Source organism: Watersipora subatra, chromosome 4, assembly GCF_963576615.1.
Source record: "Watersipora subatra chromosome 4, tzWatSuba1.1, whole genome shotgun sequence".
In the NCBI taxonomy this organism is placed as follows: Eukaryota; Metazoa; Bryozoa; class Gymnolaemata; order Cheilostomatida; family Watersiporidae; genus Watersipora; species Watersipora subatra.
In genome coordinates, this window is record NC_088711.1 from 1,835,664 (window position 1) to 2,079,655 (window position 243,992).

Consider the following 243,992-nt stretch of genomic DNA (forward strand, 5'->3'; position numbering starts at 1 on the left):
TATGCTACGCTGGCTAATATCACAATACTAAAGTCAGAAACAGTGACAAGAATTTTATACACTAGTTGCCTTAGAAAATCAAGCAGAGCTATTGTAAAGAGAGCAGTATCTTTATTGGTGTTATATCTCACAGTACCAAGTAGTAACACACCAGCAATGATAAAACTGGAAGGTTATATAGCAAATCAAGGGAAAAATCTACAGTTGATTGGCTGCACAGTAATTAGGTCAACTGTTGCCACAATAATATATTTCAAATATAAAAAACGATAACATTTGTCACTAACTGATCACGCAATACGAGTACTAATAATTTTTTGAGTATTAGTATTGTAACATGCAAATCTTAGAACAATATGGTAATAAATGGTTAACATAAAAAAATTGCTAGTACATACATATACACTACATTGGACAAGTGTTAAGCGTGCGCCTTATAAATGACTATTCAAATTTGACTGAATTACGACAAACATAATATAGATCCAACGAGTCAGCAATTTGAAGCTGCCGGATTATAGGCTTAGTGAAGACATCACCAACTCTCTTATGCGTGCTGACAGTCTATAAATACTGGTACACACTGATTGACATTTCATTCACTTTTACAAGCATGAAGCACTCGTGTACTTTTTGCAACTTTTCTTTTAACAAGGAGCGTGACCTACAGAGGCATGCTCGTGTACACCGACACTGCTGCTCCTCCTGTGATGAAGTGTTTACAACTCAGCCTCTCCCACAAGCACACATCTCTGCTGAGCACCGGAGAACACAGTCTACCCAGACCGAACCTCAGAGACCAAGAGCGTGTTCACCCCGTCGCCAACACCATCACCGAGGGCAACGTTACACAAGGCCACGACAAGACCGACGACCGTATTGGAGACCAGCCCGCAACGCTTGCCCTACTCCATGGCATGAAGTGGAATCCAAAATAGTTCGCCCGCCAGTAGAGCCTATCGGGGACGACGGCGACCCTCTCGGGCTACTGGACTCACCAGTAAAAATCGACTTCTGAGTGCCAGTAGTCCCACCAACCACCTCGGCCCTTTTCAGGGCCGCCATTTCCATTTCAAGGGTTTTGTTCTGCGATGACAATGGTGGAAACTCAGTGTCGTACTTATTGTTTGCTTTTTTATTACATTGTGCAGTTCACATGACATTTGCTTAGAAAACAAGTGACTGAGTAATACTCATTGTTGAATTTTGGCACCTAAATGCTTGTGTTAGAGCTTGTTAGGAGTGATGTTTTGTTTTTAAATAGTCATGCAGCATTATGGCTTGATTTTTCAGTTTGTGTTTCTATGCTGGATTGTTGGAATTGATTAAAATAAATCGTGTCTTCATTGATAAGAAAAACGGTCTTTAACAGTGAAAATTGGGTTTAGGTGATTGGATAGTTAAACACCATAATAAAAAACTATTACAAAAAAGTATGAGGTCTGCAAACATTTTGTGAATGGAAGTTCGTAGAACGGCACCTGCGCAAACAACGAGATCGACTACTGGGAACGAACGTTGATTAGAAATGGTCTATCAAGCAAACAGCAAATTTACTTATACGAATATTGGTTCATCTAGTATTAACATAGCAATTCATAGGCAGTTCAAGCAAGTGTTCGCAAAAGAATCTGCTCGTTGCAGTTACATTCTATATTGGTTCTATAATCAAGTTTTTATATATTAAATATATAACATGAAGCATGTATTCGCAGCACAAAATGTCTGGAAAGTACAACTGAATCATGCTATTTATAAAGGCGCATAGTTCCTTTTAAGACAGTAACATACTATAAAAATGTGGCTATTTTAAAACAGTGAAATGGATAGCCATATATATGAGATATCTAGATGAGCTTATATCTAGAAAGAATATGTATGTAATTAACTGTATGATCGGTATAAATGTTTTTGCTAACCTCAAAATTGAAATACAAAAAAATTTAGATGTGAAGGAACTCGTTTAGGTTTAGCTAAAAAACGCTGTATGTGCAAATTCACTTAGCTAACAACCTAATGACACTATTTTGAATGCAACAAAACTTTTAACCTTGACCAGATTTGGTGGTTGCCAATCAAAAGGGGACGTGAAAACATCGAACTTTTAGAAATTTTACGATGTTTATTACGATATTCTAAAAGGACATATGCAAATGAACGCTCGACCAAAGTTATCTTCCCGCAGTTAACTTCCATAAAGCTAGGTCTTTTACGCATGTGGTATAAATATGTCGCAATCCATTTAGCCAATCACGGTCACCGACTACGTAAAGACTAGCGAAGTAAAAAATAAATCGAACGTATTTGCAAAATCCCACAACTCCATCAATGCTCGAAATGCAAAGATTTAGGCTCATCTCACGACAGCACGACTCTATCTTGTGTACCAAGTTTCACATACATGTGTCAAGGGAGAAATTTTAGTATTTTAATTATTTTATACCTAGATTATTTATATATTTAATTTGAAATATGATTTGCAATAAATCTTTTAGTTGTAATAATAATAATTTGAAATTAAAATAATAAAAATAAGAATATGAAATGTATTGTTTTTGTGGGTTTCCTCTGAGTGTAATGATATTATGGTTCTATGTGTAATGGTTAGCCTCTGGACCTTGAGTTCAATTTCTCCCAAGACAAATTTTGACCGCAGACAAAGTGGCACTTTTGCCCCACAAAAATCAGACTGCTGCTTTAAGGCCAAATTGAAATAAGGCTCAATTGAAATTGAAGGCTCAATCGATGGAGATGGGCACTCCTATGGTTCTCCTTGCAATTTGTTTTGACAGTAACGCGCTGCTGCAATAATGAGCCCAAGTATCAGAGTTCACAACAAGTAGTATTGATATTGCAAGGCCTACTACTACTACTTGTAGGCAATTGTTGTAATATACAACAAGAATGCGCCAGTGGTTTGTTTTCAAGTGTCGGTAAACTCTATTTCCTTTAGAAGATAGAAAATAACAGTAATTCTGTCAATACTCACTAGCCAAAGCAAAAATAGCAATACGCGTGTATACTTAGCCCTATTAGTTATGGCCTTTCTAGGTTCAATAACTACATGTGTCTACGAGGCGTGTAGTGACGAGGCGTGTAGTGACGAGGCGCGTAGTGACGAAGCGCGTAGCGACGAAGCGCGTAGCGACGAGGCGCGTAGTGAGAGGCGCGTAGCGACGAGGCGCGTAGTGAGAGGCGCGTAGCAACGAAGCGCGCAGCGTCGAGGCGTGTAGCGACGAGGCGCGTAGCGACGAGGCGCGTAGTGAGAGGCGCGTAGCGACGAGGCGCGTAGCGACGAGGCGCGTAGTGAGAGGCGCGTAGCGACGAGACGCGTAGCGACGAGGCGCGTAGTGACGAGGCGCGTAGCGACGAGGCGAGTAGCGACGGGGCGCGTAGCGACGAGGCGAGTAGCGACGGGGCGCGTAGCGATGAGGCGCGTAGCGACGAGGCGTGTAGTGGTGGCTCTTTCTGTGGTAGGGGCCGAATAAACTCTTCTCTCTGGGCTTCATAACTTACTGGTTTGCCACCTCTTAGGGTAAACTGTGGCTGCTGTGTTCCTTTTTTCATGAGCTGATCCTCCGCAGGCTGTTTGCTGCAGGCTCCTTTGGCTTATATTAGCCTCTCTCTATGTGCCCTTTTTTTTGCTGCTTGACTCGCTGTCAAGTTGCTGTCTCTGGCTCGCTGCCAGTTCCTCTCTGCCTCTGCCGCGCTGCCAGTTTCTGACCGCTTTGGCTTGCTGCCAGCTCCTCCTCATATACTTATTCTCGGATTAGTGTCAAATGTCACTGGATTCTTACAACATTTCCGTAATGTCTATTTTTAGTGTCTTCGATGTCAGCCAGCGTTCTTTTCTGACATTTGATATCTGACGCCTTGACAGTTGACATCTTATGGGATTCCATGACCATGCGATACGACCGACCGTGAATTAAACTAAGTCAATAATTTGTACAAGTCTTGTCTTTGATGTCAGCCAGCATTCTTTTCTGACATTTGACATTTGACGCCTTGACAGTTGACACCTTATGGGATTCCATGATGATGCGATACGCCCCGTGAATTAAACTAAGTTAATAATTTCTACAAGATTGGCCATAGTCTGAAAACCGACAATAGCTGATTTATAAAAATTGGGTTTTGCTATAATACTCATTCTGAGACAGTTCTAATTATTTATCTTCCATAAAGCAAAAGAGATATTCATATTTCATGCTATTCTATATTCATTACATCAATTCTATTTTTCAAAACCTTTGAAATCATTCATGCATAGTTATATTATGATTCCACAAAGTCATACTATCTATAATAAATGATGTTATAAGCTATATCTATAAAAGTGTTGTAAATATTCGGATCGTTTATGACTGGTCGATGTATGTATGTCCTTGCTTGTGCTTGTCCCTCTAATTGATTAGCATATGGCCATACATCTTCTCCATGTGTAGTGGTGACATCATATATAGTCAAGCTAGTTAATATCTCTTCATGAGCTGCAATGGTTAGACGGATACTATGCTTGATACATGAGAGCATAGTGGTAATACATCAATTATTACGCTATTTGTAGCAGTGGGGAGAGATTGCCGTTTCTCTTAGTTTTTCCAAGTTTCCTATGCCGGCGTTACCTGTCAAACAATTTACTTATAAATTGTTTTGACAAGTAACGCGCTGTTGTAGCTATGTTTCCAACACGGATGCTGTCCTATCTCCGCAGTCTGACAGGCTGACCTGTCACCTTTCAATGCTGACGCAATCCTAGCTTGGCAGTTTATCACGCTTTTGTCTTAGCGTTACGATCTCCGCAATTCTAATCCTAGCGTAATTGCTGCTTTCTGCTTCTTTCAAAATTTTAAACTTTCCAACCCTGACACATGTATTTGCTACAAAGCCTCCCGCTCAGTTATGAATAGTATGTGTCTCATATATTCTCTATAAACAGCGTATTAATAAGTTCCATTAAATGCTTTAGTATCAAATTATTGCTACTTGAATTTGTTAAAAATACATTGATACTAAAGGGGACCCGTGCGTGAGTTCAAACAGTAATGAAATCAGATGTAGGCATCTGTGGTTCATTTTGCTTTACCTCCTGGTTGCCACCAGACCAAAGTATAGAAAAATAGAATAGATAATACAATCGTATGCTAGCAAGAGTCTAGTAGACTAAAAACTGTTAAATCTATCTGAATATATATTTAGGCATGCTAGGAAATATTGGCGAGTAGGCAGATGGTACCGAGACGAGTCCAAAATATACAGTAACTATCTAGAGAAGATGGTTTGGCTCCTTTGAGAATTAGAACTGATGTACAGGTTTGCAATGCTTTTGTGTGACACAGTGTTGTAAGGGGATATCAGCAAAACTAGATACCAGAAGAGGGTAAGGCCTAGACCACAAGAAATATGTGCAATCAGAGAAATGCCTGGCGCCTTGAAGGTTTCTAAGAGAAACCAATTAAAGGAATATCAACTGGCAGGATAGAAAACCACAAAAGGAAGTTAGAGTATGTACAAAGCTCTGCCAGCCCGTACCAAACATGACCAAAATAACAGGAGTTGATCATAATTTCTAATCAGTACATTCTCATGATGTACTCCCGACGAGTGCATTAAAATAAAAACATAAAAACATGTACAACATGAAGAACAGAACCTGAGCGCCTAGACATTTTCTCACGGGCTAACAAAGACATCTATAAAAGAAAACAGCTCTAATAACTCTGCCCCTTTCTCTTTCAACTGGTGAGATCCTTTCTGTTTCAACTGTCATAGTTTTCTTTTACCTGTCAAAACTTGTAGATGAACGAGACTGAGCAAAAGGGCAATTTCACCTTACACCCTGATGCAATAGTTTACGTAAGGGTTTAAGGTTTCTTTGTTATTTTCAACCTTTTTGCCACTATTATTATTATTTTAGAATTTTGTTAGTTGTTTATTAAAAGTGCTGGACTTGAAAAAATAAAGAGGTACCTTTTACTGGTAAATATTGATATTGCGTGTAGTTTAGCACCTTCACTAATGTTTGAACCAATAATGATCAAATCGGGTCACACAACCTAAGCAAAAGCACACAAACTAAACATTGTCAAAATGGAATAAGATTTCAAAGCAAATTCAACGCTGATGTATGTATGAATGTGAAATAACTTTGCATAACATAATTTTTTCTCAACTACACATAGCAATAAAATCTACGAATATCAGTGCGGTATAGCTGGCCGGCTGTCAGGCCAGTTGATCTGGTGTTGCTGAGAAGACAATAAAAATTAAACCGACTCTCTTGGCTGCATCGAAGCCTTTTATACTTTTATGCTTCCTCAACATCCCTGAAATGTTCAAAGATGATTTGGTCGTGTCCAATGCTCTCATTAGGCCATTTCCCTAAATGTGGTCAGTCTAGGTTTTCATGACATTAAAAACACAGAACGGTTTCTTTAATTTATAATTAATAGTAAATAATTAAACTAATTAATTAAACTACTCTTTATTCTGGCTCTCCTCTCTGTCATCATTTTTCCACGAATTGGTTTAATTTGTAAATTTTGTTAGCCAAAATTTCATTATTTGTCTTCAATAGTTGTTGTATGGTTGGGATAATCATTTTTAGAGTTTTTGCTCACTATGTCTTATTCCTGGATGCCTGCATTTGCCATTATGTCAAGGGGTGTATCATCCTGATAGTAAAAATGGTCTTCCTGGGTCCTGTGAGTTTTCACTGTGAATATTGTTATACAGTTTCATCGTTTTCGTATGTCACCAGTGATGCTATGAGCCTTTTTATTATAAATATGGCGGCAGTACAGACTGTCCTAATTTTCAACCTCGGCCAAGAGAATGCTTAGTTGGCTCACCCCTCAACCCTCTTCAAGGCTGTCATTTGTTGCTAAGAGTGTATGGTTTTCATTTATCACCATAAATAGCACAAATTCTGAAATTCTGTCAAGTGAAAATAAAAATTTAAACTGAGTTATGAATCTAAATTAAAAAAGGTCAGAAACCATTTTTCTGAACTAGAGCAGGTGCTAGCTGTTTAGCATAAATCAAGAAGATAAGTAGATATGAGAGCCAAATACAAAAACAAGAAGATGGTGCTGCGACTGTAAGGATAGTAATAGTATGCTTAGTCGGACAGATGTTGAATGTCAAACGTTTTTAATTAGGGTATGGATACAGCACTGCCCAGTGCAATGCAAAGGCTGTAATGAACAACTTTTGATTTGGGAGGTTAAAATCTGGTTAGTGATGGTTCTGCGGAAGATGGAGATCGCCTTATTTGATGAGTGCAGACTGTCCAGAATGGCTGGTACTAAACGCTTAATTAGAACTGACTTAAGATAGCTAGATAAATCAGGGTAGAGATTGTCAAGGTGTTTGACCATAGTGAGCATTCTATTGCAAAAGTATATGCTGGTTCGAATGTAACTGTTCGCTAATCCTAAAGGCAACATGCACCCAAACTATAATTCAAATCAGTTTTGAAAACCTGACACAGCGGGGTGCTGCTGTGCGTTTTCAGATGTGATAGCGAGATGGAATGACGTGTCATAGGTGGGCTAGGCTTTGCTACACTAACAATACTCTCTGGTGTTAACCTTACAAGTGATGAGGCTGGTAGACACCTGTAAGATATGTCAAACCTAAGGTGCTAGCAAATGCAGATCAGTTAATGGCTTTCATACGCAAGGATTTATGTGAAACTGGCTGTAGTCTTGTCTATGTTTTGTGACATATGTACAGTAACAAGTTTGTCTTGCTTCTTATCATCTGCGTTACCCACCAGTTAGAGACCTACTGTTGCCCAATGCGATGATTTTCACTTTGGATGAGATATTATAGGAAGTATAAATTTGACTCAAGCTTTACAAGCTAATATTAGTATGAGAGATAAATGAACATAGGCGCATGTTGGATATGAAAAAGTCAAGATTTATGCTCGGTTTTAAATTTTAAACAAAAGCTTTTCCTTACCTCCTTATAAAAACAGGCTACACCTTTTGTTTTCTCAGAACAAACTTCTCACATTTTAAGGTTCTTTAGACATAAACTTGCAAGCTTTTTACAATTTGTTAATAGGATGGGAAAGAGGCAAAGAGACTACGATGTAGTCTCCTGATACACTCTACTACACTGACTAACATGTTTAGAGGTGACTAGGTCTACGATGTAGTCTCCTGATACACTCTATTACACTGACTAGCAGTAGATTTATAAAGCAGTCTTACGGTTATTAAAGGTAGTAAAGTGTGGCATGCCTTTTCAGCAAGAAAAGTCAAAGTTTCTTTTCAGTTAGAAAAGTGCAGTCTTCGCTGCACTTTTCTACACTAACAATTTTAGTGATTATGAACTCTCAATGAAGATGATCTTATTTTCATATACCCTCACTTCTTTTGATTGTAGTTTTTTGGTGATAATCCTAAAAGATTGTTGCTAAAATAAATGGATTCTGTACAATCGATCTCGGTGGCTGTTACCTCAAAATTCTACACGAGAACCATGTATCGGCTTTAAAAAAAGTCATAAACGGTTATTATTATTTTAACCGGCATAAAACGAGATATCTCTGATGAGTTAAATACATGAGCCTCAAATTCATAAGGTCAACGTAAATGTCAACATAATGTTAATGTCAATGACTGTGTATGTTCTAATAGACATACCAGTTAATTTATTGGATTTTATATCTAAATAAAGGTTACTTATTGATTTAGAAATATGCCGCTGCTTGCGAAGATATTTTTGGGAGCAGGATTTATCTCGACTTCAGTTTTATGATACTACTTGTGTTCTTAATGCAAATTCAATCATTTTCAAATGACTTGGAGAGGATTGCCTACTTGACTTCATAGTTGGTCTTATAATCAAACCTTTACATATTTGCTAGGTGAGTAACTAATTTCCTAAACTTGTTGAGCCAACAGTTTTTGGTAATCCTGAATAATGCCTGTATGTCTACATTTTACATGTAATCGATCTGTGGGTCAGTCCGACTAAAGCCTCGCATTACAATAAACCAATATTGCTGTCTATAATCAGAGATAATCTTTAGTGACTCATTAAAACACTTCAAAGAACATTCACGTGTGATTGGTCAATTGAAGTCAACCTAAAATATGACAAAAAATGTTGTACCTGACCTTTCTTATTAAAACAAAATATTGAAGAACTGAACTTGTGGCAATAGACAGACTAAATTAGCTCAATAGAGTTAATTGGCTCGCTAAATCACCTGTTTTCTTTCTCTCTTATTTTTTTATTATTTAATGTGTCATTCAAGTTAAATCATGCAATAACTATGACCATCACCACTAAACGCTATTTATAGAAAAGAACCAGGAACGGAGTCGATAAGAAGGCTTCAGCCAACTCTAATAGTTCCAAATAGTGCCAATGTGATTCATCAACCTGTTGCAATGTTTAAGTACCAAAGTAAGTCACTGCTAGTACGGTACAAGCTAATGAACCATCTAACTCCAGCAGGAGTATACAACTATTATTATTCTGATATCTTCTTTGGTGGAGCAATATTGCTTAGTTCAGTTCTACAAGCTTTACAAATGGTCATCCAAGAGGAAAAGAGCTCTGAGATTACAGAAGGCGGTTGGGGAACAAGGCATTGATGCTTATGAAATGATTTGTTGTCACAACTTGTTGAGAGATCGTGCAAAAGGAAGGGCATAATAGCGCAGATGGACAAAACACGGTTACATTGTTATCTAAATAACAGCGACATTACTGAGGTTGCAGAATTTTTATCAGTACAAAATGACTGATGGACATGGTAAATAGTACTCGCGTTTTTAGCAATAAACATCAAAAAGCTAAATTGATGATGTTCTCCTGTCCATTCAGTGTATTCTGTATTGAATATATTGAATGTATTGAATATATTGAATGTATTGAATATATTGAATGTATATGACTTCTATTGAGAATGTCTACAATGTCAACGAGCAATAGCTGAAGAGACTACTAAGCAAACATTACATTTAAAGCTTGCATTTACAGCAAATAACATGGTTAGTTCTGCTTATAGACATAGCCTCAATAAACAAAACCAATCGTGTAACAATATTGGTTAGGAATTAAAATAAGTTAGTGAATGAGAATGCCCAGCACCGCGTGAAAATGTCAAGCAAATATACAAATCCGTGGCCAATTTAAAACAGTCTAAATAATGGAATAGAGAATACATGACGATATGACAAAATATGATATAAAATAGAAAATGTATTCATAGTCAGGTAATCTTTACAGAATGATGGTATTACACCGCTGAATGATATCCACCAACTCCACCGAGACAAACCTTGCTGGTAAGCCAGACAATGAATTAACCGTTAAACATAGCTGGCCAGATCTCTCTCTACAAAATGCCAGTCAAGTTGTGTTCTTTGTAGTCTTGAACTAGTTCTTCCCGAATATGAGTGGCCAAATCTCTTTCTGCAAGGGTGTGAAGAAAGAAAAGCGTGTTGAAATAAGCGTTAGGTGGCACAGTGTTAACTAAACTTGGTGAAAAAGCTCAATTCAGAAAGCTAAGCCTTATTGTAAACCATTGGGAAACGTTATCTACAGTTTAATTAGTTTGTTGAAGAAGCGATGAGAGCATGAATGTGCATAAACATACAAGAGGGCGTGTTGAAGTTATTGAGCATGAACATGTAGAAGATAGGCGACCACGAGAAAACATATGAGTGCATGAGATAATGCGTGAATGCATGAGACAGTGCGCAAGTGCATACGCTAATGCGTGAATGCATGAGACAGTGCGCAAGTGCATATGCTAATGCGTGAATGCTTGAGACAGTGCGCAAGTGCATACGCTAATGCGTGAATGCTTGAGACAGTGCGCAAGTGCATACGCTAATGCATGAATGCATGAGACAGTGCGCAATTGCTTACGCTAATACATGAGAAAATGCATGAAATGGTGCATGAGGTAATATACAATGTATGATAGAGCGTGGGAGCATGAGATAATGTGTGAGGGTATGAGATAGTGTTGAATGCGCGTCATAGTGTGGAGCGCAAAAAGGACGTGAATGCATAATATGATATGTTAGAACATGAGTGTTTGAGAGAGTACATGAGATGATATGTTAGAACATGAGTGTTTGAGAGAGTACATGAGATGATATGTTAGAGCGTGAGTGTTTGAGAGAGTACATGAGATGATATGTTAGAACATGAGTGTTTGAGAGAGTACATGAGATGATATGTTAGAACATGAATGTTTGAGAGAGTGTATGAGATGATATGTTAGAACATGAATGTTTGAGAGAGTACATGAGATGATATGTTAGAACATGAGTGTTTGAGAGAGTACATGAGATGATATGTTAGAACATGAGTGTTTGAAAGAGTGTATGAGATGATATGTTAGAACATGAGTGTTTGAGAGAGTACATGAGAAGATATGTTAGAACATGAGTGTTTGAGAGAATGCATGAGATGATATGTTAGAACATGAGTGTTTGAGAGAGTACATGAGATGATATGTAGAGCATGAGTGTTTGAGAGAGTACATGAGATGATATGTAGAGCATGAGTGTTTGAGAGAGTACATGAGATGATATGTTAGAACATGAGTGTTTGAGAGAGTACATGAGATGATATGTTAGAACATGAGTGTTTGAGAGAGTACATGAGATGATATGTTAGAACATGAGTGTTTGAAAGAGGACATGAGATGATATGTTAGAACATGAGTGTTTGAGAGAGGACATGAGATGATATGTTAGAACATGAGTGTTTGAGAGAGTACATGAGATGATATGTTAGAGCATGGGTGTTTGAGAGAGTACATGAGATGATATGTTAGAACAGGAGTGTTTGAGAGAGTACATGAGATGATATGTTAGAACATGAGTGTTTGAGAGAGTACATGAGATGATATGTTAGAACATGAGTGTTTAAGAGACTACATGAGATGATATGTTAGAACATGAGTGTTTGAGAAAGTACATGAGATGATATGTTAGAGCATGAGTGTTTGAGAGAGTACATGAGATGATATGTTAGAACATGAGTGTCTGAGAGAGTACATGAGATGATATGTTAGAGCATGAGTGTTTGAGAGAGTACATGAGATGATATGTTAGAGCATGAGTGTTTGAGAGAGTACATGAGATGATATGTTAGAGCATGAGTGTTTGAGAGAGTACATGAGATGATATGTTAGAACATGAGTGTTTGAGAGAGTACATGAGATGATATGTTAGAACATGAGTGTTTGAGAGAGTACATGAGATAAGGTGCGACAGCATAAAAAACATGAATGCTAAAAAGAGTATAACAGATTAGAGCCTGACAAATATGCATCAATTCCATCAGTATGCTCTCACACATGATGTAGTTGTCAAGTACTTGTCAAGGCAGTGTGCGGTGATAAGAAATATGCTCCTGAACTTTTGCCTATAAAACTAGCAACTTACCAGAGTGACTATCCATTAAACAATATTATGTATCTTTTAAACTAGATCATAATAAAACATAACGCAAAGTCTGCAGTTAAAACATCCTTCTTCAATTTTTGCATGATTTTGATGATGTTCAAATCACGATCTTAGCCACTACAGCAAGACAAAAACTTTAGAAAGCCTAGTCAATCGTTGATCTTTAATGGATGTATCAAGGATTTATTAACTGAAGTCGTAAAAGATATATTTCAGCTGGGAAAGATTTAACTGATGACCAGCATTAGCTGCAACCTCCATAAAAGTAACTTTACTGCGATTTCTGTAACCATCATCAATGTAGCTACATGAGCTATTTAATTTGTTATGTAAGGTCATTTCATTTACATAATACCACCATTACATAATGTCACCTACTGTAAGTCTCAGCCTTATTTCCAGAGTTTAATAAAACTATTATAACTACGAATACAGTGAGGTAGGTAAGCCAGGCACCAACAAGACTTTAGCGACTTTCAGCTATTTTATGCACGCATGAACATGAGAGCAAACTATACAACTAGTGCACCAGACTATAACATATTAAAATAATAGCAGGAAAATATGAGAAGGGGTGCTGAAACGAGCAAGAAATAGCCAAGCACGTTAAAACCTGCATTTCATGATGAAAATTGATATTTAGCAGTTAACTAGTAGTTATGTTAATGAGCACATAGAGCCAAGAGTGGCTGAGAACATTGATTATAAAATAAAATTTGGAATATAGTTTAGTAATGCTAAAACCAAATCTGATACAAAGTTTGTTTAACAAATAAAAAAGAGTAAACTAGTATCAGGTGTAATTATATCTGTAGCTAAGTAGACCAATAGTCTGATAAATACACCTACAGTATGCTATATACACCTATAGTATGCTATATATATCTATAGTTTGCTATATACTGACCTACAGTATGCTATATACACCTATAGTATGCTATATACACCTACAGTATGCTATATACACCTATAGTATGCTATATACACCTATAGCATGCTATATATATCTATAGTTTGCTATATACTGACCTACAGTATGCTATATACACCTACAGTATGCTATATACACCTATAGCATGCTATATATATCTATAGTTTGCTATATACTGACCTACAGTATGCTATATACACCTACAGTATGCTATATACACCTATAGCATGCTATATATATCTATAGTTTGCTATATACTGACCTACAGTATGCTATATACACCTATAGTATGCTATATACACCTACAATATGCTATATACACCTATAGTATGCTATATATATCTATAGTCTGCTATATACTCACCTATAGTCTGCTATATACACCAATAGTCTGATATATACACCTACAGTATGCTATATACACCTACAGTATGCTATATACACCTATAGTATGCTATATATATCTATAGTCTGCTATATACTCACCTATAGTCTGCTATATACACCAATAGTCTGTTATATACACCCACAGTATGCTATATACACCTTTAGTCTGTTATATACACCTACAGTCTGTTACATACACCTACATACAGTTTGTTACATACACCTACAGTCTGCTATATACACCTACAGCCTGCTATATATACACTCAGTCTACAGCCTGCTAAATCCACCATCATATTGCAAATGCATAATGTGAACGGCAATAATTGCAGAAAAAACAAACGCAATACATACCGGAAATGAGTAGATGAATATGGCGAGGAGAGCAATAAGGAGCACCACAACAATAAAACCAATGATGTACCACTTATAGTTTCGCCAAATGATGTGCTTGCAAGACTTGAGAGGATTTGACAAAAAGAAGAAAGACGTGGCTGGGCGGCTACAATAGAAACATTTCAAACAGGCAATGAATCAGTGCTTAGACCTCCGAATAGCCTGATAAAATAGTCAAGTGCATGAAGCCACTCCAGAGAGCTATAGTAGCAGTTGTAACGCACTTTGGTGGCTGTAGGACAGGGTTCATATTTGGTTCATCTCTAGCTACACCAGCTGGCTTGGCCTCGGCTTCTTCCTCTGTTACAAGTTCTATTTCCATCTCCACTTTACCCTGCGATGCACAAATGAATAAAATGCTAACCAAATACATGTATAACCATGTTCAGGAATCGACTTGATGGAGTCATCACAAGGTCCCCAACAATTCATGTGAAAATAACAGCTTACTGTCAACTCTGGGTTGCCCTCAGTCATCTGGTAGCACGGCCAGAAGCCATTCAGTTTCTTCTGGTCAAACAAAGAGACTAGTTTTACTTGAGGATTGAAGTCAGGGAGCTTGGTAAGTTTGCAGTTTTTCGAGGTTTTGGCAGGCTTGGGCATAGCATTGAGATTGAGTTCGACAGAACCTGTGCAGAATGAGAGTAGCTTATTACAGCTGGAAGGGTGGAAAGGTATTTGATAATAATTTGAGAGCTAATGTGCTAGGGCACATACCCTGAGCACTAAGTCATAAGTATAAGCATAATGAATGGTAAGTCATGAGGTTGTTCATGCTGAGTACGTACCAAGGAAGTCATCAGCAGAAATTAGGTCATTATCCCAGATTTGAATGCTGAATATGGGCTGTGTTCTCTCCTCAGTTTCATCCAAACTCCAAAAATGCTCCTACAAGATATATTTACGAGAGTAAGAAAGGGTAAACAAGTAAGAATGATGAAAGGACAGTGTCATATCTGGTAGAGACACAAAAACAAAGACATATATATGAGAGAGACACAAGAACAGAGTCATATATGTGAGAGACACAAAAACAGAGGCATTTATATGAAAGACACAACAGAGTCATATATATGAGAGACACAAGAACAGAGACATATATATGAGAGACACAAGAACAGAGTCATATATGAGGGAGACACAAGAACAGAGACATATATATGAGAGACACAAGAACAGAGACATATATACAGTGAAACACGGATAACTCGCCCTCGGATATAGCGAACACATGGTTAACTCGAATGGTTTTGCTTGGTCCGTTCCCACGCAATGATAAATGGCTCTATATAACTCGAACTCAACACTGTTATAACGAACTGTTTTTTGCCCAACGGCTACCGAAACGGTTGCTATCGCTTTAGAAAATCACTTTATTCCAAGCCATAGAGGTAAACCTCAACTTTTCGTAATTCATAAGCGTCGTTATTACCTCCATCGGCAAAATATTTTTGTCAACGACTTTTCTAAAGGTTTGGTGAAATTTGATTTATCCTGCTATACGATGAATAGCACAGGCTAGCCGGGTCACGCGCGCAAGGATTTTCGCCACGCACATACAAAACAAAAACAGCATGTTGTTTTTGTTTTGTATTTGCGTGGCGAAAATCATTGAGTGCGTGACCCGGGTAGCTCGTGATGAATAGTTTTCCGACGTTGATTCCGTGTTGAATCAACGTCGGAATGTTGAATGTTTAAAACGTCTTAAAATTGTTGTAAGTAATTAAACGTATACGTTGTCTTAGCTAAAAAAAACTATTCATCGTTCGACCTAAACACAGAATACGTGTGTACATTCAATAAGTATCCATTCAAAAAGCGTGAGTGATATACAATGTACCGTAAAACCTCGTAAAACTTTTAATTGAACTGCCTCGGAGTGTTGCTCTTAACGAATCCCAGGTAATGTAAGGTAATCTTTGCATAAACTTCAAGAAAAATCGGCAAAATTGATCGCGGGTAAAACGCTCAAAAGAAAAAGATGTCTTTTCTTTTGAGCATTTCAGCAACGATCAAGTTTTGCCAATGTCAATATAAAAAACGTCCTGGCAATAACATCACCTCAAACAACAAACCAATCACAAGTGATAGAAAAATCTCTATACTTTTTGATATAAACGTTTTAAGCTTTACATTAGAAGCATTAAATTTGAAACAAGTCATTTGTGCTTTTGATTTATATTATAGTTTGTATATGTACATGTATCTACTAATAAATAAGTAACTACATGGACTTGTGACAGTGCTCTGATAACTTGAATGCTCTGATAATTCGAACACTTTTGCTTGGTCCCTTGAAGTTTGAGTTATCCGAGTTTCACTGTATATATGAGAGACACAAGAACAGAATCATATATATGAGAGACATAAGAACAGAGTCATATATATGAGAGACACAAGAACAGAGTCATATACATGAGAGAGACACAAGAACAGAGTCATATATATGAGAGACATAAGAACAGAGTCATATATATGAGAGACATAAGAACAGAGTCATATATATGAGAGACATAAGAACAGAGTCATATATATGAGAGACACAAGAACAGAGTCATATACATGAGAGAGACACAAGAACAGAGTCATATATATGAGAGACATAAGAACAGAGTCATATATATGAGAGACATAAGAACAGAATCATATATATGAGAGACATAAGAACAGAGTCATATATATGAGAGACACAAGAACAGAGTCATATATATGAGAGACACAAGAACAGAGTCATATATATGAGAGACATAAGAACAGAGTCATATATATGAGAGACACAAGAACAGAGTCATATATATGAGAGACATAAGAACAGAATCATATATATGAGAGACATAAGAACAGAGTCATATACATGAGAGACATAAGAACAGAGTCATATATATGAGAGACACAAGAACAGAGTCATATACATGAGAGAGACACAAGAACAGAGTCATATATATGAGAAACATAAGAACAGAGTCATATATATGAGAGACATAAGAACAGAATCATATATATGAGAGACATAAGAACAGAGTCATATATATGAGAGACATAAGAACAGAGTCATATATATGAGAGACACAAGAACAGAAACATATATATGAGAGAGACACAAGAACAGAGTCATATATATGAGAGACACAAGAACAGAGTCATATATATGAGAGACATAAGAACAGAGTCATATATATGAGAGACATAAGAACAGAGTCATATATATGAGAGACATAAGAACAGAGTCATATATATGAGAGACATAAGAACAGAGTCATATATATGAGAGACACAAGAACAGAGTCATATATATAAGAGACATAAGAACAGAATCATATATATGAGAGACATAAGAACAGAGTCATATATATGAGAGACACAAGAACAGAGTCATATATATGAGAGACATAAGAACAGAGTCATATATATGAAAGACATAAGAATGGAGTCATGTATGGGCAAACAAGAACAGAGTGCTAAAAGATCATAGCATTTACAAAAAATTGTAAATACCATATTTACCAAATACGATATATACATGTACCATATACAATATATATACCGTATATACCATATAGCGCAGCATAATACATGGGCAAGATACAAGACTACACAGTAGTGTTTAAACTGCTTCTACATTATGTATAATTCGAAAGAAATAAAGCATGTGTTAATGAATTTTCTCACAGACCTTTTTCTTGTTGACAAGAACTTGTTCAGCTGGAAGATACTCAAAAGGAAACACAAATCTCCAGTTGAAGTTTCCATCCCCGTCTAAAGACCTGCAACCACCCGTTACTCGAAATCAAAAATAGTCTTTGCAAATCCCTAGTTAGATAAATTAAGAGCTCCTACATGTACTTTATCTTTTTGTCAGCTGCCTAAATGCTGACTTTTGGGTTGGCTTTAAATTTCCTACATAAAACAGCATTGCAAGTATTATAGTTGAATACAATTTAGTGAATTTACAATGTACCTACTCTACTCGCTAAGCTTATGACTACAACATTGCCAATTATCTTAAACCTTAGAATACTGGTAAGGGGTGATGAGTTATGCTGCTTCAACAAACTCTTCGACACTAGAAAACTCTGAATTTACTACTAGATACTACAGCCTCGCGATTTGGTGATTTAATTGTTTGGTGGCGATTCTGAAGGTAGACGATTTGAAAATCACCACCATGTAAAGAGATATCACCAATCATATGAATGATATAATCGTGTAAACGCGATTTATCTCATATCTGATGATTTTTAGTGTGAGCGATACTGAAACTAATACATACAGGCCTTTTAGTCTCATAATAAGCTCATACCAGGGCCTTCCACGCACACTGGCATTCAGGAAATAAATGTTTCTAATTATCACGAACACAAAACAGTTTGTTTGTAAGTTAAACTATCCAAATAAATATTAACAAAAATTTACAAGTTATCCTGATTAATCTATAAATAGACGATTCATGATATATTGCGATTCGATTTAGCAAATGTGCAATATTAAATCGTCTGCTGATTCTTGGAAATGGTGAAGCTCTACTACAATGTAGATACTAGCTCCAGTCACTGCACCGTGACTCAGCCTCACTTGTTCCCCACCAGAGGTATAGTTCAATATGTAGAACGTGGTGAAGAGTTTGATTGGTGTTGTATGTCCTACTGCTGTAATAAGCCCTGAAGAGCATTTGTTGCAGACAATCATGACAGGATAACTCCAGACTGTGTGTATTGGTAGTACTCTGTGACAATTAGACCGCATGAAGGCCAAGCCACAACTATTTCGACAAAGTGCCTATATACATAGAGAAGGGGCAGCGAAAACTTCACTGTTAGTATGAGAGCTGCTTTGTCCAATAGTTGTCATTTGTTTATTGTTTTTAAACACACAAACATGACAATGGCAGTTAGGTTTGTACCAAGATTCACTTGTGGAACAAGTAAAGATGAGCTGGATAGAATCATGGTAGAACTATTTGATCTGTCTTTTCCCATTTAGCGGCAGCATGACATAGATGTTGAGTTACTTGTAATACAATGCTCTGAAAGTTACCCGTTACATCTATGGTAAAGTCAAACTCAACTATTAGTACTTTTACGATTCAAATTTGATTTCTCTGATTTACTTTAATACTTTTTACTACTTTATCAAATGAAAAACTTCTTAAACACAACCAACATTTTGTAATGAATTGAAGCTTTTCCAGTTCACGAAATTTTTTTCGTAACATTCGCAAGACGACGAATTGGTAAATACCGACTCAGTAAAAGAAAGTAAGTTGTAGTTATTGCTTGAAGCATTAGAATTACACTTTGATTTTGGAAAGCAAAGAGTACTTGCTTAGAGTATTAAACATGTACCCTAGTCGATATCTACTTGGTTAGCAAAATGGCTGTGTGTAGTACGAGTGTGTGAACCTGAGAGTGTGAACCTGAGAGTGTGAACCTGAGAGTGTGAACCTGAGAGTGTGAACCTGAAAGTGTGAACCTGAGAGTGTGAACCTGAGAGTGTGAACCTGAGAGTGTGACCCTGAGAGTGTGAACCTGAGAGTGTGAACCTGAAAGTGTGAACCTGAGAGTGTGAACCTGAGAGTGTGAACCTGAGAGTGTGACCCTGAGAGTGTGATCCTGAGAGTGTGAACCTGAGAGTGTGAACCTGAGAGTGTGATCCTGAGAGTGTGATCCTGAGAGTGTGAACCTGAGAGTGTGAACCTGAGAGTGTGAACCTGAGAGTGTGATCCTGAGAGTGTGAACCTGAGAGTGTGAACCTGAGAGTGTGATCCTGAAAGTGTGATCCTGAAAGTGTGAACCTGAGAGTGTGACCCTGAGATTGTGAACTTGTGAGTGTGAACTTGAGAGTGTGAACCTGAGAGTGTGAACCTGAGAGTGTGACCCTGAGAGTGTGAACCTGAGAGTGTGAACCTGAGAGTGTGAACCTGAGAGCATGACCCTGAGAGCATGAACCTGAGAGTGTGAACCTGAGAGTGCAAGCCATAGATATACTGTATGATATGCTGAGTGAACTTGAATGACAATATGAACAGAGAAGTGAATGACACAACGAGTATGACACAAACCCCGGTAGTCACGTGAACAATACCAGAAATCCGTCAGAGAGTGACGCTCCTACCTGTAGTGTACATCAGTCTTTTGCTTGCTCGTACCAGGAAGCCAGCCTTTGACATAGATGTCACTCATTTGCTCTCCTAATAAGTTTGTCTCATCAAGTATGACATCAGTGGTGTTCCATATAATGACCCTCAGCTGGTATCTGTAGTGTTTACAGAACCAAACGCATATGAATTTCATGTCTACATGATTATGAATGAATGAAAACTAATAGCCATGCGTTAAACTGATGTACACCCTTTGCCTTAGCTTAATGCTACGCTATTCCTAGTACTTTACTCACTTTTTAGGAACTCTGGCTGAGATGTTAATTGGAGGTCCAGGTGGACCAACAGACTTAGGGAATATATCAACCCACATTTGGAGCTTGCCCTACAAAATACCACAACTCCCTCAACTACTGAATATATATGAAATAAGACTCTGTGAAGACTTGGGTTACATGTTTTGAATGCCCGCCTCTCTCTAAAAAACTGAGACTATCGAATGGAAGCAGGCTTCAATTTCCATCATATTCATGAAATATTAGTTAGACTCAGACATAACAACTATAAATATTACTAGCTACCTCACGACCTTAATCTTCACATTAACCTTGATCTTAACATTGGTAGAAAAACACCAACCTGGTCGAAGGTTGGCTGAAGCTTGTTTCTGAGCACACGAGTCTCTATGTGCTCTTTGACTATGGGCAGGCCATTAAGGACGTAACAGGCTAGCCTCTCCTTTGTCTCGCCCCAGAAATGGCTGGTTTCCTTATTATTCTCAAACTGCTGGAGAGTGTAGTTCCTACCAGCCACAGACACCTGTGTGTTACCTCCGTAAACTGGAGCAGCCAATCTGTGCCTGTTGCAAAACTCTTCTAAGATCTGGGACGGCTTAAGTGCATCCCTCCATTGACAAATTCCAGAACTACAAGCAGCCAGATGAGCATCATACGCACATTGCAAGTCCACTGGCTGACATGGTGGGGGAGTCGGTATAAGATAGTGCAGTGCCAACTACTTGGCATTCATATGTAACTAGTCGTATTTCTGGGTCTATGTAAGGTCGACAGAAAGTGAGTGCATAACTCACCTGCAGTAGGTGCGGTGCACCCCACAAATGGCCCTATATTTTGAAAGGAACCGATTCTCGAGGTCTATGTTTGTCTCACCAATAGGGTCATCGCTGGTGAGGAGGTCATAGTCTTTCACTATAATCTTCAGATCTTTCTGCAGAGGGAGGATGCACTTGAATTCAAGCATCCTGTAAAAACATGAACACTTTGGTAGCACTACAACAGTTAGCATATTCACTGCAGCACCTCTTACACCAGTACACCAGCTCACGACCCAAAGAGAAATAATATAACTGAAATAAACTGCTAAGTGAACAGTAACTGAATATAACTAAGGAAATGACCATTGAGGCTGATAGTGATTAGCGTGAACAGGTGAGTGGTGAGAGTATACCAAACTGATTGTGACTAGAGTAAACAGGTGAGTGGTGAGAGTATGCCAAACTGATTGCAACTAGAGTAAACAGGTGAGTGGTGAGAGTATGCCAAACTGATTGCGACTAGAGTAAACAGGTGAGTGGTGAGAGTATGCCAAACTGATTGCAACTAGAGTAAACAGGTGAGTGGTGAGAGTATGCCAAACTGATTGCGACTAGAGTAAACAGGTGAATGGTCAGAGTATGCCAAACTGATAATGACTAAAATAAACAGGTGAGTGGTCAGAGTATGCCAAACTGATTGCGACTAGAGTAAACAGGTGAGTGGTGAGAGTATGCCAAACTGATAATGACTAGAATAAACAGGTGAGTGGTCAGAGTATGCCAAACTGATTGCGACTAGAGTAAACAGGTGAGTGGTCAGAGTATGCCAAACTGATAATGACTAGAGTAAACAGGTGAGTGGTCAGAGTATGCTAAACTGATAATGACTAGAGTAAACAGGTGATGTATGATGTAAACATTAATGAAGTAACCAAAATATATTTAAATAAAATAGTAATTACTATGATTGCTACATGACTTACTCTCCAAAAATGGGATTGAGGGTGTTTGCATGATAGTTGTCACGTAGGCTAATCGTCTTCTTTCCAAGCTTGACTTCGAGGAATGGGTCAGCCTATGAATCATAAGAGGCATACGCGAGTAAGTAATGTAGGTAATACAAATAATACAGTTAATGAAGGTACTGCAGATAATATAAGTAATATAAGTAATCTAAATATGTAATGCTGATAATACAGGTAAGCAATACCACTACAACATATTAAAACATACTCTCTAGCTGGTGCCCCAGAGTTCAGAGGTTATAATAAACTAGGGGAATTCCCGGTGTTGCCCGATGTATCAAAAGTCTTTACACAGAAATTTATTTTTATTTACACTGTACAACATTTACCATTATAACTTTTAAACTTCATAACATGAGAAAAGTGTTTTGAGCAGTTCAAATAAATTGAGAGAAAAACTAAAACAACTGTAAAAGTGTGTAAATGTGAAATAATTAGCCAGTAATGGCTGAAGTCTGAAGATAAAGTTTGATTTATTAGAATAAAAATTGAATTGATGCTGATATAATTAAAACAAACTAAAAAAACAAAAATCCCAAACATGTTGAATTAATAATAATAAAGAGTACGTAGAAGTTTGTCTATAAAAAAGGTTTTTGTTGCTGCAGAAGCCATCTATCAAAATTATGAATACAACTGTACTGGTACCACTCGATAGTGAACAATAGCACAGCCATAAAAATGAGATAACAAAGTTAAATACATCAGTGAAGCGCACAAGGATACTTTGTCTGACAGAACCAAGAGAAAATGTAGAGACAATTCTTACTGAAGGATGTCTATGTGAATATTCTTTAATTTTACAATTTTTAAACGATCACCCTTTGCAATAACTGGAAATTGAAGATTGGAATTATGCCATTCCAGTTGTACCGTAACGGAGCATTTGAAATTGAAATGGCACAATTGAAAATTACAAATAAAGAAAAATGAATAATGAATTTTGAAATGGCATTTGAAAAAAACTTCAAAAGACGAACAAATGCAAAAGGCAATATTAATTCATAATAAAACATACATGTATATTTAGCTGTAATCTCGATAAGGATACAATAGTTAAGCTAAATAAAATGATAATCGTTTAGCCTTATGGCCTTAACTCTTAGCCTTAGCACCTGTTTGAATACTTACAATCGCAATCGTTGCGAATTCAATTCCAAATTATTTATTGGTAGATTTTAGTAGCTATAGCTGGACAAAAGAAAACAAAAGACCAGCAAAAACAAACAGAAGACAAAAACTGAGATTTATTACAAGTATTAAATTTTTGCTTAAAGGTTGACTTGCAACAAAATTCCCATTACAGTTATTTGATATCAAAAGATTCACCATGTCTTACTCTGTTGTGTTGTAGGCGCAAAATATGTGGTAATGTGATTACAAGCTCTTAAAAACTAAAAAACGAACAGTTAATCGCAGCCACACGAGACCGCCATAATTTGGATTCTCTTTCCAAAACGGCGCAAATGTGACGTAGTTGTGGTAGATGGTTTCTGTTTACACTGTCATGCAACCTTATTCGTCGAAATATTTTCACAAATATACTTCCCGCATTCAATAAAACCATGTCTATTGTTCTTACGCGTCTGTTTTATCGTCATTGTAATGCTGTCACTTTTAGCAGTGATATCTTATAACTTACCGTAAAAATTCATTTAATTTTTTAACCTTAGCTCGAAGGAGTACATATCATTGTCTGATAATCATGACGAGCCTGTTGGTCACCTGTGATAATCGAAAAGTGCTGCAGAAATTATTTGCGAAGTATTGGGTCACATGATCAGATTATGACTTGACGATTTGATCAAGCCGAAACAAAACTGTAAAGTAGCGAGCATCTATATTTGATACCGGGTCTTCGGTAAAACCCGAAGTGTTTGTCATAAACTAGTGCTACGATAAGTTTTATATTGAGCTTTTTATTGGCCTTTCAATTCACAATTGACAAGACAATAACCAAATTTCATGACTACGTCAGAGAAATAAAGAGATTCCAATCTACGGCGGCTTTTCGTTTTTGAGCTTTTAAGAGCTTGTAATCACATTTCCACATATTTGGCACCTATAACACAACAGAGTAAGACATGGTGAATCTTTTGATACCAAATAACTGTAATGTGAATTTTGTTGCAAGTCAACCTTTTTAACAGACGCTCACAACATTGTATGTACATGACACTTATGCAGACCCACAGACACCCACAGAAACACACAGACACCCACAGAGACACACAGACACCCACAGAGACACACAGACACCACAGAGACACACAGACACCACAGAGACACCGATGCAGACACCCCCAGAAACACCAACGCAAACACCCACAGAGAAATGCACGAAGACACGTACATATACACACACCCATACAGACACACAGACAGTACTTGTCAACTAATGTAAATCATAACCACAGTGCTTGCAAGAGTTTTTTATTCACTCTTTCCAGCCAATCTGTTCCCTATATACAATAGTGCAGCCACCCTGCTCCCTATATAGTATATACAATAGTGCAGCCACCGTGAAGAGGAAAGATTCAGAAGCGGAGAACTCACGAGACCATTGGGGTCAGCTGGCTGGAGGTCATAGGCTTGGATAAGGTAGACCCTGACAACACACTCCTCAGGAGCAGGACTCGGCAGTCTATCAAGGTGCCTTGGTGGAAGGGGTTCATTAGGATCCTCAGGCAGTTCATAGACTTTGAAAGTTCCCTAAACATATTATCACTTGTACATCACGTATATCACCGCATGTACTTGAAATGACAGATACATGTATATGTATAAAATTAATAAGATCCAAGACTAGGTTTGCGCATGACCGATGTACAGAGTGTTATAAAAAGGTGACAAACCTTAAATTCACCGATCACCTCTTGGCCTTCCTCGTCATCAGCGCTGCCAGACATAATCTGGAATGTGTCGCAGAAATCTGTGAAGCCTTCAAATTCTGGTACATCCTCCAGCTCGCAGTCATACATCTAAATTTATAGATGAACCATAATTAGTTTGTTCTTCTCCATAAACAATGTTCGCTTCATAGATACAATACCGTCTTTTACCTCATAAAAAGTTGTGACAATTTTCACAATGTATAGACCGTTCAACACATATAACCCAGGGCATTCTTATTGTTTGGAACCTATGCTACCCACCGCTCCATGCTACCGATGTTATTTATTATCCTATGCTGCTACTGCGATGCTCACACGCTCCAAGTTACAGTCTATGCTTACATACCAAGATTGTGTCGAATCCCATCTGAACATACTTGAGAGCCTTGTCCTCCTCTCCAATCGAGGTGTAGTATTTACACCACCAGTCTATGTCCTCCATGTCAGGCGGCGGTGGCTATAGAAAAGAACCACAATGTTTACATACATAAACACTAGAAAACTTACCACGATATGTTATAGCCAAATGATACACGCCGTTCATACTACAGCATACTCTATCGCATTTCCTGTTATCACTCATTGGCTATTTCCTGTTGCATGCTACAAACATTCCTGTTATCACTCTATTGGCTATTTCCTGTTGCATGCTACAAACATTCACGACAGGGCGTACGTAGTTCAACCTTGTAGATGTGCCTCACCTCGCTTCTACTCAATAGTTAGAGACTAAATATTACACCTATTAGGTAATTAAAAATGATGGTTTCTATATACCTTTTCCGTGTCAGGGATATCTAGAATCGTTTCAGGATTCTCCACAAGAGGTTGCTGACCTACAAACAGTGTTTTACTGTGATGAGCTATAAATACACCTGCGGGTCATACATACGAGGTGAGTAAAGTGATAAAACAGTGAAGCTCTGTGCGGTGTTAGTCAGAAGATTCGCTAACAGCGCTTTAACAGATAAGAGACCTCTGTAAGCAGACAAGCTTGGTTACAAAGTGGCAGTCTTGGCACTTGTGTAAAAGTAGCAGCTCTTGAGTTGAGGAAAGTTAGTACGAGTTAGTTATGCAGCAAGTACCACTTTTCAGCAAAGCAACGTAGGTTTGGTAGTAGAAGGCATTCTTGTTAACGTGACTTTTGATGGTAAGGAGATGCAACCTACTGACTGAAAGAAAGACAGATGTAGGCATTGGAAAGGCTAAAGAAGTGACTTTAGCCCTGGTTAATGCGCAAAATAGAAAATGCGCTCAAGGAATTTTTAAGAATGGAAAAAGAGAAAGAATTTTTGTAAGGCTATTAAAGATTCCTTGGAGTCTTAAGAACCCCAGCAATATTACTGACACATAAGAACACCAGCACTACTACTAACACTCAAGAACACCAGCACTATTACTAACACGCAAGAACACCAGCACTATTACTAACACTTAAGAACCCCAGCACTATTATTAACACTCAAGAACACCAGCATTATTACTAACACTCAAGAACCCCAGCATTATTACTAACACTTAAGAACCCCTGCACTATTACTAACAATTAAGAACCCCTGCACTATTACTAACACGCAAGAACACCAGCACTATTACTAACACTTAAGAACCCAGCACTATTATTAACACTTAAGAACCCCAGCACTATTATTAACACTCAAGAACACCAGCATTATTACTAACACTTAAGAACCCCAGCACTATTATTAACACTCAAGAACCCCAGCACTATCACTAACACTGAAGAACCCCAGCACTATTATTAACACTCAAGAACCCCAGTACTATTACTAACACTTAAGAACACCAGCACTATTACTAACACTTAAGAACCCCAGCACTATTATTAACACTCAAGAACCCCAGCACTATCACTAACACTGAAGAACCCCAGCACTATTACTAACACTTAAGAACACCAGCACTACTACTAACACTCAAGAACCCCAGCATTATTACTAACACTTAAGAACCCCTGCACTATTACTAACAATTAAGAACCCCTGCACTATTACTAACACTTAAGAACCCCTGCACTATTACTAACACTTAAGAACCCCAGCACTATTACTAACACTTAGGAACCCCTGCACTATTACTGGCACTATTACTATTACTTGTTATTGTGCTACCTGGGATTGTGCTACCTTTGGGTATAAAATAATTCTCAGTCTTGACAAGACACATAAATTTGGAAAAGCCGAACCTATGATAGAAGAGCTATGAGATACAGCAAAATCAGATTGGCGTGCGATTCAGAGCAATCTGTATGGTATATGAAGACAGTCTTTGATAGAGCTAAACAGGCATCCTTAATAGAGCTAAACGAGCATTCATCTAGAAGGCAGCCTACAAAGACAAGACCTGAAAAATGCATGATTGGCAAACATGAAAATGGAACAAAGGATGAAGGGACTTATTAGAGAGGAGAAAATGTAAGTAGGATAGCTGGAGCCCGAATATTACCATTTGTCATACCATCGACAGAAGCAGTTATGGCATCCAGTGAGGCTGCAATGATTCAGGCGAATGACTGCAACATGGTGCGAGGCTTTGAGGCCCGCGAAAGCCACGTGGTTGGCTGTGCAAAATTATAGCCAGAAATAATGGATGTTACAGAAAGAAGAGCTGAAATATTTGCGGAGCAATTTGCTCACCGTGTGCGGCAAGTGAAAAGCAGTTGTACGCGTGTACATGTATACACAGCCATATTGGTATTATGAAGCAAGAAACTTGAAATTTGCTGAGCATTGTGGGACTGAAAAAATTGTTAATAATGCACGATAAAAATTAGTTCATTCCAAAGATATGTTAAATAATTTATGTTCATAGCGCGTGCAAGGTCTGTTCACAAGATGTGCAAGGTCTATTTACAGCATCTGCAAGGTCTGCTCACCGCATGTGCAAGATCTTCTCACAATATGTGCAAGGTTTGCTCACAGTATATGCAAGGACTGTTCACAGCATGTGCAAGGTCTATTCACGACATGTGAAAGGTCTGCTCTCAGTATGTGTAAGGTCTGCTCATAGCGTCTGTAATGCCTGCTCACAGCATGTGCCAAATCTACTTAGTATTTGAAAAGTTGACTGGAAGATCTACTACTAAAGACTTTGTAAGGTCACACTATCGACCATATGACACTATCGACCATACGTCTGTTTACAGCATGTGCAAGTTTGTCCACAGCATGTGGAGAGTTTGCTCGCGGCATATGGAACGTCGGCTTGAAGCATGTGAAAGACCTGTTGATCACCTGTGAAACACTTACTTTTTATAGAAAAGCACTGCAGACATAGACTCAGATGTAAAAGGTCTAGAAGCCTAAGTACAATAGTTGTTGAGGAAGGCTGAAGCTAGCACCCGCAGCAAACTAGCTATCTAACTATTTTTTATTAATGGGGCTGTGTGAAGCCTAATGACTTTTGCTGCTCGTGTCGCAAACCCTGTTTGTTCCCCAACCTGCACGGCGATAAATACAAATCTTACCTTCAAGAGCGGCCTGGTCTGAAAGACCCTCAGGATTGTAAGTCGGAGAGGGTGATGAGCCCACCAAGTACTTCTCTAAAGATCGTATGACATGCATTCCGACAGTTGGTTTGCGACCAAATGCTCTGTGGTCTCGAACTCTCAAACTCACAGGTGGCATGAAATACTCTTCTTTGGGCAGCATCTACACCGGACATGCAACTTGTTAGTCATCATCAACTCAGAAAACAGGTAATTATAATAACCACCTAATAAAGCACTGTCTCTGAACAACATTAAAGTTACTCATTACTTTAAATTAATCATTTTGTGTTTTTGAGGTTAATTTCTAACCCTTCACTACTCCCCACTTCATCGAGCCTTTGGTCACACTATTCATCTAGCCTTTGGTCACACTATTCATCTAGTCTTTGGTCACACAATTGAATTGAAACTGCAGATGGCCTGGTAGACTAGCTTTAGTGTGCCTGTTATGACTATAGCTCAATAGATGTGGTATGTGACTTTTTGGAACAAGCACTTGTTACTCTACTATAGCCATGGATTGATAACATGTAGTACAAAGCTAGCCCTATTCTACAAAACTCTAGCGATTGCAAGCGATTCCAAACTTGCAAGTCAGCCAAAGTTTCATCACTTGTTTTATTTCAGACGATGCAAATAACTTATCTGAGCTGACAAAAGAATCATGCCACAAGAGACTCGTCCGACGAGCGACTCGTCCGATGAGCGACTCATCTGACAAGTGACTCGTCCAATGAGTTACTCATCAAAAGACTGACTCATCCAAAGAGTGAATGACCCATTCGAGAATTGATCAACTCAAAAAATAATTCATCTGACAACTCATCTGACGAACAAAATAAAGCCAACACATACGGTGTCAACGAATAACAGAGCTTCTGAGAAGTTGGGGTTTTTTCTTGTATTCTTGATGATGGGGGACTGCGCAACCGCCTCTCCAATCTCAAATTCCACGCTTGGTGATGTTATAGAGAGTAGCTGGTACTTCTTCATGTTTCTCATACCCCAGCAAAGAATCTGAAAGAGGGTAAGATCTGATGCCAACATACGTAAATACGAAACAAACAGATATTAGCACATTAAATCAACTCTTTTGTCAATAAACAGAGCGGAATGGGTGAGACTGTCACCTCTACTGCAGTCCTTCTCATGATGGGTCGAATACCAGTTGGCACGATGTAGTGATCCCCACGCTTTGGTGGGGCAAATGGAAGGTCCTCTCCATTCATCTGCAAAATGAAGTAAACAGTGAGAAAAGTGAAAACCAAAGAAGATGTAGGCAAACAATAATTGTAATACAATAATTGAAACAGAGAGTATATAATTCATTTGACGGCAGTATTACTACGATCGATATCATAGTGCCACAAACAGCGCGTGTGAATAAGAGTTAGTGACAGCTTGTTACACTTTTATGAGCTGATAAGAATTTAAAAATCTACCAAAGGCCCTAGAAATTCAAGACAACTTAACAACGATTGGCTGCAGGCGGTAATATCTTTGCAAGTAGATTAGACAAGCTGTTAAAGATCGGAAAATGTTCAGAAAAATGGCGAAAGCAGATGATTTAGTGGCATAAAATGTGGCATAATCTAGCATCTATAACTTCCTTCCACGAATAGGGTATTATGACGCCTTAAACTAACAGGAGAGCAACATGAGAGACAATGGCAGCAGCGGACACTGAGCTACTCAGACTCGGATACTGGAGCAACCAACACCTTTGCAAGGAGACAGGGACGAACGAGATGGAACACGTAAAGGCTTACAGAAACGCATGTAACAGATGTGGTAGCAAAGGACATCAATTGTAAACTTTTAATCATTCAGGTATTTTCTGAAGCTCGATTTATGGCTCAATCTACATTCATATCCAATCAGTAAGACTAATGTCAGAAAACAGACTCTAGTATAGTCGAACTATAGGGGCAGAGAACAGACTTTAGTATAGTCGAACAGTAGAGTGAAAGAACAGACTTTAGTATAGTCTAATTCTAGAAACAGAAAATAGATTTTAGTATATTATAACAGTAGAGTCAGAGAACAGGCTTAAGGATAGTATAACAGTAGATTCAAAGAACAGACTCAAGTATAGTATAACAGTAGATTCAGAGAAGAGACTTAAGTATAGTATAACAGTAGATTCAGAGAAGAGACTTAAGTATAGTATAACAGTAGATTCAGAGAACAAACTTAAGTATAGTATAACAGTAGATTCAGGGAAGAGACTTAAGTATAGTATAACAGTAGATTCAGAGAACAAACTTAAGTATAGTATAACAGTAGATTCAGAGAACAGACTTAAGTATAGTATAACAGTAGATTCAGAGAAGAGATTTAAGTATAGTATAACAGTAGACTCAGAGAAGAGACTTAAGTATAGTATAACAGTAGATTCAGAGAAGAGACTTAAGTATAGTATAACAGTAGATTCAGAGAACAAACTTAAGTATAGTATAACAGTAGATTCAGAGAAGAGACTTAAGTATAGTATAACAGTAGATTCAGAGAAGAGACTTAAGTATAGTATAACAATAGATTCAGAGAAGAGACTTAAGTATAGTATAACAGTAGACTCAGAGAAGAGATTTAAGTATAGTATAACAGTAGATTCAGAGAAGAGACTTAAGTATAGTATAACAGTAGATTCAGAGAAGAGACTTAAGTATAGTATAACAGTAGATTCAGAGAAGAGACTTAAGTATAGTATAACAGTAGATTCAGAGAGGAGACTTGAGTATAGTATAACAGTAGATTCAGAGAACAGATTTAAGTATAGTATAACAGTAGATTCAGAGAACAGACTTAAGTATAGTATAACAGTAGAGCCAGAGAACAGACTTAAGTATAGTATAACAGTAGATTCAGAGAACAGATTTAAGTATAGTATAACAGTAGATTCAGAGAACAGACTTAAGTATAGTATAACAGTAGAGCCAGAGAACAGACTTAAGTATAGTATAACAGTAGAGCCAGAGAACAGACTTAAGTATAGTATAACAGTAGAGCCAGAGAACAGACTTAAGTATAGTATAACAGTAGATTCAGAGAACAGATTTAAGTATAGTATAACAGTAGATTCAGAGAACAGACTTAAGTATAGTATAACAGTAGAGCCAGAGAACAGACTTAAGTATAGTATAACAGTAGAGCCAGAGAACAGGAACAGAAAGATAAAAGATAATCTTAAAGATAGAGCCAGAAAGCAGAAACACAGATTAGACTCTAAGAAAGAAAAACGCATTAAAAATTTTGACAGCTAATAAAATGATATCAAACAACTGAAACATAGTAACACATTTTTGCAATCCAATAATTTGGTTTCCATGCTGTATTTAAAACAGAGTAAAAATTACTGAAGGCATAATGACACTACTAGCTTATCAATTGTCTCACTGCGTGCCATGCAATCATTCAGCAAGCGTATTTGATTGAATATTGCCGATATCTTGCCACCGAGACAAAGGTAAAGCATAGAAAATTAAGTAGTTTTTGACAGAAAAATACTCCTTATTGATAAGGACGCTACCATCACTTAAATCTTGGTAAACTTGGTGAGGCTTTACTTTGTATGACTGTTAGTTACTGTGACTGTTCATGACCGCTCAGTACTGTGGGTAACTATTCATGACTGCTTGTGAAAGTTTGTGACATGCAGCCTTGAACTGATTGAAAGTGATAAACCTATTCGTGTCATTGTGAGCATTACAGGTACTAAAAAGAGAGTTAGACCACCTGTCTGGGGCAGTCATAACAAAAGGATTAGCCCTTTTTGCCGTGTGATCTTTTGCTACATGCAGCCTTTCTCATCTAGTATAATATGCATGGCAATCTTAGACTAGACAAGTTAATGAATATTCTAAGGTAGATGCTGGCAATCTACACAAACAAGACACCGACTGGTCTACCGGGTATGGGCGTGCGGAGAAGCCCGTGCACGTCAAACATAAAAGAATGTGTGGCAACAAATATGAGGCTTATGGGAAGGTTGAGCAAACTAGTGGTGACCTCGCTCCATAGCTAGTAGTGTATTAGCAGAAAATGACAGCATTGAAGAGAGGAATGATGGTCCCATGCGTTAGTAAAAACTAGCAAAAATCTCCATACTACTGACCAATTGTGAGGTGACGGGCATCATCTCAGCATCGTCAGCCAAGTCCATGAGACTTGCTGATTGGTTAGCCTGGGAATGGATATGATTGCAGATAACGATATGACACAACAAACTCAGCATGCTGTGAAACAGTTTAAGAGCCCCGACTAAATGCTCAGCCGCAACATTTTCACATGATTTTTTTCCTTGTTAGGCGGGGTATGCCCAAAACTGAGACACAGCAAGCGGAATGTAGATCTACCAAATAGTGCACTAGATATTATTGATTTTATGTGACAGACAGGTACACTTGTGCTAACATATTAAAGAAAGAGTGATGAGTATCTAAATGCTAGTAAAAAACAAAATTGCAGAGTCATTCTTTTGCTTAGCTTTGAAAGTAACGAAGTTCATTCTCTCATCTCAATCATCGCTCATGTTAGTAAGCTATGCTATATGAAATACCACCGCTCATTCAAATGACCTCTGCACAGCACTTTGGGCTGAATGAGGTCATGTCCCCCTGTCCTATAGTACAAATGATCCAGGCCTATGAATGCTCCTGTTAAAAAATCAATTAAAACACACGATATACCATTATAGGTTTTTATGCCCAACGTCAGTTTACCATATAAATTGTTTGATTACTTACTGATCAGGAAACAACCCCTGAATTGGCCATCACCTGTTGAGAGCCCGAGCACAAGAAACCTGTCATTTTAGTACCAAGTTGAGATAAGCTAAATAGATGTTAATAGTGAAGTAAGTTATAGAACTGGCCTCTAAAGTTCTAGGAACGTCATTTGAAGAAATCCTGAAGCATAAGTAGGTTTTTATTCCATCTTTCATTGATTATGATTACATTTGGAATGAGTAGCATTTCAGGTCTGTAGGTTAAACCTGGTGCTGAGAGCAATATTGATATGGTGAAGATCAAGAGTGATGACATTGGCAGCCTTGTAAGCAACTCATGTGCGTCAACTTAAGCTAGGATACCATTCATTCCAAATCACGTCTGAACGAAAAACAAAACAAAGTTAAAACTAGTCTGCTTTAAAGATTCTTTAACTTCCTAGAATATCGAAACCGAATTTTTAATGACGACGAGTTGAATATACAGTGGTGATACAAATTATGGAACCGCCTTTGAGTTTGAGTAACTAATGCACTATAATGGCTCTCATATTAGTTATATTCAGGCCAGATATGAAAAGTTATATATCATTAGAAAGGTAATTTTATCAGCTGTCGCATTGTTTAGTTTTTTTTCTGCATCCAAATGTAATTCCATCGCTAGTGCATTTAAAAGTGCAACTAGTCAGAGTGTCTCATAACAAGTCACTTTTTTCAAAAACAGTAGTCTGGTGAATGATGTCTAGAATTTCCAAATTCTTTGATCTGCTCAGTTTAACAATCATCTAAGACAACAATTGCATTGAGTGAGATGTTGTTCATTACGCAACGTAACCCAAGTAGTATTGAAAAGTCCTTCTGCTCTCAGTAAAAGTCATTCTAATAACTTCATCATCATGCCTCAACATCTCACGAAAGAAAAGCGTGCTGTAATAATTCACCTTCATTAGCAAGGGAAATCGCAGAGGAAAATTGCAAGGGAGGTAGATTGCTCTAAGAAAGGTGTATTTACAACAATCTGCAGATGGAAGGAAACTGGTCAAGTTGAAGAAAGGGCTGGTAGGGGAAAGAAAAAGCTAGCAACAGATCGAGTGACCAGACGCCTAGTGAGGCTTTCTTTGGTTGATAGATATCTAACCAGTCCTCTGCTAGCCAGTGAGTTAAAAGAATCAACAGGTACAGAGTTAGCGCCATCAACTGTTTGCAAATCATTGAGAGATCATGGCTTACGAGGCTGTAAAGCTCGAAGAAAACCTTTGTTATCATCCCAGCAAAAAAGGCTCGTCTACAAAGATCATGTGAATTAGTCACCAGAAGACTGGAGAGCAGTATTATTCAGCGATGAGGGCACATTTACTGTGCAAAATCACTCTGGCAACAATTATGTAAGAAGGAAACCTGGTGAAGAGTTTAAACCAGAATGTATTTTACCTACGAGAAAGCATCCCATCTCAGTAATTGTGTGGGGTTGTTTCTCCGCTGCTGGTTCTGGTAGATTAGATTTTGTTGATGGTATGATGAATGCAAAAAAATATTGTGGAGTACTACAAAGTGTGATGATACCATCTGCTAGAAGTCTGTTTGATAGAAAGTGGCTGTTTCAGCAAGATAATGCTCCATGCCACACAGCCAGAAGAGTAAAAAAGTGGTTTGCTGACAATAACGTTAACACTCTGACTTGGCCTTCTCAGTCACCAGACCTTAACCCAATGGAAAATTTGTGGGGCAGAATAGGCAATCTTGTAACTAAAGACAAACCAACTAATAAAAGAAGATTGATGGAGCTTATTGTGCAATTCTGGCATCGAATAGTGACACCTGAAGAGCTTCAGACGCTGACAGATAGTATGCCCAGGCGCTTCCGAGCAGTGAATGACAACAAAGGCTGGCCAACCAAATATTGATCATCTTCAGGACCAAAACAGCTCTTTTCAAAGCTACTATACCTTGTCTTTAAGTTAATTCACAATAAAAGCCATTTCAAAGAAAAGAAATATGTTATTTTATGACTTTTGGTCAGACACTATTTAATAGAAATGACAACTGTACAGTAACTCTCTGACAGCTTTCAGTAAACCTCTAATAATATTTTTATAGAAAATACGATGTGGTTTTAATTAAAGTTTATCAAAAAGCCAACATTGTGACGATTCAAATGATATATAACTTTTTATAGTTATGTAAAATTTTGATTGTAGAAAAAACAAACACAACTCAGAGTTCATTGCTATGTAACGAAAATTAGAGGCGGTTCCATAATTTGTATCACCACTGTATATAACAACATGTGCAAATCAGTTCAGGGCTTACTCGTAGAACTACATGTAGCTTCTATAGCGCAAGAATCCTCAATTTTAACTACTCTAACACTTCTACACTCCGCTTGGCTCACATTTCTACATGCAGTAAAATATGTACATTGTCCGTTAATTAGCGTTCTATACTTTCTCTAATCTAAGTGTTGCTTCATCTAGAACTGTTAGTACGCGGAAGGCATATACCCTCACACTACATGTCTTAGCATAGATACAATGTAATTACCAGCTTTTGTGTTAATTCTAAGTACACCTTGACTGTACACAAATACCTTTGCTAAAGTGACAGTCTATGAGTACGCCTTGACTGTACACTAACACCTTTGCTAAGGTGACAGTCTATAAGTACACCTTGACTGTACACTAACACCTTTGCTAATGTGACAGTCTATGAGTACACCTTGACTGTACACTAACACCTTTGCTAAGGTGACAGTCTATAAGTACACCTTGACTGTACACTAACACCTTTGCTAATGTGACAGTCTATGAGTACACCTTGACTGTACACTAACACCTTTGCTAAGGTGACATTCTATAAGTACACCTTGACTGTACACTAACACCTTTGCTAAGATGACAGTCTATGAGTACGCCTTGACTGTACACTAACACCTTTGCTAAGGTGACATTCTATAAGTACACCTTGACTGTACACTAACACCTTTGCTAATGTGACAGTCTATGAGTACACCTTGACTGTACACTAACACCTTTGCTAAGGTGACAGTCTATAAGTACACCTTGACTGTACACTAACACCTTTGCTAAGATGACAGTCTATGAGTACGCCTTGACTGTACACTAACACCTTTGCTAAGGTGACATTCTATAAGTACACCTTGACTGTACACTAACACCTTAGCTAAGGTGACAGTCTATAAGTACACCTTGACTGTACACTAAGACCTTAGCTAAGATGACAGTCTATAAGTACACCTTGACTGTACACTAACACCTTTGCTAATGTGACAGTCTATGAGTACACCTTGACTGTACACTAACACCTTTGCTAAGATGACAGTCTATAAGTACACCTTGACTGTACACTAACACCTTTGCTAAGGTGACATTCTATAAGTACACCTTGACTGTACACTAAGACCTTAGCTAAGGTGACAGTCTATAAGTACACCTTGACTGTACACTAAGACCTTAGCTAAGATGACAGTCTATAAGTACACCTTGACTGTACACTAACACCTTTGCTAAGGTGACAGTCTATGAGTACACCTTGACTGTACAATAACACCTTTGCTAAGATGACAGTCTAGAAGTACTCCTTGACTGTATACTAACACCTTTGCTAATGTGACAGTCTATAAGTACTCCTTGACTGTACACTAACACCTTTGCTAAGATGACAGTCTATAAGTACTCCTTGACTGTACACTAACACCTGTGAATAAAACCTAGCAAATTATAATGCTTTTACTAAAGTATAGCACCTAACATGATTCTGGTTGAAAGTGTGTGGTTAAGAGGCTGTTATGTGCTGCCAACGGCAGCGATTTTGCTATTAAGAGAAAAACCAATATTGTTAAAAATAGTGCATGCAAACCATAGTGAGTTGTGGCTTACTGGTATCTGGTATCCCTGTGCAAGACAAGATCAATGGGTTAGAACACAACAATAATGACCAGATCAGGTTAGATTATGACTAGATTGCTGAGAGCAAACATCTATTAGATAGAAGCATGATATCCAAGAGGGAAAGAGCGAAAGATAGAGGTACGGTCATTGCACACAACTGCAGTTAAACAAGATATCATGCACGGCTATAACACCATAGCTAAATACCGACAAGAGCCTAGTTATATATGAACGCTTTTATGTCCAGAAATGTACTCTTTTAAATGAATCTCAACATTACGTAGGGAAGTAAAATTTCCAGACGCATAACAGATGGGAATAGGAATGCAAATCACACTGATTCGCTTTGGGACATTGCAATAGAGAGAGTATCAAAAGCCAAAGTTCTTATAGATAGACTGAGAGGTGTTTATTTGTATTGGCGATAGACAGAAGTGACATTCTAGAAGGCAGAGGAGCTTGGAGTTAAGTACTGGCAAAGGAGCGCCAAGAGGTATAACCAGAGCATGCTCAATATTCCTAGTCTGCTCTTTCCATATTATTACGTCAACCTTCCGTTTCTGAGAAAATCAACCAATCACTTCTAATCTAAGTAATGAGTAACCAATCACGCATTGAGGGTAACAATTCACACGAGGATTGATGCAAAGCCACTTACATGAGCGTGTGAATATGCATGGCCAGGACACTGAAAGGGTCATAAAGGAGAAGATGAGCGAGCAAGCACAATGGAGGGGTAGCTGATGGCAGGCGTAAGAACAGTGCGAGCAGGCTCAAGTAGGTACTCACAAGGAGAAGTTCAAAAGAAGCGAGAAGTTCTCCCGCGTCTCCCTTGAGGTTAGTAAGAGAGTGCCACTGGAGCACGCATGTCCTCTCATCGGACATGCTCACCTTTACCATCGGCTTGCAAATGGCTCGGCCAAGATACTCGTCTTTGCCCTAGACAACAGGAAGCATATGCTAGAGCATCTAGACACTGCAACACTGTCACAGAAGGAAAGTAACCTCGAAACTCGGTGACTGGCTCAATCATGTTCATGCGGGTTACAATCAGCAGAGTTAAGGCAGCATTAACACAGCCAACATTGAATGACTATTAGAGATTATTTGCACAGAAAAGTGCAAACAACTACATTCGTACATTTAACAAAAATAAAATCGTTTTAACAGATTTGTGTGATGGAGTGACCTATTTGCAGTAGCCTTAATAGGTTGTATACTATTAATAAATACCTTTATGAATACCTCCATGCAATAGATAATGAGTCTATGACAAACTTGGCAGGGAAAAGCTGCAGATACAAAACCTAACTAAATGCTGAATGTGGTTAAGTAGGACTGACATCTAAACTCCTTTGTTGTTTATTACTTCACTTACACGTACACAATAACTTACACAATAACTTACAATAGGTACCAAAACTATGGTTACAGAAAAAATAGTCGGTGCTCCCGAGGCGTGGTGGTCATTGAAATGAAAGATCTGCTGGTTAAACTCACTCATTTTGTGACTCATTTTTGGATAGACTTGTGTTTTTTACTAAACCCATCTTCCAGTTGCTCTACCAACCCTGTTTCTACCATTAAGATATCATTACAGATCTTCTACACGAAAGACTTGTCTGTTCTCATTGATTCAAGAGCTACGTGTAGAATTGTAAGCTTCCTATGTGCAACCACACTTTGTCTGATCAGAAAAAATCCCTACTAGGAGCTGAACTTATAGCTGCAAAATGAAAAACAGTGCTTAAACACAGATAAGAAATCTTCGTAAACAACAGAAATTAACAAAGATTGCTAACTCATACTATTACATCTGTCACCATTACCACTACTACCACTGCTACTACCACTAGTAGTAGTATTACTACCACTGCTACTACCACTAGTAGTAGTATTACTACCACTGCTACTACCACTAGTAGTAGTATTACTACCACTGCTACTACCACTAGTAGTAGTATTACTACCACTGCTACTACCACTAGTAGTAGTATTACTACCACTGCTACTACCACTAGTAGTAGTATTACTACCACTGCTACTACCACTAGTAGTAGTATTACTACCACTGCTACTACCACTAGTAGTGTATTACTACCACTGCTACCACCACTAGTAGTAGTACTACTACCACTGCTACTACCACTAGTAGTAGTATTACTACCACTGCTACTACCACTAGTAGTAGTATTACTACCACTGCTACTACCACTAGTAGTAGTATTACTACCACTGCTACTACCACTAGTAGTAGTATTACTACCACTGCTACTACCACTAGTAGTAGTATTACTACCACTGCTACTACCACTAGTAGTAGTATTACTACCACTGCTACTACCACTAGTAGTAGTATTACTACCACGGCTGCTACCACTAGTAGTAGTATTACTACCACTGCTACTACCACTAGTAGTAGTATTACTACCACGGCTACTACCACTAGTAGTAGTATTACTACCACGGCTGCTACCACTAGTAGTAGTATTACTACCACGGCTGCTACCACTAGTAGTAGTATTACTACCACTGCTACTACCACTAGTAGTAGTATTACTACCACGGCTGCTACCACTAGTAGTAGTATTACTACCACGGCTGCTACCACTAGTAGTAGTATTACTACCACTGCTACTACCACTAGTAGTAGTATTACTACCACTGCTACTACCACTAGTAGTAGTATTACTACCACGGCTACTACAGCTGTTCCTACTACAACAACTCACTTCCTACCAACTTTCATGTAGAGAATTGTTTACTTAGACAGCCATTTTAGTTGCAGCCCAAAAGGATAGACAAAGTTTCCGTAGAAGCATGCTACAACTGCTGCTAACTTATGAAAACCAGTCACTTATTAATCCCTTTGTCTAGCAACCCTGTTCCGCTCAACATAAAAAACTAGGTGAGTGTAGCTTTGCTCGTGTCTACTGAACAACTTGGGAATATAAGAAATAACTTATCATGCTAAGCCTTAGACCAACTTGAAAAAAAGAAGACAACTCACAATGAGATCCTCATCAAAAATTTCAATGACGACTTCCGGTGGGTTCTGCGCTATGTGCTCTGGAGAGCCATAAAGAGTGAGCTCATCAAAGATGAGAGTCTGGTCCCACATCGGACTCAATGTCTTCTTCAGAACCTTGGTCAGCTGTGACTGAGTGCCAAAACTGACAGCAGCATATGGATCTGTTGGGATGTCACGCAGAGAAGATAAGAAGAGAAGATAAGAACCGACCTTACTATCAATAATTATTATTAACCTTATCAAGAAAATTATAAATATCATACTAAGGCCAGTTCTAGCACTGGTTTTTCCTCTCAAGGTTTCTAAGGCTTAATATTTATGAATTAATGAGTCACCAGTTTTAATAACGAACAATCTATAACATAACTGCTATAAGGCAGTAGTAGGACTTCATTTTACTTAATATTTAAAAACAAATATAGCGAGTTTCATAAGCTAAAGAAAGAATGCATGATTAGTACTAGCTGTGATACAGCATTAATACTCAGCATTCATATGCCATAGGAATAATAAAATCAGCAAACTTTATGCAAGCTGAGTGATAAATAAAGTTGTTGACTCACATAAAAAATCACTAAAATTACAATACAGTAAAGTAGTCGAGTAACCTACATACATTTACTGGTCACTAGGTGTAAGTCACCTACCTAGAGTAACCTACTTATATTTACTAGTCACTAGGTGTAAGTCACTTACCTAGAGTAACCTACATAGATTTACTGGTCACTAGGTGTAAGTCACTTACCTAGAGTAACCTACATAGATTTACTAGTCACTAGGTGTAAGTCACTTACCTAGAGTAACCTACATAGATTTACTGGTCACTAGGTGTAAGTCATCTACCTAGAGTAGCTTACATAGATTTACTGGTCACTATCTATGTAAGTCATCTACCTAGAGTAACCTACATAGATTTACTAGTCACTAAGTGTAAGTCACTTACCTAGAGTAGCCTACATAGATTTACTGGTCACTAGGTGTAAGTCATCTACCTAGAGTAACCTACATAGATTTACTGGTCACTAGGTGTAAGTCACTTACCTAGAGTAGCCTACATATATTTACTGGTCACTAGGTGTAAGTCACCTACCTAGAGTAACCTACATAGATTTACTAGTCACTAGGTGTAAGTCACCTACCTAGAGTAACCAACATAGATTTACTAGTCACTAGGTGTAAGTCACCTACCTAGAGTAACCAACATAGATTTACTAATCACGAGGTGTAAGTCACCTACCTAGAGTAACCAACATAGATTTACTAGTCACTAGGTGTAAGTCACCTACCTAGAGTAACCAACATAGATTTACTAATCACGAGGTGTAAGTCACCGACCTAGAGTAACCTACATAGATTTACTAGTCACTAGGTGTAAGTCACCTACCAAGAGTAACCTACATAGATTTACTAGTCACTAGGTGTAAGTCATCTACCTAGAGTAACCTACATAGATTTACTGGTCACTAGGTGTAAGTCATCTACCTAGAGTAACCTATAGATTTACTAATCACTAGGTTTAAGTCACCTATGCAAAGCGACTTACAGCAACCTCTGGCCACAAGCTATCAGGTACTAATATCAAGGCACCAATTACCAGATCTGGCATTATCGTCCGCTGCAGGAATGCTCCTTGCTTGGTAGATATAAGCCCTGAGTTGGTACTTGTTCTTCTCACTTGCCTCGAGAAACATCCTTGGTGCTGCCAAGCAGCCCGCTATCGCCTTTTCCTTTGCATCGCTGCCTGAGCTTGATTCAGAGCTTGAATCAGAGCTCGAGTCATCCTAAAAATACCGGCATGGTAAAGCAACTCCAACAGCTAATAGTTCATGTCACCACATACATGTATGCATAAAAAGGCTTAAACTGCTAGGTGAGGAAAGATGTTAAACTTTATGGAAAATAGATTTTGTGTTACAGATATATCTTAAAACTGTTAAGTGCCCTGCAATGCTTAGCAGCACCTGATGATGCTTCCGTCGAGAGCAAATACGCCTTCTGGTGAAAATCTGAAATTATTGTGTTAGCAGAATGGCTGAAATGATGCGAGTGCAACTGAAACTGATGTTTTGTGAGCCATTATGTTTAACTATAATACTTACTTTTGAGGCTGGTGTAGTTGGTGCAGCCGCTGAGCTCGCTACTTCAGATGATGAACTCTTCGAAGGTGTGACTTCGGAAGTCAAACCCTCAGAGAGTCCAGCCCCTGAAGAAGTAGACTCAGAGGGTGCCGGTGTCATTGGTGCCTTAAAAAGCAAGACAAATGTTCAAAGGTATGGTATGATAACTTCCATTAGCATCTCACAGAGGGTTTTGCTAACAGATATATGTACTACCGCTTTAATGATTTGAAGCTGGCCAGGGTCATGAAAGGGTCATGAAAGGGTCATGAACGGGTCATGAAAGGGTCATTAACGGGTCATGAAAGGGTCGTGAAAGGGTCATGAAAGGGTGGCAGTAAATCATACCGAGTCTTGGAATGAAAATGTGCAGGCTTGCACATCCGGACCAGTTGGAACCATTTTTCTGTGCCAGCGCCGCCTTCTCACGAGGTCCATTTTGGACTCCTTAGCATGGAACTTCATGTTGAAGAGGGGAGCATACTCCCACCCTTCAGATACTTTTTGTTTATCCTTTTGCTACAAATATGTATCAAATGATGGGGCGACTGCATAGCGAGTGAAAATTTTTTGAAGCGCAATCACGTCTACGCATAGAACTATAGATAATGTTTAACTGCTTAGATAAACCTGATTGGTTTAAACTACTTCAAACTATTCAAACTACTTGGTCCATGAAAACACTTTTTTAAACAAATAAATTTATACAGACATATATGTATAACTGCAAGACAAACACAAGCGCTGTTAGAGATAACTAAAAGCTTGGTCATTCTACATTCTATAAAAGGTTTTTGGTACACACACTGACAACCATAACCACACGTCTACAACTGAGGATTGGGGGAGGGAACAAGTGAGGTATTAATTGAAAGATGTTTCAAACCACTACATACTAGACCAAAAGAAGACAACTACTGAATAACAAAACCACTGATAATCTACTACACGAAAATAAAGCAAGCAAGTTGATTGATGCGCAAACGATATTCTGTCAACTTCATAAACAAAAGTTCTCATCGTAAATTCATTTCCTTTTATTTGCAAACATAGAGAGCATTTAGATGAGCTGCATAGCTGCTATAAGTAAGGCATGTATCGTGCAACAGTCTTCAGGCAGCAAGCTTTCCTGTGAGCACATTTTTATTACAAGCGCAAGCATCAAGTCTGGTCTCCACTTTTCAGTTTACTCCTATGCAAAGAATCCTACTGAGTTTAGAAAAGGAGCAAGCAACTCCAACAGATAATATTGGATAGAAATGAATAGAACCAGGTTGAGCCGCAAGTGGAGCTTAGACTATCAGCTTAACCAAAGGTTAGAAATTAACTCATATTGTTTACGCTGTTCACCAAGACACGTAGCGAGCATGCCAAATGCTTGCTTGTTAGAACAAACTACAGACACCTTGCATACAACGGCCAACCTTTCCATGCTGCTGATATGAGAATCGAGGCTGAAAGGTTGGCTGCTATACGCAAGATTTCTAACTAACATACGTGCACAGTCATATTACTTTCTCGGTTGAGGGGGTCAAGTAGGGCAACCCTAGTGACTTCAGCGCCCCCTCCGGGCCAGCTATTGGGGTCAGTGGCTAGATAAAAATGGTGTATGTGATAATACAAGAGCCAATAGGGAAAAGGCCAGAAGTGGTAACGCGCCAAGTATGACAACATCCACCGCAAGAGCAAGCAGCTCCGCAAATGGCCAAGGCGCAACACAGACAATGGAATAACTGAGCCATGAAAAGAGGGTAAAACACAGAAGCTATAAAGTACACAAATAATAGAAAAACAAATATTGCATATGAAAGAAATGATTTTTAGCGTGTGACTGAAATTTTAATTACGATTGCTCATGATATGAGAAAGGTCTTGAAAATGTCTCCAGACCCTTACAAGCCAAAGAGTGTAGTGCAAAAGGTTTCAACAGTAACAAGACCACACAAAAGAAATCATCTAAAACTAGGAGATATTTAGGGTGTCTGTAATTTGGGATGAGCCCAAATAACCCGGACTTGGCATACTCAGAAGCAGTATTTAACCACCACCAAAAGCATTGATGTTATACTTACCACCTAGAAGGAATACAAAATAACATTGCATCAAATTAGCAATTAGCATACAGCAAGTACAAAGATGGAGCCCGGAGCGGCGCATGCTTGGAGGTATCAAGTGTTATATGCTGGCAAAGAACACAAGTTACCACCAAACATGTGCATGTTTAGACTCCATATTATTGGCATGAAAAGGCTGACAGATAGGAAGAGCCATTATGGCAGCAATAGAAGACAAGAGCGCAAAAGGAATGCTAAAACGGCCAAAACTGGCGACAGCAAGAAGTCTGTTATAAAAATCTATCCTTGCAATGTGAGTTAAGATCTCGATTTCTGATGGCAGCAAAAATTATGACAGTCAGAGATTAGCTATTCAAGTATGTAAGCAAAGAATGCTGCCGAATGCAGTGGAGTCAGCGTAGGAAGGAGAGCAGTGGGTATACAAACCTGCTGCTTCAAAGCCTCAGGATCTACAGTCAGAGTTCGCTGTCTCGTCCAGCGACGCCTCCTCGACAGATGGTAGGTTTTCTCTACGGGCCCAAAACCACCAACAGTAGACTCCACACAGTACTCGTAACCTGCAGGCATGAACTTTAGCAATAAAGTGTGCGTTCTATTAATATGGTGCGAGCTCTAGTAATATGGTGTGGACTACAGTAATATTACATATAAAGGTGTGGACTACAGTAATATTACATATAAAGGTGTGGACTCCAGTAATATTACATATAAAGATGTGAACTACAGTAATATGGCATATAAATATGCAGACTACAGTAATATGACATTTTAAGGTGTGGACTCCAGTAATATTACATATAAAGGTGTGGACTACAGTAATATGACATAAAAATTTGGACTACAGTAATATGACATATAAAGGAGTGAACTCCAGTAATATTACATATAAAGGTGTGGACTACAGTAATATGACATATAAGGGTGTGGACTACAGTAATATTACATATAAAGGTGTGGACTAGAGTAATATGACATATATAGGTGTGGACTACAGTAATATTACATATATAGGTGTGGACCACAGTAATATGACATATATAGATGTGGACTACAGTAATATCACATATAAAGGTATGGACTACAGTAATATTACATATAAAGGTGTGGACTACAGTAATATTACATATAAAGGTATGGACTACAGTAATATGACATATATAGGTGTGGACTACAGTAATATTACATATATAGGTGTGGACCACAGTAATATGACATATATAGATGTGGACTACAGTAATATTACATATAAAGGTATGGACTACAGTAATATTACATATAAAGGTGTGGACTACAGTAATATTACATATAAAGGTGTGGACCACAGTAATATGACATATATAGATGTGGACTACAGTAATCCCACGAGCAAACGAGCGGAGCGATGTGTGCGAGTTTTTATGATAAATGCATGTGCACACAACTTGCAAAAATTATTCATCAACAATGAGACGAACCCTTGGCTAGAAATTTCATCAAGAAATTTAAGCATCGGAATGTAAAGTCGTTAAAGTATAATAACGATACAAAACACATTTAAACCTATTTTAATATGTTACCAAGTCTTTGTAAACCGTCGGTATTATCTTTAAACTTACCCATCTAATCAGATTATACACAAATAGACAGATTTATTTGAACGAAAATTCCCACAAAAAGTTTGAAAAGCTCGGTTTAATAAAAGTTAAGACCGAAAATTGAAACGCCAATAAAGCCGTGCGACCGATTGTAGAACTATTTAGTAGTGCATATTTCACGAGAAAACCGTGTTCATTTCACCAGTCTATGGTGCTGTTTACTTGTAATCGAATTTATTCGAAGGTTTTTGTAATAAACGTAGACCGTTTGAAGCGTAGATCGATTTACAGGTACGAAATTATGGTACACCGTTTATCAGCCTATGTTTTTTGTCCAATCACCGAAGGTTTCATTATTTAAAACGTTAGCCGAAATTCTTTACAACTTATGTACCAGCTAGGGCCGAACTACAACGCCCGTTTATGACGATAACATTTTTTTTATTTTGCTGCAGTTTTATACGCGTGAATGCTCCTACTGGCTTTCTGTTAAAGATCGCTTATCAAAACCTTTCTACATTCAACGCAACCAACTTTCAAACTGTGTATAGTACACAGTTTACATACATTACAGTAAATTAGGCCTACAGCTTTATAACACTTTTATAACAGCTTTTATTTTGCTGCAGTTTGCAGAAATCTTCGAGACGCGTGAACGCTCATAGGTTTTCTATTATTGCTGTATTACTATATTAACAATATTGGTTATTTTAATAATATCAGTGCATTTTACTTATAATATTGGCCAACATTGCATTTCTCCTATTGCAAGGGAGAGATATAAACGTGTAATATTTTCCTTTCATTGTTGTTGTTTGTCATGACCAAACACTTTTTAAATAAATTTTCTAAAAACCTATATAAATACCACAACTTCTCGATATTGCTACCTATGACGTTTTGAAATGTAAACAAAATTGTGTATTGGTTTTCTATTATTACTATATTAATAAAATTGATTATTCTAAGAATATCAGTGCATTTTACTTCTAATATTGGCCAATATTGCACTTCTCCTATTGCAGGGGGAAAATATAAACATCTTTTCCATTCATTATTGCTTATTGTTGTATATAATAACACCCACACCCAGTACATTACAGCTACCATTGCAGTTATCCTATTGCACTGCAGAGCCATTTGATTGCTAATATTGCATTTCTCAACCATCAGTACCCTTTATTTTTTTGCCAATGTCTCTGGCCATCTCTTTGGTCGTGGGCTGTATGACAGTGGAATTTCTAGTATTACATATAAAGGTATGGACTACAGTCATATTACATATAAAGGTGTGGACTACAGTAATATTACATATAAAGGTGTGGACCACAGTAATATGACATATATAGGTGTGGACTACAGTAATATTACATATATACGGTAGTTTAGTAATAAGGTATGAACTTGATCACTAAACAGTACATTTACAAATTATAAAAATAAGAGTACGAAACCTTCATCATCGACTCCTCTGTTCATATCGACGGTCCAATCAGCATCCCACTTCCAGCCCTCAGGTAATTCCATGTCCTCCTTAGAGGGCATGGTGTCATTCAACTAAAAAAATAGGGTGACACTAGAGAAGTGTCATGATTCAATTGCAGTCTATAGATATTAGGTTTAAAACTTTCCAGAAGAGATTGCTTACCCAATACTAGTATAAAAATCTTTTATATCCAACGAAAGTAAAAAGTTAACATTAGAATCAGTAGCAGTAACACGTTAGTTTGATTGAACGAAATTCTGTATTTAGCTCTCTCTCCCTTTCTCTCAATCTCTTCGGTGACACTGACAGAGATAGTTGAAGTACAAGAATTTTTTACATAGCGGAAAGAAAAGAAAATTGGCCAAAACACCCCTTGCATCTTATAATATTCGTACGGTAGGTTGTATTTTCTTCTGGAAGGTTCACTTGAACTAGCCAACAGATGCGCACACAAGTTTATAAGATTAAATACATCCAGTATAGTAGTGACAACGTAAATGCATGTTACCTGCGCAAACACAAGTTTATAAGATTAAATACATCCAGTATAGTAGTGACAACGTAAATGCATGTTACCTGCGCAAACACAAGTTTATAAGATTAAATACATCCAGTATAGTAGTGACAACGTAAATGCATGTTACCTGCGCAAACACAAGTTTATAAGATTAAATACATCCAGTATAGTAGTGACAACGTAAATGCATGTTACCTGCGCAAACACAAGTTTATAAGATTAAATACATCCAGTATAGTAGTGACAACGTAAATGCATGTTACCTGCGCAAACACAAGTTTATAAGATTAAATACATCCAGTATAGTAGTGACAACGTAAATGCATGTTACCTGCGCAAACACAAGTTTATAAGATTAAATACATCCAGTATAGTAGTGACAACGTAAATGCATGTTACCTGCGCAAACACAAGTTTATAAGATTAAATACATCCAGTATAGTAGTGACAACGTAAATGCATGTTACCTGCGCAAAAAAATAAAAAAATTAACTTTGCCAAAGACCACGTCGAAGATCAATTTTTGTTTAATTTCTTGGAAAGAGCGCTAGCATTTTCAGTTTCAGATGTTAGCAGTTTCAGTTTCAGAAGCTAGCAGTTTCAGAAGCTAGCAGTTTCAGAAGCTAGCAGTTTCAGGTAGAATTAACAGCAAACAGAAAAGGAAAAAATTGATATTACAGTAAAACTGGGCAAGGAACCATAAGCTTTTAGTGTGACAACAAAAATGAATGCGTATGATATCACGATGAGACTCATATGAGAAGTTGTTTGCTCTTCCAGCCATAGCCACACCAGTGCCTTACATATTGATGAGACAAACAAAGATGGGCCCGGGTGTTATGTAAAGGTTACAGTACTAAAATTACTCTCACACGCTATTGTTACAGCATAAGCGCGTCTCAGTGCTATTGCTTTGTCACTGTAAACAGTTGTATAAGGCAACATGTAAACTTACAGCATCTGTCCAGAAAACTTTGGCATGGCTCCAGGAAGTTCCAGGCAATCTTGTATGCAACTCAAAGACATCTTCTATGAAAGTGTTGTGACCGGCGTCTCTGTTGTAGAGGAGGCTGAGCTCTGGGCTGACCACCCAGTCATCTGCCCATGCCCAACCAGGAGGAGGCTGGAAGTTATCCTTCTCGAGCTTCAGCTCACCTGTGCTGTCTGACCATTTTGGACGTGTCATAGCTGGCCCTCTGGTTACCCATTTCCCAAGAAGAGCCACTTGGTTTTCATACTGAAAGCATGGAAATAGCTGAATAAGATCTGAGAAACATTATTGTGAGCAGTTATCTACTCCTACAGATCTTTGTATATAATGTAGACGCTCCTATAATGTAAATTCTACATAACGTAAAGAATTCCATACAACGTAAAGTGTTAAGTCAGTGCAAATTTTCAAATACGATTTGAAAATTCACTTTATCACTTGCCGCAGAAAGAGAGAGAGGGAGAGAGAGAGAAAGAGCTCGTATAGGGATCTCTCTATTATATATACACTACTGAATGCCCGGCAATGCCTGGGTAATAAAAAAGTCTTTGAACAGAAAATTTATTTTTATTGAGCATATACAACAGTTACCATTTTAACTTTTACTTCATATCATGAGATGTGTTTTTTGTGTAGTTGGTATGAATTGAGAGAAAAAATAAAACAACAGTAAAGGTTTTCAAACTTTTTCAAACAACTGTAACTTTTAAATTTCATATCATGAAAGAAGTGTTTTGTTGAAATAAACTAGGAGGAAAAATAAAACTGTAAAAGCGTTCAAATGTAAATGTGAAATAATTAGCAAGTAATAGCCAAATGTAGTCTGTTTTGCTACGACTTCAATCAAAAATTATTTGGTATACAATTATGTGATTTTAGTTCGTTTCAGTGTTGGCACCATAAGGCGAAAATATCGTATAGAGTGGTATATAAACCCATAGTAATTATCTAATGCAAACACCCGGTAAAAATGATCAAAATCATCATAATTAAAGAACAGTAAAAAAACAATATGTTAACCTCAGTAATTATAGTATACAATAACTTCAGTTCATTTTGTGGTTATGATCTGCAAGAAAATGTAACATTACAACGTGCTACATGCAAAATGTACCATTAAGAGTTTTTACCTTCGAGACAAACATGTAAAATAAACGCTGAATATAACTTAAATAAATCTAGCTTACTAAGCACATACTTGTAGGATGTTTTAGTATGCATTTTAGTAAGTTTCAAACTTTGAACTAAAATTTTATCACTTATCCGTTTGCAAATCCGTTTTTACCATAACGGATAACGCTGAACTGACATGGCGAGCAACGTATATCTTTTAATAACGTATATAATCAGTACACAAATCGCCAAACTTTAATTTTGAGAGAAATTTTTGTTGATATCGTATGGCGAAAAAACAAATTCGCTTTAGTATGACGAGGACGAAAAAGCATTGTTTTCTAAAGTTAAGCGAAAAATATTTTATAACAGGGGCATCGTAACCCGCAGGAGCAGTGCATCAATTAATACGTCATTTGGTGTGTGAAATCGGGAAAAGGGTGTACAGCATATAATAAGAGCAATGGAATCATAAGAGCCTTCATAAACTTGTGGTTAGATGATTGGTTTACAAATGTGCAGTTGCAATCTTCGTGAGTTCAAATCCAGCCAACTATAGCTGGACAGACCGATTCACAGAATCACAGACACAGATTTATTTATGTTAAAGTACCATGACAATATAGTTCATCGTTAGAGACTGTCAGGTGTATCGACAGAGCACAGAAAATAGCTAACCACGGAATAGTTATGAAATACTGCGACCAGTCGATTTAGTAGTGCAGGCTTTGGAGTGTCGATATACCAAGCTTAATGCCTTGAGTTTTCGGGTAGACGAAAACGCTTTTATCTTAACCTCGAACACAGACAACGGATAGAACCCAGGCAACGAATAGAACCCAGGCAACGGATAGAACCCAGGCGACGGATAGAACCCAGGCGACGAATAGAACCCAGGCGTCGGATAGACAAATGGTCAGACAGACAGACAGACACCGCTCCTAATACGTATAGTAAAGCTACGGTATATTTTTGTTTTGCTTTATTTTAGACATATAAAATATGTTGCAATATCTTTCCCTTGCAGAGTAAATATGACTGTGTAGAAAAAAACGAAAAGAACCGATTTTAATTGACATTGAAGGTGTAAAATTACCGTATTCACGAACCACAAACCGAGTAAAATTGATAAAATGTAAAATAAACGTGTTGATACAAACCATTAATGCTGCAGTTGTTGTACACTCCTGTACAGTTGCTGTACACTCCTGTACAGTTGTACAGTTGTACAGTTGTACAGCTGTACACTCCTGTACACTGCTGCAGTTGCTGTACACTCCTGTACAGTTCCTCAACTTAAATAAGTGAAGTCTAGTTTATTTACTTTGTATGGCTAAAGGAGTTTGGAAAGATCCTGGAATGGTTTAAGCAGTTTACATGTATTGTACTCTCCTTATAACGTAAAATCTCTATTCTAAACATATTCTGGAATGGATTATTTATGTTGTAGGAGCGTCAACTGTATAAGTGTACTAAGCTCAGCATACAAGCATAATGTATAAACAATCTATATATATATTTCTCAAAGTATGTCAGTGTGTCGTATGTCTGTCTGCATTCCGGCTATAGCTATTATTAGAATAGCCAGCTGGGCAACAATGCAGGCAATGTCATTGCCTACCGGCATTTGAAGCTTACTAACTAGGTTAGTGGAATTTGTAATTGGCAATGTTCCAGGCTAATAGCTTGAAAGTTACAGTTGTTTGACAAAGTTTTAAAACTACAGTTTTTTTCATTTTTCTCTTAATTTATTCCAACTACACAAAACACTTTTCTCATGATATGTAGTTTGAAAGTTAGAATAGTAAATGTTGTTATATGTTAAATACAAATCAATTTTCTGTCCAGACCTTTTTATTACCCGGGCAACGCCGGGTAGCACAGCTAGTTATATATATATGATACAGGATTTATCATATACATATTTATATTACTATATATAATAATATATATACTATATATTATATAATAGGTATCAAGATATACATTATTATATACAGACATATAATAATATATATCTTGTAGCATTTAATGTATACTGTTAATGCTACAGAATATCCCATCTCGAGATACTTAGAGAGCTCAATAAGAAACTGTTTTTAATAGGAGAAGGAGTTACATAAAATCATATTAGAATCTCTATTGCAAACACTTTTCCATGTACAACAATGTCAATGCAATCCGCTGTAGTGCCCTATCAAAACAGTAAGAGATGCATTATCTACACGCATCTACACGTATCCTACCGTTTCAGCCATGACCACAACTTTCTCCGTCTGCGCCTTGGACCATTGATCTTCATACTTTTTCTTCCCCATCCAAAACTTCACTCTTAGTTTGGCCGGAATCTGCCACTTGCTAGCACCTTTGTTACCTGGATACTGCAACATGTATAGTGATGCTATGTAGCGGTAACAGTTGCGTGCAAAGATTATTACCGATCAGCTTGCACTCCAAAGCAAATTAAATATCTAGAAATGATTTAATCGTGAGTTTTATCAGTGAAATAGACAAATAAAACAAGGACAAATAAGGGTGAGTGTGCTGGCATGTAAATTTAGTTGTGTATAAAAATTGATTGACTTCTGAATTGATGGTCAAGTTAAGCATAGAAGTTGTCTAACCTTGAGTATGATAGTCATATCCTTGGCACATGATTTGCCGCTGTGTCCATTAGGAGAATACATGATCTCATGAGCTGGCAACCTGAAGTACGCCTTACGCTTGTTACCAACCAGCATCCAGACAAACACATCCGGAATACTGTCCTGAGGCTGCCAAACACAAAAGAAACTGATTAGGAGTGCATCAATGCACATGCAGTTGTTTATGTGGAAAAGCTCAAAACACTTGTCAAACACTAAAGAGAGCACAACTCCAGGCAAAGTGACTTTACAATTTTACAGCGCTAGAAACATTATGGCTTAGAAGATGGCTAATGAGATTATGTCAAGACTAGAATAACAGGCTGATGGCAGGTGGCAGATAATGGCAGGCTGCAGTCCAAAAAGATTCTAAACCTACTTCTACAGTTTGGGCTTTTAAGGTCTCGCGCACTGTGCCGAGCTCTGTTAGAATTTCAGCCACTTCAGGGTCTTTTCGCTTGATCTTTTCCATATCCTCAAGAACAAATTGCAGTTCTGCTTGTCTTGTGCTTCTCATGAGCTTATCTAATTCATTTTCCAGCTGCGCTCCTTGCGGGATTGGCAGCGGCTGACTGCAAACACAAAAACACTCTGATGCACCTGAATAAAACACAATTTCACCAAATTATATCAATTAATTAACAAAACAACTCCAAAGCTTGTAAAAGCTAGGGGATATATTGTAAAATGTATCACTAACAAGCAGCAAAGGTCGAGAATAGTGTTACTGAACTGCATCCCATTCAATTACTCTGTTAGGGTTTTGACCTGTGCAGTACTGTATTGTCAAGTCTCAGACCTGTGCAGTACTGTATTGTCAAGTCTCAGACCTGTGCAGTACTGTATTGTCAAGTCTCAGACCTACCAAACAATCACTATGTTCCCATGACGTGCATGATGCCCAAGTTATCCGCATCATGAAAACGACAGAAATCTTCAAGATAAGCGAGTTTTGCTATTCACAAATCTTTATTGAATCCATCATGCTTGCGAATGATGGAAACTGCACTCGCAATTCATGCGCATTAAAATATCATCGCACAAGCTATTCCATTCTAAACATTCTTCAGTAGTTTTTATTTCATTATGAGCCGTTGAATGGCTAAAATGCTGCAAAGCGTGACAAGAATGTGTCACTAATTATTGACCTATGGGGTCAACAAGTAGTGACACAGTCTAGTCTGGTTACCAAAACGCTAGCGTTAAATGCACGTGCATGGAGGGAATGTCAATAGAAACAATTGCACGGTAACTCAACATGAGCACAACTCCAAATGCACATCATGCGTGTCATGGAAACACGACTACTGCTAAGTCTCAGACCTGTCAAACACTGCATTGCTGTCTCAGACCTGTCAAACACTGCATTGCTGTCTCAGACCTGTCAAACACTGCATTGCTGTCTCAGACCTGCCAAGTACTGCATTGTTAAGTCTCAAACCTGTCAAACACTGCATTGCTGTCTCAGACCTGCCAAACACTGCATTGCTGTCTCAGACCTGTCAAACACTGCATTGCTGTCTCAGACCTGCCAAACACTGCATTGCTGTCTCAGACCTGTCAAACACTGCATTGCTGTCTCAGACCTGTCAAACACTGCATTTCTGTCTCAGACCTGTCAAACACTGCATTGCTGTCTCAGACCTGCCAAGTACTGCATTGTTAAGTCTCAAACCTGTCAAACACTGCATTGCTGTCTCATACCTGTCAAACACTGCATGGCTGTCTCATACCTGTCAAACACTGCATTGCTGTCTCAGACCTGTCAAACACTGCATTGCTTTCTCAGACCTGCCAAACACTGCATTGCTGTCTCAGACCTGTCAAACACTGCATTGCTGTCTCAGACCTGTCAAACACTGCATTGCTGTCTCAGACCTGCCAAACACTGCATGGCTGTCTCAGACCTGCCAAGTACTGCATTGTTAAGTCTCAGACCTGTCAAACATTGCATTGCTGTCTCATACCTGTCAAACACTGCATTACTGTCTCATACCTGTCAAACACTGCATTGCTGTCTCGGATCTGTCAAGCGCCGTGCCGCTGCTGATCGGTTTAGCCCGAGGTCAGCAATATCAGAACAGAGAAGGGCAATGACACTGTTGCAACATTGTGGATACTTACGCAATCTTCTCAGCCAGCTCATCCATGAGGGAGTAAAGCATGCTCTTCACTTCAATTTCAGGCAAGTTGGCTTTCTGAGCCGTCTTCACCTTCTGGAACCTCGTGTCCTGCGCAGAAGAAATTTTAAGAAAATTTACCCCAACTCATTATGATAACCTGGTGACCGATATGCATCACTTAACTTGTATATGCTGCATTTTATAATTAGGCCTTTACTTGCTAAGTTTTCCTAAAGCTTGGTTTCCATATCGGTGATGACACCATAGTGGCAATTATGTGGTGACCTTCATTTATTCAGCGCATTTTGGAAAAGTCTTGTTTGCGTCTCCATTGCAAAAAGTTGGGACAACGTTTAACTCTACCAATCACAGCTGAGAGCTGTCCATGTCAGCTGTCTATGGTACTCGGAGCATAGGCTTGCGTGTCATCACAGCAGTCTGGCAAGTATGTTGCTGGTACATGTGGCCTACATGGAGGCCAACCTCTAAGTAGGTGAATTATTGCATTTCGTCCAATGACCTCATAAAATGACTCAGTTACGACCTGTGAGCAAGACCCCCTACCATGCTTTATTGGCATATGAACAGGAGTAGACAATTACTAATACTTAAACGAACAGCCCATAAAACATGACATGCCACAAAATCTTTTATTCAGTTCTTCCACACTAATAAACCTGGCAATCTTATAAAAAGCTTGGAATGTTTGATGTTTGAGTAACAAGTGAACTAGAGCAAGTCAGTCCTTGTACCCACCATCATGTCAACCAATGCCCACATCATGTTTACTGTGTCGTGTCGGAAAGTGATATCTTCCCAGAAAGACTCAACGGCGATACATGGCTTGTTATTTTCCCATGGCAAGAAATTGTACCGACACCCGTCAAACACTGCATTTGTAGGTTGAGTGCAAGAGGCAGTGGGGAGTACTGTGTCATCTAGTTTGTTCCCGTATGTACCTGTGTATGCAAAGATGGGTATGCAGCATTCAAAGACAGACACGGGATTTAATGTAAATATTTGTGCAATTTACTAAAGCAGCAGTAAAATCTCACACTAGTTTGTCAAGGTAACAGCTAGCTATCCAGCCTAATGTTAAACACCTACGTGTAAATACTGCCTTTTGTTACTAATATAGTCACGAGCATCAAAGCATGAATGACCTGAGCTCATCAAATCACTAAATGGCAGCAACAGAGGGACGAGTATAACTGGAGTGGCTCAGAACCTGGTCACATGACGGGGAATTTTCTGTTTTTGTCTAATATTTAATATCTCATGCGAAATCTTATCAATTTTTTCGAGATTTATATTTTTTTATACATTTCTCTATTTTTCTATACATTTTCCAAATACCTCTCTGTGTACAATAATCTTATGCAAGATTCTGCAACTATTTATGCACATTTTTGCATAGTATCTTATCTTATATTTCTTAACAGTATTGGGTTATTAGTAGTGGGTTATTGCAATATTGCTGTGATAGAATATAGCATTGTGGCCAGTGTCTAATATTAATCATGATACATGATTAAATGCAACTGGGCATGTGCAAGACATGTGACAAAAACAGAAAATTCCCCCGTCAAGTGACCAGATTCTGAGCCACTCCAGTTATACTCGTCCACAACAGAGAACAGGCATTTGTGACTCACCTACGCTCACTTCAAATTCAACTGGGGCGTCCGTGTCACAGATCATTGTAGCTTCAAGAAAGGCGACATTCAACACAAACTTGTGTCGCCTCATGTACTTAGAGACTCTCGTAAGATCCTCAACATCTATATCGCTTACAGGCACCTCTGGCTTGTCCTCCAGGGCGGTCTTGAGCTCCACAAGGATACGACCTCTGTAGGCAACACCCTCTCCCTTCAAGCAAACCCCAATAAGGATAGCCTCTAGTCAGTTACTGCGGATCTTTTCATAAAAACTAATTTGGGCAAGATTAACCCAGTTTTCAAAGTTGTTATCACTGAAGCAAGAGAATTTACCTTGAAGAGACCAATATGACTATAACCAGGCAGCATTTTCTGAAAATGACAGCGCCTAAAATGTGTTTTATTGATAGCCAAGGCAACAGAAGGATTTCTTAAAAACATTGCCACCGATTGGAAGAATGATTGGTGCGCTGATATTCAAACTTTCAAATCTATGAAAGCCATTCTGTTAAAGACTGAATATCTGTCCGCTGCAGCGCCATGCTATCACAGTGAGAAACACCTCTGATGTACCAGTACTTTTCTTACCTTATAGAATTAGTCTAAAAACATTTTCAGACTGTTTTTAACGTTTAACAAATAATGACAGTTGACAAAACAGAAACAGCATGTGCAGATATGAGAATGTGCGCTGACTGCAACTAATTCTACTGCTGACTTACAGTTCCTCTGTTGAGTGCTTCAAAGTCATCACCAAGTTCAGAGAACTCTCGTGTGGAGCCATAAAAGTTTACATAGCACGGGCCAAAGGTCGGCAGATAACCTACAAAACAAAATGACCGCCTCGTTTCAAGAGAAACGATCAGAAAATTATTTTAATAAAACCAAACTTTGAAGAACAGAAGCTTATAAGCGGGCTCACTCATCCTCTGTAATTTTTTAGTATGATGACAAAAAAAAATTGTTTTATAAAATGTAATGATCCAAAAGTATTCATAAACCTATACGAATATTGATGAGATATTGAAATTATTCACTCGCTCAGCTAGCCTGTAAATTGAACAGCCTGGCAGCAAAATGGAAGTAAAAAAATCTACTGCTGAAAACCAAAAAATGATTATTTATCTCCCATTGAGAGCCAAATGATACCAGTCAAGAAATCATGATTTACATAAAGAAATTATGATTTAGACAAAAAGTCATTGTTTTTGCCAAAGATTTGATAACTGCTAACATATTAGATCTCAGCTTGCAGAGTTTACAATCTTTTCCTATAGACACTCAGACACTGACACGAAAATTACACTAATAATAACAACAGTAATAATAATAACACTAATAATGATAACACTAATAGTAATAACGCTAATAGTAATAACGCTGATAGTAATAACGCTGATAGTAATAACGCTGATAGTAATAACGCTGATAGTAATAACGCTGATAGTAATAACGCTGATAATAATAACGCTAATAGTAATAACGCTAATAGTAATAACGCTGATAGTAATAACGCTGATAGTAATAACGCTGATAGTAATAACGCTGATAGTAATAACGCTGATAGTAATAACGCTGATAGTAATAACGCTGATAGTAATAACGCTGATAGTAATAACGCTGATAGTAATAACGCTGATAGTAATAACGCTGATAGTAATAACGCTGATAGTAATAACGCTGATAGTAATAACGCTGATAGTAATAACGCTGATAGTAATAACGCTGATAGTAATAACGCTGATAGTAATAACGCTGATAGTAATAACGCTGATAGTAATAACACTGATAATAATAACACTGACAGTAATAACACTGATAGTAATAACACTGGTAGTAATAACACTAATAGTAATAACACTAATAGTAATAACACCGATAGTAATAACACCGATAGTAATAACATTAATAGTAATAACACTAGTAGTAATAACACTAGTAGTAATAACACCGATAGTAATAACACCGATAGTAATAACACCGATAGTAATAACACTAATAGTAATAACACTAGTAGTAATAACACTAATAGTAATAACACTGATAGTAATAGCACTAATAGTAAAGCCTGGTTTCCATATGACAGCGCAATGATCGCGCGCTGCCCAGTGATCGTGCGTAATGCATTTCTTGGGCCGCGAGGCAGCGTTTCCATATCGCGCGTAAGCTCCATGCTTGCATTGGACAGGGTGGATATTTTCCTTACTTTTTCGTAGGAGAGACATATTTCTTCGGAAAAACAGACCTCCGTTGCGAAATTACGCTGTCATATAAAAATCAGGCTTACTCTTTCGTACGGGAGACCGATTTCTTCGGAACGAAGCCCTTCGCTAGAATTGTGGGATAGGTTGAAAAGGTCTAGCGGTGTATTGTGGGAGACATAATCGCACGCACCCATCGCAAGGATCCATTCTGTTGGATACTTGCGATCAGCGCACGTCGCGCGACCGTCGTGCGTTGACGTTTCCATATCACAACTGGCCTACGCATGACGTCGTGCGCCTTGTTGCGCGCCTTGCGCTGTCATATGGAAACCAGGCTTGATAGCACTAATAGTAATAACACTAATAGTAATAACACTGATAGTAATAACACTAATAGTAATAACGCTAATAGTAATAACGCTAATAGTAATAACACTAATAGTAAAAACGCTGATAGTAATAACGCTGATAGTAATAACGCTGATAGTAATAACGCTGATAGTACTAACGCTGATAGTAATAACGCTGATAGTAATAACGCTGATAGTAATAACGCTGATAGTAATAACGCTAATAGTAAAAACGCTGATAGTAATAACGCTGATAGTAATAACGCTGATAGTAATAAAGCTGATAGTACTAACGCTGATAGTAATAACGATGATAGTAATAACGCTGATAGTAATAACGCTGAGCGAAATAATGCTAATAGTAATAACGCTAATAGTAATAACACTAATAGTAATAACACTAATAGTAATCACGCATCAAACTGTGGAAAGCCGTAGAAAGCAAAAAGCATGATGCAAGCAAAGAGTGACAAGCAAGAATAAGCAGTCAATGATTGAGGGAGCTGTTAGCCAGCATGCTAAGGCTGATAAGTGATTAGCCTAAGAAAACAGTTAGACAGCGACAGGGTTGAACTATTATTTCAGAAACACATTTTAGATGGTTTTCTCAGCTGCAAGTAAATAAAACCCACAAACGCTCAGACAAATCGGAAGAGATGGTGGTGGTGTACAGTATGAACATTTGTTACAATATCAATGAGTTCAGACAAGCTATATTAGTCTCTGTAGAAACAAACAGCGATCCAAAAAATTTTGTGTTAATCACTCGCTCCTTTTAACACCCTTTGATCAGCTAAAGGCTGGTTCAGAGTATATCGCTGTATGTCGGAGTTATCTTCTCGGCGATTATTCGTCAACTATGCGCGCCGTAAACTGATGGAATCGTTAAGACAACGAGGATACGTCAAAAAAGATTGCAGCCATCAAACTTTCCTGACAGTTCACCGAGTATCCGCGACAGCCTGTGCAGTGTGCATCACTTTGCCGATTGGCCTTAACGAATTGCACGATCCATGTTTTCTTTCATGACAGTTGATGTGGAACTAGTAATTCATTATTTCCGCAGCTGCAATGTATAATGAGTACTATTCACCGATGTAAACGTGGATGGGTTTGTGATAGTGTGACCATCATTATTACAGATGGTCATTAAAGTATTTTTCATCTACATATAAAAAGACTAGAGCTGATTCAATGTAGCGCATCACGGATTATTTATCTTCACATGTAACATGAGGACAGACTAGCTTTGCTTTCACTACCACTGATGAATGATTTTCAATGTTTGCGCAAATTATTTTGAGCATATTACTAGTAATCCTGACCATCCGCTGAATCCGAGAATTTTTTTAATCCCGGGAGATCTACCCGCGTAACAGGTACATGCTCTGTTTACTACCCTGAGATAACACGTACCTAAAAGAGGTCAAAGAGTTTTTTCCATCCAGTTTGTCATGAATATTTTATTAATTAACATATATACAGAATTAAGTGAGTGAGCGCAACCATTTCAATACTGCCAACCATATAAACTTTTTATTGTATGTGTGAATAAGACAATGAAATAAATTTGACCTCTTTCACCTCTGTGTGATTTAGTGTGAACCAGCTTCAAGTGACCTGAGGTGTCAACCATTCAAATCAGGCAGCTAAGCTACCTGATGTGTAAAGCTTCTAAATCAATCAGCGAGACTAGCGCAGACGACCAATCACTCAAATCAAACTGCTGAGTAGCTTTCAAGTGTCAAGTTTTCAAACAAGTCAGCCATGATACCGCACACCAATTACTTAACTAAGCTAGAGCAACCTACAATATCATCACTTGGATCGGATGGTTAACTAAGGTGTCAGCCAATCAGATCAGATGGTTAACTGAGGTGTCAGCCAATCAGATCAGGCTACTGAAGCTACTTGCAGTGTGAATTATTTTGCACAAATGCACAGCAACAGAATACGTCAAATGAATCATGATAGATCAAAGAAGCGAAGCAACACGCAGTACCAATTCCTATTCGTTCTGGAGAACTCCGCAGGCAAATCTGGCTGACTTTTATAATGCTTGTGGCTATAAGCTCATTTCCTATCCTGTCCCTGTATTAGTGGTAATAAATGTGCAATATAACATCTGACACCATCTCACCGCCATCACCTCTCCCCTAACCCTTCACACAATAAAATATTCCACCGCTTTATGTCTCTGTAACGAAACAGCCAGAAGTTGATCAAACCATATTTTTCAGGAAAATTGTCCAAACTTGGTGTTCTACGACCAATAAGAAACAGTTCAAGGATGAACAAGAAAACACGGATACATGCAATAGCGAGTAGAGTCGAAAGGTGAAAAAGTGCTATAGCCTTGTGTCACACATAACGTCGCCTTCAACATAAGACATAGAAAAGACGCACTAAGCAAGCTGTCACATAAAAGCACACAACATATTAGCAAAGGTGTTAGTCAGGCAACAACACTACGACGTTACCATCTTCTCCGCTGCGAGAGATTTCAGAGACTGACACAATGCCAGTGGATATGAGGTCATGTGCTGAGATACGATCCCTGAAAGGTACGGGGAACACAACCAAATTACACTAGACCTTTACCTTGAAACTACCGAATTCAAAATAATAAAACATCAAGTCTACTCTTACAAAACACTAACTCTACACCCACTAAAAACTAACTCAACACCCACAAAACACCAACTCTACACCCACTGAAACCAACTCTACACCCACTGAAACCAACTCTACACCCACTGAACACCAACTCTACACCCACTGAACACTAACTCTAGACCCACTAAACACCAACTCTAGACCCACTAAACACTAACTCTACACCCACTAAACTCTACTCATATTGAAGACTAACTGTCCATCTGTTAAACAATAACTTTGGACTATTGAACAAGAACTCTACAGCCATTGAACTACAACCGAACAATAACTGTACACCTATTGGGCGATAAATCAACACCCACTGCAAACTAACTCTACGCCCATCACACACTAATTCTACAACCATTGCTAACTAACTTTACACCCATTGAACGCTAACTATACGCCCATTGCACGCTAACCATACGCTAACTAACTCCACACCCATTTTACTCTAACTCTACATCCGTTGAAAAACAACTCTCCAGACACTAAACACTAACTTTAAACTCATTAAACACCAACTCAATACCCGCTGATTGACAACTCTCACCTATAGTACATATGTAACTTCATCTATCACAAACTTTAAAATCACCTTGAATATTGATTAGCCAAGCAGAGATTACATAAAGTTGCTTTACTAACTAACTAGAGAGTGAAAAATTCTCATGTCCAAGAAATGCTATAAAATATCAACAGACAAATCCTAAATTCCCAACAAGTTGCTTGGCAGATATCAACAAGTTATCCATAGAAGTAATAATGATGAACTCATAGAATGTCAAGGTAATACTGATATATCAAGAGCCGTAAGAGAATGACGAAAACTCACCAATCATAAAGCCTGATCGTTAAGTTCTCCGCAACCGATGGAAACTGAAATGTACGCGTATACAGAATGATTATCAGTAAGTATAGCATAACATTGGAAAAATGCTAGAGTAGGGATTGATTCTCACAGCTATGTTTTGGAGAGCATACCTTAAAGGCAAGTTTGAGTTCTTCATTGAATTCTGGTGAGTACGTCTCGTACAGCACCTTGGACTGTATTTCCTGGCCAGCAAAAGAGAAGATCATGTATGGATCGCTCAGCTCCTTTGGCTTTGACTTACCAACACTGAAGAAATTCTTGACACCTTCTAGCATAGCACTGTCCACTACAAGGATATTCAATGCATTGCATAGCACTGTCCACTACAAGGATATTCAATGCATTGCATAGCACTGTCCACTACAAGGATATTCAATGCATTGCATAGCACTGTCCACTACAAGAATATTCAATGTATTGCATAGCACTGTCCACTACAAGGATATTTAATGCAATGCATGGCACTATCCACTACAAGGATATTCAATGCATTGCATAGCACTGTCCACTACAAGGATATTCAATACATTGCATAGCAATGTCCACTACAAGGATATTCAATACATTGCATAGCAATGTCCACTACAAGGATATTCAATGCATTGCATAGCACTGTCCACTACAAGGATATTCAATGCATTGCATAGCATTGTCCACTACAAGGATATTTAATGCATTGCATGCAGTTACACTATAGCCTACTCATCAAACATCAACCACCAGCTGATAGTGCAAAAGCTACAAGCTTTGTTCTACACAAATTATTGCTCGTCATCTGTCTGCAGCCGTGGAGTATTTCATTATTGCTGGTGGCACATCCCCTAATGCGATTAGATCTTCATGATATGGCAATTTATTTCTTTGATGGCGATTTTCAAAGTAGACAATTTAGAAGTTTGAAGATATATCGCTAATCGTATAAACGATAAAACTTTGACGATTTTCAGAGTGAGCGATACTGAGGCTATAATGCGCAGGCATTCTAGTCTATAATAAGCTCATACCAGGGCCTTCCACGCACACATGCATTCAGGAAATAAATGTTTCTGATTTTCACGAACACAAAACAGTTTCTTTTCAAGTTAACATATAAAAAAATTTAATAAAACAAGCTTTACTACCCGGCGTTGCCCGGGTAGTAAAAAGTCAGAAAATTGATTTGTATTTAATATATAACAACATTTGCCATTCTAACTTTCAAACTACATATCATGAGAAAAGTGTTTTGTGTAGTTGAAATAAATTAAGAGAGAAAATAAAAACAACTGTAAAGGTTTTCAAACTTTGTCAAACAACATTTAAACTTCATATCATGAGAAAAATGTTTTGTGCAGTTCAAATTGAAAAAGATTAAACGACTATAAAAAGGTTTAGATGTAAATGTGAAATAATTAGCAAGCAATAGCTAAATTAAGTCTGTTTTGCTACGATTACAATAGAAGATGATTCTTAAGGATACAATTAATACGAACTGAGAAAACATAATAAAAATCCTGAATATGTAGAATTAATAATAACCATTCTTGCATAGAAGTGTGTGTGTGTATAAAACAGGTTACTATTCCAACAGAAGCTATCCATCAAAACTTTGAATACGACGATACTGGTACCTCTCGATACCGGTACAAATGTAAAAATGAGACATGGTACAGTCTTTGTTTGACCAAACGGAGAGATAATGTCGAGACTTTCCCATGGAGACGATATAATTGTCTGCGTGACAAGAATTGGCCTTGACCCCAGATATAGTAATTGAACCTTCCGAAAAATATTTCTCAACAGGGGCGTCGTAACGCGTGGCTGCATTGGTAAAATAATCAGCGTGCGCTATAGCTATATCAATAGCCAGAATGCCAGACATACGTTGAGAAATATACATATAGATGTACAAGCTTTTTACATAATAGTAATAATATTGCGACTCATCTATTTACAATATGAAATATTTTAGTGATTTATGAAAATCCTGAAGCTCTAAATACTATAGACTTCATCCCATTAGTCCACGCTACCATAGAAACAAGAATACGCAATAAATGCATTTAATATTGAAGAGAACTTACTTCGGGGCAGGTCTTCTGCTTGATACGCCTTGAGTGAGAAGGTTGCAGGGGCCAAAGTCATACCAGCTGGCATCAGCAGATTACTGTAAAATGCAGAACAAGCAAATTTCATTACAGATCATGGGAAGCAACCAAAGCTCCTTCAACTAAAACACGTGAAAGATGACAAGCTACGCAACAGGTATTAGCTTCAGTACAGGCAGTTGTAGCTCTAGTGTCTCACCCGTCTGTCTATAAACACAAGATGTGATATCTAGAAGAGTTTTAGGAAACCCTGTTAGCCTCGCAAGGTTGACTGGTCAAACAAATGCATATTCATGAATGTTCTATTTTCTTCATCATTTGCATTGGTCAGCATACTCATCGATAACCGTACAAGTTTGAAAAAATAAAAAGATTGTCTGCTAATATAATCATTGATATTATTTACTGACAAATTAATTCCGCAGTGATAGTTTTTGAAACTCAAGCTATTTTGCAATAGAAATGAAAAATGAAGATAGTATCAGAGCAGAACTTAAGTTAGTCTCAGCGTAAGTGATAAACAGTCCATCGGCAATATGTCTAGTCTGGCACTTCATTGATAACAATACTACAGAAACACTTGATTTGTCAATGCACGAGAAAACAACTCAGCCAGACTAACACAATCACAAAAATACATGTAATAAGACAACGCAAGAAATTGGAGCTAATGCTATAAGCTTAGCATGCACACTGAACTCGAAAGAGACACAAAGTAGTTTGGTATCCAGGACCTGTCACACAGCAACTCGTCCTTACTGAAACGAGTGCTTTAGGCTGGTTGTGTGGAAAGCCTTCACACTTCCATTACCTTTCTATGTCATATTTCCCGCTCCTAAACGTGTCACATGCAAAGATATGATTACTAGTTAGGTTACTAGTTAGGTTACTAGCAATGTCTAGTAGCAGTTTCCAAATTAAAACACGCAAGCGTGAGAAATCAGCCAAAGTTCAATCCCCTAGCTTGCCAGATATTGTATTAAGACTTCAAGTGCTAATACATATACCCACACTCTTGCAAGCACTGACCACGCGCATGCTCATATATGTACACACACTCATGCAAGCACTGACCACCCACATGCTCATATATGTACACACACTCATGCAAGCACTGACCACCCACATGCTCATATATGTACACACACTCATGCAAGCACTGACCAACAACACAAAGAGAAACTAAGGTGCCACCAGCTAATAAATCAGCCATTGACCAGTCATACATAGAATATATTATTCAGATCCATTTGTCTAAAAATTGGCCATTTCTAAAGCCGGTAGATTTAGTTTTGTGAGTTAGGGAGTTAAAAAGCTCTTCGAGCCTATTCTATACAAATTAGTGCACTTACGCTTCAATATCTTCATTCTCAGCGCCTCCAGGCTTAGCCTTGAAACTCTAGAATAAAAGCACATGAAACGTGTTGAAATAAAACTAGCCTGAAAATATGTTGAGAGAAGTCATTTGTCAAAAAAGAAGGAAGACTAAAGGAAGTGGGGTATTATGGCAGCCTTGACATGGATTGCAGTAAGTGTCCCAAATACTGGGGAGAGTTGGATATGAGGGGTAAATTTCCTAGGGACTGGGGAGAGTTGGATATGAGGGGTAAATGTCCTAGGGCAGGGGTCTGTAACCTTTTCCACTCAAAGAGCCATTTAGACCCGCTTTCCGTAAGAAAGAAACAGTGGGAGCCACAAACCCCCTTCGATATTTTGAATTAAAAAATATATAAATACCACATGAAACGTTTTTGTTTTGCTTTCAATGCTTTTATACCATGTTTACAACATAAAACGAAAAGGTGTGGCATGTATAATGATTTAACCGGTGAGAAAAAAAATTACACTTTTGCAAAGAACAATAAAATAGCTAATAATAACTTGATCACAACCCGAAAATATTATGTTGTTTATAAGGTTAGTTTCAAGAAAAATTGCAACTTCATGTTTAATTCAGTCTTTCTTTTAACAACACGCTGAACTTAGATTCTAACTGCAGCAAATGCCATTCATGCAGCAATTTTTGCTCAAATTAGCCGTACGCATCAGTTCCGAAATGGCCTTTTTTCTCTCATCTCCCTCTCGATATTTTTTAGCAAAGGCTGCGTGTTTATTCTGAAAATGTCTTGCGACATTTGATTTTTTGTTTGCAAATTTCTCATAACATATTAAGCAAACTGGTGAACCAGTCTCATCAGCAGTGAAAGCAAACGCATCAATCCGTGTAGGATAAAATGTTGTATTTTCCTCTGTCACTTTTCTAGTAGTAATGACTACAAGTACTAGAGGATGCTCTTCTAGGCACTATAGTAATGACTACAAGTACTAGAGGATACTCTACTAGACACTATAGTAATGACTACAAGAACTAGAGGATACTCTACTAGACACTATAGTAATGACTACAAGTACTAGAGGATACTATTCTAGATACTATAAGTGATGGCTGCAAGAACTAGACACTACAGCGGTGACCCAAATGTATATGTAAACAGACAAGTTGTAAAATAGCTAATACAGCAAATGAAAGGGGCTAAATATGAGGGCTGCTACCCATCTAGCTAGTCTAGTCGAATATCATCTAACAGGGTGTCATATCACCGGCTAATCTTTATTAATCAGTGTATGGATAAGCAATGACATGGGCAGACAAGTGTCCCGGCAGGTAAAACCCTACCTAGTCGATGCTGCTATCAGTAGAAGACTAAGCTATACCGTCTGTACTCCTGCTCAAACAAGAGTGCTTGAAGATACAAGTGGAGAAAATAGTATGGGACAGAACCCACTAGTTAGTTTAGAACGCTGGCCTCATTTAACTAAATAATAACAACACTGGCAGCGAAAGGCAGTCGAAAGTTAAGGCTGAGCAGTGGCTGTCTGAAGGTAATTAATAAATAGACTCACAGGAGCGTCGACGCCAGGCCCAAGGATGGCTACGCATATCTTAAGGTAGCCCCGAACACCCCCTTCCTCCTCAGGATGGCTCAGCAAGAGCCACTTGTTAAGAATGTAATTGCCATCCTCTTGGTAAATGAGTCCGCAGTCACACGTGAATGAACCTATGAGGGCATCCGACCTCAGCCTCTTGGAGTTGAACACCTAGCGACATACCATTATAAATCAGTTAAAAAAGCTAAGTAGGGAACTGATAAAAATCTTTGGAGCCATGTGAATATCATGCGAATATTATGTGAATACCGTGTGAATATCATGTGTATATCATGTGTATATCATGTGAATGCCAGGATGAACAAACCTCAAAGTTGAGCATCTCATCGACAATTTCTGCTGGGCTGATGACATTAGAGTAGTAGAAGACCTCATTCCATATCGGACTGCCTGTAGCTCTTTTCACTCTTGTAGTTTTTGTCTCTCCAAACAGAGTTATCTTGCATACAGGGTGTACATTGCTTCCCTCTAACTGCCGTGCCTCCACCACCTTCACCCTCACCTGTCGAATAGTGTAACAATAACAGAGTTGACAAAGAGTTTGTGAGGTAGAGCCTGGTTTCTAGATATGCCTCAAACACCAGTAGCAGAATTGCAGGGCAATAGGCGGTAAAATGAGAACCAACACGTCGAGTACCACGGGTAATTGCCGATGATCAACGCAAAAGTTCAGTGCCGTTCAACTTTCACAAGGAGCAGCAGACAATATCTTCCCAAAATGCGCTGCACAGGTCAAGGTCAGCACTCTCAAAACGGCATGGCGAGCGGCTATTTTTATATGATCATCAGCGACGCAGCTTTATGTGAACATAAGCCCCCTGAGTCTAGCGCCGCACGTGTTTTGCGGCATGAGATTATCGTCAGGGTCTCGCAGCCGACGTGAGAACCACACTTAAAAGAGAGCAGTTCCAAGTAGACCAGAATAAAATGCTAGTAGAGGACTTACTAACAGTAATATGAATGTATATACTCTACTAAAACCTCTTGAATCTATAAGCTATAAATAGCAATAGGAGAAAATTAAGTTGTTGCTCCAAGTGTTGCTGGAGTAAGGACTGCTTCCAACCCCCACCCACAATAAATAACTTTGTTAGTTTATCAACTGAAATAGCAGGAACATACGCGAGTGCCTGTGTGTACATAAATAATGCATAGCGATGAAGCCTGTGAAGTACAGGCTCATCTAGTGAAAATACACCTAGACCCAGTCTCTGTCTACATATTACGATCTATGAGTACAACCGTGACCACCTTTGACATCCGAGTCAGAATATATCCAAATATTCATTGCCTAAAAGTAAACATCTTTTGCTCTCCATATTTAAAAGTCTAAACAAAATATGCTTTACCTACAAAGAGGAGTTAGACATGGCTCTGTGTGGATACCAAATTGTTACAAGAAAACAATAATGGCAAAGATAGTTGCAATTCCAAAAATAAATAAAGTTAAACGGTGGCATCATCCTACGTGAGCAGATAACTCTTCAACAAGAGTTACATACAGCCAAACATGGATAACTCGCCTACGGATAGCTCGAACACATGGTTAACTCGAACGGTTTCTTTGGTCCGTTCCCACGTAATGATAAATTGCTATAGATAACTTGACCTCAACTCTGTTAACTCGAACAGTTTTTTGCCCAACGGCTACCGAGACGGATGTTATCGCTTTAGAAAATCACTTTATTCCAAGTCATAGAGGTAAACCTCAACTTTTCATAAATCATAGGCGTCGTTATTACCACCGTCGGCAAAATATTTTTGTCAATGACTTTTCTAAAGGTTTGGTGAATTTTGACTTTTACCAAACATCCGCTTAGCGATCGCCTTTCGGAAGCATGAAAAAGTGAGGTGACCTTCGCATAAACTTCAAGAAAAATCGGCAAAATTGATCTCGGTTAAAACGCTCAAAAGAAAAAGATGTCTTTTCTTCTGAGCATTTCAACAACGATCAAGTTTTGCCAATTTTAATCTAAAAAAACGTCCTGGCAATAACATCACCTCAAACAACAAAACAATCTCAAGTGATAGAAAAATCTCCTATACTTTTTGATAAAAAAGTTTTCAACTTTACATTAGAAGCATTTAATTTGAAACAAGCCATTTATGCTTTTGATTTCTATTATAGTTTGTATATGTGCATGTATCTGCTAATAAATAAATACATGGACTTGTGACAGTGCTCTGATAACTTGAACGCTCTGATAACTTGAACACTTTCGCTCGGTCCCGTGAAGTTCGAGTTATCCATGTTTGACTGTAGTTTGAACTACAAGTACATCTGAACTCGTAGCTTCCTGTGCCTAGCCTTATGCAGTCATACCCATGTACATATGATCTCTTGCAACGCACTCAGCATAGTCCTTTAGTATTATTATAACAACGGAGCTCATTCTGTTCATTGTGGTTTCTGTAGGCACTGACAGTGCTGTCTGCAGCGCTAGCAAATGTATATGCTGTCACTCCTCACTCAATTTATAGAATGCATAATCACTATTAGTATGATGACCTAAAGCGACAGCATGTTGCAGCAGTCTAGCACACTCGGGCCATCTCAAGACACCTACCTGGAAGTCTGTAGCCTTAGTGGAAAGTTTGGCTTTCAGCTTCTGCTTTGACCTCTTTCTTTTTTTGGCTGCTGAAGCAGCCTGTTGCTCAGGAGTGGCATTGGGGTCATCAATTTCACCTGAGCGCAGAGGTAGCAAAGAGTCACATGTACCGGGATGAAAGCTAAGATGAGCTACTTTGATTACAATGGTTATAATGAAGGACGAACATACAAACAAGTATACAAACAAACAAACAGAGGAATTCCTATGGTAGATGAGAAGCTAAGTGCTCGTCTTTATCTCAGAATACAAATGAGGAAAAAAAATGAAAAACAAATGCAACCCGAGTCACGAGTGAGATGTAATCTGGGAGAACTGAATAGTAAGCTATAATATAGCTTACTACCATATTATGGTAGTGCAACCAGATACTCGGCGCGAAATTTTTAAATCCTGAAAACCTGGAGCTACTCAAAAAGCCTTTCATGCGCTCTACCTTCTGGTTCATCATCTTCGTCGTCTAATCCTCCATCGACAGCATCCACCCCTCCTCCACTACCTCCTCCTCCACCTCCATTTCCACTGCTGCTACTAGCAGCTGGGGCATCATATTTGACTGTCAGATCAACTGTGGCCTGCAAGATCAGCAGAGATGTTAGATAGCATCCCGGCTTACCTCTTCTCTCTCATTCCTAACACTTCTATATGAACTAATCACGGATGATTGCTAAAAGACTTGGGGCCTATTTTTAAAAGTTTTCTAAGTCATTTTGCTGGTGCATAGAAACAACAGTAACTATGTTAATGCATAGAAACAACAGTAACTATGCTAATGCATAGAAACAACAGTAACTATATTAATGCATAGAAACAACAGTAACTATGTTAATGCATAGAAACAACAGTAACTATGCTAATGCATAGAAACAACAGTAACTATATTAATGCATAGAAACAACAGTAACTATGTTAATGCATAGAAACAACAGTAACTATGTTAATGCATAGAAACAACAGTAACTATGCTAATGCATAGAAACAACAGTAACTATATTAATGCATAAAAACAACAGTAACTATGCTAATGCTTGAAGGAAAGTAAAACAGAGTGAATGGCTATGACAGACACATATAATTCTCTTCTTACTGTTCAGTTAAAGGTTGACTTGCAACAAAATTCACATTACAGTTATTTGTTATACTCTTATATTTGTTATACAGTTATACTCTGTTGTGTTGTAGGTGCAAAATATGTGGAAATGTGATTACAAGCTCTTAAAAGCTCAAAAACGAAAAGCCGCCGTAGATTACAATCTCTTTATTTCAATGACGTAGTCACGAAATTTGGTTATCGTCTTATCACGTATGTTCTCACGTGAATTTAAAGGCCAATACAAAGCTCAATATAAAACTTATCGTAGTACTAGTTTATGACAAACACTTCGGGTTTTACCGAAGACCCCATATCAAATATAGATGCTCGCTACTTTACAGTTTTGTTTTGGCCTGGTCTAATTGGCAAGTCGTAATCTGATCATATGATCCAATACTTCGCAAATAATTTTTGCAGCACTTTTCGATTATCACAGGTGACCAACAGGCTCGTCATGATTATCAGACAATGATATGTACTCCTTCGAGGTAAGGTTAAAATGGTTAATGAATTTTTACGGTAAGTTATAAGATATCACTGCTAAAAGTGACAGCATTACGATGACGATAAAACTGACGCGTAAGAACGATAGACATAGTTTTATTGAATGCGTTAAGTATATTTGTGAAAATATTTCGACGAATAAGATTGCATGAAAGTGTAAACAGAAACCATCTCTCATAACTACATCACATTTGAGCTGTTTTGGAAAGGGAATCCAAACTACGGCGGTCTTGTGGGGCTGCGATTTTCTGTTTGTTTTTTAGCTTTTAAGAGCTTGTAATCACCTTTCCACATATTTTGTACCTACAACACAACAGAGTAAGACATCTTTTCATATCAAATAACTGTAATGTGAATTTTGTTGCAAGTCAACCTTTAAGGTATATACTTCCTAGTATTGGTAACTGACAAAACTGGCATGATAAGATAACTCATGATAAATCTTACAAAATGCTTCTACAATAGCCACCGCACAGTTTTCACCCATATGTTTAGTTACCAGAACCAGTCTATCGACAGTTACCTATACTGACAGTTACCTATACCGACAGTTACCTATACCGACAGTTACCTATACCGACAGTTACCTATACCGACAGTTACTTGTACCGACAGTTACCTATACCGACAGTAACCTATACCAACAGTTACCTAAACAGACAGTTACCTATACAGACAGTTACCTATACAGACAGTTACCTAAACAGACAGTTACCTATACCGACAGTTACCTATACCAACACGTACCTAAACAGACAGTTACCTATACCGACAGTTACCTATACCGACAGTTACCTAAACAGACAGTTACCTAAACAGACAGTTACTTACACAGACAGTTACTTACACAGACAGTTACCTATACAGACAGTTACCTATACCGACAGTTACCTATACTGACAGTTACCTAAACAGACAGTTACCTAAACAGACAGTTACCTATACCGACAGTTACCTATACCGACAGTTACCTAAACAGATAGTTACCTAAACAGACAGTTACCTATACCGACAGTTACATGTACAAACAGTTACATGTGTTGACAGTTACAGGTACAGACAGTTATATGGAAAGACAGTTATGTGTACAGACAGTTGCCTACAACTATAGTGAGCAAGTATTTTATAGTCAAGTTTACATACTGTAATGTCATTGTCACACTTCACATTTTCTACATGTAGGCCTTGCTCTATGGTTTGTTTAGGTATTGAAAGGTGTTTGCATGTGTTGACTTGTAATAACAAAATCAACACGCATTGTCCAGTAGTCAAGTCTGAAAATAATTTCAGCACTACAGGTCATTGCGTACTATTCCATCTCAAATATGGCCAACATTTTGCAAAATTTTAGAATGATTTTAAGTGATGTTTTACTTTGTACTAATACTATGGGTTCCAGTAAGCCTGGAGAGACACCCTAGAGTCAAAACACTGCGCTGTAGCGTTACTTGTGAGGAAAGAATCTTGAATAAATTATGGTTGCCATGTCTGTTGGCAGTAGTTCGGTTGAGACGATGTCAAGCCTATTTGGCTCTCTATTTTACAACTAGTCATAGATCTTGGGAAGTCGAACAGAATTGTTAGCAGTGTTTAATTGATGGCGTAATTAATTTGGCCAACTAAAATTAACTAATCCTTTATAGACTGAGCCATCAGACAAGATGTCTACCGCACTGCCCTACACCTAGTCATTACTAGTAGCATGAATGAGCAATTCGTGAGACAGACACATACGGAGACCAGCTATGGATGCCTGGATGGTCAACTATTAGCTAGCGATAAACATTTGATCCATTCAAACTTAGATGACTATCTATATTGAATAGTAGCATTACCTCCCTTAAAAAATGTTGCTTGTAGAGAAGGTAAGTGCTTTCCTACAGTATCTCAACTGGAGTTTTAATACATGTTGTGTTCACGTTAGTAACTGAAACACTATTAGTTTTTAGTTGAGCCATAGTTAGCACACAAACATATGATTGTATTAATGAAATAGCAACTGTATATGCAAGAGCAGTGCATAGATGTAACCATAAAATCATTAAAAATTAACAGTCCAAAGTTGTAACCAAGAAATAGCAGCCTTACATGGAGAAATATCTGATTGCCCCAAATGAAAAAATGTGACCATTATAGCGATTATTGCAGAGGAAAGACAAGCGAGGTGCAGAAAAAAGTTAGAATGTGAGCTGATTGAGAAGTGAAAGAAGAGGTAAGAAACTTACGCCGGTGGGTCGGCCATTCTTGTCACTGAGAGGAAGAGAAACTTCTATTTGTTTCTTACTGATGAGGTCTCTAGCAGCCACCACTGCTTTGCCAATCAACCTGCCGACAATTAGAAACCTTTCAGTTATCAAAGCAGACAACTGGACAAAGAGGACTGTTGGGACTGTTGGTGCAGGTGATCGTGTCTAATATCTCTGCAGCCTGGGATCACAGAAAGTGACTTCTCAGAGTATGACGTAATTATTATTAATCATAATAAATGGTTTGCTGTAGACTTGAAACTGCAATTGATGCCAACTTGATGAATTATAATAGATAGAGATATGTTGGTGAACATCCTGAGCTCCATGTGCTTTTACATCGTAAAAACGTCACAAGGCAAGCCAATTCCAGTGACAGTGATGACTCGTTACTGCCTATCACTTGCTCCGCATAACTGCCAGTCACCATATTGTCTTTTGCAACAGTGCTTTGCCCGATTCTCTATTCTATTCAAGACTGAGACTGCAGTGTTGTCTATACCCCTTCTTGTTTTTTCTAATATCAGATATAAGCACTTGTAAGCAGATGTCAATGGTTTCAAACAAAATTGATGTATCAAATGCATAAGCCCTTGAGAATACAATGCATACCTTCTCAGCGATTAGAACCAGTTTGTGTCTATCGGATTCAATGCTAGAGAAGTGGCGAGAGGGGGACTTCAGCAATGATAAACTCTGTCCGATTCAATAAAAATATTAACTATACTTGTTGAGCGACGAAGAGATGTCGCGACACAAACAAAATGGTGGCATGGGGATAGATGGCTTTGAGATATCTTACCTCAAGAGGAGTCACACTCAAGCAACGGGTCACCGCAAATGAATTAACAAAGTTAAACTACATTCTACTTCAGCAGGTAGAAATATTTAGCTGGTACCATTACCATATTTCATGTCACCACACGCACAGAACACATCCCAATATATAGGCGCTTTGTTTTTGCAAATATACTTGGTCAGACATCAATAAATGCTGACAAACAATATAACTAACTCTACCCTGAACTCTATCATTGAACGTATATATTTGTAGATCAAGGCTTGCATATCCTTTCTATTTGTTTACTTTCTCTCATGTGGTCAAAACTAACAGCGATTCCTAGCTCTCTCTTGAGTAATGCTCTCCGGTGAGTAACGCCTTCCCGTCTATACAGAAACTAGCATCCACAAGAATATAGCTGCGCTTGGCCCTCCAGGTAGACTTAATCTTTTTCCTAATGCTGTTTGTTTTAATGTTCAATTGGATACAAAATCTGGGGCATGTTTGGATATCATCAACATGAGAATAAAATGGCTGTCTTTGCAGATAGCTGGTCGAGTTGTCTTTGCAGATAGCTGGTCGAGTTGTCTTTACAGATAGCTGGTCGAGTTGTCTTTACAGATAGCTAGTCAAGTTGTCTCTACAGATAGCTGGTCGAGTTGTCTTTACAGATAGCTGGTCGAGTTGTCTTGACAGATAGCTGGTCGAGTGGCTTTAAAGATAGCTGGTCGAGTTTTTTTTAGAGATAGCTGGTCGAGTTTTTTTTAGAGATAGCTGGTCGAGCTTTCTTTAAAGATAGCTGGTCGAGTTGCCTTTACAGATAGTTGGTCGAGTTGTCTTTTTAGATAGCTGGTCGAGTTGTCTTTACAGATAGCTGGTCGAGTTGTCTTTACAAATAGTTGGTTGAGTTGTCTTTATAGATAGCTGGTCGAATTGTCTTTACAGATAGCTGGTCGAGTTGTTTTTACTTAGATATGAGAAACACAATTTTATATTATCAGCATGTGTGATATGTAATGTTAAACATATCAAAAGTGTCTAATGTTACAGAGTGTTGGGGCATCAATGGCTAGTGATCTTGTAGCAACTCAATTCAATGGCGATACTTGGGTAGCAAAATAAACCTAGAATGTTATACAGATTTTACAAAAACATTAGCAAAAATTTGAATTTTATAGTCAAAATAGAACTAGATTAAATATTGGGGTATAAATTGAAAAAACCAAGTTGCACAAAAACCAAAAGGTATCCTTGTACAAACCCATCTATCACGACCTTACCATGACCTCGAAAGACATGGCTATCGTTGCAAGAAAACTGGATGTAGCAAACACTCAAGCTAACACTCCTATATCTACTAAATACTGTATAGTAGTCGTACTTATCGCTGCCAATACGCTCCCAGTCTTTGAGTTCAACATCGATAGAGTCTGTTCCTGAGAGTTGCTTCCCAGCCAAGTCAAAGCTGAGGTTCTATGGAGAAAGGAAAATGCATTACAGAAAGAAGACATCTGTAATTTTACTTGATAAGCCTAGAATTATTGCTATAATATGGATATGGTATGTTACTTAGACAGTAACAGCATAGTCTAGTCATGATAAAAGAGGATAGTGACAATCATAGCCTGGGATCTATTGAATCACAACCTATTGTATTATTCACAAACCAAAATTAATGCTACTATATGTCGCTGCATCCCATAGGAAATTTATTTAGAAAAGGAAATATACAGAGGAGATGCACAACACTATCCCTATGTCGACCATATAGCTACAAAGTGTTTTACTCCAGAGTAGCGATCTCTCAATTTTCATGCATGTGAAGCATCTGTTATTGGCTGATGTACAGGTTTAGTAATCTCGGAGTTATCTTCTATATGCTCCTTTCGGGCAATCAAGACATAGTTACTCAGTTGAACAAGGTAAACTTGAAGACAAACTCGATAACAACATTCAAGGAGTGTGTATGTCATACTGTTCTTACATAGAGCACTCAAAGGTGAGTCAAATTACAATGTGCCCGTGAGAACATGTCGCGTGAGAAGTCTGTAGAATACTCCCGGGGCACTTGGACCATTTGTACAGTGCCAGAAGAGTCTACCAGTAGTGGACCATTCTGGATGAAAAAAGAAGTGGGGTGCGTCTAGCACTGGCGCTAGCGTCTAGCACTTTGACTTATGGTCATAAATTTTAATTGGCTTAAAGATATAGTAAAAATAACAATGTCACATTATTATGATGTGAAACGGGCTAAGGCACATCGGGCTAAGGCACATTAGTCTGCAACACATAACAGCAATTATGTTGTTAACACGGCCTGGCTAAAAATAATAATGGTGCCTTGTAACACTTTCCTAACAAATGGCACCACCAGAGAGGCACTTTTTGGGGACCTTGCAACAACGGTATTCGATGGCAAGTGATCGGTTACCACAGACTACTAACTGTAAATGTTGATGGAGATCTTAGACTGTAGTTTGCTACAGATGTTCGCTCACTATCCCATATCCCAAACATCGCAAGACCTATGTAATTGGTCTGCGCTTGTGAGTTAACTATGAACATACAGTCAACACGTGCATACCTCATATGTCTGCATTTGTGAGTACACTATAAACATACAGTCAACATGTGCACACCTCATATGTCTGCACCTGTAAGTACATTATAAACATCAAGTCAACATGTGCATACCTCATATGTCTGTACTTGTGAGTACACTATAAACATACAGTCAACATGTGCATACCTCATATGTCTGCGCTTGTGAGTACACTATAAACATACAGTCAACATGTGCATATCTCATATGTCTGCACTTGTGAGTACACTATAAACATACAGTCAACATGTGCACACCTCATATGTCTGCACTTGTGAGTACACTATAAACATACAGTCAACATGTGCATACCTCATATGTCTGCACTTGCGAGTACACTATAAACATACAGTCAACGTGTGCATACCTCATATGTCTGCACTTGTGAGTACACTATAAACATACAGTCAACATGTGCATACCTCACATGTCTGCGCTTGTGAGTACACTATAAACATACAGTCAACATGTGCATATCTCATATGTCTGCACTTGTGAGTACACTATAAACATACAGTCAACGTGTGCATACCTCATATGTCTGCACTTGTGAGTACACTATAAACATACAGTCAACATGTGCACACCTCATATGTCTGCACTTGTGAGTACACTATAAACATACAGTCAACATAAACACCTCATACTGTAAAGAATCTAAAAGTACCCCCTGTTGTAAATAGAAGTTCTTTAGCTATGGTGTCATAAAGATTTCTGTAGAAAATATGCTGGCATAAAATTGCACCACTATTATGTGATAGCAAGAGACAGAGAGATACTATTTATTTAACATGGGGCGCTGCTGCATACACTCCTCTAAGAAGACAGCAATACCACAGCTAAATAAATCACAGCATGTGTGCAGTCTCATTCATCAGTGCAAAAACAGTTGCAGCAGACGCTGCCCAACCAGGGAGTAATTCACCCGTAGGGAAGATTTTGAATACACACGGGAGAACAGAGAAGTGTCTGATTTGTTAAATTTTCGATTTATGTCCTGCAGTGCCGTGTGAGTTTGGGTTTCATCATTTAACATTTTGGTTTTATCTATAACACTAGTTGCTAATAATGAGTTACTAGTCAGAACCCAGATATATGTGAACACATGCATCCAGATTTAGATTGGATAAGTTTACCCTAATCATAAACCAATTCACCGAAAATGCTAAAGGTCATGTATGGTTGTGTGTTGTATACAAATTAATATGTTGTTATATGTTTAGATATGTACAATAAAATGGGGTTATAATTTGTATCGGTTGTTTTAGTCATGTGAGATAAAAGTGTGTGGGAATCAAATTTATAAAAAGGCATAATTGGAACTGAATAAGGTTGAGAACCCCTGCGCTAGTGATGCTAGTGCTTGAACAACGAACAACGCTGGCTAAGGATTAATCACTCATTTCCATAACCACCAATTTCCTCAATCATGTGACTTTAGTGAACAGTAAATACTCGCAGCATATTTGCGTAGGCGCGCGAGAGTAGCATAAGAAGTATGCTAGTGATAAATCACACTGGGAAGCGATGAATTCTGTAATCCACATAACAACTGAATAATCAAGAAAGCTAAGTAATTGTCAAAGCTGTTCTTCAATAGGTATTGATAGATAACATGGCTATTGTGACCAAGTATAATAGATAGAGTGGACCAAGCTGACCTAAATACATTCAAATAAATTCGGTCAATCGAGTGTGATGCGTCGGGAATGTCAAGAAGATAACTGAAGCTGTAGATTGCGTTAACGAGTTGATACGGTGCTGTCATACCAGAAAATGGGTGTATTACGTGTTGTCCGAATGACACACCGGGTATGTAGGGCCTGATAATCAGCGTGATTACCGAGTACAAATAAGGGAGATCAAAAAACTAGGGACAACACTGCAAGCATAGCTTTTTTAAAACCACATTGATGTACATAAATCCCATTACAAGCACGGGTAAATGCAGCTAGTCATGGAAACCAACAGCTGGCAAGAGAAGAAGTGGTTATACGCACCGCATTGTCATCAACAATTCTATGCAGATATTAAAAAGTCAAAAATGTTGGGTTTTATTCAAATAATAGTTACTTATATACAACCAATCATATATCAGGTTCACCTATGTAAGTGTTTGCTTCATGTTGAGTTATTCGAACATTATATTATGCATGTTTTGGTTGACATGAACTCATCCATAGAGCCATGACAGCCATACGCCCTTCAGAGACCATGCGCCTACTATATATGTTCAACAAGCTCTTTAGCAATGCAAAAAAAATTTATTTTTTCTAGAAGGGAAAAAGTCACACCATGGAAAGGGGAACAGTAACATCATGGAAAGAGTAGCATTAACACCACGTGTAAGAGAAAAAGTAACACCATGGAGATGGGGAACATTAAGACCACGAAAATGAGAACAGTGACATCATGGCCCATTAGCTGTTCAAAAAGCATAACACATCAGCAGGCCTTATCACAACCTCCAGCGTTTACCTAAATGAGCCTCGTGATTAGGTCAGGTTCTAAGAATGTGACCGACCAAGTGCACTAGTAAAAGTGGGCTGTACAATCTATAGGATGCTGTCTCTAAGATGCTGTCTATAGGGTCTATTAGATCAGGTGATTAGACCAGGTTCTAATAATGTGACCTACCAGGTGCACTAGTAAAAGTGGGCTGTACAGTCTATCGGATGCTGTCTCTAAGATGCTGTCTATAGGGTCTATAGGATGGTGTCTATAAGATGCTATCGACAGGATGCTATCTATAGGATGGTGTATACAAGATGCTGTCTAAAGAATGCTGTCTCTAGAGTGGTGTCTATAGAATGCTGTCTCTAAGGTGGTGTATATAAAATGTTGTCTATAGGGGGTGTCGATAGACCGCTGTCTATAGGATGCTGTCTATAGGACGCTGGTTTGAAAAGAAGAAGTGGAGAAGCAAATGCAAGCTACACAAATTGAATAGCATAAATATTTACCTAGGCAATCAAATTGCAATAGGTTTGTGAACAGACAATAGCGTCTTAGAGGGAATAGAAAATTGCATGGAAGATGTAACAAAAGGCTAGTCAATATTGAAGAGTCTAGAATAGGCAAGCCTACCTCGTTCCATTCCGGAGAATCACTGTCCTTTATCACCTTCGTCTTTTTCTTCTGACCTGGAAAATACAAAAGGCCTTCGATAAAAATAATGGTTTAACAATTAGCGATATATTGGCTAGGCTAGCCCAAGCTGGTCAGTTTTTCTGCAAAGTTAAAGCTTAACTTCGCAGGTTTTGAAAGTATCTAGATTGTTACTCCACTAGATTGTAAATGCTAAAAAGCTGAGAAGATACTTCACAGACCAAAACTTCAGTTCAAGCATATGGACATCTGCAGTCGTCATTCCTGTTTGAATGAATGCGAGTAATTAGATCAGCCTCATATAGTATCAAGAGTAACACACTAAAAGTTTGCTAGTCGGCAGGTAGGACAAGCTGTGCGCACCGTGATAAGTAGACCGTGAAGAGAAATGAGTGAAGTGTCATCTCTACTAACGCCGCCGGCTGAATACCTACCATATACTGGCAAACTATATGCCAGCCAATTGAAAAAACCCGGAGCAGAATGTCCTAAATACCTACCATGAAAGTGAACTGCTCTAAGCTTTATAAACAGATCTAACGACGGCAGCGAATATTTAAGTATATATATAGTCTCACATAGATGACTGCGACGTTAAGCAGTCAGAGACTTCTACCAGCATTATGAGATTACATAACTGGAGCACTAGTTAGACCAGACAAAAAGGTGACTGTACGATCTGGAGCTGACTGAGGTTGCCAATGCAACAACTACTGGGAATTAGAAATGCGCTTTCGATAGAACACTTTTGACAAAACGCTGCTTTTGACAGAACGGCATTCGTATGCTAGTTACTCATATGAGTGACATCCCAAAGTCTGCAACACTGAAATACATTTGACAAAATTTAGGCAAAGAATTTATTAATATGGTTAGGTTTATCTGGTTCAACTTTGAATTGTATTATTTATGAAGGCATAAGAATGAATACCTTGGTATATAACTTGGCAATATGGATCTGCTTTCCCAAACTTCTCCTTAGGCACATTCGTAGCCTTTTTGGCAAGCACTGAGAACGACATGACCTGTTGGCATTAGTTTCAGCCAGCAAATGTCAGTCTGTGTGAAAAAACATATATGCATGTATATACCATGACCGTTATGCAATATATCACATTGTTTATCTTCATTGAAATAAGCCTCAATTCAGCACAACACAAATATGTAACATAATACATTGATAATTCCTTTTTGTATCAAATTCAGATAAGATTACGAGTTGAAGATGCCTACTAGCAAATCTATCTATTTTAAATAAAGCAATCCTTGCTGGAGTTTGAGAATATGAGCACAATATTTCCGAAACAGATAGAATATTGTATTAGCTAGTCAGTTGGCACCTATATATAGACAGAGTTCGCATTAATGCGTAGCACATCGAGTATAGCAATAAATGAGCTATGCCTACAATCAGATATTTGTATAATGAATTAGTATAATTATCAGTCCGGATAGTCCTTCAATATGGTAACCCAACAGTCTCCATCAAAGTAAATACATGCAATAAAACAACTTAACTTCAAACACTTTTGGGACACCTATGCGAAATCAATGTGATCAATAGCTAATGAAATAAAATACTGGCAAGAAAAAAACCAAGACCATCAAAGCAAATTAAACTAGTTTATCATAAAATACATCATTAATCTTATTAAACAAAGTTATTTCCAATATTTATGGGCTATGAAAGCTGCATAAGCACAAGCTGTGCTACTAATCAAGTGTTTAAAGCGTTCGAAGCCTAGCAGCAAAACTAAAGACCAGAAACTAAATGTAGTCACCCACTTGTTATATAGTTACACAGAGTAATTTTTATTTGTTTATTTAGACAACAAAAACATTTTTAATCAAAGAATGCTTTCAAACCTGGTAAAAACATACGGACAATGGAAAAAATAAGCAAAATAAACACGTACCGGTGTACACCTATAATCGGCAGGAAATATTCTGTAGGCGGCTTTCCTTGCGGGACCGCCTTCTGAATGACGCATTCGGCGGTTAATATCACGAATGTTGAGAGTTGAATCACGCCCATTTTATACGAGTTTACAAAAACTGCCCATTCGGAGTGATAGTTCGCCACGATATCTTTCTGGACACGTAAAAATTAAAACCAACTACTTCTGATTAACAAGAGTAGACAACTCTGCTAACAATTACTTGAATAATTCATTGCAAAGACAACTAAAATAGTAAAATTGGCATCAATTTAAATGTAGAAATTTTCATGTGTCGTAAAATTTACAATCTGTGTTTATCACCTAAAACAAACACATAATTAAATCTAAATATATTTGGTAATGGCAGTCACCTTAAAAATACGTTTACAGTGCCAATATGCATATACTCAAAACCTTTGAACTTTAGAAAGCCACCCTCAAATTAGTATTTTTTTTCAAAAAAATTGTTTTCAAGAAAAACATGTTTCCTATATAATTCAAGTGTGCTCTTTCCATTGCTGCCACTAAAAGTATGTCAAACCACTTTAAAACACTAATAACTTGGGCTGAGTGTTGGCCATTTCCAGAGAAAATATGCCCGAGATATTGATCGCTGTCAGGTGGTACGTGGAAACAAGGCAGCTGAACCTGTAGTAAATGGTGCTAAGAAGGCAAACAGAAGGTCATCAGCACCAGATGATAATACATATTTAAGTGGAGGGTTTTAATAATACATATTCAAGTGGAGGGTTTTAAAAGTGTATGAGATGTATCCATGACAATCCAGCTGCCCATAACTATAAAGAAATCATCCATTTTCTATTCCCAAACTTTAGGCAGCGTTTTCTCATTATTTGCTTTTTGTCAGTGTTTTCAATCTTTAAAATGCTGTCATTTTGTCAATTTTAAAGATATCGACTTGAAATTTTGTATGGCTATTCCTTGAAACCCAACTGATGTATTTATGGTCTCAAAATTTTTTCTCTATGTACGGGGTCCAACCCACGATCCAAACTCCAACCTGATTTCGCATATATGACTTTTTGTCTCTTTTTGCCTGAATAAAAATTGTAATTGAAAATTCTGCTTCAATATTGTCATGATATACACTGTTTGGCACTATAATAAGCATTTTTAAAGTGAATACACCGAGACTTTCATCTAGATATTTTGCATGAGAAACATGACTTCGAAACTACATTCTGTTTCATAAAATGAGAACCGTTTGTTTGGTGAACAAACCAAGTATACCATTGGATTTGTCTCAAAAAACTTCACCAGAATATGACTTTTTCAAGTTTGTCAGACTATATATTGAGGGAGGGTCTCTCCACGGGTGCCTTCTAACCTTAAAGGTATTTGTCCAGATTTCTTCAATTTAGCATAAATTTGGCAAAATTAATTCAAATTCTTATGCATAAAGCAGTGTAGTAGCAAAAAAATGAGATAGTAAATAACTTATAATGACAAAAAGTGATATGCTAACATTATATTGTGCTTTAGACAAGGAAAGTTGCCAATGCTTCTAGTTTGTTACTACTTTCATATTTTGATAAAAATGTACAGTAATAAAAGATTACAGTTGAGATGCCATTTTTGATTGTAAATATTGAGACTGAAGAATACTAAAAAATTCAACAAGTTTCACAAGTGCTAATCTACTGCTAATCTACTAATCTACTGCTAATCTACTCAACTTGTACAAATAGGACTGTCTATTTAGTGATACAGATAGTGTACACCAATTTTCTATAAATATTACCAGATTTGATGCTGAAGATACATGTAAAATGATATTCTTTGTGTCGATTGAAAAAATATCTGACAAATATGTTTGACCAATGCAATGGCAGCACTTTAAACATCTCAGCATGCAGTGCTGATAAAGATTTTTTATTCATTTTTAAATGCAAAAGGTGAAAATGTTTGCACCTTTTATAAAACTGAAGGCTGTTTTGGTGAATCAGCTAAAAATCTGCAAGCGCTTAATCATAGATTAGTTTAAAACGACTCAATTTTTTTAAATTTAAATTTAAAAATTCAAAATGTACCAATTGTTTAGCAATAATTCAAGCTAACAAAATCTATCAACATATAAGAGCAACAATAATGCCTACTCAAAATGATCTCTCAGGATGTTTAGATTGGAAACTCAAAAGAATTTAGAGACCTCCAGCTCAACAAGTTGCAGTTCGTTTTAACAGGGATGGTATTGAATTATTGATAACGACAATAGTTGTGGTGAAGCATTAACACAGACATAAGAATAACTTACATGTATGTATAACGTATAACTTGAATAAGTATGAAGAGAACATCTTTGACTAGCTAAAATCAAATTTGAAATTAGACCATAAAAGGTAAGTGCAATCTTGGATCCAAGAAATTGGACCTATTCACTCATGTTTTCCGTATGCTTGTAAATAACATCATGCTTCAAAGATCTTGGAAAGTGTCACTGTAACAATTTTTAGTTTTTTCATGTCTTTAGTGCATTCAATAAAGTTTAGGAGTTGTAAAGGGATGTTCTATAGATTTAATAATACTCAATAAAGGATTTAATATTCAAAATAAGAAGTATTTTAAAATAAATGACAGCAGAAATTAAGCGTCTTGTAAGTTTATTGATTCATATACCCAGCAAAATACAACCACAGTAAATTTAGTGTATTGTAATGGGTTTAAAAAATGTAAATGTAACAAAATAATGGGTTTAAAAATTTAATTTAAACCTAATTAATAGCTAATAAGCCAACTAGTGCACTTCAAAAAGGATGACTCTTCAATTAAACTTTAACAACAATGAAAAATGACAAATACTATTGAATTTTACAAAAGAAACAGAAACAATAATATATGGTCGACATACTAATAGAGAGGTAAATAGCGGTGCTGTTATGCATAAAATTGTATTACACGTACAATAGTTCAAACCCAGGGTTGATACTTTGAAAGAAACACTCACCTGGTTAGGCCCAAACTTGGATATTGTACCCCCAATCACCTGGTTGGTCAATTTGAAATACGCCCTCTAAACACTGGAAGTTCGTTAGGGGGCCCCCAGATTCCACGCCTCGCTAAACATCCAATATGATTCTGAAGCTATAAAAATAATTTCTTGCTGGTGAATTTAGCTTATCTTTGACCTCAAAATCACAATTGAACAATGTGAAGAAAGCTATGAGAAACATGGGCCCTTTCACTGGCTTGGCTGTGGAAACCCCCCTAAAATAGCAAATTTACTGACAGTGCCCCATGGTCTGAAAAACCACCCTTAAAACGTGATTTTGGGCCGAGCCTAATGGGCCTTTAGAATTGGAGTATCAACCCTGGAAGTTCATACTGTAGCCGCATTTAAAGGACGGTTGTCTTCTCTTTGTAGACTTGGCGATAATTCCATTGGATGAGGCGATTAATGCCGCTAGAAATTGAGCTAAGTGCAAAGGTGACTGCATCGTTATCTTGTGACTAAAATTCATTACAAGTTGAACATCAGCACAATTGCAGAAGAATGTATAGTTGGTGTTGCTTGAAAAGTGCATTCATTAGTACAGTCTGCCCGCTTGTTGTTATAGGCTTGATTCTCTGGTTGATCGAGAGGAGATTTCATGTGTTTTATATTTTATCACACAAGGTTTGTCAGATTCTTTTTAGCCTTTCATTTTTTGGTTTATCAAATATTCGTTGATTCCTAAAAAGCCACTATGAAGTTAGTCCGGGCTGCCAGGACCCATAGGGTTGTTAGTAGGACTAAACTGACGTGTTACTATAGCATCATGGCATACAAGTTAAACCCTACTGGATAAAAAAACAGTTTTTTTTGTAAAAGTCTATATGACAAACTACAACGCATTGTGGCTTCGCTTAGAAGCCAATATAGAAGCAAGATAGCCAATAGAAGAAATTCAAATAAACTAAAAAGAGAAAAGAAGGAAGTGAGAACAACGTGATACAGCAGGGGTGATCAAATCAATGATATACAGCCCCCAGGAGGCTGTATATCATTGATCAAATAGAGGTAAAAAACAGAGGACTAAAACGAAAATGTAGACGTATATAATACAGCGAAAAAAAAATTAAAAAAGAAGCAAAGCAAAAATATAAATTTCTAAAAGAAAAAGAAGGTAATAATAACAATAATACACAACTAACATTAAACAAATGTTAATAAACCATAAACTACAGTATTATGGAAAAAAGTTCAAACTGAAAGAATAAAATTGAAATGGAGTGAAAAGAGAAGGGTTAGTAGATTAAAAAAGACGAATAAACCAACATTTTTTGTGTATTTTAAATAAAGTCACATCATTTAGTTTCCTGAGAGACTCCTGGTGAGAACAGTTGTTAAATAATGTTGTGTTATTGTATTAACCAGATATAGATGTGACTTCCAGTTGAAGGGCGGCACTCTGGGACTTTTTAGAATAATAAACTTCTAATCTACCATTTAACCTAACTGTATCTGTCTGTATAAACTAACATGGTGGCCCCTACAAATTGTTACATGTTGTAAATCAATGCTTGGGTAATTTTTTTACCTCATTTTTGTCCCAGGAGTCAAATTTGTGTAGATTTGCCTTTTTGTGCATTAGTTAAATTTTTCGTTATCTAGCGTTATGACAGCCGGCCCCAAATTTAGCCCACCGCAAGAATTTGACTTTGAACCAGAAAAATGGTCAGAATGGTTCTCGAGATGGGCTAGATATCGAGCTAGTACCAAACTCTCAGAAGAAGAAGATCAGGAACTGCAGATTAGCAGCTTCTTGTACTGCATGGGTAATAAGAGTGAGACTATCTTTGCAAATTTGAGCCTGACTGATACAGAGCGCAAAGTTTATAACACTGTTACTACAGCATTTACAAACTATTTTTCTCTACGCAGATGTATTATCTTTGAACGATCCAGATCCTTTCGTAAGGCCCAATAACTGGGGAAACTGTGGAACAGTATGTCCGAGCATTGAACGACATTGCTGATCATTGTGATTTTGCTAGTCGATCCGAGCAGATACAAATGGTAGTAGGCATTTATGCCTACTACCATTTATACCATTTATACTCCCTTATAAGGGATGTGGCCGCAGCAGGGAGATGCAAAAAATGGATGTGGATAAGTTAACCGAAGAAGTTGCCATCAACTTGGCTCGTCAGTCTGAGCAAGTTGAAATCCACAGTAAAAAACTTGCCAGTTCTCATCCTACTCCAACTGCAGGTGTACAAAATTCAGTCGATGCCATACACCAACCTTCACGCCGCGATGTTCCAAATTTGGTGGAAACCAAAGCTCTACTGCTGCTACTGAGACACATACTCGTGATAAACCATGTTCATAACAAAGGCACCTGCCCTGCCAAAAACACCAAGTGTAATACATGTGACAGTGTTGGACATTGTAGACAAAATGTGCAGGTCTGCTTCAACTAACCCTATCCAACCTGGAACACAAGTCAATGATGTAACTGCCAACCTCGACAGCGTATTTTTAAAAGAGGTAATATCTACTACTCATAATGAATCTCTCGACTCCAGCGTGTGGTTCAAATCAGTTGTGGTAGACAAGCTCAATATACCAGTTCGACTCAAACTTGATACCGGAGCTCAAGTGTCAGTCTTGCCAAGCAAATTATGTCCAAACGTTCAGTTACAAGGGTGCCAAAAAAGGCTCATTGGTCCCGGTGAAAATGTAATACCTGTTCTAAGATGCTTCCAAAGTAGGCTAACTGTCGACAACACTTGTCATGACGAAACATTGTATGTTATAGACCAACCGAAAGCATTGCTTAGTAGGCATGCTTGCGTTTGTTTAGGCCTAGTAGCATGTGCATGTGATGTTGATGATGTAGGTAATGGTAATGATATTTTAGGGTAGAATTCCGAAGCCTTTTGTAGAGCTAGGCTAGATGGAGCATAGTGAAGGTATTGAGTTGAGTGATAACTCTAAACTGTTTGCCATTCACACACCTCGTGCAGTCTCGTATCCGCTAATGGACAACATCAAATCAGAGTTAGAGGACATGGTCTCTAACAAGGTTATCTTTCCCGTAAATCGACCAACTGATTGGTGCACGCCTGTGGTAGTAGTACTTAAAAAGAACAAAAGAGTTAGACTCTGTTTCGACTTTACAGAACTGAACAAGCGAGTGAGACGCGAAGTGTACCCAGTGGCTCACGTTCAGTCTAGTTCAGCTAAGTTGGTTTCAGGCGCTACCTTCACCAAACCCGATGCCAACTCGAGATTTTATCAAATTCCCCTCAAAGAGCAGCATAAGTATCTAATTACATTCTTGACCCCATTCGGGACGTGTGCATTCAATTGCCCAAGGTTTGACTTATCATTCAGCCCGGAAATTTACTCCAAAATTGTTTCCTAAGTCGTCAGTGGCTTGGAGGGAATTATCTGTCACATGGACGATGTCTGTATTTGGGGCAAAAATGTAAAGGAACACGACGCCCGGGTTCGTGCGGTGCTGGAGAGAATGTCGAATGCAAACATGACCCATAACACCTGTAAATGTAAGTTTTCCTGTAGCCAGATAACATTTCTAGGGCATGTGATATCATCCACTGGCATGCGAGCTGGTCCAGATTCGATTCAAGGCATCGAAAGTTTTGCCACGCCTACATGCACTAAAGATGTCCGTAGCTTTCTCGGTATGTGCAACCAGCTTAGTAAATTTTCGACTAGGTTTGGAAGTATTAGTACCCCTATGTGAGCTGTTGCGTAAAACTGCATGTAGTACTGGGGCGAGTCGCAAGAACGGCCGTTTAAGCAAATCAAGAAGGAGCTATGGAAATATGTAGAGCTGACCGCCTACAACCCAGGTCAAGAAACAATAATTCAGACTGATGCACGTCGTGAAAGCATAGGAGCCGCTCTATTGCAGACACAAGATGATGGCAATTCGAGACTGGTAAGCGCCGCTTCTCGAGCATTGAGCGACACCGAGAAGCGTTACGCAACAACTGAGCAGGAGGAACTAGGGGTTGTCTGGGCCTGCGAAAAGTTCAAGCAGTATATAATAGGCATAACGGTAGCAATGAAAACTGACCACAAAAACCTCTCGTGCCACTCCTGAATGATATTGAAATAGATAAGCTTCCTGCTCGCATCCAGAGATTTCGCATGAGACTCATGAGGTTCGATTATCACATTGACTACATTTCTGGAAAAGATAATATAATTGCAGATGCCTTGTCGCGCTATTGCCTCCAATGAGGATTATGCGTTCACTGCTGACGTAGAACTTCATGCTATTCCTGCACTGTACCGGGCTGCTTCTTCTGCTCGTCTCCACGAACTAAGCATACTTCAGGGGGAAGATGAAGTCTTAGCAAGGCTCACAGACTATGTTAAAAATGAGTGGCCTGCTTACCTTCCGTCAAACGAGATCCTCCACCCGTACTTTGAGAATCATGAAAGGCGGTCTCTGATAGGAGAGATTCTGGCCCTAGACAGTCGAATTATTATCCCTCAAGTTAATCGAATGGCAGTGTTGAATCAAGTTTACTAAGGCCACCCAGGCATAACGAAATGTTCCGACAGAGCCAGAAAATCTGTTTGATGGTCTGGAATGTCTCAACAAATCGCGGATGTTGTCAAAAATTTTACTTCGTGTCGGATGTTCTCTAAGGCCCATGCGCAGCCGTTACTTTGTTCGGACTACTCACAAAGACCCTGGGAGAGAGTAGGCAGCGACCTGTTCCAGTTCAAGAACAAAACATACCTGCTGGTAAATTACTATTCACGTTATATTGAAGTAGCGCTGCTCGATGACCTGGCTAGCGTCGAAGTTATCCGTCACATGAAGAGCATATTTGCTCGTCACGGCGTGCCCGAAATGTTGGTGTCGGACGATGGGCCCCAATACGCTTGCGAGGAATTTAAAACCTTTGCCTCCAAATACTCATTCACTCACATTACGAGCTCGCCCAAATACCCACAGAGTAACAGAGCAGATAAATGCGCCATCCAAACGGTAAAATCCATCCTCAAAAAGGAACTCGACCCTTATCTGGGGCTAATTGCCTACCGATCATCACCACTTGAAAATGGGAAGTCACCCTCAGAACTGCTTATGGGGAGATGTATCCATACGACAGTGCCGTCATTATTCGTTATGCTACAGCCGGTAGCTATCGATACCGAGGACATTGCTGCTAAGGAAAGAGAAAGCCGCGAAAAAAGTGCTATAAACTTTTGATCTCAGACACCGTGCTAGAGAAAGGTCTTCTATCAAATGTGGTACTGCCGTTTTTGTGAAAGACTTTCATCGCAATGCAGAAGTCACAGGTGCACCCGCAAGTACCCCGCGATCTTTCATTGTACAAGATGATACCGGCAGAACCATCCGTCGTAACCAATGTGATTTAGTAGAGCTCCCCACATCAAACGCTTCGCCAAAACGATTGAGCTTTGGCCTGGGGCTAAAACCACTTCGTATTATTGACATGTAAAATAGCTGTTCCATCTTGCAAACATTTAGGGTTGGACTCAATGCTAGTATAGTTTTATCATTCGTTATGTTGTATTCTGTTTTGAATTCTTTTGGTTTTTTCATTTTCCTGGGAGGGGGATGTTGTGTTATTGTATTAACAGGATATATAATAGAACCTCGGTTCTCGAACGCTTCGGTTCTCGACCAACTCAGTTTTCGACCAAAAACTGAGATTTGTTGGCCTCGGATCTCGACCATAAATTTGGTTCTCGACTAAACCGGAACATGCGCATTTGAATTAAACGTTCGGAACAGCTCCAGAAACAGCATGTTTATACGTTAAACGACGTTGTTATGAGCCACTCTCGGAAGGTTCTCAAACAAAAAGATAAGTTTCGTGTCATAAATTCTTTACAAAAAGGAGCCATTTGGGAAGACGTTGCCTCTACTGAAGAGATTTTCTAGGGACACAAATCTATCATTCTAGTTACCCTAAATTGTTTTGGAGGAGGATTCTTTTTCAAAGATGTGAAGTAAACATGCCATTGCTGTTTCTATTTTCTTTTTCCCACGGTTTTTGATGTAACTGATCTGTTGCATTTTTTTGCTGTTTCATGTTCAATTTCTGCGATTTTTGGTATTGTATCGTAACCTTTAATGTTTTCGATGTTCCAAGAGGAAAGCATACGAAATGTCTACTTTTTGTCTTTTTTCATCATCGTAGATAGAAAATCTTTTATTAAAATTAAACACGATCTATATCTACCCGTTTTTATTTATAGTATGCAGTACAGTTTATGGTGTAAAATGTTAAAAAATATTTTACCGAAGTTGTCAAATTGACTTGTAACGAATTAAAACTTACATACATTAATTCTAATGGCAAAAACTTGTTTCGGATCTCGAACAACTCAGTTTACGAACAACCTTCTGGAACAGATTGTGTTCGAGAACCGAGGTTCCATTGTAGATGTGACTTCCAGTGGAAGGTAGCCTGTCTTGACAAACTGTTGTTTTTGCGGAGTTGTCCCCGTCGCGCGGGCGAGCAACACAACAGCTTGTCACAAGACGTATTGCACCTGATGCATCAGCTGCACTATAGGGCGTTGTTCTCTTCCGTCTATGCGGCTATGATGCGATGTTATGTCGGTCGCTCCATTGGTAATCATAACGGATTTAGCGCAAAGATTTATGTAGAAAAAAATAATATTACAACGTTTAACCAGCGACCAGTCTCCGCGGTAAACTTTAGTAGAACTTGAGAACTTAAGCAACAACAGCGACTAAACATGTCGTTATTTGTGCGCTCAGTCAGTTTAATTTCTATTTTTGTATCAGTCAGTTTTATTTGTTCTTATGGATTTTATTTTCAATTTATTTTATTTTTAGGTTTTACTAAAGTTTACAACAGAGTTGTAAACAACCAACAGTCTTTGGTTAAACGTTGTAATCTTATTTTTTTCTACATAATATTTTGCGCGAAATCAGTTACGATTACCAATGGAGCGACCGATGTAACATCGCAACTAAGCCGCATAGACGGAAGAGAACAACTCCCTATAAGTGCAGCTGATGCATCAGGTGCAGTACGTCTTGTGACAAGCTGTTGTGTTGCTCGCCCGCGCGACGGAGACAACTCCGCAAAAACAACAGTTTGTCAAGACAGGCTAGGTGGAAGGGTACTCGGGGACTTTTTGTAATAAACTTTGTGAATTCTAATCCAACATCTAACCTAACTGTATTTGCCTGTATAACCTAACAAATAACGTGCAGGTACCTACCTGGTTACAACACTGTAGAAAAAGAGCGTCCGTGAGGTCCTGTGTAGCTTATATGTCAATAGTTCCGAGAAGCCAATAAAGCCATGAATCTTATACTGTTAATCTGATAACTTGAACACCATTGCGGTATCATCATTGACCTTAACTCTTAGTAGCGTTTCACCTTTGCCATAGACATTGTTACGCTACAAAAAACCTCAAAACACGATTACACACCAACAGTCAAATCTTGGGCTAAACCATCAATCATTTTTGGAGTACCACAAGAAGTATATTACATACATATTGTGTTTAAATACATCGATGTTACAATGTATTTTAGTTTAATCATGTTAAATACCATATGACATGTGTTTACTCAATCAAATCAGTCTTGGTGGTGTTCATTGTAGGTAAATAGAACTTCTGAAAGACATGGAGGGGAAATAGTAGCTCGAGTTCTCAAAGATCATCATGTCAAATTTTTGTTCTGCTTGTCTGGTGGGCACATATCACCTATTCTTGTGGCAGTTGAGAATGAGAAAATAAGGGTGGTTGATGTGAGAGATGAGGTAAGTAAACCATGTATTGTATTTCAATACCATTTTCCTTCACGTGTCGCACCGATTTACTTTGAATGTAATATATTTTTGGTAAAAAGCTTTTTTGTTCTATTCTCCTGTATAACCTGATTTGAAGCTCAAATCTTTGAACATCGAGCTCGTTAGGTAGTTGGCTTGTTCTTTAGTTGCTTTTCGCTGAATAGGTGTCAGCTGTATTTGCTGCTGATGCAGTTGCCAGATTATCTGGCAGCATCGGTGTCGCTGCTGTGACAGCTGGACCTGGCCTTACAAATACTGTTACCGCTATAAAGAATGCTCAAATGGCAGAGTCTCCAGTACTTTTACTCGGTGGAGCCGCTGCGTCCATTACTAAGGTAAGTCACAACTTAGCTCATTAAGTGGAAGGTATGGGATGAGTTCAGCTCGCTTTTGTGTACTTAAGTTATGCACCAAAGATAGAAATGCTTTCAATGTTATTATTGCTGTCATGCTTAGTTTCACATGTTTTGCTGGGCTTAAACTTATGCCATTCGCCGTTGCCCTTTTACAAAACATAAGATGACCAATCGTAGAACGGATTACGCTAAGACTGCTCTCTTGATTGGTTTATACTTAAAAGTCTTTGTCTAGTCTTGCGGCAATTTTAGGGTCGAGGAGCTTTGCAGGAGATAGACCAGATGTCTCTCTTCAAACCACTCTGCAAATATACAGCAACTGTGACTTCTGTGAGAGACATCGCTCCTATACTTCGGACGGCTATCAGAACAGCGCAGTCCGGAACACCTGGTCAGTATAGGTCTAACTAGCATTTCTGGTTTTGGTAAAGTTTTATGTCGCTAACTCATTTCAATAGATCACATGCTTTAATAAATCTCTGCTCTTACTAGCGGATTTGATGTTCAAAGGTCATTAGTAATTAGCAACTCCTTATCTCTGTAAGTAGAAAAACATTCAAGTTGCGTGGAGGGTTTGATAACTTCAGTTTTTCAACATTTGGTTATGTTGTTTGTGTTCATTACAAACTTCATGGGTCACCTCTGCGATACCTTGCTTCACTGTTTGTGAGAGAGGAGGATTAAGATAGGTTGGAAATGATCATGATAACTATGAACAATATACTGTACCCGCTTGCAAGCTTATTAGAAATAAGTAATGCTCACAATATGACTTTAGTCATCAGGAACAAATCTGAGAGGAAGTTGTATACCCCTGATAGATCTTTGTTGCCTCGATGTCATATGGTTTACTCCAGACAATCCCAACAGTTCATGTAGCTATTCTGTAACAGAGGTTTGTCCATGACACAAGTAGCTTAGTGCCAGTGCTGGCTACTATGCCGTCAATAGAGCCAGCTGTCATTTTGGAAAATAACAAATTGAGCAGAGCTGAGATTAGATGGCTTATAAAATACCAACTCGTACGAATTACTTGCACTGGTTTCAATCACTGTATTTCAACCATCTTGTTTATAGTGGCCATATAGAAAAGAACGAGGACCCTGTATCAGATAAAGCTAAGGTTCATTTTATCAGCTACTGCTCATCACTTATATTAAACATATTAAAACTAGCTAGTACTAACTATAATAAGGCATGATTTCTAGCATTTTATACAGGGCAACTCAAAAAGATTTAGTGGTTTAATAGGAAGTTATCCCACTTTACCTTAAAACATGATCACCAAGTTATTTGTTAATTCTCAACCATATAAATGCTTTATACTGAGCATTTGAATACAGTCAATTTGATATCTGGCATGAGTTGATGTATCTAAGAAGTGTATATAAGCTGGTTTACTAGAGATGTTGGGGCTGCGCATTTAGACAACAAGTAAGGGCATCTTGCCATACACTTTCCATGTGTGCCAGGAATGGTAGAAACTAGTGTATTACTGTTAGCCATTGTTTGCTCTGCTTCTATACTCCTAGACAATGGAAGCTCTCAAATATAACAACAAAATTAAGGCAGGAAATGTAGTCTTTACACGGAGTAAAGGAGTTGTATGAACCCTCAACTCTACCCGCTGTCTGTTCTCATTGGTTTTATGGCATGTAAAACCAATGTAATCAGTGTAATCTTCTGCTACTGCCTTTCTGTGTGATTTCATAGATGCATATATTTGTGTTTGGCTGTTTTGTAATCCACTATCATTCGTTATTCACAGTAACTTACATTTCTAACAGAAAGTTCAAGGCTGTAGCTTATGCGAGTGTCTCATATCAACTGCTATCATTTGTCTCAGTGTTTCCCTCTGATTCCTGCAGGACCCGTGTTTGTGGAGTTTCCCATAGATGTCTTGTACAAGTACAAGCTTGTGGTTAGGGAGGTGGGAATAAAGGAAGGTGGTGGCTTCGGACAAAAACTAGTCAATACGTAAGATTATTTTCGTTGTATTCGGTTCTCTCTCAGATATTCTATCTACATGTATGTACTACCTCAGTTTTTGTTATTTCTGCTGCTCAAAGTTCCTTCACATTTGTCCTCAATTCTAGATACCTTTATAACTACGTAGACAATATATTCAGTGGAGCCTGGGAACCACGAGATACCCACCCACTCCCGGTTGACATTCCAATGCCCTCTCTCAAGGAAGGTGGGCATCATTCGCTGCAGTTCTCAGGCTATATATTCTCATTTCATGTGCATCATTCCTTAGATACTGCCTGCAATCATTGACCTTAGGAGGGGATCAGGTATGAAATTGACTAATTGGTCTGTTATAGTCAGCTCCGCAGCCGGGATTCTTTGCAAGGCCAAGTCCCCAGTGATAGTCATAGGTTCTCAGGCCATGCTACCTCCGATTCATGCTGATGACTTGAGGGAGAGCCTCGAGGTGAGATATATCCATTGTTTATTTATTCTCTGTGTTCACCAGTGATAAACATAATCTATCCGCAGCAACTATCTAGGAAAGTCTGAACAACCAACACAGTTCATTTGATTAGTAAACAGCTATGCTGGTAGCTAGCCGGTTATGCTGGTAGCTAGTTGTGCCAGCAGCTATGGAATACAGTCAAACCTCAGCATACAAATCATATTGTTAGTTATAAAATCCTGGATCTCAAGAAGACTACTGCGAGTGGTAGAATTGGTGAAAATAGGAAGAAGGTAAAGCCTTGTTGCAAATTGAGATAACAAATACAGTAATAGCAAAACGTGCACAAGCAACTTTGGATTCACTCTTTAAAAAATATCTGAAGCCATATATTGGTTATTGCAAAATTTAAATTGAAGATGATGTGATGAAGAGAAAGCCTGAAATGAGTGACTGTCTGATAATTTAAAATAAAATGTAAAAAATTATTCTTGCTAGAACTGAAAAAATATATAAATAAGTTACATTATATTAATTCAATATTTGGTTAATTATGTTAGACTAGCTCTGTAATTCTATCACAAACTTTACCTACACATCTGTCTCCGGAAGCCGTACCACAATCTGTCTGTAGTTAACATAAAGGGAAGTGACAATAAAAACCTCTTAGTGATTATTACTGTTTATGTACTTTCTAACATGTAAGATGGTTTTTACATTTAGTTTGGTATCTAGCTTTATATAATGGATTTGTTTTATGCTATTTGTATATACAATTATCTGAAGCATTTATTGTTAAGTTTTCAAGCTTTTGGCCGAATTATCCAAAGTACAATGTATTCATACAAGCATATTCGCTTCAACATATGACGGTTTAAACATACGAAAAATATTGAAATAACTCAAGTTCTATGTGAAGGGTAGACCGTATCCCTTTAAGGGTTGACCGTATCCCTTGAAGGGTACTCACTGCAGTCTGATGTTCATTCCGCTCCTTTTGAAGGCAACCAAGGACATATAATTGTTTAAGAGATTCCCCACAGGCAGCATTATTTTAATTCACCATGTTTAACTCTTAAAACTATCTTCTGATCGCTTGATCTATGAGCATACCAACAATTGTACTGTTTTTTGCATTCGGTGTTTTCATAGACTTACGGTATATGAACTACTATTGGTGAAGTAGGATGCAGATGCAGTCGGAAAACCCCCGTTGGGCAAGCAAATGACTGAACAGAAGGGTCATAGTTAAATTAGGCCTCAGTTCAGACGCAAACAGTTCTGTGGCATATTTGAAAAATCTCTAGTCATACCCCTTGCGGAATAGAAAGACAATGTTTCCAAAATGCACCAGACTACTAGAGATGTACTAGTATAATAGACCATTAGAGATGTACTAGTATAATAGACTATTAGAGATGTACTGGTATAACAGACTATTACAGATGTACTGGTATAACAGACTACTAGAGATGTACTAGTATAACAGACTATTAGAGATGTACTAGTATAATAGACCATTAGAGATGTACTAGTATAATAGACTATTAGAGATGTACTAGTATAATAGACTATTAGAGATGTACCAATATAACACACTATTAGAGATGCAATGTAGCGTTGGACCCTGATAGCTGACAGCAGCAACTGCTCTAGCAATCTAGGCAATCTGCATACTTTACCGGGGAAAGATTGTACTTGAGTTGAACACTAAAAGTAATTGCAAGTTGGTGTGCTGGTAAGTTGTGAGTAGTATGCTCATAGAATGTGGTATGTTGGTCGGTTATGTAGGTAGTGTCGTGTATACTGGTAAGTAAGCAAAGGTAAGTGTGCTAGTAGGTAGGTATCAGTATGCTGGTAGCTAGGGTAAGTTTGCTGATATGGCTTTTGTTGTTAAAATATGTTTTTTTTTCAAGTTTCATTCACTTTAGTCTACTGTCCTTTCTCCTTCGCAGTCATTAGGTGTGCCCTGCTTTCTTGGAGGGATGTCTAGAGGACTTCTAGGGCGGGACTCTCCTATTCAGTGTCGTCAGAAGCGAGGAGAGTGTCTAAAGGAAGCAGATACAATTGTTCTTTTAGGTGTGCTATTATTGCAACTCCCAATGTATTTGTCTTGCACTGTCAAATCTGGTATTACTGTGAGACGATGTTGCATTAGCATACATCTGTTATGACAAGCTATGTTTTTGGGTGTGACATGATACCATGTTATGGTAATGTAATTCTTTTCATGAAGATCATTAGTTTGAAAACTGCTCAGTATTATCACTGAAATTGGGATAAAGTTGTAATAGTAGATGGAAGTAAACTAACTTCTTCAGCAGTATGTTAACCTGTGTGCATGAACATGTATGAGGAAATCGCATCTACTGTTGTGGGTTACACAGGCTCCGTCTGCGACTTTAGACTCAGCTATGGTCGGTCTCTCAACAGGAAAGCCAAAATTATAGCAGTTAATAGGAATAAAGATCAGCTCTGGAGGGTGAGTTTCACCTCATGTTACTTTCTCAAAGCTGACATCGGATGAAGTAGTCTGTGTTTTGCTACTGTCTCCATTATAACATCTGATAAAAATGTTTCCTTACCAATATGATAGATACTCTATACTTTATTGACTCTTCACATCACCTGATAGATACTCTATGCTTTATTGAGTCTTCACATCACCTGATAGATACTCTATTCTTTATTGACTCTTCATGTCAGCTGATAGATACTCTATACTTTATTGACTCTTCACATCACCTGATAGATACTCTATGCTTTATTGAGTCTTCACATCACCTGATAGATACTCTATTCTTTATTGACTCTTCATGTCACCTGATAGATACTCTATTCTTTATTGACTCTTCATGTCACCTGATAGATACTCTATGCTTTATTGACTCTTCATGTCACCTGATAGATACTCTATGCTTTATTGACTCTTCATATCACCTGATAGATATTCTATTCTTTATTGACTCTTCATATCACCTGATAGATACTCTATACTTTATTGACTCTTCACATCACATGATAGATACTCTATTCTTTATTGACTCTTCATATCACCTGATAGATACTCTATTCTTTATTGACTCTTCATATCACCTGATTGATACTCTATGCTTTATTGACTCTTCATATCACCTGATAGATACTCTATACTTTATTGACTCTTCACATCACATGATAGATACTCTATTCTTTATTGACTCTTCATATCACCTGATAGATACTCTATTCTTTATTGACTCTTCATATCACCTGATAGATACTCTATGCTTTATTGACTCTTCATGTCGCCTCATGGATACTCTATACTTTATTGACTCTTCATGTCACCTGCTAGATAATATATTCTTTTAGAATTCTGACATGTTCTGGAAGCCCAGTCTTGCAGTCCAGGCAGATGCCGCAACTTTTCTGGTAGAGCTGCAGCAGATGATTGGCAAACTAGAAGTTGATGGAGCATGGCTCAGCAAGCTGAAGAAAAAAGATGCAGACAAAGAGGAGACCAACAGGTAAGCTATGGCTACCTTATATGACCTTTTATTGCACAAGTGTCAATGACTGAAATAAATTCATTCCATATTTTATACTCTGCTGCATATAATTGTTTATGCTTATATGTTGCAAGAGTACAACGATGATGCTACATGATTGTATATATCATAAAGTGTTGTCTCTGTTGGTAGAAAAAAGGGAGAAGAGGAGACAGACAAGCACCTGAACCCTCTGAAAGTGCTGCAGACATTGGAGGATGTTGCTGGTGAAAATGCATTGATGGTGGCTGATGGAGGAGACTTTGTTGGCACTGCTGCTTACATTCTTAGGTCAGTGACAGTTTGGCTGTAGTGGTGTTATCTTAGCCTTTGATCCTAACCATTGTCACTGTGCACCTCTTTCTGTTAATAATTCATTTTTATTAGTAACATGTATTTCACTAATATGGGAATCGGTACTAGTAAATTGATTTTTTACCAGTTACAATACTCAATGTTAGTAAAACTACTCTGTATTAGTAGCACTACTCTGCACTAGTAACATTACTCTGTACTAGTTACACTACTCTGTACTAGTAACACTACTCTGTACTAGTAACACTACTCTGTACTAGTAACACTACTCTGTACTAGTAACACTACTCTGTACTAGTAACACTACTCTGTACTAGTAACACTACTCTGTACTAGTAACACTACTCTGTACTAGTAACACTACTCTGTACTAGTAACTCTACTCTGTATTAGTAACACTACTCTGTACTAGTAACATTACTCTGTACTAGTAACACTACTTTGTACTAGTAACTCTACTCTGTACTAGTAACATTACTCTGTACTAGGAACACTACTCTGTACTAGTAAAACTACTCTGTACTAATAACATTACTCTGTACTAGTAACACTACTCTGTACTAGTAACACTACTCTGTACTAGTAACACTACTCTGTACTAGTAACATTACTCTGTACTAGTAACACTACTTTGTACTAGTAACTCTACTCTGTACTAGTAACATTACTCTGTACTAGGAACACTACTCTGTACTAGTAACACTACTCTGTACTAGTAACATTACTCTGTACTAGTAACACTACTCTGTACTAGTAACATTACTCTGTACTAGTAACATTACTCTGTACTAGTAACACTACTCTGTACTAGTATCACTACTCTGTACTACTAATACTACTCTGTACTAGTAACACTACTCTATACTAGTAACACTACTCTGTACTAGTAATACTACTCAACCTGAGTTAAAAATTCAATGTATTTAATAGTTTCTTTGTATTTTTAAATCGTCATATTTTGGAGCAAATGATCTGAAACACAATTGAACTTCATTTAATGAAACCTTGTAAAACACTGGCTGTAAAGTAACTGAATCATATGTAATTATCTGAATAGATGAACATAATCATTAACATAAATATTTTATTATTAATGTGTCTTTATGCATTAAAACAGGCTATTGGGCGCAGCCTTGGCGATACAGGCAATTGGTGGTGGTGAATTGGTAGAGATTATCTATAATTATCACCATCTCTACCAATTCACCACCACCAATTGCCTGTACCAATTCACCACCAACAATTGCTCAACAAACTATCTATAATTATCACCGTTTGTTGAGCTTGTACTACATTAACACTAAATTGTATGGCTTATTTATTGCTGTAGTTTATATATACTTCTTATATTTTCATCCTTATTTATCATTTTCAGCCTCTCAATTCTTACTATTTCCGCCTTTCTTTGCTTTTAATCACTTTCACCTTCTTTCTAATGATAAATACTAAATGGCATCGCAGACTTTCTAAAAAATTGACCTGAAGGCGCCATTTTAATACAATTCTATAATGTCTGCTTCAATTAAAAGAAGATGTTTATTTAATCACTTCTACTTGCATTAGTTTTCTGTTATAGGCTCTACTTACTGTTATAGCTAACTTACTGTCATAGGCTCTACTTACTGTTATAGCTAACTTACTGTTATAGGCTCTATATCGTGCTCTGTGGTAATACATATTTTTATGCAATTTTCAGGCCAAGAGGTCCTCTCCTTTGGTTAGACCCTGGTGCATTTGGAACTCTCGGAGTTGGCGGAGGATTTGCTCTTGGTGCCAAGCTGTGTCGCCCTGACAGTGATGTCTTTATCATATATGGTGATGGGTCGTTAGGCTACAGCATAGCAGAGTTTGACACATTTACTAGACACAAGGTTTGTCTTTTTCCTTCTAATAGACCATTTTACAGTAGTTGTGTGCTCCTTATTATCGTAGCCAATTGCTGCATGTATTGAGAACTGATTGGCAGGTTATATTTACTCTTTGGAATGACTCAAAGAGTAGGATTTTCGATAAATGCATTTTAATTTTTTGTTTCATAATCAATTTTAAGCAGCTGTTTACGATATGTTCGGAACAGTCTATGTATATGAATAAACCTTTACCCATATTGTACATGGTCACATGGTATACATGTTATAACCTACATACAGCTCAGTATTTTTGATCTGTTGCGCTACAAGCATGGCTTGTTAATTCAGTTGCTATTTTTCTACAGACACCAGTGGTTGCTGTAGTAGGCAATGATGCTGGCTGGACCCAGATCTCACGGGAACAAGTGCCTCTTTTAGGCAGCAATGTAGCCTGTGCTCTAGATGTAAGTATTTTCTGCATTCACAATAAGGATGCGCTGTTAATGTGTGTTATTCAGTTAAAACGAACCTGTTAATGATTAGAGTGATGAGATCTATCAAATGTTCAGAATATATTATAGTCACTTTACCTCTCACAGTTGCCTCCTCTAATCTGTAACATATTCACAACTGTACAGTCGACTCTCGTTAAAGCGGACCCTCTTAGACCGGATATCAGATAAGTCGGACAAATTTTGGCCTAGTAGCTACAATCAAACCGCAGTTATGTTCAAACATTTGATAATATGTGTATAAAGATTGTTAATAACAGTTTAGTAGATTATTAAATGTAAGCAACACCTGTCTATTGGGCCATTTATATAAATCACTCGCGAAAGTGAGTTACGTTTATCAATTATATAGTTTGTATGCTATTTAACTTTCATAATGATAGGATATAAGTTTATGTGATTTATAAATATTTTAAAAAAGCACAAAATAAATTTGAAAGAGTGACTTAAATTTATTATTCAGTAAAATAAAGTGGTTGTAATACTTCATATGTATGGAGATTTCTGCAAATAATTTGCCATTACAGAAGTTGTCTAACCTTTGTTGCTATTTTTAGAATTTTCTGCAGTTCAGAGTTTTTCTCACAGGTTAAATATTTTAAGGACATACAATATAGTGTACAGTATATAGCGTGTGTCAGTAGGCCTTATCAGTGTGATTTTTTTGTATATGTAAACCTATGCATATGCACGTCGATTAAACCGGACAATCAGCTCCACCTGGCCTACCACTACCCTTACTCTAGGACCCTTATATTTCGCTAGTATTTAGTTTCGTGAGTAGCATACAGAGTAAAATTGCGCTGCAACTTAATTTCGCAGCTCTGATGAGTGCAAAAATATAGTGATGTGAACAAACATAATTAGATTCCTCAGGTTCAGCTCACTGATAAGAAAAAAAAATCAATTTGGGACTAGTTTGTAATTGTGAACCGCAGGTAGAATGGTGTGGGTAAGATCGATAATGCAATTTGATCGCTTGCTGCCATTTGTTTCTTGGACTATCAATGAACAAAGCTATTTAATTTCGCGTTTTCGCTCGTTCGTTATGATAGTTTAGTTTCGCACATGAAATTTTCGTGAGAGGATGACTCTGCGAAAACGCGAAAGTAAGATGAGGCGAATACATAAGTGTCCTAGGGTATTACTCTATTTTAATGAGAGTCAACTGTACGCATAAATGAACTAAACCTCTTATAATTCGCTGCTCTAATCTATGAAATGTTTTCAACTTTATGTGTACCCTAGGACACTTAAGTATTCGCGGCATCTAACTTTCGCGTTTTCGCGGAGTCATCATCACGCGAAAAATTCATGCGCGAAACTAAACTATCATAACGAACTAGCGAAAATTCGAAATTAAATAGCTATGTTCTACACAGGCCTGTATTCACTGGTTGCAAGTTGGGGGGCTAATGTTAGACGACTAGTTATGAACGTCTGGGGTGTGGAGAAGGAGGGGGGGTGCTGTAAGCTCCCAACAGGTTTCTCTTATGTAGGGCCTCAGCCGGGCCTCTCACGTGAAGTTTTAAAAAATTTTATTGGCAAGTATCAACATTTTTCTATTTTTTGAGATTTGCTTTGTTTTAGCTGATGTGACTGACAAAACATTTTAAAATTAAAACAGGCAAAACTTGTATGCAGTTAAAAAGCTCAGAAAGAAGACATCTTTTTTTTAAGCGTTTTAACAAAGATCATTTTTGCCGATTTTATTTCAAGTTCATTAAGTAGGATATGGGCAAGCAGATGTTTGCTAAAACTTGATATTTTGCAAACCTTTATAAAAGTCGTTAACAAGAATATTTTGCCGCTGATGAAGATAATAATGACGCCTAAGAACTACTAAAAGTTGATGTTTGTATCTATGGCTTCGAATAAAGTGATATTCTACAGCGATAAAAACCTTTCTATAGCCGTTGGACTATGAAATTCCTAAAAAGTTGGGGCGTCTTAGCCGGCCAGCTGTCCAAGGGAATACGGCCCTGTAGTTCATTGATATCCACAACAAAATCGTGATATTAGAAATGCAGATAATTTTGTGTGTGATTGGGGTCATTGGGAAATTTCTAGTAAATTCGTTAATACACCGAATGAGCAGCATGGCAAAGCAAATTAAGATAACAAGTTTTTTTGGAAAAGCCAAGACAAACGAAGAAGATGATGATATCAGTTTAGTCACCGAATTTGTAACTGATGAGGATGAAAGTTTGGTAGGTGAAGTCATACAATTAAATAATACTTATTGTAGTGATGAATTTTACTGCCAACCAAAAACGATAACAACCCTCACCAGGTCCAACCATGTTATACAGTTCTGGTTGTGATGTTGGTTGTTATCTATTTTCTTTTTTATGAGACATGTACTGTATTTGATTTTTTTAAATTTGAAATATTGTGAACCCAAAACGTGCCATGGCCATCGCTTGCTATAAATACTTGAGATCTAATATCGGTACCATATCGGTCACGACGGAAAGGACCGAGACGTCATTGATAGTCCAAGAAACAAATGGCAGCAAGCGATCACGTTGAATTATCGATTTCTGCCATACATTTATACCTGCGGGTTACAAATACAAACTAGTCGCAAATATAAAAACTTTTTTTACTAGAGGACCGGACCTGAGGAATCTAATTTGTTTGTTCCACTGTATTTATTTTCACATCACTATATTTTCGCACTCATCAGAGCTGCGAAATTAAGTTGCAGCGAAATTTTAGTCTGTGTGCTACTCACGAAACTAAATACTAGCGAAATATAAGTGTCCTAGGGTAGGTGAGCTTTTCTGTTAGCATCGAGTTATCCCAGCAGTTTCAACCGTTAACAGCGCTAACTCATAATCCATTCATCTGTCCATTATTAATCATAGCCTGGCATCTTGAGTTGGCTCAATTGGTATCCACAACTCATGTTTATGTTAGACCTGTTCTGTATTCCAAGGCAATCCCTTATCAATTTGAAGTTTTACTTTTAGAGGCTATTTCATCAAAGGTTTTGCAACAATTTTGACTTTGAATATCAATTGTAATATAAATAATTTGGGTAACCTGTGTTATGTAGTATTCCGCCTACGAGCTGGTTGCCAAGGGTTATGGGGGAGACGGCTTGCGAGTGGACAGATCTAACCAATCAGAAATGAAAGAGATATTTGAGAAAGCAATAGCTGAGAGCCGCAAGGGCACCAGTTTCTTGCTCAACTTTCTCATCGGTAAAACTAACTTCAGAGAGGGTAGCATATCAGTCTAATTACCTGCCAATTGTTGTCACATTTTTATCTCTTCCTCTAGAGAGTCTGATAGGTTTTGTTGTAATTGTGCTAATTGGTTAATCTGTGGAGTTTTTGATTACGCTGTAAGTTAGTTTCATAGCGAAGTTTTTGATTTATAAGATTTGTCTGCTCAGCACTCAAATTATTCTTGTTTAGCTTGTGCTATGACTGTCTTCAGGTTTTTAGGGACCATTTTTATTTCTTATTGTAGCCATTATTTCTTCGTTCTTACAAAATTATTCTTCATTTTCAAAATAAAGCAGCTTACTTTTTTGTGTACATGTAATTGTTTGCGGATATTGTACAATTTCTCATCACAAAATATAGTAATCATGGTGTTTGATTGATGCACATTGGTGCACATGGTTGTCAACAAACAGGTTTTCTGGCATGAATTATCACCTACCTAGCAAGCCCGACAGGTCTGGCGATGTTGCAGTCATAACAGTTTGAGAGGCTGGTTTGCTACGCTTTTTAATGCCAGCTTTGCCAGCCCGGTCGGTGGTAGTCAGAAAAATCATTACTTCCTACAACTCTTTACTGCTACTCAATAATATTGAAGCATAATTCAGGCGGCCAGGTATCGCCATAGCTAACAGGTTGGTGAGAGTGTGGCGTATGAATGTTGGATTGCCGCACTGATGGATCATGGCACCTTCCAGTGGCGGTTGAAGGTCGTTTTAGTGAATTTTAATCAAAAAGCTTTTTATGATAGCGCAATTGTCAGGTCCCATAAAAATGGTGGCGCATTCTGAGTTGTCTTTACATGTATGAAAGCTTTCTTGGTGTGAGTATAGCGAGCCCGTTGGCTAACATTTGTGACACAACCGATCGCTAATGTGAAACGATTAGTACATTTACGTACTGGTAATAACTCCACAGCGGTCATTGGCGATGGAACTCGATTAAAAATATGAAGTTACAGCGAGATGAGTTTTAATGTCGGGTAGGTATTTGCTATTTTAAAGGAGCAATCTGATTCTCATACAGTTTCGAAAATTAGAGTTGGGATTGAACGTAGTAGCCTATTGCCCAGTCCTAATTCGGGTGTCCCTATATAACTTTACCAAGTAATAGATTTTACCTCTATGGTAATTGTATGTAAGTTGTTTGATTACTCTCAGATTTTGTTTTTCAATATCTGATTTTACATGGCTTTTTAAATTATTTGTTAGAGCCCACGAATCAACAGGAAATGCAAATGGTGCTGCTGAGGAAACAGTTGTAAACAATTTAGAACACGCTGCCGCTGATAATAACGCGGAAAGCATTCTGGGAGCTGACTCAGTTCCTAGTTCCGAAAGTAATTTGGATTCTGAACAAGGTGATAGTGAAGCGAGGTTTGTTACCGCACATTCAGAAATTGAGGATGATGATCCTGACGACAGCTTTTATGATGCCCCAGAAATTGGAAATGACGCGATCCAGCTTGAAGTTGCTGCTGAGCTGGACATGAATGAACTGGAGATAGCTGCGCCTAGTGATGAAAGTGATGAAGACCAAATTGATGAGGATATAGAACTCGATAATTTTGTCATTGTGGTAAATATTGTGAGAAATGAATATATTTCTGTAAAATGTAAATGTTTGATCATATTAGCACAACATATGGTCGTATTAGTGTTAGATAGTTACCTTATGTGCGATGAATAATGTAACTATTATGAAATATTCTTATTTTAGAACATTCCAGCTGGAGCGACCGATAGTGATGACTCAGGTATGCTACTTTTCCATTCATGTTATCCGTATAACATCATATTAGATATTGAAGCTATGAGAGAACTTACATGTGAGCAGTGATTTTGCATGCACACATCTGTCATACAGAAAGAGCAGACTTTTTCTCGTTATTTTAGATGATGAGTCAATTTCAGACAGAGATATAACATATGACCGTAGCATGCCTTCTGGCCATATGGTAAGTTTCTTGATGGTAAATCTGTAGAGATTAGTATTTATATAAACAAGGTTTGCAAGTTACCTAATGTTTTTTACCTGGCAATCATGGTTACCCCAATAAAAGATAGCTCTATAGCTCGCCATAGAAGCTTCACACTAGCAATAAGGCTCTGCACTAATAACACAATTATATAATAGTAGCACAACTCTGTACTAGTAACACAAGTCCTGCTGTTGCATCTTTAACATGCAACTGGTCATTGTGGCTGACAGCATTTGTATTGCTTTCACACATGCAGCCATTTTGCTTTTATACGTGCCATCTCTATCTAATTCTATAGACCTTTTTTGCCTTATCTTGTAATGAATATATTTCTACACAGAGCCCAGCGAGTAATGCTACGCAGAGCTCACATTCAATTTGTACAGAAAACATAATGGGACGTTACGAGTTTTGAGTTTTAATCGCTTTGCCTTGTCTTACTTCTATATACAATTTGTTGGACTAGTATTTGGGTGAGGACCTTGAAGATGTTCATGGCCGGACTCTGTTTGAGGAAGGAGCAGAGGTTGTGCTGCCCGCCCACAGTCAATTCGGTATTGTGTTGGTGCCTGGTCAAGTCATGCCTCTTCATTTGTCTGACCTGGATGAAGTGGCTATGATGCGTACAGCCATGGAACATCAGAAGGCCATCGCTTTTCTTCACCAAAGGTTTGATTTTCTTGTGCAGTAAAAATATATGTAGTGTGTGTAGCTGTAGAAAAGGCCTGACCACAGTGGTGAGTTGTGCTAGGTGATTTGTGGCAGTGTTTGTGCTAGGTTCACGGAGGATGGAAGTTGATAGATTTAATAATTTGTGGAACTGTCAGTTTAATTGGTTAACTTCTGTCGAACACTTTAAGCCAGCGAGTTGAAAGTGATTGCTCTTACTACTCCAATATAACGATTGTCTGCGCATGATTACCGAAATAATAATTCACAATAAGCCGGATGTGAGCCCATATATGAGTTGTATAAAAACGAATGATGGGATAATAACTCAAGTCCTGGACAGGTAGCAGTCTTTGTATGAGTGTAGGACAGTCCCTTAATGGCCGCTGATCTACATCTAGGTGTACAAGGATGGCTGTTTCTTTGAACTGTTTAGGGAGGCATCTACTAGTCCCACAAGGACTATCCACTAGCAAGCGTCTAGTTACTTTGTTAATTTTATCCTCATAGTAACATATATGGTAACATGTGAAGTACGTTGATTACCATTATCATCGTTTAGACGGAGGAGACAAGGTGGCATGCGGCTGTTAGGTACCACTGCAGACATACTTTCTATAAACAGTGACAATCCAAATGATCCGACAGCCATGGTCAAGGCCATAACTCGGGGTCAGCAGCGATTTGAGCTTATCAAGCTAGAAAGACAAATAACTGGGTGAGTCTTTATGAATAAATTCATCTGTGTTGTGTTAAGGTGAAGTTTATCTGTGTTAAAGAAGGTTTATCTGTGTTAAAGGAGGTTTATCTGTGTTAAAGGAGGTTTATCTGTGTTAAGGTGAAGTTTATCTGTGTTAAAGGAGGTTTATCTGTGTTGAAGGAGGTTTATCTGTGTTAAAGGAGGTTTATCTGTGTTAAGGTGAAGTTTATCTGTGTTAAAGAAGGTTTATCTGTGTTAAAGGAGGTTTATCTGTGTTAAAGGAGGTTTATCTGTGTTAAAGGAGGTTTATCTGTGTTAAAGGAGGTTTATCTGTGTTAAGGTGAAGTTTATCTGTGTTAAAGAAGGTTTATCTGTGTTAAAGGAGGTTTATCTGTGTTAAAGGAGGTTTATCTGTGTTAAAGAAGGTTTATCTGTGTTAAAGGAGGTTTATCTGTGTTAAAAGAGGTTTATCTGTGTTAAAGGAGGTTTATCTGTGTTAAGGTGAAGTTTATCTGTGTTTCTGGAGGTTTATCTGTGTTAAGGTGAAGTTTATCTGTGTTAAAGGAGGTTTATCTGTGTTGAAGGAGGTTTATCTGTGTTAAAGGAGGTTTATCTGTGTTAAGGTGAAGTTTATCTGTGTTAAAGAAGGTTTATCTGTGTTAAAGGAGGTTTATTTGTGTTAAAGGAGGTTTATCTGTGTTAAAGGAGGTTTATCTGTGTTAAAGGAGGTTTATCTGTGTTAAAGGAGGTTTATCTGTGTTAAAGGAGGTTTATCTGTGTTGAAGGAGGTTTATCTGTGTTAAGGTGAAGTTTATCTGTGTTAAAGGAGGTTTATCTGTGTTGAAGTGGCGCATATGAGCTAAGAAAAACATTGTAAGTTGACGTACTTGTGTTTTAATAAAACTTATATGTATTATAGTAATACCATTCAAGTAATGGTTTTGGTTTAAAGTAGGACTTATCTGCATTAAAGTCGGACTTACCTGTGTTAAAGTAGGACTTATCTGCATTAAAGTAGGACTTATCTGCATTGAAGTAGGACTTACTTGTGTTAAAGTATGACTTATCTGCATTGTTATTGTAATCTTTAAAATTCAGGGAGCAGTCCACTAATTCAAAACAATCGTTGGGTGAGTCAAGTTCTTTGCGCTACGACATCAGGATATCCTTGTGCGTACAATTTACACCCTAGTTATAGAGCCTGCCTTAATGTAACTCACATTCAGTTTGTACATTACTGTAATACATCATCAGATTTCTTACTCAGTTAATCTCAGTGACCCACTATAATCTGCTGTATGCTGCCTATAACATTATATGAAATTACTTGTTTGTCTTATTTTATGACTTCAGTAGAACTATAAAACAAACAATTTTAAGCTTATTCAGTCTTAACAATCAAAGCGGTCAATTATACTGGTAGTTGATCTCTCCACTCAGTTGGTATGTGCTAGTCTCAATGGTTGTGCCACTTTTAAATTATTAAAACTTTTGTATTAAATTATACTCATCTTTCATCTTTTAATTATTACTTCTAAAACATTTCATCCGTCTGCTAGAAATTGTAATTAAAAGGAAGACTGATCTATTCAGTTGAAGGCAGTTGTGCGAGGCCTGGTGTGAACAAGTCGCTGTCTCACAGTCAAGGGGATTAGATCAAAACTGTATTAGTAAATATAACTGTAGGTTTCTGACAAAATATTTTATAACTTACCTTTCTACAGATGTGTGCCTTTAAATTTTATGTTGACACATTGTCCAAGAGAGCATTACCACTCATGGTGGCTGTATTTTAGTCAACGTACTCCAATGCAAACATTGAGTATCATTGTTGTTCAGTGAGAGAAACTGAACAACTCATTAGACTGATTTATTTTGAGAGTGCGAATGGCAAGAATAAGAATAATGAATGAGACAAGGTGCAGTGAGCCATTGGACACGGTTATTCCTGCTTCTCATCGTCGACAGAGAGTCTCTGGCCTAGTCAAGCCCAGTAGAAGGGTAATTATAGTACGCGGCTGGTTTTTTCTGTGCTGTCATTTTTGGAGCTACCTGTTCGCGCTGCCGTAGTTTCATTTATATTGCGTTCTTGCAGGTTTGTGTGCACAATGAGCCCAGCTATCTCACAGCCTGGCCACCTTGGGTTTACACACAGTACTCTCCAGTACGTATAATGCATTTTAGGTTGCTGGCATTACTAAATTCTTGATCAAGTTTTAAAGATTCTATGAATGATCATGGCATGATAGAACAGGTGCTAGTCATATGATAGAAAGGTAGTGATATGAAACCTCCTATAGCTATGATCACTTCAGACATTTAATTGGTTAGAAAGTACTGATGGAGAGGCTGAAGAAGGAAATAAAGAAGCAATGGGGAGAGCAGACATTCAGCTCTGTGGAAAACATAACCTCTCCGGATCAGCTTGCTTTTTGGGTAGCTGAAAACATACCCATGTCTCCCAAAAGCAAATCGTACATTCTTCAACTGACTTCCAATGTGCAAATATTGAGATACGAGTTGCATCTCATTCAGCAGGTATCTTGTTTGAGAGTTTTCAATTTGATTACAGCATGAAGTCTTTTTTCCCATTTCATTTCTATACACTTCTTTACCACGCTGTTCCAGTTTACTGACATGCTGTGCAGTTTCTGCAACGCTGTTATTGCAAAGAAGTCGGAGGTGTTTAGCCTTTCTCATGAAGGCCCTATGGGAACATATGTAAATAACTATGGCAGCATCCATGAAACACTCACAGTGCACAAGGCTAAGAACTTAACCCTTCACGGAAGACCCTCCAGAGAGTTTAGCTGGTTTCCAGGGTATGATATATATCTGTGTAGCTACACCGGGGTGACAGACTCCCCTTACTATTTATTTAAATCATAGCTTATTATTTATGTCACTCACCAATTCACTCTCAATATTTGTAGATATGCTTGGACAATAGCCAACTGCCGCACCTGTAGAAACCACAAAGGCTGGAAGTTTACCTCCAGTTCTCTCCAGCCAAAGAGTTTCTATGGTTTAACAAGACACGGACTTACGCCTGGGCTAAACAGCGAAACTGTTCAACATAGCGGTGATGGCGAAGTTGACTACGAATCCTTTGTCATCTGAAACAGCCTTGACCATCCAGCAAACAACAACCATCAACCATATTTTCATGAACCCGGTGTGAGCAACGATGGATGGCCATCTTGGCTTATACATAGCAATTGCTAGCTTCAACTACTTCTGATTCGCATCTAAGATAAGCTCAAAACACGATGTTTCTGAAGATGTTAGCTTCAAGCTTGCAGAAGATAAACCAGACAGCGGATATTATTTGACTAGCGTATCAGAAGCCGGTACTTGACCGCAACGCGTGAAATTTGTGCAAAGTTAGTTACATGTTTTGATATCCAAACAAACCTGGCCATGCATATTTTTTCTCTTTGAGCATTTTTTGTATGAACTCATGCTTACTTTATCTCTACGCACTTTACCTGGGTATCAACTCAATATACTCGACTCGATATACTCGACTCGATATACTCGACTCGATATACTCGACTCGATATACTCGACTCGATATACTCGACTCGATATACTCGACTCGATATACTCGACTCGATATACTCGACTCGATATACTCGACTCGATATACTCGACTCGATATACTCGACTCGATATACTCGACTCGATATACTCGACTCGATATACTCGACTCGATATACTCGACTCGATATACTCGACTCGATATACTCGACTCGATATACTCGACTCGATATACTCGACTCGATATACTCGACTCGATATACTCGACTCGATATACTCGACTCGATATACTCGACTCGATATACTCGACTCGATATACTCGACTCGATATACTCGACTCGATATACTCGACTCGATATACTCGACTCGATATACTCGACTCGATATACTCGACTCGATATACTCGACTCGATATACTCGACTCGATATACTCGACTCGATATACTCGACTCGATATACTCGACTCGATATACTCGACTCGATATACTCGACTCGATATACTCGACTCGATATACTCGACTCGATATACTCGACTCGATATACTCGACTCGATATACTCGACTCGATATACTCGACTCGATATACTCGACTCGATATACTCGACTCGATATACTCGACTCGATATACTCGACTCGATATACTCGACTCGATATACTCGACTCGATATACTCGACTCGATATACTCGACTCGATATACTCGACTCGATATACTCGACTCGATATACTCGACTCGATATACTCGACTCGATATACTCGACTCGATATACTCGACTCGATATACTCGACTCGATATACTCGACTCGATATACTCGACTCGATATACTCGACTCGATATACTCGACTCGATATACTCGACTCGATATACTCGACTCGATATACTCGACTCGATATACTCGACTCGATATACTCGACTCGATATACTCGACTCGATATACTCGACTCGATATACTCGACTCGATATACTCGACTCGATATACTCGACTCGATATACTCGACTCGATATACTCGACTCGATATACTCAGCCGATGAACATCCAATAGATCACATTTATTTGAAATGAATGCATGATTAACAGGTAAGGTTATTGCTTTGCATAGCGCAAGTCGGTGTGATTAAGTTTCATATCCAAAAAGAAAAGCCAGATCAGTCAAAAGGTGCACAAATACTGAATACTGTATAAGAATATAAAGCTGGAAGCAGGTGTCAGGATGCCAATGAGTGAATGGAATGACTAGCTGTAGGACACCTCAAAGGTTCTTATGGCCATTGGTGTGAGCTCAATATTCAGGTCTCCTTGTATCGGTTGATATTCTAAATAAGAAATAAAAAAAATACAGTATAATAATAATATGGTGAACAGCACTCCCAATTGATGGCAGAATGGTTACAGGATGTCAGCAAGGAAATACACAGCTGTGAGAATAGTACTCACTACTCGTAAATGATTTCTTGTTCCATCTGAGCCGTGATGCTGCAGCAAGATACTGGTTTGCCTCTAGCGTCAGTTCTTGAACAGTTGTAATTGTGAAGCCAGTAAAGAGATCCTGCAAAGGAAGATGCGATGTGACTGCTAGCCATACCTTGGTGAGATTGCTAACTTATGTCAAGCACTGGTTTAGAACTGAAGAAGCAATGGATTCGTGAAGAGATATGTGCAATAAGCTCACCTTTAGAGATACCGTAACATTGTTAGACAGTTCCTTATCTTCTCCAGCGCTGTAGAAGTGTTCGAGCCGCAGCAGGAATTTCTTATTCTCAAGCGGCTCCAAAGTCAGCAGGTGTACATTGTCCGGCAGCGCTTGCTTAAGGAAGGAATTCTAAAGTGAAGCCATTCAGAGTGTGCAAAGGCGTATAACTAAGAATGTTACAGCTTTGAGTGATAGCTCTTTTGTATTCTACAATTTACGTATAATAACTGCTTGCGTTCAACTATCTATAATAATATAGATAATTATAGCTATCTATAATAACTGCTTGCGTTCAACTGGCACTAGCAGGAGTTGTAGCTCTATTCTACCCTACCAAGTTTAATCATCATGTACAATTTTAGGAAAATGTTTGTTTAAATACCATCTATATATATCTCAATGTTAGTCTGCATGTCCAGTTATAGCAATAAATGAATATATCAGAATGATATAATTCACTGTGAACTGGATTTAAACTCAGAGCCTACAGTTTTGCAGACAGGCATTTATCCAATACACTATGCTGTTAAACTGGCTATACTATGGAATATATTGGGCACCTACTTATTACACATGCCAATCTTTCATGGCTTCACGCTCAACACTGCAGCTAGCGTTATGTGTAAAGCCATACCAGAAGAAAAATGCATGTCCATACGTGAAAAAAATGCTTAAACTCACATGGCCAACAAAGATATTGCAATCAATGTAGGGCTGTAGTAGGCACAGCAGCTGGTACAGGATGAGTTACACAGAAATATACAATACATAATCATTTAAATGTTAGAGTGGTAAATATCATATTATGTTGTTTGAAAATAAATTTTCTGTGCAAAAGCTTGTTTAATGCGGAGCATTCAGCTAGTCTTCTATATGTGACAAAAAGCTAGAAAAAGGATTAATGTTTTGCTTGTCCACATATTATGTAATAGACTCTTTTTCCATGTAACTTACATCGTACTTGTGATGACCTCACACCACCAAGGCTTTACCGGTTAATCTGCAGTTTTTTCCATAGGTAAAAAAACGTATGCCATCTCAACACAGGAAGACCTCGGAAAAAATTATGGGTGAAGCAAGGGCATTATTTTTAATAATACGACAGTTCTCAAGTGTCTCCCACACACATTTATATTCTCATCATTAGCATTTTTATGTTTTGTTGTTGTTCACTTTTGAATTAAGTAAAACAAGCAAGTAGTTAAATCTTATGCACGAATCAGATGACAAGGTGAAGAGCTGCCATGTGAGAATGCTGTCATGTAGCATTTTATGTCAATGCTGTCTCTCCGTAAAATGCCTAAAATAGATTTCCACTAGCAGCTGTCAGCACGAGTATGGGGGCTTACGTTTAGCCAACCTTCATATTTTCTTACCCTTAGCTGATGATGTTTCCTCCAGGATGTGTAAGTCGTAGTGTCAGCACGAGAGACAGTAACCAAGGGAGCCATAAAAAGTCTCTCACCAAGGTCTCTATGAGCCCTAGCCGAGTCGCTGATCCTTTCCAGCAGAAGGTAATGTTTGCCTGCAATCGAAAAGCTAATGAGCAGTTGCGAAGACATAGCCAGAAAATGGGTGCTACACAATACAGTTAAATTGTACAGACCTCTGACGAAAAGACCTTTGCCATCGGCACCCTTTTCTCTCAGCGGTTCTCCAACTCCCAGAGCGTCGTCATCCATCGTGACTCGATGCAGCTGCATAAGAAATAGCGGAGTCAATCATGAGCGCCACTGCAATCTAACTCATGCTATAACAAAGAATGGCATGCTGCAATAAGTCTCCACAATGCAGAAGTGTATCCAATCTCCTGCCAGCATGAACAAGTACTACTTGTTAAAAGGAAGGTGAACATAGCAATCGAGTACCGACCATGAGTTCAAGGCTGCCATTGTTAAGACTCGCCCCTCCCTGAGTTCTGTCAGTCAGCACCGTCAGCTGAGCAGATGTCTTTAGGTCCTGAAAAGACACGCAAGTTTAGTTGCCTTTGGGTCTTACAGCATTTGTCAAACGATAGCTAATCAATCTCATCTATCTTAATCTAATAAATATACAGCATTGCTCCAACAAATCGCAAATGGCAAATTGACAGATCTGCTCTAATACCTAGCAAGACCCAGAAAACTGCTGCTACTAACAGTAAACATAATGAACAATATTGCCTGCTGCACAAGAGGGACAAATAAAAAACAAGTGAAAGGTAAAAAATGATGCGACTGACCTGTATGTATATTCTGCTGTTGACGGGGTAGTAATTACTAGCCACAGGTTCATTCACTTGCAGGTTCCACGTGGGCCGGTAGTTCTTAGTCCGCTGGAGGATCTGTCGGCCGTTAGCATCTGTGTAGAAAACCTCTTGAGACATGAGATCAGAGGTGAACCTGCTGATTACTTCCATGCCTACTCCTCTGTAATAGTGTAGCAGACAGTCAAACTACCGTATGAGGCAGAATGACAAAAGAACGAATCACTTTTTCATAGAAGTTTACATGTAGTTATGATAAATAACTAGTGATACAAGCAATGCTCATCTCTCTAGCAATTTTACTAACAGCACAACAGCAGCAAATAAAATAACATGTTGAGGAGTAACAGTGCCGCTCCTACTAAGTTTTAAACATGCATAAGATACAACTACACTTTTTGGTGATATTTAAAAGAATGTACAATTTGAGATTGAGGAAACGCCATTACGCAGCCATATTTAACTAGGCCAGACAGACGAAGTACATTACACACTTTAGAGGAAGATGGCCAACAGTCCACTCAATCTCAAGGTGACTCGAGTCCATAGCTAGCCTGAAAACCTGACTGCCCCATTCACCAAACGTCTGCCTCACCTCATGGAAGAGGGCGCCCTGAAACAACAAGCACTCTCTATCTTCCCAACCAAAGGTAGAGCGCCCATACCATAAATATTGTCACATTGAGGCGCTCTTCTCACTACTCAACCTTTCAGAGGTATGAAGTACTAAACCAGCCATACTAATATCTTTAAACTACCTTGAAGACTTGAATAGAAATAGACTTAGAGAGCGGTTTGGGTGACGTCCCATCAGGCCGAAACAAATATGCTCCAGAGGCTGTAAACTCAGGCTTGGAGTTGTTTCCCCTCATTCCAACATAATAGAGCAACTGCTGGGATATGACAGCCTTTACAGCTGTCTTAAGGTTGCTTATCTGCTTGAGAAGGTGGGTGTTGCGATCGAATATTACCTCCATGTACTAAAGAACAATCACGATGGTGTCTGGCTACACATGAGATCATAAAACAATAATAGGTTTTTGCTAGACAGTCAAGTTGTACAAGATAGCACCTTGGCAGTTAAAGTCATGAAATATTTCTATTCATAAATACCAGAAAAATACTACAACTTTAATTATACGTATTTATTCATAGTTGGGATAAAGGAAGAAACAAGTGCAAAACGTAGATGGAAAGATATTAACCTTTTAGGATTTGTTAATACAATGTGAAAAAGAATAATGTAGATCTGTGGTTGGGATTCTCTTTAGAAAGTCATAAAAACATCTGCACAGACAAATAAACACAAAGAGATGTAGTTTTAGTCAAAACATCAACATAGGAAAACACAGAATCCATGTTTAATCAATATTTCTCATGCAATAGTAAATTCTTATTCTGTTATACACAGCATCAGCCAGTTTAAAGGCTACTTGGCTAAAATAAAACAAAAATAAAACTCAATTTATTTAAAAGGGTCATGATCATGATCACTGCATGATATATGATATCATGCAGTGATCATGGGCTACCACAAGATTTTTTTTTAACCGTATTCAAATATTTAATAACAAAAAACCATGTTGTTGGTCCCATATCACCTCAGGCATCAGTGAACTGAGATCCTAGACAAGTGAAACTGAGGGATTACCTAAAGACTCTAACTCTATAACCCATATTGCACTGATGCCTCTCAGAACACTGCCTGGTACCCCCCTACAATAATATTAATTACCTCTCAGTCCGATCTAAAAGAAGGGACTATAACCTTCGACTTTCTAATAACTCCGGTTTAGACTCTCTCATGACTATCAAATAAGCATAGAAAAAGATGACTTCTTAAACAAAATAACAGATTTATCCAACTGTTTACATATCAGTTTCTCATAAATGGGTGTAATTATGTACTGAGAAATAACCTTGGTTTTATAAACATAGACCGTTAGCCTAACTAGTTTCCTAACAACAAGCTGCCATATTTGGTTTTAATACCGTAAGATGTTAGCCTTGATTTCCTACTCATGACAAAGTTTAACATAAAGACGCCTCATACTCACACTTGTAGCGATGACTATGTCAGTCTTTGGTGTTGTCTGCACTTGCATGACTGTCTTAGAGACTTTGGAAGCTGGGGAGACCAAATATGCTGAGAAGCCAAGTGGAGGTAACTGAGCAGTAAACCAGAGATCATGAGTGGCAACGCTACCCTTTCTCTCTGGTATGGTAGCCGTTCTGTTGCTGATCGATGTGAACTGCAAACCAATTTATAAAGTTTGAAAAACAAGCCACAAAATCTTGCTAAATAATAATAAGTCAATCACCAATGTTACTGCGTGACGGCAATCCTATGTTCGATGTTATAGGATAAGAGTCAAACTAGACTATGTACATGAAAATAGCATAGTTATGAGCAATGCTACCGGAGGAATTTACAAAAGGAGAATAATATTATGATAAGGGCCAGTATGGTGGCCTTATACTTTGCTCTGACATAAACTGTGTATGCAAGAAGCATATACCATAAAACCTCTAATTGAACGCCACCACTATTTCAATTAGAGGTTTAACGGTAGTTCAAATTGAAGTGCTTTCAACTAATTTAAGAACTAATCTATCGCGAACTGGTTACAATTGCATTCAATCTTAACTGGTTGTCGTTGATTCCATTTGATTGACTGTATATTGTATTGTTATAACAGTAACAAGAGGCAACCTTCGGGACTCAGCTCTTTTAAAAGTCAGTTTATATTTTGACAGCCATATAACAGAATGATCAAACTTTAATAGGGCAACTAGCTAGAGTGCACTCTCTGCCAGCACATCTTCGCCTCTTATTGATACCAGAGATGGCTACCCAGACCCTTGTACTTTCACCGCAGTCTTTACAATATAATTTACTTTATAGTTAGATAAGGGGAGATATTTGGTCATCATTGCAATATATAGCGCGAGTAATGCCACAGGAGGCATAAGAGGACCATATTGGATTCATTCATGCTCCCTGGCGATACCACCCTCTATATAATCTATAACTCAGAATGCTAATAAATCAAATAGTAGCTTAGGAGCCATGTTACCAGGCAACAGCAACCTAATAAATGGTGTTACTGAATAACAGTAAGTGAATACACAATGTGACCAAAAGTGAGCTAGCAATCATGGCTCAGGTGCCCACATCAGCCTAGGGGCGGATATCACCGCTACCCGTATCAGTGTGAACTGCAGTAAATTATACCAACCTGTATCGGCAGAACATTGCCTTGGGAGTCGGTCAGTTTGAGTGCCTGTGTGCTAACAGGTAGACTGATGAACTTCTCTACACTCCGACCCAGCGGGTTGTAGACCACCACCTCAAACTACAAAAAAACTATCTAACTACTGTTACTTCAAACAACAGTGCACACCCTATGAAAATTATCATGGCAGAAAGGGCAAAAAATTTTATTTGATTGGTTTACCCATAGCAAGCAGGTAAAAACCACAAAGTCTAGAAATATTAGGTACATATGATAGAATGATGTACACTGGCATAAACTTCCTCACCTCCTTACTGGTCTCCGTCACATTACATCTACTTATGTTAAGGAGGGGACACAACTCCTGCTGCGGTAAAAAAGTATGTAAGAGTTGTTTGTAGGCTTTATTGACGAGCAGCATGCCTTGCCTCTGTCCATCACTCAGCCGTTCCTCGTAGTCATATGTGACTGCTTGTTTGGCTGTGCCACTTACGGCATCATGGTGCTGACTTACAGCCATCGCTTGTTCTATGACGAGAAACATACACATTCACTTACACATCTCCATGTATAAGTCGCTAAAATAGCCTGTCTAAAAATAACTCACTCAAAGGACCAGAGAAGAGCCAGGTAAATGCGCCCTAGTGTGGTTTCATGGACATTCAAGCATCAGTAAACTAACATGCGAGTCGAGAACAATATCTCGTAAGAGTACAAATTGTCTCCCTGAATTTGTAGAAGTTGTAAGATCCTATGACTGATTTACAGAAGATCTATAAATCTGGATGAAATCAGACAGTCTCAACGCAATTTATGTGATTTTTGACCAAACTCAATATTGGATCCTTCAACAAGCGTATAGACGAGATGTAACAATTATCTCTTATCATGTAGTCATGACCTCTCTACACTAGCACACCCTGCTACCTGCCACTTACTTAGTACATCGAGTGTAGCAAGGTCTTCTGGGGACTGCAGATGTGCAAAGAAACTCAGCTGTTTTACCACCTGTGAGACAAGTACAGTATATGTAGTGCTTGTAGTATATACATGTAAATACAGTATATGTAGTGCATGCAGTATACAAGTACAGTATATGTAGTGCCTGTAGTATATACATGTAAATACAGTATATGTAGTGCATGCAGTATACAAGTACAGTATATGTAGTGCCTGTAGTATATACATGTAAATACAGTATATGTAGTACATGCAGTATACAAGTACAGTATATGTAGTGCATGCAGTATACAAGTAGAGTACATGTAGCACATATATGCTTGCATACTGAGCAATACATTCAACAACTCCACACAACGGCAAAGTTATGGAGCACACCTTCTTATGGCGCCTTACAGTGCCTCGCGTTGCGCGTTCACAACTCGAGTTGTACAACTCGAGTTGCCGTGTTGTCCAACTCGAGTTGCCGAATTGTACAACTCGGCCTGGGTTTATGACCTCGAGTTGTGTTACCTATACACAAAACTAACACGGGTTTGTAAAAAAGCAAAGTGAGTAATTGGGGTGTCTCATTTACAGAAATTTAATAATAATACACTAGTTTAAATATATAGACACATTTAAATTATATACATATTGGCGATATTTGTGCATATTTATTTCTATAAATATAACGAGACAAAAACAATTGTAGAATGTAAAAAGCAAACTAAAAAACAATCTACATGTTTATGAGAACCGAGCAGCGAAATTTTTTTCCCAAACAGGTTTACATACGGCAGTAAAATTTTGGCTCATGATTGGCTTTAGTAATTGAGTTTTAGTAATCAAAACCTACATCATTACATTGAAAGTCAATAGTTATAATTTGAGAGGAACACAAAATTCCAAAATTTTATTCAAAATGGCTTAAATTAATGAGTTTTAAGTGAGCACCTCTTACGTTTTAACAGCACTTTTTGAATGATAACATCAGTTTTGCTACTTTATTTCGAATTTTGTGTTCCTTTCTAACTATAACTATTGATTTATAACTATTGATTTACTAATTATAACTTAACCTGTTTGGGAAAAAGAAATTCGCAGCCAGCCGGGCAACTTCTTTTTCAAATGAAAAAAGAGTCATCTCTCTAGAATCTGACAAGAAACTGAATGAACACCGAAAATGAACATAGAAATTATTTTAACGGCGTTTAATGATGCACAAAAAAATTCCATTTAGCTAGAGAAAATAAAATGATGAGATGTTCTCAAGCCGAGTTGTTGAACTCGAGTTGCTGTTGAAAGAACTCGGCTTGGGTTTTGATGAACTCGAGTTGTGCAACTCGAGTTGTACAACTCGAGTTATATTTACAAACTCGAGTTGTACAACTCGAGTTGTGCAACTCGAGTTGTACAACTCGAGTTGCAAACTCGGCACAGTATAATTCTAATAGTTCGTTATTAGTTTTAGTTTTACAGTACATACATAGTTTAATTTCTATTAGCTAACGGGTGCCTATTGATATACCATTGTTAATATAACTAGATCTACGGTTATGCTACCGTAATACCGATATATTGCACCTTACTTTTGAAAAGTCGCGTTGCGTGTTCACAACTCGAGTTGTGAACGCGCAACGCGAGGCACTGTAAGGCGCCATACCTTCTTGTGCTCAGCTGTTTCCCACCTCCATAATATTAGTACAGTCGACCCCATTTAAAATGAACCATAATATTAGTACAGTCGACCCCATTTAAGATGAACCATAATATTAGTACAGTCGACCCCATTTAAAATGAACCATAATATTAGTACAGTCCAATCCATTTAAAATGAACCATAATATTAGTACAGTCCAATCCATTTAAAATGAACCATAATATTAGTACAGTCGACCCCATTTAAAATGAACCATAATATTAGTACAGTCGACCCCATTTAAGATGAACCATAATATTAGTACAGTCGACCCCATTTAAAATGAACCATAATATTAGTACAGTCGACCCCATTTAAAATGAACCATAATATTAGTACAGTCGACCCCATTTAAAATGAACCATAATATTAGTACAGTCCAATCCATTTAAAATGAACCATAATATTAGTACAGTCCAATCCATTTAAAATGAACCATAATATTAGTACAGTCGACCCCATTTAAAATGAACCATAATATTAGTACAGTCGACCCCATTTAAGATGAACCATAATATTAGTACAGTCGACCCCATTTAAGATGAACCATAATATTAGTACAGTCCAATCCATTTAAAATGAACCATAATATTAGTACAGTCCAACCCATTTAAAATGAACCATAATATTAGTACAATCGACCCCATTTAAAATGAACCATAATATTAGTACAGTCGACCCCATTTAAGATGAACCATAATATTAGTACAGTCGACCCCATTTAAAATGAACCATAATATTAGTACAGTCGACCCCATTTAAAATGAACCATAATATTAGTACAGTCCAATCCATTTAAAATGAACCATAATATTAGTACAGTCGATCCCATTTAAAATGAACCATAATATTAGTACAGTCGACCCCATTTAAGATGAACCATAATATTAGTACAGTCGACCCCATTTAAGATGAACCATAATATTAGTACAGTCGACCCCATTTAAAATGAACTAATAGGAGCAGTGGGTAGACCGGGTTTAACCAAATTGTCCGGATTAACCGCTGTGCCTATATATAGGTCTATATATATATACAGGAAAATTCACTATACTAAGTGTCACAGATTCTGAGTGCTGTATATAGTATCATAAACAATGTTATAGCATGACAATAGCTATTGCGTAATACGCTGATGAGTCATGATCATAAATTTAGAAGCATTGTTCTATTACTAGATTTTTCCTGAATGGATTTTTTTGGAAGTTTCTAGAATAATTGTAAGGAGGTATAAATAGCCTGACTGCAGCAGTTCATGAGTATTCAAAATTCAGTTTACAGCGTGCATGTCTACAAGTCAGCAATAAAGGATTATTTTATACTCTCACAGCAATCTTCTGCATATTATTATATAGACACTATATTACTTATACATAGGTAGCCGCAATATTACACCCGGACGTCTTAACTCTTAGCCTTGTGCAGACATCAGGATACAATCACAACACCAGATATCTCGAACCTGTCACATTGCATCACCACTTTGTGACAACTTGGGGGCTGCTCCGGGAATATCTATCGTTGATCAGGATTATATCAGTCTAACTCACGCAAGACATAAAGAGTACCAAAAGACAGTCAGTAATGGCGGAGACTAGTATGAGCAGTATGCAGAGGGCAATGGATATGGGCGGGAAGCTCGGATTAAAGGATGCTGAGCTAGCCAAATTCATTGAAGAGAACGAACCAAAGTTCGCAGCGGAGATTGAACGCGAGGAGAGACGGATGGAACGAGAAGCCAAAAAAGAGGCCGAAGCTGAGGACAGACAACTCCAACTCCAAATGAAGCAAATGGAGATAGACAGCCAAAAACAAGCAAGAGAGTTGGAGATGCAAAGAGAGATAGAAGAAAAGAGGTTGGCGCATGAGCTCGAGATGAAAAAACTGGAAGTGGAGAATATTAGGATGGATGACTCCAAAAATGAGAGTACAGGACTAGAGTGGGTTAGCAATAAACCTAAACCGAAACTACCAGTGTTTGATGAGAAAACAGATGACATGGATAGTTACCTGCAGCGATTTGAATGGATAGCTGAAAACTATCAGTGGGATAAAGCTGAATGGTCATTCCATTTGAGCCAATATCTCAAAGGTAAGGCTACAGAGACTTACACTAGAATGGCGGCAGAGAATAGGAAGGACTACGATCAGGTGAAGGAAGCTCTGTTAAAACGCTACAATCTCACGGAGGAAGGCTACAGAAAGCGATTCAGAGAGAGTAAAGCCGAGCACGACGAAACACCACAACAATTTCTAGTTCGACTCAGTACCTACATTGACAAGTGGGTGGAGCTATCGAACTGCAAAGACCTGAAAGAATTCAACTTGCGAGAACAATTCATAGCGGCATGTCCTACGGATCTTGCTGTACATCTAAAGGAGATGAAATTTGACAGCTGTGACAAGTTAGCTGAAGCTGCTGACCGATACCTGACAGCTCATGGTCGCAAGATGTCATTCATAAGGAAGACAACTCCAAATGAGACAACAATCACCGGCCACAGTTATAACGAAAAGGGGCATATTGCAAATCGGTGTAATAAGAAGCCTCAAAAGTACTGCGCACACTGCAAGATGAATAACCATAACACAGCCGAATGTCGAAGACTCAAGACACCTACGCACAAGGCGGGTGTGGCTGAAGGGGAGACAAATCCAGAAGGACAGAATACGGATGAAATTAAGATAAGTGGGAAGCGTTACATACAAGTAGCATGTTGTAAAGGTAAATTTGGTAAAATGGAGAATGGAGTAAACCTGGTTGGAGGTTATGTAAATGGTAAGCAGGTGGAGATGATTAGAGATACTGGATGCACCACAGTAGTGGTCAAGAAATCACTGGTAAAAGCTGATCAGTACACAGGAAAGGAAGGATATCTGCGAATGGCAGATAACACTGCTAGAAAACTTCCATTTGCCAAAATCAGCATCGATACACCATTCTATCAAGGAGACGTAACGGCGATGGTTATGGAGACGCCCATTCACGACCTAATGCTTGGAAATATTTCAGGCGCTCGATCCCCATGTAATCCACTACCAGAACAGGATCAAGAGTGTTCTGTGGTTACACGCGCACAAGCTACAGAAAACAAACGAGGAGAAAAACCACTATCAGTTGTCAGCAATGAAAACATCGAAGTAAACAGAGAAGACCTCATCAAGTCACAGAGAGAAGACGATTCTCTAAAGAGGCTGTATGACGCTACAGAAGCAATAACGAAAGGAAAACAGCAAACCAGGTTCATGGTGAAGAAGGACATCCTTTATCGTGAATATTATCACCCAGGGTACAACAGCGGACAGCTGATAAAACAAGTAGTTGTACCGAAAACTCTACGGGTCGCTGTGATGAGACACGCCCACGATTCTTTATTGAGTGGACATCTGGGAATCCGTAAAACTACTGATCGAATCCTAACCAACTTTTTCTGGCCGGGTCTACATGATGAGGTTACGAGATTCTGTCGATCCTGCGACATCTGTCAACGCACTGTAAAGAAAGGTTCAGTACAGAAGGTTCCCCTACAGCGGACTCCACTAATTGAGACTCCATTCAAGCGCTGCGCTGTCGACTTGATTGGACCGATTAACCCTCCGAGTGAAAAAGGGCATAGATATATACTAACTCTGGTGGACTACGCTACTCGATACCCCGAAGCTGTTCCACTGAAAGAGATAAGCTCAGAAGCAGTGGCTGAAGCTCTAATCGACATTTACAGTCGGGTTGGAATACCTGAAGAAGTAATCAGTGATCGAGAAACCAGTTTTGAAACTACCAGACATAACGAAGCAGTTCACCCTAAGGACTGACGCGTCGGACACTGGACTCGGAGCTGTGCTACTACAGAAACATGATGGAAAGCTATTTCCTGTCAGCTATGCTAGCAGAAAACTACTGGACCGTGAAAGGAATTACTCAACAATAGAGAAAGAATGCCTGGCAATTGTATGGGCTGTAAAGAAATATCTACCATATCTCTACGGCGTGGAGTTCATACTACAAACGGATCACCAACCACTAACCTACATCAATCGAGCAAAGTATGAGAACAGCAGAGTGATGAGATGGGCACTATATCTGCAGGATTATCGCATGACGGTGGAATCGATCAAAGGGAAAGACAACGTCGGAGCGGACTATATGAGCAGAATAGACTCAGAATCTTAATGCTGGAAATTTGACTATAAATTTCCTCTTGAATGGGGAGTTGTCACAGATTCTGAGTGCTGTATATAGTATCATAAACAATGTTATAGCATGACAATAGCTATTGCGTAATACGCTGATGAGTCATGATCATAAATTTAGAAGCATTGTTCTATTACTAGATTTTTCCTGAATGGATTTTTTTGAAAGTTTCTAGAATAATTGTAAGGAGGTATAAATAGCCTGACTGCAGCAGTTCATGAGTATTCAAAATTCAGTTTACAGCGTGCATGTCTACAAGTCAGCAATAAAGGATTATTTTATACTCTCACAGCAATCTTCTGTATATTATTATATAGACACTATATTACTTATACATAGGTAGCCGCAATATTACACCCGGACGTCTTAACTCTTAGCCTTGTGCAGACATCAGGATACAATCACAACACCAGATATCTCGAACCTGTCACATTGCATCACCACTTTGTGACACTAAGGTTTAAATATATTATGCTAAATACTGGGTATTGTGCTGCATATACATTAAAATATTTAAGTTGGGGGAAAAAACCTTTTAAGCAGCGGAAATTTCAAAAAAGCAACAAAGGTTAAACAGCTCCTGTAATAACAAATTCTTTTTTAAAATTTCCATTCACCCAAAGTATTACAACCATTTTGTTTTACTGAATATTCTATGAGTTCATCTTTCAAACTTATGTTGTGAAGTCACATATGTAGTCAAACGTGAAGTCAAACGTGAAGTCAAACGTGAAGTCAAACGTGAAGTCAAACGTGAAGTCAGATATGAAGTCAGATATGAAGTCAGATATGAAGTCAGATATGAAGTCAGATATGAAGTCAGATATGAAGTCAGATATGAAGTCAGATATGAAGTCAGATATGAAGTCAGATATGAAGTCAGATATGAAGTCAGATATGAAGTCAGATATGAAGTCAGATATGAAGTCAGATATGAAGTCAGATATGAAGTCAGATATGAAGTCAGATATGAAGTCAGATATGAAGTCAGATATGAAGTCAGATATGAAGTCAAATATGAAGTCAGATATGAAGTCAGATATGAAGTCAGATATGAAGTCAGATATGAAGTCAGATATGAAGTCAGATATGAAGTCAGATATGAAGTCAGATATGAAGTCAGATATGAAGTCAGATATGAAGTCAGATATGAAGTCAGATATGAAGTCAGATATGAAGTCAGATATGAAGTCAGATATGAAGTCAGATATGAAGTCAGATATGAAGTCAGATATGAAGTCAGATATGAAGTCAGATATGAAGTCAAGTTTGACCCATGTTTTCTATAGGTTTCTATGTTTCTTATAGGTTTTCTAACATACCGTATTCATAATTCACATAAAATGATATTTCACCATCATAAAAATCCAATAGCACACAAACGATATACGGTAATTGAAAAACATATTTCACTCTTGCAAATGATTCATATAAACAACTCCAATAGACAAGTGTTTCTTATATCAAATCACTTTCTAATTTTTCACTAAAAATCATTTTTAAGCGACTATCAATTGTTTGAGCGTAACTACACTGCAATTGCAGCTGTTATGCCCAAATTTGTACATCTTATCCAATATCCAGACTAACGGAATCGGTGTTATCGAGGGTCGACTGTACACGAGGATCAACAGTACATGCAAATCATACTGACTGTCAAGCAGTTCAGCAACTTTGTAAACTTAATGGCAAGTGTTGAATATAGGTAGCAGACAACCTTTCAATATTTGTTACTACTTTACTAACAGATATTAATGTCACCCTTTTTGCCTTATTTGAATACTAACTTGGCCCTAAGGGCCTCCATACAGCAAAGTTCTTAAATAATTACTCTGGAGACAACACAGTAATGAGCGCTAGAAAGAAAATGTTTTGAACAAACTGTATGTTTTTATTTAGCGCAGCTTTGATTAGTGTTATCACTACACTCCTCATAAGTATTAGTGTTATCACTACACCCCTCATAGGTATTAGTGTTATCATAACTACACCCCTCGTAGATATTAGTGTTATCATAACTACACCCCTCGTAGGTATTAGTGTTATCATAACTACACCCCTCGTAGGTATTAGTGTTATCACTACACCCCTCGTAGGTATTAGTGTTATCACTACACCCCTCGTAGGTATTAGTGTTATCATAACTACACCCCTCGTAGATATTAGTGTTATCATAACTACACCCCTCATAGGTATTAGTATTATCATAACTACACCCCTCATAGGTATTAGTGTTATCATAACTATACCCCTCATAGGTATTAGTGTTATCACTACACCCCTCGTAGGTATTAGTGTTATCACTACACCCCTCGTAGATATTAGTGTTATCATAACTACACCCCTCATAGGTATTAGTGTTATCATAACTACACCCCTCATAGGTATTAGTGTTATCACTACACCCCTCGTAGGTATTAGTGTTATCACTACACCCCTCGTAGGTATTAGTGTTATCACTACACCCCTCGTAAGTAATAGTGTTTGGTTTTGTTTGGGAGCAAAGAGTATTCATATCTGTTTTGCTTGTGAGTCGAAGAACGCACATAACAAAGTTGAAAGAGTTCGAACAACTGGGAACATCTGTTGAATAGTTCAAAAAGATTTATGCACACTGACAGACAGAAAAAGAATGCCACTTCAAATGTGGGCGTGTTAGGGCACCTGGAGAAAGTTGTTAGTCTGTCGAACCATCCCTTTGAGGGCGGCTCTGCTCGTGAAGTAGCCACTCCAGTAGGCATGCTCTCTGTGGGCATAAGGAAAGAAGTCATCACTCTTTGTGCTCCATGTTATATTTAGCTTGTTCTTGGCATATGTGTAGCATGAGGGATTTGAATACAATAAGTTCACTTTGCTGCCAGACGATTGCTGCAAGATACAGCGATTTCCTGTACAGCATACATCAGGCATTTACCTAGCAGCTATCTAGCACCTATGTAGCACCTATCTAGCAGCTATCTAGCACCTATCTAACAGATATCTAGCACAGCACGCAGCCTTAAACATAGAGGCACAAATAGATGAAAAACTATTCAAACAAGTGCAACAGGATATCAACAAGTAGAATGTTTGCTTTATCTAAACATGACGGAACTTACAGAAGCTCAATGATGCTGAAGAAATGCATTTAATTAAAGTTATTTAGGGTGCATGTAGGTTAAGGTACTGGTCATTTAGGGTGCATGTAGGTTAAGGTACTGGTCATTTAGGGTGCATGTAGGTTAAGGTACTCGTCATTTAGGGTGCATGTAGGTTAAGGTACTGGTCATTTAGGGTGCATGTAGGTTAAGGTACTGGTCATTTAGGGTGCATGTAGGTTAAGGTACTCGTCATTTAGGGTGCATGTAGGTTAAGGTACTCGTCATTTAGGGTGCATGTAGGTTAAGGTACTGGTCATTTAAAACACTCATTGCTACGTGCAACGAGTAATAAACACTAACATGACAACAAGTGTTATCTAATGAACTTGATTAGTTGATGTTCATAGTATCTTATAACCTTTGACCTGTAAGATTTAATAGTCTCTGGATGATCATAGAGGGCTAAGTAATATTAGCATGAACGTTATATTCAGCATCTCAACATATGACTGTGTACATGAGAAAAAGTACAGATGGTCTTTCGCATTGTAAAAGAGAAGCAGTGGCACGCACTGTACTTGAAGGTTTGTGTTGCCTACCTACACTATTAGATACAGAATGTCCCCTACCCTATGAGGCACTGTGTGTCACCTACCCTAAGAGGTGCAGCGTGTCATCTACCCTAAGAGGCGCAGTGTGTCATCTACCAAAAGAGATGCAGTGTGTCACCTACCCTAAGAGGCGCAGTGTGTCACCTACCCTAAGAGGTGCAGTATGTCACCTACCCTAAGAGGCGCAGTATGTCACCTACCCTAAGAGACGCAGTGTGTCACCTACCTTAAGAGGCGCAGTGTGTCACCTACCCTAAGTGGCGCAGTGTGTCACCTACCCTAAGAGGTGCTGTGTGTCACCTACCCTAAGAGGTGCAGTGTGTCATCTATCCTAAGAGGCGCAGTGTGTCACCTACCAAAAGAGATGCAGTGTGTCACCTACCCTAAGAGGCGCAGTGTGTCACCTACCCTAAGAGGCGCAGTATGTCACCTACCCTAAGAGGCGCTGTGTGTCACCTACCCTAAGAGGTGCTGTGTGTCACCTACCCTACGAGATGCAGTGTGTCACCTACCCTAAGAGATGCAGTGTGTCACCTACCCTAAGAGACGCTGAGTGTCACCTACCCTAAGAGACGCTGAGTGACACCTACCCTAAGAGGTGCTGAGTGTCACCTACCCTAAGAGATGTAGTGTGTCACCTACCCTAAGAGGCGCTGTGTGTCACCTACACTAAGAGGTGCTGTCTGTTACCTACCCTAAGAGACACTGTGTGTCACCTACCCTCGCATTAGTATATCCAATCAGTTTATCGAGATTTTTAAACCAGGTCTGTGCATTTTGATAGTTGAAATCCATGCCTTCCGTCCAAGCGATATGACCACCTCTAAAGGAGACATTCTAAAAGATAGAGAGAAGTTTTAATGTCTTACCCGTGCATTAACCAATGAGATAAGTTTATCCATGTTCTTATACCATGTCTGTGCATTCTGGTAGTTGAAGTCGTCTCCCATGAGCCAGGTAATGTGGCCACCTTTGAAAGACTCGTTCTAAACATAGTGACAGTTCAATGAATGATTGAAGCGCAGAGCATATCAAAAGATGCCGCACTGAACAGTCCACACCTATATAACAATATCAGTGACTATACCAGCTCTGCCGATGAGTCATTTGCTAAATAGAATGTCCAGTAATTATTGTAGGAGCAGATAATGTTACTATAGGCTGTAGGCTGAGAAACTATTATTCATGTTTTGATAGCGTTTTTGTATATCTCTAGCATCTACTGCCTTTGGAAGCCTTTACAACCCTTATGTATTTCACTACAAGGGACTTAGACTATCACCTAGTCAATGTTCACTACTCTTTGGCATAAGCATTACACTTAATATTTACAACAGCTTGAAAAGAAACATTCTTAACTCATTAATAGCGCAGCTTGAAAATGTGCCGATTAACTGCTACTAATGAAAAGGAAGTTGTCTTCTCTATTAAATGATGGATACAATACTGGATTATGACAAGATTAAAGTATTTGATTTATAGTTTTGCATACATCCATAACCTACAAATAACTTTTATTAACACTACTTGAGGAATAATTTTAAAGGAAAATTACAAACACATTCGAGACTTGTCCAATTATTAACAGCTTTGCAAAATAATAAAAACAATCCACAGTCTCTGCACAGTTAAATAAGGCCTCACCCTGTGATAAAAACAGAATGCTACTTTTTCTACAGTTTCAACCAATTGCTGAGAATTTACAGTATAACTTACAGCAGCCTGGTCATACTTTTTGCACTGCACTTAAATAGGCAGCATTTACTCAGATTTAGTATCATTCCCAAAACAGAATGGCTACCTAGAAGAAACAATAGCTTTCATTTTAATGATCTTTTACCCTAGAACATGATAATTCATGGAGTCTATACATACATGTGCTTTCTAAAGGTCTGTTAACTGATTTTGACTGACAGCCCTATTATTAAAATAACTATGTACAGGCTAGCGAGCAGAACACAGTCCATGAGGACCTACGTAGTTTTTTACCGCTCAGCAGAGCTAATACACATTTAAATAAATTTTAGTAGTCAAACAAGAGATTATAGACTTAAATCAAGAGATAATTAATGTTGTATGTTAACACTAACCATTCACTAACAAATGCATGTTAAGTCATGTTGGCCAACTGCTTGATGCAGTGATCATAAATACTCATAAATATTTCAACAGCGGTTTCATTCAATAAAGATACGATAAAGTTAGCGTAACATTGAAACGGCCTCTGGCTGAGCTACCTCACTTCAGACAACTCTGCTCTTCATATTTTGCTATGAACTATTTTGTAAAGCTGTTCCCATGATGAAATATTGTGAGCTTCCTATTTTGTAGAGCGAATAACAAAACATACTAGCATACAGGCCAGACGAAGAAAGGGCTATAGTTAGTCTAATAAACATTTGAATGGTAGCGCAGAAGATGAGAGAGCAATACTAATGGAGATCCTATATATGGTAATAGTCACAGAGTTACACAGAATGTTGGCAGTTATTGTGTATGTAGATTATGTAACGATCCCTAATCAAACCAGAAGGATTTAGTAATATGAGTGCATGAAGGAAACCTTGTTTGGTATCTCCTCCTATTTGTTTTGAATAGGTTGTTATGTTGTGATAAGCATATAGATAACATTACTTTATAGCGGGGTTCATCAAATGCTTAAGTTCTCACCTGCTGCAGGGCATCCTTGATGGCTTGCTCGACCACCTCATCCACATTGTAGTCATGTAGCCTCTCATCATCCTATGAGATATGCACAGAAAATACCAGACTCATCCATAAAGGTCATGGAATACTTGAACAATTCGTATTCATAATATGCATGTCTATGGCTGTGTCTATGGATGTCTGACACGAGAGTTTGGGTCAAGCAATGAATGGCTGACAGATGTTTCTGCATGCTAACTGCCGATGTTGCCAATTACTATAATGCAACAAGCACTGACCTTCTATGTATGCCCTTGTCTTGGCATGTGACAAACAACTTGTTGTTATGAGTCATTCATGACAATCACATATTAGGGCAGGCCATGTGATTACTTGCTTTATTTATTCGCACCGTTTATTAGCTTAAGCTATTGGGAGCGATCAAGCTCTAGTTGTCTAGTTGCATCATCATTTCAGTGTAAACATTGGAGTAATCGGTTGTTGATAACAAAACAACTAAAATATTGACAGTTTTGTTATCAAAATGGGTATATGGTAATGTGTTGTCTAACTAAAATGACAATACAATACATAGATGATAGCGTTTAGTCTTTTGCTGAGTGCAAATAGCTCACAGCAACAGTAGCAGCTCCTGAAACAGCTAAATTTTTATGTTTTGATGTTTCATTATTATGATCCTAGCATGAAAAACATCCCTTTCTAGTAGTATAGCTGGAAGGTTATAGCGCAGGCTGGGTCCTAACTAAAGCCTTATATGTTACATACGCTAGAGAGACTGTAAGAATACACGATACCTAGATAACACCTCATATTGTATGTGTCCAAAAAGGTTTCCGCTGCAAACACACAAATATATGCATGTAAATGACCATATCAAAAATAAGACAGCATCTCTTACTTCAAGCTGAAAAAAGCATGACATCGACAATAAGCATTCTCATTGCATCATGATTTAAGTTTGAGGTACAAAAACCTCTAATTATTGTCAGGAATGCTACACCAGGGAGCGCAGTGACAGGCAACTTGAGAGCAGTTGCTATGATAAAAGAGAAGATTTGTAGAAGACGGTATACTGATCATTTTCAGTTTTTAGACTAAAATATTGGAAATGTACTCAAGTGGTACTATAAGACACTACCAAACAGGAGAGTCAGTAACATGGCATGGCATTTCTTCCAATGAAATAGCTACGACAAGTCTTACTAGCGTTCAGGCAAAGCGCTAACCTGTATATTGTGTTGAGCGTAGATGTCAAAGTTCATGCCGGGTGGAGGACCATAGTGCTCGCCATACAGAGCTCCTGTAAAGAGCTCCGTGTGAAGATCTTCACTTGCCTTCCAGATCATCTCCAGCTCTCTCGACATATTGCGCCTCGCGTAGTCCTGATAGTCTATGCGAGCAAAGTAGACCGCATCATAGCCCATCTAAAACAGTAGGTACAATGTATAACTAGTAGGTAAGATATATAACTAGTAGGTAAGATATATAACTAGTAGGTAAGATATATAACTAGTAGGTAAGATATATAACTAGTAGGTAAGATATATAACTGATAGGTAAGATGTATAACTAGTAGGTAAGATATATAACTAGTAGGTAAGATATATAACTAGTAGGTAAGATATATAACTAGTAGGTAAGATGTATAACTAGTAGGTAAGTTGTATAACTAGTAGGTAAGATATATAACTAGTTGGTAAGACCTATAACTAGTAGGTAAGATGTATAACTAGTAGGTAAGATGTATAACTAGTAGGTAAGATATATAATAACCAAATAGTCAGAAACCTGTGCAAAGAGGCTGGCCTGCTCTTTAGAATGCCCAAATGGGTCAATCTGCCAGGCGACTCTCGGTCTACCACACTCCCCAAATGTCTTGTTCAGAAAACTGACACCTCTCGTGTGCTGATCTATGATAGCATTGTAGTGTGTTCCAGCCTCATCATTCATACACCAGCCCCCAAGGATAAAACTGAGCTGCCCTACAACATCAGGTAACCTAGCTGCACCTTCACAAACTGGATTCCTTCGTCATATAACAAGTAAGATGTAAACCATAACCAGAGGTGGCCTACGCTCATGACTGAGCTAGGACTAGCAAAAGTTTGATTTCTAAAGCGATAGCGAGCTGAAACGCACTAGAAGGGTGTTAAAGTATTCAGTACTTTGAGGCTAGTTATACATTCATATTTATCCCATAGTACGAGTAATGACTCATCCTGATATGAGTTATTGATTGGCACATCATATAAAGATCCCCTTCTTACCAAGGATAGCGATGACTAAGCAGCATTTTAGAAACTGTGCAAGTCGCAAAATGGCTAACTTACAACTGGTTTGGTCCAAAATTGGGACATCTCCATACAAGGTACTGCAAAAAGGAACTGCAATTGTCTTTTATATAAAATATTATTTATATTTTCATTAAGTTGGCAAGCTTACAATATAATAATCCATATTATCAAAATTGACAAACTGTAAAAAAGTGTTCATGGTAATAACCTGCCAGTTGTTTACTGGGTGATACAATATGGGTCTTACCAATAATAGACAGACGTTAACACAAAGTACATGTATATGAATAAAAACAAAAAAGAGTGAGTTTGAAGAAAACAACAGAACTGTCTGTAAACAGGTCTTTCCCATTCTACAGTAAACGAACAGGTTTGTAATGACTGTGAAATATTTTCATGGGAAAACAATGCATTTCACTGTAAACTGTAATAATGGCTGAGGAAAGTTCTTTCTTATGCATTTGTTGTAGTAAAATAGACTAATATAAGTTTTTTGTTTTAGAAGCCTTCTGACCAGCTGTTATATTTTTAGGCAGAAATATTTAAATTTGTTGTAAGCGAAGAGAACATAGTTAGACTGAACTTTTAGGTTGGGTGTATTCCGACATCTTACATCATAATTTCACCCTTGTCTACCACGTCAAATTAGCTAATGTACTTCAAAAGTGATACATTAGTAATAATTCACTCACCATTGGCCACCAGCCGCTGGACCTTGGCCTTTGTTGCATCATCTTGCTGTCTCCACCAGCGGTAGAAAAAAGCAACTTCTACGTAACTGAACTTACGCTGTGGGTTGGCATCAAGCGCCATAATAACGCTGTCAAGAATGTACTGCACCTCTGTAAACAGCAAATAAAAGTCTAGTGTAGCAAGTCAAACTTACACTCATAGTTCACATGTTGTTGTGTGAAATGGAATTTAGAGTAGAGAAAACTTAGTTTATAATTACCATCTACATAATACTGGTCTACAGTCTTTATCCAGCCGACATCATCATGAGTGTGAGGTATTAAATGCACGTTGATCATGCCTTCTTTCCCAAGGTCACATGACTACAATGAATTGGTAGCAACTAAAACCACAAATCCTAAAGCAGTTCAGTTATAGAATCACAAAATACAACCTAGGGCAGCGCAGAATAAACTAGCGTGTACCTGTATGTACCACTTACCTCGTATCCACACTTGGCTTGAGTATCTTTTAGATTTACAGCCAGCAACATAAGAACCAGCGCAATCCAAGACATTATACCAAATAATTTTCAGCAACAGCCTGGAATAATAGTAAAAAGGGTACTGGCAGCGATTAAAAAATGGACAGAGTATAGCACCCATAGGCATCATTACAGAAGACATTGGCTAAGATCAAGTACACGTAGACAGAGCTAGAGCATATAGAGACAGAATTTCACAATTTTCTGTAACTAAAGTATATTGAGACATACTTGCAGCAAGGCGCCATTATATAAGCTAAAATTTAGCATGTTTGAAAAACATAGCAATTGGACATTTTATCAGAAAATCAGATATTTCCGGATAACATGAAAAAGTTATTACAGTATTACTGCTGTAACTTTATTGACCAGCTTCCGCTACACTCACTGTTATACCAGTGAGCCAATACACAGACTCAAGGGTGAGCCAATACATGGACTTTATGATGAGGCAATGCGTAGAATCCAGCATGAGGCGCCACCCAGACTAACAGTTGAGGCGATACCCAGACTAACAGTTGAGGCGCAACCCAGACTCACAGGTGAAGCGACACCCAGGCTCACAGGTGAGGTGACACCCAGACTCACAGGTAAGCCAACATAAGTAAGCCAACTCAAAGGTAAGATGATGCTATGACACAAACTTGAAATACTACTACCACTCAAAAGTGAGCCAAACACAAACTCAAAGATGAGCTGTTGCATAACCTAAAGATGAACTGAGCGCAGACTATGGTGGGTTGATGCAAACTAGGGAGAGGTAATATGCACATTTAAATATGAGCCAATACACAAATTTAAACATGATTCAATACACAAACTCAATGATGAGCCTCTCACTAATTAGTGGACCTACACCAGGTAGGCCGTAACTATATTCATGTCTATTAAAATTGCTGACAAGCATATCTGCTTTTTATTTTTCATGATGTAAATAATTTGGAGCCTTTAAAATAGCTTTATAAAATATCTGTTAAACTCTGTTTAGACTGAAAGCTCATTCAGTTTACTCTGACATTCATCTGATAAACAGTACTGTTACTTACTCGATACTTACTCGATAGTAATAGTACACTTGTAATTAGCCCCAGGGCCTTGAGAAAGTGCCTCAGAAGTAAAAATTTGGTTAATACTCTGGTTCACCTAGATTCCAGCATTAGGCTGACTTATGTTTCAGTCTGAGATTTAAGTCTCAAGTCTCTAACGGTTTTGGGTAAGAAACTGTTATGAAAGAGGCGAGTCACGGCATATATTGATGTTGGTTCACCCCGGGCAGCAGCACGTGTGATTATGGCAGTATCCTTTCTGTCAGTAGTAAGCTCATCATAAGATGAAGCTAGCACATTATGCTAGCTTTGTTTATACTGTTATGTATTATTAATTAGTGAGCTGCACATTACAGAAATCTTACAACTAAAGGCTCACAATAAAAACTAAAATAAAATTATAAGCTTCATATTCTACTATCTTCTCAAATAAGCAAGAGTTAGAACTTGAATCGAACTTGTTTGCGTAGTTAACTTTGACACAACTGTGTTAGTGTTTCAGGTCAAAATAACGCTGTAAGAAATAATCAGAATAGAATAAAAATGATTATGTACTAGTTCAATATTATTCTAGCAATATAAAAAATATAGCTCCAAAAAAACTAAAGTACTTTGCAAATTTTGTGATAAATGCAATATCGAAGCCATGAACAACATTGCGTAAAAGCTCCAGCCAAAGTTTTCCAAAGCTAGAGGATATTGCGATATTAGATTTTATTGGAATAGCTATTCGACCCTCAATCTGTGCGTAGTTTCAATCTGGCGCAATTTGGTTGAGGAACAACGTTCGATCGCAACCCTTATACCGATGTCTTTTGTAAAAAAAGCTCGTGCTACAGATACGATAATATAATATGTAATCTAAATGAAAAGCATGACTCGGCACTACAACCAGTTTCAAATAGTTGTTAAACGTTTAGCAATTCTGTAGATGATAACGCGTATGTTGGCTAACCTCAACTTTCAGCACTTCATCGAGTAACCCAATGAATCTGTTCTTGCAACCGCACCAATCTCAGTGGCTTTATCGTATTAAGCTTTGTATTATGCAACGCCATTGATCGCTGCGCAGTATGATTAAAGCTTTTTTCTCATTAAATGTTTTGTATAAAGTATATTTTAAAGTAAGAAATGGAACCGCTCTAAATTTTGCTAAGAAGTTGTTTATTTAGGCAGAATTTCCTAGTGGGCTGAGTTTTTATGTAACAATAGTTTGCAAGGCGTGCAAAATGAATACAAAAAGAAAAAAGTGACGTATCGCAGTATATTTTTTATTGTTCGAAGTCAATAAAACTATTTTAAGTATGCTGTAGACAAGAACGAGCACCTATGGTCAGCTTGCTTGTTTTTGGATAGCAGATGCCTAATATTAGGGTTACATTTTCTTTCTTACACACCCCCACCAAGAACTGTTGATAACCTGTCTGTTAGCTTACTTGGGTTATGTGCAATCACTAGCAGTGCTTGTAATATTGTTTGTTGCAGAGCTTACATCAGCTTCTTGATTGGGTCGGAGATCTACACGATTACGCCTCACTGCTTGGTCTGTTTGCTTATTGGCAACCATGTATGAACGACCAGATAGTTGTTCAATGACTTTCAATATTCATTGAAAGTTTTTGCCCCCACCTAACCCCTACCCTTAACCCTAATAACAACATTGCCCAACCAAATTTAAAAAATCACAATAAAAAAGAACAGGAAAAACCCAAACTAAGAGTAATCTACGCATGTTACTTGATAAAGATATCGCTCTAATGCCCCATTATGGGGCGAATGCGATTAATTGATTTGACTTGACATAAAACTATGAAACATCAACAAAACATTTAATAACAACATTGCCCAACCAAATTTAAAAAATCACAATAAAAAAGAACAGGAAAAACCCAAACTAAGAGTAATCTACTCATGTTACTTGATAAAGATATCGCTCTAATGCCCCATTATGGGGCGAATGCGATTAATTGATTTGACTTGACATAGAACTATGAAACATCATAGGTTATACACCAAGTTCCAACATTTTAATGTTTAGACAGCCACGAATTGAAAAAATGAATGGCTCTTACAATCATGCAAGTTAAAAACTAGTTAATCTTTGTGGAGGATGTGTAACAATTTCTTATCCAGCCAGAACAGTTTAGTAATTAAAAACCGTTACAAATGTTGGGGTTGCCTCAGTTTCGTTTTATTGGTGAGGCACAATATGTTATGATATAGTACTTATCTGGTCATGGCTGAAATATTGACTGCAATTGTGAGATGAATCACCCCTTGAGTTAGGGGCTTTTTAAAACTTTGTTACTGTCTGACTCCAGCTGTATCGAACACTAGCGTAAATATGCTTACAATCACTGTAGAGTAAAATAGTATAATTGTTTTTTATTTCCAGGAAGTAGACAATAATGTTAGAAAATAAATGTACGCCAATGTATACAACTGAAATATATGATGTGCAACATGACAAAATTGAAATAATCTGCGTGTATATACAGTACATTTAGGTAACTCAAAAAGACACCAATAACAACCAACTGCTTGATTGGCACATAAATAGTACGTAATAAACCAATTATATTTGTGGTTTTTACACTCAGTATATTGTAACTTTTGGAATTACAAAGCCTGTTTAAAATCACAAGATTGCAGAGTTTCTAGCTTACACCTAACAGCTGAAAAGCCTAAACATTATGTCCTTTTGAGTTCATATTTAAGCTGCTCTTTACAAGCTATCAAATAAATTTCAAAAAGCATCTTACAGCATCTTTTACAGGTATCAGCTGAAAGACTAGCAGCTGGTTTTACTGAAAGTCCTAGATCCAGTCAGATTCTTCAAAACATCCAAAGTGACTGGATGTTCGGCTATCTAATTGAGAAAATAGCAACTAAAACACATTTTGAAGTTGGATGTTTATTGATTTGTTTATATTCAAACAGCCTGCCTTACATTGGAAATCTTAGTCAAGCAAAAAGATACATAAGTTTACAGTGTACCATTTGGCTCCAATCGTCTATACCTCTGGTATTTTTTGACTGATTTGTCTCAAGCTTTGCAGCTGGACAAACATCAGAAAACTTACTTTTAAATAAGCTTCGGAACTAGATGACCTGTGTGGTACTTACAATGCTAATCACTGCTGACAGTATCTTTTTACTAGTGTTACTACTATTTTGGTAGGGCAACACATTCCTGATTGTACAGCCATTAAAACCCATTGGACTTTGAGAATTGTCTCATTTCTTGGCTGCGTGTAGTTAAACAAATACTTAATAGTTGTATTTAGTCCGCTTGACACACTGTCCTCATTGATGTCCCACTCTGACTAGAGGCACTATAAGTGTACATTGATAGTGCTCCCATGCAAGTTTTTTTTTGTATTATGAAGTATGTATAACACTGCTCATATTTGAGACATTGTGTCTATTTGGACTGTTTCATTTTACAAAAAATATTTTGATTAACATTTTGTAAAATAAAAATGGCCTTCATGGTTAGGCAGCCAGCAAAGCAGTTTCATTCTTGACCCATGCTAATTCTTTTAAAAAGTGGTGAATCCTTTCTTTATAGTCGGTACCTGGCAAAATGCCCATTTTGGGCTATTCATTAGCCAGTAGGTCAGCGTTAATAGGCAAGGGTTAGCCCGACTTTGTACCTGGTTAATTGAAAGCTCCAGTAATATAAGGGCAAGCAAGACATTCCAAATTTTCTTGCTCATCCAAGTTTTGAGTCTGATGGATCGCAGGCTCTCATGGAAGAGCTTCACACTTATTGTACATACATACGGTATAATGTTGCAATGGCAATAGTAAAAGCTTACGTAGCTTTCATATCTGCACTTGCCGCAGTAGCAGGACAGGACAACTCTGATTCTAATGATAGCAGTAGGCAGACCGCTAAGATCGAAGCGGTTCCTTGAGAAAGGGCCGATATCTATAATCAGGTAGAACTTACTAATGTACAGTACGTGCTTTTTTATGAGCAGTTAAACCACTCAGCAGCGTATCTACTAAAAGACTTGTGCTTGTTTCTTATTCATGTTTCAATGAGAAGTAGTAGTTTATTTAAAACTTGCAATCCAGTTCACATAAAAGTGCTGCTGCTGTCAAGGCACATCAATGTAAAAAGTAAGTTTGGACCGTTTAATTAGGTCAAAGTTGATACTTACTTTTGGTTCAAAGTGAGGCTAAATTAGAACACGCCAAAAGCAACCAGGTTTATAGGGTAGCACTGCATTTTTAAGTTGAATAATGGATTTCAATTGATACTTATATTATATTTTTGGTGCATAGTACATTAGAGACATGTAGCAGCGTCTGTCTCAGTGCATTATATAGATCAACTGATGAGTCTAATACTGCACAACTCATTGTATCTACAGTAGAAGATAGTTTATTTTTTATGAAATATTCTGTAGATGTTGTTTGCACACTTACACATTGAGAATGAAGTTTTCATTCTTAAAATTGAGGTGAAGGTAGATGTGCAACTATGTATTTCACATCAGCTCTGACTACGTTATCTAGTAACATGATTAAACAGTGTGTCCACTTTACAGGACTTTCAACCATGTAATTACAAGCTCATGCAAGCATTGTGTTTGCGCAGAATTACATTTAGTTGGATTTCAGATTGAAGCTGCTAAAACTGCCAATTTTGCCACCTTTACTGCTAACTGGCAGTGAAGGTGGCAAAATAGGTTTATGTGAAAAACAACTGTTAATTGGTGCTCTGTCATTTCTTCTAAAATATTTATGAGGGAGGGAGAGGGGGGAGAGAGAGGCGAGGAAGGGAAAGAGGGGGAGAGAAAAAGCGTTATTACAAATCTGATAAGATTTAGTGCTAATCTGACTATTTACTGGTATGCTCAGAGCTATCAGTTTATATCCGATGTGGTTAACTATTGTGTTAGGAAGAACTCCAAGGGTTCGTGCAATCACACTGACCTGCTATGGTTTGGCTGATTGTTAATTTACACCTCATTTCAGTTTTATTACGCGCCTCGCATGCTTAAATTTACGATTGTTAGACTTACCTTTTGCTAGGAAGAAGTATGCAGCAGCCCGGTGATCAGAGACCACGCGGTTTTCACAAGAAAGGAGTGCGAGTAACAGGGATCTTGGGTACAAAGCCATCTATTCACAACAGTACCTTGCTCGTGTCTACAGGAGTGCCTTCTCTTGATGCATTGATAGGTATATCTGTAACAAGTATATTTTACCCCTAACTACTCGTGCATGCTACCTTCAGCTCTTGTGATGACACCAGCCACTCCCTTTTAAGAGATACGTGTATACCTAAGCTCTTAAAGGACATCCATAATACTTTCAGCTAAGGTTCTTTATTTATAAGTTGACAATCCACAAAGTTCTTTGACTGGGTCTCGAACTGAAGTTATCTGATTAGCTTCTTTCCTGACATGTGAGTGTGCCTTGTCAAGTCCCTGTTAAATTGTTTGTACTGCCGGTGAGTTGGGACCTCATTTATCTTGGCTTTTCTTATTTGCATTTGTTTTCTGACAAGTACTTACAGGTTTCTTTTTGTTTTAAATTATACATTGCGTAAGCAGTTTCAGTTATGTTAGCTATGCACAGGAAAGTTTATGTATGAAATTGAAGGCATTGCATTTAGTCAGCATCAATTATATCTAATCGCACACTGAAGTACACTTATGCAGCTCGATGGTAAAACATCAAGGCTTTTTGCAATGATTATTTCATATTTAATAGTTTAACATCAATAGTTAATTAAAGTATTAGAGGCTTTTCACTCCTCCATCAGCAATTTTTCTTTGTTTTAAAACCTGGTATAAACATAAAACACATTGTTGTTCAGTGGTATGCATCTCAAATTTTTAAGAAGTTAATTTTTGGTGAATTTCAAAAAGGTTTCTATAAATAACATTAAGTGCGACCAACACGAATATATATTATCATTTTAAAAACTTTAAAGAACTCGTATAAGCAAGTTGTGCTAATTTCTGAGGGTGTCACTCTGGTAAGGCTGTTGATTGCTGGCTGCAGGTGGAGGCATAGCTGTGGGCTCATGCATACTCATAGATGAGGATAGATATAACACCTGTTGATTGCTGACTGCAGGTGGAGGCATAGCGGTGGGCTCATGCATACTCATAGATGAGGATAGATATAACACCTGTTGATTGCTGACTTCAGGGGGAGGCATAGCTGTGGGCTCATGCATACTCATAGATGAGGATAGATATAGCACCTGTTGATTGCTGGCTGCAGGTGGAGGCATAGCTGTGGGCTCATGCATACTCATAGATGAGGATAGATATAACACCTGTTGATTGCTGACTGCAGGTGGAGGCATAGCGGTGGGCTCATGCATACTCATAGATGAGGATAGATATAACACCTGTTGATTGCTGACTTCAGGGGGAGGCATAGCTGTGGGCTCATGCATACTCATAGATGAGGATAGATATAGCACCTGTTGATTGCTGACTGCAGGTGGAGGCATAGCTGTGGGCTCATGCATACTCATAGATGAGGATAGATATAACACCTACACCAGTCTCTTGCTCAAGTATTACATCGCAGAGGGAATAACCAACAAGCACAAAATATTTTTGGCGTCTGCCAACCAACCGCCATCACAGATATTACAGGTAATACGAGTGTATTTGTCTTACCTGTAGTTGCTTACATAGAATCAATTTAAATTGATAACATAGAATTCTGTAACCACAGGACTTGCCGCAGCCCATAACGCACGAGCCTGCTGCTAGCTCCAACAATCCTCCATCTGATGCTGATGAGTTATCAATAGCGTGGAGGTACAAGAATCAACCCTCCACACAACAGGTACATCTGTTTGTACCCTTAGATATATATATTTATATAATATATATATATATACATGTATATATGTATATGTTTCTATTGAGTGTACGGCTGCTCCGTATATGTATATTAAGATATCTTGATAACATGGAAATTAGAGGCAAGTTAAGATGGTGCTTGTACCCTTTATGTCTTCATTTACTCGATCGCCTGCCAACAGGGTTTCATCATTAGGTTAACAAAAGCTTTAATGTTGAACAATTATTCTGGCAATAATTATTGTCAGTTTATTGTGAGCACAACTCCTGTTTTGACTCATAGTATCATGCTGAAATCATCTGGCAAAATATCTGTCTCTGAGAGCTGAGCGTCTTCTGCAATTAGTTCTTCAGCAGTGAGAATTTCACTAAGAAGGCTGGGTGGAGGAATAGTTGTATCTATTCCTTCTCTGAAAGTGTCAATAATTGATAAATGGCTTTAAACAATATGATAATAGTAATGGAATGTGCAAACATAAGGACTGCGCAGCAAAGAAGTGAAATATAAATGCATGCATGTAACTTGACCAGTCATATATAGCGTAAGTAAAGAATGACTATAACGTGATGAAATATTTCCTCCGCGCACTTTTATATACATTACATAGCCCATGCAGTGCTGCAGATGTGTGATGGGTTGTTAAGACTGCTCACTATGTTGTCAGTTGGCTTCACATTTTACAATTACAAGCTAAACTCACATTTAAGTGTGACCTTCTGTCATACTTAAAACGAGCCTGTCTTGACAAACTGTTGTTTTTGCGGAGTTGTCCCCCGTTGAGCGGAGCGAGCAAAACAACAGCTTGTCACAATACCCACTGCACCTGATGCATCAGCTGCACTGAAAGGGAGTTGTTCTCTTCCGTCTATGCGGCTTGGCTGCGATTTTATGTCGGTTGCTCCATTGGTAATCATAACGAATTTAATCCAAAGATTTATGTTGAAAAAAATAAGATAAAAATGTTTACATTAAGTTTACTGCAGAGGCTGGTTTCTGGTTAAATGTGTTTATCTTATTTCTTTCTACATAAATTTTTGCCGAATTTTTGACCGACATTACATCGCAGCCGAGCCGCATAGACGGAAGAGAACGACTCCCTTTCAGTGCAGCTGATGCATCAGGTGCAGTGCGTATTGTGACAAGCTGTTGTTTCGCTCGCTCTGCTCGATGGGAGACAACTCTGCAAAAACAACAGTTTGTCAAGACAGGCTAACTTGAAACTGAGCCTGTAAATTTTAAAGAGCAAAAAATGTAGCTGATTATTTTATTCTAATAATAATAATTCATGCAGTATAATCATGGACATTAACAATTATGTAAAGGCCTAAACAACCTCAAAGTTTTTTATTCATTCAAACCTCAGCTGCAAAATGACCATGCGCTAATCCATGATTGATTGCCTTGTCATATTTTATTAAAACTAGTATAATTATAGTTTACAGCAAAATAGCTCATGTTATAACCTAGTTTTTGGTGATATGATGGAGGCCATGAGCTCTTCTGCAATCTTCAAATCTGTAAAAACGTTGGTAATGCAGGCAAGAATACTTCACCTTGCCTCATTTGCCCTACCTTACTGATCTGGCTTACCTGCCTCGATTGTCTTGCCTTGTTGGATTCACCTGTCTCACCTGTCACATGTACCTCACCCTCTGGTTAGACTCAACCACCTCACTTGGCTTGTTCCTCCTGGTTAACTTAGCCACCTGCTTCGTCTGCCCTGCCTGCCTGCATGTCTCACCTGCTAGAATTGTTTCACCTGCTTCACTTTCTCATCTGTAGCATGTCTCACCTGCTATACATGTCTCACCTGCTTCACCTTCTCATCTGTAGCATGTCTCGCCTGTTATAATTGTTTCACCTGCTTCACTTTTTCATCTGTAGCATGTCTCACCTGCTATACTTGTCTCACCTGCTTCACCTTTTCATCTGTAGCATGTCTCACCTGCTATACTTGTCTCACCTGCTTCACCTTCTCATCTGTAGCATGTCTCACCTGCTATACTTGCCTCACCTGCTTCACCTTTTCATCTGTAGCATGCCTCACCTGCTATACTTGTCTCACCTGCTTCACCTTCTCATCTGTAGCATGTCTCACCCGCTATACTTGTCTCACATCTTTCACCTTGCCATCATATACACATTCTCACCACTTGTGCTGATACATAACAATATGCTCTCTCACCTGAGACTAAACCATCGTTCAGGAAGAGTTGTTGGAAACACTCTAGCCATACTGCTCTGTCTAGCTGTTAATGCAGGCGCCACATGAGGTGTCATTCCGTTGCCCGTTTCTTGCTCAAGGGCCGAGTTGAGAGTAGGCTCGTTTGGGGTTAGAGCGGATTGTGTTGCTATGGAAGCGGGTTGTCCTGATGTCACAGTTGATTGTGCTAAGTTTCTTGATTCCAGTACTTTAGTATCTGAATTGCTTTCTGCAGTTTCTCTCTAAAATTGAGCAAGGCTTGTTTAAAATAGTTTGTTCATTAATTTGGTTTTCGTTGTTGACATTTAATGACATTCTTTATATTATTGATGCCATTGCTCGTATTCTAAAGTTTTAGAATATTAAGAGTTATCTTCTACTAAAATATTATTCGTGGGAACAGTGTCTATAGCTCAAAACACTGAGATATCAAAAATCTACAGGGAAGTTTACAAGGCAATCTTCGCTACCGTATTCCAGATTCTGCCTTTCTTAGAATTTTTAATATCTAAGAAAGTAGTTTACGAGCTAGTTCTATATCAGACATTTCATTCTATTCTACTCTATTCTATTTTTAAACATAGAATTATTTTCTTGTTTGCACTTTGTTTAGTTAAAATCTGATGCTCCAAGTAATATTACACTGACTATAATTTTACTCTATTCCAGGGCGCATCCCTTAGTCATAAGAACCTCACATTGAAATCACAAGTATTCTAACAACTGGTTTCTCTATAATGAAGAGGTATTGCAGGGGACACAGAAGAACAGGTTAGCTAGATGAACGCTGTGTAGAGATTTGTCAATTCATAGCTATCAAAATAAAAGCTCCTGCAGCAATATGTCACTAGGACAGATTATATTATAATATCCTGCAATATGTGTTATGTACAACAAGTGTTCTGAAGCCACATGTCTAGAGATTTGTTAATTAAAATAAATTTGTAGTGTGCAGCAATTTTGCTTTATAGCTCACCCGCACTCCCAGGTTGCCGCTGAGCTTTTCTATGAGTGTTTTATAGCTCACCCGCACTCCCAGGTTGCCGCTGAGCTTTTCTATGAGTGCTTTATAGCTCACCCGCACTCCCAGGTTGCTGCTGAGCTTTTCTATGAGTGCTTTATAGCTCACCCGCACTCCCAGGTTGCTGCTGAGCTTTTCTATGAGTGCTTTATAGCTCACCCGCACTCCCAGGTTGCTGCTGAGCTTTTCTATGAGTGCTTTATAGCTCACCCGCACTCCCAGGTTGCTGCTGAGCTTTTCTATGAGTGCTTTATAGCTCACCCGCACTCCCAGGTTGCCGCTGAGCTTTTCTATGAGTGTTTTATAGCTCACCCGCACTCCCAGGTTGCTGCTGAGCTTTTCTATGAGTGCTTTATAGCTCACCCGCACTCCCAGGTTGCTGCTGAGCTTTTCTATGAGTGCTTTATAGCTCACCCGCACTCCCAGGTTGCTGCTGAGCTTTTCTATGAGTGCTTTATAGCTCACCCGCACTCCCAGGTTGCTGCTGAGCTTTTCTATGAGTGTTTGAAGAAAGATATCGTTACGCATCAACAGGTCTTTATTACTCTTTCCCCTTTTGGCCATCCCTTCTTCTTTTCTCTTTATCAGCTGTTCAAAACGGTTGATAAAGCCCCTGGTTGTCTCCAGCTCCTGTAGAAGTCCCACACAGTCTCCTGCAGTCCTCAGTGCCATGTACTTGTTGTATAGAGTTGGGAGGTCAGCAGATGCCTGAAATAGTTGCAGCAATCTAACAGAAGGAATGTGAGTGGTCACTAGTGCAGGATGCTGTATTACTGTATGTACATAGCGCTCAGCATTGTTAACGAACATCACTCTGTGCTCGCTGCTGTTTTACACACAATACCATCTGGGTTTCTCTAAATTACGATATGTCTAATCTCAACATACGAAGTTGATCTGTTCCAATATTTGCTGCATATGCCGAACTCACCGTCATATGTTAGAGCGAATAGTTTTATGAGAATACATTGTGTTCTGTTTACTTCGTTTCAGAAACCAATAACAATAAGTACATAAAGGTTGACTTGCAACAAAATTCACATTACAGTTATTTGGTATCAAAAGATTTACCATGTCTACTCTGCTGTGTTGTAGGTGCAAAATATGTGGAAATGTGATTATAAGCTCTTAAAAGCTTAAAAACGAACAGTTAATCAGGTTGAATGAGGTTGTATGAAAGTGTAAACAGAAGCACATCGTGTTCAACTACGTGAAATTTGAACGTTTTGAGAGGGATTCCATCCTACGCTCGTTTTCACGATGGCTGCGATTAACTGTTCGTTTTTGAGCTTTTAAGAGCTTGTAATCACATTTCCACATATTTTGAACCTACAACACAGCAGGGTAAGACATGGGGAACCTTTTGATATCAAATAGCAGTAATGTGAATTTTGTTGCTAGTCAACCTTTAAAGTAATCAGGTTTAGTGTTAAAGCAAATGAATTATGTAAAAATAAATCAAAACTAAAGGTAAAAACTTCATTTATATTAAAAAGCTAAGTAATTAAAATGAAAATCAGCATCAAGGTGTTATATCGTTATGGTAGTAGTAATGGTCCATTTCCAGTATTCGCTATTGAAATGAAGTACCCTACAGGATGAATTTATTCGCGGAGTTATATTTCGCGAAAATTGTCTTTTCATGCATATTCGCGGATGAATTTATTCGCGGCTGAAAACTGCCGCTCTCTAGGAAAAGTTAACTCTATTGCGTCTATTAATAGTATTACTACGCATGCGCACACCGCGTGTTCCGGTTTATATTTAGCTTACAACGGCGAGGCTATCGTGCTATTCTACGGTAAACAATTTTTGCTGCGTCCAGAGGTTTTCACGAATATTCATCGCTTTGGAGGCCTTTGATAAGCCAACAACTTGTGGTGAGTAATGAGTTTTTACATTTACTAAATTAGTTGAATTTTACTTTGGTTCTTCGGTAAAACGCAATACTACCGTATTTTTTTTCCATCCCTACTGCTTCATTATTTGTTTTAGTGTGAGAGAAAGATTTTTCATCATACACCGAAGAACAATGATTGCAAGGGTGGTAGATGTCATTCTTAGAAGAACACCAATCATTCAGGGAGGTATGGAAATTGAGGTTGAAGTGACCGCAGCTACTTACGAGAAGAATATATCTGTTTTTAAAAAAGGAACAAAAACGCCTTTACGAGCACAAATCTTTGGCCAACCGGCAGAACTTTACAATAGTAAGCCACGAGGGGAGTTCTGATGATAACTTCCTTACCAGCCATGTAGTAGCGAGAGAATCGCCTTCAACACCTACCCAAGACAGTGGCAGATCTGCTATTAGTAAAATAACTAGTCAGAAAGCACCATGACACGCTAGTATTCACATATCAAGAGTACCAGTTTAATTTTATTGCTAGACAACCGCCATATGGACTAAACTGTTTATATTTACTCCATTCATCATTTGTAAAATTTTATTTGTATTTGAAAAATTTTATTTGTACACTCAAGTTTGTAATAAATTATAATATATCTATACATGAAATAAAATATATAATTTAATCATGTTTGCTACAGCGATATCAAGGAGTTGTCGATGAAGGGGTCTAGGTTGACTGGTTGCCTTTCTGCCAAAATTCCTGCCTTGATGAATATTACTACTTGTCTCTAGTTTTCGTAATCGGAGTAGGTTGTTTCATTCTAAATCTGAAGTAAACAGAAAAAATATTAACGAGTGTTGAGGGAGTACAGAAACAATAGCTGAAGTATTTGATGAAAGCGATCAGTTTTTAAACAAAAGAATTAACTAATGCAGTTGATTATGGAAAAACGTATCTGCACTGCAAATCAAATACATACCATAATGTCCAGATCAGAATCATGATCGTCTTTGACTTCGGTATTAGAGATTGATGAAGTTGATTCTAATGTAGAGAGACTAGGAGAGCTTTTTTGCTATGCTGAAGCCATACCGAATAACTTGTAAAAACTTTGAATAATTTTGTAAAGTTTGACGCAGTGGCAATAAAGCTCGAAGCCTGGCGATGATTTTAAAGAAGTTTTGGAACTCGGCTACGTTTAGTACTTCTGCCTCGCGGCTATTTTCGCGATGACGCCATTCTGCATATCTTGTGACAACCTCGAATAATTTTGTAAATAAATGTGATGCATTGCCAATGGTGTTAGCTCAAAGCTCAGGCAATGATTTTAAAAATGTTTTGGAACTCAATTACGTTTAGTATTTACATTAAAAACTAGGCTAGCGACTAGTTTTCAATTTGATGCAAGAGTTATTCTCTCTTGTGATTAAAAATAGAACTAATTATTCACTGAATTTAATAATTCGCGGGATTGACTGCTCGCGAAATCGCGAATTTTTATGACCAACGAATATTTTCATCCTGTAGGGTATGTACCTATTATACGAGCTTCACTATCTTCAGGGGACATTTCAATATTGGAGTTATCAGCTCCCGCAAGGTTATCATCTATATATTTCTCAAAGTATGTCCGTGTGTCGTATGTCTGTCTGCATTCCGGCTCTAGCTATTATTAGAATAACTGCACCTGGACAACAATGCTGACGCAATGTCATGGAGTACCGTCATTAGAAGCCTAGCAGCTTACTAAAATTTCCCATTGGCAATGTGCCAGGCTAATAGCTTGAAAATTACAGTTGTTTGACAGAGTTTTAAAACCATTACAGTTGTTTTCATTTTTCTTTTAATTTATTTCAACTACACAAAACACTTTTCTCATGATATGTAGTTTGAAAGTTAGAATGGCAAATGTTGTTATATGTTAAATACAAATCAATTTTCTGTTCAGACCTTTTTACTACCTTGGCAACGCTGGGTAGCACAGCTAGTTTATTCATAAAAACCATTACAAAAAGTCTTTAAAATCGCGTTGAAATATTTTTTCATTTGCTATTCACTGTTTCCATGACTCGCATTTGAGGCTGTGCGCAAGTTGAGTTACTTTGCAATCGATCGTTTCAACGAGCACATGCCGATGCGCATGACGCGGATTACTTGCAGATTGGCTCAAATTTGTGAATTAGGTGCATCACGGAAACACAGTGATTGATTCACTTGGCCCGCAAGTTGGCAATAAGTAAATGCTAACAAGTGTTTGTTTATCAAACAACACTGACTGGAATAGAATACAGTAGCCACTCACAGCTTGTGAGTTGCTCAGTAACTATATAACTCACAAGCTGTGAGTTATATAACTGAGCAATCAGTTACATAACATGCTGAAGAAGCTTATGGCTTCTCTATTCTGACACGCTGACTTTGGATACTCTTATTTTACATATAACAACCTATTAAATGCTGTTATTCATTACGATTGGACATCGCTTTTATTGATTCTATATTTCCCAACTCACATCATTTTTTCTTTCCCTTTTCTAGTGGCGCTACAAATTTTCAAGCCAAAAGACGAATAACTCAAGGAAAAACGTTTAAATGCGCTAAAAATATATACATGTACATTAAAACATTTTTCGTGTCATGCTGTATCGAAACACAAACAAGTCTGTCCTTGGGCACAATGTGTTAGATTTTGGCCCAAGTCTGTCACACCATCTAAAAGATAAGCTCAGCATTTGAAGTGTTGTTTTTAATGTCGAGCATTTTATGATTGGGACTTCAACTTGGCTGATCCGGCCAAAGAGTGATATCAGTTTGTCAAAAAAGGAGAACACAATTATCACAGCTAATTACTGTAACAGCAAAAAGCCAACAGCATGGCAATAAAGGATTTACTAATCAATAATGGTACAAACCAATAAACAACAAATTATTATACTTGTATTTACAAGTCTGAAGGCCACTAGTAGGACTCAGATAAGACACTTTCATGAATTGTGGAACCTTTGCTATAAATATTTAACTCTAGAGCCATGAAAACATGAAACGTTCGTTTTTATGAATCGCTCCAGCTTTTTAATAAAGGCATCTGTATGTTGTGATGGGAGCGCAATTTAGGGAAAGTCGAAGAGACTTATTGGTAAAACCAAAAAAAGAACGTAAAAATGTGTTTGATTCCGCGAATGCTTGCGAAAAGGTTTGTGGTGAATAAAAGTTGTTTTTTAAACATAGAATTATTTTCTTGTTTGCACTTTGTTCAGCTAAAATCTGATGCTCCCAAGTAATATTACATTGACTATAATTTTACTCTATTTAAGGGCGCATCTCTTAGCTGTAAGAACCTCACATTGAAATCACAAGTATTCTAACAACTGGTTTCTCTATAATGAAGAGGTATTGCAGGGGACACAGAAGAACAGGTTAGCTAGATGAACGCTGTTTAAAGATTTGTTAATTCATAGCTGTCAAAATAAAAGCTCCTGCAGCAATGTGTCACTATGACAGATTACAATATTTAATATCCTGCAATATGTGTTACGTAAAATGAGAGTGTTCTGAAGCAGCATGTCTCAATACTGCCATCAATATATTTGATTGCTATAAACATTAAGTGGCTATTGATGTATGGGTATGCTTGGTGACAATTTGCCCCTAAAATGCCATGACTAACTAATTGTCAAAATACAGGATTTATCAAGATTCCTCTCTTGGTGTATAAAACCTTCCAGGGTCTTACATCTAACCAATCATAATCCCTGATGTATTTGCGCTGGTCATTGTTTAGCTCAGGGTGATATTTACTCTCCACCAATATTTTGTCGCATTGAACAAATCCCAGGTGCTGTAGATATGGGATGTATCAAGGTTTCTTACAATACACTGTTTCATGGCCAAAATCAGTGTCTATTAAAAAATATCTTAAAGGTTCGCGGAAATGTTTTCAAGAGTTAATAGTCATTTTGTAAGAGCTGATAACCCAAAATTTAATTAGTTTCTTGGCGGTTGTGAAACCTATCTATTATGCCATTACAGACATCTTGGAATGTGCCAAAGTTGATGGATTCAGGCAGAGGTTACTCATAATGAGCAGTTTGTTTAAATTTACCCCAGCTTCAGAATCAAAATACAGTTGCACCACTCTCCGCTCAATTTCAAATAATCTATCCTTGTACTTTTTCAATATCTACGTCCGTGATGTCTCCAAGGCAATTCTGTATTTCTCCTTCTCGCTGATCCCGCTGTACCATCAAATCTTTGCATAACCTCTCCAGGCTGCCGCATTCGCCTTTTAGCCATTTAATTTCTCCTTCCATGTGCTGGACACTCCGAACCTTCTTGTGCAGTTCTAGTCTCAAGGCCGTGTAGAGAGTCTCGTATTCCTTCTTTGTATCTACAACAGGATGGTAACCACTGGATGGCCATTGCTTTGGTGATATTCAAAAATATTTATTCAACTACCAGGATGTTGCTAGTCATGCATCGAAGATTCATGCATATTCACTTCTCGTATCCTTCATGTATTCATCGACAAATGTTTGAATTATTGAATTGCAATATTGCATACCAGAAGCTGGGCTTGAAAAGTGAATGGCACTATAAATTTACAAGTAGTCAGAATAATTGCATGCTTGATAAGTCTCAGACTTGCCATCACTACTTGCTACTGTTTGTCTCAGGCTTGCTGTCATCATCTGCTACTGTTCGTCTCAGACTTGCCATCACTACTTGCAACTGTTTGTCTCAGATTTGTTATGACCACTTGCTACTGTTTGTCTCAGATTTGTTATGACCACTTGCTACTGTTTGTCTCAGATTTGTTATGACCACTTGCTACTGTTTGTCTCAGATTTGTTATGACCACTTGCTACTGTTTGTCTCAGACCTGCCGTCACCACTTGCTACTGTTTGTCTCAGACTTGTTATGACCACTTGCTACTGTTTGTCTCAGACTTGCCGTCACCACTTGCTACAGTTTGTCTCACACTTGCCAGCACCACTTGCTACTGTTTGTCTCACACTTGCCATCACCACTTGCTACTGTTTGTCTCATATTTTCCATCACCACTTGCGACTGTTTGTCTCAGAATTCTTATCACCACTTGCTACTGTTTGTCTCATACTTGCCATCACCACTTGCTATTGTTTTTCTCACACTTGCCATCACCACTTGCTACTGTTTGTCTCACGCTTGCCATCACCACCTGCAACCGTATGTCTCTGACACACCATTTTTTGCCATGAGTAGATCCAAACGAAAACTCAGTAGCAGATACTTACGATTTCCGGCAATTTTTTGCAATGTTTTTAATTTCTCAATTTATAGCTCACATTATTTCATCATGGTGTTCAAAGTTTTCCAGCATGATGTGAAAATATTTTGTAATGACAATTTTGAGGTCAGAAATTCCTCAGTATTGTCAGATTATATTCTCAGTTTTTGCATTAGCATTTGATATTTTATTTCCCTAACATCTTCATATAATTTGCGCAAATTAATGTTTGTATTAAAACATCTTCAATAGTCTTTAGTTTTTTGCTTTTACAGATTTCTTAAACGTGTTTTTTAATTTTTAGCGGTTCTTCAACAATCAGAGATTTGCTTGTCTAACTCTGTTGCTAGCCAAGAAGACCTTTTTTAAACTAGAATACTATATTTTAATGTCTTTTTGACAAATGCTAACATTTGTCTTTAGTAACAAGCGGTTCTATGATTGTCAATGACATCGGTCAGCGGATCAGCAATTCTACATGTATATATATTTATTCATTGTTCATTGCTAAATGTGGATGTTCATATGGTTCCGAAAAGGAAGGTTAGTGCCAGGATCGTACACAAGTAATGATTATTTTGAAGCTTTTAGGCGTGTCAAAACTATATTAACATGATGCCGCTGATGTCTTCTACAAAAACACACAAAGTATCATTCTGTGGTGATGTTGTTCTTCAAGGTAGAGCTATTATAGGCCAGCATAAACAGATTGAAGCTAGTTTTCATTAATCTCATTGCGCATTCATAAATAGGATTAGTTTTTAATTTGCTCAGATAATATTTTTATGTCACAGAACTTCTGTGACTTTAACTAAGGAAAACTCTGACTATTACTAAGGAGACTAAATCATTATTTTAAATGCACTTCTCACTATTTGTCTTTACTGTCTGCATGCTCAACACCCTGCTGGGTGTTCTCCTCACATCTAGTATTTTACCAATTAACAGTAATGTCTCTCTTGCCATAAATATTATATTTTCCTATTCCACGATAGGTAGAGTAAAGCCTGTTATTGAACGTCACCTTTATTTGAACGCCACTTCTATTTGAACATCACTTCTATTTGGCCGATACTATTCAACATTCTCAATTTTCACGAACCCAAAATAACAAGTGATCAGTGGAAAAGTGTCCACAAAACCATACTAATAATGACTCGATTACATAAATAATAATTAATTCGTTTGTTGTTTATGTTTGTATCAAAGTCCCTTTTCCAACCCTTTAGGTCTTTTCGAAAAAACCAAGTATTTAAGCTTTTTCATTGGAAACTTTGAATGCATCATCATAGAAATAGTTAGTGACTGTATCAGGCTAATAGTAGTTCCTTTTTTTGTCACGCAGTCTTGATATTTTGCTGTATGTGAGAAAAGGTTTTCGCATTTATCATGGAATCTGCGCTACTACGTGTTTTGAGACTATTTTGATTACCAGCGGTTTCTCTTTATTCGCTCTACAAGTTTCTGATCAAAATGGGATTGCATAAAAAGTTTTGCTGTGCTAAAAAACATGTTTGTACGCTAACATCGACTAGCCCAGCTGTGCAGAAGAGGGGTTGAGGTCAGAAGACACTGTGGAAGGTAGTGAACAGCCAGAAGAATATGATATGGTTTCAAACGAAGGCAACAATCAGTACGCAACTGGTCGAGCAAACGATGCTAATGTTTATTTTTAAAAATGTGTGTTTTAAAATTCTAATTTTTGTTGCTGCACGTACTAAACTTATAGTTTGTTTATGCCATGTGTTTCTTGAACATATATTTGTAGCGTTTGATAGATTATTATCATTGTAAAACTAATGAATTTGCACATTTATAGCATGATTTGATAGTATGGTTGCGGTAATCTGAACTCAGCTTACAATGGATCTACACTCGTAACTCCTCTTCTATTGCACATAAAAAGCCAGTTTTGGCTGCGAACCGTAACCAACATATCGACGAGTGCAATGACCTTTTATGCAACCATGTTAATTATAGTTATAAAATGAAAATATACCTTGAAATTTAAAATGAAACAAAAAACTCACAACTCCAACAAATAGCAACGCAGACTATAAGGTCAAGTTAGTTAGTTGCAAGCAATAGATATCAACTGGTAGAGACATGTTTCATCTATTTCATCTATATCATTTATTTTAAAAATCTACGACAAATTAGAGATGTAAATGAAGAAATCTTTTGCCTCCAAAAGGGTTAATGTCACACCGCTCGAAGGAGAGTGCAAAATATGGAGACATTCAATTCACCTGTGAAAGGGTTAAATTTATCTTCTCAAAATCCCGTTAAGGAGTTTGAAAAGTACAACGCCATCCTTCATTTGAACGTTACCTCTAATAAAGTGCCATTCTAAGGGAAGGATTGAAAAATAGAGCGCCATAGCGTTCAAATAAAGGTTTTACGGTGGTAGTTGTTTTGTAAAGACGATTTTTCTTCATGAGTGTTGAACAGCGGAGGCCTGCTATTCGACACTCATAGGTGACAATCCCAATTCTCTCTGCAAGCTGCAGAGCAAACACGAAATATGCCAGTGAGTTTATAGTAAGGAGGGTTGGTCACCAGCTACTATTTCATCTACTCAATATCTTCTCACTAACACCCCAGGCTGCCATTTTCTGACAGTCTCTAAGCAGTGGAGCACTTAGTACTCAAGCTGGTTCCGTCTGAGCCCCTGTTCACCTCTCCTAAACCCAAGTGGAACTGATAATTCCTTTCATTTTTGTTAATCCCTGCAGCCCCCATCAGGGTTGAAGTTTTCTTACAGATCCTTTTCAGTCTCCAAGCCCTGCTATTCAAACTTCAATGCTGCTCACACAAACATCACACATTTTAATTTTCATTACAAGTTGTTCACAGCACATATAACACATTAGTAAAATAAATTATACATTTATTATGGCTAGCTTTTAGTATTATCAAAAATGATTTGAACCTTTTTTTGGTTTGGTAGATTAATATTGGATTTTTTAGTTTGGTAGAGCGAGAATAATACAAAGTATTGCCTTTAAACTGGCATCGCAGACTTGCATCACTCAAGGAGCTCTTTGTCAGTCCTATTGAGAACACAAACATGTCGAAATGGTTTCATTGGCATATCTAGTTTCATTCCAATTGCAGCAAGTCAATTTCATCAAAACTTTACGATTTCCGACATTGTTGCAAAGAACACTTTAAATAAATTGATTGCTAGCGTTGCAGCTAGCATAGCAGTGGCGACCTGTTAACGACCTGTTAACGGCATCAACAGGTGGCTTAACGGATTACAATTGCTATTGCATTGGCCATTCAGAGGTGAGACGGGTTGATGCTCCCCACTGAGCATGCCGTGTGACGGTGTGAGAAACACAATTTTCTGGATCATAGCACTAATAGACGGGCTACAAGTGAAAGAAGAAAAGTTGTTTTGTCTGTACCTTTCATGGTCGTCTCCAGTTTGGTGACATTGTCCAACAACATCTTGAGCTCGGACACTTTGCTGTCACAACAGAGGTTGTCACTTTTGGCTGGACATGATAATCGGTCAAAGTTGATATTCTCACTGGTTTCCTCTGCATCATCTAGAACTGCCGCTACAGTTTTGGCGGCCTCCTCAGCTCCTGTTTATATAAACTCTGGTGAACTTTAAAAAAGATAACTATTTGTGAGTTTCTAGCCCGCAGTTTCTAACTCGATTGCTGTATGTACACATTAAAATATATTTTGTACTGTAATGTAACTATAATAACTAGCTATGGAATAATAAGTATAATAATAATCATCCCACGACCAAACACGGGCGAAGCGATTGTTTGAGAGATTTATGATAAATGCATATGTGCACACAACTCACGAAAATTATTCATCAACACCGTCGCAAACCCTTGTACCGAAATCTCATCAACAAATTTAACCATTTTTCAACGGAGTCGTTTAAGTATAATAACGATACAAAACACGTATAAACCTATTTAAATATGTTACCAAGTCTTTGAAATTTGTAGACAATATCCTAAGCCTTACCCATCTGATTGAATTATACATAAATAGACAGATTAATTCGGCCTAAAATCGTTGTTAAAACTTGACAAGCCTTATTTTTATCAAAATTAAGACCGGCCAACGAAACGCCGAGCGACAGAGAATAGAATTATTAAGTTGTCTGCATTTCACGAAAAAAACGTGCACATTTCACCAGTCTATGGCATTGTCCAATTGCCGAAGGTTTCTGTAATTAACGTAGAAGTACTGAAAAGTAATCGTTTCTTTTTTGTCGATTACAAAGTAACTGACATTTTGGACACTTATGAGTACTTTGGTATTCCAACTGATGTCCAAAGCAGTGAAAGTAAAGGAAATGACGATGATATTTTTTCTAACGATTTTTATGAGATTATTACAATATTTAATTATAAGAATAATTATTCGATTTTATAAGATTTAATTATAAGAATAAGCATTCAAATTTACAAAATGGAAGTATATAGTGACCGATGTTGGGCAATAATAACACCCATGTACATAATAACACCCAGTACATTACAGCTACCATTGCAGTTATCCTATTGCACTGCAGTGCCATTTGACTGCTAATATTGCATTTCTCAACCATCAGTACCCTTTCTTTTTTTCAATATCACTTTGGTCGTGGGCTGTATGACAGTGGAATTTCTAGTAACTATAATAAGTAACTATGAAATGTACTATAATCGCCAACACAGCTACACATTTTTCAAACCAACTAGAACTCGTAGGCTATGATCTCACAAAGAGCAATCTTAATTATACCATACCATAAACTCTAAGCTACAAGCTAAAAGTCTAGTCTGAATGACTGATGATTTACCCTAGGACACTTAAGTATTCGCGGCATCTAACTTTCGCGTTTTCGCGGAGTCATCATCACGCGAAAAATTCATGCGCGAAACTAAACTATCATAACGAACTAGCGAAAATTCGAAATTAAATAGCTATGTTCTACACAGGCCTGTATTCACTGGTTGCAAGTTGGGGGGCTAATGTTAGACGACTAGTTATGAACGTCTGGGGTGTGGAGAAGGAAGGGGGGGTGCTGTAAGCTCCCAACAGGTTTCTCTTATGTAGGGCCTCAGCCGGGCCTCTCACGTGGAGTTTTAAAACTTTTTATTGGCAAGTATCAACATTTTTCTATTTTTTGAGATTTGCTTTGTTTTAGCTGATGTGACTGACAAAACATTTTAAAATTAAAACAGGCAAAACTTGTATGCAGTTAAAAAGCTCAGAAAGAAGACATCTGTTTCTTTTAAGCGTTTTAACAAAGATCATTTTTGCCGATTTTATTTCAAGTTCATTAAGTAGGATATGGGCAAGCAGATGTTTGCTAAAACTTGATATTTTGCAAACCTTTATAAAAGTCGTTAACAAGAATATTTTGCCGCTGATGAAGATAATAATGACGCCTAAGAACTACTAAAAGTTGATGTTTGTATCTATGGCTTCGAATAAAGTGATATTCTACAGCGATAAAAACCTTTCTATAGCCGTTGGACTATGAAATTACTAAAAAGTTGGGGCGTCTTAGCCGGCCAGCTGTCCAAGGGAATACGGCCCTGTAGTTCATTGATATCCACAACAAAATCGTGATATTAGAAATGCAGATAATTTTGTGTGTGATTGAGCTCATTGGGAAATTTCTAGTAAATTCGTTAATACACCGAATGAGCAGCATGGCAAAGCAAATTAAGATAACAAGTTTTTTTGGAAAAGCCAAGACAAACGAAGAAGATGATGATATCAGTTTAGTCACCGAATTTGTAACTGATGAGGATGAAAGTCTGGTAGGTGAAGTCATACAATCAAATAATACTTATTGTAGTGATGAATTTTACTGCCAACCAAAAACGATAACAACCCTCACCAGGTCCAACCATGTTATACAGTTCTGGTTGTGATGTTGGTTGTTATCTATTTTCTTTTTTATGAGACATGTACTGTATTTGATTTTTTTTAATTTGAAATATTGTGAACTCAAAACGTGCCATGGCCATCGCTTGCTATAAATACTTGAGATCTAATATCGGTACCATATCGGTCACGACGGAAAGGACCGAGACGTCATTGATAGTCCAAGAAACAAATGGCAGCAAGCGATCACGTTGAATCATCGATTTCTGCCATACATTTATACCTGCGGGTTACAAATACAAACTAGTCGCAAATATAAAAACTTTTTTTACTAGAGGACCGGACCTGAGGAATCTAATTTGTTTGTTCCACTGTATTTATTTTCACATCACTATATTTTCGCACTCATCAGAGCTGCGAAATTAAGTTGCAGCGAAATTTTAGTCTGTGTGCTACTCACGAAACTAAATACTAGCGAAATATAAGTGTCCTAGGGTACAGAAGGCAGTCATTGTTTATAGGTTAAAATTTAACCTGTTGATCACCGGTCTGAGATGCATGCTTCATAAAGGGTCATACGAGGTACTAGAAAGAGCATATAATCTCAAATCTTTTTGCGATACATTAGCCATTCAGGCCTCATGATGTGACCTAATACGCATAATAATGTATTATAAGAAGTCATGATAAAAGCAGATCATATAATTTTTTGTGTTTACATGTAACTAGGGGAACTATTCATTTGTGTTTACCTGAGAAGAGGCTCCGGTCTCTCCTGATTTCTGTTGAAAGTTTTTCTTGATCACTCATTTTGTATCTTAGAGGTAGTCTTTGCCACCAACAATGCTCAACAGCTACTGCTTTACTGTATTATTATTGTTAACACAAAGAAGTACTGTTCTGGAATCATCTCATTGTCACACAGTTGTTTTCTCTTGAAACCATTAACCAACACGTGTGATAAATAAATACATGTATATTATATTTTTAAATCACTCTGATATGATTTTACAAAAGTTAGTAATAGAAAAGCATATAAAGATCTTTAATTAATTTGTACTCTGCATTGATGTTTCTATTGTGTGTTCAACATGTGCGTAGTGAGATAAACATGTTTGAGTGAATATGAACTTTATTCTTTATTTCCGACCAGCGCACGAAGCAACTTAGGTCATAGAAATGATGATAAAATGATAAAGGTGATATATTCATGTTGCAACCTTATCACAGACGTTGTAACCAATCAACATAGCATTCTTGCAATGCTTGCAATACTTGCATTGTATTAGCATGTTTTTTTGTATTTTATACTATTCTATACCTAGTCCTATTGATTAACCTTGCTGTACTGTGATTATAAAATAATTAGCTTAATTCTGTTTTCACTGTTCTATAACTGTACCTTATAGAATAACGCCACAGAATATTATTTTGTGCATTCTTGTTGAAGACACCAGCAACATTCGGAAACTACTATGACATCACAAAAGTCATGCACAAAGATGTTGTATCTGCTGCTGATGTTAAAATGTTTGATGCCACCTATGCTGCCGATGTGGAAGAAAGCAGCGATGATCTGTCTCATCCGTACCAGCGGTTGCTGCAGCAAATTCAACAGACCATAGAAAAAGAACAGCTGAGCACGGGAGACAAATTGCCTTCAAATATTCTCAGAGTTGGTGAGAATTAAAATGTCTTACTATCTCTCTAAGTTACCATCAAACAAGTGGGTTGTGATAGAGAGAGAGAGGAGAGAGGAGAGAGAGAGAGCTATTGTTCTGTTCGTTTGTAAGGTGATAGGTGTATGATTTGAGCATCTGCTATTCATGTAATCACACTGCGTTAGCAGTAGATATACTGCTAGTGTCTAGCCCAGCATGCAATGTCCTCTGACCGTATCATTTCCCATGAGACAAAGAGAAGGAGATTTTTAATCTCACCATTTGTCCTAAGATAAGCCTAATTAAAATTGTTGGCTTTTAATTAGTTTGTTTTTAAATAAGCAATAAAAAGTGCGCTAGAAGTGAGATAAAAATACACCTCGGTGGTTTGCTGTTGCATTGCAGGAATTGCATCTTTGGGTTCACCGTACTGGTCAGCTGACACAAAAGCTCTTTTGAGATTCCTATTTGCTCTCCGTGCCTTGCTGAGGAAGTCCTATGCTACCTGTTTCATTACACTACCGGGCCATCTCTTCGCCGTGAGTCCTACACACTTCATCACAATAGTTCTTGATCCCCATTTTCATCTTCCATGATTTCCTCTGGTCATTAGTTTCTCGTTCACAAGTACTTGTTGTCAGACTTCCTTATTCTGAGCATTTGTGAAGAATCGATCGTGTTAGGGCGGCTATCTGTATATTGGATCATTTCAACTTCACGGTCGGGGCAATATCATCTATGATTATTTAGAATTGTTGTCTAGATTTTGTCTACCCATTCCTTTGATATAATATAAATACCGTAAAACCTTTATTTGAACGCCATGGCGCTTTATTTCTCAAACCTTCCCTTAGAGTGGTGCTTTATTAGAGGTGGTGTTCAAATGCAGGGTTGCATGGTATTTTTCAAAGAGCTTATCAGAATTTTGGAAAGATAAATTTAACCCTTTCATGGGCGGAGCGAATGTCGCCTATATTTTGCACTCTCCTTCGGGTGGAGTGACATTAACTCTTTTGGATACAAGAAATTTGCTAATTTACCTTGTTGTAGATCTCTAAACAAATATGCATGGGGATGCTGATACATGTCTCTACCAGTTGATATCTATTGCTTGCAATTAACCTAAGATGATCTTATAGCCTGCATTGCAATTTGTTGGAGCTTTCAAGTTCTTTATTTCATTGTAAAATTGGAAGGTACAATTTCATTTTATAACTATATTTAATAAGGTTGCATAAAAGCTCATTGCACTCATCAATATGTTTGCTACAGTTTGCAGCCAAAGCTGGCTTTTTATGTGCAATGGAACAAGAGTTACGAACGTCAATCCAGAGTGGGCCGAGTTCAGATTACCGCAATCATGTGATCAAAGAATATGCTATAAATCTGCAAATTTATTAGTTTAATAATAATAATCTATCAAATGATACAAATATATATTCAACAACAAGTGACAAACAAACCATATTTATAATACATGCAGAAACAAAAATTAACATTTTTAAAACAAAAATATTAGCATCGGTTGCTTGGCCAGTAGCAATCTGATTGTTGCTTCTGTTTGGAACCATTTCATATTCTTCTGGCTGTTTAATACCTTCCACAATGTCTTCTGACCTCAACCCTTCTTCTGCAAAGCTAAGCTAGTCGATATTAGCGTCCAAACAATCATTAGCAGAGCAAAACTTTTACGTGTTGCTATTTTAAATAGAAACTTCTAGTGCTAATAAAGAGAAACCTCTTGTAATCAAAATGTTAGCCTCAAAATGTTAGCCTCAAAATACAAAGTAGCACAGATTCCATCACAAACGTGAAAACTTTTTTCACACACATCGAAGTATCAAGACCGCGTTAAAGAAGGCACTACCATTAGCCTGATACAGTTGCTAGTTAAAGAAGGCACTACTATTAGCCTGATACAGTTACTAGTTATTTCTATAGTGTTAAAGAAGGCACTACTATTAGCCTGATACAGTTACTAGTTAAAGAAGGCACTACTATTAGCCAGATACAGTTACTAGTTAAAGAAGGCACTACTATTAGCCTGATACAGTTACTAGTTAAAGAAGGCACTACCATTAGCCTGATACAGTTACTAGTTAAAGAAGGCACTACTATTAGCCTGATACAGTTACTAGTTAAAGAAGGCACTACTATTAGCCAGATACAGTTACTAGTTAAAGAAGGCACTACCATTAGCCTGATACAGTTACTAGTTAAAGAAGGCTCTGCTATTAGCCAGATACAGTTACTAGTTAAAGAAGGCACTACTATTAGCCTGATACAGTTACTAGTTAAAGAAGGCACTACCATTAGCCTGATACAGTTACTAGTTAAAGAAGGCACTACTATTAGCCTGATACAGTTACTAGTTAAAGAAGGCACTACTATTAGCCAGATACAGTTACTAGTTAAAGAAGGCACTACCATTAGCCTGATACGGTTACTAGTTAAAGAAGGCACTACTATTAGCCTGATACAGTTACTAGTTAAAGAAGGCACTACCATTAGCCTGATACAGTTACTAGTTAAAGAAGGCACTACTATTAGCCTGATACAGTTACTAGTTAAAGAAGGCACTACCATTAGCCTGATACAGTTACTAGTTAAAGAAGGCACTACCATTAGCCTGATACAGTTACTAGTTATTTCTATAGTGTTGCAATCAAATTCTTTAGCGAAATAAACCTTTGAGACTTGGAGTTGGAAAACGCACTTCGATATGAACAGAAACAACGAACGAATTAATTGTTATTTATGTAATTGAGTCATTATTAGTACAGTTTTGTAGAGACTTTTCTACTGATCATTTGCTAATATAGCTTTGTAAAGATTGAGAATGTCAAATAATAACGGTCAAATAGAAGTGGCACCCAAATTATTGAACACAACCTCTATTATAGAGGCTATGTTCAAATACAGTTTTTCCGAATTTTCCATATCCGATGAGCTGACAGCCAAGGTTACTCATATTGTAATGTTACAAGTGAATGCTGATTAACTGTTGATAGTGAACAAATACCTTACTATGGCGTGTTCTCTGTCGAGTCTCTTTATATAGGCTCTTTTGTGCAATGTTTACTAGGAGTTATATTGAATACAGTTGACACTGTTGTTGAACACGTTAACCTCTTACGTAATGTTACATAACACGAATAAATTATGTAGTTTTGGCTTTATATTACATAAGAGATTCCATGACATAAAGCTTCAGGTCGGTACAAGTTTTCAAATTTGATTTGAATCACGACAGTCCCATAGTTAGTCTTGAAAATATCAATTTCTCTTCCACCCCCACCCCTGCACTTTAGAGAGAAAACAAGGCAGTAAAAGTATAAGGCAGTATCTATTACATAGTACCCTAGGACACTTATATTTTGCTAGTATTTAGTGTCGTGAGTAGCATACAGAGTTCAATTTTGCTGCAACTCAATTTCGCAGCTCTGATGAGTGCGAAAATATAGTGATGTGAAAATAAATGCAGTGGAACAAACATAATTAAATTTCTCAGGTTCGGTCCACCGGTAAGAAAAAAATTTCAATTTGGGACTAGTTTGTAATTGTGAACCGCAGGTAGAATTGTGTGGCCCAGATTGATAATTCAATTTGATCGCTTGCTGCCATTTGTTTCTTGGACTATCAATAAACAAAACTATTTAATTCCACGTTTTCGCTCGTTCGTTATGACAGTTTAGTTTCGCTCATGAAATTTTCGCGAGAGGATGACTCTGCAAAAACGTGAAAGTTAGATGAGGCGAATACATAAGTGTCCTAGGGTACAAGTATTTTGGCAATCTAGTGTGTCATGAGAGATTGTCATATGTCATTATAACGAATGAGTGTAATTATAAAAATAAGCAGAATAAGTAATTGCACAATTATTCTGAAGTACCTAAAGGCGGTTGATTGGTGCAGGTGTCAGTCTGAATGTCATGAGTCGTAGTCTCATTGAAAGCAATCTTTTATCCTATCCTTTAACCCTGGCTTCAGACGGACAGACAGACAAATACCGCTCTTATTATAGTAAACATTTTTTTTTTAATTTTACTTTATTTTATACGCATACAATATTGTTTTTGTTTTTTCATTTGCAGTTTAGACCTTGCTTTGTATAAAAAAGTAAAAAAATTAATTTAAATTGACATTGAAGGTATTCGCTCTTCTTTGCTTTACCTAAAATTATCGTAATCATCAACAATAAAATAAGTGAAAGTCATAAGAAAAAGAGAGAAGTTGTCGATACAAACCAATAATACTACAGTTACCGTACATTCATTTTATTAAAAAGTTTAGTTATTTCCTTTTTGAAAGGCTAAAAGGATAAGTTTGAGATTATAGAATGGATTAGACAATTTACACGTTTTTACACAGTTGGTATAATGTAAAATCCCTATAAGGTAAATGTTCTCGAAATAGATTGTTTACGTTGTAGGGGTGTCTACTGTACTTTCAATTGATGTTTTTTAAAGTTCTCATCATGCTGGGAGGGTTAGCTGGACACATAGAGGGTAATTGGACGTAGGGAGGGGTAGCTGGACACATAGAGGGCAATTGGACATAGGAAGGGCAGCTAAATGAAGGAGCAGCTGATTGTGGGAGGACAAGTTAATTACTATTTCTCCTTCAATAAAGAATTAGATGCAAGAAGGAAACTTGTTAATCACATCTTCATGTTTCCGCTCATCAGCATGCAAATCATCAGCTATTAATTCACTACTCTCGTGCTTATCTAAGAGATCACGGTATTGATGTCTACCTATAAAGAAAGATGAAATAGCATAGGCCACTCATCTGTGTCAATTCACCTTTTAGTTTGGTCAATATATTTGTGTAAACCCGCCAGTGATTTGCAACTTGTTAACTTCAAGTAGACCATGCTGGAAATTAAAGGTTCAACATTTGCTGTCGGCAGGCAGCGAGACATCTCAGTTCAAGCTTTAAGCACATCAGTTAGAGACACGCTAGCAAGCATAAACAATTCCTCACCCAAGCCGGGTTGTCTACCTAAGGCAGTGGTTCTTAACATTGTTGGCCAGGTTAAACCCTCCAGTTTCATATGTGCTTTCACCGAATCCTTCTTTATTGAAAAATAATATGATTTTTTTCACGTTCAAGACATTGGTATGTTTTACTGGTGCACAAAATGAACTGTGTACTAACATTACTGTGTACTAACATTACTGTGTACTAACATTACTGTGTACTAACATTACTGTGTACTAACATTACTGTGTACTAACATTACTGTGTACTAACATTACTGTGTACTAACATTACTGTGTACTAACATTACTGTGTACTAACATTACTGTGTACTAATATTACTGCGTTCGATGAACAAAACCAATACAAGGCATAAACTCACGACACTGTTACATATCTTTTCGTAAAGACATGACCTTACAAATCAGTGTGATTTCTGCCGTCACCTTTGAGAGACCATTTATGTGTCTCTCAAAGGTGTCGGCAGGTGGGTCAAGACCTTTTGAACCTCTGAGATTGACTTCCCAAACCCCTAATGTTTGATCGCATCCAGGTAAAGAACCATTGGCCTAAGGTATCTCTTCTAATTACTGCATTAACTTTTAAAGGCTTAGGCCTTCATATAGACATCATTGCTGATATATGGGTGACTACTCGACATGCCAACTTCTCTTCCTGCACCAAATTCTATATTCTTATCGCGCATCTTCACTTTCCAGGCTAGTGGTTGTTAATTATTTCTTATTAAATGTAATTTTTTAAAGCATCTAATCTGTGGTTAACCATCAGTCCTGTATCAGTTAATATGAGATTATGTGTACCTGTAATTAGCCTAATCTGTATTGCCTAATTCCCTAGTCCCACGACAGCGTCACCTCCCCGAGTCACTTCGCTCACCGGGAATCCGGGTATTATCCACCTGCTAAACACTGAGCAGTAATTGCTAGCTCATAAGTCTATTGTCTTTTGATGAAGTACGCTAATCCGTGGCTCTACCGCACCTCATGCACGCTTTGTGGTCTCAGGCAACACGAGCTTATCTCTCTCGACTCTTTTCTCTTTCTGGTCAGTTGCAGAGGCTGCTGTGAGCTAGCTAATCTCACATCAAACATGCAATACAGACATGCAATGCTTAATCCGAGTTCATCATGCGGCTATGCAATCGTACTCTTGCTCATGCACACTCACAGCACGGTACAATAAATCCTCATATCAATGGTTATCATTTCTTTTAGGACTCGGAGGGCATCGTTAGCTTTTCAGATTGCGCAATACAGCTTATCTCCTTTGCTGATAATCCGCACAAGTATGCCAAGAACCCAGCTTTTAAGGAGTTCCATGGTAAGTGCTTTTTATCATGTTTGATTTCGACAGTTTTATTAATGTTTTGGCTGGAGAGAAACGGCCGCTGGCTGCCAGCTGCGTCTTTGTCGGTTATAAGTCAAAATCATTTTAGTCATTGTCACAAAATTGTTCAGTACAACTTCGAGATTTTATAATCACAAGATGCAAGTTTTTAGCATAAATCTTCTTCTAACCGATAATCGTGGAATCTAACCTCAAGGCTAAACGCTGCTGACACTCACCTTATAAGATACTGAGTTCTTCAATTCTGTCGGTTAATTTTTTGTATATACGCAATTGAAGAATATAACTAAAGTGTGACCTCAGGCTAGTATAACTACAGACTGTTCTCTTGATTCTAGCCAGTCTTTGTGAAAGGTTTGCTGTATTTTACATGGTTGGTCCTCCATGACCCACAGGTCTTAAAAGCGATTCAAGGTCATACTAAGGTTATAGTTAAGGTCATATTCATAGAGCTTTGATTAAATTAAATTTCGAAAAAGGTATTCTCACCAGCAACAATTAGACTAGACAAAAACTAGAAAGTAAGTCATCGCTGTTAGCGCATAAAATATTACACGTCTGCTGCAGATTCAACATCCATTTTTGTTTGCAGGTTTGGTGAAAATACGCAAGTTGCCATGGATAAACTCTCTCATATGTCATCTGCCAGACACCCTTGATTGGGTTTTTAAGCTCAGACGCAAGAGACTCACGATAGAGGTAACATAGTTAATGCACATAAACGCTGTCTCGCAAAAAAAAAATTCGGCCTTCGCTGAAACGAAATATTTTTGGGCAGTATTGCACTTACCGGTTTTTTGCAAACTTACAATATACTGCTGTTAAAGGAGCTGTGCAAAGGTGATGACAGGTTATACAACTCTGCTTTAATAGAAAGTAATTTGCTCGTAGAATAATTCGGAAATGCTAGGCATGTTTGTAATGCGTAATAGTGACAAACATGGAGTCTTATTGTAGTTATGTAGCTGACTCTCTAATCAAATACTAAAAAAATAATAATGTTTATGGCAATATATTATTATCACTTTTCGTTTGTTGTTGGAGGATCTTGATGGACTTTGGGTGAGATAGCCCACTCTTCCTCATTGGAGTTGTCATTTCATCTAGTTCTAATTTTGTTTTATTTTTGCCATATTCATTTAGATATTGCAACAACAACACTTGTAGAATCTGCGATTTTTGGCTACCCAAAAAAAATATTAAAGCAGTCCTTTTTCCTTTTGGGATATGCACGCATTTGAGTTCTTGTCTAGTCAGTAGTTAAAATTTAGTCGTCAGCATTACGATGAATTGCCTCCCCTGTGTCATTAGACGAAGTGTGGGCCAAGGGAAGTAAATCTAATCAGTTTTGGCATAAATCCAACTACGAAGAAATTATTGCTACATAAAGTTTGTAAACTTGTCACGTCTTTAAAGAACACGCATATTGCACACGAGTGTTGGAGAGTGAATAACTCCCTGTGAAATAAGTAGTTTCAATTGATCTTCGATTCCGTTTTTGATTGTAAGTCCAAAATGGTCTGATTAGCAATGAAAATATGCTTTTCCATCGCTATGCAGGTGTTTAAGTTTTATTTTGAAAATAAATATATCAGTTGTAAAAGTTTTTCCGATCAACTTATATATATCAACTGTATCCTGTGATAATCTACTGTAAGATATTTTTCTTTGCAAAACGGCTATATTTTTAACATTATACATGTTCATGGATCCATGTAAACAGAAGGGATAGCAGGAGATAAGTGAAGTGCAATGAGGGATGTGATACTAGTGGACAGGGTATATGGTATGGATAGGATATGTGGATGGGGGTAGAATAGATAGAGGTAGACAGGATATATGGTGTGGATAGGGTGTATGAATGAATGGGGGTAGGACAGATAGAGGTAGACAGGATATATGGTGTGGATAGGGTGTGTGAATGAATGGGGGTAGGACAGATAGACGAAGACAGGATATATGGTGTGGATAGGGTGTGTGAATGAATGGAGGTAGGACAGATAGAGGTAGACAGGATATGAGGTGTGAATAGGATATGTAAATGGGGGTAGGATAGATATAGGTTGACAGGATATATGATGTGGATAGGATATGTGGATGGGGGTAGGACAGATAGAGGTAGACAGGATATAAGGTGTGGATAGGATATGTGGATAGGGGTAGGACAGATAGAGGTAGACAGGATGTAAGGTGTGGATAGGGTATGTGGATAGGGGTAGGACAAATAGAGGTAGACAGGATATAAGGTGTGGATAGGGTATGTGGATAGGGGTAGGACAGATAGAGGTAGACAGGATATATGATGTGGATAGGATATGTGGATGGGGGTAGGACAGATAGAGGTAGACAGGTTATATGATGTGGATAGGATATGTGGATGGGGGTAGGACAGATAGAGGTAGACAGGATATAAGGTGTGGATAGGATATTTGGATGGGGGTAGAATAGATAGAGGTAGACAGGATATATGATGTGGATAGGATATGTGGATGGGGGTAGGACAGATAGAGGTAGACAGGATATAAGGTGTGGATAGGATATGTGGATAGGGGTAGGATAGATAGAGGTAGACAGGATATAAGGAGTGGATAGGATATGTGGATGGGGGTAGGACAGATAGAGGTAGACAGGATATAAGGTGTGGATAGGATATGTGGATAGGGGTAGGATAGATAGAGGTAGACAGGATATAAGGAGTGGATAGGATATGTGGATAGGGGTAGGACGGATAGAGATGGATGAGACGTAATGATTGAATAGAGAAGTTAAGATTGATGAACTGCTGTAATTAATTCATAGATTTCCATTTTGATGTCCAGCATTGCAATTCCATCCTGTCACACCATAGCGTATCATTTCTCATTCAAATCAGCAAACTCACCCGCTTTTCATTGGCTTATCAACATCGGTCACTCTAGCCACGTGAACCATAAACTTTCTCTGTTTTACCGAGAACAAATCTGAATACTCGTACATGTTGGCTCTGTTCAGGAGAGATGGAGGTTGGTTACAGCTTGAGATGGCTGACAGGAGAGAAGAATATAATGCTGCTCATGCGCTGAGGCTAACCGTAGCTCAGTTGCTTTTAGCCTTTGTCAGAAGATTTTTATACTTAGCCTTTGGTCTCTTGTTCTCTTAATTCTTTGCAAGCATACTCTTCTGTTTATTCATCTTTTCGTTTTTTCCTTTCTTATTATTGTATCCCCCTTCACGGTCCCTACTCATAGTCTATTATACATCCTATCCATCTGGTCTTCCTAGTTACCACAGCTCATGACTTATTCCACATTTTGTAGAAGATGCACCTTCCACCAGATCTCTCTGAAACAGTCAGCAGATCTCAAGAGGACCCTGCTAAATCCTTTTTGTCTGGGCAGCGCAACGCAAGCATGAAGATAGATTTTTGAATAAGTTTTTTTACATGCGTAGGTAGTTGGATACTACTGGAAGACCTGATTCTGGTGTCACTCGAATGGCAGTTTCGTGTAACACGGCAAAGCTTTATATGGGCTATTAACAGCCCTCTGGCTAATTAATAATAGTGGTAATTAGTAATGCGTACAGAGTTACAGACTATTATAGCTATGCATATGGGAGGAAACTCTCGATTTCTAAGCCAGCAGTGACTCAATGAGAATAGAAAGCATATTCTAAAGTTATTTAGATTTATCCCATTTTTGATGTATTATAAACTGCAATAATAACATGTTTTAGCCGCGCGTCTTCTTTGTCCACATATTTTTGTGATAGCCTATGACAGGTGATAGCCCATGACAGTAGATATGCAAAGTATGGGCGATACACCTTAAGCTTGTGATGAAATAAAGAGACCTAAACGCAATCAATAGGTAATTATGTTTTTATCCGCTAAATATCTTCCATTTCGTGTAATCTTGTATCTTTACAAAATATTTTCTTCAAACATCATGTGTGGTCTCACCCCACTCCAACATTGACATAATAGTCAAATGTTGGAGTTGTATTCTACCAGAATTTATCTGTTGTTTACCCTTCAAGGGTTTCCTTTTATACCAGTGTCCAAGAGTCTAATGATTGAACAATTGAATGCACTATTTAAATGGCTCTATAGCCGCCTCAATCTTTTCACTAGTCATTCTAAATGTGTAGAGCCAGGTCGAGCGCGATAGGCGCTCTTAAGTCTACTCCAACTACACAGGCAAGTAGAGAAGTGACTACTCGCATCGCTGTGGAGAATTTCTGTATGTATCACTTGGTCGATATAAGTTCACGGGAGGTCAAGATTACATGCTGCCTGATTAGATTTGATAATTGTAAATTTTGAAACAACTCACTTTTGTGCTTCAGTTTTTGTTGTGTGTGTATTAATCACTTCTCAGTCAGGAAAATACATCAAATAGAAACTATGGTTGCTCGTGATGGTTATGGTTTCTAGAGTTACGTATCTGTGCACATAGTGTTACTTTACCCATAACCTACGATGCTTTGTCTCTAGATAAATGCAGTATAACTGACTTGAAGTGTGTGGCGTTGTAGGTCAGATTGTATCAGTAAACATCAGGCAAACCTATAATGAACAGTAATATAAAAACCAAGAACAAAGGTTTTGTTTGTGACAAACATTGTTGTTCCTTTACAATTCAATCAACAGTTCATACATTTGTTGACCGCATATCTTACAAAGAGATACTTGTGCTCTATCTACAATGGTTGTCAACAAAATACCTATTTTTCTGTTAAAAGCTTAAATGACCTGTTCAATAATTGCAAACTTATTCTTATAAAAATCAAACATCTCGTCAAATACTATATGGTAGTGAAGGTATATATGATACTATATGGTAGTGAAGGTATATATGATACTATATGGTAGTGAAGGTATATATGGTACTATACGGTAGTGAAGGTATATATGGTACTATACGGCAGTGAAGGTATATATGATACTATATGGTAGTGAAGGTATATATGGTACTATACGGTAGTGAAGGTATATATGGTACTATACGGTAGTGAAGGTATATATGATACTATACGGTAGTGAAGGTATATATGGTACTATACGGTAGTGAAGGTATATATGGTACTATACTGTAGTGAACGTATATATGGTACTATATGGTAGTGGAGGTATATATGGTACTATACGGTAGTGAAGGTATATATGGTACTATATAAAAGTGAAGGTATATATGATACTATGCGGTAGTGAAGGTATATATAGTACTATATGGTAGTGAAGGTATATGTGATACTCATAGATATATATACCTATGGTATAGGTATATATATCTATGGTGATACTATATAATAGTGAAGGTATATATTATGGTACTATACGGTAGTGAAGGTATATGTGATACTATATGGTAGTGAAGGTATATATGGTACTATATGGTAGTGTAGGTATATGTGATACTATATGGTAGTGAAGGTATATGTGATACTATATGGTAGTGAAGGTATATATGATACTATATGGTAGTGAAGGTATATATGGTACTATATGGTAGTGAGGGCAAATAAAACAATTTATATTTTTATGAATGATTAAAAATAGTGTATGTAAAATATAAATGCGTTACAAACTCTAAAATTGTCACTAGAATAGCCTTATTTTTGCTAATTTTAAAGGTATTTACAAGACTGATATTGTGAAAGGGTTCACCAATAGTAAAGACTAATGCTTTTACTGCCTTTAACTTTTATCAGTTTTACATGTATAATCTAGTCCAGTTGTCATGGCTTGTGTTGCTAGGCTATGATAATGTAGGTTATATATAACAAAGGAAAGATTGGTCAACAGTGTAGGCCTGAGGCTGCTAACAGAGTCTATAATCAAAAATGTTTTCTACCTACTGTATGCTATACGGTGGAAAAGCATTAGCCAAAAATATATGAGAATATGTGTTTGAGGGACAGCCTGGTGACCAACCTTACTAGTATTTCCTACGTATTCTTCTTACGATTTACAACGGAGGATGATCTGATTTGGATGGGCAAGCTATCAACATCACTTTCTCAGATCTAGAGTTTAAAAATGAACAAGCCTTTAACAATAGTTTGGGTTGTCTTTCCTTGGATATTCAACACGCCGACTTTTCATTTACCTTTAAAAAATTTTAGATCAGGCAGCAGTACTGGCAAAATCTTTTGACCTAAGTTATGTTATTGCATCAAAAACTATGATATTACCATATTATGAAGGTCACCACCGTAGTAACAAATGTTATCTGTCACCTGTAGTGATAAAACTAGAGTTGTGGTAGAGGCAGCCGCAGAAATGCATGGCTACAGCTGTCATGAAGACTACGAGTAACATAAACTACTGACATGTAGACTGAAGACTGGAAGGAATGCTTATAGGCTGCACAACTGATTAGAATTTTTAAAACAGACAGGGTTGGTTGTAGCAGACAGACAAACAGACATAATGTTGGTTGGAGTCAATCCGGCCGCAGCCTGATCGCATTTATTCGTTGCGATTCCGACACTTATGGCTATCTTCATAATATCAAGAAGCAGGTTATCTATTAATAGTAGTACAAGTAAAACTGTGTTCACCTAAATACGAGTCTTACATAGACATCTAAAGAAAACAGATTGCTTCGTATTAGAATTGATCATGGTTTCAAGAGCTGTGCTTACAGAAAAGCCAAAGTAATTTTTCAAATCTTTTCAAAGTATCTATATAGCAAACCGTTGTTTGTACTTGCCATATTTCACAGGATATTGCAAATGTTTATGTTCCTAAAGACCTCCAGTGCACTTTTTTGTTCAGTAATTGTTCAAATCAGGCGTCATACACTCATCACATTATTTCTGCGTAAACAAGCAGCTCAGGGAGCTGCAATTAACCACTACTTTAAGATACGAGGCCGTAAATCTATGTGAAGTTGCGGTCATAATGAGGTGGATGAACCAATGATGTTTCGTTATTCAGCATAGCTGGTACCTTATAAATAGGAAAGTGCTTGGCTAAGTATGCCACTGGCTCACACTCTCTACAGCGCGTTTATCTTATCCTAAATATTAATACTCGGCTCTTATCAATTCTAAACATGCAGGAGACTACAATGCCTAATGCTTATATCAAAGACTGTATACACAAGGTTATCAACATTACAGGTCTGCTCTATGCGCAACTCCGTCGCTGCCGTGACAGTCGAGAAGAAAACATGGCTGCTCACTGTTCTTCTACGCGATACTTGTTCTTGTTGCCTCTACTAGCGTGTCTGAGCTTTCCTATCACATTCGGCATCAGGTAAATTTTATGACTCTCACACTATTCTACAATGCAGTCCTATAACTGCCTGAGGTTGCTGTAGATACGTTGAAGTATATCTTGAATAATATCCAGTTAATGTAAGTTATGTAACTGCAACTGTGATTGATTTCTGTGATACTTTCAAAATTTTCAAAACTCTCGTTTAACTTTTTCATGTATCTGTCATAGTTTTTATATGCCCTTGATGCTGCATTTATGGCATTTCATTTCACCTCTTTTATTGTAAAACTTCCAGCTTGACCGATATTTTACTATGACAAGCAAGTATTAATCACGTCTAAAGACACTACATTATAATGTGCTATTAATGTTATTGTTTCTGTTTTCACATCTTTACATTAATTTTCGAATATTTGCAACCAATTCTGCCACACCCAGAGCTGGCACTCAGCTTTTCAATGGCAAGACATCCTGGTGCAATGAACTACAAGTGTGTTTGTTATACCAACGGAACATTGATAAGGACTAGCTTGTTAAGCGTGTAGCATTGGCTCTCTCCCGACCTGCGCTAGCTTGGAATTGAATGCTCAGCTTTTCCCAACTTCACTGTTGGGTACTGGATACATAATCCTGCCACAAATTGTTTTAATAGGATTTGCATCAAATATTTATGACTGGGCCAAGACCAAAACATACTTCTCGAAATCTGTTAAGAATTATATATAGCCACTTCATGTTCAATAAAAGAATAATTAGTTAAGTGTGCACTGTGACAAGCTCAATTTTGGTGAACAATTGTAGATTATAAGGAACATTATGAAAGTGATAGTATGTGTAATGTACTTTTAGTAATTGCCTACTCTTACCCTTACAGCTATGGAATGTACTACCCCAAATCCAATGCTTCTTGGGACTTTCCGTATATCAGGTAAATACTAACCTGACCATAAACCTATCATTCAGTTTCTCAGTGTTATTATGAACATCGTATCATCACAGCATAACTGTATCTCGCATTCTATTATTTCTGTTCTAATACGATTACAGTACTTCCAGAATGGCTCTTACGAACTCTCACTGTAAATATGTCTCAGTCATATATTCTTATGCAAAGGTTTACAGTGTGTGGGTAGGAAACTCACGACTGGCGGTGAAAATGCTAGATTAGAATAAATTGCTTGTTGCACCGCAACAGGCAGCCTTTGTCCGCCCAGTGAAAGTTGTTCAGCCCTAAAATCTCCATTCTAAACTCAATTAATCATCAATCAATCTCTCGTAGAGCACCTCTACCGTAACGTGCCTGGGATTAGTAAATAGCCTAGCAAATTATTCATCGTATTTGTAAAGAACTAGGTGTCAATCCATGGCAATTTCTCAACATTCTAGTGTGTAGAGCCATTTATTTGTTAAATTTACTTAACTGAACTAAAGTTTTTAGAAAAAGCTAATTCTCATTTTAGTAAGACTAGGTGGAATATATAATTGCGCAATTACTCCTAAATATAGCAAAACGGTCAACTGATGCAGGAGGTAGTGTTGGTATGCCAAGCCAGAAGGATACAAGTTGATACAAATCAGAGTTTGATTTCTGTTGAATGCTATCTTTGTTCTAATCTCTAACCCTGTGACTTCGGACAGACAAAAAACCTCTGTTGCCACCAGACTATTATTAAACGATTTTACCTCGGCAACACAAGGACACGGCCCTTATTATAGTAAAGATTAGATAATATTTAATTATTTGATACAATAGTCTTAGCTTGTTATTTGTTTTGTAACAATAATGGCCATATTGTTGTTACAATGGCCAAGCCTGCGGTTCATATTAGATGTCTTGATGTTTTAGTGAAACTGGCAACACGGCGCCTGAGAGCTGCGTATTTGGCCAGCTGTTGAACATTGCTGCTGTTATATGTAAGTCCTTCTATTCCTTCGAGGTTATTCTAATTGCCATGCATGCCGGCAGCATGTTTCTTTTTCTTCACACTACCGGTATGTTTTTGTTACTGTTTCTAGTGGAGTAGATCATCGGTGTGATGTGTACACTCAATAAACCATGATGCCTATTAATCAGCGCTGCTGCCAAACTAATCCTCAATTAGTTCATTATAATCATTAGTCAGCTCTGTCTGTGACCTTTCTACGCTGCCTTTCTATCTCTCTTTGCTCCCGTTCTTATCTATTCAGAGCATCATTTTACTAGTTTAGTTCTAAATGTTCAATGCCCTAGTAACGTGTAGTTCAGTAGTGTAGAAGGACACCAACTAGCTATGCTGCTGCTATCTGGCGCTCTAAAACGGTGTTCCTAGCGCTTATCTCTGCTCAGTACGGAAAGGGTCTAAAATATTTCAGATTTCACTTTCTTTTTCATTTTTTTTATTCTAACGATTTACATCAAGGTTTTTTGTCAAATGTATGTTGTTGGTTTTTATAGTCATTTTGCTGTAAACTTACACCCAAGTCAAACCTTCACTAACCATTCCTGCTGCCCGCAGACACCTTCTCATCAAGTGTCTCAACATGCACATCTATATTTATCATGAACTATAAGCCATTAGAAGGTATTAGATGGTTATCATTAGCAGAATTCTTACTAAATATGTTAGATTGAGCGTTTTTACATCTTTGAAGTTTCTTCTTGGAAAGAGACTTATACAAAAAATCAAGTAGAGTGGAGACTGTTTACATTAGGTTAGATATGACTAGTTTATTTGAGCCTACATGTGTTATGCTAAATGTAATTTGTTTATTTGAAGCTGTATGTATGATGCTAGATATGATTGGTTTATCTGAAACAGCTGGTGTTAGGCTAGATATAATTGGTTTATTTGTTTTGTAGCTGCACTCACTGTATATGTCCGATACAAGGAGACAAAGCAAGCCCTTGTACAGTACCTTCCCTCTAGCCATTGTTATCGAGTCAACTTTGCGACGTGTGTATTCGGAATGCTAGCTTCTTTTGGTGTTAGCATGGTCGGCAACTTTCAGGTAACTTTTGTCTTTTAACCACAATTTCTATTAGAGTACATGAGTAAAAGATGCTCGTCAGCGTCATAGAGTAGCAGCAGCAATGGGTGACATCTGTAATCAGTTCGATGACATATTTAAATAAATCTTCTTCCAAAACTATATCACAGAGCGAATTCCAACAAATGCATAACTTAGCTAGCTGCCCAGATGCAATCAGTAGCAACTAATAATATAAAAATGTGTGATCACTGCTGGGAGCTGTTTTGTTACATCAAACATGTACGCTGTTCAAACCCCCATCTAAGAAGTCCCTCATCTCATCAGCTCAGTAAACTTTTAGCAAGTATTTAAGATAAGCTGGTACATGGAACGGTAAGCCATGTCATCCAAACCTGGTAAGGGCGAGTATAACCTACTGACAGGTTATATTTGTATCATGCCCCCACATCACTCTCTGTTCCAATTTTTAAGGAGACACCGTCTGTTTATTCATGCAAATAGTTTTGATTTTAGTGCATTACCCAGTGTTCAATAGCTAGACCAGTCTATGTATGCCGTATAATGTCTCATTGCAAATGAAACCTGCATTGCTTTTTTGGCAATGTACGTTTCCTAATATGTCAACATAACATTTTTTCAAGAAACAATTGAAAAATGTTTAGAACAAAAGATGTTGACATTGAGTCAGACAATCACAGCTCACTACTGATCCAGTCTGCATCTCAGCTTTTAATATTTTGTTGCAAAATGAACAAAAAAGAATACTATTTTGGTGAAAACTTGTAGTTTGGTAGAATCGCTGTTCACTACAAACTGTCTCTTCGTGTTACAGATGGATAGTGTTCTGCTTGTACACTTTGTCGGAGCTGGATTTGCGTTTATTCTGGGCTCCGTGTACAGCTGGCTCCAAGTTTACATCTCCTTCAAACTTCTCATGTTTAACTGCTCAAGGCCAATCTTCTTCGTAAGAATCATCTGCTCCCTCATTGTCACCATCTTCCTTATTGGAAGTATCCTTTTAGTTAACTGTCACTCGCACGCAAATATCCAGGAAGTGTTGATTACTAATCAATATTTACAATTTTGGAAAGATCGCTTTTATTAGGTTGAAGAGTTGCCTTCTCAGGTAAATGATATTCCGTTGCAACACCCTGAAGCTGTAGAGCATTTTACACTTGATTCCTTAGCTAAGATATCTAGCTGTTGTTGGTTCATTCTTATACGGAGTATACCCTCGAAACCAGGTTGGTATAAAGTTAAATCACCTTTCACTTTCATTTTTACTACATTAACAGTATCTGCTGCCAAACAATTAATTTGCATATCTCCTAGCTCTATGTTTCTGTAATAGTTGCATTTCACTATAACATACATATATGGCACAGCTCTAGACATTGTGGCTTTGCAACACAGTCGTATTGTGAAGACACAATATGTACTTTAGATTGTGTGAGCATCACAATTATAGCACTTTTATCCAGTTTAGCCGAAAGGAGAGCTCAATGCAAAAATAATGAGCACAGCGTAATAAATATTATAGCCTATATTCTTTTTGTATATATATACAAAATATAAAGAGTACATAGCTGGTGGCCAACAGCTAAGTACATGTAATCTTTAATAATTTATATTATAATGTACCTTACTTAACACTTTGTCTGTTGAGTGCTCTTTTTTGTTTTTTAATGAAATTAGTATTTCTAATAATAATATATATAAATATATGTTCTGTATTTGCATGTAGATTTAAAATGTTCTTTTGTAGAGTTATCGACTTTGGAGCACAACGAGTGAGTGGATTATGGCATTCGGTTTAGCATTACTCTTTGCCTCTTTTGCTAAAGAATTCCGAACCATAAAGTTTGAAAAGCCTAGAATAAGTATTATACAAGAGAAACTGCAGAAGGCTTGACATTTCGGAAGTAAGAAGAAATCCGTATCTTATGACGCTGCGTAACGGCTATTGGTTGTAGAGTTTTTAAATTAAAGAGTCGTGTAGTTTTATACGGTGAACAGCGATACAGCCTATGAAATAGGCAGCAGGTAAGACATCTTACATTCAGACAGTATGTAAGTATATGCCAATTTTGTATACAGTAATCATGCAAACAACTGTGATATGCCTTAAAAGCTTTCAATTTTTACTTTGTGCATTCCAACGACAAATCATGTTTTTATTTTTATTACTGAACAGCTCAATGAAATCAATCAATTTATAGAAATACACGTCGATATGAAAATTAAACATTGCTATTGTATCGCAATTACTGATGAGTGGTCCATGCGGTAGGTCTGTACTGTACAGGCATCTTCCAGCAATACTGATAGTACTACTACCCACCTTCTACACCTACATAGGGCTTCTTGCCTCGTTTCATGTAAGCTAAGACTTGCAGCTTATGGAGTTATCCACCCTTAAGGATTGTTGTCAGCGCATTGGCATGTTCTCAATGCACTCATTATCATAAGACAAAATAGTGCTGTCTTTTTCTCTGTTCTCTGTTTTGTTGTTGATCAAAGTTGCAATTACTACATTAAAATCACTTGAGCAGGTCTAAAGGACTAAAGTAGGACTTACTGTCAACCACATAGTAAGCAAGCTATTCGCTCAAAGAAATAAGCAAACAAGATTGTTCAGATGTCAGCACGTATGACAATAATGAAAGGTTAGTTAAAAATCGAAAGAATAGCTCTACAATCAGAAAGAATGTGAATGAATCTTGGCAGCATGGCAGACATGGCTAGTTTGGACTCTGGTAACAGTTAAAGCTGTTTATGTATTATTTGGAATGATGACAGCGAGAGGCAGGGTTCTCCTAATCGTGCTTTTTATTCACCGCAGCAGCATTCGAGGATGAAGATTTCTACAATAGACCCTGTCTATAGTGAGAGACAGGATGGAGCTGTAAACAACAAAATGTCATTCATACAGTTAATTATTCATGAGGATCAGTTTTTTGATTGTATGCAGGAAACTGGGAAGTCTAGGGGATAATATTGAGCAGACAGGAAGTTGTTACCTCTGACCAATAGCAACGCTTTTAAACCCATTTTCCATGAAGTTTAATGAAAAAATAACATAACAGTAATGTACTTTGAGATATGAATTTAATCCTTTCTAGAACAGAGCTTGGATTCCAAATAACTCGTAAACCAAACAACTATTTTTCATTTAAAATAAAGGAAATAGGTTTAATCTATTTCTACCTTCAAAGCACTCCTAACCCACCCATAATAACTCCCGTAACTAGTATATGTACTATATACTATACAGTGTCTTATATTTGAATGGGAGATACTCTTATTACCAAAAGCCCAAAAAAAGTTATTAATTAATTGAAAATGTATACTTTATTCTTATCTTTAAATTACACAAATACACTAGCAAGGAGGTTTACATTGGCCTGCTCTTTAGGGTTCTACGAAAGCACAACAGACAAGTATTGTTAGATAGTTATTAATATCATAATTAAAAATTTTATTACCAGTTTTCTCTACAGGCAATTTTATTACCAGTTTTCTCTTGTTTGAGAACAATAGATGCACCCACAATGTTACTGTGTGTACAATCTATTACTGATAAGATATAGATGCTCACAAACAACAATCAATCGAGTAGTTTGATTAGAGTTACAATAGTAGCTGCCTACCTTATTCCTAGATGTATTCATGTAAGCCTGATAGTAGAAGTTTAGGAAGAGCATCATGATGGAGAGTGAGTAGAAAAATAATGACCACCTCATCCACAAAGGAAACTCACAGTCTAACAAAATTGATTGCAGAGCATATGCCATACCAAGCACAAACTGCACCTGTAAAAACAATTCAATGTTCACTCATCAGGAATTTCTACATGCATTTAAAACTCATCTATTTCAGTCTAACATCCTCTGCGCTGTTAAGCAAGAAAACCTGCTTAGGTTAACAACCCATTGAGTCAGACTTAGGCAAACCTTTTAAAAGCAATAGGAAAAAGATCCATGAAAATTTGACAAAATCCTTTTGAAAACGGTAGCTAAAAATTGTTACTGAATAATTTCATAATAAAATAATAATAAAAAATTAGTAATGTTTTAGGTTTGCCACAGAGAATCACATAAAAGATGTATCTTTGTTTCACTGTGGGAATACTGTTTCCCGCCTTATCATTTCCAAATGCATTCAGCTGAGATGACTGACTACCAGGCAGCATTTACAAAAGAACATAATATGTTTATCTGATATGTTTATCTGATATGTTTATCTGATATGTTTATATGATATGTTTATATGATGTTTATATGATATGTTTATCCGATATGTTAATATAGTATGTTTATATAATATATGTTTGTATGATATATTTATAAAGTATTTTATATGATATGTTTATACGATATGTTTATACGATATGTTTATATAATATGTTTATATAATATACTTATATGATGCAATTACATGATGCATTTATATGATACCTTTATATAATACGTTTATATAATAGGTTTATATAGTATGTTTATATTTGATTATATGAATAGTGATTATATCTAGTTTTGTGTGTGAACTTAATTTTTGCACGAGCATTGGTATACTTATAACTTATATACTTATAACTTATATACTGGTATACTTATGATATAGTATGTTGGTCACAATGGCCCTGACTCATCATATGCAGATGTAAAATAAGATTCGTGTACATCATTTTAATACCAAATAAAGATATATCACTGTTTTCTCCCATTTAGACTCGAGTGCAGACCCGAGTGCGGACCCTAGTGCGAACCCGAGTGCGGACCCTAGTGCGGACCCTAGTGTAGACCCTAGTGCGGACCCGAGTGCGGACCCTAGTGTAGACCCTAGTGCAGACCCTAGTGTAGACCCTAGTGTAGACCCTAGTGTAGACCCTAGTGTAGACCCTAGTGCGGACCCTAGTGTAGACCCTAGTGTAGACCCTAGTGCGGACCCTAGTGCGGACCCGAATGCGGACCCGAATGCGGACCCGAATGCGGACCCGAGTGCGCACCCTAGTGCGGACCCTAGTGCGGACCCTAGTGCGGACCCTAGTGTAGACCCTAGTGCGGACCCGAGTGCGGACCCTAGTGTAGACCCTAGTACAGACCCTAGTGCGGACCCGAGTGCGGACCCTAGTGGGGAGCCTAGTACGGACCCTCGTGCGGACCCTCGTGCGGACCCTAGTGTAGACCCTAGTGCGGACCCTAGTGCGGACCCTCGTGCAGACTCTAGTGCGGAGCTTAGTGCAGAACCTAGTACGGACCCGAGTGTAAACCCTAGTGCGGACCCTAGTGCAGACCCTAGTGTAGACCCTAGTGCGGACCCTAGTGCGGAGCCTAGTACGGACCCTCGTGTGGACCCTAGTGCAGAGCCTAGTACGGACCCTAGTGGGGAGCCTAGTACGGACCCTCGTGCGGACCCTAGTGCGGAGCCTAGTGTAGACCCTAGTGCAGACCCTAGTGGGGAGCCTCGTACGGACCCTCATGCAGACTCTAGTGCGGAGCTTAGTGCGGAACCTAGTACGGACCCGAGTGTAAACCCTAGTGCGGACCCTAGTGCAGACCCTAGTGCAGACCCTAGTGTAGACCCTAGTGCGGACCCTAGTGGGGAGCCTAGTGGGGAGCCTAGTACGGACCCTCGTGTGGACCCTAGTGCGGACCCGAGTGTGAAGCCTAGTGCAGACCCTAGTGTAGACCCTAGTGCGGACCCTAGTGCGGATCCTAGTGCAGACCCTAGTGCAGAATTTATTGCTCTAAATTCATCTTACTGTTTCACTATTTTTCAAGTAATTCTTTCAGGCATTATCATAATACTGTATGTATACTATGATGCGTTATATATAAATAAACATATATAAATATATACATGTATATGTGAGCAAAAAAATATATAAGTCTGTCGTTTGGCTTGTCTAGCTATAGCTATTAAAATCTAGGAATGAAAGATCCGCTCTGTGCTAGATTTAATCTCGGAATCTCCCGTTTACTAGGCCATAATCTAGCCAATTAAGCTACAAGATGTGCAGTGAATTCAGTAGGCGATATGAGTCATTATGTCGATTAAAATATGCATAACACTCTGTATTAAGCAAAATCACTAAAGCTTGACCTCACGGCTCTTATTAGTCAATTTAGCAATACGGATAGTAGCTTACTCAATTTAGTCATTGGCAATGTGCCAGGCTGATAGCAACCAACTACATTACCTGCCACTGTCTATAAGCTGTTTTTTAATACTACTCGTGCAACGCCGGGCACTCGGTTAGTACATATATATATATATATATATATATAGTAATCAAGACTATATAAGTAATCAAGACTACTGCTAGCAGCTCTCTACGCTCTGGAAAGTGCCGAGTGTTATAACTAACTAGAGTGTTGGAATAGGTTAAGGTTACTTATCTTAAAATCCAGGTTGTTGTTTCTCTCTGGGGTTATGACAGGTCTGTTTTGTGCTTTTGCTATAACGCAAGTCACCAGACGAGTGCAGAAGCACAAAACAAACCTGCCATGACCCCAGAAAGAAACAAAAACCTGGATTTTAAAATAAGTAGCCTTAACCTATAGCCTTAACCAACACTCTAGTTAGTTATAACACTCCACATTTTTCAGAGCATAGAGTGCTATTAGCGGTAGGCTTGACTACTGCTACCATATATATATACATATATATATATGGTAGCAGTAGGCTTGACTACTGCTACCATATATATATACATATATATATATACATATATATATGGTAAATATATATATGTATATATATTTACCATATATATATATATATATATGGTAGCAGTATATAATAGCATTATATATATACATTTGTAGATATATATATACAAATATCATTGGCAATGGGATTTGTCTTCCTTGCCAGCTCTGAGCTGCACTGATGAGGCTTCAATAGCCGAAACAGTAATGTCTGTAGCATGAGTGTGCATATATATATATATATATATATATATATATATATATGCACACTCATGCTACAGACATTACTGTTTCGGCTATTGAAGCCTCATCAGTGCAGAATACCGCTCTCCGTTACGGCACAATGTGATGGAGCAACGTGATGGCGCAATGTCATAGAGAGAGGTTGCGTAATTTTGTGCGTGCTCAATCATGAGAGCAAGCAGTTAGCTCTTATTAGTAAGCTTTCTCAAATTAGCCATTGTCAATGTGTCAGGCTAATAGCAAGTGGCAGGCAACTACATTACCTCTTATTGTTGATAAGCAGATTTTTAATACCCATGCAATGCTGGGAATTCCGCTAGTATTTATATATTTATATGTATATAAATATATATATGCTATATTATATATATTATATATAATATATATACTATACTGTATATAATATATATATAAATATATATACCATATACAGTATATATTTATATACGTATATAAATATATTAAAAATTTTATCATTAAAATATAATGCTTTCAATAAAATTTTTACTTTTGATGTATTGAGATTGCATAGAAAAGGGGAAGAAAAGTGACTTTACACAAAGGGACACGCACAGCCGTGGGGTTAGGTAAGTGATATTACGGTATATAGCACTTCATGTGCTGTGGTTATGGTCACACAACTCCTATAATAATAGCAATAGATAACACTTCACCTGCAGTGGTTATGGTCACACAACTCCTATAATAATAGCAATGATAACACTTCACCTGCAGTGGTTATGGCCACACAACTCCTATAATAATAGCAATAGATAATGCTTCACCTGCAGTGGTTATGGTCACACAACTCCCATAATAATAGAAAGTTATTTTTGAAAATGCATTTTATACCAGAGTAAAGAGTTTGTGAATGCCAAGAAAAGATGAAAACTATGTAATACTAACCAGCTGAAGCTTTGTCAGATAGCGTTTCCACCATAAATACTTTTGTACTGCGGGTCCCAGAGCGGACAGGCCATAATAAGTGTACATTACAACATGTACAAAGCTATTCATCTGAGCTCCAAAGAATGCTAGATGGAAATGAAAGTGAAGAATCTATATTTCTAGTAAACACTGATAGCTGATAGCGTGATACGCTTCAAGATAGATATGTATATGTTTGTGGTTCATAGAGATTTTAGAATAGCCTAATTATCTGATGGAATTCAACTGATAGACTCGGCATAAGTAAAGCGTGTGTATAGTCCACTCTAAGGTTATTGGTCACTGCTACTAGCTTGAAGTTAATACTTACAGCAGCCTCCAGCCACCCACTTTACTCCAATCCACCACAAAGGAAACATAGTGGCATGGTGGTAAACATGCAGAAAAGAAACCTGGTTGTTCTTTTTGCGTAGAATGAAGAATATGGTGTCCATGAACTCTATACACTTGGAGATATAGTACCACCACAGAGCTTTAGCTATCTGCAAGTTTAAAGAGCCTCGTAACTGGTTACAAAAGGATGCACAACTCCTGCAAATCATTTCATTCACTGTTCAACTCTTTGAGTCGTATCAATAGCATAATAGGTATCCATAGCAACTATATATTACTTGTCATACAAGTATGGGCTGTTCAATATTATGAAAATACCTACACTCATCATTGGCTAATGATCAGCTTTTTCTCTTGGACTTTTCTCTATTCTAACAGAAACAATAAGGCTGGATAAATTGACATCTCTTCTATTTTGGTATACAAATAGAATTACTTGAAATAGTACTTCATGTCAAACGGAAAGGGTGTAGCAGGTGTTAGGACTCACCCTGTATTCATTGTCTTCGTAAGAATAGACAACCTTCTGGCATGTGTAACTGTATCCTGCTCTTGTACTGCATATAACTAACTACAACGCAAATTTAGCTTCCTAGAAAAAACAGCTCACAAAACATCATATTGAAATCAGGCTAGCTGTGGCACATGAGCAAGTAAGTAGTGAAATTCTATGCAGGCGGAATGCCTCTCAAGGCTCTCATTTGTACTTATGAATCTATGTCACTGCCTTGACTGGAATGAGCATTTTATAAACAAGTTGTTTTCAAGGTATGAAAGAGATAGCAATATTGGCTTTGTTTGAGGGTTAAGCCCTTGGTTATCAACGCTGTTATCATAGCCGATAATTGTAGTTATCGTGACCTTCATTCTCATTTGAAACTATCTCCTCATGAGCAAGAAGATTGATACACTGCATTTTAGTATCTGATATGAAGCATAAACCTTGCGTGGCAGCCGCATGCCAGCCGCGTGCCAGCGTTAAATAGATATAGAACTACATAGCTCACCAAACTCAGTTTAAACCAAAGTTAGTAAACTGGATGCTAAAGACCCTCACTTCAAGAAAAATGTAGAGGTTTAAGATAACCAGGAATGCGTTGTAGATGACCAGACAGAGCTTGCAGTCAAATGCACTCCTATTCTTCATAAACATTGGTCCAAAGTAGACGAGAAACAGATAGAGTGCTGTCAACTGCAGAGTTGGCAGCGGTGATTGCATAAGAAACCATTCTTTAGTGCGAGGATCTGCAGAAAATGGAACGACACACAGTAGTTGGCTTGAGAGATCATGTAACACTTTGGTCTGTAATGTAAAATGCGTAGCTATTGACATAGAGCAAGCGTTGCTAATGACTACAGCTTTATAACAAACTGCGCTTAAGGTCATGAAGATCTATAATCTATGCTCGAGTGAGTGGCCAGCCCAAGAGAGTGAGTGCCTTTGAAGCTAGCGTAATATTACTACATATGAATGAGCCGGCCTACTCCTTTGGAGGTTGACCGAGCGCTAGTGATAAATTGTTACTCAGTTTGAAGAAGGAAGTGATTTGAAAGATGTACCGCACAATGCCCCAGCAGAGTTTACCCGAACACATAGGACACAATGAACATATAGAATGCTGTAGCATTTGATTGACAAGCAAGCAAACAACTCATCAGCCTACAAAGGTTGACACACTTGACGGGCATAAGAGTGTTTTGAAAATTGGTTATTGCATTACTGATATTTTTAGCAGATGCCTAATTGATCCCTAGAAAATCCTGTTAGAGAACTACCCAATGCGGCGTAACAATGGCGCAAACAAGATATCGACACAACAAACAATTAGTACAAACGTGTGGTCAGCTGTGATGCTCAGTAACAGGCAAAAGTTCCTGTCAGCTTCACGTCTAGTGTTTAGTGATGCTTTTCACTTTTGTAGCCTTAGACCAAGGCTTTTCAAATGCCTGATATGCTTTTCGCACATTTTTCGATAACTATTTTAAAACTGCTGCATTTTATGATTCTTAAAGCGACATTTTACAGCCAAGGCTCTAGCAGACTTTCATACTGGTATGTTTATTTTTTTGTAGAACAAAATTGAGAAAAACAATCCCTTCTCCTGAAGGGATTGTTTTTGGAAACTGATAAACAAGCCACACTAGTGTCACACATTAATGCTATTCTGTAACGAAAGCTGGTAATTGTTGAGTTGGCATTAATTTTAGAATTACCCAATGACATACAACCAACCTGAATGAGCTAAAGAATGTTCCCAGAAACTGGAGAAGTTTTCGTAAACGTCTAATAAGCTGTCCTCCATGTTGTATTCAAAACCTACAAATACACCGCAACAACTGAGTAGTGTGTATAGATGTGCCGCTAACAAGATCCTTCTAAACCAACAGCTCTTTATCGAACACTTTCAGTACACTTGCATCAGCGGTAAATGCTGATGGCGGCTTCAATATGTCAATTTATGCTCCTCCTGTACAAACAGTTTTATATTTCAATGTTGATAAACCCAGACATGTATTTGCACATGCATTTTACAACCAGCACCTAGAAACGGCTTTCAATCAATCACCTTACACGGCTTACAGTGTCAGCTGGATAAGCATCCAAGCTAAGCGTAGGATCAGCTCTTACGACAGCATGTTTAGAGCACAGCAATACCCTCGTGGTTGCATGCTCAGCGGATAACAACAGCACAAGCATTTCCTTACCAAATAGTCCAAATATGAAACGAGCACCAATAAACCTCCAAATCAGGTTGAATTACTATCAATCCAGTGTCTTTATCCTGAGCTAGTACACAATTACTAATATGTAGCTACACACCAACCTGCTTTGTATCAATAGACAACGCGACGTATGTATGTTAATTTTGCTTGCTTTCGATAACGGCAAATGTAAAGTCAAGCACCAGCCATCTCCGGTACTACAGGAAGAAAGTGACTCAGTGTAGAGTAAGATGAAATGAGTTTCAAGAAATTTGCGTAGACTTTCCTGTCTTAGAATTAGCTCGCGATCTTACCAAAACTCACAACTATTCAAGGCTGGCCCACTGCGTGAAGCCTACATTGTAGTTAGAATAGCTTCAAGTTCAAGTGTTCATTACATTAGACGCATAGTTTTACGTTACTATTCTATATGTGATTTTTTGTCTCCTGGTTGAATTTGCTTTAAATGGCATTGATTGGTTAATAAAGTTAATATCTATTTCAACTATTTCAAAGCATTTATTCATGTACTGCGAACTATTTACAGGATCTTTGGCACCGGCAAGCTCTACATAGCATCCCACATTGCTTCTGATATTTCATATGAAACGTATGTATTATGTCACTACTAAATGATCTTCTATTCATTAGAAGTCTATCAAAAAGGAACCACCACTTTATTACAAGGTATGAGGCTATATATATTTTGCATAGCTCAGACCAGATGTGTTGACTTCTGACTAATTGACAATATATTGAACATGAGCGCAAGCAGAGAATGAACCATATATACATGTACATGTAATAGGTTTTCATCTTGTTTATAACCTTACCATACAATATTAGTATAATTAACTAGAGGCATGAGTAACTTCAATCGTACAAGTCATGACACCAGTATGCAGGTGCTAATCTAGGGAATTCCATGTTCTACCAGTTGTGACAAAGCTTTGGTTTACACATACATGTATATATACGTATATATGCTGCATATAAATATACTGATATAACAGATTGACTGCTCAATAGTACCTCTGCTGTCACCTGCTGTCACTTGCCGAGACGTAGAGCAATAAGCTGAAGGATACAAACAGCTAATAGCAGATTAACTTGGACACAACAAACTCATGTCAAAAGCATTCAGAGACAAACCATTTGGGACACACTAATGAGTTAGAAAAGCAACTCCGGTACATACGAGTATACACTTATAAGATACCTGTACAACTTGTACAACTATTAGCATATGGCTATCATTGGAGCGCTTATAGAGCAGCATCAAGAAGTCAAGTCAATTGATCAATATGGGCTGATAATCGCTTAATTTAGTAATGATTTCCCTGTTTTATCTTTTTTCAAACATCTAAATCCTAAACATTGCTGAGTCTGAAGATCGTTAGAAATGTTTGGAGCATTGCAGTTACCGGTATACAATGAATAGGTCACATGATCAGTAAAGGGTAGTTCTATGACGAGACACTCAGGCAAGGGTTAAAAATAAGTACCGTAAACAACTTTCTCATTTATAATGTATTTGTGTAGTCAAGGAATCCTAACAAAGAGTTTAAGTGTTGGCCGTTTCCAATCTTTCGATGTGGAGCACATTAGTGAATGTGCTGTACTAGTGGAATTTAGATTGGAATTATAAATACATATGTTTACGTATGTATCAAGGTCAAGGGTAATAGTGTAGGTCTCTGGCAACTAGTTTTATTATTCCAAAATACTGTGCTCTGTAATATTGAATGATGTTAGTATTAGACTTTGTACAAAGATGTATCTGTATAACACTAACAGGGAAAAATTGTCAAAAAATACAATATTATGAAGGTAAACAGATTAGCATCCAGTTCTACATACAAAAACAATGTTTCATATTAATTCAAATAAAACCACATAGTATAGTACACACTTACAATTATTAACCTCTATCAGTAAAAGAACGCTCTACATTATTGATCGCACACGTGCCGGAATCAGAGCTCTACAAATGTATGCATACATCATTTGATTAGAAGAAAATTACTCTCAACAAGAAAACTTAGAGAACATAAACAAGGACAGCTTTACAGACCCATTTGATAAAAAATAGTATTCTGCAAATGCCATATTAAATTCAAGTTTTGCATAAAGTTCATACAGAATTGTCAATACATAAACTTCACTTTACATTAGTAAATTCTTAGAACTTAGCATATGAAACAACTTACATTAGCAGTAGTCTATAGTAGTCACATATAGCAGATATGAAGCAAGACTACTTTATTAGCCCTCTTCTAACAATAAAATGTGTTATAATCCATACACAAAGCTATATATAATATCTCAGCTATTTGAACCGAACAGCCGAGACACCATCAAAAAGCATAACCCGTAGCTTATTTTCAAATACAATAATTATCAAGTGAACATTTTGCCAATATAATCCTATTCGTACTTTAACAACATAGTTTTAAGTTTGTACTTAATAAATGATAATACCATTTATTAAACAAGCCAAGGTCACTCACTGATTGCGAACAAAGAATTGTTGCATGTATTGGCTAACAGCTAAAAAAGCAATTGCATCATGACATCACTACTTGAACTGATCTATTTGTGCATATAGGCTAATAATGGGCAAACTATAATATTTTGAGGAGTTATTTATAAGAATTAACTATAGGAGTTGCAGGGATGTTAGAACAGCACCATCAGAAAATTGAGAGAGTTAGAAAGCTAGATAAGAGTCTTCAACCCTAAAGTTGTCAGACCATAATCATAACAATAAAAACTCTTCAAGCAATGTTTATCATGACATCAAACTAGTTTTAAGATAATATCATGTTTAATCTACAGTAACATAATATCTTGTTCAATCTAATATAATATCATGTTCAATCTAATATAATATCATGTTTAATCTAATATAATATAATGTTCAATCTACTATAGGATCATGTTCAATCTAATATAATATCATATTCAATCTAATATAGGATCATGTTCAATCTAATATAATATCATGTTTAATCAAATATAATATTATGTTCAATCTAATATAATATCATGTTCAATTTAATATAATATCATGTTCAATCTAATATAATATCATATTCAATCTTATATAGGATCATGTTTGATCTAATATAATATCATGTTTAATCAAATATAATATCATATTCAATCTAATATAGGATCATGTTCGATCTAATATAATATCATGTTCAATCTAATATAATATCATGTTCGATCTAATATAATATCATGTTCAATCTAATATAATATCATGTTCAATCTAATATTATACCAGGTTCAATCTAATATAGGATCATGTTCAGTATATATCACAGTATCAGTAGTAACAGCTGCTTCAACACAAAATCAGTAGTAACAGCTGCTTCACCACAATATCAGTAGTAACAGCTGCTTTACCACAATATCATTGTGTACATGTGACATAAATGCTTCCAGGTTTATCGTCTTACCCTACCATACATACATTACCGGTGTGTACCTATACATAGTGTACCATTATATAGTGTACCAATACATAGCGTACCATTATATAGTGTACCAATACATAGTGTACCATTATATAGTGTACCAATACATAGCGTACCATTAGATAGTGTATCAATACATAGTGTACCATTATATAGTGTACCGATGTGTACCATTATATAGTGTACCATTATATAGTGTACCGATAGCCATCAAATCATTGGTGCAGTTGTTTTACGACTCTGCTGTTTTCACCAATTCTGATCCAGTTTTATCACCACTGATGAATGTTAGTCAGTCAGACTGTAAAGAAGATAAAATAAACCTATGTCATAAAAATAGCGGTTGCTGAAGCGAACAAGAGTGTTCATCGCAATGCATAATCTGATTCTAGCTAATTGCAGATAAGGGGATACATGTAACGGTAGTGCGTGTTGTATTTCGGCAGAACGGGGTTGTAGATATTTAAAAGCAGCAAACTTTGCTTTGATCTCAACAACAATGTTTAATAATACTACTTTTTAAAATATGATAAAAAATTTTTTCTTAGTGTGTAGAGCATTTAAAAAAACGTGAGAGACATTTATAATAATTGAACTATAGTAGCTCAATAATAGATTGTTGGTAATGTTAAATGATTGCCATATACTGTACAACTATAGGGCTACAAAATTCAATACAATTGTCAAATTTGTTATGTAATCTTTACTATGATAAGAGCCGTGTCTGTCCACCTGTCCAAAACACGATTGGAGGTTAGAAAAAAGATTCTATCGTACAGAATTTCAAACTTGTGCCTTCGGCTTGGAAGAGCGACGCGATAACCGCTGAGTCAATCAACAACCTTCCCAAAATAATTGCACTTATAGTTATTACACTTGACAATCTCTCACGGCACTCGAGACTGCCAGAGTACAATTAGCACTGATAACGCTCACGAGGGCTTTTATATTACTATGAGTATGCATTCATGAACTGAGATGGCCGCTCGCTGAAGCTCCAGCATGCTCAGCTGAAAAGGTGTTAAGAAAAGAGAAGATAAGAAAAAATGCTGTAGATTAACGTTAGCGACAATGAAATCACTAGAGCAGTGAATAGAACACTCATCACGCTATTAACTCCAAGGCTAAATATAAACTGCTTCATTTAATACATTAGTTACTCAACTTACTAGTACCATAGGCCTATGAGATGGGACATTTTATAAACAACAGGCTAAGAATTCTGAAATTCTGAATTCTGAAACAACTGAAACAACAAATTGCTGAAATTCTTTTGGTGCTTTAGTTTTATTATTTCAAGTGTTAAACTTAAAAATAATTAGAAAAATTTGTTATTTACAAATGATACGATCATTCAGAAACAGAGCAGGTAAGTGAGGAGTTGTATTTTCATTAATGCAAGAGTAAACAACTACTTTTACAACAAGGCTAATAGCTACCGTTGTCTGATCAGCCTGACAATAGTCGAGCATTGTTTGATATGAACTAAGTTTGTGCACTATTTTTCAAACGTGTACCTAGTTTAATGAAATCATCAAAAAAACAAAATTCTTACTCGTAGGTATGTAAAATGGTCTGTTAAAAGGGAGAATATTTTTAGGGCGAGATTTCACATGTATTAGCCTAAGCTTTCTGTTACTCTTTGCTATTGGCTATCGACAAACAATACTGGCACAAAATATTCAGTAGACCACCTTGCTTTGCTCTTTGACAGATCTTATCAACTCCAACCAATATTACTTAATAGTACTAGATATATAACTAATAGATAGTACTAGATCAACTCTGATCATCATGTAGCTTTACAATTCCAGCTTGAGTCAGTGTGTGTCTTAATCACATCACACATATGGTTAATTATTACAAATTTTCAATAATGAGCATACAAACTTGTTTTTTAAATTTTTATTGAGGCAGCCATAATATGTAGCTTCTCAGCACATGTTCTAGCATCTAAATGTTGTTTGGTATACTACCTCTTGCATTAGCTTTTAGTCTTTAAAATAAATTGATCTATAGTATTTGTCAAATGATAATTTTACTACACATCACAAAAAAGAACTCATGATGTCCAAAACAAAACAATATTATCAATATGTTTCTAGACAACTTTTTAGTACACAACAAACAGGCTGTAAAATCAAAGCTTTTTAAAGTTACCATTAAGTGTAGTAGGTTATTTTGTTGGGCATTTGTCTAACAAGGCAGTGTCAATTGTTAGTTAGTAAAGATATATAAATACCCAGCATATGCATGTAGTTTTGCTAATAGCTATCAATCCTTGTTCATAGGATCTATATGAATCAAGAAATAGGTTATCGTGAATAACAGTTGACTGTCATTGCTGACAGTACGTGCTGAACAACTATTTTCACTAGTTGTGCCAACCAGCCTATCATTTACTCACCTATGCAAAGATAATCTTTATTCTATTGCTGTGTGACTCGTTTCAACAACCGAGTAACCAGTTTCGTTTTTAAACTTTATTACTGTGACATTTCGTACTTAATTGTTTTTTTTCTTGGAAGAGCCATCTTGAAAAAAGAGATTCAGTCTAATCAGTGTTTGTGTTAATATTTTATTTGAGTAGCTGCGATTTTTGATCAAGAACACATGACCTGAAACAACAAATTGGACTGCAATTCTCAGCAAAGATCATCAGAGGTAACAGGAATGACATCCAACCTTATATCGTTCCCAGCAAGAGGCATGTGTTCTGTCAACGAGGTTCCTTGGCCACTGAACTTAGACAGGTCTAGCCAAGATCATAAAGAGAGTGTTTGTGCATGAATATTATTAAAAGAATATGCGCTCAGCTAAGCAGACATCATCTGTAACTCGATCTCCGAGGGCATTGATTATGACCAGAGTGTGCTATGATGATATGTACTTATGATTTTGAGCGGTTATCAAATATCAGTTATCAAAAGATTTTCTAAGTTATAATAGCTCTATTGAAAAGCATAAAGTTATAGACATAGAGTTATGAATTTTATAATCATTCTCTATCTGCATGTTTAGTCTATTGTTACCGTATGTTCCAAAAGTGCTTGGATGTTTTTCTTTAACTTGTTTGTTTGTTTGTGAATATTATTTATTGAGGTTTTCATGAGAAAATAATGTTCTGTTGACCTTATAATTAAAAATTAAAGCTAATATAATGTGGTATAATATAAATATTGTTACTTTAAATGGAAGCAATATAAAATAACTACCAGGTTTTTGGGCTCATTTATATTTTATAACTGTATGATATGAGCTGATATGGTATGGGCTTAAAGCAGCAAGCCTTTTACCATCTTGACTGTTGTATAAAAAGCATTTGGATTATCTGTCAATTTAAAATAGAATTTATGCGAGGATCCTAAGTCTATAAAATAAATATCTATAGTCTATGAAATTGATAAAACTATTTTGCTATGCGTATACAGGCTGATGTAGTGGTAAATACTACTTTGAATACCTAATAATTATTCCAAGCTGTAAACGGCTGGGTCAGAAACACATAGGCATAAAACATGTTGAAAAGAAGTATAATGTTGTAAACTAAGAACGAGGCTGTAAGATATACATGTGGTGTGATGGGAACAGAAGCTGTTGACATGTCGAGGAACAAGTAGCATAAATATTAAATATTTGTCATTTTTCAGTTGTATGTCAATAACAATTTTACTTGTTTAACTGTTGCTGAAATAAAATGCTAATAGCTTATGTTCTGCTACTGAACCCCAAATTCAGCATATAATTGTATATTTCTAGATTTATGGACAATTGAAATCTTTAGCCCTTTTATATGAAAAACTTCATAAGAGAGAACATGCTGCAATGAGTAACACTGTTTAATATATACCAAATGACAACTCACAGCAGGTGTTTTTATATCACATGATTTCAGTAATGGTTAGTTTATCGTCAATGACCTTGATTGTCACACTACTTCTCTCACCACTAGTATTTCAACGCAGTTGTACTTTGTATTGCACACTTAGTCCGTCATAGTGTTCTTACTGGGTATCAACTAGTACTTACCAGTTTTGAGCAAAAACATTTCAGGGTGTATTAGAATATTAGGTGACAAAATGTACAGCTAATTAAATTGGATAAATTGAAGTTGTTTTCTATGTTACATGGCAAGTTTTTAATACAGGCACATACTACTCAACAAAGTTTTTACCTAAAAGTTCTTTTACCATTCATTATTTCATAACGGCATTATACAGTAGTCAGTTGAACTCGGTGCGGAAAGAAGTTAAACAGTTGTTGAATATTTAATCTTCCAATCAATTGCGGTACAATAGTTGTTGCAGAGTTGTCTTACCGCTTTCGCAAAACACTGGACAAAGTTCAAAACTGCACGCTTTACTGCGAAGGAAATTACCGGTTTGGCCAATGAATCGTTCGTTGTTGCTTAACAACAACCTATTGGTTAATTAATCTCGAAAGATCAATGCATTGGCTTCGGTTACCAACGACGTCTATTTAAGATACTATTATTGTGCTGGTAAAATTAATAAATTATCGATGAATGACCTCGTGCAAATAAGCCGTAACTTCGCGTGTAAGCTGTCGGAGATCGTTTTTTTTCTACAACGGTCAGTTTTGTTTCTACTAGTGTAGTCCACATGGAAATACATTAGCGCTTGTTCTATTGCTGATATTCACTGTTGTCTGTTAGTTACATATATGCTTATTTGGACAAGAATAACTATCATCATTGTAAACGAGTATTATTCAGTTTGCAACCAGGTCAGGTCTGAAATACAAACTGTTTCGTCAAGCATATTGAAATTCCAAATCAGCACCTTGGCTACGGGTGCCCAGGAATATTTTTCTATTTTGATTAAGATATCCGATAATTTGATTATTTGTTTCGTACGAACTTAAACGTTGCGTTCACCTAAACCACATGTTCAGCACGTGTCTGCGTTTCAAGTTTACTTTAGTTAGTGAATTGGCCTTGTTTAGACCTGTTAGTGCAGTAGCATTTCATTAGTCAATTACTGTTGGCATTCGGAATGACTCTGCGCATATTTTGTTGTTCTTGCGTTCAAGGTGAATAAACAATTATTAGTGTGTGATCTTACATTTACGCCGAGAAAAACCTAAATGGTAAATCTATTAGTAGATTGGCGCTTTTGGTATAGCTACTAGTATTGAAATAGTGTACATGTAATTGCTAACTTCTTATAAGCGATGTCTTATTGGTGAACTGGTCATACCTGACCAGACTGCTGGTAAAGCCAGCATGAGCATTGTTATGGGTGATGAGGGAAAATTATGTTATACATAATTCATCTGAGTCCACACACATCAGTATTAAATTTGCTCTGTCATCTTTTTCTATTTTGACTATGTTTAATTTGTGTACTTCTGCTTAGGTTATGTGAACTAATTTGATTATTACTGGCTCAGACACTAGTGAAGGCGTTCAGCTATATAAGTAATACTGATATTTACCAGTAGACTATACTTCTTTATTCTATAAGTCCAACAATTTAATACACACTTAGCAAAGTTCTAAAACAATATTATTAATGACAAAAGGTTAAAATTAGCTAAGGAATGTTACACTCTTACTCAAATGGTCATCCGAGTTCTTCTGCTCAGTCCATACGGCTGCGAGTCTTGACAATCAAATGAGATTTATGACAGTCCTGATAGACAGGCTCAGCAGTTGAAATAAAATAGCCTCGGCTGTTCAAAGGAAAAGAGCATCAGTAGGCGGAGGGGAAAGAGGTTGAGTCATTAGGGCTGTACTTTTTTATAGATATTGTAAAGGATCTGACTCTGGTAGCTGAGTCAGCTTTACTTCCTAACAAGGGAGTCGCAACCTGGGCTACTGGCTGACCTTGTCCGAGGCCTGACTGACCTGCCTGTGGCGGTCCAGTCAGTCCAAGACAAGAATCTAGTAGTCAGGCTTGCTCCGAAACCAAACCCCCGGCCTGCCTCTGGATCTCTATCCCAGGCTAGTCTGGATCCACTAATGGCTGGTCTTAAGACTGGATCTCTAGTGCCATGGCACACCCGATCGAGCCTAGACAAGGCCGTGGATCGCCTCCTAGCCTTCTTAGAGTCACCCTGGCAGTTCCGTCTGTTAGTTGCACTGAGCCTGCTTGTACAATCGGTGAGCCAACCAGGCAGGCGTCAATAGAAGCAGTTCGTATGAGTATATAGCAGTTTATTATCGATATCTTCAATACAAGTATGCACAAGTATGAGTGGAATCAAGCACACCTTGCCTATCTATCGCGCTGGCTTATATAGCCAGCGCCTATAGTTTAGCTCCGCCTACCGATCTATTTATATCACAAAGGACATGCAAGATATAACAGGATTAGTATGGTTATGTAACAAAAAGGCAGTTCAGTAGTATAGTTATATAATAATAAAAAGGCAGTTCAAGTATGCGATAAAGGAAGTTCGAGAGGTTCGGGTAATTGCTAGTGCGGATATATATATATAAGTGCAGTAAATAATATACATGTATGTCCCGGTCCTCCACACTCTCCCCCCCAATTGTTTGGCCAGGGGTGAACAATTAAGTAATGACCATAAGTAACGTTTCAGCGGAAACGTCGCGCTTGTGCTCTCAACCTCTGAGCTTCTATACGGCATTCCTCGGCCATCCGGGTGTAACGTTGGTATCGTTCCTCTTCTCTTTCTGCTCTACGGTTGTACTCTTCCCGCCGGGACCGTGTGTTCTCGTTGGCCCGGGTTACCTTGCTGCTGGTAGGTTCCGAGGTCTTGGCACCGGCTCCGGCATATACCCCAGCGATATCGTCCGCACTGACGTGTATCTCTAAAGCGGTCTCGCCTTTTCCTGCTATCTCTATCCCAGCTCCCTTAGGCGGTGTGTTTATTTCCTGACTAATGAGTCTCGCTTTCCTCTGATTTACCCTTGGGATTACATACCCTTGGGGGAAAGGCCTTTGGACCCGCTCCTCCCTTCCTTCGGTGGTTCGGCATCGGTTTAGGTGGACGCGGAGGTCGGCTTGTCCGTCCCTCCCGTCTTCTTGGAGGGTCTCCTGTTCAGCACACCCCTTTTCTTCTGGTGAATTTGTCCTTAGTCGTTTTTGTCCTATCCTTCTACCTCGTACCCATCCATTCCCATCCTTTATGGGAAGGCAGGTTCCAAACGGGGGGCACTCTGTCCATTTCATGTATGTACAAAAATCGGTATACCACTCCTGGTCTACTTGGTATACAATACTAGGGTGTAGTCGGGAATCCTTGGCTTTCTTTTGGTGCTTGTATATACTAAAGAACGACGATGAGTTTTTCTGACATTTGCACCAGTAGCGCCAGAAGTGTTGCCGTATGTGTCTCCTTACTACCCTACTGTCCTTGTTTCTAAAGCCACAGAGTCTGCATTCCCCCTTCTGGCGGTCTTCTGCGGCCTCCATCTTTTCGTAGGAAGTGGGGGAGTACCAGATATCCTCAGCTACTCCGTCGAGGGTTTCCCGGTTTTTCCTTCTCTTGGGCAGTCCGTTCTCTTTTGTCTGATCGACCGGAATCGTTGGTAGGTTTATCGAGCAGGCTTGCATTGGTCCTGGTCGTAGTGGAGTATACATTTGGTGCCTCTGGCTAGTCTCTAGCGGAGGGCCACCCTGGGGTGGTTTACCTCTGCTCCTGACTTGGAAACTCTGGCCCTCAGAATTTTGCCTGGCTTGTTTTGGCTTGGCTTTGTCCTGGGGCGTCCTGTTCCCTACCATTTGCACCATCCTGGTATTGGTTATTGCCGGTTCTACCGGCCTCTCTCCCTTATAGGCAATGGATGCGATATTTCTCTTGGCTACGTTATTCCCAGGTAATTTTACCTGATCGACTTCTTGTTTTCCTGTCGTTATCTCGGTTTCTTCCAGGATCTCATCTAATTCTGTCAATAATTCCTGCAGTTCTTGGTCCTCGATGGCTCCGGTTTCATCTGAACTTGGTCTCATATTTAATTTCGCGATATAGGTTTGTGGAGAGAGCTGGTTCTTCGTTAGCGTACAACGGTTGAAGTGACTGGAGGCAGTCTCAATAGAAGATGGCCGCTTTCCGGTCCCGCCGTGCTCTTCTTCCTGAATTTTTCTGCCGTTCGGAGTCTGCTGTCGAAAGCCTTCATTGCCGGACGGTTCCTCTCCTGCTTGATTTTCTTCGTCTGCCTCCGTCTCCGCCCCCTTTTCCGAGTTGTTTCGGTCAGGTATGATTGATTCTGGTTGCTCTTCTCCGTGGTGGCTCGCGGCCATCATCTCTTCTAGCTCGGCAACTGACTCCTTTAAAATTGTGTATTGAGACATCAGTTCTAGATTCGTCCTCAGGCCTTCCCTCTCTATCAAGGTCTCCAGTTGTTCCACCATAACTTTGGTAGACTGGTACCGTTCCCTGAGTTCGGCTTGTCTTTCTCTGGCTTCCGATCCTTCTTCTTCAGGGTCGATTTGGTGGCACACAGTCTGGCCGTATCTGATAGGAGGACCCACCATTCGCCGGGGTCTCCCGTCTCGTCTTTCTCCCATACTATTTTCTGTTCCCCTTGGTTCTGAGTTTATTCGCACCTCTTCTTCAGCTGGTGCTGGTATAGAAACTTCGGGTTGGGGCGGATCCCTTTGCTCGGTGACCCCGGAGTCGGACGTCTCATCGACTGCGGTATTGTCTGCCTCTTCTTCTGTCAGCTCCTGTCCGGAAGGCTCCACCGGGGGCTCGGAACAGGGCCCGAGACTCGGTTCCTCTGGTTCTGTGTTGGATATACCGGGTTGCTCTGTTGCCTCTCCAACCCCCTCGGTAGGATCGTGACTGCCCGAGGCGGACCCTCTTTCTCTGGCCAGGACCTCCAGAAGTCGTCTCCTAAACGTGTCACTGTCCATATCCGGGGGAGGTTCCATCCTCTCCTGCCGCGTTGGCGGAGGGGGCTCCCTTCTAGTGTACTCTACTGTGGGCAGCATCTCTCCTAGCCCTTCCAGCCTCCTCTCTCTTCGTCCAGTGGCACCTCTCATGTTTGGCCTTCTGGAGGGTTCCTTGGTGGCTGGGGCCCTCCCATCCGCCTCTGGACACGCATAGTATGGTTTTAATCTCTCCTCGTTTTGTACTGATATTTGTCCTTGTCTCTCTACTTGGTATGTATGGTTGGGATTACACCTAGTGACTGTATAGGGTCCCACATATTTGGGCTGTAACTTGGGGTTTTCTCCACGTCTACGTCTCTTGTTGACCAGCAGCACCAAGTCACCGGTCCCAAACGATGGGGGCTCTTCATCGTCCTCCACCCGGATCTTCATTTGGCGGTCTCGGAGAATTTCATACGTTTCCTCCAGCCGGCTGGCCAGTTCCAGTACGTAGGGCTGTACCGCCTGGCCAGTGACTGCAACGGGGTCTGAGAGCTGGTCTGGCAATCGCAGTTCCCTGCCCATCATCATGTAATTCGCGGTTTCTCCCGTGGCGGAGTGGGGAGTGCCCCGGAAAGCCCTCATTATCTGTGGCAGCAACAAGTCCCACTCTGTAGGCCCACGGCGCAGGAGCAAGGCTCTCAAGGAATCTCCCAAACTCCGATTGTTTCTTTCTACAATGCCATTCCCCTGGGGGTGGTATGGTGTAGTCCGTGTTTTGTCTACGTTCCATAGACTACATAATTCTCCCATGAGTTTAGACTCAAATTGAGCCCCTTGGTCGGAGTGTAATTCCTCGGGTAGGCCAAAATAACAGAACACCCTTTCGTCCAGGGTTGTGGCCACCACCGGGGCAGTTGCATCCGGGATCGCTATTGCATCCTGCCATCTGGAGAAATGGTCGCTAATCACTAAGATCCACTTGTTCCCTCGGTTAGTCACTGGCATCGGTCCCACCAGGTCGACCGCTAGCTTCTGCCATGGTCGCCCGGCGTACAATCGGTGTCTGCTCCTAGTTGCGTGATTCCCGCCGGTTTTTGCCACTTGACAGATCTCACACGTCTTGATGAGTCGTCTCACGTCGGCATTCAGTCCCGGCCAATACCAATTGAGTAGTAATCTTTTTACCGTCTTGTGAACCCCCGCGTGGGCAAGCCTGTGCGTGTCCCACATTACCCGGCTCCGGTCCGCCCGAGGACATAGGGTACACCATCTGGGGTGGCCGTCCGTCGTTAGTCTGACCTCCAGGACGCCGTTTGGGGATAACCTCAGAGCCTCCCGTCTCTTGTGTAGGACCCGGAGCTCGTTACTCCCTAGAGTCAGCTCCTCCTCTGGTAGCTCCTGATCATTTTTTACTGCCCAGTACATCCTGGCCACAGCCTGTGTCCCTTCCATTTGGCTCTGTACCAGCTGTCGAAAATTTCGGTCTCCTGGTAGTTTAATTGCAGCCACGGTGTCAGACTCTCCTTCCAGCAATGCCTGTTTGCTAGGGCCCCCGTCTCGCTCCTCTATTCGGATACACTGTCGACAGTCGTTTGGGCAGACCTGTCGACTCAGGCCGTCGGCATTCCCGTGCTTGACCCCTGATCGGTGTTCCAGTAAGTACGAGAATTCTGACAGAATCTCCAGCCACCGAGCTACTTGAGCCGACGGCTCCCTCCTCCTACACAGCCATCTCAGGGAGGCATGGTCCGTGCGGAGCACGAACTGTTGACCATACAAGTAGGGCCGGAAGTGCTTGACGGCTTTTACTACTGCCAGGAGCTCTCGGCGCGTTACACAGTAATTTTGTTCGGCTGGGCTGAGGGTCTTGCTGTAGTACGCCACTACGGTCTCCCTGCCCCCCTGGTTCTGGGACAGGACGGCCCCCACTCCCACATTACTGGCATCGGTGTCCAGAGTATATTGACTCTTTGGGTTGGGGTACCCCAGCACTGGTGCCGAGATCAGGCCTTGTCGAAGGGTCTCGAATGCCTGCTGCTCTTCTGCTCCCCACCTCCAAGGCTTCCCTTTGCTAGTCAAGATCGTGAGTGGCTTGGCAATAGTGGCGTAATCTCGTAGGTACTGTCGGTAGTACCCCGTGGTCCCCAGGAAGGCCTGCAGTTCCTTTATATTTCGAGGGGTCTGCCATTCGGCCACTGCCTTTACCTTTTCTGGGTCCGTGGACACTCCCTCCGGGCTCACCACATGGCCAAGGTACCTCACTTTCCTCTGGAGGAGCTCGCATTTAGAGGGCTTCAGTTTCAGCTGCGCGGCGGCGAGTCTCTGGAAGACCTCTCCCAAACGGGCCAAATGGGTCTCGAAGTCTGGAGCAATTACGATGATGTCGTCCAAGTATAGCAAGAGGGTTTTCCAATGGAGCCCGTGAAGTACAGACTCCATCAGTCTTTGGAAGGTGGCGGGGGCCGACGTCAATCCGAAGGGCAGTACCTTCCACTTCCACAACCCGCTTCTCGTGGCAAAGGCGGATTTCTCTTGAGCGTCCGGATCTAGCGGTACTTGCCAGTATCCACTGGTCAGATCCAACGTACTAAAAAATCGGCTTCCTGCCAGGGCGTCCAGGCTTTCATCAATCCTAGGGATGGGGTACGCATCCTGTTGGGTGACCGCATTCAGCTGTCGATAATCAATACAAAATCTCCATCCGCCATCCTTCTTCCTCACCATGACGACTGGGGAACTCCATGCCCCATTGGCAGGCTCGATCAAACCCTTTTCCAGTAGTTCCTGTACTTGTTTGTCCGCTTCTGCCTCCTTGAGGGGTCCCAACCGGTGGGGGGGTTGTCTGACCGGCCTGGCACCCTCCATCAGGGGTATGCTGTGGGCGATTCGGTCGGTCCTTCCTACGTCGCCATCATACTTGCTAAACACGTCCTGGTACCTGGTCAGAAGATGGGCCAGGCTCTGCTTCTCTCCTTCGTGCCGGCATCCTGGGAGGGCCTGCTGATATAGCTCAACCAGGTGACCCGGGACGGCTTCCCCCGTCTTTACCGTGGCACACCCCACTCCTGATTCGTCGAGGCTCCCGTGTTCCGGCCCAGACCAGAGATCCGTCTGTATGTCCTCTTCTTCCACAGCCGTGTATGAGCCAATGACGTGTCCGGCGCCCAACTCTATCGGTTGACGTCCGGGGTTCAGGCATCGTATGGTGACATCACCCCCCTCTCCAGGCCTGTTCAGGCTGCATGCCACGGGTAGGTGTGGATCAGAGCCCTCTATCAAGCCCATCGGCACGTAATTTCTGGCGGAGATCTTCCCCGTCACTCTTACCTCTGACAAGGGAGGGATAGTAACTTTTTTCCAGGCGTGAACGTTGGACACCATTATCCTCCCGTATTTGTCGGTGCAAGTAAGTTGCCTATTCCCTAGGGAAATGACGGGTCGGCCGAATTCAATCTGACACTTGTGGGAGATCAGGAAAGGCATACCCAGAATAGCGTCTTCGCTGATCTGGCTTACGAGGAAGTTCTCCTCTATAGCCACGTCCCTGATCCTTCCGGTTAGCCTTATCAGTCCATAAAACTGGAGCTTGCTACCATCTGCCATGAGTCCATACCGGTCATTCTCTTCTAACTGCACCCTCACTCGCTCCGGCATTCTGTCGAACACCTTTTTGGAGAGTAGGTTAGTGTTGCAGCCGGTGTCTATGAGGAACAGGAGGTCTTGCCTCTCTACCTTTCCCGGTAGGAAGTAGCTCGACCTATGGGGTTTCTCCAAGGCTCCAACCCTTGGCAACCCTTCCCCCGTTGCGGCGGTATTGAGCATCTCTTCCGATTTTTTCCTCCTCGGACGTCCCCTAGGCCTGTCCGGTGGTGGACTCTTTTCGAGCTGGTCCTCCAGGCTTTCCTCGGGAGTAGCTGGCCTTGTGCTCTCCCCGTACCGGCCTGTCGGACCCGACACCGGACTCGTGGGTTGGCCTAGGTTCCCTCCTCGGAGATGGCCGCCTCGGGTCGGCCCCCGTCTCGGGGGTTCGGCTTCATTCCAGCCCTTTTCGTCTCTGGGTCTATGGTACTCCAGTCTCTGGAGATGCTCCACCATTGCTGGGTCCTCGTTCCATCCTGATCCGGTTGATACGGATCTCCTGAACGGATCAGCGCCGGTGGGGCCATCTCTCTCTGACCTAACCTGTCTAGGCTTACGGCGGGGTTCCATCTGGGTCGCAAGCTCCCTCCTTCCTGATCTGTACAGCGTTGGTCTCTCGAGAGCTTCAGTTACCCCTGAATCCGCTCTCTGTCCCGACCCTTGCTGTCCAGATCGCTCGGGGTGCTCGGCCCTAGTGGGACCTCTCTTCCGCCCTGGCCTCTCTGGTTCTCTGGTACGTCCATAAACTCTTCGTTTCTCGTCCAGTCTCTGGATCTGGTGGAGGTATTGCCGCTGCGCCTGTTTGGCCGCCCGCGGTGAGTCCCGGGGGCTCGCCTCGCATCCCTCTTCCTCTTCGTCCAGTTCCCATAGACTTAGATATGGGTTGTAGACGGGAATCGTTTCTACCGGGGGTCTCTTGACCGGTGCCGCCGTTTTAGTCGGATGCTGCCAACCCTCCGGATCAACTCCAGATTCCCTTCGACTTGTATTGTTACGTTGTCTGTGTTTTTCGTGTCCGGGTGCCCTTGTGCAGCCAGCAGGTAGACCTACTGCTGCGGGCCGTAGGCGTTTCCCTGGTCCTGCCTATAGGGTGTCCTCTGATTTGCCTGCCTCCGCGGACAACTTCTCTTCTGGTGGCCTTCCTGGTTGCACCCCCAGCATCTCGCCATTTCCTTTTTCTTCGTCCCGCTTTCTGTAATAGACTGCGGTCGATGGATATACAATTTTAACTTGGCCACTTCTTTGGCTAGGTCCGTCACCGAGGTCAACAGCAGCTCGAGGGTATTCGGGGTAGTCCTAGCCACCACAATCGGCTCTTCGGGGCCCTGTTCTCCCTCGCCCTGTCCTGTCTCGTCTGGCTGGACTGCCCTGACGTCCGACTTGAAGGGTTGGGCTTGGTGAGACGCCATACTAGGTCGAACCTGTAAGTACTCGTTCCCTGCTCTCACGGCTGCCTCTAACGTAGGAGTAGGCACCGCTAGCAGATGTCGCTGCAAATAAACATTGCCCAGCGTACCACAGAACGTGTCCACGGCCATCTCCTCTTTTAGGCGATCTGACATTTCCCCAAACGCGATGTCGGTCAGCTTCTCTATTTGGGTGGCGTGCTCAAATAGCGTTGCTTGCTGGTCCTTTTTTAGGCCCTGCAGTTTGGCTCTGGCTTCTTTGGGTGTCAGTCCAAACCTGGCCCGGAGGTTGTTAAATACGCCGTGTATGGTCTGCCCGTGTCCACAGTCCTTAGCCTGCCCTCGCAGTCTCTCTCGGATGTGTAACAGCGCGGACCCTGGCCCCCAGTCATTTGCAACGGCTACATCGTTGAACTGCCTGATGAAAGCCTCTACATCGCTATTCCCGTCATATTCTGGGGCTCTGAATGTTTCTCTTGGTGCAGGGGGTCCCTGTGTTCCCTGGTTGACGAGCAGTCTTTCCAAGACACCTGTCAGTCGCTCTAGACCTCCTAGTCCCTCCGTTCGGAGAGCTTCCGGTCTTTCCGCGCTGCGAGTCCGTCTGGTCATACCTGCGTCGTCTTTTTAGTCCCTGTTAGTCGTCCTGTTGTGGGTTAAGCAAATCCCACTGCTGCCACCAGTGTAAAGGATCTGACTCTGGTAGCTGAGTCAGCTTTACTTCCTAACAAGGGAGTCGCAACCTGGGCTACTGGCTGACCTTGTCCGAGGCCTGACTGACCTGCCTGTGGCGGTCCAGTCAGTCCAAGACAAGAATCTAGTAGTCAGGCTTGCTCCGAAACCAAACCCCCGGCCTGCCTCTGGATCTCTATCCCAGGCTAGTCTGGATCCACTAATGGCTGGTCTTAAGACTGGATCTCTAGTGCCATGGCACACCCGATCGAGCCTAGACAAGGCCGTGGATCGCCTCCTAGCCTTCTTAGAGTCACCCTGGCAGTTCCGTCTGTTGGTTGCACTGAGCCTGCTTGTACAATCGGTGAGCCAACCAGGCAGGCGTCAATAGAAGCAGTTCGTATGAGTATATAGCAGTTTATTATCGATATCTTCAATACAAGTATGCACAAGTATGAGTGGAATCAAGCACACCTTGCCTATCTATCGCGCTGGCTTATATAGCCAGCGCCTATAGTTTAGCTCCGCCTACCGATCTATTTATATCACAAAGGACATGCAAGATATAACAGGATTAGTATGGTTATGTAACAAAAAGGCAGTTCAGTAGTATAGTTATATAATAATAAAAAGGCAGTTCAAGTATGCGATAAAGGAAGTTCGAGAGGTTCGGGTAATTGCTAGTGCGGATATATATATATAAGTGCAGTAAATAATATACATGTATGTCCCGGTCCTCCACAATATCTCTGTTAGCCTCTAATCAAGTGTTTAGGTGTATTTACCTGCATATTTACCTGCGTCCGTACAGTCTCCAGCATCAGCAAAAGCTGTGACTTGGAAAACATTGCCTCAGTGTCGATTACATCGTTTCCTGTTGGCAACAAAGTTGGAATTATAATACAATACACGCAAACTAGGTGTCAGGCTGTACTAAAAGATTGCTATTGGACGGTAGTAAGTTCCAAGCTCTTGATGTACGAATGAAGAGGGTGCGCTGATGGTGTAGTGTGTTGGACTGGAGTATGAAGTATTGGTATGTATGTATGGAGGTGCTTACGTTCTGTTCTTTATGCTGCAGAGGGTTAGTATTTAAGTGGACTTGTCTTAAGTACGTCATGGGAGTGTACTGATTGGAAATGATGACTAGCCCCAGCTATCTTGTTAACTTTCGTCAGAGAACAGCAGAGCCGCTTACGTTTAACCATCTTTAATGTCTTGGTGGTTCTGTGAAGTACTGAGTAATGTATCTTTCCAATTTGTCTTCACCTGTATCTATCTTCAGATACAAGCGAGGACAAATCTTTCAGATTTGTCCTCGCTTGTATCTTCTGTATGTATTTTGGTAGTTTCTTGATCTGTTGATTAATGTGCTTCTTCTGGTTGAATCTTCTTAATATAGTAGTTGTTTTGATGGAAAATTGTGTAAATTGTTCAGGTTGTTTTTATATTTTGTTATGATGAGATCTCCATACAACAGCATAAAACATTCTGTATATTACTATTCACCGATACAAGGGCGATAGTCTAGGATAACATTGCCTGTGATTGGTGGCCATAATAAAACAAAAGCAATGGTTATGATGTTTTATACGGGAAAAATAGTAAAAAAAGGAAGGAAGCAAATGGAAAATTATTTAGGTTGCTCCTCATTGCTGAGTGTCACATTTGTGAAATTATTGTTTGCTAAATGCGAAGAAATTGATCATGTGCAAACTTCAAAAAGTTGTGGAAAGCATTTGATGGCTTCTTCTGAGAAAGCATCGCCATTATCAAATCCTGTATCTTACTGAATGAACTTTTTGCTTTATGTTGGCAAGAGGAGAACATCCTTGAGGTGTACTAGGTGAGAAGAGCATCACGCTGTACAAGAATAAACGAAAAAAGAATCAACTCTACCAATAATCGTAAAAGTCTCTCACTATTTGACATTATAGATGAAACCTTTGCATGGGACTTTTTGCACTGGAGTCATTTTATGCTGCAAGGTATTGAATAAATATGGATGTTTAATTTCAACAACCATATTTATAAAATAAAATATTTAAAATGAAGTTTAAATAAAAAACAAGAGGTTTAAAAAAATTGATACCTTTGTACATTGACTTTATGGACCTCACCAAGACACTCGAACTTTTCAGAGCTGTATCAATGATTACACGTCTACCCAAACTGTAAAATATTGTCAATTATATCAGTTTTAAATAGTTGTGCCTTTTAGACTTTGCAGTAGTACACTACTGTGTCCTTCCCTCGTCAACCAGGCTCTTTTCTGAACTGCTACTGGGGCAGGCCTGTAAAATTTCACGAAAAAAATTCCTAGACAATATTTGTTGACATGTTGTTCAAGCTGTTCCAACTCGAAAGCCAATATATGACAATTGCTCAACACATATTGCTAACTATGATGAATGGGCCATCTGCCCAAGCAGTGAACTGCAGCGGTAACGGATCACATAATGTGGAAGTTTTTCTTCCTAATTAGCAAAAAGCATGAAGGCACCATATCGATAACATGTCAGTTGCCATTAAACTTTGTGACTGAGTGTGTAGTTTGCCTATCTCAAGTGCTACATCGTCTTGTTATAGGGAAAGTGAACATGTTTTTGTATTCAATCTGCCATGTTAAGTAAATACCAATAGATACACACCTATCCAAAATGCAGCAAGTCATAGAGTACAACCCAAAGTTGTATAACCACCAACAAACATTTTTTGTGGATGGTGCCTTTTTTGTGGATGGTGCCTTTTTTTGGATGGTGCCTTTTGGTGGATGGTGCCTTTTTTGTGGATGGTGCCTATTTATGGATGGTGCCTTTTTGCGGATAGTGCCTTTTTGTGGATGGTGCTTGTTGCTCTTAACTTCTTGCTTGTATTGTCTTAGCATTGTATTAAGCTACAGCAATTGTGCAACAAACATTAGTTTTATATTAACCTTGGCATGGTTATCTTGATTCATTTTTTCTAAGCAACTTATGATATAACATTACATTATTTTTTATTAATTGTTCAGTGTAATGCCATATTTTATATCTTTTTTGTAAAATTCTTGTTCACCACCCGAGTGAAGAGTGGATTGCTTTTTGCCAACCCTTGCTAAACATATTTCATAACCAATTGTCAAATGAGTTGTATCAGAGATTGATACAGCTTCTGATGTACTCTCTCTCTCTAAGTACCATGTTCTGTAAGGATGTAGGCGATCGTGGTTTTCCACCCTCCACTTCCTCTAACCATGTTTGTTCTTGACAGGTTCCAACAGTGGTTTGCCATTGCCTTTTGTTGATTTTTTTTTATTGAGACACCATCTTTAGCTAGCTGGTCATTGGCTCACAGAGGGGCTTCTCCACCCTTAGTCAGGTTTTGTTTTTAATGTTGCAGAATTGCTAGCCAACCTCATTCACGCTAGAGCGCAGATGGGGAGCCGGCTTAGTCGCCGATGACCTTGATGTATTAGAATTGATAAAAGCTCAAAACATGTAGACATAATAATTATTGGTGGTATCAAGTGCTGCCCACTTGCTGATTGTATTATAGCAGGAGTACAACTGGACATAGAAAGTTTATTGTAAAATGTGTTTTAACCATAGTGTGGTTTAACAAGCCAAACTCTTGATCCAGTGGATGAATAGGTTATAACAGCAGTGTACACTCAAACTTTAGTTTATGATTACTGTAGCGTACAAATTCTGTGTCATGCGACATAAAGTTTGGAAAAATGTAAGCCGGTAATGTGTATGCAGTTCTATAAACCAGTACATGTGTATGCAGTTCTATAAAACAGTACATGTGTATGCAGTTCTATAAACCAGTCTATGTGTATGCAGTTCTGTAAACCAGTACATGTGTATGCAGTTCTGTAAACCAGTCTATGTGTATGCAGTTCTATAAAACAGTACATGTGTATGCAGTTCTATAAACCAGTACATGTGTATGCAGTTCTGTAAACCAGTACATGTGTATGCAGTTCTGTAAGCCAGTACATGTATATGCAGTTCTGTAAACCAGTACATGTAAGTTCAGTTCTGTAAACCAGTACATGTAAGTTCAGTTCTGTAAACCAGTACATGTGTGTGCAGTTCTGTAAACCAGTCTATGTGTATGCAGTTCTATAAACCAGTATATGTGTATGCAGTTCTGTAAACCAGTACATGTGTGTGCAGTTCTGTAAACCAGTACATGTGTATGCAGTTCTGTAAACCAGTACATGTAAGTTCAGTTCTGTAAACCAGTACATGTGTGTGCAGTTCTGTAAACCAGTCTATGTGTATGCAGTTCTATAAACCAGTATATGTGTATGCAGTTCTGTAAACCAGTACATGTGTGTGCAGTTCTGTAAACCAGTACATGTGTATGCAGTTCTGTAAACCAGTACATGTGTGTGCAGTTCTGTAAACCAGTACATGTGTATGCAGTTCTATAAACCAGTCTATGTGTATGCAGTTCTATAAACCAGTATATGTGTGTGCAGTTCTGTAAACCAGTACATGTGTGTGCAGTTCTGTAAACCAGTACATGTGTATGCAGTTCTGTAAACCAGTACATGTGTATGCAGTTCTGTAAACCAGTACATGTGTATGCAGTTCTGTAAACCAGTACATGTGTATGCAGTTCTGTAAACCAGTACATGTGTATGCAGTTCTGTAAACCAGTCTATGTGTATGCAGTTCTGTAAACCAGTACATGTGTATGCAGTTCTATAAACCAGTCTATGTGTATGCAGTTCTGTAAACCAGTACATGTGTGTGCAGTTCTGTAAACCAGTACATGTAAGTTCAGTTCTGTAAACCAGTACATATGTATGCAGTTCTATAAACCAGTACATGTGTATGCAGTTCTGTAAACCAGTACATGTGTATGCTGTTCTGTAAACCAGTATGTGTATGCAGTTCTGTAAACCAGTACATGTGTATGCAGTTCTGTAAGCCAGTACATGTGTGTGTGCAGTTCTGTAAACCAGTACATGTGTATGCAGTTCTATAAACCAGTACATGTGTATGCAGTTCTATAAAACAGTACATGTGTATGCAATTCTGTAAACCAGTACATGTGTATGCAGTTCTATAAAACAGTACATGTGTATGCAATTCTGTAAACCAGTACATGTGTATGCAGTTCTGTAAACCAGTACATGTGCATGCAGTTCTGTAAACCAGTATATGTGTATGCAGTTCTGTAAACCAGTACATGTGTATGCAGTTCTATAAACCAGTATATGTGTGTGCAGTTCTGTAAACCAGTACATGTGTGTGCAGTTCTGTAAACCAGTACATGTGTATGCAGTTCTGTAAACCAGTACATGTGTATGCAATTCTGTAAACCAGTACATGTGCATGCAGTTCTGTAAACCAGTCTATGTGTATGCAGTTCTGTAAACCAGTACATGTGTATGCAGTTCTGTAAACCAGTCTATGTGTATGCAGTTCTATAAACCAGTACATGTGTATGTAGTTCTATAAACCAGTACATGTGCATGCAGTTCTATAAACCAGTACATATGTGTGCAGTTCTGTAAACCAGTACATGTGTATGCAGTTCTGTAAACCAGTACATGTGTATGCAGTTCTGTAAACCAGTACATGCGTATGCAGTTCTCTTTCACATAGTTTCGTTCTGAAGGACTTGATTAATATTAAACAGTCCTTGACTATTGTTTTATAATCTCAAAAAAACTAGTCCGAGCTGATGAAGGAGTGAGAGAAGTGCACAGTGGTTTTGAGAATCCAAGCAAGAAACTATGGAAAACATAAAAATAATTTTATTAATTCTTTTACAAAGTAGTAAGTCGTCAAGGTGTTGGCAGGGTGACAAAATTGAAAATGTTCCAAAGTTAGGAAAACCTGAAGTAACTGAAAGTGGAAAATCTGGAGATGATAATTGAAGGCATGATGTGGAAATGTAGAAAACTATCGAACATAAAAATGAGAAGTTATATAGACACAGTTAATTTAGAGTTGATGTAGTCTCCGCTAGACTAGCTCTGTATCTCTAAGAACTTTTTTATTGGTTATTACTAATACATAAGTTTCTACATATAATTTATTTTGTGTTTATTTTTCACATAGTTCTCTATAATGTATAATAATTTTATGATATATTTACTCGCCTGAAGTATTTATGGTTATTAAACGTAATGCTATGTATTTTTATGAGAATATTTGCTTTAGCGTGTGACGGTTTTGATATACGAAGTCACAGAATTAACTAACTTTGTATGCGAAGGTATGACTTTAGCCCCAAATCCATTTGACTGTACTGTTTAACATTCATGGTTATTGGTCTAGGTGTTGACTGTACTGTAACAATAGTACACATGTCAAACGTAACATGTCCAAAGCAAATACATTGTTCTATTTTTATGTTATAGCTCTTCCTTTGGAGTGGTCCAGTCATAGTTTGATCATCAAATATGATATCTGCCAGCCAAACTAATTTATCCACTGGCCGAACTGCCGGTTGGATTTTTCAACAGCTAGGCACTCCAAATGAAGGTAAGGTGTTGGCTAATATCTCTACTTTACACATACTACCTTAATTTTATAAATGTTCAAAACTGGATTCATTGATTTTACTATTTATTTTTGATACATGGTGGTGAGTAATGGATTTCAGTTTGCAATGAAACGTTTAGCGTGGTACCAGGGCTGTATTGTCCAAAGAAAAAGTGGTCAGGAGACTTTCAATTAGTAGTTGCCGAAGGCCCGACTGGTCGTGCGGGGAGGGTCTGGGAGGGGAGCTGAAGCGCCCTCCCAGAGAAGGGGGGTTCGGGGGCCCTCCCCCGAGAAAATTTTGAGAATTAGAAGCAAAATTAAAGCGTTTTAAAGTGTATCTTGTACTATTTAAGGTGGTTATCCAGGTCCTGCCAAGGTGAGTCATTTCATGTCTTGCAAAGAGAGCTTGCTACAGAGTTACATAGTTTGAATTGTAACCATGTACACTCATACTTCGACTTACGAGCTTAATGCGTTCCGAGACTGAGCTCGTATGTCAATTTACTCGCATGTTGGCGCAATTTATTTATATATAGAACAATTAAATATGTATTGATTGGTTTCCATACTCTAAAAAATGCAAATAAAACACTCAAAACAAGATATTGTAACAGAAAGAACGTGTTGGTTATTGTCCTAACTTACCACAAGCAACAAATAAAAAATAATACAAGGAAATGTGATGAATTAAAATGTAAAATTAAATACATACAATAGCAGCTAACGCTAGCATTTGCCAGAGAGGGAGATATCCTAGGGAGTTATAGAGAGTTATCCTTCATTACAACAGTTGACTTTGATAAATTTGAATTTTATTAAAGTTTTAAAAAACAAACTTAGAAACAAACTAAAAGCAAACTTTCAATTTTAACTTAACGTAATTAAAATTTCTTCGGCGTTCATAGTTTGAAGTTTCTCGCTGGTTAGCTAATTTTTCCTTCGTTTCGCCTTCCCGACTAACCGGCCGTTTTAAGATCTAAGGACGTTTGCCTTTGTCGCCCCTTTTAACATGTTGCGATTGGGACAAACACAGGTGTCGTCACAAACGGTTAATGGTACGACCACTAGCCAACTTGTCCAAATGTTAATAATTTTGATAGATAGCACCGGCCTTTTTACATAGCATCGGTCAGTTACGCTGTCACCGGCCAATTGTCTATCTTTTATCCAATGCCTGAGCGGTCTCTCCGTCAACGATCGTGAAGATCGCTGCGCCGTTTAGAAACTATAGTTAGTCCTTTTGCGAACTAAATAAATGCCTTGAATATAATCCTTCTGTTTGATAATTGTGGATGTATTTCTGTCATATTGCTGAGCTAGCTCAATCACGCATTCCCACTTCGCATATTTTTCAATAGTTTTCCGTTTAATATAAATTGCTATTATTTGCTTTTTCTTTGCATTTCATCTTTCATTTTACTGGCAAACTTTCGGTCTACGTACAGTACTTTTAATTCACATAATTCTGCACTGAAAATCGCGCGCAAAAAAAACACGGTACAAAAGTATAACCTGAGCAGTTGGAAAATACAGAGTGATGCTGTTCTCATAAAACACCTCCGGCATACTTGGCAACTGACTCACGTGCTCGTATCTCAAACATGGCTCGTATGTTAGTGCTAAAACTTGCTTAAAAGCTGGCTCGTATCTCAAGTTTCTCGTACGTTGGAGCACTCGTAAGTTGAAGTATTACTGTATATGTATATTTACATTTATATTCATAAATATACATACATGTACATGTGTACATAGAAGATTAATTGTTATAGCTTGACACTTGTCTTTTAAAATTTAAATTTAAGAGCACCTGCTTTAGTTACATGAATAAGTATAAATAATATATTACATGCACCAAGGAAAGACAACAAATAGATTACTTGGCCTGCTTAAAACTTACTATGTTTAAATTATGGCCACCTAGGAATACAATGACCAACAAACTTGGCCTGCAAACACGAACATACATGTACATGTGTACATAGAAGATTGATTGTTATAGCTTGACACTTGTCTTTTAAAAAGCTCTTTTTCTGTCAATGTGTCCATGGCAGAAATCTTTTACAACTGATTCTGTATCTATTTCAACATCTTTATATATATATATGTAATATTAGAAGATTATTTAGACAGCCTGCCCCATGGTGTCCCTCGTCCATGTTTGGATTTGCTTCAATACAGAAATGTATCTCTCGCCAACTGCATTAGTAGCAGGCAAAACCGATACTAGATTAGTGAGCCTCTCCACTTCATCGCTAGTTGCTAGTGCGCAACGTTGCGCTAGAGCGCTAATAATTAGTAGTTGGAAATTCCAAGTGAATGAGCTTAGACTTAAATTCTTAGTAATTAGCCGCTAAAGATCACTAAAAGGTTGGGGCTGCTCAGCTGCCCAGCCGCTTCAGAGAATACGGGCCTGTGAATTTTAGTGTCACGTATGACTTCCACTATAATGTACACTGCCGATTTCGCAATTTCCGAAATTTTGACAGAAGAAAAGTGCTCCGGATGGTTCCGGAGTCTCCTAATAGGACAATACAGTACTGCGTGGTACACAATCTAGCTACATTTAACGGCTTGTAAATTTGTCAAAGGTCAAGGTGGAGTGATCTTTATATTTAGTGTAGATAAACTTGCTGCGACCTTGAACGGCTAAACTGCTGGGTGTATATGTCTACTATCGAGGGTCTCTTATCATCTGTGGCCTATCACACGCCTATTATCATATATCTCCGCGCCATCAATTTAGCTTCATGAAATTCGTAGCACAAATTTTAGGAATCTGCTGCTCAATTTTTGTGAGTGCTAGACCTACCACTTCCTACTAACCAAGTTGTTCTACCTGTTCTAGCTTTATTGCCTGAGCATGCCAAGATAAGGTGAAGATAATGCTGTTTGTTACAAGAGGATAAGTGCATGCATGTTGTGGTCCTACATTTGTAGATGCTAGGGTAGATAATTGGTTACTGATGTCGTCTCCGTGGCCTGTGCTTGCACTCATCAGTGCCTATCTTCTCATCAGCACTCAAGGACCAAAGGTTATGGAGAAGAAAAAGCCCTTTGACCTGCAATTGTATATGATAGCCTACAATTTTGTTCTCGTCATCTTATCAACGTATACTGCCATAGAGGTGCGGGTCCATACTATATATAGTACTAGTTTTAAGGAGTAGATACATTCTACCCCTTAAATGTTCTCTCTATTTACTGTACGCCAGACAAATCAGACTAAAACTAAGAACATGCCAACTGGTATTTTAAAAAATTTATTAGCCGATAATTGAAGACTTGCATTGGGCAGATTAGTTTGTGGAAAATGCGAACTAACCACAAGGCTGTGACATCGACAGCCAGATACATTTGCTGAATTTTTATGCTTTTTCACTGCGATCAATCAGTTCGAATATGCTTCATTACGAATGAAACTTTTTTGTATCTTTCTCATATCTACATTTTTATTGGAATTTTTAATACACTTTCAAATCTCTCAGCAAAATAATAATATATTCATCAACATTTAACAATGTTGTCTGTGAACCTCAAAAAACAAGAATAAATGACGCACAATAGTTTGTAGACCCTTTGCTTTGCTCTTTGACAGACCTTAGACACTCTATAACCAATTTCAGAGTCAGTGTGTACCTTGACCATATCACAGCAGCTCTCTATTGCTTGCTACGTATCCATCCTGTAGCACATTTCGTGCAAAACTACCATAATTGTTCACGATTGTGAGGAGTACGTGTTTGGAATTGGATAGGGTATTGAGGATAGGATAGGGATTGGGTATGACTTAGCACTGGTAGTATTTTTAACTGTTGATTACATACCAGCACATGATTCTCACTGGATCAAACCAACTGCCCTATAAGTGAATCCTTACGGGTTTCTCTAGCAGAGATGGACTAGCTCTAAACTAGCAATAGTAATTAGTAATGTCTTTGTCACGATCTTCCCTCCTCACTCACTGTCTGTTAATAATTAAATTGCAGTCTATAAAAAGTGTTTTACTCATATCTTATTGGAGTAACAATTCCTGTCTTAATGGAAATATAAATATTGATACAGTATTTTTCACCACGAGATGTTAACAAATTAACGGTTTAAGCTCAAGAAGTGTGTTTCTATAGATGTGCAGCTGGGAAGAGAAGTGTGTTTCTATAGATGTGCAGCTGGGCAGAGAAGTGTGTTTCTATAGATGTGCAACTGGGCAGAGAAGTGTGTTTCTATAGATGTGCAACTGGGCAGAGAAGTGTGTTTCTATAGATGTGCAACTGGGCAGAGAAGTGTTTTTATAGATGTGCAACTGGGCAGAGAAGTGTGTTTCTATAGATGTGCAACTGGGTAGAGAAGTGTGTTTCTATAGATGTGCAACTGGGAAGAGAAGTGTGTTTCTATAGATGTGCAACTGGGCAGAGAAGTGTGTTTCTATAGATGTGCAACTGGGCAGAGAAGTGTGTTTCTATAGATGTGCAACTGGGCAGAGAAGTGTGTTTCTATAGATGTGCAACTGGGTAGAGAAGTGTGTTTCTATAGATGTGCAACTGGGAAGAGAAGTGTGTTTCTATAGATGTGCAACTGGGCAGAGAAGTGTGTTTCTATAGATGTGCAACTGGGAAGAGGTGTGTTTCTATAGATGTGCAACTGGGTAGAGAAGTGTGTTTCTATAGATGTGCAACTTGGCAGAGAAGTGTGTTTCTATAGATGTGCAACTTGGCAGAGAAGTGTGTTTCTCTAGATGTGCAACTGGGCAGAGAAGTGTGTTTCTATAGATGTGCAACTGGGTATGCTTACCAACTCATGCAAATATATATGATTTCATGTCTTATGTAAATATGCCTACCGATTTATCACCAATCAGAGGCATATTGGATTTTGCCCTTAATGAATAGTTGTAGATCATTAGGCTGCTTACCTTCTATAATCTATGACCTGGTGCTGCCAGTTGTCTTAGAGCTAGGTTTGAATCCTGTGCATCACTGTTATTTCCATGAATAACTATATAGCTCGTCACATCTAAGCTTCATTCATCTAGTGAGAACCAGGGCTTCCAAAATTTTTGAATATTTAAATTTTTAGCTTTCAACAGTGCTTGTTTTAATTTCAGCTTTTTTAACTATGTGAGATAAATAAGATAACTCCATAAACTTCTGGAAATCAACTCTGTATATATATGGATGAAGCAACTCCAACAAATAGCAGTCCATGTTAGGATAAGTATTTTTATAGAATGTGGAATAAGGAGAAGTCTTTTATTATTTGTTACAGGTATTCATAGCCACGTTTCTCAACCCTCAGTTCAACGGGCCGGCATGCGCCCCCGTAGATTATTCAAACAACCCGAGTAGCATGCGAGTAAGTTACTTATATGAGATTTCTGACCGTCTGCCTTTCCTTCTCATTCGCTTTATTTGGTTACCTAGTCTCTGACTATATCTTGTTAATTTGGATTTCATTGCAGCTGCTGTCCATATGTTGGTTGTACTTAATCACCAAGTGTATTCACCTCTCCGAAACTGTAAGTATATGTACTCACTCAATAATATTTAGTTTAGTCTTAATCTGTACTAGTACATGCCTCGTTTTCTTCTTGTTGCATTGATGCCTTCTTTCAGCGCTCTATATGTGAAAACAGTTGACTATATAATTCGCTCTCCGTAACCATACGCGTGCATCATGTGACTCGTCTGTCGTATGGATACTCTTGGACTCTATATGATCTCCATAAATATTTTTCAATTTCATTCAGTTGTAAGCATTGATACGCGATGAGAATTTAATTACCAGTAAAATAAATGTTAAAAACCAGTTGTTCGTTTGTGGCGACCTCTAGGACGTCTAGGTAGTCAACAGTAACGTTAGAACTTCATATGGGGAGGTAATTCTTCAACATGCAGTGGCCACAGTGCTTCAACATGCAGTGGCAACAGTGCTCCGACATCAGGCAAACATACACTTTAGTTATTGAGTGTTTCAGCAGATTTGATGCTGAAACAGTGCAATGCTGATTTGTATTACAGAGTCTGTGCATATTGGTGCAAACGGGCAAGAGGTAGCAACTCCAACTAAAATCACCTCTTGCATCGAAAGTTATATAACTGTGATATTTTTTTCAATGTCTATTTTTTGCTTCACCTCAGTCTATACAACGCTTGCTTTAGCCAGGCACACAGAAGGATGTTCATGCTCATAGTTGTATTTCTAGTTTGGCACATGGTTATGTGTTCACTCTTATGGCCGCGTCTCTAGCTAGGTACATAGTGGATGTCTATGCTTACGCTTGTGTCTATAAATAGCAACAGTGTTGGATTGTTAACTTATCCGGTTTATGAAGTCTTTGTCTTGATGATTATTGAGTTAAAGGATTAACAAGGCTGGAAAAGTGCTTGTATATAGGGTGTCTACACTTTGAATACAAAATGAGTTTTCATTGAGCAGATCTTAACATAGGCAGTCTAATACTGGTGGTCTTAATTTGTTGTTTCATGTCCAGCTAGTTGACTGGCCAGGACATGAGCTGAATTGTGCAGGAATTGTGTGATATTGCATGTGATATTGTGTGATGTCAGTTGCCCTTGCATGTTGTATAGCGCATACACTATACACCCAGTTTTCCTGTTAGGCTGATGCATTTGACTGTAGTCATTATGTTTATTCTTGTATTATTGTATTATATAGGCAGTGTTCGTGTTGAGAAAGAAGAACAGTCAAATTAGCTTTTTACACGTGTATCACCATGCAAGCATGCCCATACTGTGGTGGATAACAGTGAAGCACTGCGGTGGTGGTTCAGGTAGGTAGTGGTGGATAATAGTGAAGCACTACGGGGTTGGTTCAGGTAGGTGGTGGTGGTTAACAGTAAAGCACTGCAGGAGTGGTTCAGGTAGGTGGTGGTGGATAACAGTGAAGCACTACAGGGGTGGTTCAGGTAGGTAGTGGTGGTTAACAGTAAAGCACTGCGGGGTTGGTTCAGGTAGGTAGTGGTGGATAACAGTAAAGCACTGCGGGGTTGGTTCAGGTAGGTGGTGGTGGATAACAGTGAAGCACTGCGGGGTTGGTTCAGGTAGGTAGTGGTAGATAACAGTGAAGCACTACAGGGTTGGTTCAGGTAGGTAGTGGTGGATAACAGTGAAGCACTGCAGGGGTGGTTCAGGTAGGTAGTGGTGGATAACAGTGAAGCACTACAGGAGTGGTTCAGGTAGGTAGTGGTGGATAACAGTGAAGCGCTGCGAGGGTGGTTAAGGTAGGTAGTGGTGGATAACAGTGAAGCACTGCGAAGGTGGTTCAGGTAGGTAGTGGTGGTTAACAGTAAAGCACTACAGGGGTGGTTCAGGTAGGTGGTGGTGGATAACAGTGAAGCACTGCGGGGTTGGTTCAGGTAGGTAGTGGTGGATAACAGTAAAGCACTGCGGTGGTGGTTCAGGTAGGTGGTGGTGGATAACAGTGAAGCACTGCGGTAGTGGTTAAGCTAGGTAGTGGTGGATAACAGTGAAGCACTGCGAGGGTGGTTCAGGTAGGTGGTGGTGGATAGCGATAAAGCATTACAGGGGTAGTTAAGGTAGGTGGTGGTGAATAACAGTAAAGCACTGCGGGGTTGGTTCAGGTAGGTAGTGGTGAATAACAGTGAAGCACTACGAGGGTGGTTCAGGTAGGTGGTGGTGGATAGCGGTAAAGCACTGCAGGGGTAGTTAAGGTAGGTGGTGGTGGATAACAGTAAAGCACTGCGGGGTTGGTTCAGGTGGGTAGTGGTGGATAACAGTGAAGCACTGAGAGGGTGGTTCAGGTAGGCGGTGGTGGATAACAGTAAAGCACTATAGGGGCCATTTCAGGTAGGTAGTGGTGGATAACAGTGAAGCACTGCGAGGGTGGTTCAGGTAGGTGGTGGTGGATAACAGTGAAGCACTGCGGGGGTGGTTCAGGTAGGTGGTGGTGGATAACAGTGAAGCACTGCGGGGGTGGTTCAGGTAGGTGGTGGTGGATAACAGTGAAGCACTATAGGGGCCGGTTCGGGTAGGTAGTGGTGGATAACAGTGAAGCGCTGCGGGGGTGGTTCAGGTAGGTAGTGGTGGATAACAGTAAAGCACTGCGGGGGGATTCAGATAGATGGTGATGAATAACAGTAAAGCACTGCGGGGTTGGTTCAGGTAGGTAGTGGTGGATAACAGAGAAGCACTGCAAGTGTGGTTAAGGTAGGTAGTGGTGGATAACAGGGAAGCACTGCAAGTGTGGTTAAGGTAGGTAGTGGTGGATAACAGTGAAGCACTGCAAGGGTGGTTCGTGTAGGTGGTGGTGGATAGCGGTAAAGCACTGCAGGGGTGGTTCAGATAGGTGACAGGAAAAGCATAACATCAACTTCAGTAACATTTTGCTTGTCCAGTCCAACATGTCCTGCCCTAGTTGCAAGAATCTGGGGTCAAACATTGCAAAGACCTGGGCACTCTGATGAGAATTTAATGCGATGAGTGAGCAGAAAAGACTGGCAGATATACTGACAAATTGTGTGCTTTTCTCAGTTTGCTGAACAGCATTAATGCAAATTCACTGCTGTCGCTTGCTCTGGAATGTTCAGGAGTGCATAGTCACGTTTATTGCTCTTGTGTGTAGTTTTTGTACCTTTTTTGTACGCATTGTACCTTATGCGGCATCAGTTTTAGCGTCCTATCAGATGCATTAGACACCAGGATTGGAAAAAACCATGATTTTTATATTAAAAAGACCGAGTAAACTAGGTTATTTTGGTTTAAACCGTTTTTTATGGTTTATATAAATTGACCAAGCTTTTTGCAATTTCAAGTCTAATTAACATTACTTCCTATAGCTGCATGATTGAGTATTGAACATAAATATGTGGAATCATCTGTTAAAGATGGTACTGTGGGAGTTGTTATAAGAAATTAAGAGAAAAAACATGGAAATTTCAGAATGAACCTTTAATCAAACATGAATGAAGAAATACAGAGTAGAAATCTTATCACATAAAGTGAATATATTACATACAACGCTATGTATAAGTAGGAATTTTAATCCCAATGATTAACTGTGTGGTACTGAAGGGCAGATCACAGTGATCTACATTTACTAAAATTGAAGCAAAAAAGTTGTAAATCCGTAAGAGTAGTAGTAGATACAATATGTGACTGAATATGTACTTAGATATTTTGGTCATATGATACATAAATACAAGTTTCCCAGCTTTCTCTGTGCCCAGTCTATTTTTGACTTTTGAATGGACCAACCCAAATGTTGATAATATCCGCTCAATACTAGCACTAGAGTTGATTTTTTGAAACACAAAATACTTGATAAACTGAATTCTAACAATCCAACCACTTTGGCTTGTGCCCACTAAATGGAGTATTAGTTTAAAAGCCTAAAGCTTTTGCCCAAAAGGATGGTCAGTATTGTTTTAATATCTAATTATAAGCAATCCTTTCTCACTGGCCAGATTTGAAAAAGTTTTCATTGATTATTAGAGACAATGATGGGATTAGTATATTTCATATGGTTTTTATATATCACCAGTACAAGTAATGGGTTCATCCTGTCACTAATGAAATAATAGAAAAAAATATTAAGAAAAAAGTAAGTTTTCAGCAATAGCGCCATAAATTTATTTTGTGCGATGCTCTCCTCAGGCGCCATTTGACTAAAACCGTCAAACCGTGCCTGAGGAGTGCATCGCTCGAAACAAATTTGTAGCGCTATTGCTGAAAATTTAATTTCTTAATATTTTTTTCTATTATATATATTAATTAATTATATTAATGCAACTTATATATACGTGTATATACATAGGTTGCATTAATTTAATCAATTTTTTTTATTTCATTATATATTTGAACTTTGGCATTTGGTTATTTTTGCTTACGAAATTGTAACGTTTTGAGGGACTCGATACATTATTGCCGGAATTACTTCATTTGTTTAGACAAATGTTTGCTCAAGTGTTACGTTGTGCCTAGAGACATTGTGCCTACACTATTTGTACTTAGAGACATTGCGCCTACACTATTTGTACATAGAGACATTGTGCCTACACCATTTGTACATAGAGACATTGTGCCTACACTATTTGTACATAGAGACATTGTGCCTACACTATTTGTACCTAGAGACATTGTGCCTACACTATTTGTACCTAGAGACATTGCGCCTACACTATTTGTACCTAGAGACATTGTGCCTACACTATTTGTACATAGAGACATTGTGCCTACACTATTTGTACATAGAGACATTGCGCCTACACTATTTGTACATAGAGACATTGTGCCTACACCATTTGTACATAGAGACATTGTGCCTACACTATTTGTACATAGAGACATTGTGCCTACACTATTTGTACATAGAGACATTGTGCCTACACTATTTGTACATAGAGACATTGTGCCTACACTATTTGTACCTAGAGACATTGTACCTACAATATTTGTACCTAGAGACATTGCGCCTACACTATTTGTACCTAGAGACATTGTGCCTACACTATTTGTACCTAGAGACATTGTGCCTACACTATTTGTACATAGAGACATTGTGCCTACAATATTTGTACCTAGAGACATTGTGCCTACACTATTTGTACATAGAGACATTGTGCCTACACTATTTGTACATAGAGACATTGTGCCTACACTATTTATACCTAGAGACGATCACAAGTCGAGGTTTGACCGTAATAAACACTAGTCAAGGTTTGATTAGTAGATGGATTTTTATTTTTCATTGCTTTCTTTGATGTATAGAATTAGGAGGCAGTTTCATATATAATTGACTGTTTAGTAAAACAGCTCCAAGGAGAAACGGTTCATTGAACATTTAAATTTTTAGTAAATTGATGAGAGCAAGTGTCAACGTGAGATTTGTTGTAGCTTATTTCCCGGTGCTTATAAACTCCAGCGTGCATGGAGTCATGTACTTCTACTACTTGATGGCAGCGATGGGTGAGTGGACGCGCCCCTACCTCTGGTGGAAGAGATATATCACTCTAATGCAGATGGTCAGTATTATCAATCTATCTACTTTAACAGAGAAGTTGAGAATTTAAAATAGTTTGTCTTAAGGAAACAGGCCAGGTTAATTTTATTAACCAACTAGAATACTGTCCGTATTGCAATATCCATTATGGAGTTAGGTGGTGTCAGTCTTGATCTTGCTTGTGTCAGTTACTAGGCTTGCAAAATATTAATTGCTCATACTAACAAAAAATCTATTGTCTTTGATCAATCTCATTTGTGACACTGTTGGTATTATGATATTTGTATTAAAGTGTGTATTAGTCATACTGATCCGTTGCCTGCGGGAGTCGACCATGAAACTAGCAAGGGGTGGGACTTGGGGAAACTACAAGGAGTGGAGCTCAGTGAAACTAAGCTAGGGGTGGGACTTAGATCAACTACAAGGAGTGGAGCTCAGTGAAATTAGCAAGGGGTGGGACTTGGGGAAACTACAAGGAGTGGAGCTCAGTGAAACTAAGCTAGGGGTGGGACTTAGGTCAACTACAAGGAGTGGAGCTCAGTGAAATTAAGCTAGGGGTGGGACTTAGATCAACTACAAGGAGTGGAGCTCAGTGAAACTAAGCTAGGGGTGGGACTTAGGTCAACTACAAGGAGTGGAGCTCAGTGAAATTAAGCTAGGGGTGGGACTTAGATCAACTACAAGGAGTGGAGCTCAGTGAAATTAAGCTAGGGGTGGGACTTGGGGAAACTACAAGGAGTGGAGCTCAGTGAAATTAAGCTAGGGGTGGGACTTAGGTCAACTACAAGGAGTGGAGCTCAGTGAAACTAAGCTAGGGGTGGGACTTAGGTCAACTACAAGGAGTGGAGCTCAGTGAAATTAAGCTAGGGGTGGGACTTAGATCAACTACAAGCAGTGGAGCTCAGTGAAACTAAGCTAGGGGTGGGACTTAGGTCAACTACAAGGAGTGGAGCTCAGTGAAATTAAGCTAGGGGTGGGACTTAGGTAAACTAGCAAAGGACGAATAGTCATTACCAGTCTTTGTACATTCAGGAGCCTCATCGGAAGCTGCCTGTGAATTCTGCATCCTAGTTTGTTAATTTAAGCTTTTCCATGTGAAGAGGGCCCATTTCATTAGAGCTTCTTGGGTGCTGAACAAATACAATCTTGCTTTTGGCTTGGAAACATTTAGAGCTTGTCAACAAACTTGTCAACATTTTGTGGTACAAACTTTAATATCTTGACATTTCAAGTTAATCTATTTCAATATCTGCCTTGAAATCTTCGTCTGTTGATGCAGATATTTTTATGTCTGTATACTATTACCTCTCCACATGACCTTTACAGTATTACCTCTCCACATATTCTTTACACTATTAGTTCTCCACACAGTCATTTAAAAAGAAGATTGTATCTCATACCTAGACGCAAAAGCACTTTCAGCAGTCACCACACTTCATCTTTAGCTCAGTTTTAGTTGCAAAGTTTCGTACACATTTGTTGGTTTCCCCACAATTCCTTCCAGCCCAGGAACATTTTCCTCTCTCATGGGTGTTGCAGCTGTGCTTTCAGCTCTCTCATCCTAATAAAAGTTATCCTATACATTGGACTTGTGATGCAGCAATAATGGCTAGCGACCATAACAGTACTGTTGATGTACATTTGATTATAAGCAGTTAGTATTTAAACTTTTATTTCTATTCAAGGGTGCAACCTGCCAGCTTTAGCGCTGACTTTGCAGATTTTACCTCTGCTTTCTTTGCTCTTTGTCAAAGCACCCTCAACAGTGAAGGCCTGCATATTTGTCTGTGGCAATTACATTGCTCTGTATTTGTAGGTTCAGTTTTGGGTGGTTGCCATACACATTCTCCACTCTATCTACCTTGACTGTGGCTACCCTAAAGGCTACCAGTGGCTCCTCGTGGCATTTCTTATAACCCAGAAGGTCCTCTTCATGAACTTCTACCTCAAGGCCTACAACAACTCCGCTGCTCGAGCATCAAAGAAAGGCAGTTCCAAGAATGAGTGAGGTGGTTGCGACAGCAACGGCAGCAGCTCTATACTCTGTTGCTTCAGCCAATCACACTCACTCTCTGCTTGACTATTAACCTCCCTAATTCGCTTTGGCTTCTCTCGACTGCTCACCAACGTTTATTATACTCATGCGTAGCTATTGATTTGGTATTGATGATTGTTCCATGATTTGTAGGCGTCTGTCTCCATGGATTCACTAAAAGGAGCACTTGCAGTTTACTGCCTTTTTACATACCTTGTGATGTTGTATTTAGAGCTACTGTATGTTACAATCATATTCTTAGACGGCCTGTTTCTAGTTGCCTCCTCCATAGAGTCATAGAGTCAATCTCTTGTCTTTCTCTATTTTTACACTTGAATTATGTAAGGCATCTATTTTGAGACGATTGTTTTTACTGGTTTCTTAAATACATACACATTTGTAATATGCCAAATTTGTATTTTGCCATCTTAAATTGCTGCCAAGTTGATATGGTCAATAAATAAGTGCTTATAGAGTGCTGCCTAGATTGAGTAACAATCATACACTGTGGTACATTGTCTTAGCCTCAGAATGTGATATTCAGCTCACGTTTTCTCTGTCAGCCAATATGAGCAGTTGGTTGAACAATGCTTTTCTGCATATATGCCCAGGAGCTTCTGGTAGGAATCATATATAAGTAGTAGCTTTGTTCCAATGAGAGCATGATCACAGCGCTTGGTACCCTTTTTAGATAAGTAGGCCTAAGTACAGCAAATAGCCACTGCAATTCCACTCTCCCTTGTCCGATAAATACATGTAGACAGAATTAACTGCTTTGCAGGTTGGTGAAAGTGTGAATTGGCATCCCAGTGTTTATAATTGCTGGGTGGTAAGTGTGAATTGGGACAACAGTGTTTATAATTGCTGGGTGGTAAGTGTGAATTGGGACAACAGTGTTTATAATTGCTGGTTGGTAAGTGTGAATTGGGACAAGTGTTTATAATTGCTAGTTGGTAAGTGTGAATTGGGACAACAGTGTTTATAATTGCTGGTTGGTAAGTGTGATTTGGGACAACAGTGTTTATCATTGCTGTTTGGTAAGTGTGAATTGGGACAACAGTGTTTATAATTGCTGGTTGGTAAGTGTGAATTGAGACACCAGTGTTTATTATTGCTGGATGGTAAGTGTGAATTGGGACAACAGTGTTTATAATTGCTGGTTGGTAAGTGTGAATTGGGACAACAGTGTTTATAATTGCTGGTTGGTAAGTGTGAATTGGGACAACAGAGTTTATAATTGCTGGTTGGTAAGTGTGAATTGGGACAACAGTGTTTATAATTGCTGACAATAATCATAACGATGGTTAATTCGATCATGCTAAAGCTGATATTTTTACAAATTTACGGACTAAGAGTAGACCCAATATAGTTTTCTCTCGTTAATTTTGTGAGGGAATTATGTCTGTCAATATTAAAACAGAATGCAAATGTGTAACATCCAAGATGTGAAGAGGTAGGCGCTTGCTATGATCTACTGCTCAAAAGGTAGAGTTTGATGAGCATTAGATGAATATATAATTGTATAAGTTACATATCACATTCAAATCTACAAAATAAACAAAATCTTCCTATTATTGCTATTTGCATTTCAAAGGCTTTGGGCTCATAAATACATGCACATATAAGAGATACACTAGGCCTCTTATGCAACTTTGGAAACCTTGTCCTAAGTTGTTTGAACAACTATGCAACAAGCCATTATGTGAATTTGTTTATTATAAACAAATTCCCACAATGGCTTGTTGCAGGATTCACATGGGAGATTTTTGTGGGTTCACATGTGGTTTCCAATTGTAAATAGCATTGGACACTGCTGAAGATTCACATGGTAACTTAATTTCTTGAATAAAATGGGCCAAAATGGGAATTATTGGTCGCTCAGGCAAAGCTTATTTCATAGGTGAAATTTATAAACAATCTATTTCGGCATAGATGACGTTTAGAGCGCCTATTGTTAAATCGAAACAGTCATGTTTTGATACAAGATTCTCGGGAATTTCGATGGGAAATATTGTGAAAAAATGTCGGCAGTGTTCTTCTCTTCATTGGAAGAGGCCAACAGTTTTATAAGAAAAGAGGAGCTACGAACAAAGCAGGGAAGAATTTCTCGCAGACTATAGCATTTGGTGGTACGTAGATCAATGTTGGGGCAAGAATACTTGGTTGGAGTTGGCAACTGATTCCGAATATGTAGTCAATATATTGGAGTAAATCCTATTCTATACTTTAGAGAAACCAAAAAAAGACATCATCATTTCAGTAATTGTCTTGGCTGGCAGCTATTCCTTGAATCATTTACCTGTGCAAATAATTTTACTGACATCCCATTGGTCGTCATCTAAGCAGAAATAGATTGTTTATAAATTTCACTAATCAGGATCATGTTATGTTATATAGCCTGTACATGATGCCTCTAAATAAGCCTCCTCAAATGCGGCACGCTTTCTTACCATGCCAATCTATGCCAGTCAATGCCCAGTATGTATAGTCAACCCAATCATTGTCGCCGCTGGCCATCGACCTATCGCGCTTGCTAAGCTCGCAGAACACAAGCTATTTACAGCAGTTGGAACTGCGCTAATTTACCGGCTTACCGACCAGCCGGTGAACGCATTTACACAAATTAATAAAAGGGGTAGTACCTGTATAATTACTTTATAGTATGTTATTAAAACACAATAAAATGTAATTTATATTAAATATATCATATGAAAAACTTATTAATATTACATTAATAAATTTATTATTTTAAAAAATATAAATTCAATTGTTATACAATGATAATGATTGAACGTACGCACAATGGTGTCATTCCTTCAAGAACAACTTTTGAAGCGAGGCTCAAGGGAAGTTACATCACCTTGTCGTCAGTTGAGCCGTTAAAAGGTCTATTTATTTGGCTGCAGGTAGGGATTTAACGTAATTGCTTGTCACTAGTGTCATTACAGAGTCGCTAACTCAGAATCAGTAAGTAAAGCTTTTATTTGGCGTTTCAAGTTATTGAATCCGTTATGAATACAGAAATTAACGATAAATATCGCTGAATTACAAGTGCAATGCCAAGGCATACGTCGAACACTTTTAATATACATATTCTGTCAAAAGCGTGGCGTAGCAGGAGAACATGTACGACAGAAAATGAGTGAATTTAAGATTTTAAATTTCTCTATATCACGGCAAATAACAGCAACCATAACCTAAAACAAATTTGAATATGTGTATTGTTCTATTGTATAAAGGTTATCAATCGTGCTCTTTTCTAAGCCCCTCTACATTGTTTAACATACCTCCACAGAGTGAAATAAAAACATTTTTTGTAATCTAACATGTTCCTAGTGATTATGGTAGGTATGAGAGTAACTCTAACCGTGTTGGTAAATAATTACTTCCATTTGAATTTTCCATCGAAAGCATAACCTTAGATGCGTTTTCACTTCGGACTGACAAGATTTCTCTTCTCTATTTTATTTTGCTACGTCCTTGTGTAAGTTTATCCTACACATTACTTTTGTTTTGCTGCATTTTCTGAAGTCCGAATATCAATACGTAAAATTAAGTACATGAAAGCAAGCTAATATACACTTTCATTGGAAACTTAATCATCTGAATGAAGCTAAATAATTTTTCATTGGTTGAACTGTGTAAGAAACTTCCAAATCAAACTTTAATGCTCCTAGAAAGGCTTCGAAAAGTTAAATTTTGGACTTCAAAAGGTATGGCACTGCTGGTCTGTTGTCTATCTGCCATGTCCCTATTGCTAATAGCAATTTTAAGTGTTTATTCATTATGTTCTTAATAATACTCGCATGTATAGCATTATTAGTTGCAAGAAAAAATTTGCTGTATTGATCTACTAAAATTTTATACACAGGTCAAGGTCATCCAGCTTATTCTCATTTTGTAATAGTAGTTGTTACAGCCATCAATTTGCTCTACATTATTAACTCTATATTGAATTTTTTGCATGCCACTTTTTCGTATCAACTGTGACACACTTTCTATTACTGATACCTTTGTGCAACCTATACAAAGCAATAAAAATGTGTTACTTATATGATAGCGATGCTAGTATGTCACCAAAAAAGGTATTGAGCTTTTAAGAGCTTGTAATCACATTTTCACATATTTTGCACCTACAACACCACAGAGTAAGACATGGTGTATATTTTGATACCAAATAACTGTAATGTGAATTTTGTTGCAAGTCAACCTTTAACAATGATTTCATACATTTTATCCAGTCTGCTGTTCATTATGATTCTCTTGATTTTTGTGCTACCGCTAATAACTCTTTTGCACATCTAGAGCACTTTTTGACAGTGTATAAATTAACAGTCACGCTTGGGTAAAGAAATTGGAATGTTATTTACAGAATACTGGAGGCAATGAACATAGGTCTTCCTGTTGTTCAGCCTTTGTTAGGCATACTAATGATCAACTAGCTCGTCATCAATTTTTTTATTGTGACGGTGTAGCGAGTCGCTCTTGTGCAAACCACATACAAATTAGGAATTATTTTTGTACATGTAGCTACTAACAGTTAATTACTCTTTCAACTCGTCACTGTTGGATTGCGTGTCAATTTCTGTTTCTGATGTATTAGTTCAGTGGCTCAGTTGATTGTGCTTAGCCCTCATTCAGTTAAAAGGTAGGTCGTGTCACTTGCTTCAGTATCGTCGCAATTTCACCGCTTGCAACCTTATAATCATGTTTTGTTAAGTTCAGTAGCGGGCGAATAATTGCTTCGAACCGCATAACATTCTTGTATCCTAACATACTCCTACATTTTATTGAATTTTATCATTATTGAAGTTGAATGATATACCAACAGTACGGTTGACAAAAGTGTTTCATCTTTGTTGTGAGTTGAACACGAGTGCTGATCACCGATAAATAAAATGTTTAAAACCTGTTGAAAATCATTTTGACCACAAATCCTGCTTCGACACAATTGCACCATGATTGCAGTTGTTCTGACAAGTTTCATGTTTTAAAAAATACTAACAGTACTTTAAGGACTGCAGTTAAATGGCTATATTAATTAATGACCATATAATTGTTGATACAAATGCAATAAGATTCGATAAAATCTGTTGTCCGTCATGCTATACAAAGATGAAATCTTTGTATAGAATTCGCAATGACATTAATGAGCATCGTTTTTGTGTTAACTTTAAAATGGCTAAAAATATATTCATTGGATGTTGGCTGGTTTGGTTATCTTAGAAACAAAAATGGGAGAAGAAGATACTATTGAAGGAAATGCAGCAAAAGGAAAGAAAATATTTGTTCAGAAATGTGCCCAGTGTCATACTGTGGAGAAGACTGGCAAGCATAAGACCGGTCCGAACCTGCATGGACTGATAGGAAGAAAAACCGGGCAAGCTCAAGGCTTCCAATATACGAAGGCCAATCAGGACAAGGGTGAGTTATGTATATTCTTCATGAGTACTGAAGTTTACGTTGCTCGTGTAATTTCATTCAAATAGTAGTCTGATGGTAGAATTCCTCAAGTGCTTACACTGTAGTAGGAGATGCTTTCCATCAGATGCCTGTGCCAGCTAATTCAATACAGTCATACCTCGACCAGCGAGCTTAATACGTTCTAGGGCTGAACTCGTATGTCAGCGTACTTGTGTCTCAAGCCATTATTTCCTATATAAAATAACTAAATACAAATTAATTCATTACCATACTCTGAAAAAAACAAAACAGAATATTACAGTGGAAAAAACGTTTTTCAACTGTCGTAATTTAGTACGTACACTTAAAAAGTAACAAATACCTATTTAGTTTGTTAAAATATGCAGGTTTTTACCTTCGAGACCGAGGTAGAGGCTAACAGCGGTCAGAGAGACTTGACAGCAATATGCTCGGTACACTGAACTTTTGTGAGACTACATAACAGGAACTTTAAATTTAACTTAAATAAATTTAGCATGCTAAATACACATTTCAAGCAGCTGTTTTAATCTTTAAATTTTTTTTATCACCTCTGGTTAGGCGCTTTTTGCCTCGCATTTACTATAACAATTACTCGACCTTTTAAACATTTTTTTCAAGCTTATTTGAGGAGAAAGATCCCGCGATGCTGTTCTCAAAAGCGGTCCCTCACACACTTGGTCATATAGTGTCCATCGAGAACCGGCTCGTATCTCAAAGATTACTCGTATCTCAAAGAAGAACCTTGTTCAAAATGCTTTTTGTATTGCATATATGTTGGGCCACTCGTATGTCGAGGTATGACTGTAGTCTTCTTCAATTCACCCTCATTATTATCGACATGCTTTCATCATGCTTGATTTCTTCATTCTATTGACAATATTGGAGTATTACTGTGCCCACAAAATGATGGCAATGAAGTGCTACTTCCGTCCAAATGTTGTTCATTGAATTGTTAGCTATCTGTCGACTGAAGTGCAAAATGCTGGGATATGTGGAGTATTATTTTTTTAATATTACTTTAGCTTTTTCGCCAGAATTACGGGCTGGGACTTATGTGTAATTGGCTCATTTAGTATTGAAATACAAGTGGAATATTATGGCTTGTCTGGAAAAGTTTTGATCATGAAACAAACTTTATATGGATTGTTGATTAAATCTAGGAATTACTTGGGGCAAAGATACTCTGTGGATTTACCTTGAGAATCCGAAGAAATACATTCCTGGAACCAAGATGGTGTTTGCTGGACTAAAGAAGAAACAAGAGAAAGCAGACCTGATAGCTTATCTGAAGTCAGCATCCGCTAAGTAGGCAAGCTGTTGATCCCGAACCCAACACTGCACTCTTTTTCGATTTGTGCTCAGATGCTCGCTACTTTTCCATCTCATTGGTTACAGATGTACAACCTTCATCCGTTTATGACTATTTGAGATACTATATTTGTAGTCGTTTGCATTGTTTAAACTCTCTAGGTAATTTTTAAACCCCTGCCATATCTAATTTGAAATTGTGCAAGGTTGTATTTTTACATTTTATTCTGTCTGCAGTTCAAGTTGAATGCAAATGGCATACAATATTGCTTTGTTTGAAGATATTGATATCCATGAGGTTTGTGTATGTATTCAGTGAAATATATGATGTTATATTTATATATTATCACTATTAACCAAGCATTGTTCTGTATTGTTGTCTTGTGTTGAAAATGTAGGTCATATAGGTAGCAGAAAACCAGCTCGATTAGACCACTGTTGACAAAGCTGACACCTCAATGCCAGTTCACTTCTTAGTTACCAAGGTGCTACATAGTCAAACACACCAATAAACGGCACTATGTACACTTGAGTTTAGGTCACTACTACCAGTTAGAAATATGTTACTTGCTGGACCAGTTTTTCAATTCTGTATACGTATTAATATTAGTAATATTTAGCCAAAACACATTGTGGATAAATGCTTTTTATGTAATACTGCCTAGAAAATAGATTGATCTTTCGAAGTCATCTTTAATGTAACTGAATGTAAACTGCTTCACTCGTGGTTGCTAACCTTGTTCAAGGTACTGAACCCGTAAGTATCATATAGTGTAAACTCATCAAACCCTCCATGGTTTGAAACATGATGTAGGTCAATGGAATAAATAGGTCAACAGAGAGAACATGAAGTTCACTTACATGGGAACATCTATACATGTCATATTTTTTTAATTTGCATGTATGTGTACCATATTTTAAATCTAAAATATAATATATTAATGCACACACCGCAGCAATTCATTTTCAATAGGATTGAAAGCTAGACTGGTTTTGATGGTCACAATTAGCATTTTTTCTGCTACCTTATGGTGTGTCACCTCCTCAGAACATCTGAGAGTGTCGAGTCAAACCCATAGTATTGGATTTAATATAGATTGAAAGCCACTGCACTCAACCATTACAGGGTCAATTACATATCAGGTTAATATGTTGACATAAAGATGGTGATGCTTTTCTCAACTATGGTAATATAGTTGAGAATATGGTAATAACTGGTGATGCACGTGAAGATTCACAGTTTCATGTGTATCACCAGTTATAGCTAAAACTCACGAATAATGTTATAACATCTGCTCATAGACATGCCCTATAAAACAGACGTTGGTCTTTTGCCACTTAATATGAAAACATTATCAAATTTTAAAATGGCTTTATTATTTTAGAAAGACACTTGCAATTTTTGAAAATCAACCCCATTTGAGCTGGGTATTTTGTGATAAGAGTATTTTGAGCATTTTGCTTACTTGGCTTCAACCATTTATCTGAAACAAGTTACTAAAAATTGAGATGATATAAGTGTCTTACACAAAATACAGTATTGATTTCTTAGCATTAAGCTAAAGCAAACTTCTTTCTCGATGTTGTAACAAGTTTGTGACCTCACAAATGTCAATTTAGATACGTGCATATAAACATCTTTGGTACGTGTATAAAGTATTCATATAAAATCTCAAATACTATATATTTTAAACAATGTATCGAGTCACGTAAAAGTATACTTATATTACATTTCTCATATTGGTTAATAACGATTGTTCTATACAATACGAGTTGTACAGTTATAAATTAGTGGAAAAGGACTCAGAAATAATAACTACTGAGAGTAGCTGCCAAACCGTTTGAAATTTGTTGTCATAGATATGCATAACTATTTCACAGAGATTTTATTTGTCCACTTTTTGTTTAAACAATACTCGTATCAATCCTCAGGCTTGCTTTTTACATATTTCATGCGTTCATTCCAACATTATTATATTAGTTAGACTATTCATTAGTTTTTTTAGTTAGACTATAGTTTTTTGTGTTGTTCTCTTTTGTTTTTTTGTTGTGCACTGCTTTTTAGTTAGTTTACTTGCTGTGGTACCTTGTGGAAGACATGTTGTAAAATATGACTATGGATTACCACAATTATAAAGCTTGCAGATATATAAACCGGCATACCCGTGTCAAGTTGCCTACTCTTGATTTCTTACCAGACGGTTAAAGTCTTCTTCGTCGACTATCGGAAATATCATCAATCCGACATTTGTTCTAAAACCAAAGACGGTCTAACCATGCACTTCCTTTCAAATTCAAGGTGGCTGACAGCGCTGGAGGTTTCTGGACCTAATCAAAATGGTTGGTAGATTTTATACTGTACTGTGTTCCATTTGCTTTTCTATTAGCTTTTAGCTAAGTAAAAAGTGTTTTTTATTTGATTTTCAGGGTTTTTATCATGAAAATCATTACTTGCTTCAACTTTGCACGACTGGATGAATGAATTAGAGAGTGCAATTAGATACATTCGCGGGCGTGGTGTACAACAGCTGGTGAACCGATTGAGTGTTTGTAAAAAAGTTTGAATTAGTGGAAAACGAAAAACTGATTTTATATAAGCTTGTTCGCTTTAAGACTATAAACCTATATTAAATTTTCAAAGAAGCCTAAAACAAGCTTTTCTTGGATTCTATGCTATAACCTTTTTGCAGACTCAGAAGCGGCGCAATGGAGGACGTAACAAACATGGTCGTGGAACAGTTCGATCTATAAGATGTACCAACTGTGCTCGAACTTGTCCGAAAGACAAAGCCATCAAAAAGTTTGTTATAAGAAACATCGTAGAAGCAGCAGCTGTTAGAGATATAGCCGAAGCCAGTGTTTATGAGAGTAAGTTGTGTAACTGTTTATGTTGTCATATGAGTTGTACTTTAATAGCTCAGATTGAATAGATACATGATATTGTAAGTACAGTAGATTCTCCTACAACGTAAATAATCTGTTCCAGGAACTTTTCCGTTACATGGGTTATACGAGCAGTCAAATGCATGTAAATTACCTAATACATTCCAAGATCTTTCCAAACTCACTTTGGCCAGACAAAAAGAAAAAAAAACTAGACTTCACTTTTTTATTTGTCAACTGACTCATAGCGGTAATATTATTAGTTGGGTTGACAACTGTCTCTTTTTTCTTATCCATTTCCCTGGTTGGTTTTATAGACTCTGATTGCGGTAATTGTGCACCAAGTTGATGAGGAATGCACATATTTGACGTCCATATACAACGATTTGTTAATTTTTCTAGGCATCTAAAACTAATAACACATTTTATATGTGTGCAGTGAAGCAAAACAAAAAATATTTTTTCAGTAAAAAGAGTGGTGGGAACCTGTTCGTCATCTGTCCGTATCCAGGATCAAAGTTAGGATAAAATAACTTTTATCGGCGATTGCTTTTAACTCATGGCATTCAGATTAGTAGACCGATGCTGTAACACCTTCACAAACCGATCGCCTCTAAGTATGTACACTATTTATTAACAATTGCACAGCTACCTATTCTCTGCTTTGTCGACACATCTGACGATCTATCAGTACGAAATAAAAATTTTTAAAAACACCGTATATAAAAAATTAATACTAGTTCCTAATGGTGAACGAGTAACTATACGAGGGGTGATCATAAAAGTTCCCGGAATCGTTTTCCTAGTCAAATATAAGACCATGTGCAGTTGTTTTGATTGTTCCATGTTGCTAAGCAGCACGGGATTTCCCCATAGCCAAAGTTTTACGCTTGTCAGAGCACCCGCAATGAAGTTATAGTAGGTAATGTCAAGGTTATTTTTTATCGTTCGTCGGAATTTTCGAAAATGAATGAAGTAGAAGAGCAACGCGTTTGTGTAAAATTTTGTGTAAAACTTGGAAAGTCCGGTGCTGAGACGCTCCAAATGTTACGGACAGCTTATGGAGACTCTGCCCTTAAGAAAACAGCCTGTTATGAATGGCACAAAAGATTTAGAGAGGGAAGAACAAGTACTAAAGATGATGACCGCATGGGCAGACCGGCAACTTCAAGGACCACAACTGCCACAGACCTTGTGAGGCTGCAGGTGATGGGAGATAGGCGATTGACTATACGGGAAATATCAGCAGAAAGTGGGCTTTCTTATGGTACATGTCATCTTATTCTCACTAAAGATTTAGGCATGAGAAGGATCTCTGCAAAGATGGTACCCAAACTGCTCACTGACGACCAAAAAGAAAAAAGAGTTAGCTGTTGTATCGAACTAAAAGATGCTTTAACACAAGATCCTGACTTTATTTCAAAAGTTGTGACTGGGGATGAAAGTTGGGTCTGTGGTTATGACCCAGAGACCAAATCACAAAGTTCTCAATGGAAATCCCCTGGCTCTCCTAGGCCTAAAAAAGCTAGAATGTCTCGCTCAAATGTAAAAACGCTGCTGATAACATTTTTCGACATTAGAGGTGTGGTACACTCTGAATTTCTGCCACATGGTCAAACTGTGAATCAGCATGTGTACAAAGACATTCTGATAAGACTTAGAGACAGTATCAGAAGGAAACGTCGAGATTTGTGGCTCTCAGGTGACTGGTACCTACACCATGACAATGCTCCGGCTCACACCTCATTGATGGTACGTCAGTATTTGGCAAAAAATAAGGTGACTGTGCTTAACCATTCCCCTTATTCACCTGATTTAGCACCATGTGACTTCTACTTATTCCCCAAAGTCAAATTGACAATGAAAGGTGAAAGATTTGACGACATACCAACTATTCAAGAAAATGTGACGAGACAACTCCGAAGCCTTACGGAAAGTGATTTCCAGCATTGCATGGATCAGTGGAAACACAGATGGGACAAGTGCATAGCAAGCTCAGGCGATTACTTTGAAGGGACAGTTTAAATTAAGTGATTACGATTAACGGTTTTTGTGTACTGAGACAATTCCTGGAACTTTACGATCGCCCCTTGTATTGCGTGTAAAAATGGACCCGGAATTTCGTCATTTCAGAGCAATCATACGCTAAAATAGTTTCAACTAGTCGGAAATCTTCCAATTGGCCAAAAAGATTTTTGGTGATTCTTAAGCAATTCTTATCCTATGCTGCTAATTACTTTTAACGAATTTGTTTTTTTAATACTGTTTATAAAGCTAATACTACAGCATGAGGTTTGCGAATGTTTTCATTTTCGTTGAAGTTGTGTATAGTCTGCTACTAGGTCTTAGGTTGTCTCTGGTCAGACGATATGTAATGCAGTCATACTTCGAATTGGGATCACCTTGACATACAAAATTTTCACTAGGTGACATAATTTCAGCAAATATTTGGCTCATATACTTGAAGTAATTTCCAACATCAACATAATTTGTACCTATGTACACAGTTCTGCTGCACAAGGTTTGGTTCAACTCTGTTTTTGTTTGTCGTTTTGAAAACATCGTCTAAGTTTATATTGTTATAGTTCTTATTTTGAGTCATGGTACTCGTTGTTGGCTGATTTTTTCTAAAGCAAAATATAAGCCCATAGAAAATCAGCACGTATTAAGTAGCTTCTCTAAACTATAAGCAATATTTTAAATGAATTCGCTGGGTAGTTTTTATTAAGAATTGTTCATAAAACCAACGGTTGTCTATGTCAAGACTGCCAAATTGTGAGCATTGGCGCTTATAGTGTTATTTCTTTGACTCACAAACTGAGTATCTACGTGCAAGTAGTGAGCTGGTCTGTCTATATCCACCTGTATTTTGTGATACAACAAAGCTCAACATTGTTTTATAGCCATCTGCTAACTACTAGATGATAACAACATGGAGAGAGGCATAAAAGCCATCAGATTGACATAGGATGCATTTAATTAAGAATAGCGCCCCAAGTTTTTTGGCGCGTTTTTGATGTAATACCAATTCATCAAACAGCAGTTAAGATTTATTGGACAATTTTTAAAATTCTGGTACACATTTCAGTATAAACCATTTATATATGATTCATGTCAGTTGTTCTTTTTTGTACAGACTATGTTTTGCCGAAGTTATACGCTAAGCTACACTACTGCATTTCGTGTGCCATCCACAGCAAGGTAGTGAGGAATAGATCAAAGAAGGCAAGAAAAGATAGGACGCCTCCTCCAAGATTTAGGCCTCAGCAGAATAAGGTAAATTGTACATAGTGCATTAGCTTTTCTCTGTTCTTGTTGTTAAAATTACATTGAATAGTTTGTGTAGATTTTCTATACTAAAACGGATGGAAGATTCATGTTTGAAAGAATGTAGCTAAAATAGACTAACAATGTCATCTATGATGACGCAGGTCTCATTTATTAAAGACCTCATAGACTTTATTAAAACCTCTCTAATAAATAAGACTCGCGTTATCATGGGTGGTATTGTTATACCGACATGAAAGCTTGTTACCGTACTGGGCTGGTTGGATACAGAAAGGTACGGCACTTAACCATGGTTGTAGGTCTGTAACTGCAGTTGATAACTTAAAGGTTGACTTGCAACAAAATTCCCATTACAGTTATTTGGTATCAAAAGATTCACCATGTCTTACTCTGTTGTGTTGTAAGTGCCAAATATGTGGAAATGTGATTACAAGCTCTTAAAAGCTCAAAAACGAACAGTTAATCGCAGCCACACGAGACCGCCGTAGTTTGGATTCTCTTTCCAAAACGGCTCAAATGTGATGTAGTTGTGAGAGATAAAAAACTTATCGTAGTACTAGTTTATGACAAACACTTCGGGTTTTACCGAAGCCCCCGTATCAAATATAGATGCTCGCTACTTTACAGTTTTGTTTCGGTTTGGTCTAATCGGCAAGTCGTAATCTGATCATGTGGCCCAATACTTCGCAAATAATTTCTGCAGCACTTTTCGATTATCACAGGTGACCATCGGGCTCGTCATGATTATCAGACAATGGTATGTACTCCTTCGACGTAAGGCTAAAAAATTAAACGAATTTTTACAGTAAGTTATAAGATATCAGTGCTAAAAGTGACAGCATTACAATGACGATAAAACAGACGCGTAAGAACAATAGACATGGTTTTATTGAATACGTAAAGTATATTTGTGAAAATATACTTAACATATTTGTGAAAATATTTCGACGAATAAGGTTGCATGAAAGTGTAAACAAAAACCATCTTCCACAACTACGTCACATTTGAGCCGTTTTGGAAAGAGAATCCAAACTACGGCGATCTCGTGTGGCTGCGATTAACTGTTTGTTTTTTAGCTTTTAAGAGCTTGTAATCACATTTCCACATATTTGGCACCTACAACACAACAAAGTAAGACACGGTGAATCTTTTCATATCAAATAACTGTAATGTGAATTTTGTTGCAAGTCAACCTTTAAGGCAATTCAGTTATAGTAAAAGTATATTAATGTTCAATTGTTGGATTTCAGTACTCATGGACCAGTAGGCTAGCGTTATGCTTCTGTTGGTTAGTCTATTTTAACCATACAATAATTTTGTGGTAGGTTGTCATCATTTCAGTTTGCTTTCTTTTGTAGTCAAACCCGAATGCTGCCAAGTGAGGGTAAAGTGGAAGCTATGATTGGAACGTGTATCTTTATTATAACATACATCAGTTGAATACATGACCTTCTCTGAATGAATGCGCTGTTATTCTCAATCAATACTCAATTAACAATATTTTATTCAAACTTCAGATTTGGCTGCATAAAGCCATGTTGTATAAAAGTTACCACGTACAGTTAATATGTCGTTTTGATGTCAAAGTTGACAATGTCACCATGGGCTTAATGAAACTAGCCATATTATGCAAAGTGCTAGTTTGGATGATATCACAATTATTGTAAAGCAAGCACACGCTTACAGAAATAAAAACAAAGTAGTCAATAATTTCTTTTTAAACCTGCAGATCATAATGTATCTAAAGACCTATAGCTACATGTAGAACTGTCACTTGATGGCTTACCTTCCAAATGCTGTTGCCACGATAGACCTATAGCACGTATTGAATGCATAAAGTTATAATCAACCCGCTATATTAATGCACCAAACCCTCTGTAAGACAAAATGACGAATGGTATATCATAAACCACGGCAGCAACTGCTAAATGTTGCATACCGATCATTTTCTTGCATATGTCACTATTTGTGAACAACATTACATGTAAATTATATAGTCAAGGTTAACAGAAGCGCAGCCATTGCCGGCAATAAGAATACAGGGTAGTGTTTTGTCACCCCTGCTTTTTGCTATATACATACACGATATGTCAGCCGATATTGCAGGTCAGTCTTCAATATACTGATGACGCCACAATACTAATTGCAGCGTCTACCTATGAGCTACTGCAGGAAGTATGTCAAAACACAAGGTGAACATCTGGCTTAGACGTTGGCGACTGGCAATACATGCAGTAGCAAATATGATTTCGTTTCTTTCAACAGTGCATGTCAATCACCCAAACTTTCTGGTCATCCTATTACCTTAACCGCAGAATCTTCTGCGCTTGGCGTTATAATTGACAAAAATCTGCGATTCAAGGCTCAACTAAGTAAATCTAAACGTACTACTTCAGAAGTGGTCCATATTTAGACCATTTGTGCTTAGTGGTTTACATGTTCAAACTTCCACCGAGATAATTGATGCAGTGTTGCTCCCTAAACCTCTTCACCTAGCATACTTGTGGGACTCTTCACACAGACTTACATTTTACTATATTTTGAAGGAATTTTTAAAAGTTTCATTCTTCCCTCCGACTGAATGCTTACATGTTTTTCACAATTAAAACAAATAGAAACATCGTATAATCAACTCAGTCTGAATCTGGTGCGACAGCTACTGAAATTGGGAAGTGATATATTAACCAAACACTTTTCTAGCAAACTTTCTCTAATACTCATGTCTGAATAAAAAGGTTTCTTGGTGTCAGATTTATAAAAATGAATGCACAAAATTGCTGGTTGAGACGATGGAAAACCTTCTGTGCCAACAATGCTGCCTCAGGTCTACTCCACTCTTTGCTAAATCCTGCTTCGCTAATAACTTCTAATACTATATGAAGACATGTAGATCCAAAACTCTTAAGGTGGCCTCTGCGCCCTACTCACAGGTCACACAAGACCTCAGTTACACTACTACAGACTAGATCTTTCTTTTTCTCCCACTTACAATTGCCTAACGGCGGATAAGTCCCCTCACCACTACATGTTTTCCTAGTAAACTTTTTTAGTTTTACATTCATCGAAAGAACTGGTCGTCTGGTTTAATGAGGCTGCCACCTTGAGCGACTTTTAATTGCTAACCCATGTTGTTTTTTGGTAGCCCTTGTTGGTATCGATTAATCAATACTATCAAGGGTTACTACTTATTTTCCAGATTATTGTATGTACAGAACTTTGTCTTGTTTCACTTGTGACTGCATGACACTTGATCTCACCAGTGATATAAAAACCCCGATTGTAAGGGTTGTAATCATTGGTGAAATTGCTGAAAATTACCTTTTAGCAATTTTTTGTTCTATTTTATTTTCTACAGTATTATTATAGTTCTTGAGACTCCTTTGTTGTGGTTCGCAGAGGTGACTGCGTCGCGGGCATGGCTGGTTGACGGTCATGGGGCGCGATCAGGTTTGGGGGGTGTTCTGGTTGACTGGGATGAGCTCGCTGGGCTGGACAGGCCTTCTTCACTTCCACCAACCTTCTTCCAACAGGAACTACCTTCTTGGGTCAAGCCAAAATCTTGAATATTGATGCAACAAATGTCTGACATTATTTCACTTGACAGTTAAATACTAAATACATGAATGTTTTAATGAAAGTACAACTTTATGTTGTCACAACATTAGTGTAGTATTGAGTTTTTGCACTCTCATGGGTGTGCAAAGAGGGATGTCATTAATGATAGTGCCAGACACTTAGGCACATATTGATGAAGAACAAGCTGTTCAGTTCTGCAGGCATGTCTCGGGTTTGTCTGCTGTCTCGGTGCTTGGATGGTTTTGCGGCGCGCTTCGCAGTTTTGTCTGC

The 243,992-nt window shown here is 38.3% G+C and overlaps 11 protein-coding genes across 17 annotated transcripts; 8 read left to right on the top strand and 3 right to left on the bottom strand.

Annotated features, from left to right (window-relative positions):
• Positions 1–9,847: 9,847 nt before the first annotated feature.
• Positions 9,848–82,719, bottom strand: LOC137393553 (myoferlin-like). Of its 3 annotated transcripts, none has more exons than XM_068080151.1 (50): positions 82,696–82,719; positions 81,711–81,838; positions 80,759–80,814; positions 76,451–76,542; positions 74,268–74,367; positions 70,882–71,020; positions 70,404–70,522; positions 68,144–68,338; positions 67,792–67,986; positions 66,240–66,286; positions 64,864–64,946; positions 62,911–63,086; positions 62,762–62,805; positions 61,271–61,359; positions 57,437–57,537; positions 56,712–56,925; positions 55,813–56,015; positions 55,058–55,164; positions 53,313–53,505; positions 52,913–53,062; positions 52,535–52,669; positions 49,140–49,421; positions 47,636–47,738; positions 45,034–45,164; positions 44,047–44,124; positions 42,881–43,051; positions 42,010–42,196; positions 40,395–40,576; positions 38,174–38,323; positions 37,373–37,387; positions 32,865–32,933; positions 29,881–29,979; positions 29,606–29,767; positions 28,727–28,910; positions 27,706–27,750; positions 26,017–26,075; positions 25,586–25,696; positions 25,201–25,326; positions 24,902–25,057; positions 22,304–22,395; positions 21,357–21,527; positions 20,906–21,191; positions 20,563–20,651; positions 20,281–20,421; positions 17,843–17,933; positions 14,958–15,057; positions 14,620–14,798; positions 14,394–14,503; positions 14,128–14,275; positions 9,848–10,443 (listed from the first exon to the last, which is right to left on the bottom strand). In XM_068080151.1, the coding sequence occupies exons 2-50, from the start codon at positions 81,799–81,801 to the stop codon at positions 10,408–10,410; spliced, it is 6,282 nt and encodes a 2,093-aa protein (XP_067936252.1). In that variant the 5' UTR covers positions 81,802–81,838; positions 82,696–82,719; the 3' UTR covers positions 9,848–10,407. The 3 variants fall into 3 exon arrangements, with proteins under 3 accessions (XP_067936252.1, XP_067936251.1, XP_067936253.1); XM_068080150.1 differs by lacking the exons at positions 37,373–37,387; positions 61,271–61,359 and adding exons at positions 38,043–38,072; positions 61,749–61,825; XM_068080152.1 differs by lacking the exons at positions 32,865–32,933; positions 37,373–37,387; positions 44,047–44,124; positions 61,271–61,359 and adding an exon at positions 61,749–61,825.
• Positions 82,720–86,186: 3,467 nt separating this feature from the next.
• On the top strand, positions 86,187–106,105 carry LOC137395310 (2-hydroxyacyl-CoA lyase 2-like). Its single transcript, XM_068082206.1, has 14 exons — positions 86,187–86,353; positions 93,328–93,486; positions 93,681–93,851; positions 94,125–94,263; positions 95,741–95,849; positions 95,969–96,069; positions 96,200–96,309; positions 98,247–98,370; positions 98,679–98,773; positions 99,646–99,800; positions 99,975–100,112; positions 101,833–102,007; positions 102,352–102,450; positions 105,560–106,105. The coding sequence occupies exons 1-14, from the start codon at positions 86,231–86,233 to the stop codon at positions 105,743–105,745; spliced, it is 1,884 nt and encodes a 627-aa protein (XP_067938307.1). The 5' UTR covers positions 86,187–86,230; the 3' UTR covers positions 105,746–106,105.
• Positions 106,106–106,618: 513 nt separating this feature from the next.
• LOC137393044 (protein cereblon-like) lies at positions 106,619–112,606 on the top strand. 2 transcript variants are annotated; one of them, XM_068079432.1, is made up of 11 exons: positions 106,619–106,713; positions 106,943–107,309; positions 107,451–107,487; positions 107,627–107,688; positions 108,179–108,381; positions 108,944–109,099; positions 110,962–111,082; positions 111,177–111,245; positions 111,413–111,619; positions 111,710–111,903; positions 112,015–112,606. In XM_068079432.1, the coding sequence occupies exons 1-11, from the start codon at positions 106,697–106,699 to the stop codon at positions 112,199–112,201; spliced, it is 1,620 nt and encodes a 539-aa protein (XP_067935533.1). In that variant the 5' UTR covers positions 106,619–106,696; the 3' UTR covers positions 112,202–112,606. The 2 variants fall into 2 exon arrangements, with proteins under 2 accessions (XP_067935533.1, XP_067935534.1); XM_068079433.1 differs by lacking the exon at positions 111,710–111,903 and having other exon boundaries at positions 112,015–112,195.
• Positions 112,542–113,651, top strand: LOC137393207 (uncharacterized). Its single transcript, XM_068079655.1, has one exon. It carries the CDS (start codon positions 112,542–112,544, stop codon positions 113,649–113,651), a length of 1,110 nt encoding a protein of 369 aa, XP_067935756.1.
• Positions 113,649–136,559, bottom strand: LOC137395117 (lysosomal alpha-mannosidase-like). The gene is made up of 21 exons (XM_068081918.1): positions 136,451–136,559; positions 136,229–136,331; positions 135,969–136,118; positions 134,771–134,964; positions 134,209–134,406; positions 132,986–133,057; positions 131,185–131,301; positions 129,289–129,492; positions 120,730–120,799; positions 120,099–120,319; positions 119,795–119,911; positions 118,613–118,807; positions 117,314–117,535; positions 117,050–117,168; positions 116,532–116,718; positions 116,183–116,269; positions 115,917–116,007; positions 115,687–115,835; positions 114,290–114,439; positions 114,055–114,166; positions 113,649–113,933 (listed from the first exon to the last, which is right to left on the bottom strand). Exons 1-21 carry the CDS (start codon positions 136,523–136,525, stop codon positions 113,854–113,856), a joined length of 2,913 nt encoding a protein of 970 aa, XP_067938019.1. The 5' UTR covers positions 136,526–136,559; the 3' UTR covers positions 113,649–113,853.
• Positions 136,560–142,589: 6,030 nt separating this feature from the next.
• LOC137394856 (elongator complex protein 4-like) lies at positions 142,590–172,986 on the top strand. The gene is made up of 8 exons (XM_068081627.1): positions 142,590–142,734; positions 144,013–144,170; positions 144,253–144,366; positions 162,038–162,266; positions 162,654–162,787; positions 168,467–168,572; positions 169,192–169,298; positions 171,896–172,986. The coding sequence occupies exons 1-8, from the start codon at positions 142,593–142,595 to the stop codon at positions 172,004–172,006; spliced, it is 1,101 nt and encodes a 366-aa protein (XP_067937728.1). The 5' UTR covers positions 142,590–142,592; the 3' UTR covers positions 172,007–172,986.
• LOC137394858 (DNA damage-regulated autophagy modulator protein 2-like) lies at positions 172,715–180,792 on the top strand. 2 transcript variants are annotated; one of them, XM_068081632.1, is made up of 8 exons: positions 172,715–172,776; positions 175,707–175,842; positions 176,681–176,734; positions 177,653–177,720; positions 178,646–178,794; positions 179,609–179,786; positions 179,977–180,020; positions 180,542–180,792. In XM_068081632.1, exons 2-8 carry the CDS (start codon positions 175,757–175,759, stop codon positions 180,686–180,688), a joined length of 726 nt encoding a protein of 241 aa, XP_067937733.1. In that variant the 5' UTR covers positions 172,715–172,776; positions 175,707–175,756; the 3' UTR covers positions 180,689–180,792. The 2 variants fall into 2 exon arrangements, with proteins under 2 accessions (XP_067937733.1, XP_067937732.1); XM_068081631.1 differs by lacking the exon at positions 172,715–172,776 and having other exon boundaries at positions 175,482–175,842.
• A 143-nt stretch (positions 180,793–180,935) lies between these two features.
• On the bottom strand, positions 180,936–189,874 carry LOC137394857 (very long chain fatty acid elongase 4-like). 2 transcript variants are annotated; one of them, XM_068081629.1, is made up of 8 exons: positions 189,839–189,874; positions 189,247–189,330; positions 188,071–188,258; positions 187,504–187,584; positions 186,991–187,162; positions 186,639–186,766; positions 182,427–182,588; positions 180,936–181,640 (listed from the first exon to the last, which is right to left on the bottom strand). In XM_068081629.1, the coding sequence occupies exons 2-8, from the start codon at positions 189,314–189,316 to the stop codon at positions 181,593–181,595; spliced, it is 849 nt and encodes a 282-aa protein (XP_067937730.1). In that variant the 5' UTR covers positions 189,317–189,330; positions 189,839–189,874; the 3' UTR covers positions 180,936–181,592. The 2 variants fall into 2 exon arrangements, with proteins under 2 accessions (XP_067937730.1, XP_067937729.1); XM_068081628.1 differs by having other exon boundaries at positions 189,720–189,845.
• A 407-nt stretch (positions 189,875–190,281) lies between these two features.
• On the top strand, positions 190,282–227,698 carry LOC137394609 (very long chain fatty acid elongase 4-like). The gene is made up of 8 exons (XM_068081346.1): positions 190,282–190,403; positions 214,090–214,213; positions 217,151–217,338; positions 219,476–219,562; positions 219,669–219,725; positions 220,886–221,000; positions 225,082–225,209; positions 227,004–227,698. Exons 2-8 carry the CDS (start codon positions 214,132–214,134, stop codon positions 227,193–227,195), a joined length of 849 nt encoding a protein of 282 aa, XP_067937447.1. The 5' UTR covers positions 190,282–190,403; positions 214,090–214,131; the 3' UTR covers positions 227,196–227,698.
• A 2,374-nt stretch (positions 227,699–230,072) lies between these two features.
• Positions 230,073–234,316, top strand: LOC137392900 (cytochrome c-like). Of its 2 annotated transcripts, none has more exons than XM_068079258.1 (3): positions 230,073–230,128; positions 232,449–232,646; positions 233,828–234,316. In XM_068079258.1, exons 2-3 carry the CDS (start codon positions 232,457–232,459, stop codon positions 233,974–233,976), a joined length of 339 nt encoding a protein of 112 aa, XP_067935359.1. In that variant the 5' UTR covers positions 230,073–230,128; positions 232,449–232,456; the 3' UTR covers positions 233,977–234,316. The 2 variants fall into 2 exon arrangements, with proteins under 2 accessions (XP_067935359.1, XP_067935360.1); XM_068079259.1 differs by having other exon boundaries at positions 230,098–230,189.
• Positions 234,317–236,261: 1,945 nt separating this feature from the next.
• LOC137393560 (small ribosomal subunit protein eS26-like) lies at positions 236,262–241,609 on the top strand. The gene is made up of 4 exons (XM_068080167.1): positions 236,262–236,315; positions 236,666–236,843; positions 239,995–240,134; positions 241,505–241,609. The coding sequence occupies exons 1-4, from the start codon at positions 236,313–236,315 to the stop codon at positions 241,526–241,528; spliced, it is 345 nt and encodes a 114-aa protein (XP_067936268.1). The 5' UTR covers positions 236,262–236,312; the 3' UTR covers positions 241,529–241,609.
• The last annotated feature ends 2,383 nt before the right edge of the window (positions 241,610–243,992 follow it).

Bases quoted from the DNA above. Each gene is read 5' to 3' on its own strand.
- LOC137394856 (XM_068081627.1), top strand. From the start codon at position 142,593: ATGCAGCAGCCCGGTGATCAGAGACCACGCGGTTTTCACAAGAAAGGA. The intron at 142,735-144,012 runs GTATATCTGTAA...TGCTGACTGCAG, and splicing joins TTCTCTTGATGCATTGATAG to GTGGAGGCATAGCTGTGGGC. The intron at 144,171-144,252 runs GTAATACGAGTG...CTGTAACCACAG, and splicing joins CGCCATCACAGATATTACAG to GACTTGCCGCAGCCCATAAC.
- LOC137393044 (XM_068079432.1), top strand. The intron at 111,083-111,176 runs GTAATTATAGTA...GCGTTCTTGCAG, and splicing joins TAGTCAAGCCCAGTAGAAGG to GTTTGTGTGCACAATGAGCC. The intron at 111,246-111,412 runs GTACGTATAATG...TTAATTGGTTAG, and splicing joins TTTACACACAGTACTCTCCA to AAAGTACTGATGGAGAGGCT.
- LOC137393553 (XM_068080150.1), bottom strand. From the start codon at position 81,801: ATGTCGTTCTCAGTGCTTGCCAAAAAGGCTACGAATGTGCCTAAGGAG. The intron at 70,523-70,881 runs GTAGAGCGCATG...CTCTGCGCTCAG, and splicing joins CGAAGATGATGAACCAGAAG to GTGAAATTGATGACCCCAAT. The intron at 67,987-68,143 runs GTTTGTTCATCC...GTATGTCGCTAG, and splicing joins ATGAGATGCTCAACTTTGAG to GTGTTCAACTCCAAGAGGCT.
- LOC137393560 (XM_068080167.1), top strand. The intron at 236,844-239,994 runs GTAAGTTGTGTA...TTTTTTGTACAG, and splicing joins CGAAGCCAGTGTTTATGAGA to ACTATGTTTTGCCGAAGTTA. The intron at 240,135-241,504 runs GTAAATTGTACA...TTTCTTTTGTAG, and splicing joins TTAGGCCTCAGCAGAATAAG to TCAAACCCGAATGCTGCCAA.
- LOC137393207 (XM_068079655.1), top strand. From the start codon at position 112,542: ATGCTTACTTTATCTCTACGCACTTTACCTGGGTATCAACTCAATATA.
- LOC137394609 (XM_068081346.1), top strand. From the start codon at position 214,132: ATGATATCTGCCAGCCAAACTAATTTATCCACTGGCCGAACTGCCGGT. The intron at 219,563-219,668 runs GTAAGTTACTTA...ATTTCATTGCAG, and splicing joins ACAACCCGAGTAGCATGCGA to CTGCTGTCCATATGTTGGTT. The intron at 219,726-220,885 runs GTAAGTATATGT...TGTATTATATAG, and splicing joins GTATTCACCTCTCCGAAACT to GCAGTGTTCGTGTTGAGAAA.
- LOC137394858 (XM_068081631.1), top strand. From the start codon at position 175,640: ATGCAGGAGACTACAATGCCTAATGCTTATATCAAAGACTGTATACAC. The intron at 178,795-179,608 runs GTAACTTTTGTC...TTCGTGTTACAG, and splicing joins GCATGGTCGGCAACTTTCAG to ATGGATAGTGTTCTGCTTGT. The intron at 180,021-180,541 runs GTTGGTATAAAG...GTTCTTTTGTAG, and splicing joins GAGTATACCCTCGAAACCAG to AGTTATCGACTTTGGAGCAC.
- LOC137394857 (XM_068081629.1), bottom strand. From the start codon at position 189,316: ATGGAGGACAGCTTATTAGACGTTTACGAAAACTTCTCCAGTTTCTGG. The intron at 186,767-186,990 runs GTAAGTATTAAC...ATTTCCATCTAG, and splicing joins GTGGGTGGCTGGAGGCTGCT to CATTCTTTGGAGCTCAGATG. The intron at 181,641-182,426 runs GTAGGCAGCTAC...GGTCTATTGTAG, and splicing joins TGAATACATCTAGGAATAAG to AAATCTTCATCCTCGAATGC.
- LOC137395117 (XM_068081918.1), bottom strand. From the start codon at position 136,525: ATGTCTTGGATTGCGCTGGTTCTTATGTTGCTGGCTGTAAATCTAAAA. The intron at 136,332-136,450 runs GTAAGTGGTACA...AATTCATTGTAG, and splicing joins AAGCCAAGTGTGGATACGAG to TCATGTGACCTTGGGAAAGA. The intron at 134,965-135,968 runs GTGAGTGAATTA...CTGATGTTGTAG, and splicing joins CCAGCGGCTGGTGGCCAATG to GGCAGCTCAGTTTTATCCTT.
- LOC137395310 (XM_068082206.1), top strand. From the start codon at position 86,231: ATGTATAGTTGGTGTTGCTTGAAAAGTGCATTCATTAGTACAGTCTGC. The intron at 95,850-95,968 runs GTAAGATTATTT...CCTCAATTCTAG, and splicing joins GGACAAAAACTAGTCAATAC to ATACCTTTATAACTACGTAG. The intron at 96,070-96,199 runs GTGGGCATCATT...GGTCTGTTATAG, and splicing joins AATGCCCTCTCTCAAGGAAG to TCAGCTCCGCAGCCGGGATT.
- LOC137392900 (XM_068079258.1), top strand. From the start codon at position 232,457: ATGGGAGAAGAAGATACTATTGAAGGAAATGCAGCAAAAGGAAAGAAA. The intron at 232,647-233,827 runs GTGAGTTATGTA...GATTAAATCTAG, and splicing joins GAAGGCCAATCAGGACAAGG to GAATTACTTGGGGCAAAGAT.